The sequence below is a fragment of the Sinohyriopsis cumingii genome, chromosome 12 (assembly GCF_028554795.1).
Source record: "Sinohyriopsis cumingii isolate HCF-2022 chromosome 12, ASM2855479v2, whole genome shotgun sequence".
Classification (NCBI taxonomy): Eukaryota; Metazoa; Mollusca; class Bivalvia; order Unionida; family Unionidae; genus Sinohyriopsis; species Sinohyriopsis cumingii.
The window spans coordinates 24,582,606-24,804,909 of record NC_142972.1 but is presented as its reverse complement, the minus strand read 5'-3'; the positions used below and the strand labels follow the sequence as shown (position 1 = coordinate 24,804,909).

The following is a 222,304-nucleotide window of genomic DNA, read 5'->3' as shown; positions in this document are numbered from 1 at the left end:
TGCTTCCCACCTTTTGTCCCAAGCAGAACTGGAAAATATACAACAAAATTGTAAGAACCAAACTTGGCGCACATCAAATCTGCTTTCATTGGACAATTTAGAAACAAACTCCGGTTTCAATAGCAACATTTTCATGCCGCGTGAGCAACTTAAAGGGTCAAATCAGTACTAGGGTTGGCACATTTGTAACACTTGTAAAATACTGACGAATGGAAATTCGGCCCGATGCTAAAAATGTTTGAAATTCAGCTTGATGACAATAACATGTGTGGCAGTTTTTAATGAGAATTTTTAATTTATGTTACCCAAAATTGTATTAAACAAACTACCCCTCCCAAACAAACCGATCTTTGGCTCAGGTGAAGCATATGAACACTTTTATTGGATAGTTTTGACATAGCATTTTCAACATAACATTTCACATCTGTCTCCAGAATCCAAGAAAAATTGAGGCTTAATGTTAACATCTCATTTGCTTTATTATCACCCATCATGTTAAACCTATGGACATCTTTCAACATACGATTTCCCTGCTCGGAAAAAATGTGTAACATCATGTTAAGCATAGGGATATTTTTAACATTATAATTCCCGTTTAATCCTATAATATAAAATACCATTTCTATGAACACCTATTCTAAAACATACACGCTAATTATAGCACCATACCTGCACTCGACCTCCCGCATCCGCTCTAACCACTAGGACACGGGAACGGTCCTTTTGGAATTGTATCACTCATACATACATATATATATATATATATATATATATATATATATATATATATATATATATATATATATATATAGAGAGAGAGAGAGAGAGAGAGAGAGAGAGAGAGAGAGAGAGAGAGAGGGTGGGTGGGTGGGTGGATAAGTTTGGCAATGAAAACCCATGGTTGGTCGGGGCGTCAAATAAAAATTCGTGATTTTTTTCTCGATCAAATTCAGAATAGTTTTACTAATCACATATTGGCATGCTGGTTATCCGTCTGCCATGGTAGCACAGCTGTAAAGACAATAGTTTCAGAATAAGCAAGAAAGAAAATCACTGTGAATTCAAGATGACAAAAATGCAGTCTTAATATATTTACTGATCTATGAATTTAATGTTGAAAATAAAATGAAGACATGTTTATTTGCGCTGATGTATTGTTGTAACCTCGGTCATAGGTAAATATCTAAATGAGATCATTCGGACTGCATTTAGCGTGTATAGATATTTACCGTAGGGAATATGATGCAACCTTGCCCTTGGAAACACAACTTTGACTTTGGCAATGGAGTCACACTTAATTTTTGTCATGTAAGGCAAATTGTAATTAATTTTCTGTCTCTTTTGTGAATCCCAAACTGAAAATTCTTTTAAAACATTGTTTCTTTCTCAACTTAACGCGTTATCTGTAACGAATTTGCTATATTTTTAAAACCCTGGAGTGGTATGATATCAGCATTGCTGGTTCAGTCCGCCTTTTGTCACACGTGAACATTCATGCATTCGTGTTTGTTTATGTTGTTGTTGTAAAGTTCAAATTACTTCTATTGAATTTAGTTAATCTCTACACGAATGGATTTTGTTACCAAATGCAAAGCAGATAATTTCCGTTACTAAGTGCACTTAAATAACAAGCAATTACAGATAGGATAATAATAATAAAAACCGAAACACATTCAGTTTCCTGGTATTCGGTGTAAATTTCTGTCCATATTGTAGTGCAGATTGAAAATTATTTATAAATAAAACTAAGTTATGTAAAAAAAAATTAAACTCATATATTGCTGTTAATTGTAGAATGTAATATAATCTATACTTCTAGATTATTAAAATGACAGCGAAAAACTGGATTTTGTGTACACGAAGACATCTAGGGCCTAGTAATTTAAATAAAAGCGGGTACCTGCCATTTTGTAACTACCGCGGGTAAATCACGTCACCGGAAGTCAGTGTTCCAATCTCGCTTTCGCATCGGAAGACGCCATCTTGTTTGACAGAAACATCAGTCTGAAGAGTAGTGGCTGTCAAATAAGCCCTTAAGGAAGATTGACGGTTTACTAGGGATTAAAAATTCCACTTTTCAGCCCCAAAATGCCTCTTGCTCAGCTTGCGGATCCTTGGAGGCCAATGGAAATGGCACAGGACACGGAGGTGTGTGAAGTACAGTAATAGTTCATAAGCAACATAAACAATTTTTTGTGTGTCACTCATTAGTATCTTGTCAGTAGCAATTTGTAGCAAAATATCTCAGTGGCTATTGTGTAAAATTAATACATATGTCTACTACTACTTTAATTATATTGCTTCACCTATGTTTATTGTGATTTTCCCAAAAGGTACAGTTATCGAATTCAGTAAATATTTAACAGGTGAGGTCACCGGTGTTTTACAACTGAGGTCACTGAGTCTCACTACAAATGAAATTAAAGCTATCAGTAAATGACTGCAAGGATTGGGGGTGGGGGCAAATAATGTTAAAACATAACGTTTTGGACATCCCAGTCCCCATGTCTATCAACCAATCGTCAGAATTTCATTTGTAAGGAACCTCCAGCGTTTGAGGACAGTTAGGGTAATTCAGAATTTGCGGTTACGCATCATGTTGAATGTTATATTCTAAATCATATTGCTCGTGGAAAAAGCAAAAATAGATCCATTTATGACTTAAATATTCAGTTAGAGAAATGTGCTAGTTGAGAGGGTGTGAGGGTGTATTATTTACATTCACCTTGAATTGACCAGATAAAGATGAAGAATGCTGCACCTACTCATTTGCATATCAATATTGTTTTTTTAACATTTCATGGTGGTCAACTCTAGATACTGAATTTATATTGGGAAACATTTATGACAGTTCTGTGTTTGTTAATTGTGACTGCACTTTTAACATATTATTGGCTGTATCATGCAGAAGAAATGGGAACGCAGTACCTGTACTAAAGATTCTCCAATGCAGCCGATTTGGGCTCAATGGTTAATGAACCTGCAGCACATGGAAGATAAATCAAATCCTCCTTCAAATATGAAGCAGTGACTTATTGATGAGTTCTGTTTAAAGTGGAGAAGTTATAGAGTTGAATGTGTATATAGGGATCTTTTCATCAAACATCCTTTGATGAAAAATTCCCTATATACACAGTCAACTCTGTAACTTCCCCACATTAAACACAACTCATCAAGAAGCCATCTGTCAGTACCAAACTTAAATAAAAGCATTAGAATCTGAGCGATTGTTCCATTTTACATAGGGATTGAAGCACGTTTGCTGTGCAGTGAAAGTTTCCTGTTTGCAAAGAAAATCTTCATTCCTAAGTTGTCATGATGGCTACCAATGGTAACATAAAATGCAAAGTAAATTTTCAGTCTTTTGAAACTATAGGTATTTAACCATCAAGTTAATAAAAGGTGCAGAGTTTTGCAAGGATGTTTGTTAATTTGTTCACTTATCCCTTTACAGCCTTGGCAAGATAATAGTTGTTTTTAGCTGACCAAAATCTAGGCCAATGTAAGTACATGTACATGTAGCATGTAAACAACTACAGACCCAAGTGCTAGTGGGGACAATGAATATCAGAGTGAGTTGTTTAGTAACCTGTTTGTTGACAGTGGGACATAGCTCAGATGCAGACTACCATTTTTATGTGTTATTTGTGTTTTCTAAAGGGATATAACTGAATTTTCTAACATATTATTCAAATACTCGAACTTGTGGATTTTTAATATACATGTACAGTACTTAACACATTCTGGAATGTACTATACAAATGTAAGTTGTCAATATGCAAGTATATTTCTGTAGTTTTGTCTTCATTTAATCAAAATTTCCATTGGTTATTTGCTTTCTCTGTAAATCCTCATCAATAGGTCACCTCTTAAAATTTTTACTTGTATGCAAAATTACATTTTTGTACCCACCCACTCCAACACTTGTCAAAACATCCACTTATGTTGACAATATTAAATTCCCAAATATGTTGAGATAAACGAGTAGTACTGTATTATGAAAATGGTGACATTTTTTAAAACTGGTGACAACGTTTTTACGGCCAACGTCAATACCTGGCTATGGTTAGGGAACATCTTATCCATTGTCACTCATTGTACATCTAAAAGTATCATATGGCGAATTCATTTTTACTTTCAGTGAAGTTTAAATCTCTGAGACAAAAATGATAATGCCACAGTTGCGATATCACTTTTGGATCTACTTTTTTCATTTAAGAAGTATATATGCCCTTCTGCATGTTCTTCAGATCTGTATATCGATGATTAGGCATGCTTTATTTGTTCTTTCTTCTTTTCCTTCTTCCTGTCTGATGGTTTGAACTGCTGCTGAGTCATATCAGAGGCTTTTAAAAATGGTACTAGCAGCTGCCTCGCTTGGTTCTCAGCATTAGGAGGTTAGTGTTAGGACTGGTTGGCCTTGTGTCAGGATAATGTGACTGGGTAGGCACATGATGCTATATGTTTGCAGCATGATGCCTCAGTGCTAGACATCACTTTAAATTGTCACACTGCAGATATCATAGCGATGTGACTGAAAAATTGTGAAAGCTAAGTTAAAGACCCATATCAAACACAATCCCTCTCCCACCCCACTCTCTCTTTCAGAATAAATTGATATTGGAAATGTTTCATGGTAAGGCCTAGCTATGTACTCTCAAACTTTAATTATACCCCCATCATATTGATATCAGAATGGAAGAAAAAAAATAGATTCTTTACTTCTTCCCAAGAATATAAATGTTTCTTTGTTTTCAACCAGGATTAACTGTGGAGAAAAGGGGGGAGGGTGGATTTTCTTCAAATTTTGAATGCAATATTAAATGTCTCACTTTTTCTTCCTGAATACTTAAGTCATTGAAAGTGATAATGACTAAAGGGCCTTGTATAAATACAAGTGCTGTAAATTTAAAGATTGTGAAAATAATGACTAACAGTGGAGACTTTCCCTCATTATCTAATGCTGGTATTTTGGAGTGATGATCCAGCTGATGGACTGAAAGAATGTGCAAGAAAAAGGAATAGTCCCAATGCTTATATATCAGATGAAAAGATTTGCTTGAATATGTTCAAAATGAAAAATAAGATTTAATTTTCTTAACAACATTGATGTATGTTAAGGCCAAACAAAAGGAAAATGTTTCCAGTCAGCCAACCATCCCTGTTTATCATTCCCAACCTTATAACATTTTTCCCCATATGGTAAATTTTTTTTACAAAAAGTCACATTAAATATATATAATGTTTAAAAAATATGACCTGTCTACCCTAATTTTAAAACCAGTGCAATAGGAAACGGACAGTTTTTCTAGGCCTAAGAGAAAGCTCACATAATAGAGCTAGGTGTATTGCATGTATAGGTACTGTTTTTTTTTCTCAGTTCAAATGTGTCTTTACTGTAGAAACTGTTGTATAGAATGAAAACATGGTAATTGATGAACAGAGGTTTAATAGCTAGGAGAGTTACTATTATGAATGTATTGTAATAATTTAAAGTGTATTTAAATATTGACAGTTGTGATGATGCAAGAAGCAGGTAACAACTCAGTAAGCCAATAATAGTAAGGGCTATCTGAAAGTGCAGAATAAATTAACATCAAACTCCCCACAGGGTTTCTCTTTTTGAGAAAGGGTGGAGAAAACAGTGCCTCTCTAATGAAAGGCTGCTTATTTTCATGCATGAATTAAGTTTTATATAATTTAATAACTTCCATTAAGATACTGCATGTTCCTGTTTTAAAATGACACTTTCTTTTAGTTAAATGGCATTGTCTCTTAGACTGGATTCACTGTAAAAGTATATTTCATCATGATTGTGTTGGATCTAGTAGGTTCACAGTCTGGTCCAGATTTGGCGAGTTATTCATTGTCATATTGTTCTATCTTCAGGGTTCAACAGAAGATATGCTGGTTGATGAACAGGTAAGCATAAGATAATGTTACTGTGCAAAACTTGGATTATGATTGTTGGTTGGTTTTAACAGTACTTTAAGGACATTATTGGCTATATCATAAGACGTAAATTAGAGCAAGTGCCTTTCTCATGGACACACAGAGGCAGCTGCCTTTTAACTTTTTTTTTAATTCCACCTCCTTTATTTGATTCAAAAGATGTAATTAATGTGATAATACAAAGGAGGCCAGCTTTTAATTCAACAAATATTTCTGCAAGTCAGTTATTGAAACAGTCGGCACTTAATTAGGTTCTCAGAGAAACGCTAGTGGACATAGCTGTTACAGTAGATTGACACATTTTATGTTTAATCACAAGAGTACACATTGCATTATGACAATTACACTTAAAAGGAACTAAAAGATAGTACTGGAACAAAAATTTCAATTGATAAATAAATTATTTAATTTGTACTTATTTTATTAAAGTACTGCCTCCACTCTGCATAAGTGACATTTTCATTGATCAAATTTTTTTACATATCGTTAATTGCAGTGTAGTAAGAATGTCTTTTGGAAATAAAATGTAAAAAAAATTGGATGACCTATTTTTAAATTTGATATTTTATAATGTTCATTAAAATTTCCAGGTCATATCTAATGTTTGCGATGATAAAACAAGAGATATTTAAAAGTTTCCATTACCAATTTTGATAGCGATTTTCTTCAAGTTCAACAAGTATGGATCAATTCTGGGGGTGTTTTCTGGTTTATAAAAATGGGATTCACATCTGACCCCGCATTATAAGCGGGTTTGCGAATTATCAGAGTGCATGTTATTGAGGCGTGGTGTACACATCGCCCCTGTACAGGTAAAGGCAGAGATAAGTTGTGCAGAGGTACCAGTTACTTTCTCTAGGGTTGTTTTAGTATTTGATATGTACAAGTGGGATATATGAGATATTGTAGTGTGGGATGATGAAAATGGTATTGGTGGAGAAATTGAGGGTGCTTTATCATTCAAGTTTATCTGCCAATACCGTAAAAGTCCCTTACCCAACAATAATATATTTATCCATACATGCAAACCATTAAGCTTTTGGCATAATCATTATGCTTTTTTAAACTGAATTATGTCTTATGCTTATCTGTACATGGATTACACTTTTCTGGCACATATAAAAATAAAGCAAAAAAACCTGTATTTGTCATTTACATTACCATCATTTTAAATCCACTCATTGTAAAGGTTTGAAAATATTCTAAAAGGAACGACTGCTGCATAATAATAATGTCAGAATTAATTTGTCTGTGATAGATCTACGTGTACTTTCCTAATTTTCTATTTATAGTAACTGTTTATGACCTATTTCCCAAGTTAGTGGACCAGTCTGTAAAGAAAATGTCAGATATTAAGCAAAACAGGCTTTTATGGTTTGACTTGTGGATGAAAATTCTCAGAGCAGATGAGTCTTTTTAAACTGCAGATCAGAAGAAGGACAAATCAATACCGCTTTACAAATTTATGCAGGTGAATTTGAGAGTGATGCAGTACAGCTCTCGGATTGAGCACTGTCATGCACATCGTAGAATTAGTAAATTTAGCGATCATTCTGAAAAAGTTTGAGATACAGGCTAGTTAAAACGAGTGTTGAATATACATAATTTTTCATTATGTTCTGTGTTTTTATTCTGGTTTTTAATCCACATGGACATTGCCCATTTTTGCCAAGTATTTTGAAGTGTAGATCCAGGTTTGTACTAAAAATAAATGTACATTTTTCACCAAGTGTACTTTGTTTAATATATTAGCTACGATGTTCTAGCCTAGGGATACTGATATTACTAGTAATGTGTATACTACACTTTTTGTGCTCAGATTGTGCTTTTTCGCCATTTATATTAGCAAAAATTACATTTCTACTTCTCTTGGGTTGGCATTATGGATATCATATGAGGGAATATTGACTAATTGATTTATTACACGATCGTGGCTCTTTTTCTCTCAGTTAATATTGATCTTTTTCCCTCAATTTTTATATGATTAAAATTTTTTCACCAATGTTACACTTGCATATATGCCTCTTTCTCAACATTCTATCCTTTTCATTTTCATTGAAATTTAGTCTATCTTTTTTTATTGTTTATGTGATTATACTTTTGTTTTTTTCAAATTACAAACATTGTTCATTTGTACCTGTATGTTGTAAAATGCTGTGATGTTGCAAAAGACTATTCTGTATCATTTTGTCATGAGTTTTGAATGCAGGGCAAGAAAATGAAGGCATTTTTATACTTTTGTATTTTGTCATGAGTTTTGATGGCAGGGCAAGAAAATGAAGGCATTTTTATACTTTTGTATTTTGTCATCAGTTTTGTACCATTTTGAAGGCAGGGTCGGAAGTGAAGACATTGTGCATACTAAGAATTTTCTTTAATGGAAAAAAGAATGTATTTGGACAGTTGGATATTTGATAATGCTTCTTGTTAACTGCTCATTTCTAAAGGAAAACTGATTATTGCATCTTTTGAAAGAAATATGAAAGTGAAAATCTTTCTGGTGTTTAAACCAAACATTATGTGAAGGATTGTCATTGGTAGGGTGGTGCCAGCATGTGTCAGCATTGTGAGTGTACTTCCAGTGTGCTTATTGCTGACAGGTTTGGCATCTGTTCATATGCTTTTCTCATCCTTGACAAGATAATTAGAATACTTCCAAACAGACTACTGACTTGTCATCAGTGATTCTACTAGGTTTTTTCGCAGTCATTTCAGGCCGCTGCACATTATTGGATGTAGCACTTCCTTTGGTCACAATAACTTTTTCATTGCACGAATGTCTAAAGATGTTTCTTATTACAAATTTATGTATTCACTTAAATTTGGCAGGCATTACAGTGTTATCTTAACCTGAAGAAATATTGGCATTTCATTGTGCAGGGCAATATGATCTATAAGGGTTCTGGGTGAAAGATGACTAACATCCAAACCACTCATGCTGTAATTCTATAGGTGCAGAACAGCTGCTTTGTCCACATGCACTTGTTTGTGTCATTGAGAAAGGAATGCTGTTGACAACACCCACTCCCTGCCTACAGATTAATGCAAGGTACTAACTTACGTGGTTTTATATCAGCTGACCATGTCAGTTCAGATCAAATCCCATAGCCTGACATCCCAAACTGTTTATTTTCAAAGTTGGACCAGCACAATTTTGCAAGGTGCTAGCCCAGGACAAAATTTCATGCTTTAGTGGTTTTATCTAATTTCGTCTGGCCATTCATGCTCCCTAGGCTTGTTGAATGCTTGAATCTACCTCATTTATTCATTCATATCATGGTAATGACTGCTGCATTGTTTACACATTCTTTAACCTACTTAGCATCCAAATTATAAGACAATCAAAACACTTCAAAACAAGACAAATACATTTTCAGTGTTTTAAATTCCTTGGGTACATTGTTTACTCAACACAGATACTCATGAGCAAATCGTATTTGATTTCAGTCCATTGAGTCTGTGCAGTTAAAATAGTTAAAGGTAATTCACCAATATTAGTTTCGCTTTCTTTTATGATGGTAATGATTTTTTTCCTTTATAACTGTTTATGAAGATAATCAACTTCCACGTGATGTTCCACTTAATGTGAACTGATTGTGATAATCAAGAATTTCTTATTTAAAGTACTAAATGTATGTTACATAGCTGCCAACTGTCCCATTTTTTTTCTCCGTATTTGTCCTGTATTTTGGACCTGAATATGGGTGTACTTTTTTTTTTGTTAACAATCCGTTTAAAAATTTAAAAAATAAAAAAAAATGGTAATTTTCTGTTTTGAACAGGATCCAGTTCCATTATTGTAGTAATTCATTGTTATGACAACTTAAGATGTGGTACATGCGAGCGAGGTTATCCTTACTATTTTGATACAATGAGTTTACTAAATTATCATTCATGAAGAAGTTAATTTGTAGAAGGAGCATTCACATAAGAGTGGCGTGATTAAATGTAAAGTTGCTACTGAGACTCAGGGAAACTAATTCTCCAAAGAGATAAGCCAGACTCAGGCAGAAAAACATGTCAATCATGACACACCAGAGACATAGATGTTCATCCACATTGGATTAACAATTATCTGTGACTTGAATCATTGAATGGAAGATATTTTCCAGTTATTGCAAAAAATTTCCCAGTGTGTTTGTCAGTGGAACTGACTAAACTAATCAAGTCTCATTAGAGCTCTGGACCTTCTGACACTAGCCAGAAAATCCCTGAAGTTTGAGTTGAAGATACTGCAAGAGGAAGTGCCCATTTTTTAACTAGATGAGAAGGAACTGAGGAAAAAAGGATCTCTTTTTACCAAAGCTCGTTATAGAAAACCATTTTCTGATATGGAAATGCCTGTGCACTCTAGGAGAGGAGCAATACTGAACTAGTTGTTAATTACAAGAACAGATTGTGGGGGATGAAACTGTGTTCTGTCATTTGATCAGGTCTTGAGAAGTTAGGGAATGTATGAATTCCAGTAAATTCCTTTCCATTCTTGTTGATGGAAGTACCAATGGTAACATGTTCAAGCAAGAAAGATACCTTGAAAATTGAAAACCGAGGAAACATATATGTTGCACATTATTTCCTGTGTTCTTTTTTTTAGATTATTGTGCATACATTGCATCAAAGCTAGGCAATCTATTGAAGTTTTGGGACAAGTGAAAAGTTGGGATGGACAAGCAAATTTTACGAAACCACTACTCCTAGACAAGTGGATCAAAAGTAAATTTGATCAGCTCTGATTTTGTTCTAATTTTTATATATTTTTTTATCTCATCTGCGCATTCATTCCCTTAAAGTATATATCAACATAAAGGAAACATTCCAGACTTGAGTAATTCACTGACTATTTAATCGCCACATTTACATGAAGTTTGTCAGTAGTGTTGTAGCTACATTAAGTTTGGATGCCCACACTTCCAGTGTGTTAAGCAGTGAGTAAGCTACATTCTGTTCTGATTTGTTATTGGTTTCCCTGGGCTTGAACGAACAAAAATCACCAATAAAAATTGACTGTACAGTGTCACCCTGCTATAAAATGGTAGTTGGGAGCCATAGAACCCGACTGTGATATAGACCGAACCATGTTATAAGCAACCAGGTCAGTTAGCTGAAGTAAATGAGGCATACTCCTCAACAAATGGGGGGGGGTAGGTAATAAATGCGGGCAGTAAAATACTTGCTTCATTGGCACAGTTACCATCTTAAATCAGTGCATATTAACACATTAACCCCTGGAGGTTTTTTCATTTTCTCCTGAAAATTGAGTAGGAAACACATTTTGAAAGCTATTTCTGAATAAATTCCGAAAACACCAAATCCCAGGTGATCTTTCAATAACATACTGCCTAGTTGTGCTAGAAACATTGTTTTTCATTGGCTATTTGGCTCGAGCATGAGCAGAAGGGTAAAAGTTGGAGGATTTTTGTTGTTGTGCTTAACGGAGCCATTATTTTTGTATCGAGACCACTCTTTATACCAAATGACTATCTTATCCTACTTTTTGCAAAGGTTCATCTGTCTGTTTGCAGTTCATACCGGTTTGACTTAGATCTGAGACCAAAAAGTCTAAAATCCTGACAAAGTCGGATTCTGACCACAGGCAAATTTTTGGGTAGAAACAAATCGGGTCCAAAAAATGATTTTTTTAAAATCTGTATTTTGTAGTGCAACTAGATATTCCAGATTATTTGGTATCATTGTACAGCTACATCTGTCCTTTCTATAATACCACCCACTTTAGTGTATCATGTATGACCATGATGCTACAGAGCTCGGCAGTAGGCTACTACCTCCTGCCACGTTAACGTGTTGCTAGGGGTTAATGTGTTAAATGTGAAATACACCTGTAGTGAAAACAGATAAGGCATATATTTTATTTTACTTTATTTAGAGAACCATGGATTGGTACATATACGTGTATACTGTTTTTATATAAATGTTTTATGTATAGTATCAACACTATGTACTCACCTGTGAATCTCATCACATACATTGAATCCACAAAACAAGTAATTCCATCCAAAAAATCCACACAGATTTAAAATATTCAATAATTTTGTCACAGGTCATATAGGTCTGAATTCAGTGGATAAAAGTAGCACAATCACATAACTAATGATGAAGCACATTTACTTTTCAGTTGATAAAAGTTAGTTTGCATTTTAAGCTGCCATTGGTATTATATTCATAAGCACAAACTTTTTCCCTGCAAAAAGGAAACTTTCACTGCATAGTAAACGTGTTCCACTCACGCTGGAAAATGCAAAAATCCATCAGATTCCATGCTTTTATTTAAGTTTGGTACTGACTTCTTTGAAGAAAAGTTCTTTGTTTTTATTGAAGATTGTAGTCGTCTTTCCTTGATGAAATATGCATGCGCTATTGAAGTCATCGCTAAAGGCCGGCTTTAGAGAACCAAACAAATGCCTGTTTCTTGTTGTGGCGGCAACATCAAATAATTGTATTGCATTATTGAGACTGATTTGTTTCCATTTGCTGAGTACGTTTTCATAACAGTTGGTACTTCAAAGGTTTTCTATGAAATTTCAGCAAACTATTTTATTGGGTACTTTTTTAGAATAGGAATTGGTAGTCGTTTTGTCAATCATAGCTACAGTTCCTCCCTGCCTACTGAATAAACCAACAAGTAAGATTTTTTTTTTACATTTGTGGTTGCGGAGTGATGCTGCCTTCCACTCAATTTAACAAAGGGTCAACGGACGATAGAGATGCAGGCATTCTGATCTGATTACAAGGATTAGTACTGAACATGTGGGTATTCTGAAGGATTTAATTCTGAGTGGAAAGAAGAGGAATTTTACATAACATCCACACACAAATGTCAGTCTGTGTAAATATGTTAATTACTAGTGAGCAGACGAAAATTGGATGAAAGATAGATTACAAAATAATGCCTTGTCCGGTTGATCTCCTCTACCAGAAATGTCAACAGCAAAAGAAAGCAGAGATCTCACAACATACAGTACTCATGCTCGATGTCAACATAAGCAGATTATGATATAACAATGCACTGTTAAGATGGCTTGTCAATATGGACAATTAAATTATTTATGTAACAGTAGATAAATTTCAGTGCATTTTGTATCAGGTTTGCGACTTCCTTTCATGGGTCCTCTGAATTTCTCCACTCCAAACCAATGGTTGTATATACAAGTTTAAACAACCAACAATCTCGCCAATAAAAAAAAATCGCCAGATGTTATATTTTGCTGCCAATTAGGAAAATAAAATTGCAGTTTGCGACATTGGCGAAGCCCTTGGCGATTCTAGAATAAACATTTTACACTTTACTTTTCTTACTTTTAAGAAGAAAAAACATTTTTTCATGTACTAGAAAAATACATTTAAAATGTCAGGAGCAACTCCACAATCGTCTTGTGTTATTCATGCGTGATCTCTTCCCCAAAATGAAAAAAAATGTTTTACATTTTTTTGCATACTTTTCAGAAAGATTTTTTTGTGTGTGCAAGAAAAATGCATGTATATAAAATTTTGGGAGCTACACTGTGACCATGTTATATACGAATTTGCATTATAACGGAGCGTGCTATAGTGGGGGTTAGATTGTATTATGTTTCATTACATGATACACGTGAAGTGTAGGCCTTCAGATTTGATCAAAGTCAACTAGATAAAAAGCAACAGAAGCTTTGCAAAAAGTGTAATTACATGATTAGTACAGGATTTAAATAGTGCAAGTGGAATACTGTTAGAATGTCTCATTTATGTTGGTATGTTACCATTGGCAGCAGCTGCCAATGAGACAAGTTGCACACGGTTGGGGTGGGGCTAATTTTGAACCATGCAAGGTAGTCGCCTTGTGTTTGTAGTAGTGGAATGGATATTGTCCATGTTCTTATTGATTATGTGTAAAGGTTTGTCATTACTTACACTGTTGTTTATACATTTCTTAAACTTGCTGGGTATGTTCATGTTGGAGGGTACCACTCAAAACATGTAAAAGTAGGTAAGGCCATGGTGACCTATATTTCATACACCATTAAGTTTTTAAAAATTTTCATTTTGCTCCATTTCTCTCAGTGTTGTATTTACAGCTCTGAAACTTGATGGGTATAGTTAATTTGGATGGTTTCACTTACCATGGTTAAAAGTAGGTCACATTGACTATTTAGGCACCAGTGATTATTTTGCATTTAGCTCATTGTCTCTGACTCTGTTGTATATAGTCATGAAATTTTATGGTTACTACTTACCTTAGGGATATATGTCACAGTGACCTACTTTTCATTTTTCACTGATTATTTTTTCTTTTACACTTGTATGAAAACTCATGGAGCTTGGTGTCTATGTTCATTTTTGAGGGTACTAGTCACTTGGCAAAAGTACATGAGAGCGATATACTTTTTGTACACTAGTAATTTAGTGGAGCACATGAGACATAATATTTTGTGGAATTCTTGTTTGGCTCAAAATTGTGATAATGGTAAAGTGACACAGCAGTTTTCTGCAGGTGACAGCAATGTCCTTATCAACAGTTTAAGGTCTTGGATGAAGTTGTTTTATATTTTCTAAACAACTTTATGGATTCTCATCATACTTAGCTGCAGTAGCTCAGTTGGTAGAGTTTCAGGTTTGCCTGTACACGTTCATGGGTTTGATACATTCCTAGGCCATTCTCAGTTTGCCCATAGTAACTGCATTTAGCTGATATTTCCACATCATGATATAGTCATTAATGTGTTAAAAAGTGCCATTAAACCAACACAATAAATTTCCCATTGTACTTGACACGAATCATTATGACATTAAGTCCATTCGTCCACTTTCTTGCCCTTTGACCTTGGGATCAAGGTCATTGTAATATGAAATAGGAAATTAGCCTTGAAGTTTTGGTTGAAGTTTTTTGTATGATTATATATAAATTCCTAATCCCATTGATGGATTTGTTTACACTTATCGTGAATCATTTGATGCTTAGACCATTACTTTAGAGAAACACTTGCATGCCCCTTTGACCTAATGTCCAATATCCGACTCATAATTGATTTGTGTTTAGGTTTAGATAATGTTTTAAATTTGCTTATATTTCATTCATTTCATAATTGTGTAAATTTTTTTGAATGAGTCATTATGCAGGTAGTACCTTTTTGAACTCAAATTGTCCTTTATTTAAAGCTATAAAATTTGCTTAAGATGACTGAACAGTTTGTTATATATTTTTTGTGTACCATATACTTATATTTTTTTATTAATAATGCATGAAATGTTAGGTCCTATCAGTTGCAATGAAATTTTTTTATTATTATTTCAAAACAGAGAAGGCAAGGAAAGTTATATGCCTTAAATATGTGTTCAAATAAATAGTTGGTTTTGTGCTGTGTCCAGTAGGAAGCAGATGGTTTGTACCAGTTATTATAAGAGGATGCGTGTTGTTCATTCAGGAAGTAAGCCATCATTAATTGGCAACAATAATCACATAGTGGTAACACTGTGCAGGAAGACGGAACTTTGTATTACATGCGTTTCAGTTCCATTTATTGTGTATTACCAGTTTGAACAGTGCTGTGGGGATATTTATAGTGTGCAGTAGTTTAAACTTTTGAGCCCTCTACAGGGTAAGGGTGTAGAATAGACTATGTACACCCTTCTACATGTGATAGGGTGTAGAAAGGGCCCTATATACCCGCCTGCATGTTATAGGGTGTAGAACAGGCCCTATACACCTGCCTGCGTGTGATACGGTTTAGAACAGGCTCTATACACCTGCCTGCATGTGATAGGGTGTTGAAGGGCCCTGTACACCTGCCTGCATTTCCTTGGGTGTTGAATAGGCCATATACACACTCCTGGATGTTCTAAGGTGTAGAATAGGCCCTGTACACCCTTCTGCATGTGATAGGGTGTAGAATGGGCCCAGACCCTGTATACCCTCCTGCATGTCATAAGAGGCTAATAATGGAGGTGACCTTTTTGCCTCAGGGATTTGTCCTGCAGTGATGTTGAAGCTGATAAAATTTTGGACATTTTAAAGGAGTGCAGTAAAAAAAAATTGGACCCTTTAAGTATTTCAGAATTTTACTTTTTTTGGCTTGATCTTTGCTTTGTGTGCCTTTTATGTGGTACCTAAACTTACCATTGTTTAGCCAGGTATGTGCTGATGTGCTCAGGACCTGAAATTAGCTCTCTGTTAATTATTGGGTCAGCTACTGTGCTGTGTCTTTGGGCAAGAGACTTGACTCCAATTGCCCTTTCACTAAATGACTTGTTGTCAGCCATTGCTGGTTTGTCTGGTCTGCAGTTTTTCTTATACCCTTAACTGCATCTACACCTATTTAGAGAAAGCTCATTTTAGGTATGATAGACAACTAAGAGAGCAAAACAGACTTAATGGACATAATTGGAGGGTTCGGCTCAAGGTATAATATCCCTTTGATGCATTTTGACAAACACTACATGAATGTAACTTATCTGACTTCAAGGCTGTAAACATGTCTGCAAAATGTATTCACTGAGACTTGTGAACTGATAGTTTTTGTGCAGTAATAACACTTGACTGGAGAAACTTTCATACATGGCTGGTTTTATATAGGTGTTCCATCACTTGGCTTTTTATAAATGTGGACAAGTAATCAGTATAGAGAGGGCCATTAGCATATCAGTCCAAACTAGTTTGCCTGAGAATAATATTGTACCTTTTCTATGTAGGTTATTGGGTCAAATTATTGACACATTTAGGTGGTGATCAAACATGGGTCAGGTCTGCTGTTGTTTGTTTTTGTACACTCTTTGGGTCTGTTACTTCTTCGATCCATACAATACAAATCCATACACCTTTTTTCTTGAGGTAATAAATTATAGGATGTACATATTTGTGAACAAACCCATATATCACTAGGTTTACACTTAGTTTAAGTGACAGTGTAAATAAGAATAAAGAGCTGTACATTTGTTTGATGCACATTGACCATAAAAGTGAGAAAATGTGCTAAATAAAGCTAGATAGGTGTAGGACAATTTCCCAGGTCAAACCCCACTAGACTAGAATACCCACCTCTGAAAAATAGGACATAATCCCCTCTGCTAGTATAAGTTTTAAACCTTTTTACACCATCACAAATACACTGTCCTATTTTGAAATGGGTTGGGGGGGGGGCCAAAAAAAAGGAAGAAATCTGAGATGTCATCATTATTTAATTTCATTGTGGAATGTTGTGTTTATACAAAACATTATGACCGCTCCAGTGGTCTAGTGGCTAGAGTGTCTGCTACGGATGCGGGAGGTTGCAGGTTTGAACCTCGGTCAAGTCATACCAAAAACTTACAAAAATGGTACCAACAGCTGCCTCGCTAGGCGCTCAGCATTAAGAGGTTAGTGTTAGGACTGGTTGGCCTGGTGTCAGGATAATGTGACTGGGTGGGACATTGTGCTACATGTCTGCGGCATGGTGCCTCAGTGCTAGACATCACTATAAACTGTCACACTACAGACATAGTGATATGACTGAAAAATTGTTAAAGCTATGTTAAAAATCTTAATCACTCACTCACATGCAGACACAAAACATTATGGCTTAGATTTGAAGTTCATACAACCTAGGGAAGAAAATGAAGAAATGTAGCAGTATATCTCATATTTAATTACGGGATTGCTCCAGTGGCCAAGTGGTTAAAGCATCCACCTTGGTAGCGGGAGGTCGTTGGCTCCAGCCCCGGCTGAGTCATACCAAAGACTTACAAAAATGGCATTTACAGCTGCCTCACTAGGTGCTCAGCATTAAGAGGTTAGTGTTAGGACTGATTGACCTGGTGTAGGATACTTTGACTTGCTGGGACATGATGCTACATGTCTGCGGCATGATGCCCCAGTGCTAGACATCACTATAAACTGCCACACTGCAGACATCATAGTGATATGACTGAATTTTTTTAAAAGATATGTTAAAAATCCAAATCACATAAAGACACATTTTTTTTATGGACTTTCATGTTTATCCACTACACGTATGGATTTGATTTTAAGTACTTCACAATAATGCTCTAATACAATATACTCAGTACTTATTCCATCTTTATGGTAGTACATGTATTGCTCTGTTTCCAATGGATGCAGCACCCCACAGCTCTTAGAGTTTTGTTGATGGTCTTCAGGTCTTGCTGATGATCCATGTAGATCGTTACTAGACATTTTTGCAGGTTTTATCATTCATTTGACTTTTGCTGTGACTCTTCCATTGCATCTTGAAGAAGAGCCATTTATACCTAGGCAGAGTCCTCGTGGAGACTTTTGATGAGAGTCCACAATGATGGGTGTTTTGTAACCAGTCACCTGCAAAAATGTTAGATTCCAACTCTCAAAACAAGTTGTTTGTGCGACCATTTCCATCAAGCGTGACTTTGTGGACAGTCTACATTATTGTTGGGAATAGAGGTGGCAGATATCAGAAGTTTACAGGAGGAACATCATCACAACTGTTTGCTGGAGGAGGCTGAACATGTCACAATGTGCCTGTCACATACATTGTGTCAAAATAATGTAACAATGCCTCAACACCTGTTCAACAAAAGGGGGGAACTCTTCCTTTGCCTGATAGAGGTTAGTCAGTCCAAGCTCTTGGATTTTTCTCCAAGCAAGGGTGAGGTGTTTCAAGCACCTAAGGCATTGAATACAAGGACCAAAAATGTTGATGCTGGCCTGGAGAGCTGCTGTTTCAAACCCACTGATCACCGTAGTTTGGTCAAGACTCAAGCCCAGTTCTTCGTATTTCTCCAATACAGATTGTAGTATGTCTGTTTATACCATATGTACTCATAAGACAATTCAAACTGCATTGACTTAGATCTGCTGTTACATAATGTGCTGGTAGATTTGGGTCTGTGCATTTTGTTAGAAGTAAGTAGTAGAACAAACATTATAGACCCTGATCTACAGGTGCATTATGTTACAGCAGATCAGGATCTTTGTTGTTTGCAGTTTGACTTAACATAAAAGCAAGTATATACGGTTCTTGGTAATTGTCTGCTGTGTTGCATTTTAGATAATTACACTTTATTTCATCTTAACTGTTAAACAAATTAAAACTTCAATATAAATTATGATCTTGTAAGTTTCTTTGGTAGGAATGGAGATGATATTTAACTTGTAAAGAAAATGGCACAGCATTCCTAGTTAATTGTTGGGATTTAAGTTAATTGTTGACAGTTTTATTTTTGTGGCTTATTTTTGGTATTTAGTAAGGTAATGGGGTTTAAAGAAACTTTATAAATTTATGTGCACAAATAATTTTCTTTGTACTGAGATGTTATAAATGACTGACAATTGCTATTATTCAGATAACAGTTATGTGCTTTTCATTTTCCTTTCTATCCTTTTGAGAGTAACTCCTGAATTTATGCCAGGGTATCTCAGATTATAGGCTGGGGACTCTTGAGTTCCACGCGTGAAGAATCTCGGACTACTGATCCTGAAAATCTGTTGATATCCCTGAAGTATTTTTAGTTATGATAATTTGTTTTGCTCATTCAGTCATATCATTGCAATTCCATAACTTGCATTGTGGCAAATGCACATTGTATCCCCTTATTGCCAGTATCTTTAATATTTGCAAGTTTATGCTTGTCAAAATTGTGTGATTTACACCATGAACAATGAAAACATCATTTTGTAACTTGATGTTAGCATGATATGTCTTCGAGGGGGTTCTTATCAAAATGTGCAAACTTTGCTCTAGAGGAGCTGAAGAACTCAGTTGGGTGTAGCTTGGTCTTGTTCCAGAAATCAACAGTAGTGAGTGATATGATGGAGTTTACACCAAAAGCATGGTTATTAGTAGCAGTATGGTTCATATAAGAAAATTATTTAGGCTTAGAACAGTATTTTGGAAAATTTTGATTAATTGGTTAGAATTAAGTTGTTTTGCGTATTTTTTAAGTATTTTAATAATTTGTATGCAATATTTAGCTTGGAGGGATTTAAATTCCTCAGATACCTCTGACATAATGTCATTTTGCATTTGCAAATTATACTTTGTATTACTGAAGATAGTAACACACTTTGTGTTTGATAAGAAAGTATTAACACACCAGTTTTATTTCCAGTAATTCGACTCAAGAGTTAAGTACAAATTGTTAGACCTGATAGTACATATTTTCCTTGGATATTGCCTCTCCTTGTGATAACATTTGTAAAAACAGTATTTATTTAAATTGAAACAAGTAGTAGAAAATGCTTTTTAAAAATAAAATAAACACACAATTCCTCAATAATGTGTCTGATGTTAATATTACTTAAAAAAGAAGCTTTCAAAAATACTCCACCAATTATTTAACTTGGCATGTTAGTAGAATTGTACCATGGATGGCATTATCTCTTTGATTAAATTCATCTATCAGATTGTAACAGGATAATCTGGGTTGGGATTAGATTAAGATGAAGACGTTAAAAGGCAATTTCATGGATGAGATTTATTGTTTATAATATGACTGAATAAATGAATTAATCTTACACCAAACTCATGTGCATAATTCCAACAATGGATTTAATGAAATGATGTGCACCAAGTTAAACAGCTAATATTAGGAACAAGATACTGTTAATATATTGATTGAATCGTGACATGCAATGAGTAATCAACAAGGATTAATGAATAGAAATTGAACAAATATGATTGATTTATGAATCTATCAACATGTATGAACAAAGTTTAGAAATTAAACACTAATGTAGAAAATGATTAATCTGTCACTTAGTCCGATCAGATTTACACAACTATCAATGATCATTCGCCAAGGGTAAATAAAGTATAGAAATTTTAAGAATATGGATAATTGCCAGGAAGCTGTATGGGAGCATCTTCACCATTAGAGGTATGCACAGTATGAAATTGGAATCTCTTTTCACTATCCATGTAATAGAATTGTTTGATAATGATATATTAGATGTTTCAGAATTTATTCAAAATTTTACAGATAGACCTGTTATATAACGCCATGCTGTTAGATAGACTATAGTCTGTTTTCATGTTAGCCATTTAGATTTATCGAAGTAGCAAGGAAGTGACTGAATGATCTACATTTAATATCAGTAGTTCTGCACTATACCATTCTTGTAGGTTTCTGGTGTGTGTGTTTTCACACATTATAATAGGACCATGCTCTGTTGGGATATGCAATTCACAAGACATTATTATTAATGGTTTTCTGAATGTTTCCTATAGTTTCTGTCTGTTAAAGTAGACTAAATAATTTTAAATGAGACTTATTAGAATACAGAATGTAGGTATTTGATGCTGGAATGGAAAGGCAGGGAAAGGTGCGTACAGATAAGGCAAGCCTTTAATGCTTGCCAATTTTTTTTTTTGCAGTAGGAAGACACAGTGTATCCCTCAGCTACAATATGTATTTGCATTCAAACACCTGGTTGATTGCTTTGTTAGTATTTGCATTTGAGGCAATTGTGAAATATAAATTTTTGAAAATGCACAGCATCCTAATTACTGCAGTGTGTGTGCAGTGCACTTAAACAGTTAAACTTATCATGGGACTATTTAGCTTTTTTTTGTTTTCAAATTTATAAAGTATATTAAGATTTAACATGGAAAAGTATTTCTGCAGATATGTTGTTTGTAGTTGTCAGGCCAAGCTAGTAGATATATGTATATGTGCTGTAATTGAGCATGTGAAATCAGTATGATTAGCTAGATTCAGCTTTCGCATTCACCTTTGTTGTTGAGAGTACATGCATCCATTCCATAATCATAAAAACGTACATTGAAAACAAATTTTTTGATAATATTTTAGGTGTCATTTGCAGTATTTTATTTTGCATTCTATGTAAACCGGTTCTAAAGGCCATCCTTGGGCTGAGTTTACATGTTTGTCACCTTCGCTTTATCACCGGGTTCTGCATATTATTTGATTACTTGCAAATTATTTCTTTTTGTTATGACTCTGGGTCTTAAAATATGTAACAGAAAGAAAGTAAAGCCAGTAATTTAAGTAAATCAACAATTTATTTCCTTCATTACAAACTGAGAACTCAGAAGACACTTAAAGTGTTGTCTCAGATAAACCTAAATGTCATATCACATGTCCAAAAATATAGAATCTGCTGAATGAATTAAAATAGTCTTGAATGTTTTGATGTACCACAATGATGCCATCCAGAATGTCTTTGAATGAGTTCACATTAATTCCAAATAATGTGTTAATCCAAAGTCAACAAGAACTTAATATTCCATTGAATAATTTAAATGATTCCTCAAATCACAACACAACTGTAAAGGTTTTCAACAGACTGATCATAAAACAGGAATGAACTATGAAATCCCAATTTCCACACACTTTCACTGGACCTATAACATTACTTAATGTGAAGGTTTCCAATGGGAAAACCTAATCTAACCATAAACAAGACTAACCTTGAACTCTTGCTGCATAAACAAGTCCATTTCTAGAATGTTCTAATATATTATGTCAGCATGTTATTTAAAACTTACAATCATGGGCAAAAGTTAGTCGTGTAAACATCCTGTTTACAAATGATCATTAACTTAAATTGCAATCTATAATTGTAGGCAAAAGTTCAGCACACAATAAGATATAGATAACACTTCGCTTTACAGCAGCACAGTTATGAAATTTAGATAAATTTCTTTTAAATCACGGCAGTACAGTGTATATACATATTAGTGTGATAATAAAGTTCCAGTCAGTTGTGAGTATGTGTTACTATTCAGTATAAGAATTTCTGCAGTACATGTTTGTACAGCACCTTTATTGGGTTTTTCTTTTATTTTCATGTGCTGCCCAGGTGTTATCAAAATGAAAACTTTGTTCATTTTGAAGATAATCTTATTATTTACAATAATTAACAATGTGTTTATTATTATTAGATCCACTGGTAATAAACTCCTGGAATAGTTGGTCCTAGTCATATTGACATGAAATTTTTGCTAAAGACTTCCCCTGATGTCTAGTTTGTACTAAATGAAAATGCTTCCAATATGGCGACAACAGTGTGTCTCTTGAAAGTCTTGTTATTGCTGCTTCTCCAGAACAAACGGCCATATCATCCTGTGGGTTTCACTCAAAGACATCAACGATGTTTAGTTAAATTATGAAAATGGTACCAATCTGACATGAAGTTAGGGCTGTCAAAATTTTAGTAAATATCTACCAGGTACCCATCAAACCTAATGATCGGTTACCCAGGTAGGGAAATTGTATTAAATGAGCACCAGAACTGTCTTGTTGCAGGTTCATATATGCCAACCCTCAGAGAGATATAAGCATAATTATTACTAATATAAATGGCAAAAAGTGTAATCTGAGCATGAAAAGAATATCTATATAATACATGCCATAGTTACAGGAAACTCTATGAAAAATATACATTTAATTTTCTACTTACCTGGATCTGCAGATAATTAAAATTCTTGTCACAAATTGGCTAAATCCATGTGTAGTATAGAATACAAACACAAAACAAACTGATAAATTATTTATATTCAGCACTCACTTTAATTAGTATATATGTTTAAAATTTGCTGAGTGGTTGTTCATATATTCTACAATGAGCATGAAGATGTGCTCAGTCTTAATGTTGTATTACATCACTCTCGAATTCGTCTTTCAAAATTTGTTAAACGCTATTGACATGTCCTTTTCCTGATCCAACATGTTCTTAAGTTTAACAAAATTCCTCTCCAACATTTTTCATTCATGTAACATCCATTAATAACACTGTATAAGCCTGTTTTGCATAACATTTGGTGCCATTTTTTTTCAATATTGAATGATCCACTACCTAAGTGTGTATCAAAATATAATGAGTCTGTGATACACAGTTTCAAATTGAAGAAATCCATCTGTTTCTTGTAAATGTGTCATATACAGTTACTATAAATAGGACATAAAGGCAGTAGATGTGAGTCAGCAATGGATAAGTGTGCAGTAGCCTCAAGCTGTATGTGTTGCTCTCTGTTTTGCTTGCTCCTGATGTTGCCAGATATAATTGTCGATTGGAACTTGGAAACATGTTTTTTTTTACATGAACTAAACAGGTACCTGATATCTTAATGCATTACCCAGATTATTATCAGTGGGCGGGTACTCAGGTACCATGATACCCATTTGCAGGCATACTTTCAATATGGCCACCATGGCAACCATCTTGAGAATCTTGTTATGGCTTCTTCTTCTTAACAGAACATCAAATTGACATGAAGTTTTCAAAGGAGTGTTCTTATGATGTCTAATTGGTCCTGAGTGAAAATGGTTCTGCTTGGACATCCAGTATGGCTACCACAGCAACCATCTTGAAAATCTTGTTGCTTCTCTACCTGAATGGGTGATCATAATAACATGAGATTTTCATCGATGACTTCATGTCATGTCTAGCTGGAGAAGACTTCTTATGTTGTCTAGTTGGTACTAAATGAAACTGGTGTAGATCTGAGATCCAGTATGGTCACTAGGGCAACCATCTTCAAAATTTATTACAGCTACACTTCCTAATAGAAAGTAATATGGATATGGAGTTTTCACTAGAGGACTAATCATAATATATATTTGGTCCTAAATTAAAATGGTGCAGACCTACCTCCAAATCTGGCTGCCACAACGAACATATTGAAGATTTTGTTATTAACTCTCCTGAATAGGTCATCATATCAAGATGGGTTTTTCACCCTTACTCCTAAATAAAAAGGGAGCTAAATTATTAAACATAAAAATCTTGATTCATTTATCAGAAAGTCATTTAGCATTTCTTGCTAGACCATTGTGACTCCAAGCTGAATCAGTTCAAGTAATTCAGAGTATGAAGTGCGCATATTGGTCATTACCAGCATGTCTTGTCAGTTATCCAAACAGCTAGTCAAAAGAAAATTGTCTCAATTAAGGAAGGAATACATACCTGTCACATTGAAAATGGATGAGTTGTCTGCACACTGGTTATCTCTCAATGATGCACAGACATTGGAGTATACAAATACTTATTATGCTGAAATACATTTAAAAGCAGTACCAAGCTTTTGAATGATCAAGATGACCGTCAGTAAGAAAATAGGTAAAATTATGGTTCTGATCCAGTGACATGTTTTGGAATGAAAAAAGTGAAATAATCTGGTAATTGAAATTTACTAACCTTTAGTTCAAAACAAAAATTCTGCACTTATGTATGTGTAGAAGGCAGCATCACACTGCTACCACAAATGTTTTTAAAAAATCCCACGTCTTATTGGTTTATTCAGTAGGTAGGGAGGAACAGGAATAGTTTGCTGAAATTTCAAAGGAAACAGATTACCTTTGATGCACCGATTATTATGAAAATGTACTCAGCAAATTGAAAAAAATAAGTCTCAATCATGCACTACATTTATTTGATGTTGCTGCCACAACAAGAAATGACCATTTGTTTGGTTCTTCAAAGCTGTCCTTTAGCAGTGACTTCAATAACGTATGCACCCTTCATCAAAGAAAACCGACTACAGTCTTCAATAAAAACAAAGAATATTTCTTCAAAGGAAGTCAGTACCAAACTTAAATAAAAGCAGTGTAATCTGATGGATGTTTTCATTTGCCAACGTTACTGGAACATGTTTGCTTGTGCTATGAAAGTTTCCTTTTTGCAGGGAAAAAGTTTATGCTTATGAACGCTACCTACGGCAGCTTAAAACGTACCGACTTGGGACGTACAGAAAAGTAAATTTGCTTCATCATCCGTTACGTGATTATGCTATGTTTTTCCACTGAATTCAGACCTACATGACCTGTGACAAAATTATTGAATATTTTAAATCTGTGTCTGTGTATATTTTAAATGGAATTACTTGTATTGTGGATTCAATGTATGTGATAAGATTTGCGGGTGAGTACACTGTGTTGGTACTCTGTTCATGCTATACATTAAACCTGTATATGTAAACTGGATACACGTATGTGTACCAATCCATGGTTCCCTAAATAAAGTAAAATATTATATATGCCTTCCGTTTTCACTACATGTGTATTTCTCATATAATACACATCAATTTAAGATGATAACTGTGCCAATAAGCACGTATTTTACCACCCGCATTTATTACCTACTCCCCCCTCGCAAATATTTTGGTTTACATGCATAATCTTCTCAGCTAACTGACCTAGATGCTTATAACATGGTTCAGTCTGTTACACGGTAGGGTTCTGTGGCTCCCAACCACAGATAGATACAGATATATAGATATGTTGGGGAATGCTTTCTCTGAGGTCCCCTAGGATCATTTATAAGCTTGGGTCAACTGTAGTGTAAGGAGAGAGTCAGCAAGTAAAACTAGAAGGTTTGTTATTGAATTAAATATGAAAAGATGAACTCTCTCGCTTTTCTAATTCCCCAAGCAGGGAACAGTTGTATCATTAAAAGCGCTGCAACACTTAGTCCGAATATTCCCAGGTCTTCCCAACTGCTTGTTACATTTATGGATTGTTACTCATTATGTATGTTGAAATTGGATGTCATATCTTAATATTGTGGAATTCACTGAAATGAGTTCTGATCTCGTAGCATGTTCTGGATATGAATGAACAAAAGAGAAACAATCTGGTAACCAAGATCTACAAACTTTTGATTGGGATAATTCAAAATGAAGATTCTGGGGCAACCAATGTTAATTGGGTATATGTTGGGTAGTCATGACTGGTTACAAACTGGACTTTTCTCTTGGCCATTTGTCACATCATCCAGAACCTTGCAGCCCTCGTTTTCCTTGATGCTGCAGGTTGAACGAGTACATAAAACAAGCAACAAGGTAAAAGTCATATGTGAACTCAGTTGTGTTCAGAAAGTAGGCCACAAGATTATGCAATTATGTAGGTAAACAATGCTGCACTGCATGGCTGAAACAGTTTTTGTAAATTCATGATAAATGGCATATTTTGGTTCATTAAAGTGATAAATTATGTTCAGATAGTTATGTCCAAGAAATAATATACTTATCAATTTTAGGAAGGGTTCTTGATTTAGAAAGTCTCTGCATAATGTGAATAACTACCCTCTGGCACTACATCATGGTTTTGTCAATTAACAACTTTTCAGTAGCACTGTCAACTTAAATAACATTTTACAATAAATGTGTATGAATATTTCCTACATTGCTGCACAATATATTTACTGAACTTACCAGACAATAACCTAATATGAAGATGGCCGCATGCCTTAAAACTAATGGAAAAGTTCTGTTGGGTCAGACTTGATATATTTGAAGGAAAACAAAATTGTTGACGGTTCAGATGTGGGAATTTATGACAGAAACCTGTAATATCAGGAATTATTTTTAAAACTTTGGAATTCGCAAATCAAGAATTATCACAAGTCTGTACATAAATGTACTTTTAAAAAAAACTGAAACCAGTGTCTAGAAAAATACAGTGTCAGAAAGGAACTGGCTGACATAAATGGCTTTCTAAATCTTGCTTATAAAATAATACTGTAATTCTCAGAATAACATTGTATAAACAAGCAATGTTTCTGGACCACAGGGCAGTTGTAATACTTAGGGACAAACACGCCCACATTGGTGAAAAGGTCGGAGTATGCCATGGGCTTTGAGAATAATACATGATATAGAATTGATTTCTGTCTGCCAATGAATTTTTATGGGCACTTTGTTTTCTCATAAGGAAATACTAGTCGTGAATAATTTGCATATTGGTACAATAACAATCTCACTAGAAAACTAAATTCTTGAAACAAGTGAACAAAAAATGGGAGGGTAGGATTTTGGAGTCTTGAGTTAGTACAGTGTATTTCTTTAAAAGTGAACCAGAAATAGTTTGGCAAAGAATTCTTGTACTGGAGTAAACATGATGGCTTGCAATTCAAGCTATGCCAGTTTTATACATTAATACAGAAAAGCTATTATTATATCATCAGCAGAACCTGGCTCCAGTAAATTTGAATCCATGTGCTGAGAATATACAGGAGTGTTAAGTTGAGTTGGCTTAACTGTAGAGGATATTTACATTGTATGTCAATATATGCCATTCCTGATTCATTAGTTCATGTTTTCAGATTGGACAGGAGGATAGAGAGAGAAAAATTTAAGAAGTCTATTTCAGATAGATTTAAAAATAAATTAGCTTTATTGTTAATCCCTGATGATAATCCCTACGTGCTTGATAACAGTTCCAAAACCTGAACTGTTTAAATTTTATGCAGAATATTTTGCTTTCAACATATCAGTGGATCAGGGCATAATGATGTTACCCATGCCCATCCTGCCACTTTGGTCATAAATTTTGTCTCAGTAACTTTTCACAGACTTCATATATTAAAACCAAATTTGGCATAAGGTTTTACTTTTAGAATACCTACTGTATGTTGTTGTTGCTGTAGGGTTTAACGCCATTTTTCAGCACAGGACAGGCTATACATGGCGGCCAGTATTAATGGTGGAGGAGGAACCCGGGAAAACCCTGGAAAGAACCACCAACCCACAAGAAGCTACTGGCAAGCTTTCTTACATACCCACATTGGCCAAATGTGAGACTCGAACCCATGCAGACAGAGGTGAGATGGCAGTGATCCATAACGGTGAGCGCTTTAGACCACTCGGCCACTCGGGGCCGCTACTGCTGTATGTACTTGCTTATAAGTTGAGTCCATCTGTAAACTGCATAAACCCAGATCTGTCATCATATAATATGCTGGCAGATCTAAGTAAGTGCAATTTGTTAGCAGTAATCAGTAGAACAAACAACATATTTCCAGGTCTGCAGGTGTGTTATGCTATGGCAGATCAAAATTTTTATTGTTTGCAGTTGGACTCGTCTTATAAGTGAGCATATACAGAAGGTTACTATGATTTTCATCAGTTTATTTCCTAAATTTTATGGAGTTGTAGGCCCAGCTTAACTTTGACCTTAAATTCCTCTTTATAACTTTACAAAAACTTCTGTTAGTTATTGATCTTTTCAAAACTTTGGTACTGTTAAATTCCTGGAAGATATGAAATAGATTCCATGGAATACAGTCCAAATCTTTGAAGGTATTATTGATGTTTTAGGTACATGGACAGATCTTTTCATGGAGACAGTAAACAAACATGCCCCTTTAAAAATGCACAGGACAAATAAAGATCACCAGCCAGGCTGGATCTCTTGAGAAATTTTAGATGCAGTAAAGCAAAGAGACATTCTAAAATCTGTAGGAAATTAAGCTGTATATAGAATTTGGAGGAATAATGTTAATAAAATGATACATAAAGCCAAACAAGCACACTACTTAAATATTGGATGAAAATAGAAATAACCTGAAAGCTATCTGGAGAGATTTTACAGTTTGGTGCATGGTAAGAGTAAAACGGAAATTATATCCCTCAGTCATGAGGTCATTTATAGCTGATAATCCAAGTGATATCTCAAATATTTTTGATGTCTTTTGTTCAGATTGCTGAAAAACTTAAAGTTTCATCTGATCATCAGGAACTCAAAAATGTTTGTGTTAAAAAAAACTCTCTAACAATATAAAGTTTGAAATTACTGAAATGAATCCTGAATTTGTTTTGAAATTTATTTTAAAAAATTGGTTGATTATAAAGCTACAGAAATTGATATGATTGGACAAGTGTTACTAGAGGCAGCTGTTCCCGCTGCAGTAGAGAGTATAGCTTTCATTTTCAACAAAAATATTAAGTCTCATAAATTTCTACAAACATGGAATCCTGCCAGTTTAACTCCACTGCATAAAGCTGGAACAAAATGAGGTAAATAATATGAGACCCATCTCTGTCCTTCCTTGTCTTTCCATATTGCTAGAAAAATGTATGACTCTTTTCTCAACTATTTGAACACTTGTGATCTTCATAGTATTAGTTCTTGCTTTCTACAGAATTACTTGTGTAAAATTGCACTAATATCTGTGATTGACAAATGGCTGAAAGCATTAGATAAAGAAGAAATGGTAGGCACCATAATGGCTGATTTTCTTAAAGCTTTTTGTCTTTCATAGCATGAAATTTGCTTGTAAAACTCAAAATATATCATTGCTGTGAAAACTCCCTAAACTGGTTTACTTCTTAGCTAACTGATAGTGCTTAAAGTATCCTTAAATGGTTAGCTTTTTGAAAATAAAAATATTAATTGTGGAGTACCACAGGGCTTTATTCTCAGACCCCTGTTATTTATGCTATTTATCAAAAACTTACTCTTCAGATAGGAAATTATATTTCTTGGGTAAAGCCCAAACTTGAAAATAACTTACAGTATCATCTTAATAGACTTGATGTATAGTGCAAGGAGTATGATTATAAGTACAGAAAAAGCAGCAGCCTTATTAGTTACAACAAAACAAAAATATCAAGGCTGGATGGCAACAGACTCCAAGTTCTGTTTTACATTGTGAACCTTACTATGATATCTCATCATAAAATTTGGTGTACTCACATTAAAATAGGTTAATTCTTATCTTTGGCTGCTGAGGAAAATCAGAACATATTATATTCCATTTCAGTACAGTAATCTTTTTATAGAATTTATTCAGCCATATGTGGACTACTTTAATATAATTCGGAATAATACCTCAAATTCAAACGTAATAAAACTATCAGTATTCCAAAAGAGGGCATGCCATTTACTTCTTGATCAGTGTGTAGATAATTTCCAGGATGCAGTAAATAATATAAAAATTTAACAATATGAAAGTATATTTCTTTGAGAGAACAAATTTTCCAGAAAATCCATCCCTGTCTACTAAGCAACATCTTTCACCAAAGAGATGCTGATAGTATTCCAAATTTAAGGTCTGTTAGAATATAAGTTAAATTATAAGAAGGCAAAATAAGGAATTGTTTAAAAAAAGTTTTCAATATACTGGTGGTATGGGATAAAATCCCAGTGACATAAGGCAGGCTTCTAGCATGCCTTCATTTCGTTATTGATGCTTCAAATGTTGAACAGTTCTAGTAACATAAAAATACCTCCTGCTTTTCTGTACTTTTGCATCATTTTCACAATTGAAATTTTCAATACAGGATGCTATTTTTTATATGTTTGCATGTTCACAGATGTTGGTGCATATGTTCTATACTTGAAACTTTGATTTTTAGAATCCCTTAATTCTTTAGTGCCAAGCCAAATTTATCAGATTTTGCCATATTGTACACAGTAGCTAGAAAGCCTCAAGGTAGATTAGTTCTGTAACTACATGTAATTGAGTTACCTTCTCTTAATAAAGTCTTTATTATTATTGATTGGTACAAAATTTTGTATGCAGATTTCCATTAGGATGACCCTGGTGAAGCTCAGACGTTTAAATGAAGTCTCTTTTGCAACCTTGGAACAGAATTTGATCAAATTTGACAGCAAGCATATTGTTGGGAAGATTTTTCAAGTTTCAAAAGATGATGCTGATCCATGTTTAAATATGGCCTCCATTGCAAAAAAAGAGAAAAGTAATATTTAGTTAAATTGAAAAACCTTTAAACGCCTTATCAAAAATGGATGAATAGAGTTTGACCAAACTTGACAGAAAGCATGATTTCTAAAAGACCTTTAAAATGATGTCAATCTGCAATCAGATGTAGCCACTATTACTTATTATTGGAAAGCCTTTAAACAATTTCTCCAAAACTTGGAACAGAATTTGATTGTATTTGATGGAAAGCATTCTGGCTTGAAGACCTTTCATATTTGTAGAAATGATGCTGTTTTGCAATGAAATAAAAAAAAAGATAAGCATCTAACTGATATCCTCTAAGCCTATTGAATAGAATTTACCAATCTTGAAAGGAAGCATCCTGTTACTTAAACCTTTAAAAATAAGTCCAAATCATACCAGTCAGATAAAGCCACTGTTACTGGAAATAGGAAAGTCTTTCAGCAACAATTTCTCCAAAACCACTGGATAGAATTTGCTTAAACTTGGTTGGATGTATCCTGGCATGAAGGCTTTTCAAATTATTGTTGAAATTATGCAGATCTCCATACAAATATAACTGGTTGCTAAAATAGGAAAAAGGTTAATTGATTTTTGTTATATCAAAAACCTAATACTTAAAGAATTTTGCCGAAGTTTTCATAAAGTATTCTAGCACAGAGGGCTATGACATTGCATAGAGGTCTTTCATATTTATGTAAGTGTGGCTGATCTGCCATAAAAATGGCCACTATTACTGAAATTAGACAAGAACAACTTGAAATGACAGAATTAGACTAACCTTTACAGAAAACAGACTGGCATAAAGGGCTTTCATAACTGATGCAATCCATCATCAAATATGAGTGCCATTAGTCAAAATAAATAAAACTTTAAAATATTCTCATAAGTTAGCAGAATTTGACCAAATTTGACAGAAGCATTTTGGTGTTGAGATCTTTGAGATTTATATAAAGGTTGTTGATTTGCCTTTAAATATGGCCACTGTTACTAAAAATAGTAATCCTTTAAATAAGCAGTTCTTATGAACAGTTTGACAGAATGTTCTAGCAAGTGGGGCTTTTAAGTTTGTACAGATCTTGACAATTTGCCATTAAATGTAGCAGCTGTTGCTAAAATAGTTAAACCATTAATAACTTCTAAAGAATTTGACCAAATTTGACAGAAAGTGTTCTGGTTTGAAGACATTACAAGATTAAACCAATGATGCTACTTCACCATTAAATATGGCTACCACTATTAAGAGTGGAAAAACATTTTCTGAACTTTATCTCCACCAAGAAAGGAACATAATTTGACCAACTTTGACACAGAGTATTTTGACAATGATACTTTTAATGCTAGACAGATGTTGCTGATGTGCAGTGAGGTATGAATGAAAATACAGGAATGAGAAACCTTGAAGCAATTGTTTTCATAACATGTATAATAAAAAGCATTGGAGATATTTTTGTAGAAAGTAGTGTTTTCTTGTTGAAGAGTTCATTGGCTTTGTCCCACCATCTTCTTTTGATATTCAAAATCATTGGCTCAGGGCTCTTGATTTCCATATGCTTTAGGTTCTTTATTGGCACTACTGGTCATGGACCAGAAGAGTTGATGGATGGTCTGTTGTCCATCCATCATCTCTTTGTCCATAGCATAAGTTACAGCTAATCCTTCTAAATTACTTGGAGGACTGCTATGAATCTTAGCACAGACATTCATCCCTTAGTTTAAATGGTCCCAGGTGAAAGTTGGGTTGCTCAGACATCTAATGTGGCCATCTTGAGAGCCTTGTTATTGCTACTTCTCCTGAATGGATGTTCATATCCACATGAGGTTTTCTCAAAAAAGTCTTTTTAGTCTGGTTGGTCCTAACAGAAAAAGGTGCTGATCTGGTTTACACTATGGCTGACATGATAGCCATCTTGAAAATCTGTTATAGCTACACCTCCAGAATGGTCATATTAACATGGGGTTTTCACAGACTGGTTATGAAGTCAGGTTGATTCCTAAATGAAAACTGTGTTTATCTGGTGTAATATCAACATGGGTTCTTCACTAAAAGACTTCTTGTGATATATTGTTTATCCTCAATAAAAATGGTGCTGATCTGGTGTCCATAATGACTGTCATGGCAGCCATCTTTAAACCTTTTTATTGCTGCTCCTCCCAAATGAATGGTCATAAAAATGTGGGATTTTCACTAAAAGAATTGTTATGAAGCAAAGTTGTTCCTATGAAAATGATGCTGATTTAACCTCCAATATGGCCACTATGGCATTGATTTTATACAATTTGTTATCACAAGTTTGCTTAAAAAGAAAGTCATATTGATGTGGAGTTTTCACCAGAAGACTTCTTATGATGTCCAGTTAATCTTAAATGAACATGGAATCTGATGTCCAGTATGGCCACCATAGGAGCCATCTTGAAAATATTACATTGTGTTGCTACTCCTCTCTAAATGGATGGCTACATCAACATAAGTTTTCACCAACAGACTAGGCCTAGATAAATGCCAACAAAAGTGTACACATATTGTTACGACAAACTTGTTTTTGTAGTTTATTTGGTGTAATTTCTATTTCAGGTTTTAATCTTTTTCCAAATTCCTTTTCTCACTCACTCCACATTTATGCGTAGTTTGTCTGTTATGCATGAGAGGGGAGGGGGGAAACAGAAAGCAGAAAGGATTGCGATGAAAATGTGTACCATATTAAATTCATTTAGAAAACTGGGATTATTAATACCTTTTATTGTTAGTTTCATATGCCACTAATGATTAATGTGTGGAAATTGATCATTGATCTAGAATCAGCTGCACATGGTCATGAGAATGTTTATATAAGCGTATCATTGCACCATCTGCAGATCACAATTTGATATACCAATAGTATTTGTATACATAATTGCTTTAAACTTTAAATACCATGTTATTTTTAATGTATGTGATATATTTCTACACTCTTCAGTTAAAAAGGAAAAAAACTATCATATCATGGCTTTCTAGAAAATCTTTTAGCCCAATGAGAGTCATTCGGTTGAGGAACATGTTTTTCGTTTTGTTTTAATTTGTGTTGTTTTACCCCCTTTGAGGATTTTTTTGCCAAAAATGTTATTTATCTAAAGAGTGTCTAAAATAGAAGAAGAAAAAACAAATAGGTTTGTGAGCATTTCCAGGTAAACCATTAGAACCTACCAGTATTACCCAGCATATTGTTAGTAAACATTTGAAAACTTGAAATATTAAGTAAAGGTCTGATACACCTTTTATAGTCCTGACAGTTATTGATGTACTTGTGTATTATAGGAGAAATTTGATGATACGATGGACATATGCCTGACAGTTAATGATGTATATTATGGAAGAAATTTGATGACATGATGGACATATGCCTGACAGTTAATGATGTATATTATGGAAGAAATTTGATGACATGATGGATTCAGACTACATTCTTGCATACCATAGTTTTGAAGTACTTTATAATACCCACATCATAATGTATTCATCAGAAGTAATTGACTATTTGGAAACTATATATAGACTAATGTTTCATCTTACTTGGTCTATTCAGATTAAACATGTTTCAAAATAGGTTAATTCTTATCTTTGGCTACTGAGGAAAATCAAAACATACATTCCTCTTCAGTATTGGGTCATCTTTTATAAAAGTTATATTCAGACATATCTGGACTATTGTAATGTAATTTGGGGTAGTATCTTTAATTCAAACATAACAACACTTTTAACACTTCAAAAGAGGGCTTGCCGTTTAATTCTAGATAAAAATATAGAAAATTTTCAGGATGCAATGAATAATATAAAGGTTTTAACAATACATAAAAGAATATTTCTTAGAAAGGCCAAATTGATGTATAAAGTATCCAGAAAAGCCATTCCTGTCTATCTAAGCAATATCTTTCACCAAAGAGATGATTGATGGTACTCCAGAATTTAAGGTCCATAAGAAGTTGTTGTTGTAGGGTTTAATGCCATTTTTCAGCACACAGTAGGCTATACATGGCGGCCAGTATTAATGATGGATGAAGAACCCGGAAAAACCCCGGAAAGAACCACCGACTCACGAGAAGCAATTGGCAAGCTTTCTCACATACCCACATTGGCCAAATCCGAGACTCGAACCCACACAGACAGAGGTGAGATGGCAGTGATCCCCAACGAAGAGCACTTTAGACCATTCAGACACTCGGGGCCCCCCTCCATAAGAAGTAAAAATTACATTATACCAAGACCAAAGAAGGAATTGTTTAAAAAAAGTTTTCAATAAACTGGTCCACTGGTATGAAACAACATTCCCAGTGACATAAGGCAGGCTCCTAGCATTTTTTCTTTTCATAATCACTGTCTTAACTGGATGAAATCTTTAAAAAATTGAACAGTTCTAGTACAAAAAAATACCGCCTGCTTTTCTGTAATTTTGCATCATTTTCATAGTTGAGATTTTCAATGCATAATGATATTTTTTGTTTTATATACGTTTGTGTTTTCACAGATGCCTGTGCATGTGTTGTTCCAGGCTTGATACTTTGAATTTTAAAAAAATTATTTAGTGTCAAGCCAGATTCTTCACATCATGTTATATATACTGTATATATTGTACATAACAGACAGAAGGCCTCAAGGTTGACAAGTTCTGTAACTAATTGAGTTACCTTCTCTAAATAAAGTCTTTATTAATATTATTATGAGCTATCAAGGTCTGCTATAGAACTGAGAATTTGACATGATGGATTCAAGCTACATTCTTGCATGCCATAGTTTTGAAGTGACTGGGTCTACTCTTGAACTGAGAATTTTAAGGGGTCATAATCTCCCCCTCCTCCCGATAAAAAAGGGCTGGTAGATTTGAATATTAGGAGCATTTTATTGAAGAAATTAAGGTTTGGATTCGAAATACAATGTGCAAGATATGTGCATTCAGTTAGTTTTCAGTGCAACTTTAAGAAGTTGCTGTAGCTGAATCCTGCAGTCATGTATCCTAGAATAGAACACAAGCAGGAGCATATTTTGCATGTATCAGGAATGTTAGGTTCATTCCAGGAGAGTATATGGTGACTTGTAGCAGTGGAAATGTTATACCAATCCCTTTGAAATGATCATGAACAATTTATGAACTGGCATGAACCTGGTTAAGAATTATTCATGAACTTGATTCATGAAACATTCATGAAAATTCATCAAAAGGATCATGAACTATTCATAAATATGCATGAACTGAAAATGGTCAAGTCATAATAATAATTTAATTCTGAATTAATGAACTGTTCATTAACCAACACTTCGCAAATTATTCTTGAACAGTTTATGAAATTTCCATGAACTGAATTCATGAACAGTTCATAAAAGTTCACAAGTTTGGTTCATGAACTATGATGAATAAAGTTTTTCATGAATGATTCATGACTGTTCATGAACAGTTCCTCCATAAATTTGGATTATTTGATGAACTGATAAATACTTTAGTAACATCTCCACCTGAATCATGAAGTAACATTGGGGTAGGGGTTTTAGAACAATACATGAAGTAACATTTGGGTAGGGTTTTTAGAACAGTACATAAAGTAACATTGCGGTAGGGGTTTTAGAACAGTAAAAGAAACGCAACATATATTATCATCAAACAGTCTTTAATTTCAGATAAATTTCTAAAATGTAACAAGGAAATGTAATTTGGCAGTTGATATTCATTTTTTTACTCTATTCATGACACATTTCATATGTTCTTTATTTGTTTCTATGAACATTATTTGAGAGATATTGGGGCATTTGTGTTTAAATATTTGTTCAAGCATATTTAATTTTGACATGTAAGGGGCTGACTTTGGGGTTCTCCTGACTTTACTGATCTTTTTCCCAAGATTTACCTGTCGGATAACTCGTCTTTTTTTGGGCCAACAATTTAATGACACCCTGCCCACTGTCACTATTGAATGTTGCCATCTAAGAATTTAGCTGTTTCATCTGATCACAGTTTGAATCTTTCACATTGCTGCAGCAGTCACTCCTTAATGTCTCTTCCATCTTGGCCATAGGAAATTCCATTTTTCAGACTTTCTTCCTTTACCTGCCAACATTAATTATTTTACTTTTCTGCTGTCTGATCTGAAAGTAAGATAAAGTTAGTTTATTAGTACAGATAACCTCTGATCAGCAGTTTTCAGTTTTAAATATAATTATTGTCCCTCTCTTTGTTTACCTGGAATGATCCAACTCAAAATTTTTAATCCCTTACACTTAAAAAAATGATTTTAAAAAAATCTAAAAATTACTGGGCATTTATATTATATACCAAACATCAAAATTCCTATAGTAGATGCAGTACAGTGCCTTTTATTGAGATCGAAAGATGAGGTATGATTTCGAATGAGTAGGAAGTAGTATTGTTTAGTGATTTTCAAAAATTTAAAGAGCAGCTCTAAATTGGGTCTGAAAAAAAATAATGTGTTGTTTATTTGGTTATAACTAAGAAATGACTTAAAAACCAATAAAGTATTCATATAACTTCCACAGAAATATAATAATTAATGACCAAGATACTCACCAGAATTTTGGATAAGCCTGGCTGGCTACGCTTTTCCTCCTAATTTTGTTCTCACCAAATCATTTCCTTTATATTCATCATAATCTCTTCTTGGTACTTGTATCAACCTAAAAGAAATGATATTTATCTGTCTATTGGTCAAGGGTTTTACTCTGTTGCTGAACCATTTGTATGCTCTTTTGGAAAAGGAGGTTTATCTGCTGAAACCATGCATATTAACCAATCATATCACATTATCTTTCACTAACATCCAGTCATGATAATCATTGTTTACATATTTTGGTTTGTTCAAGATGGCAACAGGTGATGGTTGAAGGTCAACAGCGTTTGTAGTTAATGAAAACATTAGAAGAAAAGTCATTAATGTAATTAATGAAAACGTTAGAAAAAAAGTCATTAATGTAGTTATTGAAAACGTTAGAAAAAAGTCATTAATGTAGTTAATGAAAATATTAGAATAAAGTCATTAATGTAATTAATGAAAACGCTAGAAAAAAGTCATTAATGTAGTTAATGAAAACGTTAGAAAAAAGTCATTAATGTAGTTAATGAAAATGTTAGAAAAAAGTCATTAATGTAGTTAACGAAAATGTTAGAAAAAAGTCATTAATGTAGTTAATGAAAACGTTAGAAAAAAGTCATTAATGTAGTTAATGAAAACGTTAGAAAAAGGTCATTAATGTAGTTAATGAAAATGTTAGAAAAAAGTCATTAATGTAGTTAATGAAAATGTTAGAAAAAAGTCATTAATGTAGTTAATGAAAATATTAGAAAAAAGTCATTAATGTAGTTAATGAAAACGTTAGAAAAAAGTCATTAATGTAGTTAATGAAAATGTTAGAAAAAAGTCATTAATGTAGTTAATGAAAACGTTAGAAAAAAGTCATTAATGTAGTTAATGAAAATGTTAGAAAAAAGTCATTAATGTAATTATTGAAAACGTTAGAAAAAGGTCATTAATGTAGTTATTGAAAATGTTAGAAAAAAGTCATTAATGTAGTTAATGAAAACGTTAGAAAAAAGTCATTAATGTAGTTAATGGAAACGTTAGAAAAAAGTCATTAATGTAGTTAATGAAAACGTTAGAAAAAGTCATTAATGTAATTATTGAAAATGGTAGAAAAAAGTCATTAATGTAGTTATTGAAAATGTTAGAAAAAAGCCATTAATGTAATTAATGAAAATGCTAGAAAAGTCATTAATGTAGTTAATGAAAACGTTAGAAAAAAGTCATTAATGTAGTTAATGAAAACGTTAGAAAAAAGTCATTAATGTAGTTAATGAAAACGTTAGATAAAAGTCATTAATGTAATTAATGAAAACGTTAGAAAAAAGTCATTAATGTAGTTAATGAAAACGTTAGGAAAAAAGTCATTAATGTAGTTATTGAAAACGTTAGGAAAAAAGTCATTAATGTAATTAATGAAAATGTTAGAAAAAAGTCATTAATGTAATTAATGAAAACGTTTAAAAAAAAGTCATTAATTAATGAAAACATTAGAAAAAAAGTCATTAATGTAATTATTGAAAACGTTAGAAAAAAGTCATTAATGTAGTTATTGAAAACGTTAGGAAAAAAGTCATTAATGTAATTAATGAAAATGTTAGAAAAAAGTCATTAATGTAATTAATGAAAACGTTTTAAAAAAGTCATTAATGTAATTAATGAAAACATTAGAAAAAAAGTCATTAATGTAATTATTGAAAACGTTAGAAAAAAGTCATTAATGTAGTTAATGAAAACGTTAGAACAGTGACATTGAAAGCTTCGTCAGCAAGTATATTTTCATGGTGGCCAGAAAATAATTACCCAAATTAATCCCAAACTACTTTTGGTTAAGAAAACAAGTATTAAATAAAAAATCCATACAAACATTTATACAGTATTCATATCATTTTTTAATTCATTTATCTTTAGTTATTTTAAAAAATACTGTGAACAGGGGTGTTGTGATGTGGGAGCAGCATTAATTTTTGCATGTTCTCTTGTTTCTGCTCACCATTGACCCCTGTGTCTGAGTAGCAGGCATTCTGCATTTGTTGTGTTCTCTCACTCTTTATTTAGCACTATACCACTGATTGTGAGGAAGTGTGTGATGAATTTTCTTGAACATTGTATGAATACAGTGGTATAGAAATGTCATCAGCATTTTCAGTAAATATCTTAGTGGTGCATCAAAAGTACTTTAATTGTTCATGAACCAAATTCGTGACATTTCAGGAACTTTTAAGTTATAATAAAAGCTCATTAGTATATTCATGAACCTCATGCATGATACATCAAAATTCATGAAGTGTTCATGAACTTAGTCAAGAATTTGTTCTTGCAGGGGAAGTGAAGTCTTTGTGTTTTTGAACAAAGCAGTGTTGCAATAGAAAGCATGCATTGTCCATAACTTCATTTACATTCAGATGCATTATCTTTTCAACCATGTTGTCTTAAAAGGTGAAGTAGTCTGGCTTAATGACAACAAATTTTTATGGGGGTCTATCTTTGTAATTGTAATTTAATAGATAATAGTACATGGCCTAGTGGTTAGAGCATCCGCCTAAGATATGGATGGTCTTGGGTTCGATCCCCAGCAGAATCCTACCAAAGACTTACAAAAATGGTACTAACTGAGCTGCCTCGCTTGGTACTCCACATTAAGAGGTTGATGTTAGGACTGGTTGGCCTGGTGTCAGGATAATGTAACTGGGTGGGGCATCATGCTACATGTCTTTGGCATGATGTCCCATGCAGTGATAGACATCGCTATAAACTGTCACACTGCAGACGTAGCAATATGACTGAAAAATTGTTAAAGCTACGTTAAAAATCTAAATCACACACACACACAGATAATAGTACTCATCAAAAAGGGCTTAATGTCTTTTGTATTGATTTTACTACAGAGTGACTCCCCAATGAATATGTTGATGGCATGTGTTGTTGTTAACAATTCAGTGTCTGGTATACAATAATTCCTATATAATTGTCAGCTGACAATAGTTAAAAGTTTGGGAATCCTTTTTGTGTGCTGAAGTCATGTGTCCCCCAGAATAATCAGTTCTGCAAAGAACCTATTAGACTGAGACAGAAGATGGATTGTTTATTGTTCAAAGAAAAATTGGTCTTGAAACATGAAAGTTTAATAGCCATCCAATTATTTTAGATTTATTTGTATTCTTGGCACATATATGAAAGAAAGACTTTGATGCATTTGTTTATATAATGTGACATGAATTTTGTCTTGGAAAGTTTCTCTATCTAATTTAATCACTTGTAACTGTCATTCCATGAATGGCAGTTAAGGTAGCAGACAGGTAATCAAAATCATTGCTGGATAAACCCATTTCCAATTCACATCATCTTTGGACTATTCCAGTAACATCATAACATATACTCCTGTTCTCAGTATTATTTTTACCCCATGGGTCAAGAATTACAGTGGGGATACATTTTGATTGAAGTTTTTGTTGAAAGTTTTTTCTAGTACTGGTTCATTAACTTCCTACCAGATTCACTTCATATTTTGAATATTGTATCATAATGTACTCACTTTCTCAGTTACAGTCCTGTCCCTTGGTTTTGCCTCCGGGTGAGGCAATGAATTATGAGGACATATTTTGGTTAAAGTTTATTTTGTTCATTTCTATTTCCACACTCTGTTCTGTTTGGAAAATAATGTAACAAAACAATGAATTTTTTTTATTGTACTATTGCTTCCCTGGGTTTGGTCTTTGGGTGGAGCCATTGGGTCAGTATGTAGGACTCCATTTGATTAAAGCTTTGATTCCATCTGTTGTGTTTTTTTTGATTGCCTTTTGATCCAGTTCACTTTTGCCCGCTCTGGTGGCCTAGTGGTTAGAGCATCTGCCTCAGATGCGGGAGGTTGTGGGTTTGATCCCTGGCCGAGTCATACCAAAGACTTACAAAAATGGTACTAACAGCTGCCTCGCTTAGCACTCAGCATTAAGAGGTTAGTGTTAGGACTGGTTGGCCTGGTGTCAGGATAATGTGACTGTGTGGTACATCATACTACCTGTCTGCGGCATGATGCCCCAATGCCTGACATCACTATAAACTGCCACATTGCAGACATTATAGCGATATGACTGAAAAATTGTTAAAGCAATGTTAAAAATCCAAAACACATCACATCCAGTTCACTTCAAGTTTGGAATATTCTATGCTTTCCATCCCTGTTGCCCTGGATTAATTCTTGGTGGGGACCGTTGGTCAGGAAGTGTATATCCTTTGATTAGTTTTGTGTCCATTTGAATAACTCATAGGTCAATTCATAGCTTGCATAATACATGTATATAATCCCATACTCCCTGTTCTGTGTATTGATTCTTTCATCAAATTATGATTGCTTGGTTAAAGCTGGCGCAGGCACACTTCATGCATGAGTTTATTCCCATAGGGCATTGGACTCCATTGTGTGATATTTATGGTCATAAAATAGTTGGATTATTACTGGTTTATGGTTATGTAAATGAAATCATTTAATTTTCACAGTTGATTATCACTTTATGGACAAAAATTCTTTTAACAATTCAAAAAAACTGACCAAATTTGACAGAAAGCATCAACAGCCTCCCAAGTTAAGAATAAACAATTTAATTTTCTTGATCAGAGGAAAGAGTAGAAAGAAAAAGAAGTATTTTAAACTAATATACCTCATATTTTTGTAAAAGGAAAAAAGTTCTGGCTCAAAAGAGAAAATTGAATTGTTGGTTCTTATAGAGGTATGGCTGTTGTTACCAAGAAAGTGAACTTGAAACAGCTTTTTCTTCAAAACTGTTGAGTGGAATTTTATTTTATTTGAGAGAATGCATCATGGCATATAGACCTTTCAAATTTATATAAATGATGACAATTAGTCATTAGATATGGCCAACATTACTGAAAATAGAACATCCTTTAAAAGATTTCACTGAAACATTTCGATAGGATTTCCTCAAATTTGAAGGAAAGTATCTTGGCATGAAAACATTTCACAATTGTTAAAAAGATGCTGATCTGCTATTAAATATTTTGCTGCATTTACTGAAAACTGGAAAAACCTTGAATTTATTTCTTCTCAAAAACCATTAATTAACAGAATTTGACTAAATTTGAAACAGAACTTGTCCTGGAATAGAGGGCTTTCAGTGTTTGTTGAGCTGATGCTTATTCACCACCATACCTTACATGGCCACTGTTACAAAAAAATAGAATAAAACCTTCAACTGACTTGTTCTCCAAAATGGTAGAATATAATTTGACTATAGTACTCGGAAAGCATCCTGGCATGAAGATATTTGAAATCTGTACAAATGCCATTCCATCAAATATGGCTGCTATTATTAAAAAGAGGTTTTGTTGGTGGTGGTGTTGCTGCTGCATTGCTGTGGTTGTAACTCCATATTTTGGCACATGATAGGCTATACATTATGGTCAGTATATCTGGTGGAGAAAGAACTCAGAAAAACACTGGGAAGAACCACTTACCCGAAGGAAGCTACTGGCAAGCTTTTTCACATGCCCATGTTGGTCTAGCCCAACTAGTACAAAATGAGTGCCATATTAATTCCATCTTCAAGCATTGTCACATTTGCCAAAACCTTTCCTCAGAAATGCTCTCTTTTGCACAAATACAAATAAAGATATGATGATTGTATACAATGACTTCATTTGATTTGAGAAGTCTTTTGTACAGAATTTCATAAGTCTTGGATTGAATTGCCAGTACATGTAGCTCTAGAACTTGATTCTAGGCTTGCCAGTACATGTAGCTTTAGAACTTGATTCAGGGCTAAAATAGATTATTGAAAGCAAACAATTTATTCAGTATTGGTATGGAAATTAACTGTATTCCAGATATGCCTTTATGGAAAAAATCCACCCACTGGCTGAAGGAAGGGTGAGCAAATGTGAAAATGTCTCACATAGGAGATCCTTTAGCAGATTTAATTTGTATAATTTCGACATAATCAAGGTTCTTTGATTCCATAAAAACTTTGTCTTGACATATGCCTCTGTGTCTGGGTTTAGATATTTTGGAAAGTGCTTGTATCAACCATTCTATCTTTGATTTGTATATTAAATTAGCTTGTGTTAATATATAACCTTCTCTTGAAACTTCTGTCCAGCACTGCTGTTGCTTAGAATTTATTTTCAAAATCTGTTGATGCTAAGCACACATTGAAGTTTAAATTCAAGATAAGCTTGATTGTTATATACAGCACTACATTTTTCCTATGGAAAAGTGTGTTAACGAGTACTTTCTTCTCGAAAAGTAATTAAATGTACTGGCAAAGTTGTACATAGCAATTATGGTTTCACTGTAATGACTTCAAAAGATACATGGTTCATTAAAAGTCCAGGTTGTAAGTTATGCTTGCAACACTTTAGATTTTAATTTGGTTGCAAAGTAGTTGATTTGTATGTTACAATTTCCCATTAGCTATAACAGTTTAGAACTACTAAAACAAAATTTATAGATGTAACGTCTTCATTTAGCCATGCTACAAGCAAATGTTTCTTTTGGCTTGGAACTGTTAATTTGAGGAAGGAATAGCTATATCTGGTACAGGATATTATTTGAAATATTGCCATTGTTTTCAGTCTCTGGTGTAGAATGATGTCAGGTGCAAGTTTAGTTGTATAACTGTCATGCACATTTTGAATTATATTTTGAGGTCCTCCGTCAGAAAGAAACTGTTTGGAAAGAATGTTTTCTTAACCAGAAACATAGGATCAATATTAGACTTGGACTTCTGATTGTGAGCATGGTATTAGCATCAGAGTATCCCCTACATTTGTCCTAGTACTTAATACTTTGAGATATATCCATTGGCTATAACATCAATGTAGAATTTTTCTTACATGTTTTATGTGATTTTTATCCAAGTTTTTTTAACTTCACATGGTTTGTAACTGTGTAAGGCTGGACAAAATTATTTTGTGCCTTCCCATCATGAGATGACTGCATGTATTTTATTGCTTTGGAGACATCTTATTTTTAAAAATACTTTTTCAGCCGGGAATTAGATATGTTGTTTACTGGGCCATCTAGTACCCAAAACAATTAATTTTTAAAACAATGATATCTATGCATAAAAAGTTAGTGGTCTGAACTATAGATTGTGGTGGTTTTTAGTGCTGTTTCAGTGATCAAAGTTAAAAAAGATGCATCAGGGGGCTGTTAAAAAAAATGCTCCATAACTTTCCCATTTAGTAAAGATTTCTTGACAGAAAACTTCACTGCCAGTTGGATTTCTTTTTGGGATGTCAGACCATGGATTTTTTGATAATCATCATTTTATAGTTAATCAGAATGAAATTTTTATTGCTTGTATGTTTTTCCAACTTATTTTATGGAAAATAATCTTTTTTTTCACAGTCATGTGATTATTCATCCTGTTTTATTGTGATTTTTTCTCTCACCATTTCATTGAAAACCTTCCTAATGGTATCTTTATGTTCCCTCTTTAGTAAAGAACTCATATAAAGAATTATAACAGTAAAACTAATACAACCGTTTCACCTTTGTTCTTTTTCTAGAATGAGAATGAGAATGACAGAGTGATTGACATCATCAATATCACAAAAGAAGGAGAACGAGTGGATCCATCCCATTTTGAACTGCTCAAAGTTCTGGGTCAGGGATCATTTGGAAAGGTAAGATGTCATCCATGACAGCATTACTGTTGTCATTATATCCACACTTTTTCAGGTATATCATAATTGGTCATCTCTATCTATATATGTGCTCATCCAGTGAGATTGAGGGACAGTGAGGCAAAGAAAAAATATGCAATTCCTATTTACTGCTTTTAAAATAGGATTTTTTATTATTAAAAAGCAGATAATACTGATTAGTATATATTGTAATGATTACTATATATTATAGTGATTAGTGTATATTAAAGTGATTAGTATATATATGATGATGAATAGAGATTATGATTATATATATATATATATATATATATATATATATATATATATATATATATATATATATATATATATATATATATATATATTAAGTGCTTTAAGTACTGGGCAAAATCAGCTCAGTTTGATGCACAAACCAATTTAAGAAATTTTAAATATTTTTTTTTATCCTGTTGGAAATATGCTAGGGTCTGTACTGAAAAACAAGGACAGTTGGCAATGGGAAATACATTTTTTGTTGGCCTGATCATATTTAGCATGAAGTCTCAAGGAGCGAGTAGAAGACAAATGTGTCAGACATTCTTAGGGGTGGGAATACCCTGAATACACCTCATTGGGGTGGTTGGAGATAGTCCAAGAGTTAAAAAGAATGCAAGTGCTTGTAGTAGTGGCTGCCACATATTGATGTTAGTATCACTCCTGTAATGGGTTTGAAATTTAGCTCTGAGTGGCATACAACAAAGATCATGGAATGGTTTTTCATCCATCGTTCACCTGTCTACCAGTACTTGTTATAGATATTCCTCCTAAACTACTTGAAGGATTGCTATGAAACTTTTCACACACATTCATCCTATGGTCTGGTTGCTCCTAAATCACACACATTCGTTATGGCTACCACAACAGCCATCTTTAAAATCTTGATATCAGGAGAACGCCTGAATGGATGGTCATATTAAACATGGTGTTTACACTAAAAGACTTTTTATGATGTCTAGTTGGTTCTCAGTGGAAATTGGGCCAGTTTGTTTGTCTTATGTAGCTGCTATGGCAGTGCTTCTTGAAACACCTGTCATTGCTACTTCTCCTGAATGGAAAGTTATATTCACCTGAGAGTTTTCGCTTTCTTATGATGTCTACCAGGTCCCGAAAAAAATGATGCCGATTTGATATTTGTATGGTTGCCATAGTGGCATCTTGTAGATCATATTTCTTCTCTTCCTGAATGGATGGTCGTGTCAGCATGGGGTTTTCACTGAAAGACTTCTTATTATGTCTGGTTGGTTCTAGATAAATGGTGCTGAACTGACATCAAGCATAACTTGTTTTGCTAGTCGTTTCTAACAGAAAGTCATATTGAAATGGGGTATTCATCAGAAGATGTCTCATGATGTCTGGTTGAACCTAAATTAAAATGGTGCTGATCTGATGTCACTGATGGTTGCAACAACTTATTGAAAATCTTGTCGCTACTCCTCCTGAATGGGGTTTTCAGCAGAATACTTCTTACAATATCTAGTTAGTTCTAAATGAAAATGGTGCCAATCTGATGTCTAATATGACTACCTTAGTGACAATCTTAAAAATATTTTTATGCCTACACTTCCTGAACATAAAGCCATATTACCATGTTGTTTTCACTAGAAGACTTCTTATGATGTCTAGTTGGTCCTGCATAAAAATACTGCCACACGCTCATCCAGTATGGCTGCAGCTGCTGCCATCTTGAGAATCTGCTCCTTCTGAATGGATTGTAGTATCGTTGTGTTTTTCTTTACTAAATGACGTATGATGTATGACTGATCCTAAATGAAAAAAGTGTCACTCAGACATCCAATAGTGACCATCATGAAATTCTTGTTTTCACTACATCACCCGAGTTAATGATCATATCAGCATGAAGGTTTCACTGAAAGGCCTTTTATGATGTCTGGTTGGTCTTAAATGAAAATGGCGTGAATACGATATCCAGTATGGCCACTATGGAAACTATCTTGAAATTTTTTTAATCATTATTCCTTCAAAATAGAAAGTCATATCAAAATGGGGTTTTCATCCGAAGTCTTCATATAATGTTTTGTTTGTCTGAAATTAAAGTTGTCTGATCTGAATTTGAATATGGCCATCATGGTGACCATCTTTAAAATCTTGCTATCACTGCTGCTCTAAAAGAAAAGTAGTTTTGATTTGGAATTTCATCAGAAGAGTTCTTTGGTGTCTAGTTGGTCCTAAATGAAAATGAATTTACCCTCTTAGAATTATCTTTACTCCTCCCAGATGGGTGGTTATATGAACATGGTGTTTCACCAATAGACGTCTTATATGGCCTAGTTGGTCCTAAATGAAAATGGTGCAAATCATGCATCCAGTATGGTTGCCACAACATCTGTTGTAAATCTTGTCACTATTCCCATTGAATTGATGGTCATGTTGACATGGAATTTTCACCAAAATATTTCTAATGATGTCTGACCAGCTGTAAATAAAAAAAGGTGCCAATCAGACATCCATTATGTCCACACAGCAGCTAATTTAAAAATCTTGTTATCATTGAAAAATATCAGAGGTGGTTTTAATCTCAGTAGTTATAAAGGAAGAAATCGTCTTATTTTGAATTTCTTTGAGTGATTTAATTATCTGATGTATCTTACATCACATAACTAAAAAGCTAGTCAGAATAGAGTTCTGATATGAAGTATCAGTATTATTTGTTGGAAAATATTGCAATTACATTAGCCTATCTTAAAAAGTCCAACGATTCTTGAAATGTTTGTGAATTTTGGGGTGTTTTTAAGAAAGAAACTTTCAAGAACTTGTGTACCCTAATTTCCATAATATCAATTGCAGGTTTTTCTGGTCAGAAAGATTACTGGAAAAGATGCAGGAACACTGTATGCCATGAAAGTCCTGAAGAAAGCTACATTAAAAGGTATCTATATGCAATATATAACTTGTCATTCTCAATCTTTCATATGATATGAATAGATTTTAACAAGAATAAATAACTTTGCACTTGGTTCCAGACTAGCGCCATCATGTTCTGGAGTAAGTAGTCATCCATGCTTAGACAGTGGTTTTCTTAGGCAATCTGATTAAAATTGACACTTACGTTTGAGGATGCAACATTAACATGTAGATGCCCTATATATTTTGTTCCATCTGTCTGTCCATCCATTTCATTTCTTGTAACCAACTGAATTCTCCAACACATGCACAGAATTGGATGACACTTGGTAGGTGAATTGCTTATTACATCTACATCTGCTTCTTGGTGGATTTGTCTTTTCAGGTCCGAATTTAACAGTTTTTGCACTTTTCCATCAATACTACATCTTCACTACATCAGATCCTTGTATAAAGCATAGATCTTGAACCACAGTTTCCATTTAGAAGGTGAGCTGCCTGTTAAATGTAGCTGTGCCATTTAAAGGTTTCATTGCTGAGGTCCCATGTTATCAGTTACATTTCACTTCATCCAGACTACTGGAAGGATTGCCAAACTTTCGGGACACATTCATCCCAAGGTCTAGTTGGTCCTAAAAAATGACAGTGATGCTGCTCGTACATACAGACATAAAATGTTTCTAGTGTAAACACCATGTTGATGCATTCATACATTCATACATCCAGTATGGCTACCTCAGCTGCCATTTTAAAAATCTTGTAACTACCACTCCTAAAGGGATGGTCATATTGACATGGGATTTTCACTAAAATACTTCTTATGATGTCTTGTTCGTTAAAAACGAAAACTGTTGATCTGCCTTCCAGTATGGCTGCAGTGTAGGTGGTCATTTTGAAAATATTATTATTGCTAATCCTTTAGAATGTATGGTTCCATCGATATGGTGTTTACACTAAAAACTTTTTGTCTATCTGGTCATAAAAATTGGTGGTGTTCTGACATCCAGTATAATCTGCATGGTGGCAGTCTTGAAAATGTTGTAATCACTGCTCTGTCTGAACAGATAAGATTGACATGTGGTTTGCAGTACAGTAGTCCCCCTCTTATAAGGCCACCCCTAATGCAGCAGGGAAGTGGCCTTATAATGAGGGTGGCCTTTCTTAGAGGGGGATGACATGCGAATAGTAAATACATATGAAGAAAGTCACAAGTACCTTTATTTCTAGAACATTTAATATTTTCATAAAAAAATCACATGCAAGTTGTGAAATAAATGTAAAACAAACTGTCATCATTTTCAAAAGAATGCTATGAATAACCATTGATATAGTTTTAAAACTGTCATTATAATTATGTTACAGATCACATCATCTGTCATTTTGTTGGTAACAGTCTAAAACACAAACCAGTCTCGTCACAATTAAAAATATCCTGACTGTCATATCCCCTGCATATATCGTTTAGTCTTTTGTTCCAATCTTCGACAACTTCATTATTAACATCAGCTGATTCTCCACTAAGGACAGAACACAAAATATTGTGTCGCACTTGAAATCTGTGCAACCATCCGTTACTTGCGGTAAAGTTGTCATATCCCAATTCAACTGACAAAATTGTTGCTTTTTCTTGTCATTCAAATCGGGTTACAAACGTCTCCTGGCTCAAACAATCTTCCTTTCTCTGTCCATTTCACCTTCCCACTTCTGCGGAATTGTTTCATTATCTTTCACGATATTGTTCATCTGAGTCTTTCCAACATCAGTTTTCTGCAAGGATCCTCGACCCCCCCCCCCCCTTTCCCTTTCAGTCAGGTGAATTAATTTCACTTTCTCTTCTAAACTGATAAGTTTTATTTTCCTTGAATGACATGTTGATCTTTTTGCAGTAAGTTATTCATGTTGCCAACTACAATACTGATAAAACAATTGTGTATGCATCTAAACAAATTGCCGTGTGTTTTTAATGGAAGTGATGTTGTCACGTGATTCGTTAGTCGCAGTCTGGTACCCCATTGTTTGTATACATTTCTTTACACTAAGTGAGAGAAGCCAATACGGCTTCGATATGTACCATTAACATCATGCAGATTTGACCCCGCGGCCGTTAGGATTCGTAATTTTAACAATTATTGTCAGTAGTAATAGCCACTAATTATCAAAGTGAACAAGCTCAACATCTTACTGAGGGAAGCCATAAAGGCTATCAAACCATTTTCCTGCTGACTTGGGTATTGTACATCGATACTGCCACTTCTCAGCTGTTACTACTGTTCAATAATTGTAATCTTAACAATTATCAGAGTGACTAAATCAGACATCTTATGATAACACAGCAGTAAGGCTAATTGGATTACATGTACTTACCCGTTTGCATGGATTAAAATTTTAGTCTTTCTCGGTTTTTATGGAATAAATTTGGCTTCTCGTGAGGCGTAAATGATAAAATATTAACCTTAGTGGTACATGTACTTTACTCAACACTTCTTTCAGTAACGAAAACCTGACATCGGGAAACAGAAATCGGATTACTTAACACACGTTATGAATAAAATACTGTTTCTGGATACATATTCAAATAAATTGTGTCCGCTTGTAAGGGGTAAATTTTATATTATTGCACTAATATGCTGGGCGCTGGGCACGTTAGCCGGGTGGCCTTTCGCGAGGGGTACTTTTGAACACAAACTCGTTGGTGCCAATGGATTCTGGCCGTAAGGAGCGGGTGGCCACTGGTCAGGGGGGTCGTTCAAGAGGGGGACCACTGTAAATGACTTCTTATGACATCTATTTAGTCCTAAATGATAATGGTGCCAATATGACATCCAGTAAACTGCCATTTTGAAAATCTTGTACCTGGTACTCCTCCTGAACGGAGGTTTTTTTCCATCAGGTTTCCACTAAAAGACTTTCCATGTCTAGCTGCTTGTAAATGAATATGGTGCTGACTTTAACTCCATTATGGCCACTAAAGTAGCCAAGTTATCTCAATTCCTTCTGTGTGGATTGTAATATTGACATTGGATTTTTACCATTTTGACCACTTTGGTATAAAGGCCATTCAATTTATTGAAGTGATGCCTATCTACTTTCCAGTATGGCCACCATTACTACAAATAGAAAAATTGGACCCTAATTCTTATTGAAATGACCCTGAAGTAATGTACTTTGTGCGTGTGGAATAATGGGGAAGAATATTAAAGTATTGTCGTTGCAGTGAGATTCCAATAATGGCTTGCCCAGGTTTGATCTGGATCCAGGTTTTCATATCAGATTCAGTAAACTTGATAATGAAACCAGACTAACTTTACAGGAGTACCTCAGATGCTTAAATCTGCCTGTATTTTCTTGTAAAATGCTGGCATGATTAAGCATTTGCTTTTACATAATAGTATTATCTGAAAATGTCATCCAACAAATGAAAACAAATTGAAGGCAAAAGGGAAAATCAGCCTCAATGACGTTCAGAGAGCACATTTGGAATATTCTAATTACTGGCCATGCTTAAAGAAAAGTGGGATAGGTGACTATTGCATTTACTAGATACTATGTTGTGTTGAATTGAGTATTGTTCATGTATGGAGAGATGATTGTTTTTTCTAGTGGCAGTTGATTAGCTATTTATACCTATTTTTAATTACAGTAATGTAATCTAGATACAACTATCATTTAAAATTAATTTCAGTCTATAGTTTCTGCTGTATTCTTTTGAAGTCCTACGGCCAAACTGTACTCTGTTATGACCAAGAATGGCACATAAAGCCAAAGTCCGAATGATAATAGTATATTTGTTTTCACCTTATTGTGTTTTAAACAGTTAAATTCAATTGTGTATTTTCTTAGCAGTTGAGGTAAATGCCTGAATCTGTTGTGTCACTGTTGAATCTTCCTATGAGCTGATTATTTCTTTATTTGTTTTTCTTTTACAGTACGGGATCGTCAAAGAACAAAAATGGAGAGGGACATTTTAGCAGATGTCAATCATCCATATATTGTCAAGTTACATTATGGTAAGTTTATCATCTGGATTCTGTATTTTCATTTATTTTCATGGTTTTGTTTTAGAAAAAGGACATTTTCATGGGTATTAAATTTTTCAATTTCCCTAGCCAAGTATGCATATTTGTACGTATTTAATTTTGTTGATTAAGCTCTTAAATTATCCAAAATAAAGAATGCAAAAGAACAACAAAGATATGGAGAAAAAATGGCCGTTGCTTCAATGATTAAAATAATGGGCACTGATTAAAATTATTCTTCTACCTGTATGAGCGCTGATTAAAATAATTCTTCCACCTGTATGAGCACAGATCTAAAACCTGTAAAGATGTTACTTGCATTTAGCATCAAATGGGGCTAATACAGCCAGTTAAGCAGTTGGTTATTAAAGAACATGTGTGATCTCTTTTTTAAAACACTGTCCATAAAGTTGCACCATCATTATCTTCTAATAACGATCGTGTTAACATTGTGGCTTAAGAGTTTTAACAGCTTTAAAGGTCTCCGTCAGTTTTGATAAAATCAGCATCAGACAATGAACCAAACATGACCAGCTGCCGTCACTCAGTGGAATTAGTAAGCAGTGTCAGCACTTAATGTGTTTGAGTCCATCAAAATGCAGAGATGCTGACTGTATTGAAAAATAATGGAATCATTCCTTTGTTGGAGCCTAACTTGTGTACAAACCAACTTCAACCACTAGACTTTACAGTAAATTAAAGACTACAAAGAAGAATAAGTCACATTTCCACAACTGGTTTGCTGAACAGGTCATGGAGGCCATCAAGGAATAAAAAGACATTGCTTGTGAAGATTAGTATCTGTATTTGTGGACATTTAAACCTCATCAGTCAAGCTGATTCATGCTAAAGGATAATCATGACTCGTGGGAAATGTGTGAAGGACCAGACCTAATTATCAGTGGCTTTTAGAAAGTTGGACTTGTTTAATTCAACAATTTCAGGACTATTTACGTGACACCATTTGTGTGTACCATAAGACTCAGTTGACATAATGTTGATTCAGTGGCGGTGTCCAAAAATTACTGTTGTGTGAGCTTCAGTACTTTACTGTAATTAGTGTATATAACATTGTGGTTCATTAGTAACTGTGCTTCAGGCAGTAGTATTTTATTGTCATATTGTTCATTGTAATTAAGTGTGATTGGATAAAATAAGATGACCTTTCACAAGGATTTAAATTTTTCAACAACAGTTTCACCAAATTGAAGAATTGATTGAATAAGTACTTAATCTAATTTTCATATACAAGTATCATTTATTCTTTCTTTCATGTTACAGACCTGCCAACTCTTATGATTTTGCCATAAGTCTTACAAAAATTACCCTTGAAATATAGACTTAGGGCATACTAGCAAAAACTACGGAAAAATGTTCATTGCCGAAAAATCTGGCAAATTGGTTCATATGTGTTTTTATGTGGATCCGGGTTTCATCTTAGATATAGTAAATTTAGTCAGGGAACCAGACTAACTTTACAGCAGCACCCCAGATACTTTAAACTGCACCTATTTGTTATTACGAAGCGTCTGCATGATCAGACTGTTGAAAGTAGAATTTTTAAAAATGGCGTCCAGAAAGCGATGTTTAAGACAAATGGGAAAGTAAGCTTCTAGAAAAGTGTTAATAATCAACACAGAGAAATAAAAAGGAGTATTCAGATTCTTGTGAACAAAAGTTGGATAGGACACAACTATGTTTATTGAATGTCAGATGTCAGTTTGAATACGTCTCATGGCAGGAGATTTGATTGTCGTCATTATGTGAAATGGAAAAGAATTTCCAAGAATTATGTAAAGTTGAGATATTGCAACAAGCCATTAAGCTGCATAGAGTTTGGAACTAGAGTTTTGCAACAGTACTAGTGGTAAATAAAGTCTATGCATGCTTTACAAACTTTTCAGTTGAACATAATGTTTATCGTTGCTGCATCAAACTTTTAATTACGTTTTCCAGCTTTACAATAGCAGTTATTGATATTTTGTTACACATTACTGAAAACTGATAAATCTTATTGGAAAAAAATCAACTGCCTTATTGATACGGACTCATCAGGGTTGGCAGGTCTGAAGTTATACCAGTGTTTAAAAACCTTATGGTTTTTCTCATTTCATATCGATTTAAAGCATCAAGTGGAAATTACAGCTACCACTGTATAGATAAGTGTGCATTGAAACAATATAAAATGCTTAAGGATTAAAATAAAACAATCACATGTTTCACATGTTAAAACTAATAGTTTATTGTTAGATTATAGAAATGACTCTCATCTGTCAAATAGCTTTGTTGATTTCTAAGAATGAAACTAAAGAAATGGTGTGGGGGACTTGCTTCTTTATCATATGATGAATTTTTCATTAGGTCTCTACATTCATGGTTTGGGAAACAATGAAATCCATGAAAAGTGGTACACTTTGAAAATGAGTGAAACCACAGTATTCATATTAGACCATCTTATTAAAAAAAATATTTCTGGTTTAAGCTCTATTTTTAACTCTACTGATGATTGACCAGGAGAGCTTATGGGATGATTTTGTTGTCTATTGTCCATTGTCTGACATACGTCTTTCCATTAGTTTGTTATTGCTACTCTTCTGAAGCTACTTGTAGGATTACCATGAAACTTGACACGCATTTATCCAATGGTATCCTAAAATAAAAACGTTGTTGCTCAGACATCCAATATGGCTCACACAGCACCCATCTTGAAAATCTTACTATTGCTGCTCCTTCTGAATGCAAAGTCTTATTGAATGATGGTTTTCACCGGAAGACTTCTTATGATGTTTAGTTGGTTTTATTATGGTTGCCATAGTGGCCTTGTTTAAAGTCTTTTTATCCCCACCCCTGAATTTAAAAAAATGACATTGCAATGGGAGTTCCCACCAGAAGACATGTTATCTTGCCATTTGTCCTCAATGAAATTCGTGCTGCTCCGACATCCAGTAAGGGTGACACAGTGGCCATATTGAAAATGTTATCATTGCTCCTGAATGAATGTCATTATAAATGTCCTTAGCTAGATTCTAAAGATTTATTATTTATGTTTTTTAATTTGTGTGAAAGTCTGTAGACCAAAAATTAAAGCATCCTATAAACTTTACATTTAAAGATTTTGGTTGACTTCGATTATGTGCAAGAGGATATGCATAATAATTATGCCATTATATTTGGAGATATTTTTTTGTAGTAAAATAGGTAGAATTGACTTGATATATAGTTTGAGAGATAGTGTACGTAGGTGGTGTTCTTACAATAATAGACAAGTTGTACAAGTCAGGTGAGTGATATAATGCCCACTTTGGGCCACTTGTTTTATCTCTTTTATATTGTATTTTAATATCCTGCCATTAATTTGGAAGGGAAATGTATTCCCCTTCTCCATCTGTCTGTGTGTCCATTCATCTGGTTAAATCTTGTGTTGCGGTCACTGGCAGGTCATTCATGTTTATGCAGGATTTCTCCAGGGTTTTAACATGGGGTGGTAGTTTCCCCCATTTGTATTTTCTCAAGAGGGATTTTCAGTGTTATTCTGGTCAGAGGCACTTTCCTAAACCACTGGGAAGATTGCAGTCAACATAGCCCCGAGTGGCTGTGTGGTTTAAAGCACTCACCATTATGGATCACTGCCATCTCACCTCTTTCTGTGTGGGTTTGAGTCTCATGTTCGGTCAATGTGGCTATGTGAGAAAGCTTGCCGGTAGCTTCTTATGGGTCAGTGGTTCTTTCCAGGTTTTCCATGGTTCTTCCTTGATCATTAAAACTGTCTGCCATATATATCCTATCTTGTGCTGAAAAATGGTGTTAAACCTTACAACAACAACAGCAGCAGGCAACATATATTTTTCCCAGGTTCTTGTTGATCCTAAATGAGCATGGTTCCCCACTGACATCCAGTATGGCTGTCACAGCAGATATGTGGAAAATCTTGCTTTCATTATTATAAACAGTTGGGCTTTTCACTGAAAGACTTCTTACACTATCTATCAGGTCATTGATGAAAAATGTGCCAATCTGACATCAATATGTCTGTCATGGTAGTAATTTTAAGAATCTTGTTATTATTGGTCATTCTGAACGATGGTCACAATGACATGGGGTTTTCACCAAAAGACTTCTTATGATGCCTAATTGGGTCCAAAAATATGGTAATATTTCAGCATCTGGTATGGTCACCATGGCATCCATCTTGGAAATCTCATTGCTACGCCTCTTCACTGGATCGTTATATTATCTTTGGATTTTCACTAGAAGACTTTACATGATGTATAATAGGTACTGAATGAAAATGGTGCCCATTAATTTTGAAAGACTTGTTTTCAGTACTTATTCTGAATGGAATGTCATATGGGTATAGGGTTTGCACTAAATGACTTTTTAGAATGTCTGGTTGGTTCTAAATGAATACAGTACTGATGACATCCAATATGTTATCATTTATCCTCCTGAATGGATGGTCATATCTTCTCGAGTTTTAGCTCTAAATGTTTACATGGTGCTAAATGAAAATGGTACCGGTCAGACCTTGAGCATGGCCCCCCAAATGTTTTTAATGCTTCTTCTAAATCGATGGCCATAGCAACTTGAGATATTCAACAAAAGACTTATTATCATGTCTGTTTTGTACTAAATGAAAACAATGCTTATGTGACATACCAACTTGGCCATCAAATTGGCCATCTTGAAAATTAATGGATATAACAACATGGAATTTTGACTAAAGATTTCTTATGATGTTTAGTCAGTTATAAATGAAAAAGGTGATGGTCTGGCTTCAATATGGCTACTGCTTTATCTTCAAAATCTTATTATGGCTTCTTCAGAATAGATAGTTGTAAAAGGCCTTGTGTTAGATATGGTTGGTTCTAACTAAAAAATGGTGCTTATCAAATTTGACCATTTTAAATGATGATTATATTGACACATGATTTTCACTGAATTACTTATCTCGATATGTAGTCAGGTTGTAATGAAATGAATGCCAATATGACCTCACAAAATTTGACATACTTTTGAAGAGCGGGATGGCAGCCCTGCCAACTCATATGATTTGACCATAAGTCTAACTGAAATGACACTTAAATTGTGACCTTATGGAATAAAAATATGAAACAACCATCTATACTCACGAGTCCACCTGCAAACTGCACAGATCAAGATCTGCTGGCGCATCATGTGGCAGCAGATCTGGGTCTGAACAGTTTGTTAGGAGTAATCAGTACAACAAACAACATAGACCCTGATCTGCAGGCACATTATGCTATGTAGGGCTGTACTGAATAGTGATTTTAACTAATTTTCCAAATACTAATAGAGACCCATAACTATTTGGCTGAATTTGAATACGAATACAAATAGTGACTGTTCCTGTGGCCTAGTAGTTAGAGCGTCCGCCGGGGCCCTGAGTGGTCTAAAGCGCTCTCCGTTACAGATCACTGCCATCTCACCTCTATCAGCATGGGTTCGAGTCTCGGATTCGACTAATGTGGGTATGTGAGAAAGCTTGCCAGTAGCTTCTCGTGGGTTGGTGGTTCTTTCTGGGGTTTTCCTGGGTTCTTCCTCCACAATTAATACTGGCTGCCATGTATAGCCTATCGTGTGCTGAAAACTGGTGTTAAACCCTACAACAACAACAACAACAACAACAGAGCGTCCGCCTCAGAAGCGGGAGGTCATGGGTTCAAATCCCTGCTGAGTCATACCAAAGACTTACAAAAATGGTACTAACAGCTGCTTTGCTAGGTGCTCAGCATTAAGAGGCTAGTGTTAGGATCGTTCAGTCTCATGTCAGGATAATGTGACTGGGTGGGACATCATGCTAAATGTCTGCAGCATGATGCCCCAGTGCTAGACATCACTATAAACTGCCACACTGCAGACATCATAGCGATATGACTGAAATTTTTTTTTTTAAAGCTACGTTAAAAATACTAATCACACACATACACACAAATAGTTACCGATTGCTCCAAAATAAAATATATTATTTTTATCTTCAGGTCTAATGACATTTTAATTAATTATAAAGTAACCAACAACAAACATGTAAAGGGTCATAGTAACATAGGCATTACCAAAATATCAAAGTGCTACAGTTAAATGTCTTGATAATGCCTTATACGTTGGCTAATGAATAGCAGGCTTCAGATTTTCAAAAGCAGTCCAACAGTTACTGCTGCTTGAAGAATACATTAGATTTAAAACGAAAGAATAGTCTTTCAGCAATGTCTGCCAGTTGACAACATCTTTTGTCTGACATGGTGTTGCTGGCAGCATTGAATAGACGTTCACTTGGGACGCTTGTTGGAGGCGCTGATAACTAATGTTGGCCACAAGAATGGAGTCAAGGAAACCTGCCAGCATTGGTCTGCCACCAAGACACTGGATCAGTATCCCTCTGGATACAAAGCTGATTCAGAAATTTGTTTAGTTGGTTGTCCAGACCAGTTGAGATGCTCTTCTCTGATTTCAGTGAGTCGGCTCTTCATGAAGGTTGACCTAATTCTGCTGCATCATACTATTCAGACAAGTACAAATACCTCATTTAATAAACTATTCAAGACTGAAGAGAATATGAAACTAATATTCAGCCTAATGCTGTGGCAGATCAGGATCTGTATTGTTTTCAGTTTGACTTGACTTATAAGGTGGTTGTTGTTGTTGTAGGGTTTAATGCCATTTTTCAGCACACAATAGGCTATACATGGCGGCTAGTATTATTGGTAGGAATAACCCGGTCAAACCCCGGAAAGAACCACCGACCCACGAGAAGCTACTGGTAAGCTTTCTCACATACCCACATTGGCCGAATCTGAGACTCGAACCCACGCAGACAGGTGAGATGGCAGTGAACTGTAATGGAGAGTACTTTAGACCACTTGGGGCCCCAACTTATAAGGTAGTATATACAGTACTATTTTATGCTAGAGGGTTAGGCCCTTAGAGTGATTCTTGTTAGGGCTGCAGTCTTTGCATGAGGACTGTATGCATAGCATCCTAATAATGTTTCAGTTAATGTGCCCATCATAGAAGCTTTTATCTTAGAGGAAGAGCAATTACAATATCACTGTTCTTTATGAAAACAAACCATGACCCTGCTAGTCGGCCAAGAATTGTTTAGTTTTTTTTATACAAACAAAACCAATGATTGTTGGACATATATCTACATGTAAATACACATATACATTCAAATATTTATATATAGTTTGATTTTAAATAACATCTGTTAACCTATCTGATTTCAGCCTTCCAAACTGAAGGAAAGTTGTATTTAATCCTAGAATTCCTAAGAGGAGGAGACCTGTTCACACGGCTGTCCAAAGAGGTATGGCACTACCAGAAATACTTGAATTGATATTTTATACAGTATATAATTTGTCTGCATGGCAATGTTGGACATTTTCTTATTGGTGAATAGCTTTGTGTTAAAGCTCATGAAATTCTGTGAATAGGAATTCTTTGCCTACTACCGTTCAAGCAGGTTGCCTAAAAGTGTCTTCAGAAATTTCCCATTATGTGTGGAGGGTAATATAGCTATTGCAATGTTTGCCTGTCAATCTAAATATTTTTGGAGCATAACTTTCAAATCATTCAAGCTATTTCAGCCAAACTTGGTACAAATGGAAAGTAGGTTAGGTAGAGGTTCTAACCTAAGTAGTGTGTGTGTGTGTGTGTGTATATATATATATATATATATATACATATATATATATATATATATATATATATATATATATATATATATATATATATATATATATATATATATATATGAGAGTTAATCTGTAAAACATTTTATGTTTGCACGTGTCCTTTAGAAGTAGGTGTCTGTATTCTTGTTTCATAAATGTTGGTATCATTTGAAGACCAGAGTCAAATTTATAGAGTGGACATAGTTCTTCCCTCTCCCCATTTGGTTGTCTTTCTTGTTGATCATATTCATGACAGGTACTATTAAGAGGGTTCCCATGCTACTGGGAAATTGGGAAAAAGTCGGGAGAAATGATAATTATTTTCCTGACCGTGAAAGTCCTTGAATTTTGCAAATGTTGATGAAAGTCAGGAAAAACCTGGGAATTTTCCGCCACCACTTGATCCCAGAAACAATTACTTAATTGAGTTGTAACTGAACTGGTTGTGAGTTAATTTATTGAGTTCTGACCAGAATTTTCAGAGATTGCAGTATGGATCATTTAGGTGCTTGTCATAAATATATTTGTTAAGTCAATCCAAACACCCAGTGGATTAGAATCATGTAGTAAAAAATTTTTTTCACACTCGGCTCAGTCCTTATTTTTTTCATAGAGGGTACGAAAACCAGTCTAGCATCACAAGAGACCAACATTGTGGCAGTGAAGCTTAGCCGTTTACGAGATGGCCTGGCAAACTTTTAAATGTTAAATCAAGTCATAGCTGCATGAAATCTATATGAAAATTTTTTTCTCAAAAATTACGAGTATAAAATCATCATGACATTAATCTGCAGAAAGACAAGATAAAATTATGGCGTTGATGAAATTTGACTTGGTACTCGCGATTTCATTTTCAAATGTCGTAGAAAAATATATAATAAATATTAAATGAGAGTCGTATACTGGTTGTAATAAAAATACAAAAACCAAAGAACGAAACATTCTCATATTTATTCTGAGAACAACTACAGGGTTTTTGTTGTATCATGTGCATGCCACGTTGTCATGTACTCTCTGCTTGATGAATCCGACTGGCCAGATTGCAGTGACAGCAACAGGATTCTTGTAGTTCTCGAAATAAATATGTTGAGAATTATATGTTCTTTCAGGTTTTCACAAAAGGTATATGAGTTTCATTTAATATAATTGAATTTTTGTACAACAACATTAAAGAGGAGTTTGTTGTTGATATCACATGACTATTGGACTTCCGATGTCCTTGTTTTAGATTTGTAAAGTCATGTGACTAGTAGTGCAAATGGTGAGTATCGAGTCACTTTTCATCTATGCTGTAGTTTCATCTAGTCTGTCAGCAGATTAAAGATGTAATGGTTATATTACTCTACTTGCCATTTATGAGAAATTAAATCATTTTCCTATCAATTTCATGCAGGTATGAGTCGATACAGGATCATTTAAATTTGCTAGGTCTGCTGGCAAGCAGCTACCATATGACGTTAGGCATGGTGACGGCAAATTCCAAATTTTCAATATGCAATTGCACTGACCCCCAAACCAATCTCCAAAATGTGAAAAATGATGTGGGAATATTCGGAGGAAACACAATTAAAAAATGGACTACTATTCATTTAAAGCCAAATTTGTTGTCCAAACTGTTAAATCTCTGAGCTGAACTTTGGTGTGAAACTATTAAATAGTGACATGTAGCTTAAAGCATTGGTTTCAGATCTTGAATAGAAAGCAGGAGAAATGGAAAGTTGTTGTCCCTTGTATTATATATTGATAAATGATGTGAACCCCTATATCAATACGAGTTTGGGGGCTGGTTTATCGAATTACAAGAAGACAAGTTGATTTTACATAAAATTCAGTCCTTGCTTATACAACAATATAATTTTGAAGGTATTTTGTCTAAATGTAAATCAACCCTTTTGTAAATGTTTTTAAATGATGGATATTTAATCAAATCATCTTAAGGAGTTTAGGTTGTTTTGAAAAATCTTGTTTGGGATTTTATTATCACAGATAAATTCAGGGTTAAACTCTTCGGTACAAGATAAGATTCTAATACTTTGCGTTTATTGTTTTTTTTTTTTGTTCTCTGATAAGAAATGTTTACTTTGTATGACATGCATATATATTGCTATAGAATTTTTTAGAATTAAATGTTTGAAAGGAAACAAAACTAATTTATGTTCATTATGTTGTTTCCACGTAGCATTGAAATGACTTTCCATGCCAATTTATAGGGATATAGTCAAACTTGTTTCGTGAGATACATTTTGTGTTTTTGTACATGATCATCTTTTCCAACTTTGGTGTTTTGGAGAGTCTTGAAAGATAAACATCTTTAGATTTAGAAAATGCATGTTTTATAATCTAAAATGTTCTTTAATTCCTTTCTCTAATTGTCATATGTGAACCTTGAAAAAATTAATTTCGTCCTCAAAAAACCCTGGAAATGACCTGGAAATTTTATCTTTAGTAAAGCTTGGGAACCATACATTAAAGACCATAATAAGGTAATGGATTTTTAAACATAGTATACATTTCAGTACTATTAAGGCCATATTAAGGTAATGGATTTTTAAACTTAGTGTACAGCTCTGTACTATTAAGGCTATATTAAGGTAATGGATTTTTAAACTTAATGTACAGTTCAGTACTATTAAGGACCATAATAAGGTAATGGATTTTTAAACTTAGTGTACAGCTCAGTACCATTAAGGCCATATTAAGGTAATGGATTTTTAAACTTAGTATACAGCTCTGTACTATTAAGGCCATATTAAGGTAATGGACTTTTAAACTTAGTGTACAGTTCAGTTCTATTAAAGACCATTATAAGGTAATGGATTTTTAAACTTAGTGTCCAGGTAAGTACTATTAAGGACCATAATAAGGTAATGGATTTTTAACTTACAGTTAAGATTGTTTTACCATGGCTTCAGTGAAGATTTGATCACAATGGCTTCAGTTTGGGTTGGAACTTTTATGGGTTTCAGCAAGAAGAATTAATATGTTGTGGGCTTCCTTCTCAAGTTGGATGCAGATTTGTGCTACATAGGTCACAGAAAACTGGTACTGATCCCCCTCACAGAAGGACTACATAATATTGTGAAACTTGCCAGGGGTTATTAAATGAAGACACGGCTAGGATTTTGTGATTTAGATTTCTTGCTAACCTTTTAGCATGATATGTTTTGGATATCGTGCTTAATCAGAATTAATATTTTGCCATGAGAATATTTCATAAATATGGATAGTTTGATAGTCAATATCTGCAGCATTGACCTGGGATGAAAAAATAAATGTTTATGAAATTGCTTGCTGGGATTACCACCGTGATAAGATTATGTCAGATGCCTTTTGTATATTCAAATGGAGTATATATAGTACAGTGTGCACTTGATGCCAGGTGAGTTTATGGTCATATTATCCATTGTGTATCCATTGTACATTAGGATAAATCAGCAACTGTTGTTTTAAACTTCTCAACAACCACTGGACCAAATTTAACTAACTTTGACAGAGAGTATTCTGGCATGAAGGGCTTCCAAATGTTGACAAATAATGCCAATCAAGAAATGCTTTTCCAAATTTCATCAGATTTGAAAGAAATTATCCTGGGAATAAGACCTTTTGATTTTTTACAAATGATACCAATCCACATTCATGTATGGCTGCCGCTACTGTTAAGCGATCTCAGGTCCACTTGGACCTCTTGTTATCTCACCTGACCTGATTGAAATCAGTATGAGTTTTCAATAATGACCCTGTGTACATTGTACATCCATTTTTCCAGTCCATCAGCATTATCTTTTTTTTAGCATATTGTAAACTGCTGGACCATTGGAACCAATTGTAGTAGAATGTTCCAGAGGACAAGCTGTACCAAAGATGTGTCTGTCATTACTTTCTTTGCAAAGATATTACTACCATAGGAACCAGGCACAAATTGTGTTCAAAATTGGTAGGAAGGCTCCTTACGATGTGCTCTGCTGACAGTGTTTCCGAGGCAGCATCTCTAACAAAGGTGTCCAGGAGAGCTGAGCCATTTTTTAAAAATTATACATGATAGGAATGCATTTTGGACATGTTGTACCACATTGCATGATTCCTATGGCAATTAGGTGTTAATCCTAGTTTCAGCTCTTTCAGATTGTTGCATCAAACTTGGTCGGTATGTTCCTTAAAAAATGTTCTTCCAAAAACGTGCCTCAGGTAGCTGACAAATGCTTGTATGTCTTACACTGCCAACCAGGCATCAGATCTGTTGACAATTTCATATTCATTGAGATGATGTTCTGTGAATTGTCTATCCTTAGATTTTCTGTACTCAATGCAAATTTCCTTTTGATGCATTTAATTTTTATATCTTCTATGTCTCATTTAATCATTGAATACTTATTAGCTCTTGTATTCTTATGGTTCAGATAGCATTTTTTAATTATAAGAAAATTTTAGAACACAGTTTGAGCCCAGCTGCTTTGATAAAAGATTGTAGGTTTCATAGATCTAAAGATTTGTAGATGTTACTTTCTCCAATGCTAAAACATCAAGCCTTGTTTCATATTTTGCATAAGGGGATATTTTTTACAGACAATACAGTTTAAGTGGTTTTTTGGTGTGAATCATTACTATAAGACTTGTGAAGATGGCTCTTTAATTTCATCTAGGACCCAGGAGACTGACATCAGCACTGAACACCTGGGCCTTGGAATCACTTTGTGAATCATCTCTAAAACAGTTGTGTTTTTGAGTCTCCTAGTGGGAATTTACATGCTAAGATGTAATGTGCACAAAATCTTGTAGTTTTAACTTATCCTTTGTTTGGTCCTAATTGATTTAAATATTAATTATGTACTTCAAAATACTGTGTAATTAGGCATGTACAATTTTTACATGAAAATACTTCTCTGTAATACATAAAATCTTCAGAGTTGTAACGGTCAGTGTGTTGGTGTGTAGGAATTGATATGTACATTTTTAGTGAAGACAGTATTATTTCAGTAAATTTGGCAATAAAACTTTAATAATAAAAATATTTTTTGTCTACACCAGTTTCCAGTTTTATATTGTATTAAGCATCAGTAACTTGTAGATATTTTCAGTTGATAACATGAAATCAACTGTAGTTGTCAAAATAAATTGACACTAAAATATGTTGATTTCTAGTAGATATTTTTGTTGTGCTTGACAAATGTTGCCTGGGATGAAACTTTGTGGTTACAACATGTTTTTGTCATATCTGTTTAATTTTTTAGTATTTAAAAAAAAAAGATATTGTTCACAACCGTGTTTAATGAATAGTCTGTTTGGGACATGTAAGACTGTAAAAGGTAAAGGTCAAAGGTCAGGGAAATAGTTGTCAGCGATTGTTTCCTTTACATAGGCTATTAATTCATACAGTTGTTTTCCTTTATACATAGCTTCAAATTGATGGATTTACTTCTCAGGTACGTGTAGGAATCAGACCTGGCATGTCAGTCCCCACTTGATTTTACCCTGTATTTGTTGCATAATTAGCAAAAATAATGAATTTTACCATGTGCTTCCCCATGTGCATTCAAATGAAACAACTGCACCCAGCTTTGAGTTGTTCATCGTACATTTATTTGCAATGTACAGTTACTATTATGACTCTTTTGATAATTAATTAATAAAAATTCTTGAAATTTTTGCTGTTTTTTTTTTTCTTCTTCTAAGGTTAGCATATTGATGAAAAATAGTCTAGTCAATGTAATTTTTCACTTGAGGCATTTTTTAATGTTTTGTTTTGATCTGTTTCTGAAGCAGTAGTCAAGAGACACAACACTAAACTTGGGAAGCACCGGAAACAATTTTAGACTATGTTGGAATTGGATCTTAGTTTTCCTAAAATGAATTTTGTCCAGCCCATCATTGACTCAGCAGTCTTGTGGCATTTGTGTCTGTGTCCATTCATCCAACCATCTGTCTGTCAACACACCCTATAATAAGGTTAGAGTTATAGATATTTAGACAAGGTCTTTGTTAATGTTTGCTCATATACCCATGTTGGCTGAGCCAAGACTCGACCCCACACTGACAGAGGTGAGACACAAGTTACTGTTAGGATGTGAGTGTATTCATTGTGAATGGTACTGCTCATTACAGGCAAGAGGAGGTCACATCGATAGACTTTACTCACTTAAGCAAATGTCCTGGGTATTTGGAATGTACCTTGGAGGAAGAGGTGAGATGTGGCATTCAGTGATATTCTTGTGTCAAATTTGTTTACATAGGAAGAGAAGCATCTTTTTTGCAGTTTGTTTCTTTGAAGCACATGCAGCATTTTTTGAAACTTTGGCAATTGAAAGCAAGCAAAACTGAGTGCTGTACCTATAATGTGCAGGTGTTTTTGTGCACTATTAACCCTTCCTTTGGCCTCACTTGGAAATGTTGTTATGCCCTATTCATTATAGCTGTTTATCAATCACTGATCTGATAATGACATTATTGGGGTCCCAATACACAAGTAAACATACCTATTTCAAATTGTTATCTTCTAACTGTTATATTAAATTTGAATTTTTTTCATCATAGTTTATTACAGTCTTTTTGGGATGGTTGGGTATAGAAATTGTACTGGATCTGGGTACCCGGCTGGGTTGTTTTTTTAACCTGTTAGCACAAACCATGGCCAGTTTTGGGTAGTGAGCTTGATACCCATCCAGCCCTAATATATATTAGGGAAATTTTCCTTTGCCTGGGTACCCAACAGGGAATTACCTGGCCGGGCCTAGTATTTCCAGTAAGTTCTCTGGGTGGTCCATCCCTAATTCCTTTGAACTAAGTTTCCACCCTTTTCCAATACATGTAAATATATTCTGTTGGTAATTGTCAGAAATAGCCTTAATACGGTAAATAAGACTGCTAATACAAACAACTTCATCCACTTGCAAATATAGATCTCTTCCAAAATTATATAATTGTATGCTGTGCCTGTTGTGTATATTATAATATTGTGTTGCGAAACAATAAATTTCACTGATATAAAAATATAGTTGTTTATTATAAATATTGCTGTATTGTTACAGCTATATTATTGACGGGTATTCCATGTGTCTAATAGGCCTTATAATCTGACCTTGATGTAACATTCATGTTTCCAACTTGAGTGATACACTATTTTTTGTTGGGCATCAATTTTTTTGGTTGCTTCAAACCATTTCAAACAATTCCCTGGGTTCTTCCCTGGGTTTTCCAGGGTTTGTCCTCCACCAGTTATACTGGCTGCTATGTATAGCCTATTGTGTGCTGAAAAATGGCATTAAACTCTAGAACAACAACAACAACAACAACCATTTCAAACAATGATCCTTCAGTAGAAACAATATAGCATGAATACAGCAGAAAGTGTCATTCTTTCCAAAACCACAGAAAATCAGTTCATTGTATCTCCTCGGTATAAAGACATCAGAAGGGATTGTAGTGTTTCTTTTAAATAATCCATGTGAAATTCCACATTTGCTGGGGTAGAGGCAGTATTTACCTTTGCACTCATTTGTGCATCAGAGACCCCAAATTTTCATTTTGACCCCAAGTTTTTAAAAAATACTCATTCTGACCCCTAATTCGGACACCAATGTGATTTTTGACTCCCACTCTTGCATTGGTAGGGGATACTGTGGGAGACAGACTTGCCATTGGAGCCTGAGTAAATCGTGGAAGAATCACATAATCTCATAATTTTTCAGTTTATTCCATGTGCTCTATTTAATCTGAAGAAATAATGAGCCTTATCCTACCTGATCATTCTAAAAGACCATGAAAGCCTGCAACAACCAACATTGCAGAATGAAGCCAATTTAATAATGTCTGGATGTATTTATCCTGGATTGAAAAATGATGACCATGATCACTATGCAATACTATGTGTCATTTGCCTGGGATTTCTACATTTGACATGAAGTAGGGCCGGCAATCAGACACCAAAAGTCCTTGTTTTCTTAAACATATGCAATGACATTTTAATGATATCATTCTCATTGGATGCAACCATGCAACCCATACTTTAGAAAATATTTAACCCGTTTTGCACATAAATTTATACAGATGTCCAGAATACAGTAACCAGAGCTTAGTGTTAACTGGTAAATTGTGTTTTATGACGAAAATTGGTTATCATTCATAATAAGACATTTATTAGTGTTAAGAGAGAGGTATAATGTTTTTGGGGGTTCTCTAAATTGTTGTTGTTGCAAAGTTTCTAAAAGTGGTAAATGAAGTGAAATTTGGTGTGTTATGCGAATGAATGTTTACTATTATTGCTAGGGAGCATTTTATAGAACCTGAAAAAAATTTAATTGATGAAGTTTGTGTGAGCTTTATTGGGTACATCATTTGTGGATTTAGTTTGATGTTCTTGCTTCTTGTGTTTGTATTCAAATCCTTTACCAATGTTTCTGCATGCATCCATTCCACACCATACCAACTTTGTTGTGTTTAGCGTACCATGTTTACCGTATATGTTGAGACACCATAAATTAATTTTTAGTCATTTTTTGTGTACTGTATGTTCTGGGACACATCGTTTTTTTCGAGTCATAAGTTGTGGGACACCTTTTAAATCATTTGAAAATTACATGTTGAAAATGCACTCTAGCTGAAATTTTATTTAAAAACATATAAAACTGTACTTGAGGTGAAACTAATTAATCCACTGCAGCAGAATCTTAAACACAACCCTTCTCCTGCACACACATGATCCATTCATTTGGTGCATGAATATTTTTTTAAGCTTTCTCATACCATAAAAAATGTTAAAGGCAACACATCACCTGAAGCGGAAACTGCAAGGACTAAAGTCAGATTTTATAAAAACTGCACCAGTCTAATTCTCACACTTTTGACCCCCCATCTTATCGTCATTTCTGTCCAAGAATGCGATCAAAGTACACTAGAATTTCATCCATGTTAATTATCGGCAAAATCATCTGCTTCTCTTCTCGCCATCACGAATTCAACCCATGATTTTATTTTCTCAAAATCTTCTGGGTGATGCTGGGTTATTGATATCCATGCACGAAGCACTATATTGTGTCACTTTAAAAATTGTTCCATTGGTTGTTTATTTAAAAAAAATCCAGCTTCAGAGTATCCAGTCAGCTTCAGAGGTCTGCTTGTTTTGTAATAAAAATAACCTTTGTCTTTGATGTCCTGTCATTAAGTTCAAAGAAGGGGTTTACTGTTTGCTGCCAGTTGTGTTTATTCACCACCCAGGGTTCTATGTGTTTGGCATCTGTAGTTATAATTAATACAAAGGAGCATTGATGTGTGCAGGTAAATAGTAATAATACATGTGTAACCCGTGCTGGTGAAAAGATGTCACTTACACTCAAGCGAATGTGTTTTCAAATAGTGATTTTTATTTGCAAGATAATTTAATTCATTTGACCTGGATAGAATTCAGTCTTGGTTATTTTGCACCTAACATCGTGTCATGTGTGAATGGCACTTGTCTTTAATATATTGGTTGATTATTTCCCTCTTGTTTGTGAAATCATCTGCTTCTGGCCTGTACGAATTCATCACATGATTTGTTTTCTCTCCAAATATTCTGGGTGGTGCTGGGTCACTAACATCTGTGCGCCAAGCACTATATTGTGTCACTTTAAAATTTTTTCCATTGTTTCAATTTATTTTCAGAATTCCCGTGAATACTGGTGAAAAGGAACCAAAGCTTGTTTACGTATCTTGGCCGTCTTCGTTTATTCAAATAAAAAAGAACAAAAAGATTGGAACACTTAAAAGAATCCATAGTTGGCTTCTGATGTTGGCTTGCTTTGCAATAAAATAACCTTTATATTGATATCCTTTAAAAAAAAGTAACCAAAGTCGGCTTCTGAGATCGGCTTGCTTTGTGATAAAAATAACCTTTGTCTTTGATGTCCTGTCAGTAAGTTCAGAGAAGGAGTTTACTGCTTGCTGCCAGGTGTGTTTATTCACCACCCAGGCTTCTATGTGCTTGGCATCTATAGTAATAATTAATACAAAGGAGCATAGACTTCTGTGGGTAAATAGTTATGCTACTTTTGTAATGTTTGCTGGTGAAAAGATTATCGCTTACACTCAAGTGAATGTGTTTTCAAATAATGATTTTTATTTGCAAGATACTTCCATACATTAGACTTGGTTATAATTCAGTCTTGATTTTTTTTTGGTACCTAACATCGTGTCATGCATGAATGGCAGTTGTCTTCAAGATATCGGTTGATTATTTCCCTCTTGTTTTCAAATTTGTTGGCTCCAGTTTTCAGTCAGATAACATATTCAAACCTTTGATCACAACCAAACACAATTTGTTTCTCAATGTTCATGTCAATGAACAACATGGTGTGTGGTATCAGACATACATAATGGAAGCCTACACTACACATACAAATTTTGTGGATATATTTTATTCTTTAATGCTCATGTTTATAAAAAAAAAGGAATAAATGATAACAAGGTTAGTTTCTTGCTTTTTATTATAAAATAAGCATTTGGTTTATTTATTTTATTGTGACGTGCATGGGGGGGGGAGCACAAATGCAATACAAAATTTATTTTGTTTCTTAAGTCTTGGGAAATAAGACCTAGGTGAAAAAAGTTTCACAATAAGTTCTGGGATAGGAAAAAAAATAATTATTTTATCATGTCCCAATATATATGGTAAATATGGTATGATGATTCTTTCTGCAGAGTCCATTACCCAGCAGTGTTATAAAGATCATTATGAACAACAGTGTTATAAGGTCACAAATGAATATTAGTGATATAAAGAGCATTAATGAAGAGCAGTGTTATAAATAGCGTTACTGAGACAGTACTGTTATAAATAGCATTATTATATGCTCATTTTTTTCTCCGTTAAATTTACATTGTCAGAATTGTGCAATATCACCTAATACTGAATTCGCATGCAAATACATATATTGTATTCACGTGCATAAAGGAACTACTTTCTATTGTAAACAGTCAAAGGACACAGATGCCAGCACTTTTGATTTGTAAACAAATTATGTACACTCGCATAGCAGGCGCTTTATGTTGTGGTTGTTTAAATTTGTTTCTGAATGAACTAAAGCAGATGTTTCATGGACTGCCACATACCAGCTGCTTTGGCACATTCCACATTAATTTTGTTGATGCACTGTTTCGGATTTAGGCTAGCTATACAACAGTCGCAAGAAAGGGTCATTAACAAATAACATACAAGTGACAAGTCATAACTGTCTTCTTTAGCTGGTGATAAGAGTGCCAAAAAATACAGTTACAGTTTTACATCCTGAATTTCCCCAAAACGTACTTTCTTAGTTCTGCAAATCTGAATTACATGAGCCATGTCATAGGTTCTCAATCTTGATTACACATTTTGAAATGCAATTACATCATCCTTACTGCACTCAAAATGAAATAAGCATTAAATTCCATAGTGTCTTTTTGATAATTGCAATTGAAAGACTTCATATTTTTCCCACATTATGATTTCAAACATTCAGTGATAGAAACAGAAACACATTTGCAGATGTCAGCACGCTTCTCCCTCGCTTCTTCATTCCGATGTACTTCATGTGGAATTGTCACATATAAATCCAGTCCATAATCACAAAATTTCATAGAATCCCAAAAAATACCAAAATCTATTCATTCCAGATCAAATGGAAAAGTTGTTGCAGTGTGCATTCATTCACAATATGACTCCAAATTTCAAGTTTAACTAGACACGCCATTTTCTTTTGAAAGTTATGTCGAGCATGCAATTAAGTTCAAATTTATCTGGGCAGAGTTATGTGCGCAGTAATAATGTTGTTGTTGTGTAATGATGAATCTGCACTTGTGTATTTAGTTTGGATTACGGCATACATTCAGTTACTATGTTTCTTGTAGTGTATTTTGTTAATATAATTAAGCATTAGGTAGAATAAAAAAATTAGCATATAATAAAAAGGTTACTGCATTTGTATGGGAAAATATGAACTCGTTTTGTCAGATAGATATACTGCACTCCCAAGGTCGTGCAATATTTCCATTAAAAAAACTCATTCATATTTTCCCATACAAAATGCCTTAACCTATAATTACTGAACAGTAGTGTTATAAATAGCATTAGTGAACAGTAGTGTTATAAATGGCATTAGTGAACAGTAGTGTTATAAATATCATTACTGAACAGTATTGTTAAAAAGAGCATTAATAAACAGTAGTCTTATAAATAGCATTAATGAACGTCAGTGTTGTAATGATGATTAATGAACAACAGTGTATCATTAATAAACAGCAGTGTTAAAAATCGCATATATGAACAGCAGTGTTATAAATATTATTAATGAACAGCAATGTTATGAACATCATTAATGAACAGCAGTGTTGTAAACATCATTAATGAACAGCAGTTATAAACATAAACATCATTAATGAACAGTATTGTTATAAACATCACTAATGAACAGCAATGATGTAAACATCATTAAGGAACAGCAATGATGTAAATATTAGTGAACAGCAGTGTTGTAAACATCATTAATGAACAGCAGTGTTATAAACATAAACATCATTAATGAACAGTAGTGTTTTAAACATCATTAATGAACAGCAGTGTTGTAAACATCATTAATGAACAGCAGTGTTATAAACATAAACATCATTAATGAACAAGTGTTATAAACATTAATGAACAGCAGTGTTATAAACATCATTAATGAACAGCAGTGTTATAAACATCATTAATGAACAGCAATGATGTAAACATCATTAATGAACAGCAGTGATGTAAACATCATTAATGAACAGCAGTGTTGTAAACAACATTAATGAACAGGAGTGTTATAAACAACATTAATGAACATCAGTGTTATAAAGAGCATTAACAAATAGGATTGCTATCAAGAGCATTAGTGAACTGATAAATCTTGTTTAACTTGTACAACATACATCAAACTACCAACAGTATAGACATGGATCTTCAGTGTCATAATGCTCCACCAGATCAGGGTCATAAATGTTTGCTTGAAATCATTACTCAAGCAACATTTGTTGCAATTTAAAGGTTGATGGTTCTAATATTCAGTTAACTGATGTTAATTGGAGATATTTTTTAAATGCAAGTTTAATATACATGTACTGGAAAAAGGGTCAGGTTAATTGCTTTTACATGGTATCTAGGAAAGTAGAACAGTTTACTGGCACATTTGTTGGTGGCACATGGGTTGTGCTAAAGAGAAGGCTACTGGTATATTAGCTACATATGTATTTTTACCTTCCCTGAAAATATTCATCGCAGACATTAATTGTTGATTTTGGAAAATTGAGCTCAACAACATTTAACAGTTGTTTAACTGTCCTGACCATCGATTATATTGATTGTCACAACAGTAGCTTAGATTCAGATCTGATATGAGATATCAGATATGTGTCTGTGCTGTCAGCAGTTTGGGGTTAATTACAAGACTCTATATTTTACACCCTTGAAGATAAATGTCACTTGTAAAATATATAACTTTAACTTTGCAGCATGGAAACTTATCATTTATTTCTTTATTCACAATAAATGGCTCAGATGGTGACACATGCTGGCATGGAAATGGCTTGATATACTTTTTTCAGAAGGGAATTGTCCTCGGATCTTGAACCATTGGTCAGCTGTGATATGGAATGCTTTAGCTTCTTGGCTTAAGGCTAAGTTTCTGATCAGTGCTTGCCAACAGTATAGTATAGACATTAATTGTAAACAAGACTTTACATAGATTCTCTGTACGTTGCTATGTTTTTCTTCTGCATCGTCTCATGTGAATGATACTCGTGTGAAATGTATTAACTCTCGTATACAGAGTACAGGGATGTTTATCTTGTGCTCTTACCTTTTTCAGCCGTCAGAATAATAGTATTAAAGTTTTGTTTTACTGCTGCTAACTTTATGTGTTCATCATGAGCTTTGTTAATGGTGTTCCTCACTTCATTCTTAACCATTCCATAAATTACCAACTTTTCTTACACTATTCATTATGTTACTTACCTATTAACCCATTGTAAAGGTTTTCTACAACTATAAAATCTGAAGGCATGGTATCTTCATGATATTCCCAGCATTATTTTACCCCTCTCCTAAGGAAAAGTATGTCACAGTGACTTAATTTTCTGACACTGTTGTGAGCAGGTTATATCCTATGTCCAGGGTTGGAATTGAACATGGAGTAGCAGGTTGCAAATTGGCTTTCCAAGATCCAAATTGTCACACCTGTTTCCTTTCAAAATTCTTGGCAGCAAAATTGTTCCACCAAGTAGCGAATCTGTAAAACAGGTAGTAAATGTGTGTGTATTAGATTTGGATTTTTAACATAGCTTTAAAAAAACATCAGCCATATCGCTATGATGTCTGCAGTGTGGCAGTTTATAGTGATGTCTAGCATGGGGGCATCATGCCGCAGACATGTAGCATCATGTCCCACCCAGTCGCATCCTGATACCAAGCCAACCAATTCTAGCACTAACTTCTTAATGCTGAGCACCAAACGAGGCAGCTGCTGTTACCATTTTTATAAGTCTTTCATATAAGACTTGGCCGGGGTTCAAGCCTGTGACCTCCCACATAAATATACTGTACTACTTGCTATCTTGTATTTTAAACCACAACGTTAAACAAAGCCCAAAGTATGGCTGAGCTTGGTTGTCCAGACAGTGTGTATTGTTTTATTGGTGTTATCTATACAGCTCTCCCTTGTTATAACACAGAAATAGTGTCCATAACTGCCAACAACGTTATGTTCCTAGCTGTAGTATATTGAGAATAGCATAATGTCCTGAACTGTGGTGTAATGAGAACAGCGTAATGTCCTGAAATGTGTTACAGTGAGAATAACATTGTGTCCAGAACAGTGGTATAGTGAGAATTGCATTGTATCCAGAACTTTGGTATAGTGAAAATTGCATTGTGTCCAGAATAGTGGTATAGTGAGAATTGCATTGTGTCCAGAACATTGGTATAGTGAAAATTGCATTGTGTCTACAACACTGGTATGGTGAGAACTGCATTGTGTCCGGAACTGTAGTATAGTGAGAATCACACATGTACCAAACCTCTGTATGGTGGGAATAATTTAAATTTGTCATAATGTTTTAAATAGGAAAGAAACCTGTAATGTTGTTTTGTGACCCATATTGTCATACATTTGATGGACCAATTCCAATATAATGATTTAATTTAGTAATGGGGTCCTAAGCAATACCAATTTTTATCCAGAATCATGTTATAACACATATCCAGAATCATGTTATAACAGTGCATTATGATGATGGAAAGCTTGTTTTACAACATTTACAAATATTATTTTGTAAAAACTGTATTGACATTTACTGCACATTATAGGTGTCTGTTTTTAAACAATATGTATAAGATGGCCAGTGACGCTTGACATACATGAAGTTGAAAGTATTCAAAGTGCTTTATTTTGTCTGTATTTCATGTTTTTTGTTTTTAAAATCAAAAAGATGTTTATAGATTTATTTGCCATGTAGATTTATTTGAAAAAAGTGTAGGTAAGATACAGGCACCACTTTTTCCAACAGGTTTGTTCTTGTTATTGTTCATGTCTGTATTAGAGTCAAGTTTTTGTACTTAGCTCATTTCTTGGACATTGTTGCATGTTCAGACTTAAGATTCAGGGGACACATGTTGTACCTCTAGTGCTGACATATGTTGAACCTTTAGCAGTAACACATTGTACTTTTAGTGTGAACATGTGTACTGTTAGTGTGAACACATATTGTACCTTTAGTGCTAACACTTTGTACTATTAGTGTTAGCACATGTACTTTTATTGTTAACACAAATTGTACCTTTAGCATTAACACATATTGCTGACCTGCCAACCCGTACGATTTTGCCATAAGTTTTACAAAAATTACCCTTAAAATACTGGCTTATGGCATGGAAACAAAACCTATGGAAAAATGATCATTGCCAAAAAATCCAGAAAAATTGTTCATCCGTGTTTGATTTGGATGTGGCTTTCATATTAGAATTAGCAAAATTAGTCAGGGAACCAAACTAACTTTACAACAGCACCTCAGATGTTTTAAACTATACCTCTTTGTAGAGGCAAATGGTCTGCATGATCAAACTGTTGATTATATAAAAAAATTTAAAATGGTGTCAAGGGAAAATAATCCTCTTGAAAAGTGTTAATATTCAACAGAAGAATAAAAAGGAATATTCAGATTCTTGTGAATAAACACTGGAAGGGACACAATTACGTTTATTGGACATCACATGCCAATTTTAGTATGACTCATAGTGGGAGATATGATTGCCATTGTCATGTGAAATGGAAAAAGAATTTCCAAGAATTACATCAAGTTGAGAGATAGCAACAAGCCATTGAGCTGCATAGGGTTTGGTACTAGAGTTTGTGCAACTGTACTAATAGTCTGTAAAGTCAGTGCGTAGTTTTCAAACTTTTAAGTTGAACATAATGCTTATCTTCATTGCATGTTTCAAATACCAAACTTTTAATTACGATTTCCAGCTTTCCAATAGCAGTTTATGATATGTTTTTACACCTTACTGAAAATTGGTCAAACTTATGGGAAAAAAATCAACTGCCTTATTGAGACGGATTTGTCAGGGTTGGCAGGTCAGCATATTGTACCTTTATTGTTAACACATATTGTACCTTTATTGTTAACACATTTTGTACCTTTAGTATTAACATGTATTGTACCTTTATTGTTAACACATTTTGTACCTTTAGTATTAACACATTTTGTACCTTTAGTATTAACACATATTGTACTTTTAGTGTTAACTCATGGTGTACCTTTAGTGTTAACACATATTAAAACTGAATAGAATATATAACTTTTTAAAATTCTGACTGTTATTTATGTATTTTCCAAAAATAACAAATGAATAAATAAACAGGGATAAAATTATATGGATCAAGTGGTAGTTACCAGTAACAAAGTTCAATTTCCATGAGACAAAATACTCCTTGAAAACTTTCAGATGTCCTTGAAAACTCCTTGGAAAAAAAACTCCAGGGCTGTAACAGTAAGAACCATGGAAGTTGATATGGAGGACCCTGCAATAAGAGTAATTCCTATGTTGTATGAGCCTTCATTCATATGCCTTAATGAACAGAACGTTGTAACCATTCAGCAAGTTTATACCTTTTATATTATTGAGTTGAGATTTAGAATTTTTTTCACATAGGGTACTTAGAATTGTTTTTCCCCCACACTCAAAAAGAGCATTTGACTTTGGAGTGCATTTGGATGCCTTCGATACAATGCTTTTACCTTGTGTGATGCTGTTGCTTGGCATCAAGGCTTAGAGTACATTTGAATGCCGTAGACATGATGCCTTTACCTTGTTTGATACCATTGCTTGGCATCAATCCTTAGAGTACATTTGGATGCCTTAGACATAATGCTTTACCTTGTGTTACTTTTACCTTGTGCAGTGCGATTGCTTGGCTTCAAGACTTGGAGTATATTAATTTAAGAAGATATTTTAATTATTTTGACATACCTGAAATGAATGCCAAAAAAGACACTGATTGGTCAAAGTGACAGTCAGACTAATGCAGCACTGAATGATTGTTTTATGTTGGTGTAAGTGTTTATTGGTGCAAGTGGTTCACAAGTTTTCTTTCAGTACATTCAGTTGGCTAAGAAGGTAAAGAACCAAATTCTTATGTGACTGTGTATGTTTTGTGCAGGCCAGTAAGGCTTATTTGGTTGTGTACATATTTAAAAGACATTGTGAAGTCAGTCTACATTGCATTCTGAATTTTCAGAGAGTCTTAAGTATTTTAATGCAATTTAATCTGCACAGGGTATTTTGGTAATTCCAAGTCATTAGGCATGTAGCATTCATTAGACTGTAAGGCAGGCAAATTGCAATAGCACTAGCTTTTGTCCATTGTTAAGGTCTCAGGCCACTGTTTAATTTTACTCTGTGTTATCATACAAGTTATTTCAACACCCCTCTGGTGGTCTGAGTTGGAGCATCTGCCTTGGCTATAAGTGGTCATAGCTTTGAACCCTAGCAGAGTCATATGAAAGACTTAAATATGGTACTAGCAACTGCAGCATCTGTCGCTCAGCATTAATTAGTTAGTGCTGGGAGTGGTCAGTCAGGTGTCCTGATGTCAGGATAATGTGACTGGGTGGGACATGGCTGCAACATGTTTGCAGCATGATGCCTCATTGCTAGACATCATCATAAACTGCCAGAATGCAGACATCATAGCCATATGACTAAAATATTTAAAGCAACATCAGAAATCTAAATTACACACACAGCTTATTTCGGAATCTCAAAATATTTGAAATGGAAAAAAAAATTCTTTCATTGCCTTAGTTTCAGATTGTTCCCAAACAATTGGACAGGCAAAGAAAAAAGCAAAAGTTTTACAATACTTTGCTGATGTTACAGCCTTTTGAAAGAGTTCACTGTCAGAAATGCATGCAAGCATGGTACTAGAGGTGCAGTTCTTTGCTTTGTTGAACGCTTAAAAAGACCCAACTTGCTACTATTTTCTTTCAGCCTGTGCTTTTTCAGAAAACCAGGAAATGACATTGCATTAAATACTAAATAAGTACCTGTATGTAAATTAAATAAATTAACTTTTTGTAAATCAAATAAAATACCTGTATGAGACTAGAAGTAGACTACATGTAGATGTACTTTGTCAACTATTCACTTAGATGAGTAATCCAGTCTGTTTTCTGTTTCATGATGTACAGGTTTTATTTGTCAATGAAATCAAACAAAAAGCACTACCTTCAAGTTGTTTTGTACCTAAAATATTCCTGCTACATGGTTGGTTACTGGAGCAACTTCTGCTTCTGTGCCAATAAATTTTAACATGTTTTCTTTCCAAATTTAAAATTGGTTGAAAATAGCAGAGCCTTTATGCTTTTGGTCAAGGCATTGCTTGCCAAACCTGTATGATATTGAATGTAACAAGTGAGATCATGACACATCATATGAATTCATGAACTTAACGAAGCCAAAATAATTTCCTCTGCAGAACTAGATACTTTAGCTATTTTAGAATCATGAGCAATGGGTACAAGGAAATAGCGACCATTTACTTGTAAACAGACATCTGATGGAATATCACAGGTTCAGCACAAATGTAATTATTTTCGTAAATGAAATCTGGATTGGCACAGAAACAGGGTAGTCAGCTTGATATAAAGCCTGATCTTGCACTCTGCAGAAATTCTAAGTTGCATGTGTGTATGCTCCTGCATTCAAAGAAAACTTTTAAAATATACAAACAACTAAAGCAACCTTGTTTGTCATTGTGTGAGACTTTGTTTACATTTTGCTTGCAACCCCAGTCTCATTTTGATTAATTTATTTATCATTAACCAAAAGTATGCCATCAGATATGAGTAGGACTGTAGCTGTTTCAATTTATCCTGCATTGTAATTTAATAATAGTAGTCGTAGAAAAAGAAACCAGTAGAATTGGAAAAATGTTTTTGTCACTTAACATGCATATCATCAAAAGTTAACAATTGATAAGGATGGGACATGTCTAAATTACATGGACTACTTTTTATTCATGAAGATTTTGTATTGAATCTGTTGTCTGTAGACTGTCGATGGATCCATTGTGTATGATCAATTTTAGGATTGATAATTCTGACTTCTTTCTTAAACAGGTGATGTTTACAGAAGAGGATGTCAAGTTCTACTTAGCAGAGTTGGCTTTGGCACTGGACCACCTACATTCTCTTGGCATTGTCTACAGGGACCTAAAGCCAGAAAAGTGAGTTTTTGTCTGACCTCCTTTAGGAGAAGGCAAGAGATTGGCATCTCTTGTTGACCTGGACAGCAGTTACTTTGTTGCTAAGGTTTTTATGTATTTTTTTGCTTTTTGTTTGATCCACATGCTTTAGCCATGGGATATTATGATATTCTTGGACTTTCTTTTCATTTCTCTTTGTAACCACATATCCTTATGAACTGTTGGGTGGATTTTACCCAAACTTGATGCATAGGTTAATCGTGTGGTGACCACTTTTACAAGAGGGATATGAAGTTGGGTCTCTCGCGTAAGTAAGCAATGCCTGCCACCATTTCTAAATGTGTACACAGTGTGCAATAACTGAAACGATTCTGTTTAATCAAAACAGTTTGAAATTGAGCCTTTATTCCAATATTTAGATTATCCTTAGAGCTGAAAGGTATTTGTATGTAAACCCTTAACATACCTCGCTCAGCTTGCAGTTGCTTCATTTGCTGTACACCAGTTACTTTGACAGGATTCAGTTTTGCAGCCATATCTGACAGTTTTGGCAAAAGCCTACATAGGATCAATATGATAATTGTTTACCACACACACCTGTCTAAAGCAGCCACCCCTGGGAAAAGGCAAAAGCAGCCTTTGTATACAGGTGAACTCTGAAAGAAGGTTCACTCTCACACTTGGCAGTAAGCATGATAGATTGATCTTGTGTGGAATATAAATGTGTGAGAAAACAAAATATATTCATATTTTACACAATAGGATCTTAATTGGGGACAATCAGTGGTATAGGTGTTGTTTGTCTTTATTGGGGGCTTTATGTACACATATAGGATGTCTTGATTGGAGACATCCCATTAATTCCACAGACCGTATTTTAGAAAAGACGGCTTCTACATAACTACTATATATAAGATGAAGTGGTTTTAAATGCTTCAGTTGCTGATGTAAATAAGATAGTCAAAAAGCTTCAGAAGTGTTAGATTCTTTGTCAAGAGATATCCCTTTCTATTGCCACCCTTGTCTACCTTGGATCATCTGGAAGGAGAATTCCTGAAGTATCAAGTTGGGATTCTACATGACAATATACTTAATGCAGATAGAGTTGATGTGCAGTGGCACCTTATTTCCCAGCTAAAAGATCCAATCACTGGAAGATGTAAATTTCCTCTTCTTTGTCAGGTTATGAAAGGAATATTGGTTCTTTACCATTCTAATGCTGACTTTGAGAGATTGTTCAGTATTGTTAACAAAAATAAAACTGAATTCAGATCCAGGCTCAGTAACCCAGTACTTAGCGCTCTACTGGTTTTCAAAATGTTCATTGTCTCAGCTGGTACAAAGTGTTTTAAAATGCAGCATGATATTCTAAAATGTTTTAAAATGCAGCATGATATTCTGTTGCTTTCTAAAGCTAAAAGTGCTACATATGAAAACTTTAAGCAGTAATGGATGTTAAAAGACTAGAGGGGCAAATAAATCGTTGTTGATTGAATTTTTAGCATGTTATATGTGGATTACTCTTTTTCTGCTTGGATTCCTCTTTTTGTCCACTTGAATTACACTTTTTCCTTGTCAGGGGTTGGCATGTATGCTTAGGTACACTGAAATGCCCAACATCATTGTAATTGCTCTGAACCCACACTCCATCCTAAATGTCCAAATGTGAAAAATGGGGTTGGAATATTCGGAAGAAACCCAGATTAGAAAAATTTCAAATCTCTGAGCTGAACTTTGGTGTGAAACTATTACACAGTGACATATAGCTTGAAGCATTGGTTTCAGATCTTAAATAGAACGCAGGAGAAATGGGAAATTGTCGTCCCTTTTATTATATATTAAGAAACGATAAGAGCCCATGTATCAATACAGGTTTCGGGACTGGTTTATTGAACTACAAGATGACAAGCTGATTTTACAGAAAATTCAGTCCTTGTTTATACAACAATATATAATTTTAAAGGTCTTTTGTCAAAATTTAAATCAACCCTTTTGTATATGACTTTAATTTTTAACCAAATCGTCTTAAGGAGTTTAGGTTGGTTGAAAAATCTTGTTTGAGATTTTACTGGCACACATAAATTCAGAGTTAAACTTTTTTCGTTACAAGGTAAGATTCTAATACTTTGCTGTGATAGGAAATGTTCACTTTGTATAACATGCACATATATTGCTCTAGAAGTCTTTAGAATTAAAGGTTTGAAAGGAAACAAAATAACTTATGCTCATTATGTTGTTTCCACGTAGCATCATAATGCAGGTCAGCAAAGTTAGAATTTATATTCTGTACATTGAAATGGCTTTAAATGCCAATTTATGGGAATATAGTCAGATTTGTTTCGTTTGACTCATTTTGTGGTTTTGTACACGATCATCTTTCCTGACATATATGTTTTGGAAAATCTTGAAAGCAAAACATCTTCAGATTTGGAAAATGCATGTTTTATAATCCAAAATGTTCTTTAATTTCATTCATTCAGTAATTGTCATATGTTAACCTTGAAATTTTTTATTTCATCCTGGAAAAAACCTGGAAATTTATATTTAGAAAAGAGTGGGAACCTTGATTATTGGAGATTATTGGAGATTGTCAGTGGTAGAGGTATTGGATGTCTTAATTGGACACATTTGTTGGTACAGGTATTGTATGTCTTTATTGGAGACTAAGTGGTACAGGTATTTTATGTCATTATTGGAAACTGTCAGTGGTACATGTCAGTGGTACATGTATTGGATGTCTTAATTAGAGACATTCATTTGTACAGGTATTGTATGTCTTTATTGGAGACTCTGGTACAGGTATTGGATGTCTTAATTGGAGACATTCACTGGTACAGGTATTGTACGTCTTTATTGGAGACTGTTAGTGGTACAGGTATTGGATGTCCTCATTGGAGACTGTCAATGGTACAGTTATTGTATGCCATTATTGGAGATTTTCAGTGGTAATGGTATTGCATGTCTTAATTGAACACATTCATTGGTGCAGGTATTGTATGTCTTTATTGGAGACCGTCAGTGGTACAGGTATTGTACGTCATTATTGGAGAATGTCAGTGGTACAGGTATTGGATTCTTAATTGGAGACATTCACTGGTACAGGTATTGTATGTCTTTATTGGAGATTCATTGGTACAGGTATTTTAGGTCTTTATTGGAGACTGTCAGTGGTACAGGTATTGGATGTCCTTATTGGAGACTGTCAGTGGTAGAGGTATCAGATGTCTTAATTGGAGACATTCACTCATATAGGTATTGTATGTCTTTATTGGAGACTCAGTGGTACAGGTATTGTATGTCATATTAGAGACTGTCAGTGGTACAGGCATTGGATGTCTTAATTAGAGACATTCACTGGTAGCTGTTTTGGATGTCTTAATTGGAGACATTCAGTGATACAGGTATTGTATGTCTTTATTGGAGACTGTCATTGGTACAGGTATTGGATGTCCTCATTGGAGACTCATTGGTACAGGTAAAGGATGTCCTCCGTTGTGAAACAGTTGACTAGTATATGAAAATTTTGTATAAAATGGCATTTAATTTGTAATTATTTCGCTATTTTTGTTAACTTCTTCCATCACTGAAAGGAATTACCAAAGAAGTATACCCTCAATCATAACAAAAGCCAGGTAGGCATTAACTTGACCCTCATTTATGCACAACTGTCAAGCACACAGTATAAGTTAAATATATCCAACAATTACAGCTATCAAGATTATAGCTGGTACCATGAAACTTTTGTTACCATGGTATTTATGAACATATCATGATAGATGTACATACCATGGTGTAACGGGGGCCCCGAGTTGTCTAAAGTGCTCACCATTACGGATCACTGCCATTTCACCTCTGTCTGCATGGGTTTGAGTCTTTCTGGGGTTTTCCCGGGTTCTTCCTCCACCATTAATACTGGCCGCCATGTATAGCCTATCCTGTGCTGAAAAATGGTGTTAAACCCTACTACAACAACAACATCCATGGATGAACCACGTTTATATTGGGGACCAACAACTTAATCTTCTGGAACAGGAGCCTGACATAATTTTTAAAAAAATCTTGCTCTGGTATATAGTAAAATAACACCATATTATATCCATTATAGTATTTTTTAAAAATATAATCTGTAAATGAAAGGAAATAAAATACCTCAAAAGAAATCGCAAAACTTCCTTCCTGTTGGTACCTCATAGTTGATTAATTTATGTGAATGTTAATTGTTGTAGTACAAACTAACAAAAATGCTATATTAAGCTTCCAACATACTTGATACCCTGTGAAAGATATGCTGATATTTTCAATCTTGTTGATAAACTGGGCAGTGTTAATATTCAAGCCTACAGTTTATTGGTATCATTTATATAATGGGCATGGAAATCTTGAGTAGGAGGCCAACATCCAGGGAAGAAATTTGTCAGAGAGGACTGCTAATCATAAAACAAACTTGCTCAGCAAACAAGAAAATAATTAGTGGGCAAAACAAATGTTGTAAAATTCAAACAGAAAACAACTGCTTTCCTAAAAATCTTAGGATGATTTTCAATCTTAAACAGGAATACATTTACCTTACACATTAACATACACTAGTAATGGCCTTGCCCTAGGGCAAGGTGAATGCCGCAACCTCCTTGGACCTCTTGTATTCAGGAAATCAACTCCAAAATGCAATTTTTTTGCTTGGGGTCATGCTCATCTATTTGCTGTCTTGGGCCCGCACATCCTAGGGCTAGGCCTGCACTAGTAAATAACTTAAACGACATTTTGTTTTTTTAAATCTAAAATTTTGCCAAAGTTGGATTTTGGCCAGATATCTTTTGTTGTTGTTTTAGGGTTTTTACCCACGATAGCCGAGCCTTGGACTCGAACCCATGCAGACAGGTGAGATGGCAGTGATCCGTAACGGTGAGCGCTTTAGACCACTCGGCCACTCGGGGCCCCTGCCAGATATCTTTCAAAACATCCATTTGGCCACAACATTAGCATGTGTGACACATCAAACATTTGATTAAAGGGTCATAAATATACTTATAATTGTAATTTTCAAAATTAATTTGTGACAAATGCAACTGTTCTGTCAAATTTTAATTTTTTAAAACTTTTTGTCAAGAAAATGAAAGTATGTTGTTAATAATATTAAATTCATAGCGAGATTACTCCAGAATTTCCATACATTATAATAATAATAATAATAATAATAATGACTTTATTTGAAGAAGAACCTCATTTGGTCAACTGACCAATCTTCCATGAGTCACTCTACAATGACATATGTATAAATGTATACATATATATTGCAGAAATTTTACTAGCTGAGGTGTTTAGAAAACAAATGCTATTAAAAGCTAGAAAATTGATCTACTGCAGCTACAATAAAATATGCACAAGGCTTTAAGGATGAGTACATACAGGATTCATATAAAATGTAGGCGAATACATGATAACAATTTTGTAAAAGGTAGCATTACTGAATTAAACAAAATCATACAATTGATTATTTCTGTAGATGTTGACTAAGAGGCTTTTCGAAAGCTTGGCATGAGTAAGCTGACTTTATATAAAGTGGTATGGAATTCAACAGTTTGGCTCCAGAAAAAGGAATACTCGTCATATAAAACTCTAAATTTGGTTTATGTAAATATAAATTGTTGTTTTTGAGATGGATCTTAGTTCATTTATATGTACATTCCATACTGACAGACTACCGAAGTAGTGGTACAATGAAAAAATAACATTGGAGTTTTTTTGGAAATAAAACTCCATAGTAAACATGTATAATCACAGTGAAACTCTAATTAAAATGCTGCTAGTACTAAAAAGTTAAGATGCATGTAGTTGTTCCATTATTTCTATGAATCATTTAAAGATTCATGATTTTTTCTTTGTATCATGGGTCAGTTGGTTATGGAGTTTCTGTTTTTCACATAGTTTTTATTCTGTTGTAGTGTTTTATTCCAACATCTGTCATGTTTATTCACCTTTCTAATGAAATGTTTCAGTGTTGTTGACCAATTGTGTCTCTCATTCAAACAGCATTTAATAATTGACTAGTTTTCATGAATCTCTTTACTATTTTTCTCATAGCCATATATAGGTATTGCATTTGTCATAACCTTTTAAAAATATTAACACAGATGGTAGTTACACCATCCAATCTGCTTTTGAACTATGGCATTATGTGGCAGATGAATGGAAAATATCTTCACCTGAGGATCTGGGACACTTGTGGTAGAAATCATACTGAGCCCCAGTGACCTGATGGCCACTTGTATTTCTCCTCAGTGGCATTGGAAGGCAGTGGTGTCAAACATGCCTAAAGACCTTTGTCATTAGGAGTCTGAGTCTAGGTTGGTTTTGGTGGTTATGGTTGATGGTGCCACTGAAATGTATCTTTATAAAGCAGGGGAATATGTGGCATCATCAAATTAAAAATCCAGCATGATTTAGTTCTGGTGGTAAAGCATGTACCTGCATTAGTGAAGTCAAATCCATATCTGCCATGCATTTATAACCAGTCTTTAATTCTTTTTTCAGCATTCTGTTAGATGCAGAAGGGCACATCAAACTTACAGATTTTGGATTGAGCAAAGAATCTATATTCGAGGAGAACAAAACATACTCATTTTGTGGAACAGTAGAATACATGGCTCCAGAGGTAGTCAACAGGAAAGGCCATGGAACTGCTGCTGATTGGTGGTCCTATGGCGTGCTAATGGTAGGTAGAATAAATGTTGTCATAGCTGAACTGTTCAGTGCTTTTTTGCTGCTGGAAAATGTTGCAACATTACATTTGCAAGGTCGTCTACTTTTCAGCATTCAGTATAGTCCAGGTTTTGGAATACAGGTATCTCCTCACACCACTTGTTCATTAGTTATATATGTAGGTGAAAGTTGATGGTCAGGTGACAGGGTTAGGGTAGAAGTGAATGGTTGATAATTAATACAGCTGAAAATCGGAATGATCAGCTCATATTAAAGAAGGCATATAAGAAGAGTACTATTTGTTCTATCATTTTGAATTTAATTTCTTTATTGCATGTTATAAAAAAATTCTTACCACTACAAAGAGATGCCATCCTATCCAAATTTGGCACCATCCCATCCAAATTTGGCAGCATCATTAACCTTTTTTAGAGCCCACATCAGGATGATGGGGACCAATAGTAATCATTTGTTTTGCAACTTTTACATATATTGTTACAGCTAGATTCATGAAACATGGATGAAGGGATGTATCTTGATCAGTTCTACACTCTCGTTACAAAAGTATGCCAGTGTAACCCATATTTTATGCTTCACTGATTTGGGTTTATTGTGTTTTAAGTTTATTTCTAAAGCTATTTTCATGCAGAGATAATCAGGCTAAATGATTGTATCCACTTCTGTTGTTGCGGTATCATTACAACAAAAGAATGTTACTGTGACCTTCATTTCACATTTTACTGGCTTAAGTTAACTTTCTTGCATTTAGCTCATGACAGAATAGATTTTAGCACAGTGTATACATACTGTTATTCCTAGATTCGTAAAGGGGACCCAAGTGGCTTAAAGTGTTCACCATTATGGATAACTGCCATCTCACCTGTGTCTGCTTGGGTTCAGGTTTTTAATTTGGCCAGTGTGGGTACGTGAGAAAGCTGGCCACTAGTTTCCCAAGTGTTTGTGATTCTTCTTGGGTTTTTTTTCTGGGTTCTTCTCCAGCAGTCATACTGGCCACCATGTGTAGCCTAACATTTGCTGACAAATGACATTAAGCCCTATAACAACAACAAGATTCATGAAAGTTGTTGAGGGGATGCATCTTGATGACATCATTGTTATGGAAGTAGGACATGGTGACCCATATTTCTTTCACGTTCTTTGATTCTGCCTCAAGCACTGTGCATGTCAGAACCATCAAACTAGGTGATTGTTTGCATCCCACTTAGTACCACACCCTTGCACTTAAAGGTCACTGTGATGTGTATTTAATGTTTCAAAGGCTGAGGATTATTTTTTTATATAACTATTGAATAGGTAGGTTTTTGCCATGCTATGTTCATTATATCATATATATATAAAATCATTACATTTGAGGATGCATCTGATGAACATTACTAATTTATTTCATAAGTAGGTCATTATAGACCATAATGTATGCTTCACTGACTTCGCTTAAAGTTTGTGCTATGATCATGCTAGAATTATGAATTGATGATGGTATGCAGATCTTTTATGATTATACCATTACTATAAAAGAGGCTCATTGTGACCCGTATTTCATCTTTTAATGACTTTGGTCAAGTTTTGCATTTAGCTCGTATGTCCACATGAGATTTTGGCATATTTTATGTATACTATACTGCCTAGAATTATGAAACTTGATGAGTGGATGCATATTAATAAATTCTTCATTAGCGAAAGGCAGTCTTTTTTTGACCTATTTTTCATACTTCATTGGCTTTGTTCAAATTCTGTGTTAAAAGAACATTCATTTGGTGCTGTTTATGTTCCAGTCAGGTAACTTGATAATTAGATGCATTTCTTCTACTGTTACAACCTTAAAACCCAAAAGGTCACTGTGACCTATATTTTATGCTTGACTAACATGGGTTAAGTATTTGCATTTTATGGTCACATTGATTTATTCTTGCTAGACATATATGCATCCTAGGTCCTTTCTTACCAGTTATTATAATTAGATGCCAACATTCCTAACATTTTTAGGGGTTGGCATATCAGAATAGAAATTCTTTAAACATTATCAGCTCCAAGACCTGAAAAGATTCTGCTTATGCATTGAATTTAACTTTATATCAGATCAGTTTCCTCCTGTAGACAAATTTGTTTGTGAAAAGAGTGGTTGTCAGCTGACATAGCAAATCTTCATATGGTAAAAGCTCTTCACCAGTTATGGTACATAGTAGAATAATCAGGTTGTACCATTTAGGCTGTATTCTTTTGGAATCTCTTGTTTCTCTAAAATATATTAGCTTTTATTAAAGGATTTGTTGCCATTGATAATAGTGATAATTTCATTCAATACTGTTGTTTTCAGTTTGAGATGCTGACAGGTGCTTTGCCATTCCAAGGAGCCAACAGGAAGGAAACAATGACACAGATTCTCAAGTAAGTTAAAAAGTTTCCAAATGAATCAAAACAGTTTTTATTTAACATTTGTTGAACCTGCATTTAACAGGTAACAAAACACTTTCTGGTGGTGACGGAGGCATTGACATTTATCATAATTGATATTTTGAGAGCCATGTGACTTCAATGTCAGCCCCTGTACTCTGATGAAAGTTTGATATTTTTGTATGCTTTAAGTTTACACCATTACATGCAGGGATTCCTTTTGCCAGCATTAATGTTATCAAGCCTACATAAATTTCATTATGCTTTTGGGTACAAGTAAGATATAATGGTCTGAAGATCCCTTGTATTTAGTACTTTTAAATTTGGCCATAGTTTCAGATTACTTAAAGTTTCAGTCACATATTTACTTGGGCACAGATTTTGCCCCAGACATTTAATGAAAGAAGTCTAAGTCTCCAGGTACAACAGTTGGTGCAAGAAGAACTGAAAAATACATTTTTACTATCTGTAGCCATTTTAAAAAAGCTAGGGCTTGGGTCCTTCCATCACTGTTTTGTTTTCTGCTCTTTAATTTTTAAACCATTTGCAATTAAGGATTGAAACTTAGTGTTCTTTTGCATTGTTGCGCCTGGAGTGAGCCCATAGAATATTCTGCTACCCCAAACCTAGGTGCTGTCTTGAGGAACTTATATTCACTATTCCAAAAAGGAAAGTCTTATTGACGTGTTTTTTATAAGTAGTGTGTTGGTCCTAACAAGCATGGTGCCAACCAAGCATCCAAAAAGGCCATCATGGCAGCCATCTTGAAAATCTTATTATTCAGTCTGAATGAGAGGTTTCTTGATGTGAGGTTTTTGCCAAATCACTTTTCGTGGTGTCTAAGTAAACCTAAATTAAAATGATGCCAGTCTGACATCCATTATGGTCACCATGGTTGCCATCTTGAAAATTGAGTTGTTGCACTCTTTCTTTATGAATAGTCATATTCAGATTTTTCACCAAAGACCGCTCATAATTTCTACATACTCCAATGAAAATGGTACTGATCTTATAGCCAGTATAGCTACAGCAGCATCTAATTTAAAAATAATGTTTTTGCTCTTGAATATTGGAGATTATTTAAACACTCTACTCTCATTAAACTAATTGCATTATTGCCCTAAATTTTACACACACATTTGTCCTAGGGTCTATTTGATCTTGATTGAAAAATTATATCCAGATTTGACATCCAGTATGGTCACCATGAATGCTACTTCATATTGCCATTGAGTTTGCACCATAAGACTTCTTATCAGTTTTGATTTTACACCATGGCAGCAGTCTTGAAAACTTTGTTGTCACTATGCTTCCTGAACAGAAAGTCATATTGATATGTGGTTTTTACGATGGCAGCTTCTTGAAAACTTTGTTATCACTATGCTTCCTGAACAGAAAGTCATATTGATATGTGGTTTTTACCATGGCAGCTTCTTGAAAACTTTGTTATCACTATGCTTCCTGAACAGAAAGTCATATTGATATGTGGTTTTTACCATGGCAGCTTCTTGAAAACTTTGTTATCACTATGCTTCCTGAACAGAAAGTCATATTGATATGTGGTTTTTACCATGGCAGCAGTTCTTGAAAACTTTGTTGTCGCTATGGTTCCTGAACAGAAAGTCATATTGATATGTGGTTTTTACCAGATTTCTTATGATACCTAGTTGGTCCAGTATAAAAATGGTGTGAATTTTTTCATCCTGTATGGATGTTACGATGACCATTTTGAAAATTATGTTGTTTTGCTTATTCTTTTAAATGGATGGCCATAATTGCTATAGAGTTTTCACTAAAAGACTTTTTACAGAAAACTAGTTAACATTGTTATCCTTCATGTTTATATTATTTGGAAATGCTTATTTTCCTGAAGCCTATGTGCAGTTGTTCATTTTTATAGTTTCCAGACTTTATCATAGGTTGGCTGTAATGAGGTGCTGCAAAACTCTACTTTATGGATTCATACATCCAAAAGACTTTTTGTGATATATAGTTGGTCCCAACAGAGGTCTCTGAAATGCTTAATAACATGTATTTGGACACAATTTTTTTATCAGGGATACAGAAGATCACTTACGCAGGAGTTCTCCATACACGTGCATTAGCTGGGCAGCAAAATCAAAGGCTTGCCATTCCTGCTTCAATCACATGTGGAATGTGAAAATGTGTTGATCAACTGATCATTTTAGCTGTCTTGATATTTATTCAGTGGCAGAAAGGCCCCCAGATGTACATGTTGTCATCAAAAGAACATGATGCAGTAGCTGGGTGACAAGTTTAAAGACTTCGACTAGCTGCTGAGTGTTGGGAAAATGTGCTGATATTTACACTGACTGAATTCAGAGGCAGCAAAACCCAGAGATGTACATGTGGTTACTATAAGAGTACATCAGATGAACAAATTTAGCTTTCATTATTGTGTTTTGTTTCCTAGTGTAGCTGAATAAGTAATGTGTGTGTGTCCTCAAAGTCAAAATACATAGAGACTTAGACAAGATGCTGTTTGTAAAATTTGGATAAGTATTGTGGGGTTAAACGGCAAATTGGCGAAGATTGTAATGAGATTCAGAAGAGTGTTGATGATGCTAGAACTGATAGTTCAGATGGAACATTAGCCAAATGTAAGAAAGTGTGTGATACCTGGCTTAATGTTTGGAAAAAAACCTTTCCTTGAATTGACACAATTCAGTCTCACTCTAACGGACAAATGAGCTATATGTCAGTGGTGTAAAGAATTTGGAAAACTAAACTCAATGACCACCACTGATTCTTCTCATCTGGACATTTAGCCACTTCAGGTATGCCCAGTATGCTTATCGGGACTGCAATGTTTGCTGGGGGACTAGCAAGACCTCTGTCCTAAATAACCTTGCATCGGATTTGTCACCATGGTAGCTATCTTGATCTTAGGAATATTTGAGATGGTTTTAGCACTTGAAAGAAGAAATAGTGTTATTTTGAATTGCTGGAAATTCTTTTCAGACACTTGAACATCAGCCCAATTGAGGGTCTCTCGTTATTACAAACGAGAGCTATACATATGTCTGAAGTGGTTTGCAGCTGATTTTTTCCACTCTAGAAACTAGTTTTTATAGATTTATTTAACAGACCGTGTTATTGAGATCTTAGTTGAGTACAGTTGTGAGGGACTTGTATTGGATTGACTAAGCTTGTTACTTCTTTGGAGATAAAATTACAGTAGGATTTTTTTGCCTCACATGTATAGTCATTATCATTGGCAGATTCTGTATTATGCAAGATCTGTCCATATCAATATTGTATCTGATTGATTGAGTTTGTTACTTCTGTAGAAGTTGAGACCATTTTTTTCTCAACTGGTTTCTATTGAAACTGGTAAATGGGTTGATATATTAAGATCCTGAATGACACTGATTATGAGCAGGAGACTTTGGATATAAATTATATTGTTATCTTTCAAAAAGAATGTTTATCAGGATCAAAAATGGGTCAGATCAACATGGTTTAAGGTAAATGTCTGGGAGACGGCTTTACATAGCTTGTGTTTTTACAGTATTGCACAAATGATAGTGAAATGGACAAATGTTCAGTTAACTGTATTCCTGGTGAATAATTTCATGTCCACTTGGGCTTCTTGTTAACTGAGGGTCCTTGAATTTGAAGCAAATTTACATTGACCAGGCTTTGTATCAAATTAATTTCTAGCATACAACAACAGTGTTTATGGTAGTTGTGATTTTGGTTCTAGATTGTTGGATTTTAGCCCGATTTGCCAGCGAGCCTGAATCGAATATTGAGTAAGTTAATTTCCAGTATTCCACATTATCCATTAGATTTTGCTCCTGACTGCCTAATAGCTTTTGTTTCTGCATCATTACTTTGCCAAGAATTGTTGGATTTAAGCCAGATTTGGCATGCACTTTATAGTAATGTGACCTTGAGCAAGTTGGATTTCCAGCATTACACCTCATTAACTTGTGAAGTTAAGTCCCCTGAATGCCCATTTTCCTAACCTTGGTTTCCCTGACTGAATATGGATTTAAAATATGTACAGTGTATTTAGTGCTGTAAGTGATATTTTGCAAAAGAATCATTATCCAAATTTTGGGACATTAAAGTATGATTGTTTTTCTTGCAGTACACTGTATCGATAATTTGTGTGCAAATGAAAATTATCATTTAGTCCCAACTATCTCATTTGGATAATTAATATTTCTATTGTTAGGATTGTGTATTATATCATCTGGTTGGTTCAGTGCTGTCAGAAGTGGGATTGAAATACTGGGTTGCATAATAGTCTCACTTGCAAATAAAAAACATTTATATGGTATCGTGTTAGCTTTTATTTACACACAAGGAAATCCAGTTGCAGTTATGTTGTTGTTTTCCTATCTGTGTGGATATACTGCATTGTAAATGCACACAAAGGAATAATTGTGTTAGGGTAAGAGTAACCCGTCCCTTTTCTTGTACTAGCCCATTGAGGCAAAATAATGACAGTGGTCAAATTTGATGACAACTGCATAGGAAAGGAAGTATAGTTTGATTCTAATGTTGTATATATCGAAAGTAAAATTGTTCTGTCCATCTCTTCATACTAGTTCACAACTAGAAATTGTTTTGATAAGATGGCAATGATGAGGATATGATGCTTCCATGGAAACATAAAAATGCTCAGATCTGGTTATATCCTCTCAGCAAGTAGAATGATAAGTTTTTTAAAAACACAAGGGATAGTGGAATTTCTACTTTAATTTGGGTGATTGAAGCCGATTCAGGGTCTGACATTATTCTATTCAGTAACTATTTTTCTTTAATATAGGTAAAACATTCTTTTGTTCCTATTCCCACCTGGTATTTTTCCCCTGTCACTTTTAAAATGGAATTGTCATCCAGAAATTTTATGTGGTACCAAAAATTGATACATATTTTGAACATGGATGTAAAAAAATGGAGGATTCAGATATGGTGGTACATAAATGTATGTTTCTTTGTTTTCTAGAATTAGATGAGATGGACAGTAGATGGGGAAAATTAAGAAAAGAACATGAGCCAGTACGTGGCATCACGTCTTAGTATTCTTCATCTGCTACAAAAGTGTTGTGATCTGAACTTCAGATTAAGAATATGAGAATCATACAAAGGTCAATTTAAAGATTTGCAAAGATAAGCAGAAAATTCTGGATTTACCAAAAGTATTCTTTAAAATGTTATGGGCCAGTGAAAATTTGGTTTTGCAGGGAATATTTTCAACTTCTGTTGTGCAGCCTTTTTTCAGTATCACATACTTGTATCAGCTTGTTATTACACACCTTATTAAGTCTTGTCATATTATGTTATGTCATCTTTCCATTCATTGGTTCTTTAGGATTTGCATGTCTGGCAAATACCTTTATGATTGTTTTACATATTTTAATTAAATTTTGCCCAGATATATATCATGATTAGGTAGTAGTGCATTGCATCCCAATTTTTGCATCCCTGCTTTGAGCTCAAGCAAGGGAAAAGTACTTCAGTAACATGTATCATTGTCTGCAGTTTAATGTTTGAACCATTGAAGATATTTTATCGAAAACTGACAACTTTATATCATGACTTGTTGGTATATCACATGCCATAGACATTCTTGTGGCTTCAAGGTCAATGTCACAGCAATGAAAACTGGAATTCTGTGACTTATCTCCTGCATGGTTTGTACAAGCCTTTAAGTCCTTGAATTTGAAGGGTTACTTTAAATTCACCTTGAATTTGAAGGGTTACCTTAAAATCACCTTGAATTTTGTACCAGACTTCTAGAATTCATCTGAGAGAACACCAAATGTTAAAACTGAATAAATTTATCAAAGTATATAATTTTTGACATTCAGAAATTTTGTTAATTACATAGTACATCCCTACACCCCATTAAACATACTACTTGAAATCTTTTTGAAAGTTATTGAAAACTACTGGAATAAATCTCATTAGGGCTGTACAAACCATGTCATGTCTAGAGTATAACTTTGAAACCAGTCATACCTGCTGCCTCAAGGTCATGATTAGGGCAAGTGAAAGTGAAAGTGTAATTCTGTGACTTCTATTTGTGTCCAGAGCACATCTATTTTACCAGTGAAGATATTTTAATGAAACTTTGCCAATATCCTGGCTATAGCAGTAATGATGGCGTATCATAGCCATGTCCCCAGCATCAAGAACAAGCTCATTGCATTTTCTGACTTGTTCATAGTATAAAGATTCTGAAATGCAGCTTCACCCATGCATATATGATGTACTTAACCATGTACCATAGCCATGTACCATAGCCATGACCTGTGCCTTGAGTTGAAGGTAACAACAAAGGAAGCTAACTCTTACCAAGATATTTTAATATTTGCCAATTTATATAGCATGGCTATGCATTGTTCCATTTGCCACAATCATGGCCGAGGGGAAATATTAATTTGAGACTTCTGTCCAAGTATGGGTATCACTTTCGAACCAGTGAAGACATTTTAAGGCTTGAGCCTTTTATTTATCTTGTCACATATTTAGTTATACCCCTGCATTGAGGTGAAGCTCACAACATGGGATAATTTCAAGCAGTGGTGTGTTTTCTTATCCAGGCTATCATGTTTGAATCTGGAGAAATACATTAATGAAACTTTACTGAGGTCCACACCTTATCATACAGTAGTTAAGCTCCTATCTTAAAGGTCAAGGTCATTAGTTGGGAAAAGTCACAAGATAGGTGTGTCATGTGCAGTTTGCAGTACTTGTTTTTTTTTTCTTCATTGCAGAGCCAAACTGGGTATGCCACAGTTTTTAAGTCCAGAAGCACAGAGCTTACTTCGAGCACTGTTTAAAAGGAATCCTGCAAACAGACTTGGTGGGTGATTTATATTTTGTCCAGATCCCCCAAACTTGTGTCATAGATTCATGTGATGATTAAATTAAAACTTGTAATAGTTGAGACTGCCAGACACCTTGATTCTGATGATCAGCTTTAGTTTGGTTCTTTGTTTCTCTCTCTGTCTCCTCCTGCCCTTTGCTTTATCTGCTGTAGAGGACAGATTTTAATGCTCAATTGGAGCATTACACATTGTTCAGAATTATTAGATGTATATGTTGTTTTGTGCCAAGGCTTTTTTTCCCATCCCATTTTAAATGATTGCAAAATGGTAGAAAACTGTAAGGAATTGTCCTTCAGATTACCTAGAACTAGTGACAATAATAATAATAATACTAATAATAATAATGATAATAATAGATTCTGTCAAAGCCATAAACATTACTTTCCCATTATGCCCCAGTACATTTGAAAAATAGAAGAAAAAAAACAAATAATTTTTCCCCATATAAATACAAATAAGTCTTTACTGTTATATGTCTATGACACAGTAATCATAAAACCTTAAGAAACTAGTTTTTAATTTTTTCTTCTTCATTTGATGGATTTGGAAAGTACATAGGATAGTCTAAACAAATTTGTATTGTTTTAGAAAAGTTAGACCAGCCACTACCACTTTAATGTTTGAACATTATGAAATGAGAGTTGTACGGCATTATTTATCAATACATAACTATACAAGAGCCACAAAAGTGGAGTTGGTAGTGTCTCTGACTTGTAATCCAGGGGTCAAAGCAGGATTTCTGCCCAGACCAGTCCAGGTTGGTGTCTTTGGGAAATACACTTAGCACCCATTTCTTTGGCATGATACAGCCTGTAATGTGTTGAAAGTGTTGTTAAAAACAGACAGCAAACCAAAGACTAAACTTATTTGCATTGTGTTCCACTAATGCAGCTGTCACTGTCTCAAATTTGCACATGTAAGAGGAAGACAGGCCAAAATAAAATGGGTTGGATTAAAATCTGTACTTGTATTCATAATGCTCTCAGATGTTAAATCGGTCCAGTGGCCTAGTGGTTAGAGCGTCCTCCTTGGATGTGGGACGTCGCTGGTACGAACCCCCACTTGAGTCATACCCAAGACTTATAAATATGGTACTAACGGTTGCCTCTCTAGGCACTCAGAATTAAGAGGTTAGTGTTAGGACTGGTTAGCCAGGTGTCAGGATAATGTGACTGGGTGGGACATCATGCTACATGTCTGCAGCAGGACACCCCAGTGCTAGACATTACTATAAACTGCCACACTGCAGACCACTTAGCGATATGGCTGAAATATTGTTAAAGCTAGGTTAAAATTCAAGATCATGCACACACACAAATGTTAATAAAACAAAACAAGAAAAATATTCTAACAGAAGCATTTAGAATAATTTTGTCTTTGGATCTATGGGCATGTTGACTATTAATTAAATAATTTTGGCCCCATTTTATTTACATTTTTAACTACGGAAATAGGAACACCTGTAAAATAATGTTAACAAACTGAGCAGACCAGTCAGTTTTGGAATTTAAACAAGTACATTGGTTCTTTTAAGTTACACAGAAATTACCTTTGAAACGGCACATGCAGTTTATGAACTACCCATTGTCCAGAATTAAGGGTAGTGGTATAATCTGTTGTTGACTAAAATATTCACTTTTTGCAAACCTCCGCTGATGCTTGTTACTCGAAATTTGACTGATGACATGTGGGCTTTTTCTTTTGCTTGAGGCTTATTATGGTGTTAAGTCCAGTACAGGAGTATCAGGCAAAGCTTGACTGTTTGAAAGCAATCATTATTTTTTTTAATTGTCTTAGGTTGGGTGAAGCCAGTACAAAATCTCTCTTTCCTCTGTTAACAGGTACAGGTTCTGGAGGGATAGAAGAGATGAAGAAGCACAATTTCTTTGCAAGCATAGACTGGAAGAATCTTATGCAACGCAAATTAACTCCCCCTTTCAAACCCGCTGTAGTCCAGACTGATGATGCCTTCTATTTTGATTCTGAATTCACTTCCAAAACACCCAAAGGTAATTAGGGAAGAAGAAAGTGATACACACTCAGACATACACAATATCTTGGTGGTGGTATGAATAGTTCCATGAAACATACAACAAAAATAGTTTTTATATGCATGCTAGAAGATGAAGTGTATAAAGTAATGATGATGATGTCTTTCTATCCACCCATCAGTTCCTTATTGAATTTCTGCAACAGTGATTCCAGTTCTTCACCATCTACCATTTCCACACTTTGTAACTTGTAATTGGGGTCAGGTAGAACCCTGTCAGTTTTGGGCTCAAAGGTCAGACCTAACAAAATATAATACATATGTTTCCAGTCATCCTTAAAACATGCCTTGCAAAACCATAAATTTGAGAACCTGTTAATAGATATGTTTGGTTTTAAATCATACTGAATTAAGCAAGACGCAAGTAAGTAAAAGTTATAAAACTCTGTCTAATGCTTGTTCAGAATTATCATGATTGAAATGTTACTTGAAACTGCCTCTGTTGAAATTAATTTACTCCAATGACTTTGTTTCTTTTAAGATTCACCTGGCATTCCACCCAGCGCAACTGCTCATGAGTTATTTCGTGGTTTTAGTTTTGTTGCTCCAGCTCTCTTGGAAGAGAAGAGAGAACCTCATAACCCCCTAGATAATCATGTTAGTTTAGAAAGGGTAAGTTTTATTATTGGCAATTGTGTTCCCTTTTTGTATGAGTATTATTTTCCCTATCTGTAAGTGAATTGAGTTTGCTTCATACATGTTATAATTATTATAATTATGATTTTTTTTTCTGTTTGTAACTAAAAGTAATAATCTTTCTTGAGAATTAGTATCATGGAATATTTTGAAGGTCACTGCATGTGTCTGATTTGTTATATTCCTTTTGTTAGAATATTAAAATACTCTCAAAGGGTCACCTAGAATCGAAAAACTATCATTCAGCACTGATAATGACAGTTAACAAAAGATATATAATTGATACAGTCTTATAAGTGATGCATATGTTAAATCTATTGATGTTTGAGTTTAATTTCAGCTTCCAGGTGTTAAAGTCATCCCATTTTCAGATGAATATGAACTAAAAGAGGTGAGCTCCTTTTAAAATATTATTCCTCACATGGACTTGGGTCCTGCTCTTGATTTGTTTCTGTAACTGGGTTTATTCGGAAAATGAATATTTATTGGGGGTGGGGAATTCCCCCTCATGGTGTAATGTGGGAACCTTTTGAATATAGAGGGATTTAATGAAGAAATAAGTTTGATGTCCAGTTTTCATGCATATTTTTCTGTGTCATCTTTTAGAAATTATGGTGAAACTCCAGATTCGTGTTTTAGAGCAGACGCTGCTGTTCTGTTTTTCACAAGACATTTGATATGAACTTGCATTATTAAAAATCATGTTGGCATTTGACATTGCTCAGTGATGTCGATATTATTACAGTAGGTCTTCTGTTCAAGTGTTGTCACACTTTGGCAACATCAGATAGTAACATCACTGAGTAATGTTAAGTCTTTATATTGTTGATTGAGGAACTAACTTGCCTTCTTTATTATTATCCTATTCAAGGACAGTTATAATTGCACATTTCCCAGATGCTGAAACCCTCAAATGTCATATCCAGTTTTTATTGTGAATAATGGGATATACACAGATGTCATTCTTTTCTTGCTGGTTAATGTTACTTTAGGTTGTCATAAATTTTGATCTCCCTCCATATTTTACAAAAGTTCTTAGAGGTAAAAAAAAATGACGTATTTTAATGAGAATTATTAGAGTAAAAATGTGTACAGTCAATCATATTCATATCTTATTAAAATTTTAAAACTTATGGAAATAAAACATAATTTACTTAAATTTTCAAAACTTCTTGAAATAAAACATTTTTTAACTTAAAATTTTAAAACTTTCAGAAATAAAACATAATTTACTTAAATTTTCAAAACGTCTGGAAATAATACATTTTTTTAATTAAAATTGCAAAACTTCTGGAAATAAAACAATTTTTACTTAAATTTTCAAAAATTCTGGAAATAAAACATTTTTTACTTACTCTTTTCACAGGCAGTATGATAAGGCTGCTATTTAAAATGATACATTTTTTTGCAAATGTAGATTTTTAATCATGAAAATGTTGTGAATTAAAGTAGTTAAACGCAATCAATCTTTCCTGGAATTTGCTGCAGTATGGAGTGGGTGTGGCATGTTTATAGTCATAATTCATGATATTTATTTATTTCTGTTAATTTATAGGATATTGGCATTGGATCCTATTCAGTGTGTAAGAGGTGTGTACACAAAATGACAGGACACAGTTATGCTGTAAAAGTAAGTTATAAAGTGAAATAAATTTTGTACTATCAACAGTACTGTGATTTTCATAGCCATGTCTGTAATAAAAGAAAATTGAATTAAGATCTTAAATATAAAACCAGTTTCCTAATGGTGAAGTACCATATAACATGTAATTTAACAAGAAATTATCCTCATAATGTTTTTCCCCAATCTTGTGATTTTGCAGATTGATCCAGATTTCAAGCTTTGCTGGTCTGGTTCGTATATTTAAGTAACCAAAGGCAGTATTGTAAAAGTTAATTCCCTTCCCAGTAATCTGTGCTTCTGCATTATAGATATTAAAATAGTGACTCAAAACATTGCAGTTCTGTTGCACAAAAATCTAAATCCAGGGAAGGTTTTAATGACACATTATAAAACATTAATCAACTCTTTATTTTTATTTTGGACATATTTGATATAAAACACAGTATGCTCCTCTGTTATAAGGATTTTTGGTTGAATCAGTCTCTGATTTGTGTCTTCTATATTCCAGATAATGGACAAAGAAAAGCGAGATCCTTCTGAAGAAGTTGAAATTTTGCTCAGATTTGGACACCATCCAAATATTATCACACTCAGAGATGTAAGTATAGTCAGGGTTCCCACTACCAGGGAAATAGTAACAATGCTTGGAATAAGGAGGGATTTTAACCCAAAGCCCTGTATGTTTGCTAAAATTGGTCAGAGTTTGACAAAAAGCAAAGTATTTCAAGTTGCCACTTTGGACGGATCACGTGCAGAAAAATTATGACTTTGATTTGTTGACCTGAATTTGAAGAATTGTAAGATGTTGTGGAACTTTTAAGTTGATATACAATAGCTGCATACTTTACATCTGCCTATGTAAGTCTCAGTGGGTACCTTGTTGAATCCCTTAACACATTAACCCCTAGCAACAACTTAACAGGGCAGGAGGTAGTAGCCTACTGCCGAGCTCTGTAGCGTCATGGTCATGCATGATACACTAAAGTGCGTGGTATTATAGAAAGGTAGACAGATGTAGCTCTACAATGAAACCAAATAATCTGGAATATCTACTTGCACTACAAAATACAGATAAAAAAAAACCCGACTTTTTTTACCCAAAATTCGCCTGTGGTCAGAATCCGATTTTTTGTCTGGATTTTAAACTTTTTGGTCTCAGAGCTAAGACAAACCGGTATGAACTGCAAACAGACAGATGAGCATTTGCAAAAAGTAGGATAAGATGGGTATTTGGAATAAAGAGTGGTCTCCATACAAAAATAATGGATCAGTTAGGCAAAATAAAATAAAATTTACCCTTCTGCTCATGCGCGAGTCAAATAGCCAGTGAAAAGCGATGTTTCTAACACAGCTAAGCAGTATGTTATTGAGAGATGACCGGGGATTTGGTGTTTTTGAGTCTATTCAGAAATAGCTTTCAAAATGTGTTTCCTACTCGATTTTCAGGCCAAAATAACAAAAATCTCCAGGGGTTAATGTGTTAAATCACCTATAGTTTAAAACGTGCAAAATTGCCCTCAGACATGGCCAAACAAATCTCTTAGAACGAAGCAACCAGTAACAGCTGAAATGCAAAACATGTCTGTAATGTCCAAATGATGTGTGTTAAGCGTACAGCATGAACTCTCTATCAGAAAAATTCTGGCTTGGTTACTAGGAACAGTGCCTAGGGAAATTGTCAACCAGTTCATAAAGTTGTAAACTCAGATCTGCTGACTCGTACAATTTTGCCATAAGTCTTACGAAAATTGCCCTTAAAATATGGTCTTGCTGCATACCAGCAACAACTTCGGAAAAATGATCGTTGCCAAAAAATCTGGATAATTGGTTCATCTGTGTTTTATTTGGATCCGGTTTTCCTCTTAGAATTAGTAAAATTAGTCAGGGAACTTTACAGCAGCACCCCAGATGCTTTAAACTGCACCTTTTTGTTCATGCAAAGCATCTGCATGATCAAAACTGTTGATTATAGAATTTTTAAAAATGTCATCCAGAAATCAATGCATGTTTAACACGTAAGGGAAAATAAGCTTCTAGAAAAGTGTTAATAAGCAACACAGAAGAATAAAAAGGAGTATTCATATTCTTGTAAATAAAAGCTGGAAAAGGACTCAATTACATTTATTGGACATAAGGTACCACTGTGAATATGTCTCGTAGTTGGAGATATGATTGTCATCATCATATACTTTAAAAACGTTTCAGTTGAACAAAATGTTTATTGTTGATGCATCAAATTTTTAATTTCATTTTCCAGCTTTACAGGAACAATTATTGATATTTTGTTACACCTTACTGAAGACTGGTCAATCTCACGAACAAAAATCAACTGCCTTACTGAGATGGACTCATCAGGGTTGGCAGGTCTGGTAAACTGTTAAAGTTGTTGTTGTATGGTTTAATGCCATTTTTCAGCACACAATAGGCTATACATGGCAGCCAGTTTTAATGGTGGAGGAAGAACCAGGGAAAACCCCGGAAAGAACCACCGACCCATGAGAAGCTACTGGCAAGCTTTCTCACATACCCACATTAACTGAATCTGAGACTCGAACCCACGCAGACAGAGATGAGATGACAGTGATCTGTAACGGAGAGCGCTTTAGACCACTCGGCCACTCAGGGCCCCAAACTGTTAAAGTGAAATTCTAAGGAAATTCATTGTTTCTAAGCATGCAAAGCCACCATTTCAGTGTTTATTTTAATCTCTGAAAGACTAGTCAAAACTGAACTTTAGATTTATATAACACTGCCTTTTGTGTTTGGCTTTGTCTGTGGGTCATTTGCTATTTTTACTTCTTGAGTTGAGCCTCAGTTTGAATAACTGTGTTCTGCTGAGGGAATGCACTTAATCTTTTTTGAGTAAGCTGTGTACATGTGCTTGCAAATGTATGTCACAGTTTCTCTTTTTTGAGTAATCTGTACATGTGCTGGTGCATGTATGTCACTTTTTTGAGAAAGCTGTGTACATGTGCTTGTGCATGTGTGGCAGTTACTCTTTTTTGAGTAAGCTGTGTACATGTACTGGTGCATGTATGTCACTTTTTTGAGAAAGCTGCGTACATGTGTTTGTGCATGTATGTCAGTTACTTTTTTGAGTAAGCTGTGTAAATGTGTTTGTGCATGTATGTCTCAGTTACTCTTTTTGTCATGGTTATTCTTTTGAGTTAGCTTTGTACATGTGTGTCATGGGAGACTTTTGGGATTGGTTGTATCAGTTGATGAAGCATTGAGTTGAGTGTAGAAAGACATGGTTTATGGTGTATACAAAGTATCCCATATTGATTTGGCAAGCTAATAGGTAGTTAAAATTGTTGATAATAAAAAATAAATGTGGAACAGCACTTTATACAATGCATCTAACTGAAGTTGTCAGTAGTCAGTTCCAGATGACTGTACATATTTTGGCATAAGTTTTACATAGTTATTCTGTGACAACTTCTTTTTCCGGATAGGCATATTTTTCTTTTAAATAAGATAGAAGTACAATAATCACAACTTTTTGTACTTCAAAGTTCTCTTTTGCTAGGTTTTGATGAGTCAGTATTCCTGCTTTTATACAAGATCAGTTTTTGTATTTTCACTTGTGTAAATGTGATTGGCCTTGTTATTAAATTTTAGCATTGGTTATTTTAACTTCAGTGGCATTAAAAGTTAAGAAGAAAAAAAATAACAGTTGTACATTCTTTATTACATTATTCCAGCCATGTTGCGCAATCTGAGGATTCCCTTATTCATTGAGCATCTCCTGCGAAAAGACAAGTTTAAATGAGGAGAAGCCAAACAAAAGAAACAAAATTCCTACGTTTGACACAGGCACACAATAATTATAATATAAATGTATTAAGTTCATCTAGTTTTATCATTTGCATGGAAACATACCACAGACTTTCCATAAGCCAATACCATTCAGTATGGAGTTTGTTTTGAAAGGAAATTGGCACAAGTGCATGCATGAATAATTGTCCCTTGAGGGGTATTAAAATTGCCACCATATCTGGGACACACCGGTAGTTGCTTTTACTTAGTACTTATCGAGTGTGACAGCTCAACAAATGAAGCAGATAACTGATGGGGGGGGGGGGGCAGAGTGCTGTTATCAGGGAGGATATAAATGTGCTTCCAATAATATTGCTGATTGGTTCATACGCATCAGCAGGAAATGTTCGTTTGAACTTGACACGATTGGGTGGGGACTGCTGCTGAAGCAGACAAATATGGCTAACAATTCAGACATGATCATGTTCTAGAGGAAACTGAGGATGATTGCCAAAGTAGGTTAGCATGGACAAAACATATTTATGGTTGAAAGTGAACAAAAAAGGTGGCTTAACATGCAGTCTGTGTATGAAATCATCAAAGCAAAAAGCCTATACATCTGTGGAGAGTTTGTAAATTTCAGGATATCAACATTAAAATGATGGATAGGGAGAAAATGAAAATTCTCTTTACTTAGAACATCATTAAATGGCATGATTGGAAAAATAGAGACAATTTGATGAGTAAGCCCAACTCACATCTCTAGTGAACTATAGTACTTTACCACCTTTTGGTAGTGGGGTCAGAGGGGGAGTTTTGTACCAGACATGATGCAGTTAGGGTTTATTCTGTATAAATTAAAATAGGTATATTCTCTGTTAAATGAATTTAAATACATCTATATTTATTAATGGTATTGCATCCTGTGTTTTTGGTGCATTATCATATTAAACATCAGTTTGAAACTTGGATGTTATTTTTGAGTTTCAAATTAGAGGCAGATTTAATTTAAAAAATGCATACATTCTCTGCCAAAATGTTGATTCTGCTCAGTTTTGGCTATAGATGATCCTTTAAAAAATCAGTTTCATTAAGGAGAAGAAAAAAAAAGATGGATTTTGTTTAAACTGGGAAGCCTGTTTTGTAAATTTCATGACATCATTAACATGTTGGAAACAGAGAAAAGTATCAAGCCTGTTTACTTAAAACCCAAATAAATGGTAAGTTAAGAAAGATAATAGCAGTTTGAAAAGCAAGCCCCCACTACCCACCCTAGTAAACTGTGCTACTCCTCCACTATTTGGGTGGTGGGTGAGAGTTTTAAAAAAAGAAAGGAACTATTTAGTTTTTACCTTAAGATAGGACGAATCAATTGAAAATTTTACAAATGAGTTATAGGATAATACTTTGCTTATATGACATAAGATTGGCCTGAAAATATTTGAAATTTGATGGGCAAAGTTATCAGACTTTTCACTCGATCGTTTGTAGTTTGTATCAATGCAAAAAATGTTTCTATAACAAAATGAGAAATCAATATATTGGTGAAATCTGTTCTGTAGCCATGGTATTGAAGATAGCCACTTTTGTAGAAAGTAGAATCTTGGATACATTTATCATAATTAATTTACTGACCAGATTAAAACTAAAAAGCAGTAATAAATTTTTTAGAGCACAAATCTTGACAACAGTTACAGAATGTTTACTGCTGGCAGAATTGTAGAACAAACAATATTTTTCCGTATAATTTAAGACTGTCATTTTGCTGATTTATGTTATTGTAGACTGGTACTCAAATTCTCTTTGTACTAGCTGTTTGACAGTTGGAAGGCTAAAACCAGTCTGACAGTGTGAAGAGACTCTTCAAAGATTGAAGCAACATAATGGTAATGATTAGTAGTTGAAATGGTTTTTGTGCTCATTTCTTCCAAGAGGTAGATATTTTGATGTTATTGAGGTCTATTATGAATGATGAAATATTAATTTTTTAAATTTTTTTTTAAAGCAAAGATTTGTATGCATCTTTTTTCAGGTATTTGATAATGGGAACAAAGTGTATATGGTAACAGAGTTAATGTTGGGTGGTGAATTGCTTGACAAAATACTGAGACAGCGATTTTTCTCGGAAAGAGAAGCCAGTGCTGTCTTACAAGTAATTGCCAGAACAGTGGATTATCTTCATCAAAATGGGGTAAATTTTTTTACAAAGTTTTAAACTAGCTTGCAATTTGTTTAGCAAAGAATAACTAGATACAGTCTAGCCTCAAATAATTATAAAATTCCTGCAACAGCTGCAATTTATCCAATTCTTGATTTTCTGTACTTGTATATTTTACTGAGATTTTACTGCCCTTTCAAAACCACTTGTGTTTAGTTGTTGTAGAAACTAGTCAGATCCTTTGGTAATGAGAGTTTGAGCTGTATATACATAAACTCTGTTCCTAGAGAATCCATCAGTCTACAGAAATGAACCATTTTTATACTTGGCTCCATTGTCTACTGCTGTTTATTGTTAAATTATGATCCAATTGTATTTCATACTTTCTAAAGTCGAAAACTTGACTTGACCCTTTTACAACCCTTTTACAAAATGTCGTCAGTTTCATTTCTTGATTAGAATTAAAAAAATAATTTTTATATTTGTCACTACAAATAGGCAGTAACTGTGAGAGCACTTATATTTGTTTCTTGTTTTTGGAATAACAGAAAGCTTGTGGCATGTACACAAAGAGGCAAAAGTCATGTTGGCAATACTGTTTACATTTATAACTATTTCTTTTTTATAATGTTCATCTTTGGCTAAAATAGATTAGGCATTCTTACATTGTTACCTTGATGTGTGATCATATAATAGGCATTCATACATTTGTCAGCTTGATGTGTAATCATAGAATAGGCATTCTCACATTGTCAGCTTGATGTGTGATTATAGAATAGGCATTCATACATTGTCAGCTGGATGTGTAGTCATAGAATTGGGATTCTTACATTGTCAGCTTGATGTGTGATCATATAATAGGCATTCATACATTGTCAGCTTGATGTGTGATCATGGAATAAAGCATTCATACATTGTTAGCTTGATGTGTGATCATAGAATAGTGGTGTGTATATTTGATTTGTTTGTTTGTTAGTTTTAATTTTTTAAATTCCATTACATGTTATAGTAATGTAATTTTGTTTACTGGAATTTGACATTTTATAGAAATTAGTTTGACCTGACTGCTTTTTTGTAAACACCTAATAATAGAACTTTGTATCTAAAAGATGACCTAGTTCATAACCTTGATTGAGAATCAAGTAAACAACTTTTTTTTAAATTCATTCTTAGTGTGGGATTGATAAGAGTGAAATTGAGGCTGACTGGGAGTATGTGATGTTAAGCATTTGAAGCTTTGATCTGGTTCTGGAAAGTGATCACATGACCCTCATACGGGAATCTGTTTTGCATCATAAGTTAGTGTATAACATTTTGCTTTAGTGAAGTTAGTCAGTTAGGCTTTTAAACACTTGGGCGTAAGGTGTTTTTTCTGTTGTGACCATATGGAGTTTGATTTTTTTCTTCAAATTATTTGGATTCTAAGACATTAATTCTTTTCCCTGGGAATATTTAAGTGCTCGTACAGAACTCTTGGACAAAGACATTTATTGTAATTTTATTTGGAATTCAAAACTGGAATATTATTTTTTGTTGATCAACTAAGAACTGTAGACACATCAATACTGTACTGGCTACAGTATATGTCATTGCCTTCCATTTGGGATTTTCGTTGGGACTCAAGTTCATTGGAACATTTTTTCACTAGGACTTCTAATTTTTAATTCTTGGATTATTCTTTAATTATTTTTGGATTTGATTCTTAAAACCATAAGTTCTTTTCTTCATTTTTACCTTGTTTTTCTAGGGAAATAAATTATTTGTTAAATTTTACAAAGCTTGTTGTCTTCACTCTTTTCTTGTTGCGTTTCTTAAGAGCCTAAATCTACCAGTAGGCATTCTTACATTGTCAGCTTGATGTGTGATCGTAGAATAGGTATTCATGAATTGTTAGGTTGATGTGTGATTAAGTAATAGGCTTTCATAAATTGTTAGCTTGATGTGTAATTATAGAATAGGCATTAATACATTGTTAGCTTGATTTTTGATCATCAGAATCATGCATTCCTCTTTTTAGGTTGTCCATCGAGATCTTAAGCCTTCCAATATTTTGTATGCAGACGACAGTGGGTCACCTGAAAGCCTTAGAATCTGTGATTTTGGATTTGCTAAGCAGCTTAGAGCTGAGAATGGCCTTCTCATGACTCCATGTTATACAGCCAACTTTGTGGCACCAGAGGTAAGACATTGCAGGTTGGCAGTAATTGGATGACACTGTTTTGAATACAACAGTTTGTTGATGTTAGTATTTGTCTACAATCTTTCTTTCAAATTTGGGGCCCCGAGTGGCCGAGTGGTCTAATGCGCTCTCCGATACGGATCACTGCCATCTCACCTCTGTCTGCGTAGGTTCGAGTCTCGGATTCGGCCAATGTGGATATGTGAGAAAGCTTGCCAGTAGCTTCTCGAGGGTCGGTGGTTCTTTCCGGGGTTTTCCCAGGTTCTTCCTCCACCATTAATACTGGCCGCCATGTATAGCCTATTGTGTGCTGAAAAATGGCGTTAAACCCAACAACAACAACATCTTTCAAATTTAATTATTTTAGTTTTTGAAGAGTTTGCCCAATATACAAATTCTCACTATTCTTTCATTATTGTCTCTCCTGCTTTTGCAAATGGTAAGACATAGGTATATCCTTGCTATATATAGATATAATATTACCATATCCTTCCTGTATGTAGGTATAGCATTGCCATAACCTTGCTTTGTTTAGGTATAACATCACCATATCTTTGCTGTATATAGGTATAACATTGCCATATACTTGTTCTATTTAAGTATGACATTGCCATAGCCTTGCTGTATATTGGTATAACATTGCCATATCCTTGCAGTATATAGGTATTACCATTGCTGTAGTCTTACTGTTAATAGATATAACATTGTCATAGCCGTACTGTATATAGGTATAACATTGCCATATTGTTTCTCTATATAGGTTTAACATTACCATAAATAGGTATAGATATAACTTTGCCAAATCCTTACTGTATATAGGTATAACATTGCCATATCCTTGCTTTATATAGGTATAACATTGCTGACAGTGATGATGGCATCGGCATTACTCAACCATCTTCTCTCTTCACACAACTTTTGTTAAGTGTCATGATCCATGACAGCAAGGAAGCTAAATCTGTTTGAGATGTACATCATTTGGTACAAGGCTTCAGATATGTTTGGGGAAAGGTAGCTGTTATCGTGATTGGTATATGATAAAAATCATATTGTTGCATCTTTTCGTCTTGCCAGCAAGAATTATTGTAAAGATCAGACAGTGTTATCACATTATTGCTCATTATTTATCATTGGTCATTTGTCCATACTTTTTGTCTTGCCTTCTTTAGCATAGGTGATACATAGGCATGCAGACTTTGCTAGTGGCTATGTCAGCATCAGTTTAGGTTTGTTTAAATTTTTTTCGGTATTGTCACAGGTCCAAAACTCGATCAATGAAAATGGTGTTGCTGAGATATCCAGTGTGGCTACTACAGTGGCCATCATGAAAATTGTATCACTACTGCTGAATTAATGGTCTTATCAGCATAATGTTTTCACTGAAAGACTTCTTATGAGGTCTAGTTGGTTGTAAATAAAAGTGGTGCCATTCTGACTTCAATTATGGCTGCAACGATGGCCATCTTGAAAATCTTATTATCACTACATCTTACGGAAGGCTGGTTATATCAATATTTTGCTTTCACCAATAAAACTTTTTATGATGTCTGATTGGTCATATCTGTACACTAACATCAGTACTGCATCATAGACCAAAGTGCTCTAAAAAAAAAACTATGACTTGCACTTGGAGTAATGTAGAAGACAGTGTAAGAAAGGAGCCTGTTGAATGTTAACTCAAAAGGTCAAGGTCACCACAACAGAAAATGGGTTCTGAAAAAAAATTCTGTCTCCAATAAATTCTGGGATCAAATATTGTGGATGGTGTGCTTTAAGTTGAGAAAGAAACCAGTGGATAAAGGTCTGAGGTCTAGGTCTTGGTAAGTTTGATTAGAAAATGATGGTTTCTGCACATTTAGTTTGGTTTATGACTGCATACCTTAGCTGAAGGTCAAGTTCATTGAGATCCTTAGGTCAGTCACAACTAGTGCCCACACAGAAGACTAATACACTGGGGGCAGATGTATATTGTATGCGATTTTGTGTCCAGATTTTAGACCTTTTGGCCTCAGATCTAAGGCAGACTGGCCTTAACTGCACACAGACAGGTGATTCTTTGCAAAAACTAGGATAAGGTGGGCATTTGGAATAAATTGCGGTCTCCATATGAAAATGATGGGTACATTAAGCAAAAAAAAAAAAAAAAAAAAAATGAAACAAAGATTTGCAGCAACTTTTACCCTTCTGCTCATGCGCAAGCAAAATAACCAATGGAAAATGATGTTTCTAATACAACTAGGCATTAGTCTCATGGAAAATCTGTTGAGAGCCAATGTATTCAGAAATATCCCCCCAAATGTCTTTCCTACGCACATTTCAGGTGAAAACAACAAAAACCTCTGGGGCCGAATGAGTTTACATGTTTATGTAGATGACTTGATTAACTTTATATACCATTACGGCATTTTTTTCTTTTCATTTCTTTTTTTTAAACACATTTTTTTGCCTAATTAATTTGGGGAGCAAAGGCGGTCGTTGGTTGTTTAAAAAATGATTTTGCAGAATAAGTATTGTTCTGGAATAAGTTACTTTATCTATTTGGATGACTTGCAATTAGAAACCTACAAATATCTGGGGATTCAGGCTTGAACAAGAAAATAATGGTTTCTGCATGTTATATTTAGTTTGTTAGTTCTTATATAGGGGGAGGGCAGGTATATAAAGTTCTATTTATGGTATTAGTGTTTTTGTTGTTGTTGTTGTAGGGTTTAATGCCATTTTTCATCACACAATAGGCTATACATGGCGGTCAGTATTAATGGTGGAGGAAGAACCTGGGAAAACCCTGGAAAGAACCACCGACCCACAAGAAGCTACTGGCAAACTTTCTTACATACCCACTTTGTCAGAATCCAAGACTCGAATCCACGTGTTTTTGTACTTTGTAAACTTAAGCTTTAGATCTGCAGTGGAAGCATATGTTTTACAAACGTAGCAGGCCCCCAGCCCCAAAAATTAAATGGTCAGTACCTCATAGTAGATGAAATTTGCTATGTTCATGTTAGTTGCTGTAGAAGTTGTAACCTAAATACTGTTAAGTGGGATGATTAAGCTTACAATATAGCTGACCCCTTGTGAAAGGCATTGTGCTGACATTTGAGTACTTGTTGATAAAAATAAGTGTTGATGCTGAAGCCTACAGTTTACAAGTTACACTAATAAACCAATATACTATTCATATAATAGGCAGATACACTGTTCATATAATTGGCAGGTACACTGTTCATATAATTGGCAGGTACACTATTCATATAATTGGCAGGTACACTATTCATATAATTGGCAGATACACTATTCATGTAATTGGCAGGTACATTGTTCATATAATAGGCAGATACACTGTGCATATAATTGGCAGGTACACTGTTCATATAATTGGCAGATACACTGTTCATATAATTGGCAGATACACTATTCATATAATTGGCAGGTACAATATTCATATAATTGGCGGATACCCTATTCATGTAATTGGCAGGTACACTATTCATATAATTGGCAGATCCACTTTCATATAATTGGCAGATACACTATTCATATAATTGGCAGATACACTATTCATGTAGTTGGCAAATACACTATTCATATAATTGGCACTTACTCTATTTCATATAATTGGCAGATAAACTATTCATCTAGTTGGCAGATACACTATTCATGTAGTTGGCAGATACACTATTCACATAAGAGATACATTTTTGTGGAATACCAGCATTTGGCCAAATATATCAGAGAGGGCCAGTAAACATAAAACATACTCAGCAAACAGTAAATATTTAGTGGATCTGAGAAATTACATAAATTCAAACACAGTACAACTGCTTTTCTGAAAATATTAGGAATCACAGTCTTAGAAAGGAATATATGTAGTTAACACATGAACTTGTGCTAGTAAATGACCCCCACCATGATATTTTCTTTTTTTAACCCAAAATTTTTATACAAGATGGATTTAGCATTAATATCTTACACAAAGCTCCATTTAGTCATCATGTTGGCATACATGATAGGTGTCAAACATGTAATTAAAGGATAATATAATTATATTTGTAATACAGTACTACCCGTTTATGTCGACATCCTCAATCCTGAGGAAATATTATTGACATAGGCGGATGTCGAGGTAAGTGCATGTGGGGGGGGTCTGAAAAAAGATACAAGTTAAATTCGTCAGTAAGGGGTGACCTGCGTCAGTGAGTAGCATTTGCACTTTGAGTAGCATTTACACTTTGAGAAAACAAACAATGGAAATTTTGAGTACATGAAGACAAAACCAGTGTGAAATACACTTGTATATTGACAAATTATATTTTGGTTACCTTTGTGTAATAAAATCCACAATAAAATATTACATCAGTCACATCCTGATATAAAAAAACATTCATTACAATATTCAGTGCCGATATTAAATGTTGGCCTTAGCACATGGTTGCATAGTTGTTATTTGCATGCTTCAAGTACATGTACTTAAATTGGCCTAGATTTTTGTCAGTCTGTTCCCATCTTATTGAGGCTACCAAGGGGATGGGGCTATTCACAGTGAAATGAAAACCTGTCAGCAAGTTGGTTTAAACAGTACATGTATTTAGTCATCGTGAAAAGTACATAAAAATGAACAAGAGATATGCGGCTGATATGAATAATGAAGGCATAATATTGTATACATTGACATATGCTAAATAAAGTTAAAAAGGAAACTGTCACAGCAAAATAAACTTGTTTTAATCACCGATCACCTTGGAAAATGCAAGAATCGATCAGATTTCATTGCTTTTATTTAAGTCGCCATGAGAGGCCAACTTTATAGGACCAAACAAAAGCTTGTTTTTTTTATCTGACCGCAACATTAAAGCCTGGCGGAAAGATTGTTGAATAAAGTACAGGTTGGAACTGGCCACTTGCCGACATAAATGATTAGGCAGGAAAATTAAAGATTGTCGGCAAGATCAACTAATTGTTGAACAAAGTATGGGTTAGCACTGGCAGCTTGTTGACATAAATGATTAAAAAACAAAGGATTTGTTCAAGCTGGGACCAAGGGCTTCTGTTGACATGTACATTTATTTTTTATATCGACGTCAACATAAGCATGACAATTTTGGTAGTAACAGTAGACCAAGGGATGGGGTTTTTGCTTTTTTGTTGAAATAGGCGGCTTGTCGACATAAGTGATGTCGATATAAGTGGGTAGGACTGTACTCAGATTTAATTGGGACAAAAGGTAAGAACAAAATATTAAGTATACATAACACATGTAATGGTTATTTGTGAATAAATGAAGTTAATGTTCGAGTTGCCTCACATGAAACTGCCATGGTATTATACAGGTGATGGTTGTTTTGTGTCTGGCGAGGGTACCATCCTGTTCATTTAATACGAATCCTGGTGGAATTCTGAGATTATCCACATGATTAATGAATGGATGAAATGTATCATTGTCAAGTGGATCCATGGATGTATCATTGTCAAGTGGATCCATGGATGAAATGTATCATTGTCAAGTGGATCCTTGAATTGAGCACCAGTTTTCGGAAGCTGTTTAGGTGTGACACGGGTCAAATTGGGTGGAATTATCTTGACTGGCAGCAAGTTCCAGTACACTGTAGGACTTGTGTCATCAAAAGAGAATCCTTCTTCAAGGTCGATTACCAAAGAGTCTTTATTATCAGACACAGTAGGATGCAAATGGAATGGATCTCAAATTGTATCCATATTCCAGTATAGTTCCATTCAGTTCTTGGAATTCCAGGCATTTCAAACTTCTTATGAGAATTAGTTGGACTTGAATAAAAATGTGGCAATCATACAGCTGATACATTCATCTTCAAAATCTTGATGTCGCTAGATCTGGCCTATGTTACTAAAAATACCAAAAACTTGAAATGACTCGTCAAAAACCACTTAAGAGAATTTACTAATTTTTACATGGCATCCAGGCTTAAAAGGCTTTCAGGTTTGTATAAATCATGCTGATCTGCCATCAAATATGACAGCTGTTACTAAAATTAGAAAAACTTGTTGTTGTTGTTGTTGTTGTGGGGTTTAACGCCATTTTTCAGCACACGATAGGCTATACATGGCGGCCAGTATTAATGGTGGAGGAAGAACCCGGGAAAACCCCGGAAAGAACCACCGACCCACGAGAAGCTACTGGCAAGCTTTCTCACATACCCACATTGGCTGAATCTTAGAAAAACTTGTAAATATTTATCTAAACCTATTGAACAGAATCCATGATATTTGATGGAAGGCATGCTGACATGAAGACTATCATGCTTCTCTAGAATTGTTGAATAGAATTTGACCAAGCTTGACAGAAAGCATCCTTGCATAAAGACCTTTAGAGTTTGTGCAAATAATGTTGTTCACTGTCAGATATGGCTGCCATTAAAACAATTGAAAAACCTTTAAAGTGTCTTTCAGATCTGCTCAGTAGAATTTGTCCAGTCTTAATATAAAACATCCTGGCATAAAAGTCTTTTAATTCTGTACAGTTGATGCTAATCTGCCACCAGATTTGGCCACTAAAAATCACAAAAACCAATCTTCAGAATTTGAATACATTTGACAGAAAGCATTATGACATTACTGTCCTTCAGTATTACACAAATAATGCCTATTGGCCAGCAAAAATAGGCAGTTTTTCAAAAATTGAAAACATTTGAAGACATTTTTATGAAATAACTGCTCGACAGAATTTGACTAAACTATGCAGAAATCATCATGACATAAAGGGTTTTAAAATTTGTGTACAATCCAATGCTAAAAGGTAAAAAAACAGTTATATAACTCTATTTATAAAGACTCCAAAGAATCTGACCTACTTTAAAATAAACAGATGTGGTCCTTTCAAAATTGGACAAGTTGTGCTGATGCGCCATCAGATACAGATGAAGACAAACTCTGGAAACTGGGGCTGTACTGAATAGTGGTTTTAAGTATTTGGCCAAATATGAATAGAGATCCATAACTATTTGACCGAATACAAATAGTGACTGAATGCTCCAAAATAAAATAATTTTTTTAGCAGGTCGAATGACATTTTCAATAATTATAAAGTAACGAAAACATGAAGCTTCATAGTAACTAAGGCATTACCAAAATATCAAAGGCTATAGTTAAATGTCTTGATAATGCTTTATGGATTAATTAATGAATAGCAAGATTCAAATTTTCAAAAGCAGTATAACAGGTACTGCTGCATGAAGAATACATCAGCTTTAAAAAAAAGTTTCGACAATGTCTGCTAGAAGACAACATCTGTTGTCTGACAAGGTGTTATCGGCAGCACTGAATAGATGTTCACTTGGTATGCCTGTTGGAGGCACTGCTATATAACGTTGGGTGCAAGAATGGAATAAAGGAAACCTGTCAGCATTGGTCTACCACCATGACACTGGATCAGTATCCCTCAGGATACAAGGCTCATTCAGAAATTTGTTCAATTAGTTGTCTATATGAATTGAGGTACTCTTTTCTGATTACAATGAGTCTGCTGTTCATGATGGTTGACCTAACTGTACTATTTGTTTTCGGCCGCATCATGCTATTCGGCCTAATACGAATACCTCATTTAATAAACTATTCAGGGCAAATATGAAGTAATTATTCGGTACAGGCATACTGGAAACCCTTAAAAAATGATTTCATTGCATGCAAGCAACAGTATTAGGAGAAATTTTAACAGAAAGCATCCAACTGACCCTAATTTCTTGGCCAACTGCTCTTGCATTTGGCTTTTGGGCAGATACCAGTCAGGAGAGCAATCTCTGGCACTTTTGAAGCTTGTATTCATAAGTGTTTGGGCCATGTCTTGATGCAGTTTTGATACATTTCCATCCTTTTTCTTATGAAGAATTGAGGCAAATATTTTATTTTTTTAAAGTTTATTTTTTGTGATGTTTATGCAGTCTGCATCTTACATGTCTGATCATGGATTTGAAATCAGCACTGTGGACTAGTTCTCATATGTCAGAGGAAAAGGGATGGGAGAAATTGCAGATTGAACTATAATTTTCAGATTTAGATATGTTGGTAAATGAATAGAAAATTTGTATAAATTGTTTTTATTAGTAAGAAAAACATGAAACCAGCTGCATATGTGTAAATCACCTAATTGATCCCTGTATACCACACAGTTGTAAACAGCATAAACCCAGATATACTATCACATACTAGATTGGTAGAGCAAGATTTATTTTGTTGGCTTGGAATTGATTGTGAAACAAACATCATAGACTTTGTTATGCCATCTTATGATGTGCCAGTGGACCTGGGTCTATGGTACTTGCAGCTTTGTGCACTCAATACTCAATAGACAGATAAATACAATACTTACATTTTCACAGGCATCTTTGGATTTAATGTCAGAAAAACAAAACTCACAGGTGAGGGTTGAGATGGTTTTGTGTGCAGTTTTCTATGGTTTTGTCAGTGCAGTAATCTACAGCTCTATTGCATACATGCACTGCACCTCTGTGTAAAATTGTGCCAACCTTTTTTCTCAACTCTGTCTTGATTTTTATTGCATTGAACTTCTATTTAAATGAAAATGCAGTGCAGTGTTCTGTATTCTTTACTAAGTTGTCTTTATCACCAGATACAGTTACCCTCACTTTGAGATTTACATGTTAGATTAATTAAAAACTGTATAGATATATTTAGATACCTGCCTTAGAGTGGTTATGCTGTGTCTGTCCATCCATCTGTATGTCCTATTGGTCCGTTATTGATTTTGATTCAAGTTGTCCACCATCTCTGTGGATGGCATGCACTTGGGGTAAGGAAGAATCCTGTCGATTTTGGGTTCAGAAGATCAGAAACCAAGGTGATTAAATGATTTCTGCATAATAACTCAAGTTCATCTGAAGTTAAAAGAGGTTGAGTATAGCTTGCACATAGGGCAAGTGAAAACCCTGTTGATCTCGAGGTTAAAAGGTCAAAGTCACTGACTGGGAGAGAAAAAAGTGGTTTGTGCACAATACCTTTGGTTCTACATCACATACATAGACCAAACTTTGTGGCTGGCTTGCATTTTGGGTAAGTTACATGTTGGGTTAAAAATAAGCATGTTAGTTTGGGTTTCAAACATTCAGAGGTTATGGTCATTGTGACTGAAATTATAAAAATAAACAACTTTACTTCTAAACCATGTACCTTGACCAATATTTGTGATGGGTTTGCACTTGATGACAATAATAATTATAAAGATAATAATAAAATTAAAATAATTATTTATTTATAGAAGGTAAATCCACACTTTGTCAGCTTATTACATTTTAGAAATCTGTCCACATGGACACCTAGAAGTTTGAATTGTTACATTCTCAATTTTATGCCATCAGTTGTTAAATCTAAATATGGTATGGAAGAAACCAGTTGATTTTTGGGTGAAAGGTTCAAAGGTCAGTGCCTTTGCAGCATTAAGTTATCAAGTAAGTTTTGTGACTAAACTCTGGATCACATGCACATAGGGTAATAAGGAAACTCTATATTCTGAATGAGATAAGTCATTTTCATTGTATGTCTGAGAAGAAAATAATGGTTCCTGAAGATTAGATTTGGTTGAAGACTACATACTTGGTTTTAAGGTTGAGGTCAGTAAACTCGAATCAACCATAACTTTCTAGTGCCAACATAAGACTACTAAAAATATAGCTGCCATTTGTGGTACTCCTGTAGTATAGGAACTCATACCATCCAAACTATTTTTGGATACACATGAAAGATATTTAATTATATTATGACTCTGTGATCTTAAAATAAGTAACAGAAAAGAATTAGAAGCAACTAACTTTGTAAAATTCAACAAAAAATTTATTTCCTAGAATATGAAGCGAAAATGTAAGAAAAAAAGAACTTACCCTATTGCAAAGCCAATTCCAAACAATCAGAGAATTACAGACACAAGTCTTTTTAATTAAAGTTCTGAATAAACTTTAGTGGAAATCCAAATTAAATCCAGCACTGAAGATGTTGATGTACCTGTGGTGGCCCATATAATGAAGTGCCAGCAGTCTTTTCTTGGATCACAATACTGTAATCCAAGAAGAAACCCTCTTTTGAAATTTCAGGATAAATTCAAGTCTCTATTTCCACGAATGTTATTTTTGTAGAGCACTTTGTATTTGTAGAGAAGAATCACTTGAATTAAATAATTTGAAGCAATAAATTCAAGCACAAATGAAACACTGGACACAACATAATACAATTGATTGTGCCTAGATGTTAAAGTATGAATGAATAATTTTTGTCAGCAAGAAGATTATTTGAGAGTTTAACATTTTTCTGAGTTTATTGTGGTATAAACTCAGTTGCAGACTCACACAGCAAATGATGCCCAAAGGGCGTTATGTAAGCTGTGTGAGTCAGCAACTGACAGTTTATACCACGATAAACTCAGAAAAAAATGTTAAACTCTTATAATTTAAATTTCAATAATTTGTTATGATATTTTGTTTTACATCATTAAAAAACAAATCTTTATTGAGCATAGTAATACGTGTTTGGGGTTTTCGGTTACATAGCTATTTATAGCACTTGGGATTGTCCTGCTTGATCGTAATAAAGTCATCATAATACCAGTCCTTAAACCAATGGAAGCCAAATTTATTCAATTATTTTTTTTAAAAAATTGTTAGAATGTTCTTTTCCTTTAATGCTTACTTCATGTCTGCTTTCACTGGCAGTGTTTATCTTATGCGGTACACGTGACACTATTTTTAGAAGTGGGTATTCTTAGAAAAGTAGTTCTCCTTACAGTTCATACAGAAATAAACCAATGGAAATGTTACTTTCCTTTACCAGCTACTGGCATTGCAATTATGTAAACTTCCACCTGACTTCCGGTCACAATTAACATTTTCTATAAATAAATAAAAAAACATTACCTAATGGAAAATAACCTTGTAAAAGGTTCATAATGTTTACAAGATAAAATCTTAAAATTAGAAGTCTGTTACTAAAATTATAATATAAAATGTGTAGTAAACAACAGATAGCCCTGGCAATTAATACGGAATTTCCAAATTCAAGACTTAGATTGAGATAAACATGTTTACTACAAAACCAAAATTATTAATTCAGATCAGGTGGAAAATGAACTCAATTTTGGACAAGGTCAAGTCCACATACATTGTCACATTTTCAGTAGCATATAATGAAATAAAACAATAAATTTTAAAAAAAATAACAAACAATCCATGCAAATTAAACAGACATAATAATTATTTTAAAAAAAAGGTTTCCTCTCCGATTAAGTTGAAGTAAATTCAGGAAAACATTTTATTTACAGTTGATTGTCATGTAGCATTTAGTTCTTGATATGCTTTAAAGCATGGAAATAATATGTAAACAAGACTTTAAGTCATTGTGTATGTTTAGTGGTGGTGTTTTTAGCTGTTTTGAGTGGTTTTAGAATTTTTATCCATCCTGCTTGTAATGGAGCTTGGATATTGGGTGCACGATGGGGAATGGACATCGAAAGTGGATAATGGGGTTAGAGCATTAGTAATCTTCCTGTATATTACATACATGTATTTCTCTAAGTTAAAATGAAAGCAGCATCTAGATCACACAAGGATTCCAATGGGCAACAGTGTCTTTATGGACTATATTATCAAACTCAAGACGAACATGAGACCATTACATACACCAAGACTAGACAGCACTCCAGCATATTTACACTTAACACCTGATCTGTATTATAGTTTATGTTTGTGTTGATCAAAACAGAGTGTAAACATAACACACATTGATTTTCGCACTTGCACTTCCACAACATTACTTTTACAACCTCAGTGAAGCATCTCAATATTGCATGTGCACTTTCACAGCATTACCTTTACAACCACAATAAAAGCCATCCCAAGATTGCATGTGCACTTTTGCCAAATCACTTTTACATCCACAATTAATTGCCTTTAATCATATGGATCAATTCTTTTCCATTTATTTTATGGTAAAAGTCAGCACAGCAAAATAAAAATTTCAAATTATACATACATAGTTTTTGTTATGTAATGACCTGGATAAAAATTATATTGTGCTGAACACTGTATGAGTTGTGAGACAGTTCTTTTCCATTTCAAGGAAGATTTTTTTTTTATCTGTTTGTCTGTTTATCCATTAGCTTGTCTTTCTATCCACAACACTTTCATTTCTTTTCGGTAATGTTTTCTGAGATTCAGTGATGAAACTTGGTATACTTGTACACCATCATTGAAAGGTGTGTCATGGATGGTCTGGGATGCCATCTTCATGTTCTAAGTCACTGTTCAGTATTTTACATTTTCTTTACACCTAAACTTTCTGCTCTATAAGCAGCAGTTTGAGTTGGAGGGATGAAATTATAGTTGTACATCATCAAATTAGTGGGAGTGTTGCATACTACTTGGGAGGGTACCATCCCCTTCTCAAGGTCACAGCACAATATTTTGTTTATATCACACTTTCCTTCCCACTTGATAATGTTACAGTTGTTTGAGATTGAGGAATGCTAATTAGTGTATGTGTGTGTGTTTATCTTTATATATATATATATATATATATATATATATATATATATATATATATATATATATATATATATATATATGTATATATATATAGATAGATAGATAGAAGGATAATATAGTTTTGGATGTTAAATTTTTCTATTACAATTTTCCTTTTACTGTGTAACTTTGGAGTCATTTATATGAAGGGATGATATATCAATATTTAATTATTAAAATATGTGTCACATGCCACATTTTGGGCCAAGTCACAGGGTAATATTTTGGGTTTCAGTCATATCTGCTTTCTAGCTTATCAGCTGTTGAAGAGAATATGTATGAAGCTTGATATACTTTGCATACTTTCACTAGTTGCATTGTGCATTTCAGGTCTTATATTCTCCAGGTCATTGTCATAGGTCATAAGCTTTGTATTGTTTCTACATAGTGTCATAGAAGTTGTTTGAGATAAGGGATGAACCCTATTAATGACTTTTCTCAGTTTGATCACATTCAAGATTTTATCTTCATGTTAATAGTCACTGCTTAAGTTTATTGCCCCATTTCTATATTTTTCCTGTAATGCCCTTTGAGATCGGGCAGTGAAACTTGGTTTCTTTCAATGTCTGCTGAGTAAATTTACATCTCTGTCTTAAAGGTCATATAATTAATTGTGAACATTTATTACCTAACCATAGTAGCCAAAGAAGCAAAATTCACATAATTTGCATGTTTTATTAAGCTCTATGATTTTTTTAATACTGCTTATTCAAGGAATTATCATTTTAAAAATGGTTTCTTCTCTTGTGGAAATTTCCGTGATTCCTTAATTACTGGATATCTCTATTTTTCACCAAAGCCTTTGGTTACACCTTCTAACCTTCCTCCAATGGTTTAGATTGTGGAAACTATTGGGGATAGCTCATTTGACTCATTCTTCCACAGTGGCAGAGATGTCTTCCAAGATTAAAATGAAGGTAAATCAGTGATACCCTATACCAAAAGCTAGGGTCATTCTGCTTGAACCTTCTGCAGCATTGATACTGTATATAATCGCTTATAAGACAAGTCAAGTTGCAGCTGCACACACCCAGATCTGCCATTGCATAGGTTGTAAAAAAGTTTAACCATAATAATCTGCATGACATTTACATCTTAAAGCTAAATCCTACAGCTCATACCTTAACTGATGGCTGCCATTCAGACCACCTTGGCTGTTTAGTAAACAAGGATCAATAGAGAAGCTGAAAATGCATTAAAATAATTTTTCATTTGTAACCTGTCAATCAAATTGTCAAACCAGCTGTGGAAACAGTAATGTGAATAAATTGTAGGTTTTTTTGGGCAAAGGCATTTCTGTTTCTGACAAACAAAATGTATGATTTTTGTGCAAATTACTGTGTTGACATACATCAAAGGCATTTTTTTTTGGTCTCACAGAAATAACCAAGATGGTTCAAAATGTCACTCATTATGGCATTGATCTGAAATTTTGACACCATAAACCCATATTCCAAGTCTGACTGCAATTAGACCAGAAATCTGGAATCAGAGTTGTAACATGTAATTGTTGATGGACTCATGCCCATACCAGAAGCTCATTTGGCCTTACAGTCAAGCAAGTTAAAACCTGTGACTAGGTTCCCTGAAAAATGCTTTTAGCTACTACAGAAGCTGATGTTTCAGAGAAAATAAAGAAGACGGTTGGAGACATTGCTGTTGAGAAGTTGAATAGCAAAATTTTAATTTTAAATTTTAAAAGCTTGTGTATTGAACCTGAATTCATTTTTAACAAACTTTAGGTGCAGAATCATAGTGAAGCTAACTTTTACTACAATACAGTGCTGATTTTCCCTTCTCTTCATTTATATCTATACGCTTAAAAAACTCTCTGACAACTAATTTGACTGCCAAGCCAAAATGTACTGTATACACTCATTTGTAGGTTGTGTCAAACTACAACCAACAAAGATCCTGATCTGCAGTAGCATAATACACCTGTATGTCAGGGTCTGTATTGTTTGTTCTACTGATTACTCCTTACAAACTGCACAAACCCAGATCTGCTGGCGCATTATGTGATGGCAGGTCTGGGTCTGTGCAGTTTGTGGATGGACTCGTTGAGTATATACGATGCTCTATTGGTACATATTTTTAACTTGACAATGAAACCACTTTTTCAAGTAATACGGTATTCTTTGGTGAGCATGAAAATAATGAACACTCTTTTTGAAGTTGCTTGTCTTTTACCCAGCAAGGGTTCACAAAATATCATAAATAATAGTCTGTTTCATAATAAATTTTATATAAGAATTACTGAATATATTTTCTGCTCTATTTTGCAGGTGCTGAAGCGACAAGGTTATGATGCTGCCTGTGATATCTGGAGTCTAGGTGTATTGTTGTATACCATGTTAGCAGGGTGAGTATATGCTTGCAGAATTGTTACAGTTTTCTGGAGTAAATGATAATTGGAACATTGCACCAGGAACATGGTCTTCCCAGTCTGAGTAATGGCTGATAGTCAGTGAGAGTTGAATAAGCCTGAAGTAGGACTTGTATCCATTATGCAGGCAAAAGGCATTGGGTTTTTTTTAATACAAGGAAGATTATGAAATTGATAAATCATTATCAGTCTGCCATAACGCTTTGATAGCATGAGCTATTCTGAAGGGACTAGTAGCGATCTCAATACACTCATGTATAGGCTTCATTCATCTTTGGGCTTCAAACTCTTTCTCGTTTGTCCTCAAAATTAGGAGAAACATGGCTGGTAGAACAAGTTATTTATTACAGAGAAATTTGCAATTTCAGCAGAATATGCTGACAGTTGGTATCACATGGGTTTTATGGTAGCAGTGCTTAATGATTCATATTGCATTACAATAATTTATATTGCATTATGTCGCAGTACAGTTTCTGCTGTCAGTACTTCCCCTCAACTGGGATGTCAAAAATTCCTCAGAGCATGGAACCATTTACATGACCCCTCCTTGACTGGATGTCAATCTATTACAGGTGAATACCCAGCAGATGCTGAAACCTATATATACCTGAGTTAACTGGGGCGAGTTAGGCCTAGGATGCCTTGCTCAGGGGAATCTTAGACAAGACTCCAACCTGTTAATAACCTTCAAATCTTGATAAAGTCTATTTCAAAGAATGTGATTTATGTAACAGAGTTTGACCCCATATTTTAAGGATTTTTTATTTTTTATTTTTATCTTTATGTACTTTTTTAAGAGTTATAACTTTTTTTACCATTTCTCTTTAATCTTGATGGACTACTAGTTTTCTGTGAAATGTTTATCTTTTTTTTTGAATTTATTTTGACGTTTTTAGAATGCAAGTTTTAATTGTCTTTTTAAGACTATTATTGTGCTGACATTCTATTAAATCTAGTACATACAAAACATAATTTTGCTTTCAAAATAATTAACTTTTACAATGACTCTTTTGCCTCTGTGATTAGGATTAAAGAGTTAGCATTGAACTGTTATACATAATGCCATTCTTTTGCACAGTGCAAATAAAGATAGTTCATTTTGTAGAACAAAACATGTGTATGTTCTGTACATAGCTAGATATTTTGTAGACTGGTCCAGAATTGTCTTAGTCTTGTGTGGCTGGAATGGTTTGCACAATCCTGACAATTTATTGATTTGAGGCTTTCAGCTTGAAAATCCTTAAATTTTGAAAAAATGTTTTATCCTTGGATGTCTTTGAATTTGTTTATTATAAAAACCATAAAAGAATTTTGTAGAAACCTCCTTGAGTTTAATATATAGAGGAATAAAAATTGTGGTAAAACTGAATAGATCTGTGGACAGAATTTCATATGTTTATCACATAGTTGGTATAGTTTTCCTATGGTATGTGCAGTTTCATATTTTTTATATTACCACACATTAACATATCACTTTTTGTGATTCTGATTGGTCCAGATAAGACCATGAAATTATTGTTCAGTATCCTCTTTACTGATTGGCTGTGATCACGGGGAAACTTTTTTTGCCCCGCCTTCTGGAATTTTTTGTTTTCAATAAACATTTTTGGCTGCCATTTTTCGATTCAACTTGTGAAAGGTAATTGGGGAAAAATTATCTTATGTGTTTCAACGTGGCCGATTTACCCCCATAGGGATTTGTTATGTCATGTAAAACATAGCATAACATGAAAAATAGCTAAAACCTCCAAGACATAGACAATAATAACAAGTAAAACCACAGGTATTGCTCAATTGATAGTGGGGGTGGGGTGGAGTGGCAGTATATCTGTAGCATGGAGTCCACCCTATATACACGAATGGGTTAAATGTGGACTTACAGAAGTAAATAAACTCACCCTTGTTCACTGAAGAATGTAGACATAAACCAGTCTTCCTAACTGACAGAACTTTATCCATCCACAGCCTATTTATGCATTAAATATGCAATGCAAGTCTGAAAAAAGATTTGTTTATGTCTTCTGTACAGTCCAGTGTTCCAAATCAAATACTGCAAATATCTGGTCACAAATACTTTACAATAAATATGTGTATTTCTGCATCCAGTAATCTTTTTTTTTCCACAAAAATATCACAGCAATGTAATGTTTAGTTGTGATTTAACATTTCATAGTAAACACTGGCACTGTGTTGTGTAGGCTAACTCAAACTAGTACTGTGCATTGTAACAACAGTGTGACATCACACACATTGGACATTTTTTGTTGAAAAATGATTTTGTCTTTTGTAAAATTTTCTATTTATTTGGATCGATACTTATTCTTTGATTTAAACTTAACATGAATGTATTATCTACTTTTACTAACTTTGTTTGGGACTATTTTTTATGCACAACAAATGAAAGGTACAGCAATGTCAGAATGAATGAAAATATTCATATTTTCTATCTAAATAATTTCATCTGAAATAAAAACTATGTGATTAAAGAATCTCAGGAGCTGGACATTATTCAACTCATTTAATAAATTCAGTATTAAATTATTACCCGTTTGAGACCCTCTATGTAATTCCTATCCGAGTTTGCAGATATAAGCCAGGGCATAATTGGATGCGCAAACTGCACAAGACTGGTAGGGTCCATTTGCCATGCTGGCAAACTGCACATGACTGGTAGGGTCCATTTGCCGTGCTGGCAAACTGCACAAGACTGGTAGGGTCCATTTGCTGTGCTGGCAAACTGCACAAGACTGGTAGGGTCCATTAGCCATGCTGGCAAACTGCACAAGACTGGTAGGGTCCATTTGCCGTGCTGGCAAACTGCATAAGACTGGTAGGGTCCATTAGCCATGCTGGCAAACTGCACAAGACTGGTAGGGTCCATTTGCCGTGCTGGCAAACTGCACAAGACTGGTAGGGTCCATTTGTCATGCTGGCAAACTGCACAAGATTGGTAGGGTCCATTTGCCGTGCTGGCAAGCTTATCTGATTCTGCAAAAGGACAGCTGATTCTATTGGAATACAACCAATTCAAATTAAAAAAATACTCTTGAACATTTTGTGAAGTTCTTTAAAGGTCCTTGAGATAAAATGTCACTAGAGCTATACAAACCATGCGTTACCAACATCATATTGATTTTGTTGTAGACTTGTGACTTTTGTTGAATCAGTGTTATGTGTGTTAACCTATTAAAATGCTTTGAATATTTGATGAACTGCTTTTGATCACTTTTCACAGACATACCCCTTTTGCCAATGGTCCAAATGACACCCCGAATGACATCCTTGGGAGAATAGGTCAGGGACGCTTCACTTTGGCAGGGGGCAACTGGGACACTGTATCTCCACCAGCAAAGGTAAGCAAACAGACACAATAGTTGTCCCCATGTTTTCAGGAAATTAATATTTGGGGATAATTTACTGGGCTTTTTTATATGCCCATCCATTTGCCACTTATACTGTCCATTATTCTCACATATTTTCAAGGCCTAACACTATTAGTCCCAGAGATGTTTCTAGATGAGACATACATTGTAAAGTAACAGTCATACAGGCATTTAGGCATTGTAAAGTAACAATCATATGGGTATTCAGGCATTGTAAAGTAACAGTCATACAGGCATTTAGGCATTGTAAAGTAACAGTCATACAGGTATTCAGGCATTGTAAAGTAACAGTCATACAGGCATTTAGGCATTGTAAAGTAACAGTCATACAGGTATTCAGGCAGTGTAAAGTAACAGTCATACAGGCATTTAGGCATTGTAAAGTAACAGTGAAGACAGATTTTAAATTTGAGATACGATTGGGGAAGTTCAGTTTAAGAATATTTATCAATATCCTGACAATTGGGGATGGGTGGGTGTGGACACTTCTTGGGTTTGGAGGTAATTATGTAAGATAGATTGGAGAATAAGCGGCTATGCAGCAGAAATTTAGCTTCCTTTAGCCCAACTAAATTATATATGCAGCTTGGAGTGATGAATTTATGAATAGTTCTCAAATCCATATTTTTTCTTCAAATTTTATATAATTTTAAATGTAATAATTATTTAATGAACATTAAACCTTAAGTTTACTTGATCAGTAAACAAAAATTCAAGGCTTTATGAAAAAATAATATTTTTCAATACATTTTTTCAGCTTTGTTCTAAAAGTAATTACAGGGGTAACACTGACATGTGAAATCTTCTATCACAAAATATTTAGATGTTGCTTCCATTGAATTATATTTTCCTTATTGTTTTGCCAAAGATTTACGAAAACAAAATCTGATAAAGTGGTACTTCCTGGACACAAAATGGGTTACTTACGATTGCAAACTGACTTTATAAAGAAAATAATGCAAACAGTGCAGTTAAAATCTTTGATTTTCTTTGTGAAAAAAAATAGGAAGAAGCTTTTCACCAATTCTATTATTAAAACAAACTGCTATATCAGTGTTTTAGGTTTGAAACACAAGTTATGTTTTCATAATTAGATGGTAACTTGTAGAAAATGAGCAATAATAACATGCACAGGAAAAGGCTAATGATCTGTTAGCTATTAAAACACATGCTAACTGCTCCAGTGGCCTAGTGGTTAGAGTTTATGTCTTAGATATAGGAGGTTGCAGGTTCAAACTCTGGCCGAGTCCTGCTAAAGGCTTATAAGGATGGTACTTGTAGCTGCTTGGTGCTCAGCATTAAGAGGTTAGTGTTAGGACTGGTCATCCTGGTGTCAGGATAATGTGACTGGGTTGGACATGATGCGACATGTCTGTGGCATGATGGCCTAGTGCTAGACATCACTATAAACTACCACACTGCAGACATTGTAGCGATATGAATGAATTTTTTTTAAAGCTATGTTATATTTGCAAATCACACACACACACACAAAACACATGCCTGTAAATATGCAAGAGTTTGTATGTTGGTGCATTTGGTATCAACATTGCATGCAGTCCATTTTGCCTTGGGCTATAACATGATACATTCAGAACTACCTGCCATGGCCATGGGAACATGTCAAAAGTCATAAACTACTCTCACTCAATGTACATGTAAAAAAATCACAGGGCAGTGTTGTTTTTGCTTTCCTAACAGAAGAAAGTGAAGTTTACATTTTTAGGCAACTTTACCAGGTAGCATGATACTTAGAGTGATCAGTGTTGATACGATCTAGTGACCACTTACAGCTGGAAGGAGCTACTGCTGGTTAGATAACACCAGGCTACTGGCTGCAGAAGGCAAGTGGCCATTACAGATTATCCCTGGTGGGGAGGGTAGGGGTTAGAATGGCTATCGTGGTTATTTGACTTTTAGAACAGTTTTCAGTATAATTTATGTTGCTTTTATATGAAAAGTATGATGCTCATTATGCAAAATATAACATGCATATTATTCAACTTATTGTTATGAATTTCATTTGAAATTAGCACTTGTCAAATTCCCTATTCCATCCCACAGGATCTAGTGAGCAAGATGCTGCATGTGGATCCCCACAGCCGCTTATCAGCAACTCAGGTGCTGAACCATCCATGGGTGGCACAACGGGAAAATCTACCACATTTGAGGCTTAACTATCACGACACACAGCTTATCAAGGTCAGTTGGAAGCTTGTGTTGAGTCTTCTGTATTTTTAGGTCTTTTCTTTGCTCAGCAATCATTATGTACAGCATCCTTAAGTGTTCTTGACTTCCTATCAAAGAATTTTTCTTTTTTTTAAGTGGTTCTAGGTTACTGTTGGCATTATTATATACTGTTGCCAGGCTTTGATCTCACAGTTCAACATTGAACCTGAAAGATCTGAAATAAACACAAATTGCAAAAATTACAACAATTGTATGCAGTGCTACTAAGGCAAGAGTTTAGTTTTCTTTCTTAAACTTTTTACTCTGTTGATATTCTCCTCAATTTCATGCAAATTCAACCAAAGATTTTCTTACATTCAGATCTGCTTTACATTATATGCTTGATCTATAAACATATAAGTAAGATTTGTGATATTTTGATTTTCTAGGGTGCTGTTACTGCTACTTTCAAAGCCCTGAACAGCCAACCAAATGCCATGCTTGAGCCTGTGGGAGCCTCTTTCTTAGCACAGCGAAGAGGCAAGAATCGACCAAAGAGTTCAACAGCTGTCTGACGAGAATATTTAAAATCATGAAATGCCATCAAGATCAATTTTAGAATCTCCATTAGACCAAAACAAATAAACAAAGAAGAATTATGATAATTAGATGAACAAAGAAATATTTTATATTACACAGATGGAAATTTTTTGCATTTTCCAAAGCAAAGATCTAGTTATCACCCATTAATAGACCAGTCATACCCCGATGTATGTCATGCCACAGCATTAACACATGCCATAACTTCTTTGTGCGCAGAAGAATCAGGGTTTGATGTTGTGGATTATTAAGCAGTGGTGTATTTGAATTGTAAGATTATACTCCATCCATACGAAGTTTGAGGAATTATACTAGAGTCAGCTTGACTTAAAAATATTTCCTGAATCTTCTTCAGATATCTTCATGAAAACTTACACTTGTTATGGTTTTGTATCATGACTGGACATTGTGTCCTATAAAAATTGAATCTGCCGTATCAGCATTTAAAGACTTATCCCCATTTTTGCACAGCCCAAGTTTGTAGTCGGATATAGCGATCACTTTCCCAATTGTGTCAGCACCATCAGGTGTGTTAATAGTTTTAGTTAAAGTTTTTAAAATTTGCTTACATTTCCTTTACTCCTTTTTGGATTTTGTCCATTTCATTTTTTGAACGAAACATTATGAAATTAAGACATTTCAATCAGAGACATTCTTGCTCAGCCTTTTGACCTTGGTATCAAGTGTGTGTGTGATTTGGATTTTTAATGTAGCTTTAACAATTTTTCAGTCATATCGTTACGATGTCTGCAGTGTGACAGTTTATAGTGATGTCTAGCACTGGGGCATCGTGCCACAGACATGTAGCATGATGTCCCACCCAGTCACATTAAACTGACACCAGGCCAACCAGTCCTAACACTAACCTCTTAATGCTGAGTGGCAAGTAAGGCATCTGTTAGTACAATTTTTGTAAGTCTTTGGTATGACTTTGCTGGGGATCAAACCCATGATCTCTCGCATCCGAGGTGGACGTTCTAACCACTAGGCCACTGGCGTGGTCCCTTGGTATCAAGGTCATATGTTTTATAGCAATGCTTTGATCATTTCAACATGCAGGGCCTGGTCTTGTTATTATGTGCATCTGTTCATACATCTCTCACACTCTTCTCTGGTTAAAACCTGAACATTTTTAGATATATTCATGAAACTTGATATTCATATGTATCGTGACAAGAGTTGTCACATATAAGAATGAGGTTTGTCAGATTTGTACTTTTAGAGCTTGGGTATTCTGTAATCATATGCATCCTAATAGATCTAAGTTGCCTCCTTTACAACTAATGGTCCCACCCACAACCATTATCTCTTCACACTTGGCTTCTTCATACCATGCCTTATACAATGGTGGGTTACTTCACCCATAAACCACCTGAAACTATTAGAAATCCTCCCAACATACTTTTCATGCTCCACTGAATGTGGAGCTTTTGCATTTAAGCCTGTTTCTTGAAGTGTTGTATTTATAGTCATGAACCTTGATGGACACCATGGGCCAAATTATTTCAGTGGTCTACTATTTTGCCCTACTGACTTTTGTAGGTAGATGAGACCTAGTATTCTTTGATACCTATATTAGCAGATGATACAATTTTGGTATTACTTTTTCTGGTATCAGTATTTATTGTGGTCAGCATTGTTGAGATTTTGTGTTACAGTTATATGTTAATATGTTCTGTGGCACCCTTGATTTAGGCATAGTGATTGCTATGTAACAGTGTTTCATCAGTTCTTAGGGTAAAGGACAGTGATCCCTCACTGTAAAGCCCCAAGGTATATCACCATCCCCATCTTACCAAGCAGCTATGATCATTGATCTTATTAAATTTGTTACAAAAAATTGATTATGGCTATTTAATTTTTCAGTGAATGGCACTTGGTAGATAGAAACCATTTATAATGTAGTTTCATAAAACATATCCCATTTTTGTTTCTTATGTGCATTATCATGGCCCAAGCTTGTTGGAACATACCTCAATATAAGACTCACTTATAATGCGGGTCACTTTTATGACTCCAATGTACAGTATGGTAAAGTGGGAGCACTAACCGAGCCATACTTGTGGAAACTGAAGCATTGAATGAGCATAAAATCTAGGCATTGGTATCTTTAAAAACCCTTCTGGTCATGGAAGTGGGGGGTGTTGGGGAAAAAAGCTGAGGACAGGTATGGCAGGTGATGCAAATAACCAGTATACTTGATTTGAATCTGCTGATACTGTATATTTTTTTAATTGTTGTCATCTCTATTTTCATATGTCTTCCAGAATAAAGAAAAGCTTCACCATTCTGTAATTTTCTTTAGATATGATTGCATAATTGGTTAAACCTTGCATGGATTATAATATCATATAAAAATAAATAAACCCATTGTTTTCATTGTCAGTTAAAAAATTGGTTACTTCTGTTACAACAAGTAGAACCAGCTTTTTAGAGCCCACATGTGGTAGCCTCAAAATTATGTCTGTAAGGGCAGGTGATCCTTGAACTGTTAGAAAGCAAATGCTGATATGAGATTGAAATTGTACATATCTTGGAAAGCCTTTCAAGAATGCATTTTATTAGAAATTTTTTGACTTATATCCCATTAAGCCCTCCAAAATGTGACTGATGATTTTCAGATGCAGTTATTGTCATACCTAAGAATGGCAAGACACAGGTGTCATGTTTCTATTGGCAGGAACATCATGAAAAGACACAGATGTCTCGTTTTTATTGGTGATAACCTCATGAAAAGACATGGGTGTCTTTTCTGTTGGTGATAACATCATGAAAAGACACAGGTATCTAATTTCAGTTGGTAATAACATCATGACAGGACACAGATGTCTCGTTTTTATTGGCGATAACCTCACGATAAGACACGGCTGTGCCTTTTCTGTTGGTGATAACATCATGACAAGACACAGCTATCTAAATTCTGTTGGTAATAACATCATGACAAGACACAGGTTTCTTCATTATATTGTTAATAAAGTCATGACAAGACACAAGTTTCTTGTTTCTATTGGTGATAACATCATGACAAGACACGGCTATCTAATTTCTGTTGGTAATAACATCATGACAAGACACAGGTTTCTTGTTTATATTGTTAATAACATCATGACAAGACACAAGTGTCTTTTCTGTTGGCTATAACATCATCGTCATCATCAACATAATAATTTTTACCAGCAATTGCAGCAAAAGCAGAGTCAACATTATGATTCGGTATTGAAGTTTTTGACAGTCATGTACCTGCTCCTTTGTTGCCGTATTCAACTAAAACTTTGATATGCCATTACTACCAGTGTGCGCCTAAAATTTGTATGTTATTATATGTGGATTTTCTGTCTTGACTGCTTAAGCAGAGGATAGGGTCATGATGAAATTGGTAGGTGAGACATCATGTTGCTGCATGACCTATATTAGATCCTACTTTTCACCTTATTTATCATATGGTGGCAGACAAGTAATTCTCTTGGGCCCCAGATGGTCTAAATTAATGTTACAGAAAAGTGCCATCTCACCTCTGTCTGCTATGGTTCAAGTCTCTGGCTCAGCCAATGTGGGTATGTCAGAAAGCTTGCCAGTAGCTTCCAATGTGTCTATGGTTCTTTCTGGGGGTTTTCCTCCACCATTTATTTTGGCTGCCATGTGTGGCCTACCTTGTGCTGAAAAATAGTGTTAAACCCCATAACAACAACAGCAAGTAAATTTTTTGGCAAATTATTGAAGTAGCCTTTGTGTTGTATACAATAAATACTGTATTTATAGATTGAAGATAGCTGATTGACTGAAAATAATTGTAGCAAAAAGTTATTAAAAGTTTTCATCAAAATTATACATGTGGGTCAATTGTATGCAGTTGTGGGCTTGAAACTAAAGCCATTTTCATTGTATTACTGTCATCATACAGGTTTTTCTGGATTTAAAGAAGATTTAATTGGGCCTTATTTTTATGTGAGCATCTACAAGGAAATTTTCTCAAAATTTAGCTGTGCAGCATAGCATTTTCATAATTTAAAAGTTTCCTCATGGATGGATTGTGCATTGGATGTGAGTGATTTGCTGGTCTTACCACAAAGGCTGTAGTAATCTGGCTAAACATTAACATTATAGTGTATGTACCCATAGATAAAATCAAAGTGGATTGTCTTTTAAGGCAAGTGGTCTCTGTGGAGAGGTTTTTGTATAGGTTTAAGATATAGCTTTATTGATTTATGTTTGAAAGACTAACTTCATCAGTCAAAAGTCATTAGAGAGTGGCAAATTGTATATGATATATCTCAAGTTGAATTCCAACATGTAGTAAGGTGGAAACTTTGGACATGGGCATCACAATGCTTAATTTATAATAACTTGCAAAGGTCCTGATATAATATTTTGAAGAAAGGTCTGTGCATCAGTTTACTGCATTGACTTTGCCAAAATTGCATTAAGTAGGTTGCAAGCTGCTTCATTTTCAGTTTATTCATTTGAGCTCCTTTTGCCAGTTCAGATAATTCATGAGAGTAATTTTCCCCATTATCCTTCGTTTTTGTTTTCCTTGTTTCCATAGCAATGATTGGTTTCCAAATGTGCATCTCTGAAGAACCACTTGGCCAATATTGATTAAATTTAATATGGATAGAGGCAGGTGTACATTGTGAAAAAGGGGTGAAAATCACATTTTGTTGTAAAATCTGTTTTAAAAAATGCGGGATTGATTGAAATTAGATACAAAAAGGGAATGATACAAATGTATCAATGATCTTAAAGATTGATCTCAAAATAGTCCCTTTTCAGTGAGAATGTCACACGATTAAGAGAAAATAACTGTTTATATTCCAAAGATGTGGGAAAGTAAATACACATATTTTGCTAATTAATAAATTGTCTATTTTAGAGTTTAACTTGTTTATTAATGAGATAAAAAAAATATATAGAAACATCAGGCATATTGACCACAATTTTATGGCAAATTTGAGGAGGTTGTAAATCTTTCTAAAGAAGTTTTCATGATAGAATTCTTTTTATTTTTAAAAATATGAAATGTCCTACAGTCAAGTGTATCTACAATTACATATTGTACAGCATCTATTGTCCAGTCTCAGGCAGACATAAATATATTTACTTGACCAAACATTGTGTTAACAGGTTCTGAACTGATAGTCAAAGTATATCAGGGTATGTATGGTTTCTTGCTAACGATACTGTTGTATCAAATTAGTGAACATGTAGATTCCCATTTCATGATGCTCAAACTTATGGCCACTTTTATGCAGCGAGGTCAAAATGCTGAATTTGTGCAGCTAGAATTGTCTTCTCTCTGCTTTAATGGTCATTACTATGTAGTATGTTTGATTCAGAAGTGGATGTCGTTTGTCCTTTATTTTTTAATTGCTACTCATTTACTCTCAAATTAGTAAAGGACATGTGTAATTGTTATTGATATGCAATAATTTACATAAAATTAACGCTATTTTTTTGCATTTACGTATATCTATGTAACATTTTCCTTTAAAAAATTTGAGAAGTATTATCTACGTTCTTTTAAAAAGTGAAGAAGAAAAAAAATTCCACTTCCAAGTCAGCTAGAATAAATGAGCATGGTCATCCTTTTACAATTTGTACATATATAAAGATGTATGATGATAGTAAATGTTAAGATTTATTATACTGTTTATAGTGCTTGCAAGACTCTGTAGTCAAACTATGAAGCATTACAATGACTTAAGTTGATGAGATGAGTGCAGTGTAATTAAATTTACTTATTTTGTTTTAAAGGGACCCAGTGTACAAATTTGAGCTTAATAATTTTTATACTTCATTTTTTTTTCTACATATCCATCAAGCGAGACAGAGGAAACATCTTTTTATATGCCTGTCTTAAGAAGAGTGTATTGTGTTATTGCATAGTCTGTCTTTTGATATTTACTTGTCTGGCCCATAACTTTGTAACAGATAGATTTTCATGAAACTGTACTCGGATATGTAGTCCTTTGAATTGTATTATTATCATGAGTAAAATTTTTGAACTGCTGAGGATAGTTTAATGAAACTTTGACCAAGTATGTATCATGACTGGATGGTGTTTCACATACCACGTCCATGCCCACCACCACTACCACCAAGATCAGAGTTACAGCAAGTGAAAATGCATTTTTTTATACTTTATCCTTGTCCCAGGAAGTAAGCTTTTTAAACCATTGGAGAGATTTTAATTAGACTCTAGCCAATTACATATAATTTATACATGGTGTGGTGCGCACCATAGCCAATACCCCATCAATGTCAAGGTCACAGCAAGGGAAATTTGACTCTTGTGTTGGTCCTTGTCTGGAACATAAATGTTGAATCACTTAATATATTTATCTGAGTCTTGACCCACTTGTATATCAGGACTAGACAGGTGTTGCATACAATAGCCATGATCCCTGCATCAAGGTCACAGCAAGGGAACTATAAATGAGTGACTTCTGTCCATGTGCGGGTATAACCACTTAAGATATTTTAATGTAATTTTATCCTGTTGTGCATCTATACTTGACAGAGTGTCCCATATTTGGTCATACTATGTGCCTGAAGATTTAAAATTTAAAATCACTTTTTGTCTTCAGTTATAAAATACTTGCTAACATTTTGGTTGTTTATGACAAAGTCACTCATCCTTACCCACTCATTACTTGGCAGGAAAAGTTGAGTGATTTATGAAATTGTTTAGAAACTTCATCATGTCCAAAATGATTGGTTTGGTTTTGTGTTTTATGGCATATCAACACAAGTAGGTTATTTTATAGAGTCAAGTGCCTTTTCCCAACTATACACCCTGGTAGCTGACCCAGGCTGATCCGATGGTAGGCTTTAAAAATTACCCCTCTGTTGAGACTCTAGCATGCTAACCACTGAACAATCATGGCTCCTGTGTCCAAGATGAGGGCTAGGAATGTTTTTCCTGTAAGATGCAACTTATACAGGTTATAGAAGTGTGTGTATATATACACTGTGTATCCCATTGATTGATTTTTATGACATCTGAGTACATACTATGAGTATAGTGTACATAAATCCATTATGCAGAAATTATATCAACATTTTAAATGTTTGGTTGAAAATTTTAACTGCAGGGACATGTCTTTGAAGTCAGACTGATATATTTTATATGGAATTGATGTTTTTTTTAAATATAATGGATACCTTGTTCTGCATAAATAAGTTGATGTAACCTTCAATAAATAAAAGGTTTCCTTTTTTCAGTGTGATATATGGCATAGAACTTTGCATTCAAGTAGTAAAGATATACAGTGAAGAAAATACTTAATTTTATCAGATGGGACAGTTAAGTTACGAGTTTGTTTTTCAATTACATTTTCATGTATGTCATCATGATTTCACTAGTGAATCTTTACTAGTTAGATTATAATATCTGATATATTATTTTTTCTCTTAAATTTAAATCAATCAAACATATATATATTCAAAGTATTCCATTATTTTTATGCTAAATGTTTACTGTATTGGTATTCATACCATTTTGCAATTAATGATGTAAATATTTCAGTTCAAATGAATTACAGTTGTCTAGCAAATTGGTATGGAAAGAATGCCAGGGTATAGAACATTGTCACAGAAAGAATGCCACTGTATAGAACATTGTCATGGAAAGAATGCCACAGTGTAGAACATTGTCATGGAAAAAATGCCACTTTATAGAACATGGTCAAGGAAAGAATGCTGTGGTATAGAACATTGCCACAGAAAGACTGCCATGGTATAGAACATTATCACAGGAAGAATGCCACAGTGTAGGACATTGTTGCAGAAAGAATGCCACAGTGTAGAACATTGTAACTGAAAGAATGCCACTGTATAGAACATGGTCACAGAAAGATGACATGGTATAGAACATTGTCACAGAAAGAAAGATTTAGATGCATAATAGTTTCATTGCTAATAATTTACAGCTTTATTGTTGTTATTATATTCACAAATAAAGGTTCAGATAGCACATAAATATTATTTACTCAACAATAAAAGCCCCCTTTTTGACTAATCTATGGGCTTTTTCAATTTTGTCCATCAATTCATCACTTGTAAATGGGAGAGGGAGATAAACAATTTGTATTGGTCTGTCCATACATCCAATTACAGGATGCTCACTTTTATCAACCTGGTAGTATATATGAAAGTTGAAATGTGAAGATTGACCAAGCATCTTGTATATACATGTATTTTTACTTGGGGGAGGGGGCAACATAAAGGGGATCAGAAACAGTGTTGAAATTCAGTCTAGCTGGACCTCTGTAGCAGATATGCAGTCTTGTTGGACCTCTGTAGCAGATACTCAGTCTTGCTGAACATCTGTAGCAGGTATGCAGTCTTGCTGGACCTCTGTAGCAGATATGCAGTCTTGCTGGACCTCTAGCAGATATGCAGTCTTGCTGGACCTCTGTAGCAGATATGCAGTCTTGCTGGACCTCTAGCAGATATGCAGTCTTGCTGGACCTCTAGCAGATATGCAGTCTTGCTGGATCACTGTAAAAGATATGCAGTCTTGCTGGACCTCTGTAGCAGATATGCAGTCTTGCCGGACCTCTGTAGCAGATATGCAGTCTTGCTGGACCTCTGTAGCAGATATGCAGTCTTGCTGGACCTCTTTAGCAGATATGCAGTCTTGTTGGACCTCTGTAGCAGATATGCAGTCTTGCTGGACCTCTGTAGCAGAACAGTTTAAATAGTAATTCATGAATCACCAGAGCTCATAAACTACAGGCACATTATCATGTCATTTTAAAACAAAATTTGTGCTTTCACACTGCTCCCACTATCATTCTGGGGAAAATTTCATGACAGTTGTATTCAAGACAGTACTTTTTCATAAAATTGATATTACATATTTTGTAAAGAGGAAGTGGCCTTGATGTAAATCATTAGTAATCCATACTGCATCAGATTCAGACAAGTTTAGCATTCCAGGCATAATTAAAGAACAATTTACAAATATCCTGATTTGATACTGGTCAGTGTTCAGTTGGAATGTTTCATATTAAAAAAATGATTGACCAGCAGATGGTGGTAGATAGGTAGAACTTTGTGATTCATTACTTGTGGGAAACAAAGACTCCTTTGATGGAGTTGTCACTTGATGTTTTAATTTTTGTCTAATTATAATCTTGGGAGTGATTTTGTGTACAAATTTTTTTTCAGGTACCTTTTGAGGTCTAAGTGCTGTTTCCTCATTTTTCAGCTCACTTGTTAATTTTGATATGAGCACCACTACAGTTAAAACTGTTTTTGTGTTTTGTTCTTTTTTGCACTCTTGTAGTCTTGTTTTACATGCAGCAGAAATGTTAATGATACAACTTTAATTATTGTATATTTTCACTTAACATTTTTCAGAAGATATATATATCAAATAAAAAATTCGGAATATCTTCCTAGATGTTTTCTTTTTTGTCTGTCTTGCATTTTTATCTCACCTGGCTTTTGTTATGTGACCCTCAATCCATTTTTGGTACAGGCATCCACTTTTGACTCCTCAAAAACTGGATCAGTTTTTGCCAAATTTTATATTGGTCCTCTTAGCACCAAGACCATTTAGGCTTGCATCATTATTGCTGATGTGACATCATTTATGTCTGCCATTACTAAAAATAGATAATCTTTGAATTAAGAAAAATTATTCACTAGAATCGGCCAGAATTTGACAGCTATCAGATATGGCTGTCATTGTTTAAAACAAAAACAAAAAAACATTTAAAGCACTTCTTTGAACTAAAATTGCTTGATGGAATAAGGTAAAACATTCATCAGAGACATATTCGCATTTGGATGATTCAGATTTGAAAAATGATCAGATATGGCTGTTGTTATTGCAGGTATGGAATAAAGGCTTTAGAAAAGATTCTGCATTGATGAAATAGTTGCTTACATTTGTTGAACTGTGTTAAAATCGATGATTCATATAAAAAGGATTGATACAAATAGATAACATTTGAACACTACATTTAAATTATACAACCAAATATTGTCAACATCCTTGAATATAAATTGTGATGGAGTTTGTAACAGTCTGCATGAACAGCTTGATCTGTGCCTATTCCTTGCAATTAGAGAAATGTATTTGGGAAGATGAAATTGATATCTTTGGCATATATTCATTTTTATATTATTAATTTCTGGGAATATGATGACCTTTTTAAGTGTTATCACCCTCTTTTCCAGTTATTATGGAATTTTGTCCATTTTATCATAGGATTTTGCAATTTATGAAGAAACCATGGAACATTTAAGTGGTCTAGAAAAAGGTGACTTCAATTCACCTGTTTGAGTTTTGTTAGTTTAGATAATAATAGGTTATTTCAGTGATGGGAAAATTCAAGTCTGAAAAGGTCCAGGCCAATTTGAGTCTTTCGCTATTGACTTAAATACATAAATAAATCTAACACTAGCGTAGAGCCGTTTCTCTCAAGTACTGAACACATGCAGAGAAAAAAAATCACTAACAATTTAGGTCCAATGTTAGGTGGCTTTCTATTTGCTCTTGTTGTTTTCAAGGAAATGTGTGTATTACCTTTCTGAGCAATTACAGTTCAGCATAACAGAAGACATTACAGTATATCACAATGCAAAATATATGCTGAAATGCAATGCAGTGCAATTTAATTTGTAAAAATCTGTCAATTCAATAATATTTTTTATTATTTTCTCGGTTCATACTTGATGTATGTTGACTAAAAAGCATCACTGGAATTGAACAATAAAACTGTAAACTTGCCAAATTAATAGATGATTGGGCCATATGAAATATGGTATAACTCTATGGTCTTAAACTTAGTAAAAGAAAAGAGCAAAACCAACAACTTTTTTAAAATTTAAAATATAATTTATTTTCTTAAAATACAAAGCAAAAAATTAAAAATAACTTGCAGTATGTGAATAGAATCCTAAATAATAATAATAATAATGAGGACTTTGTATAGCGTCTAATCTTTAGAAGCGCTAAGTGCTTTACAACATTAGACAACACCAATAAGATAAAAAACGTATATAATGATATGATTACAGAAACAAACACCGTGAAATTGGAAAACATAAACAAAAAAAACGTGCTGAGAATATGTAAGGTAGGAAACATTAGGTCTTTAAGTTTGTTCTTGTAGTCGAAATAAGTGAGTTCTGAGAGCACTCTTGAATGGGATCACTGTCTTTGTGTCTAAATTCAGTGGGCAATTCATTCCACGTTGCTGGGCCCTGGTATGCAAAAGAACGCTGTCCATATGACTTTGTTTTCATAGTGGGAATAATGAGCATACGATTGTCGGAAGAGGAGCGTAAGTATCTTGCTGGTGTGTACACATGGGTGAGGTCGGATAGGTATGTTGGACTACAGTCCGACAGTGAAATGTAGCACAGAGAACAAATTTTGTGTATGATTGTGGATTGAATGGATAGCCAGTGTAGGGTACAGCGCAGCAGGGAGGTGTGCTCTGATCATGGTACTCTAAGTATGATCCGAGCAGATGTTTTTTAAACTTTTTGAAGTTTCTGGAGCAGATATTGAGATGAACCAGACAGAATTTAGTTACAATAGTCCAGTCTTGAAAGTACTAATGAACACACAAGTGTTTTAGTGGCATCAACTGAAAGATATTTTCGAATGGAGCTGATGTGTCTCGGCTCAAGATATGCAGCCTTACATATGTTCATGACATGTTGGTGCAATGTGAGAGTACTGTCCAGAGTAACACCTAGGTTTCATACTGATTGTGTGAATTTAATGTTGCTGATATTTATTGTTTGAGGTAAAGGATGTGAATGAGAAAGTCTTTGTGTTGTGATCAGAATGGCCTCAGTTTTATCATCATTTGTCTGCAGCTTGTTACATGTCATCGATGATTTCACATCAGAAATGCACCTCTCTACACCTTGGATGGTAGCATCAACTTCAGTTGGGTGGCTAGATTTGTATATTTGGGTGTCATCACTGTATGATGGTCTATGACACTTGAGAGCGACTGAGAATAGAATGAAGAGAACAGGTCCAAGAACGGAACACCACAACATAGATCAACTGGGTTGGAGTGTATTCCATTTGCAGATAAAAATTGTGTCCTGTTGACCAAGTAGGACTTGAACCACAGTAAGGCTGTATCATGAATGCTAAATACATGCTGGAGACAGTGAAGTAATATATCATGGTCTATTGTGTCAAATGCTGCAGACAAATCAAGGAGGGTGAGGACTGTAATCTTTCCACTATCCAATGCAGAGAGAATGTCATTAACTACCTTTAGAAGAGCTGTTTCACTACTGTGGCAAGGGTGATATGCAGATCATACATTGCTAAAAAGACTGTTTGAATTCAGATGAGATACAAGCTGGGATAGAACAACCTTTTCTAAGATTTTTTATATGAATGGAGATTAGAAACTGGGCAGTAGTTCTTTAAATCATTATGGTCTAGTGTTGTTTTCTTCAGCAGAGGCTTTACAATGGCAGTTTTGAAAAATGATGGGAATTCCCCAGATGAGAGAGAGGTATTAATAACATCAGTTAGTGAAGGCAATACTAGATCTAAGCACTCAAGCAGAAGTGATGTTGGAATTGGATCAAGTTCACATGACTTTGGTGCACTCTTCATCACGATTGTACGTATGAAATCCATAGAGACAGGTTCAAATGCTGTTAATGGTTGGCGCTCAAATTCTGTATCCCAACTGTATGGTGACGACTAGTCAATTGAAATTGTGGTGTCAAGCTTATCTCTAATGGTTTTTACTTTGTCACAGAAGAAATTTGCAAACATGTCCGGAAGGTCAACTGGAGAGAAGGTAGTTGAAGTGGTGTAGATTTGTTCCTTGACATTAGCTTGTTAGTAATCTCGAAGAGCTCTTTGCAGCTGGAACTTTCCATGATCTTAGTAGTGTATTGGGCTGATTTCGCTGCATGGACTATATTTGTGACATTCTTCTTAGTGGCTTCATAGATTTGCTTATGAATAGTGAGTCTGGTGGAAAGCCAAAGCCTCTCAGCTTTACAATGGGTGGTCTCTTTTAGCAGTGCGAAATTGGTCCCTAACACTGCTATACCTTGGAGAACACTTTTGAATTGATACTCTGCACTTGGTAGCTGGGGCATGTTTGCCGAGCAATGAATGCAGGCAGTTATCAAGTTGTTCTGCTGTAGGAGGTAAGCAAGTTGTTAGGTTTGCTTGGATGTCATGCATTAGTTTGGTTCTATTTATCATACGGAGGTTTCTCTTAGTAGCAGATAAAGGTGAAGGGTTAGGGACTGATACATCAAGATGGCATATAATGCAGAGGTGATCTGATGCAAGGTCATGGAATACCAGGGAGGACCGTAGAATGTTATCATCAGGTCTATGAAGAATCCAGTCTAAAATGTGACCATGTTTATGGGTGGGTTGGTTAACTGTTTGAGGTTGAAAACATTAATAGTTCTAAAGTTCTTTTACAAGTCCAAATGTATGAGTATTGCAAATAGGTGCAGTGGTATTCCAAATGAAGTAAAATTTGTTGTTTTTATGTGCCAATAGTCTTGATATATCACAATGATATAATCCAAAATGTCCTTCAGTGAATTCACTGTAGTTCCAAAACAGTCCTAAAGTCTGAGCACTTTGTAATTCATTGAATAATTTAAATAATGAAATCATCGTAATTGAATAAACACAACTAAACATGTTTTTGCTAGGAATAAATAACTGTAAGTAAAAATATCCCTTATATACAAAACGAAGATACAACAGAAGCATGATTCCAGATTCTAACTTTGTCAACAATATTTGTTCACCTTTGAAGGTCACAAAGGCTACATCAGCATGTTAATTTCAATTAAAAGTACAGCTCACTATCTTGAAACAATGTAATGTGTTTAAAAATGATGTAAAGTACAAACCCATAATCATAAAAAAATATTATTTAATAAATGACCCTTGCAGTGTGTAATCATGAAAATTAACACAAATATGCATAACACCTTCTCTCATAAAGTAAAAGAAAGATTTTCACAGTAAACCTTTCTTTTACATATTAATCAAAACAATACATGAAATCGCATAGGAATATATCTTATAAATGATACAGCAGGTATACAAAATAAAGCAATATAGTACCTATTTACATGTGAAAGTGCATCAACAGACATTTTAAATAAATGAATAAAATATGGAGCTCAAAGAAATGATAGGCATTGGAAATTCAGAGATAGCTTGGCCTTAAATTCTATAGGTTTACCGTGTCCCACAATATGTCCTTAATATGTAACCAGAGTACTGCAAATGGACTTAACCTATATTGTCAAATTTGCATCACTTAGTCGATCAAAGGACTTTTAAATAGTTTCCAAGTGATATTTCCAGGTGTGGTTGTAGTTGATGATGTTATCAATGCAAGGGACACGATTACCTTGACCCAATGCTATCATGTTCATTAGAAAGCTGAAGTTTCATGTCAAACTTCATCACTTTATATTGATGAAGTTCATCTGGAGTTTGAGTGCCAAAATTTCCTTTGCTGTTTCGGTGAGTGGACTTTGCCAGAATCCTTTCAAAAGGTCAAGCTTGGTGACATATTTTGCATTTCAAATTTTGTCAGTGTAATCACTGATTGTTTGTATTGGAAATTAATCACTGTTCACTTCTCTATAATCAGTACACATGTGGAAAGTATTGTCTGGTTTTGGTGCAAGAATACATAGTGAATGCCAGTTACTCTTACTTGCTTCTATCAAATCATTCTCCAGCAAATAATGAAGTCCTTTTTTTCAAATATTCCAGTTTGAGAGGATTCATCCTGTAGGTATGTTATTTCTCAGGTGTAGAATCAAGAATTTCAACTTGTGTTTTAACGCCCGGAAAGACCGCTCTGGTGACCTAGTGGTTAGAGTGCCCACCTCAGATGTGGGAGGTCATGGGTTCGATCCCCAGCCAGGTCATACTAAAGACTTACAAAAATGGTACTAACAGCTGCCTTGCTAGGCGCTCAGCATTAAGTGGTTAGTGTTAGGACTGGTTGGCCTGGTGTCAGGATAATGTGACCAGGTGGGACATCATGCTACATGTCTGCAGCATGATGCCCCAGTGCTAGACATCACTATAAACTGTCACACTGCAGACATCGTAGCGATATTTTTGAAACATTGTTAAAGCTATGTTAAAAATCCAAATCACACACAAAAGCCTGGAAACGAGTGATATTCACTTCATAGCTTGTTTAGTTCATTCTTCTCTGGTGGCAGCAGATGCAATTCTTTACAGTCCAGATTGTTAAATATTTCTATTGTGTTCATTTTCATGATTATAGATTGTAAGGGTCACAAGATATTAAGTACTATTTTTTTGTATTGTTTGTACTTTAAGATGCAGTTATTTTTAAACACAACACATACTTTCAAGATAGCGAGCTATACTTTCAATTTAAGTAAACATGTTTATATGGCCTTTTTGACCTTGGAAGGTGTCAAAAAAATGTTCTTGACAAAGTTAGGATAATCTGGAATCCTGTTTCTGTTGTTGCATTTTAGTTTTGTTCATAGTTTAACTGATAATTAGGTATTTCAAGCATAATTGTCAGTCTCAATGGAGTCATTTAGATATGTCAATGCAATTGAGAAGATTTCATTTAAATTATTCATTGGAATTACAAAGTGCTCAGACTTAAGGACTAAGTAGCTGCTTTGGAATTAGAGTAAATTCGTTGACGGACATTTTGGATTATGTCCTTGTGATACATCAAGACTATTAGCATAAACACTTCTAGAAGGAGAGAACAATTTTGTCACATAAATATGTTAACAGAGTGGTTTGATAGAGATAGACCTGTAAATCATTCAATCAATCAAGTTGTGCATGTCTCACAGCGAGGATTTAAACAATGACATGAAATCTGACTCTAGTGACATTGGTGTACCAATCTTCAGAAATCAGAGATATACATGACAAATAATATATGAAAAAGAATAGAAGTCATATTTGATTTATTTTATTAGTCTTTTCTTTTTTGCAAAGAAAACACAGTAAAAAATTGCATAAAATTCCTTTTCAACTCTTTAATTTGCCCAAAATACTTCTTCATAATTTATAGCCAAAGTCAGAACAGATTAGAAGTGAGCTATCGCATTTAGTTTTTTTTTAAAAGCCAAAATAACTTTTTCATATTTTCCGAAAAGAAAACATTAACTTTTTTAAAATTAATATCTTTAACAAATATTTTAAAATTGTTCATAAATCAGGCCACCATGGACATCTTTCAACAGTATTAAACAGTGATGGATATAAAATTAGTTATTGATGAGTAAAACAACATTTAAACAGATGACTGTTGTTGCAGAATGTTTATTATGCGAGTAAAATCTTGAACCAGTAAACCAATGAAAGTACATGTTTTATTTAAAAGCACATATTAAATCCAATAAAAATGTATTTCTTAATAGAGATTTGATTATATTAACTCATATAATGACACTTTCAGATCACAAACCTATATAGTGTTAACAAGTTAACACTACATTTTGCTCTAGATTGTTATTAAATGAAATAAATTGGAAAATAATAATAAAAGTGACTTAATTATTTGTCGAGTGATCAAATGGCTTTTTAAGTTGATGGTCAGATGATCTCACAGTTGGTATTTAAACTGAACTATTAGTAATTAACATGATTTGCATACATCCATTTGTATACACAATGATGACTAGAAAATGTCACAGGAACAGTTTTTAAAGTGAGAAAAATAGAAGTGTGGTTATGTAAAAACAATTATTTTGAATATATATATATATATATATATATATATATATATATATATATATATATATATATATATATATATATATATATATATATATATATATATCCTGGGCAGTGCAAAACTAGTTTCTAACTAGCCTAAGTTGTTGTTGTTGTTGTGGGGTTTAACGCCATTTTTCAGCACACGATAGGCTATACATGGCGGCCAGTATTAATGGTGGAGGAAGAACCCGGGAAAACCCCGGAAAGAACCACCGACCCTCGAGAAGCTACTGGCAAGCTTTCTCACATACCCACATTGGCTGAATCTTAGACTCGAACCGCCGCAGACAGAGGTGAGATGGCAGTGATCTGTAACGAAGTAACTAGCCTAAGTGCTTTCAACTCTAAATGAGTCTTTTTCAAAGGCAAGCATGAAACATACACAAGACAAAACACACACACTCACAGGGACAGATTTAGGCATAAGCTAAACAATGTACTGTTTAGGGCCTCACAAACTGAAGGGGCTTCTCAAAATTTCAGAATTTTGTACAACCTTATTCTCTGTTTACCCTTACCTAATAGGGCCTCTACAGATTCTCATAGCTTAGGGTCTTAGCATGTCTAAATCCGGCCCTGCACACACACACACACACTACACCCTACATTTTGAAGCCTTTTGTCCAGTAGAAATAGTAACATAAATTTGTGTAATTTCAATGCTTTTTCTAAAAGTTTGATTTTGGTTTATCGTGTCTGTTTTGTGTTTACATTTGAAATGTCTAAGATTCAAAAGCGCTCAGGCTAGTTAGAAACTAATTCTGCTCTGTTTAGTGTCAGTTGTGTTTCTTCATTTAATCCACGACATGCGATCCCTAACTGGATCCAGTGCACTTGAAAGGACCGTTATTTCGCCATATGATGTGTGTGTGTGGACAGATAGTAGTGAACATAGGGCGGTTCTATGGCACAAGCACAGGCGCTTGATTCTGTGGAAACTAATGTGTACACTCACCATATATGGTGAGTGTACACATTAATTTCCACAGAATCAAGTGCCTGTGGGCACAAGCTACAGAATCAACGAGAATTAATGAATACTGTATAAATATAATTTATTTTATGTCAGTAGGTACAGAACAAGATCTGGACGCCAGTTCAAGGGAAATAACTTTTGCTTTGCGGCGGGTTCCGACTTGTACGACACAAGTGTCTCATCCGGGCAACCACTGTTACCAACAACAGTTATAATGGCGGCGCACATGCAGCAGACAGCGTCCCAGAGAGAGTAAAATCAAAACATGAATTTTTTGGATGAAATTAGTGCTCTGCCGTCTGTTCTGAATTATTTTTATTAGTTTGAATTTTTTTTACACCTGGAAACCTAAGAAAATGGATGAGAGGCATTGGTGGATTGCGAGCAAAATTCAGGAAACCTTCAGAATTGGAGGTTACGACAATCCAACACTTCTCGAAGATTTCATGACAGAAGAAGCAACACTTGCAAAAATTAATCGCTTTTTCAAAGCAGGAGGACCATGTCGATTGTTCTTTTACTGCGAAAAGCCCGAAACGGGGCACCTGTCTACGCGAGAGCTGCACATAACAGGGACGTTGGCTTCACTCAAAGACTCGAACTTGGAGAGAATCAGTGTTTTGTATTTTTTACGCAACAGTGTGGACAAGGATGTAGATGCGACAAAAATGGAGCGAGATGTGTTTTGTGGGGAACTCAAACACAACACTATCGAGACACTGACTACACTGCTATCGGATATTTATATTCCGCTTGTAAAAGCACAAAAAGATTGGGGAGAGTGTAGTATGGAAAGTCAGACAAATCTTATGCATAGTATGGATAAATTCCTGACTGCTCTCAATGAGTCCACTGCATCCATGCAGTCATCAAAACAGATGGTAATGCTTTCATTCTTTAATACCCGCCTCCAGTAGACAAACAAGTCGATCTATGCTTTTTTCCCTGGACATTTTCGCTACCAGAAAAAGAAAAGAAAAAAGTGGAGATCTACTTGTTGGTCTATCCCCTCCATTTGCTCTTGTGATATAAGTGGTGTACTTTATTCTTTGTTACAGTGAATGGTTTTTGCATATCCATCTGCTGCTCCAAGATGGCATTAATGTACTCTACAACAGTAGTACTCAAACACCCTCTCAGCTGTTAGAACTCCCTACAAATTTTAAAAACAAAGCATCAGTCATATAAATTATGCACAAAATTGCCATTTGATTCATCAATTTATAATTTCTAACCGGACTGTCACCAGAAGGTCCATAACTGTCAACTTAAAAACTTTATAGGAACTTGATGTAACAGGTACATTTATGTCACTATATTATATGACAGCATTAGCAGATATGTGTGAATAAAATCCATAGAAATTAAAGTCAAAAAAATTTTTAATAGCACAACTCTTGATGGTTGTAAGATATTAACTCCATCACATCCCGTGTAATATGGTTGCATGGCTTGTTATATGGATCATTATCTGGCAGAGAGAACATACAGTTCAAAGACATAAGGCTGAACTGAAAGATATTGTATTATTTTGCATAAAACCTATTCAAAATTGCCTAATTTTGAAATTAATGTAAATAATGCTTTAGCTTTCTAGTTTGATATTATGATCATAAATGTGCAAAATTTCATGCAAATTTTAAATTATTTTGTTTCATTCCCTGCTGTTCTAAATATTGTGCCATCCACGAAGGGTCTGCAAAGGATTTTGTTTTTCTTATAAACTGATATTAAGAATGAGACATGCAAAGATGATTTCATATTGGTGTTAGCAGTTGCCAGAATTGCTAATGACAATCAAAGGAAGTGTATATTGGCATGGCTTTTGTGTGGCGACTTTTGGAAAGACTTTGCATGGCTGCCATGTGATCACAATTGAAAAGACATGGTAACCAGTCAACACATTAGGATTAGAATAGTTATGATAAAGGGTGCAAACAATTAGAGGCTGGTGATTGAATTTGTGCTTTTTCCCAAGAGAATGAAATTGGACAGTAAAAATTGCCTTTAATATTCGAAAATTTTGTTGTCAATAGACAGCCATAGTACTAGTAAAGAAGTGTTGTCATCCTATATAATAATCATTCTGGTCTTGTGGAAACATGTTAACCTGTCATGCAAAAGACCCAGGATGCTTTATCTTGTATTATGAAAGAATTATGCTACTCACATTTACAAAGTGAATGTAAATTTTAATTCAGAAAGAATTATGTTACTCAGATTTAATATGCAAATATGTACACAAAACAATGCAGAACATAAATGGTAAACAGCTGACATATCCAAGAAATCTACTTTTTAAACTCTTAATACACTTGAGCTAGCTAACTCATCTGGGTTTTATAAAATAATAACTAATAAAATGTGTGTGTTCTGAGTAAATAATGGAACAAGTTTGTGGGAGACAATGCTGGAATTTTTAATTGATGAGATTCACTCAATTCTTATTTGAAAATTTGTTATTTCTTCCTCCGGTGAATGGGTATAAAACTTGTGCAAGTTTTAACTTCAGTGACTTTCAAATATTTATACAGTTGCAAAAATGATTTTATTTCACAGATCAAGTACACGACAGCTGTACAAATAGCATTATGTCAATTATATGTCCTGCTGCTTTCTAGATGAGGTATATGGTAGCCATGTGAATAGTTTTTTCAGTTAAGGTGCCCAATGGTCATGTAAATAGCCTCGTCATGATCAAAACATAATGGACATAGATGATTTTTGGGCTTGTGCTCTTGTCCATAGCACTTTTGTTGACAGATCAAGTAGTGTGACATATTTTCAAGAAATTATGTATGGGATTAAATTTTTTTAATATAGAATCATGCAAAAATGCATAATTTTAATCAAACTTTTATTAATTTATAGAAGAAAGTATATCATAATGAGGGGAATTGTGGAAGATACTAGTAAATGACAAATTAGACATGACCCAGATCTGGAATGGAAAATTTGATAGGACAGCTTTTTCTGGTGCACTAGATAATCACACATGTATTTGTTTGGGAAAATTTGGCTAACAACTTGGAAACTTGTTAAGTATGACTCTGGTGATGATGATGATAATTATGATGGTGATGGGGTGTTGTGATAAATGTAGCAATGATAATAATTAAAAAAAAAGTGTCTACAGTATATGTATTCCCTTGGTTTCGTTATGGCTTAATTGGTAGATAAATATACTTCTTTTATTAAAATTTTGATTATCTCTGTCTACAGTATTCAAAATGTTCCGAGTGCTACTTATGATACAATTATATAATTCTGACTTGGGAGGATTACTTGAGATGTAATATTTATGCTTTTTTAACAGATGTTGAAACAGCCCGATCATGTGGTGCTGAATGATTTTAAACAGCAACGTGCAGCAGCATTGGACCCCCAGTTGATCAGCCAGTATGAGGAACTAGTCAATGACTGGATAAATACCATAGAGGCTATACTCACAGACACGTCAGATGAAAGGTACCTATTTGCTCTTGTAATTGTAGTGTAAAGTTTTCTTTTGTTTCCTATGTGGTCACTATACTTTTGCCAGTGAAATGTAGATAAAAGTAGGTATAATTTGACACTCTTTGACAACATTGTTGTGAAAGTTATTGCGGAAGTTGTTAATATTATTTTTTTAATTATATATATTTAGTTCCATTGCAAATTTTGTCTATACAGTACAGGGTTTGAAGTTAACTATTTTCAGTTCTAGCAGTATTTTGATAGTTGTAATATTATCCTGACCACTAAAAGATGTTCTGCGATTTACTAGCATTTCAGAATTGTAACTAGCAAAATACTATCCTGCTAATGTCAATTTTGAGCCCTGCAGTAATGAATCTTGGTTTGTGTATTCATCTTGAAGAGTTTCATTCACTATTAATTAATGTAGATAGAAAGGACCTATAATTTGTGGAAGAGTTAGTGCAGGTTTTAAAGTTTGGGTTAGGGGTTTTACAAATCAGACAATATATTTCAGAATTTTTGTTCTCTTTTAATGTGAGTTGTATGATTGAAATCAATCTTGAAAGTTACAATAGTTTCTTGTGTTTTGATTCTAGCTGTACTGGTCACAGCCTGTAAGAGCTTATGTCTGTTCTCTGACATCTGTTGTATGGCATCCAGCATCCATCCATCTGTTAAGAAGTTTGTTATTGCTGCTCCTCCTAAACTACTTGGAGGATTGCCATGAAACATTATAATCAAATTCATACCATGGTTTGGTTGTTTATAAATGAAAGTATTGACATGTCATTTTTGCTGAAAGACTTCTTATGATATCTACTTTCATCTTGAAAATGTTATTGCTGCTTCTTCTAATTGGAAAGTCATATTGACATATGGTTTTAACTAAAATATTTATATTGATAACTTGTTCATTCTAAATGAAAATGGTGTGAATCTGATGTCATTATGACTACAATGGCACCTATGTTGAATCTCTTGGTATTGTTACTTCTCATGAACAGGAAAGGCATATCAACATTGGTTTTCACCTGAAGACTTCTTATGATGTCTGGGGTTAATCCAAATGAAAATGGTGCAGTTCAAATATCCAAAATGGCAGACACTGTCAGTCTTGAAATGTTATTGCTACTTCTCATTTCAACTTTGGGTTTATTCTAAAATCTTTGTCTGATGTCTAGTTTAACCAAATTGAAAATTGTGCTGATCTGACATCCAATATGTCCACCATGGCAACCATCTTGAAAATTTTGTTATTGTTTCTTTTCATGAATGGAATGTTATATCAGTATGGGGCTTCTTCCAGAAGACTTTTTATGATATCTAGTTGGTTCAAAATTAAAAAGGTGTGAATCTGAAAATATGACAACTATGATGGCATATTGAAAATCTTATTGCTACTCCTCCAAGATGAATGATCATGTTGAACTGTTTTTTTTTTACGTGGATTTCTTATGATGTTTAGTTGGTTCTAAGTGAAAATGGTATTGAGCTGACATCCAGTATTTTCCACCATAACAACCATCATGAAAATCTTGCCACTATTCCTCCAGAATTGATGGTTTATTCATATGGGGTTTCACCACAGACTTCTGATGACAAATTTGTCCTAAACAAAAATGATGCCAATCTTAATATGATCTGTGACTGCCACAGTGTCTAGTTTTATAATCTTGTTATTGCTGAAAAATATCAGACATGGTTTCAACACTCAAGAGTTAAAATGAAGAAATGGAATTATCTTGAAATTCTGAAATTCTTTTTGGACAGAAGAAAGTAAGTGCCATAAAGGGAATTTCACTATTATTTCAAAGTATGCTTTTCAATATATATATACATAATAAAGAATTTTCCATCAAAGTTTTGCTGTTCACTTGATTATTGTCCAGCATATTTGTTTCCTTTTTCCTAAAATTATATAGAATGTGACAATTTGATCTTAAATATTTTTCTTTTTGCCTCTTTCCTTCTTGTTCATGTAAGTATAATCCGGTAGACTTTAGTTTTCTTTTCTAAGCAAATGCTTATCACTTTTTTAAATTTTTATTGCTAGATCCTAAATGTTCTACCAATGGGTTTTGCCCACAACATTTTTATTTGCCAACATTGTGGCCATTGTATCTCTCTTTTATTTCCAGTTAACTTTATTTTATTGTATTGAATTATTTTTTGTTGATTTCAAAATCCACTGATAACTTTTAATAAGTTTGTAGGCAATTTATAGTGGTAAGTAGTCTACTGATAAGAGTTTGAGTTACTCTCCATGATACCAGATGAGAGTGAGGAAGTGTAGACAATGACTATCACCCCTATAGGCTTTCTGTCTCTTAATATTTTTGGTACTGTGAATTAAGGCTGTTTTCTTTGAATTGCATTCCAGTAAGTTAATAATAATAATAATAATAATAATGATAATAATGATAATAATAATAAAGACTTTATTTAGAGAAGGTAACTGATTTAGTTAAAGAACTAATCTACCTTGAGGCCTTCTATCTGTTATGTACAATATATACAGTATAGACAACATGATATGAAGAATCTGGCTTGACACTAAATAATTAAGTAATTTTAAAAGCCTGGAACACATGCACAGGCATATTTGAAAACATAAACATATATTAAACATAAAATATCATCCTGCATTGAAAAATTCAACATTGAAAATGATCCAAAATTATAGAAAAGCAGTTGCATCATAATATTAACTATTTTTATGTATAATTATACATAGTTGCACATTTTCTTGATACTTTTATTTCTGTGATTGTAGGAAATTGGATGCCTTATTTCCTGAAAGATCTAGGTGACATTTGTGTAAAAACTACAATTTGAATGCAACCAATAAGAGGGTTATTCAGCTTTAATTAACCTACTAGCAGCATTGAAATCCGCATTTTAGTGGTAGTTTATTATAATAATTCTTTTGAAGCCATTAAAGATTGGAAAATGATTTGTTGTATTTGCTTTAATTTCTAACATTTATATGTATGATACTAAATAATTGCATTTACTCTTCAGGATAAATGCCTTTTGAGCTGAAAGTACTTAAATGACTTGAAAATCTCCCAAATTTCCACTGCATATTCCACCCCACCCCCCACTAATTACCTCCTCCCTCCCTACCAGCCAAAGGCACCTTGACAGTAACCCAGGGGTCATGATGTAAGATTGCTAACTAATCTGGTCATAACAAAAGTGAGATTTATGGTATGGTCTTGAATTCATTGTTTATTCATCAACAACCATTCTTGATCTGACTTTGATCCGACTTGGAATATGACCTTATAATATATAAGTATGGATGAGTTTGATAATGTGTTGTGTTCCAAGCATATTGATAAGCAATATTCCATCTGCTGGGCTGAGCTTTTTCAGGAAGCCACATGTTTCATCCAATTTTGATCCTGCTTTTTCTTTGCAATACATGCCTACCTGGTATATCATCAAGGTCTTGGGTAAGTTCAATAATGAGTGAAATCCATGCATAATAATGAGGTGATCTTAAGACCTAATTGGTTCAGTTAGTAACCATTTTGAAAGCCATATTTCTGATCTAATTTTGATCACTCTTGGAATAAAAGCTTATATAATCAAGATCTCACTCGAGTTTAATAATGAGTGAGATGTATACATTTTAACGAGGTGATGTTGCATCTGATTGGCTGAACGGATCAATATCAATCTGCCTATATCATTGAAATTCAATACATGTAGTTGGAAAGAGTTCCTAATTGGTTTACTATGTAGTCAGTTTGTTTTCCCATTCAACACACCTTTCTTCTGTCATTGAAGGAATGAAAGGAAGCAACCCATGATACTGACTATTGAGACTCACAGGTTTTAGGTTATACAGAGCTCTTTCCCTTGCCAAAAACAGCAAGCCAGGTCAAAACAAAAATGTTAGAATACAAGATGCATATATTTCAATAGAACCATTTAGAAAAAATTAGTAAAACAATATGTCATAGGGTTTAAATTAAAATGTGTAATTTATGAAGGAAATGTATAGATGATTGGATGGACAGATGGAGAGGGTCATAATATTCCCGATGCTTTTGTGAAAAGCGTAGGGATAACTCAGTTTACTCCCGTGGTTCACTATGGCAAATGTGTTACATGTATTATGTGTCCTCCTATGAATGTATATACAAAGTTTGTCCACAAAATCTGAAATATCACTTTAATTGCAGTTTTCCTATTTCTTCCATTAACCTCCTCCCATAAAATCTAGGGGAGGGCCCCAGAATCATACCCTGCTTACAGATGGTCATCATATAGGCTACCATGCTTGGTGAATTTCCACACAATGGTTTGAGATGTGCTTATTGTAAGATGGACAGACAGCTAGCTGATCACAATATCCCTCAGATTAAGAATGGGATAATAAACACTATTTATTTCATAATTCATAGAATCAGTCTGATAATATTGTTATGACTGATTACTCATAAATATCTTGACTAGCATTATTTTATCCATAAAAAGTAATAATTCAATGATTTTCCAGTTTTATACTTCAACTTTTCTTTGTTAACTTTTCTGTGGAGATGCCTTAAAACAGTACTATATATGTGATTTACTAGCTTGCCTCTACTAGGAGAGTTATTGTACTATGCACATATTAAATGATATACATATGTAAAGCATCACTGCATTTCAATCCTTTTTTCTTCCTTGGTCATAGGCAACAGTTGGAAATTGGTTTAAATGAACCTGTTCCCTTAGGAGGGGGTCAGCTTGTTTAATTTTGCACATGTGCATTATTTGTACATTCTTGGTTAAGTTGTCAAGTTAGGTGTTTGGCATCCTATATTACATTCTGGTGTGGGGATGGAACTTGATGAGTACTACCCTTATTATAAAAGGTCACTGTAATCAATATTTAATGCTTCACTTACTTGGTTAAATTTTGAGTTTTAAGTTTACTTCTCCAGCTCAGTTCCAGCTCAGATAATCGTATGCATCTGTGTTAGTACTGACCTTAAAATAAAACATGGTCACTGTGACCTTCATTTCACAGTTTATCTGTGGACAATTGTTTGCATTTATCTCATAGCCATTTGTTTTGCACTCTGTATATATACCATGATAAATAGAGTCATGAAACCTGGTGATCTAGATTTAAGACTTTACTGTATGTATACCATGATAAACAGAGTCATGAAACCTGGTGATCTAGACTTAAGACTTTACTGTATGTATACCATGATAAACAGTCATGAAACCTGGTGATCTACATTTCAGACATTACTGTATATATACCATGATAAATAGAGTCATGAAATCTGTTGATCTACGTTTCAGACTTTACTGTATATATACGATGATAAATAGTCATGAAACCTGGTGATCTACATTTCAGTCATTACTGTATATATACCATGATAAATAGAGTCATGAAACATGGTGATCTACATTTCAGACTTTACTGGCTTTGTTTTTGTTTTTGCATTTAGCTCATTGCCACATCAGTTTTTGCTTGCTACATGTTTTTCTGTCCAGAATCATGAAAATTGGTGATGGGATTCATCTTGATGACTATTGCTACCTCATTGCAAAAGTAGGTCATTATGGACCATATTTTAAGTGTCACTGAACAGGGTTATCTATTTCTGTTTGAAGTTCATTTCTGAGAACTCATCATTGTTATGTATATTTGATTTAACTGTTTGTAAGTTTTAAAATCTTTGTATTTTAATTTCATTACATGTCAATGTAATGTAGGAATTTGATATTTTCCAGAAAATTCAGTTTGACCTGACTCTTTTCATAAACTTCTAATAATAAAAACTGTCTATTTTTGACTTAGTTCCCGACCTTGATTCAGAAATCAGTGAGACATGTAAATAACTCTCTATTTTCATTTTATTCTCAAAGTAAAATGATTGATTTTTATCAAGGTTATACTGGGAATATGTGACTTTAGATTGTAAACAGTCTCTATTTCGCAATTATGTGTTTTCCGAAATTGCGCAGTAGAGAGATAATTCTCAGTTGGGCTTCAAAACACTGGGACATAAGGTGTTCATTTTGCTGTGACCAGTTTGGAGTTATATTTTAATTTTTATTCAGATTATTTGGATTCTAAAAGATTAATTCTTTTTCCTGGAAATATTTGAGTGCTCATACAGAATTCTTGGACAAAGACATTTATTTAAATTTTATTCAGAAATTCAAACACCAAAATATTTTTTGTGAATCAACAAAGAACTGTAGACACATCTGTATTATAAAGGTTACAGTATACGTCATTGCCTTCCATTTTGAATTTTTTGTTGGTATTTTTGCATTTTTGCTTTGTTTTTTTCAGGGAAATAAATTATTTGTTAAATTTTTCAAAGCTTGTTGTTTTCACTCTTTTTTTTATTACTGTTTATTAGAGCCTAAACACATATGCTAAGATACCCTCACCAGACTAAATATGTATTGTTGATGTAACTGATAACATGAGTTAAATGAGTGGGCTGCAAGCATTTCATGTAAGACCTCAGCTGTATTGGCTAATCAATTCATTTACTGGTGCATGAACTGTGACCCTAATAGAGGTAACTAAAAACTGTGACTTTCACACAGTAAAATTGGGCTTCATGGGTGGACAGTGACAATAGGTTCTGAAGCAGATTTTAAGAACAAGGATTTTGATAGGTGAGAAAAAAATATCAATTTTTATTAACTTCTACCTCTACTTTTGTATCATATGAAAGAAGATTCAGTTTTTTATTGTCTTATGTCTTGTGTTCCTGGTCACATGGCTGAACATTTCATTGTCAGCATGACTTTTTCTGCATAATAATGTTTACAGTGAGTGGTAGAGGATACATAAAACTTCATAGAGGAAAGCTATGTAAGTTTTGATTATATTGTGGTCTTAAATTAGTTCATTTTCTGAAATCAGAGCTATCACAGCCATTAGGTAGAAAACAATTTGTACAACTTTTAAACCTTTATAAATAATATATTAAGAATGAGTTTTTTTCATATATTTTTGCCTTCACTAAAATCCTTTGAGGGCATATATATGATATTAGAGATGAAAGCTTTTTTGCATTGCTGAAAAACTAATGCTTAATTTGTGACAGAATTTATGATAATTTTCTTTTCTTTGTTTTTTGGTTTTGGTTGACAGAAACACTTTCATGCCAACATATTCATTTTTGACATTTATTTTTATGGGGTTCCTTGTCATTAAACTTTACATGTATTGCCTGAAGAGTTGTCTGATATGTTTGAAAAGTGTACTGTTATAACATAATGTCTGTACAGTGCATTGTTTGTATCACAACATAATTGAACAGTTTCATGCAGAAGGTAGATATCTTTGTAGTAGTACTATGTAGATAGTAATTGGCTTGTACTATGTAAGATAGGAATGCTGTTAAATTTTGTTGTCTGTGTTTAACATTAGCTAGAAATTATGATTACATGTATTTGCTTCAGGAATGATGTTTGCAACTAACTCTTTATTTGAAATCACGCACTCTGTCTCTGTCTCTCTCTCTTTCTAAAACAGCTGAACTTATTATTCAATGTCTTGCATTTTTGCAGGAGTTAAAGATCTTAGTTGATTTCATTATTCATGTTGAACTGTACATTTTAGTGTATATAAAATAGAAATATCAATAATTACATGTAGGTAATTCATGCCAAAAATAATTATGAATAAAATTATCATATATCACTGATTGCATATATTCATCAAGTAGTTGTGCACATATTTGACAGGCCTATATACTTATCAATCAATGGTAAGACAAGTCTATACACATCTGTTTGTGGCAAGACATGTTTGTACACTTTTTTATCAATGGCAAGACAGGTCTGTACTCTTATTTATTAGTAGGAAGACATGTTTGTACACATCTATCAGTGGCAAGGCAAGTATGTACTCTTATCTATTCATGGCAAGACAAGTCTGTACATTTATCAGTAAAGGGCAAGACAAGTCTGTACTCTTATCTGTTAATGGCAGGACATGTCTGTACACTTATCAGTAAAGAGCAAGACAGATCTGTACCCTTATCTATTAGTGACAAACCAGGTCTGTACAATATCTATCAATGGCAAGGCAAGTATATACTCTTAGTAACAAGACATGTCTGTACACATATCTATGAATGGCAAGGCAAATATGTACTCTTATCTATTAGTGGCAAGACATGTCTGTACACATATCTTTCAATGGCAGTTTCTTCCTATGAGTATGCTTTTACCATAACTGTGGATGTGAACATATCTGACAAGTCAGCACATTTATCAATGATTATTTCATAGAATACTTTTACAAAATTTAAATTTATCTTATCAAATGAAACACTGTGTATGCTGTAAGAGTGACTAAAACTTGAATTATTAATTCAAATTTTGATTATGTTTTTACAATACCATCACACTGAAACTATTGAAACACTGTACAACATAGTAATTTCTCCCATTTAACTGAGCTTAAAGCACTGTACAACAGAGTACAGTAATATCTCCCTATTTAACACAGTTTAAAGCATCATACAACAGGGAAATAACTCTCTGTTTAACACAGTTTAAAACACCATACAACAGGGAAATAACTCCCTGTTTAACACAGTTTAAAACACCATACAACAGGGAAATAACTCCCTATTTAACTGAGCTATTTCTCACTTTTTTCCAAAATCTTATCTGAGATAATGAAATTATGGTTATAGCAAACTAAAAAGAGCAGTTGCTAGAGATTAAAATAATTTTCTAAAAATGTTCATGCTGCTGATAATAGTATTATTATTTTAAGTATGTGTAAATTTTATGGAGTTCCACAAATCTTTGTTTGTTACTCATTTGGTTCCTCATTTCAATATGAGATTCCACTGTTGTCAAGGGCAATATAAGAATATAATATAAATCTCATTATAAAAGGGATCTTTTTTTAAAATTGTAAATTTCAGGTTTCTAGATCCAAATGCAGGCCCACTATCCGAGTTAGAGCGCTGGAGACGAAGACAGAGGCTCCTGACCAACATAACAGAACAATTAAAAGGGAAGGAGTGTAAAGCTGTGATTGGTGTTCTCATTACTGCCAAATCCAGACTACTGAAGAAGTGGAAAGCAATTGATGCTGCGTAAGATTTCTACATAGATTGTAATATTTGTTGAGTTATTTATCTTATAATTCTTTTGAAGCCCATGTTAGTGGACAAGCAATACATTATTGTGCCTTTTGAAGCCCATGTTAGTGGGTAAACAATACATTATTGTGCCTTTTGAAGTCCATGTTAGTAGACAAACAATACATTATTGTGCCTTTTCTTTTGTGGCTAGAGGTAATATCAACAGCTTTATGCTTTACTTGCTTTGTTATAGCTTTCCATTTGAACGTGAGAGCTGTGCTTGCTCAGCAGATAACATTCTTTTTTGTGATCATGTGGTTTGTTTCTAAGCAAAGCATGTTACTCCACTTGCTTTGGCATGATATAACTTTTCTTTGCTGTGTCATTAAATACCAAAGAAAACAAAGCACCAAACTAGTTGAGCATAATTTCATGTGCAGGCTCTGGTTGCCTTGTTTTATTACTTTTTTCTTCACTTTGGCCACAAGGAAAAGTGGGCTTATGATATGTGTCTTTGTCCATCATGAATCATTAATTTTCCATCATGCATCATCCCTTTAATTGTTGCTTTTTACAACTTTTTGAAAACTGCTTGACCATTTTACACATGATTTTACAAGGAGTGTTTTACCATCTAGGTCTTTAAGATTTGTTCTACCAATACCGATCCATTATCTCAGTAGCTGCAATATTCAAAATAGAAAAACCTTTGAACTGAATTTGACCCAATTTAAAGGAAATTATTCTTACATGAATGATTTAAAAAATTTGTTAACATAATATTGATCCACCATCAGATATGGCCACTGTTACTGAAAATCGGTAAAACCTTTAAATGACTTCTTAAAGTTGTAATCTGCTTATTGTGACCATATTTAACACAAACAGCTTGCATGCAAATTGTTCAGATCTTTACAAATGGTATCTGCCATTAATTATGGCCAGTGTTACCATAAATAGAAAAACTTTAATAACTCACTTTCTTTTCGAAATCATTCAATAGAATTTGACCAGATTTGAAAGAGGCCATCCAAGTATGAATGCCTTTCAGTTATTTTTACAAATGTTGCAGATCTGCTATTAATTATGTAAGACGTTACTATAAATATGTGAACATTTAAATGACTTCTAAAAAAAATCCTTTTCAGAATTTTGACCTACTTGGACAGAAAGCAGTTCAGCAAAATGACTTTCAACATTGACCAAATGATACTGATGTGCCATCAAATATGGCTGTTGTTAATAATACTGAAAAATCCTAAGTTTAAATTACTTCTGTTCAAAATTGTTAACAGAATTTGACCCGATTTGACAGAAAGCACTTTTGCATGAAGGGCTGTCTTATTTTTTATGAATAGTTTCAATCCATTATTAAATAATGCTGCTGTTCCTAAAATTATATAAACCTTTAAATGACTTTCCAGACATTGCTCAACAAAATTTGACCAAATTTAACAGAAAGCATCCTTGCATAAAAGACTTTAACATTTTTACAAATATTGCTTATCCACTATTAAATTTTGCCAAAACTAGACAAACTTTAACATTTTATAAAAAAACACACAACAGCACTGGACCAGATTTGACAGAAAGTATTTTGACATACAGGTCTGTTATGATTCTATGCTGTTAAAATAAGTAACAAGAAAGAGCAGAACCAAAAAGTTTTGTATAATTGAATTTATTTCCCTAAAATACAGAGTTCAAGAATTAAAAATAACTTACAATATAGTGAATGAAATCCTAAAGTCCTAAATGTTATTCCAAATGGTGGTCATTAGTGTACTGATGCATGAACAGTACAGAATAATCGCTATGATATTATTCCAAAAACATCGTTTAATGACTTTACACTGTTTTAAATACAGCTATAAACCAAGATGTCTTTGAATGAATTCACAATATTTCTTTAATAGCTATTATTCTAAATAATCTGAAAAATTTTGAGCACTGTAATTCCAGTGAATGATAAATTACATTAATTCCTCTTAATATAACTCCCAAGACTAGTGACACTACTAAGAATGCCTAATTCTATGGAATAATTCTAGTATATATATGACCAGTATGCATTAGAGAGAATTCAAATTAAGGCTTGAATTAATCATCTTGGCATTTTGAAATCACTCTGTCAGTAAAGAGATCAGCTGTTTTAACACTGACCAATACGGGATTGGGTCATCTTGGCCTCTCATTTAAATTCATGTCCTTGCCAGATCATGTGATGTTTACCTGAACTAAGTACAGAGTTCCCACGCTACCGGGAAATTGGGAAAAAGTCAGGAGATATGATAAAAAAAATTCCGACTGTGAAAAGTCCTTGAGTTTCATACATATTGATGAAAGTCGGGACGAACTCAGGAATTTTTCACCACCATTTGATGCCCGAAACAATCATGTAATTGAGTTGTAACTAATCTGATCATGAGTTAAATTTACCGAGTTCTAACCAGAATATTTGGAGGGTGCAGTATGGATCATTTGGTTGCTCGCAATAAACATTTTTGCTGAGTTAATCCAAACACCCAGTGGATTAGATTCATCTAGTAGACTTTTATTTTGAAAGTCAGCTCGATATCCTTATCTTTTCTTACATGGAAGGTATGAAAACCAGTCTAGCATCACAAGAGGCCAACATTGTGGTGGCAAAGCTTAGCCGCTTACTGGATGGCCTAGCAAAATTTAAATGTTGTTAGATAGAGTGAACCATGCATGAAATCAATATGATAATTACTTTTTTTCTAAGAAATTGTGAGTATTAAAATTGTTGTCTTTACTCTGCTGAAAGACAAGATAAAACTACAACACTGATGAAATGTGACCTAGAATTCACGATTTGCTTTGCTAGTTGCATGAGTACACAAATCAAACAATCCACATTTTCAAATATTGTAGAGAAAAAAATTAAAAAATATTATATGAAAGTTGTATATTGGTTGTAATAAAAATGCAAAAATGAAAGAACACAAAAATCTCCATATTTAAATATTCCGAGTTCTGGAGTTTTGTTGTATCACGTGACTACCACATTGACATGTGCTCTCTGCTTGATAAATCAGACTGGCCAGATTACTGGTTTTGCAAAAAGTATCTGACTTTCATTTATATAATTCATTTTCTGTACAGCAACATTGTAAAGGAGTTTGTTGTTGATATCACATGACTATTGGACAACCGATGTTTTCATTTGAGATTTGTGAAGTTATGTGACTAGTAATGCAAATGGCGAGTACTGGGTCAGATTTCATCTATGCCATGATTTCATCTTGTCTGTCAGCGGATTAACAACATAACGATTATAATATTTGCCATTTCTGAGAAAATAAGTAATTTTCCAATCGATTTCATGTAGGTATGAGTCAATATAACATAAGTTTAAATTTTCTAGGCCCGCTGGTAAGCGACTACCATATGTTGCTACCGCACGGTGATGGCAAATTCCAAATTTTCGATATGCAGTTGCAATGACCCCACACATCAATATAAATGTCCAAATGTGAAAAATGGGGTGGGAATAATGGGAGGAAACTTGGATTAGAAAATGGTCTGCTATTTGTTTTAAGCCAAATTTGTAGTCCAAATTGTTGAATCTCAGAGCTGAAATGTAAAATTTTTGTTCCTTTTATTATATATTAAAACACAATAGGAGCCCCAATATCAGTTTCGGTTTGGGGACTTGTTAAAAGAATTACAAGAGGACAAGTTGATTTTACAGAAAATTCAGTCCTTGTTTATTCAACAGTATATAATTTTGAAGGTCTTTTGTCAAAATTTAAATCAACCCTTTTGAATTCTTTTTTTTAAATGATTGATTTTTAACCAGATTGTCTTCAGGAGATTAGGTTGTTTGAAAAATCTTGTTTGGGATTTTATTGGCACAGATAAATTCAGGGTTAAACTCTTTTAGTTACAAGACAAGATTTTAATTATTTGTGTTTATTGTTTTTTTTTATATAGGAATAGGAAATAATAGGAAATGTTACCTGTGAATCTACTTGTTCATTCAGGCAGTTCTGAGTCACAGTTCTTGTTTTGTTGGTATGAAACTGTTATTGACATTCAAAGGTACACCAATTTCTGAAAAACTTGAAACTGTTGAAATTTTATACTTGAGGAAGTTCTTTAACTGTGATTTACATTAATCAGTCACCCAAATATTTTGAAATAAAGTTCAGTTGAAATGGAATAAATCATATTGTTATAATTCAATGAACATTTTACATAATGGAATACATGTAATGAATATAATCAGTTTCTACTTTCCATTCAATATCAGCATTACCGATGGAATGAATGACACCAAGGATAAGGTGAAATACCTGGAATCATTGAAGAGACACTTTGATCAGCTGTATGGCTTTGATGTTACTCCAGCCTCCATTATCAACACAGCCCTGCCAGGTATATTCAACAGTGTCAAGCAGATGGACTCCATCTCCAGATACTATGCGAGGGGAGGTTTCCTTGGACTTATGTTTACAAAGGTATGGTATGCTAGGGGAGGTTTCCTTGGACTTATATACAAAGATATGGAATGCTATTCAAAATTTACTAGGATTAATATGAAAAGCAAACAATGTAGGAAAATCAGTGTGGAAATTATGTAATTTATAGTCAAGGAGCACTAGATACACATACATGTAATGCATCATCGATACTACCTGTCATGAACAAATTACCTGTCACACGTGGTCACTTACAGTTGCAATTATTAGGTCAAGAATGTATAATTTAACAGTAGCAAAGAGATTTGATATATTCATACAAATATTATATATATCCCTATTAAATTTTTTGTATCGTATGTATTTTATATGGTCATGCTGAAATATCCTTCCAGTTTTATAAAAAGGTATTTCATAAATTGAAAATAATAGTTACTGACTTTAAAGCAGAATTTAGTTATGTTTCTTTTAGGTAAGGAAATGTGAATTTTGGTGAAGAAAGTTGCAGCAAATGACTAAACTAGAAAAACATTTGTTACTTTTTCGGCAAGTCTTTTTGATTTTATTTTCTCAATCAAACCATTGTATGTTGTTAACCAAAGTAATTCATCTTAGCCAGACTTTCCATGAAAGAAATATTTATTTGAATAGAAAAACCAGTAACAGCATTCTTGAGTTAATCTACAGTTTTCAGAGTTTAAATGCTTGTTGCAACACAGGAAATTACTTGAAACCCAAATGCCAAGCATCAGGTTTCATATTCTTTCACAGGTGTTTGTCAAGATATGGATTTGGCAAACCATTTTTGATCTTGAGTCTTACTTGATCAGTTAAATGATTTTAATAATTTTAAAAGCTCTTATAAAGCAGAGTTTTTTCTTAGTCATGACAATAGATCTAAAATGTTAAATGCTATATTGAACAGAGCTTTGCATAATAATACACAGATGCAGCCATATCCTATAGTCTTTTTCAAATTTTTAGTTGTTTTTTTTTAGCATTTGGACTATGAACTTTCTCCTGATATTCATAATTCTGCTTTTAAATTATGTTGTCTATTTGTCTGACAACATAAGACTGCTATTAATTATGTTGCCTATGTGTCTGACATTCATAAGACTGCTATTAAAATGGTGTTGCCTATTTGTCTGACATTTATAAAACTGCTATTGTATTACTGTTTGTCTGACACATAAGACTGCTCTTAAATTGTGTTCCCAGTTTTTCTGACATTGATAAGACAGCTATTAAATTATGTTGCCTGATTGTCTGACATTTATAAGACTGCTATTAAATTATGTTGCCTGTTTGTCTGAGATTCATAAGACTGCTATTAAATTATGTTGCCTGTTTGTTTTCAGATTACCAACCAGCTTGTGATGGCCAGCAAGGAGTACATCAAGAACTGTACCCTGACAAGTGAAGACATGGACACATTGTGGGAAAAGATAGAGCTGGAAGTAAAGCAGAGAGACATTTTGCCAACAGTAGACCCCCAGCAGAGGCTATTCAGAAACCAGGTGGATTCCAAGCTCAAGGTATGAATTTTATTGACATGGATAGAAAGATGAATCAGTGAATAGACATATAGTTACAGATATATGGACAGATGGAAACCTGTGTATAAATGTTGCTCAAGTGACCTTAAATTGTGACTTTTATAAAAAGGTGACCTTATATGTACTGGTTAAATATTTAATAGCAATGAAGAAATGGGGTTTTTAATTGGTGTCTTGTAAAAGCATATGTTCTCTATACTGAGGTATCTGTTCAGGCAGTTTTTGCTGCTGATTATTTGATAGATTAAGTTAATCCAGCTAAATCAATATCAATGATCCTGCACATGGTTTAAAAAAAAAAACAACTAAACAAACCAACAAGAAATGAAACAAAAAATAAAGTTTGAATAGAAAAATGCACAAGACCTTAGTTGAGGTTACACCAATGGTGATTTTTTAAAACAAAATCAAGTCCTAAACGATTAACAGCAACTTGTTCTCATTTTTCTCCTATCCACTTTTGACCAACAGATGTACTCAATGCCAATCTCTCTCAAAATAATCATTACTTCAGTATTTGTAGTAAAATGTTTAGACAGATGTTTTGTTGTCTTTGCAGTCATCTGTTCAAAAACTGTCCCTCCATCCTATTTTCTTCTTGTTCTCTCTTGCATATCACTTTTTACAGTTTAAATGATACACCACACAAAATTTATTTTTTATATCACATTGAAATATATTGCTTAATTTTAATATTTCCACCTATTTTCAAAATTATTACTATGAATTAATTAGAATATCACACCACTTACAGCCAGCCATTAAATTCACACTAAAACAAGAAGGGTTGTTAATTCTCTTTAGTTTGATTCTCACAGAAACATCCGTTATTTTCTTATTTCATTCATATGCAAATTCCAAACACTTAAGTAATATTTGTTGAAATCACTAAAAACATTTATGCATAGGCTGAAAGTATGTGGAAAAGAACAATTAATGGAATTATTTGTTGTGGATATGTATTCTTCTTAATGCCTCAGATTTAATTTTCCTACGTGCCCTGATTTGTAATTGTTTCTTGTAGTCCTGCAAAAAGCAGTGACAAATGTCACAAAATTTTTGTTCATTGTTGCAAATCCAGCGAAACCTCAATATTTAAGTTTTAACATTGGTCCTGAACTTATGCAGTGGGTGAAAAAATTGTATGCAGCAGTTGATGAGTGTCAGTATTCTAGGAGTAGTCCTAATATCCAAATTATCTCATTTTTGAGAGTTATTTCTCTCTTATATTGTTACAGCTAGGAAATCTACACTTTCCTTGCTAATTTTTGTTTTTATTTTAATTGCTGAACCAGTTAAGAAACACTTTTAGTTCTTCTCTATGGGTCCAAATGAAGATATCATCAAAAAACCTGACATAGAAAAATGGCAGCATTTGGACCTCAGAAAATGTCCATTCAGCTACATAAATGTTTGCATAAGATAGAGCAGATTTCTTCCCCACAGGTGTACCTTTATTTCAGTGAACAAGTTTTACATGAATAAAAAAACTGTTCTTTTCAAGACAGATTTATAGTCATTTTAAAATTTCCTGTTAAAATGGAACTGGATTATCAAGGTTCACCTTTCTACAAGCAGGCAAACCATTATTATGATTATTATTCTATAAATGCTATTGATATCTGCTGCAACCAGAATTCAGATTTTAGGGAGTTTGATCTTAGTAAATTCTTCCAGAAAATCATTTGCATCTTTGTCATATTAGAACTATTTCTGACCCAAAGGGTTTAAATAAAAATCTCTCCAGGGTTTAAGTAAAAATCTCACAGTGGTCCTACCTGGCAGAAATTCACTTGGTATTGTTCTGGGGGTTTTTTTGAATTTTTGGAAGAAGATAAACATACCATGATCTTGAAATATTTGGAATCAAGTCACCAAATTGCCTTTTGTCCAAAAGAAGACATCATCTAAATGACCACAGAGAATTGGGGCTTGAATAATAAAGTACCAAGATCTTTAAAGTTATGGGTTCATTGGTTAGGTCACATACATACAAGGGTATGTGTTTGCACAATAAAAGGTTGGTAGTTTCTTCTGGACTTAGTCGCTCTATTGTTTCTGCATCCAAAACTTTTCTAACATCAACAGCCAAACAATGGAAAGTATGTTTAACTTCAAAGGTACACCAATTTCACAGACCTTGTACAAAGGATGGATCACCAAAGAAGAGTGACCCATCTTCTCCTGGCTGTGATTAAAGAGCACTCACACTTAGCCAGTGATAGCAGTAGTTGGCAGAATTAAAACATTTTAACATCTGACTGACAAGGAGCCAAGTTGGTGATTCATTTATTGATGCAAAATAAAGGATTTATTTATTGTATTACAGGGAAATGCCAGTAGACAGAAGAGCAAGGAGGGTGAGGATTTTGGTTTACAGGATGAAAGCCTTTATGGAAGACTGAAGGCCTGTCTGACCTTACAGGGCTTCTACAGGGAGGCTATTAGAGCCCTTAAGGATACGCTTGGTCAGTCCCAGAATCTCTCCCATTTTCCTTCTGTTAGCAGTATGGGTGGTCCACCTAGCTTCACCGGAAGGTAGGTTTAATGGTGATAATTTATGCATAAAAGGTCACATTGATTTAAATTCATGATATGGAATTTCTCTGTTTGCTATGCAGTGGAATCTTTTCTTAATGAATGTTTATGACTGATAAAATATCATTTTGTAAGTAAATTATCCTTCTTTTAAGTGAATTTTCCTTCTAAATCTTATGAGAGAAACTTTGCAGAATTGGAGTTTTTTTTATAGACAAGTTCTTTTTATATCCTTATGATTATTTCTTCACAGCTGATGTTCATACAGCTTAATAAACTTATTGCCTACAAAACCATGGTCTCATGACCTTGTGTGCATGTACAAAGGTTAGGAAAAATAAGCATGAACTAATTTTGGGTAAGAGGGTGTATTTATTTATCCTTGGGGTAAGAAAGGTGGTTGATTGAAATTTTTTTGTAAATGAGCAGGTGCTTTGTTTAAAATTGAAACTCCAAATTGTATGCCTATTATACACAACACAGGGTAAATTTATGAACAAAACATACAAATTATTATGCTGTCATGAATGTTCCTTTCATTAAGAAATATCGAGAATCAAAGGAAAAATAAATAGTTTTAATTAAGAAAATCATTGATATTGCTATGGAGAGAAAAAAGGGTAAAAGTAGGCAATGCGAATAAACAAATTAAACATGAATTAAAAAGAAACGGGTGAGACTCTATGACAAATGAGCATACACTAGACATACTTTACATTAAATATTATTTGATATGTCGAATCTTTTGAGAAAAGGATAATTTCAAGCAGTTCATTGATAGATCATATACTTTTGATATCTGGCACATTTACTAGCAATGTCTTTGTGGAATATGAAAGCACTTTTAAATATTATATTGATATTTTAAAATACTCCTCAATATTAATGACCTCCTCATATACCCTTTCATGTCCAGTTAAACACATGTACTATAGATGGCCAAGTAAATCAATTCTAATACTGCATTTTGTTCAGTCATTAGGTTTGAAACAATAGATATTGTTCTGTTCTAATAAATTATTTCAATAACATTAGCCATGTTTGAACAAGTTTCTCTACTTGGATATCAACTATAGAATTGTTATATTTGTCAGTGTAAAATTCACATTATTAGGGCTGTTCCATGCAAATTTATCCAGAGTGTTTGGGAATGCTGCTTTTTGTAGAGGTACTGGATATAGACCAAAAAAAATCAGAATTACACTTCTCCCTTGATAACTCGCGCACAGTGGGGTCTACAAACATAGACCGAACTATAAGCGAGGTGCGAGTTACCAAGTGACCTCAAAAAATTGAACAAAATCGCTTTGATATCAAGAAAACCGTAGGAGGGGGGCGGCATTAGGGAACTGTGCTATTTAACTACTGAATCCTCATTTTACAATCACGTCGATAATAATTTTTAATAATGCGCTTTTTCTAATGAAGTTGTTTGTTATTCTGTTTAAATAACATATTTTTCCCTCAAAATATCTAACATATGAAAGATCGTTCCAACTGGTTTGAACAACCATCACATGTATGCAAAAAAATCTGTGTTATTGCATCACTGCTTTGTGTTTTCTTGATGAGTCTGGTTCCCGTAGTGGTATGTAATAGTATCTTGCCAAATCGGTTGTCCACAATGTGGGAACTAGACTAACTGTTGATACACCACCAAACAAGATTCCTTTTTTTCAAAAACACGCGACATTTATTTCGTGACACATCTATGTCGAAACTCAATTTTTTATTGTTTAATTAATACAGTGTTAATGTCGTGATTTCATTGGAAGTAATAATGAAATTTCTTATCATCCCTGAGGATATCTCTAAATGCCAGTTAAAGAATTCTCTGAAACTCGCTTGCTCACAATGGTCCATATCTGTGAAATCAAGCTCTTTATTTTACGAAGTATTCTTTTAACTTTGCTGCCTCATTAGCTTTGATCACAGTTATGAAAGAGTCGGTTAATTTAAGGTAGTTTCTGTTACATACACAATGATGTTTATTACAGTGTTCGATTGATCAAATGAAGTGAGTTCACCTGACATATGACTGAGGCTGCTAGATTTTAAGTTAGTCCAATTTTTGTGCCTTTTAACTTTTCTTTTATTCCACCTCCTTTTTTTTAATTCAAAAGACACAATTAACGTGATAATATACAGGAGGCTGTCTTTTAATTCAGTGCAACAATACAACAAATACTTCCGCAAGTCAGTTATCAAAACACGGTCAGCACTTAATTAGGTTCTCAGAGAAATGCTCGCGGACATTGCTGTTACGGTAGATTGACACATTTGACGTTTAATTACAAAAGGACACATTGCACTTATGACAATTACACTTAAAAAGAAATAAAAGATTGAACTAGAACACAAATTTCAATTGATAAAAAATTTATTTAATTTGTATTTATTTATTAAAGTACTGCCTCCACTCGGCCTGTGACATTTTCTTTGATCAAAATTTCCTTACATATCGTTAATTGTGGTGTACTAGGAATGTCGTTTGGAAAGAAAATGTAAAAATTTGTATGAGTTATTTTTACATTTGATATTTCATAGTGTTGATTAAAATTTCCAGGTCCTATCTACCGTTTTCAACGATAAAACGAGCGATACAGCAAAGTTTCTGATACCAATTTTGGTCGCGATTTTCTTCAAGTTCAACAAATAGGATACATTTTTGGGGTATTTTTGGGTTTAAAAAATGGGATCCACGCCTGACACCACATTATAAGCGGGTTCGCGAGTTATCAGGGCGCGAGTTATCGAGGGAGTGGTGTATGGAGAAAACACACAAAAAATTGGGTTATGACTCTCCCAGATAGATTTAAATGGAACATCGCCTTTGAGTTTATGTCGATTTGTTTTTTCTAATCCTGATTGATAAATAAGTACAGCTTTTATAAAAACTATATATTTTCTAAGATAGAAAGTGAGCCGTCTCCTTCTGCATATCATGTATTACGTGTATATTGTAGACGTGTCACATACAACACCATTCCTCTCTCACGGCATCATGGGTAAGGTTCATATACAGCATGAATGCCATTATACATGCATGCATTTTGTAACTGCTTTATATTTATAACTAGTGAAAGATTTTTCTTATAATTGTTTTGCCCTAACTGCAATAGCAGAAGGGAGTATACAGTTTTGCTGCTGTTCATTCATACTTTTGTGAGTTTGAATGTCTGTAAATATATGAAAAAAAGAAACCCATGAATGTTACTATTTCATGAACATATGAAAATGACCTGATTCGATTGTTCAAGCCATTAGAGAAATTTATTTAGACTTTCTAAAAAAACTGTTTGGCCTTTTTTTAAAAATGTGAAAATCTTGTTAATATGATTAGGCAAAAACCACTTAAAATTATTTAGGCTTATTTCTATTTTATAAACTTGAGGTATATAAGTAAAATTCAGTGTGCATGTTTAAATGCATATATATGGATGACTCAATTAGATTTTTATGCCATTATAGGATTTTTACATTTTGGGTACTTGGACATTTTTAGTTTGTAGATCAATCTACTAACAACATTACACCTGTGGGGCATACATGTTTTAAAAACAGAATCTCAAGTTATGTTATTGTCTAATAATATAAATCATCACATTGATGCTTTCATGTATCAAAAATCATTAGTATTTAGAGTATGTAAGCTATAACATTCTTATCCAAATTAAATTTTCATATGTTTTTGGTGTCCTTTAAGGAAAAAGGTAAAGAAGGGAATGCCTTTCTCAAATTTATTTTGAGCTCGCCTCTGTGATGTAGTAGACAGCTGTTGTACTAACTCCTGTGATTAAAGCCTATATGTATGTACAGCCTCACATGGGTTTCTTAGCTCATACCATTTGCTGTGGGGGGGGGGGGAGGAATTAGGAGGATACATTTGCACATGTAAATTTTTCATATATTCTTAGTCAAGTGTTTGTGTTTAGTTCAGAGTATTTGCACACATGGAATGATGAAAAGGAATGAATGGATGCATCTTGGTGAATTCTACATCCACATCTTAATAGTATGTCAGTGTAATCCATATTTCATGCTTCACTGACTTGTGTTCAGATTTTGTGTTTTACATTTGTTTCTCAAGTACTCAATGTTAGAATCAACTAAAAAATTATTGTATGCCTCTCTATATACTACGGCCTTACAAAACTAGAAGGTCACTGTAACCAATATTTTACATTGTACTATTATTATAAGTGAAGTTTTGGCATTCATTTTGACCAGATAGGGTTTTTGCATCCTGTATATCTTGTAGACATGCTGCTATGCCTGGAGTCATAAAAGTTGGTGATGGGACATGTCTTGGTGAGCTACTACATCCTTATCACAAAATTAGGTCACTGTTACTCATGTCAGGCTTTACTGACTGGTTAAATGGTTTTTATAATTATTCATGACACTAGATGATTGCATATATCTCTTTTGGTACCACAGCCATTCAAAAAGGTAGGTCACTATGACCTACATTTCACATTTTACTGGCTTATGTTAAGATTTTGCATAGCTCATGACCAGATATGTGTTTTCCATGCTATATATATATATATATATATATATATATATATATATATATATATATATATATATATATATATTATCCTACCTAGAATCATTAAATTTGATGATCAGAAGCATTATGATGAACACAACTTCCCCATTGCAGAAGTAGGTCGCTGTGTTTCACATTTGACACTTCAATGACTTGCGAGTTTGTTGTTCATTTTTCAGTCAGGCACTGTTCATTATTGAGTCATAAAATTGATGATATACATTATTGTTAGTATCACATCCTTAAAACAAAGGAAATGAATCTTAACTGAAATTGCATCTTTACTGGCTTTGCAGGTTTTGCATTTAACTCATGGCTGATTGAGTTTTGGCATGCTGTATGCATCCTATCCTATCTAGAATTATGAAATAGGGTGAGTGGATGCATCTTGACAAGTACTGTACCCTTGTTGCAGAAAGAGGCCTATGTGCCCTGTGTTTGATGCTTCTGTGACTTTATTTAAATTGTGTTTAAAAGTAATGAATTAGGTGCTGTTTGTGTTATAGTCATGAAACTTGATAATTGGATGTATCTCTAATTGTACTGCATCCCAAAAAGCAAAGTAAGTCATTATGACTTAAATTTGATATTTACTAATGTAAGTTAAGTATATGTGTTTAGTTAATGGCAATATTGATTGTTTTCATGCTGTATGTATCTTAACGAACAGAGGAGGCCTTTTCTTACAATTGCAAGTAGGAATTGAAATGATTATTAAATGGAACTATGTAGTGTATATTGTGGTAGGTTACCCACAACAGGTTAACTCTGTATTGTACATGTAAATGAGTATAGGAATTGGATGAGTGGACCAAATGCCTTTCATGTGAGTTGTATTGGCAAATCCAGGTAATTACTGATGCATGATCTATGCTCTAATAGTAGTCAAACTGGCTGTTAGACACTTCAAGGGTTACTCAAAGCCTATAACTTTCACTAAATAAAATTTGGCTTCTGATGCAGATTTTAAGCACAATGATAAAAAGAAAAAGAAAACAATATTGTTTGTTGTCAATTCATTAAAGTACTTGTATATTGATATCACTGAAAAAAGATGTTCTTTTTTATTGTTTTGTGTCTTTTATGCCTCATTACAGGGAGTATCAGTATAGTTGGATTTTTTTTCTGCACGATAATTAATGTTTACAATGGTACTGGAGACTACTAAAAGCATCACAGAGGTGAGCTGTAATTGCTGATTACATTCTGGTTTAAATTTTTTTTTTTTGTTGCATTTTTTATTACTAAAATGAAACTTTTTTAAAGCCAATTTAGGTCACACTGTCAGATAAATTTTGCATTGCCAACACATTTCAACCAGGAATTGCTAAATAGTGATATAATTGGATAGTGCATTAACACCAATAGATTTTGTTTCTTTATTTTGAATCTTTTTTATTACTTAGTAACACATGCCTAATGGGAAGAAAATGCAGGGAGTGCATGATGCATTAACATTCAAATATTGTTTTTCAGAAGTTAGCTGAGAATAATTCAGTTTAATATAATTTTTGAAATTAGTAGAAGGCATAGTTTGTTTTCACTGTTTACTATTTGCTTTCTACTATCAAGAAATGTTCCATTTACTCTTAAGACCTATCTTTATATCACACATAACACCATTATTTTATTAATACACTACATGCAAAATGTACAATGACACAATGTATTCGTGTGGTCTACTTTTAACAATAACTATAAGTTTGCAAGTTTTGTACAACACTGCTTATTAAAAACTCATACAAAATATATTTGTTTTTAGGCCTTCTGGCCATAAATACTTACATTTGGCCATAATTGCCTTCATTGCTCTAAGTGATGACACATTGTTGAGTCATTGTAATGTTATAAAGTCATACAAATAACACAGGGGTGAGGGCAGTTCAGAATGACCACTATTTACATCCAAGGTCTTTTTATATCATGCAGTGGGTAAAGACAGGGATGTTTTAAGAGTTAAGTGCTATGTCATTGTTTGCAACAATTATGAAAATTTATTCCCTTAATTAATAAATGAATTCACAGTATATTAAAATGTTGTTTTTTCATGTGCAGGCGCATATTGATAATTTCTTGCCAAACCTATATTTTCCCAGATATTTGACTAACTTGACTTTTCTTTAGAATCAGAGGGAAAAGTTCTGGGGTGCAATTGGAGGTTGAATTAAGGTTGCATCTGTTGCTCCACCCCTTTTATTATATACAGTAATCAATTTGAAAAGCTTTGTAATTGTGCTCTTGGGTCAAAAGTATTTCCAGCCTATGTTAAGAACAAAATTTGTGTAATTAAAAATGTATTCCTTAGATTATTTCTTTCAGAACTTGGTGATACATCTATTAGCTCTAAGTATGTGTCTTATTTGTTTAGGTAGAGATGCATACTTGGGTTTTATGTATGCCTGTGTGAAAGATGCCCAGATGTCACTGGCAACATTGGTGGGGTTTTGCTATGCATTAATGCCCTCTATAACACCATTTTTAATTCTCTCCACACATTTTCTGTTATGTTAATGTATGGACTCCTTCCTGGCCACAGAATGGTTGGACATTTTGACCTTGTGTTTCCATTGTATTATGTATCATAAGGTGTGTATACAATATTGTCATGGAATATCCATGAGTCTTCATGAAATATCTTGGTGACAAATGGCCAAATGTTTTTTTCAAGAACAGGTACATATTTTGCTGAGTTTATATTGCCATTTGTAGAGACAAAAGTGCCCTTGCTGTTGTAAGTGACACTTGCCAGAACACAGGGTTTTGAATCATCATGTTTTCTGAGGCATCGTGGGGTCCATTTCTTATCATCCCAGCACCATATCCTCATGTCTTTGCTAAGAACTATCATCTCAGAATATGAATTTTTAGTAATAATTATCTACAGTAATATGTAATTAGACAAATACTATGCCCACCTTTGAACTGGGTTATTTTTTATATCATAATTTTTGTCTTTATGATTCTAATTTTGTATCCATCAAATTTCAAAATCTGTCTGATTAAGATAATTTCAAAGGTGTACTATCATTAAAAGTATTTGTAATGTCCTTCAAAGATTTCTTGCTGTTTTTAATAATACGTAACATTAGTGTCTGTCCTGACATCTCTTTTCCAAGTTCCTCCAATTTATGGCCTATTTTCTATTTACCTAGTAATTTCTATACCTACTTAAACAGTTTGCAATGGTAACCAATTCAATCCTAATATTTCTGCAATTCTTGGCCCACTAAATCTCTCCCTGGATAACTGAACTTTCAATTCCTTTTGTTCTTTGCTCGTTTCTTTTCCCTTTCTACCCATTTTTTGCAGATGACATGTAAACAAAAGTGAAGTAATTCTATTTACATTTTTCACAGTAGTTTCATTACCAGGATGTTTATATTATGAAAACATGATTAAAGGCATCCATTTTGTGGAAATACTTTTGACTCTTGTGTATACTAGTATATCAGGGTATAATGAAACTTAATAAAAACTTGTTTAAAGTATACACATAGATCATTCATAATATAAATGAAACCAGTTAAAAACTTTTCCAGATATTTTCATTTGTTTTCAGTCTTTTGATAAAATATTTTGAAATTAAAACATCCTTATTTGTATGCAAAAGAATTCTGAGCACGCTCTGTATATTATTGCTTTTCTGTAAACAGATTATTAGTACTCTGATGGCATTTATCTCAGTCAATGATCTTGACTCAGGATTTTATCTGTGATGGTTTGTAGGGATCATAATACAAACAGTTATGAATGGATTTTATCACCTGGTTGTAGGTATATATGATAAATACATTGAATGGTGCCAGTTCATTAACTTGGGCTTTAAAAAATATTAATTATGCATTGAACCAAGCTTAGCCTGTGTGTTTATTTTGACAGTATCTGAGTTCACTGAAATCAAGTTCAGAGTCAGAAGTCATGGCAACAACATTTTTAACTTCACTTGCAATGTGAACACGTTAGTTCAAACATCTACAAAATTATTTTGTTACCAAGTTTTGTTTCTAGGAGTTTCTCAAGAATATCTAGTATGAATTAAATACTCATCAGTGGAAAAATAAAAGCAAGGGAGGAAACAGATTTTCCATGAATTCCTACAAATTCCATTTGGTCAGTAGAGTATCAGTCCCTTTGAGGGACTATTGTTATTTTCTTTCTAAATAGTATTTTGTGATTGTATTATGAACAACATGATATAGTATGTGCCAATAGCATCACCATGTTTTGTATAATATTTACTAGTATGTGATATGTTCATAAATTTGACTCATTCATTTTCATCCTTTTTTATAAATGCATTCTCACAGTATTGAAAAATAACTTTTTGAATGTGCAAATTGTACATACTACTTTTTTAGGCTTTAATATAAATTGAAACATTTTTGCTCAATGTCTATGAACACAGACATTTATGTATAAACCTGTTCTTTTCCCAAGTTTTAAACTATTTAGGAATGGGATATTTCATAAGTTATAAATACAAGTGAATGGCACATTTTTCAATAGTGTATTTACCAAAGGTTTTAAATGTTTACCTGAACTATTCTTTAGTTACCTCCCCTCCCCCCATTGGATGTATTGGTTTCGTGCTATTTGTTTATCCTCTGTCCTTTCCATAACACTTTCTTATAAGAAAGATATCCAAACAAAACTATTGAGCCAAAACAGACCAGATTATATATATTTAGGTATCTTGAGTGAATCTCATGAACTGATTAGATTCTGGTTTCTGTGACCTTATTTTTTAAATGTTTTATACATTTTTTAAACCTTTTGCTCTTGTATTCTTTGGGAAAATATATGTGTAAGCATGTTTAAGAAAAACAAATTTTCTAAAGCTTATTTGCATTAATATGTAGATGACCTGATTAGATTTAAAGGTCATTTTAACAATCTGTCCAGTTTTTAATACTTTGTACAGATTAAAAAAGTTTTGGATCTTTTTATTTTTACAAAATCTTTATGAGCATGAGTAAGCAAACATCATTTGAGGTAGGAAAATAATTTTTATAGGCTTTGTTTTAATATGTAGATAAATATAATTTGGTAAGCTTCTTGGTTTAAATATGTTGATAAGTTGATTAGATTTTCAGGCCATAACACTGATTGTTTCATTTGTTTTACACATTCTTGAACTTTTTTAACTTTTTTTGACAAAACCTTATTAGCACAATTTAGCAGAAACTATTTGGGGTTGACAAATGAAATTTGTCATGTATTTTTGTAGGCATATATAGATGATTAGACTTCTAGTTTGTTTTGGCAATTTTCAAAAGTTTCTTATTTTGGGACATTTGACTTGTTTGGTCTGCAGCATTTTAGAATCACAAAACAAAAATTGATTTTTGGGGCTTTTTGGTTCAAGATTTCAGCCTCTCTTTTTGGACAAATGTTAGACTTTTCCTAATTTTTGCAAAGCTGAAGCTTTCTTTATCTGCTTAAATTGACTGCACAGTTTTGATATTATGACTGGAAGACTCAGATCCAGACCTGAAAGATATGGAACTTTCTATGTCACACACATAACCAGATTATATTTATTCACTTTGATTGATTTTTTGTTTCCTTCTGTAATGCACCAGTGTCACAGAGTGGCATAATGTGTGTATTGCTTTTCTTGCCAACATTGTATGGTATACTTACTGCATAATTAAAAACTTTTCAGGAAAGCAAAGTTCAAAATGGGTAAGAGTTTTTCATGCATGCTTAATTTCTCAGAAACCTAAAAAAATGCATGCAAATGTTTTTCATATTGTTATTTATTAACTACCAATTTTAAGTTTATAAAAATTAAATTTATCAAATAAAACCATATTAGGGTTCAGTGAGGTTTATAAATTAGGGTTGTATAAAGCCTTACCTTTTCTTAATTTTTTTGGAGCATATAATGAAAGGAGATATATGCATAGTTATTTTCATAGGTTAGAGTGTACTTTGATTAAAATGATGTATATTTTAGCCTAGTTGCTCTCACATCCTTTGTATAGCAAGAGATGGCTCAGGTGGAATGGACATGTTAAAAATTCATTTTCTATCTCTTATGACTATTATCCTACTTGACTTGATGCCCAAAGAGCATTTTAATTGTTGCATTGCCACTCGAGGTTTTTTTATGACATCATCATGTATATGTTGTCATGTCATAAAAAATGTTTGGTTTTTGAGGAAAGTGAACACTTTTTCTTTATTGGGTCTGTTCATGTATGTGATTATTTTTTCTTTATTGGGTCTATTCATGTATTTGATTATTTTTCTTTATTGGGTCTATTCAAGTATGTGATTATTTTTTCTTTATTGGGTCTATTCATGTATGTGATTATTTTTTCTTTATTTGGGTCTATTCCATGATATGAATATTTTTTTTCTTTATTTGATCTTTTCATGGATGTGAATTATTTTTCTTTATTGGGTCTATTCACAGATGTGAATGTTTTTTCTTTTTTGGGTCTATTCCAGGATGTGAGTATTTTTCTTGATTTTTTTCTATCCAAGGATGTGAATATATTTTTCTTTATTGGGTCTTATTCTAGGATGCAAACATTTTTTTTCTTTATTTGAGTATATTCTAGGATGTAAATATTTTTATTTGTTAGGTCTATTCATGGATGTGAATATTTTTTCTTTGTTGGGTCTATTCACAGATGTGCATATTTTTCTTTATTTGGTCTATTCATGGATGTGAATATTTTTTCGTTATTGGGAATATTATAGGATGTGAATATATTTTCTTTATTGGGGCTATTCTAGGTAGTGAATAGGTTTCTTTATTGGGTCTATTCTTGGATGTGAATATTTCCTCCTCTACTGGGGCTATAAGTATATTTGTTTCTTTATTTTGTCTATTTTAGGACGTGTAGGTATTAAATTCATGCTATTTTCTAAACAATTCTGCAAAAACCAACAACTGAATAACAGTCAAGCATTGTATTTGCAAGTCCAACCTCTAAATCTATCCTTAATTTAGAAATATCTGCCCTTTTTTCCAATTGAAGTGGTTAATTGCCCCCTATATTTTCTGTTGTTGACTAAATCAAATCTTTATTTTGAAATCATGGGGTTATTATATATATACTATAGAACATCTGTGTTATGATCTCTCTTTTGATAGGTCCAAACAGGGAGTGACCAGTGGTCAGTCTAGAGTGACTGGTCAGTCTGGAGCTAAGAAGGGGCTATCATCACTTCTGAATGATGTCCAGGGTCATGGAGTGCCAATTTCTGATGAAGAAGCAATCATGAATCATATGGACCAGTTCTGTGCCCGAATCCGGCAGCTCATAGATGTCATCAATACACTGGCTCAATACACAAAGTAAAATAACAGGCATTTATTGATAATGGAATCAAAATTTGTACAGTGCTCTCTATTTTTTGAGTGCTGTTCATGGAGCCCATAAAAGTGACCCACATTATAAGTGTTGTTGTTGTTGTGGGGTTTAATGCCATTTTTCAGCACGATAGGCTATACATGGCGGCCAGTATTAATGGTGGAGGAAGAACCCGGAAAACCCCGGAAAGAACCACCGACCCACGAGAAGCTACTGGCAAGCTTTCTCACATGCCCACATTGGCTGAATCTTAGACTCGAACCGCCGCAGACAGAGGTGAGATGGCAGTGATCCGTAACGAAGAGCGCTTTAGACCACTTGGCCACTCGGGGCCCACACACATTATAAGTGAAGGAGTCTTGTAATGAGGGATGTTACAACATGGCTCTGTCCTAAAAGTGAATTACAACGCAAAACAGAGTATTTAATGGTGTGGGAGCTTGCTGTGATTGATTCCTAAGAGACAAGAACTTAAATAAAGTGTAATAAATTAAGGATCAATAATAAAACAAAATTTGACCAATTCAGTGTTATTTGTAACTGTACACTCAACAGAGTGGCATCTGTATGATACTGAGGGGATTTGTAATGAGAAACCCCTCTATTAGTATAAAAAGTATGAATTTTGGAGACCTTTTCAGTTCAATTTCATCAAAAAAAGACAGTTTATTATCTTTTGCCGTAAATTATTCGATAAAAAATTACATATTTAGTGATGAAAATATTTATGAATAGGGCCCATATCTTATCCCATGTAACTTGACCAGTTCATAAAAAGTGATATGGAGTTCCGGTCCATTTATGTATTTCAGTTATGCACTGAATTCGAATGATTCTGAATATCAGCCTTGTACAGGATGCATTGTTAAATTGCTTCCCTTTGCAAACTGATACTTATTCAGTCAATATGCCTTTTCTCAGGTAGCTGACTGGTCCTTCAACTTCCATAAGGTCCTCAGCACCATCCAGTATTTGTTAAATAATAAAGAGTACCTTTAACAATAGAATAAATTATGTAAGTTTAAGGAAATCCAGTTATAATTGTTATTTATATGTAAATTTTGTGAAACTCGCGCACATCAGGGTCCAGAAACATCGACCACACTATAAGTGAGGCGCGAGTTATCGAGGGACCTATAAAATAAGCCTCAAACCAATAAAGTGATTGACGACATAGAGGAAAAATAAGAGGGGGGTATGCAGATTATAGTGTTGAATACTCACTTTATAATCGTGCTGAGATTAACTGTGAATAAATATCTCTTCATAACGGTGTACTTTATTTATTATTTCCTCATAGGGCAACATTAATTTCAGGATAAATTACAGTATATTGAGGTGATCATCGAAAACATTATTCCACGTGGTTTCCGTTTGCTTAACACGTGTACCACTTCACACATTGTGTACTACGGCACTAATTTTTATGTTGAATTGGATACATTCTAGTTTTATTGTTTGATCCAAATTAGACGGTTTTTTTATATACAAAAGATTGACTCTTTTTGAGAAACAGTGTCGATCGAACGATAGATAGATTTGAATGCGATAGAAGTAAAATGGAAAACAAAAAAACAAGGGTTAATTAGTACCAACATATTTAATTGGTCTACAGATTTAAAGCAACGTAAATTAGAATAAGTTAATACTTGCCGTTCATGCCACGCTTGACAAATATCAATTCACTTTTTGAAAAAAATTAGTTAATTTTGTGTGTGTGTGTTACTCCTTGGTTTCTCTGCCGCCGAGCAAAGTCCCTCAGATTTCTCAACTGCATGAGCTTTACATAGTCAACATTTTGGGTCTCCAGCCACCTTATGGCAATATCAAAATATTTGATTGCTTCCTGTGCAGAGGGGGGAGGTGGTGCAAGTTCTGCGTCTGCATCACTTTCAACACTTGTGGTACTCCAGTTAGAATCGTCTTCTGCTGCAAATTTGTTCGTTATAGAATTAATTATTGTTTCATCTGACATGTATTCAGCTGTGGGGCAATCATTGTCAGCACAAATCCACTTCTCCATATCATCGAGAGAAACGCCCATCTCAGGACCATGAGTCTGTACGAATTTCTCCCAAATAGCCTCGGCATTAATGACATCAGTTTCACTGAAACATTCGAAGTCACTATCATCGTCGCTGTCTCTGTTACTGTTTTGCTTTACGTCAAATGCAGCTGCAAGACCCTTAGTCCAGCACCCCAGGTCTCTTGTAATCGATTTTTTAATGCAACAAACACTTCACCAAGTTGTTGATCAGAACAAAGCCGGCATGTAATTAAGTTCTCACAGAAGTACTCACGGGTTTCGATGTGACGGTCGATTGACTTTTTTCATGTTTTCAATGAACAGAATATGTTGTGATTATAATGTTTACACTGAAATGGAATTAAAGGATTAGAACGTGACTTTCACACAGGAAGACATTTAAATGGTGTTTATTTCATTCTTTGTTGCCACCTGTTAGCATTTACCAGAAGTTTTCATTGGTCGCTATTTCACCAGACTGTTTATTTACAGTATACTGACAACTATTTATCATAAAAACTTACATAATATATGATATCTTGAAACAGAGGTCTTGCTAGGATTTTAAACCTGGGTCTTTCTGCCTCTGAATTCAATCACTAAATATCAGTACATTTTCTCACCCGGCCACCAGTCAAAGCCTTTGAACTAGCCGCCTAGCTATTGCATCATGTTCTTTTTCTTATGTACTCTTATAAAATGGCAACATGTATGTACATCAAAGAGTCTTTCAGTCACTGAATTCTGTCATTGTAAATATCAGCACAGTTAACTGATCAACACATTTTTCCACAAAGCAGGTGGCTGAAACAGGACCGGCAAATCTTTGAATTTTCCTGCGCACCTATTACATGCATACGGAGGACTCCTGCCTCATTGATTTTCTGTGTCCCAGATCAAAAATTGGCATCCAAATACGCGTAATTAAGCGTTTTCGAGATCTCTGAAATTAATTCTTATTTAGAACTTGCAAATTTCAAAATATGGATTATATTTTTACGGGCATTAATCACCATTTTCGATGATAAAACGAGCAATATATCAAGGTTTAATTTATCCAATTCTTATCGTAATTTTTTCATGTTCAGCATATTTTAAAGATATTTTAAATACATTTTCTCTGGAAAAAATCGGGAGCCAAGATGGACACCGCGTTATAAGCGGGATCGCGAGTTATCCGGGCGCGAGTTATCGAGGGAGCAGTGTATGTCACAAATACAGAAGTAGCAAGAATTTCCAGAATAATCCACAATTTTTGCTTGCCTTAATTCATACAAAAAATAATTTTTTTTCACTTGTTATTAGGTTGGTAAAGGCCACAAGTGGAATTCCCAAGCCCAGAAAAGAGAATCTGGTAATTGATGACCAGTCAGAGGAGGATGACAAAACTAGGTACAGGAAAATGAATCAAGAATCACAGCAAAGGCCAAAAAGTGAGTGATTTAACCATCCATATTTGAAAAATAATTGTTATTAATTCCACAGGTCAAGTAGAGATTTTGTAGTGTTCAACTATGAGGAAGATTATCCTTGATGAAAATGGCACAAGATTATAAGCAGCTGTAATATCATGTATTTAAAAGCATATAAAATACACCAAATGGTTAATATTATGCAAACTTAATATTAAATATTTATTATTGTATAAAACACTGTCAGATAGTATTGACCTAGATCTTCTGTGGCATAATGTGACAACAGATCAGTGTCAGTGATGTTTACCCAAAACGGTAGTATGAACAGTGCATTATGTGGAGACATATGGGTTTATGATGTTTACTTAAAACATAAGTAGAATGAACAGCATAGATTATTGGTTTGTGTATAATGTGGATCGAGTTCTGATGTTCATTATAAAACATGACTAGAATGCACATCATACATTCTGATTTGTTGGTGCATCATATTTAGGTTGATCTGGGTTAATACTTTAGATGCACATTATGTGTGTATGATTGGAAACAGGACTATTTGGATAATGAACAACAGGGTCCATTTAGGAGGCAAAATTGTTCCACTTGTTAGAATATCAAATAATTGTATCAGGGCAAATTGGATTTGTATTGAAGACAAATTAGAACAATTCCAAGAAAATATCTACCTTAAAATGCCAGCTTATCTAAAACCCTTAAGATAGTCTGTAGCTTTTCCAAAGAGACAAACCCAGTCTAAGCCATAGGCTTGGAAGATGCCACTTCATTTTGAATTTTCTGGTAGAACCAAAGTCATCGCACACTGATATAAAACAAAACACAAAATATCTATCCTGATTGTAGGACACAGTAAAACTAAAATTTATTAAATATACCATCCTATGCAATTTTGAGAGACTGAATGTTTGAGTGTAATTTGAACTTGGGTCTGAGATCTCTTGTTCATAGGACCATTTTTGTCCTCATTATTGCTTCGGTTAAGCTCAATACCAGTCTGTGTAGATTGACACATAGGGTCAAGTTGTCCATTGTCAGAATTGAACAGGAGTACTACAGGTTATGTCAGATGTGCCCCTGAGCTATACAGCATTTATACAAAGTTTCACATTTAGAACAAAAGTTCAAGTGCAGTGTAATAAGTTATCCTGTAGAAGACATTTTAATGGCAGAGTAGTAGCAGTGTAGAATATTTGATGGTATGTTAGTTGTGTACAATATTTGATGGTATGTTAGTAGTGTAGAATATTTAATGGTGGAGTATGGTTGTAGTGTAGAATATTTGATGGTATGTTAGTAGTGTAGAATATTTAATGGTGGCATATGGTTGTAGAGTAGAATATTTGATGGTATGGTAGTAGTGTAGAATATTTGATGATCGAGTAGTATTGTAGAATTTTGGATGTCTGTAGGTATATGGCAACAAAGATAGAACAGTTTGTAATGCCTTACCTGCTTGTAGCTAAATAGAAATTTTCAAACACTGTAAATTTGCTGTTTTCATTGAGTACCTATTCTCATGGATTTTGTGGTTGCTTTTTAAGTCGCAGTTTGAAGAATCAGTGGACAATAATTCTCAGTGGAAATAGTAGAACCCTTTACCACATAAACAAATTTGAAGAATCAGTGTAACATATTTTCTTTCTGGAAACAGGAAAACCCCTTCCAAGATCCACAAATGTGAAGTCTGTGGTCAAGAATTTATCTATGGAAGAAGTAGAACCCCTTTCCACATCCACATATTTAAATATTATGTAAATGTAATTTTTCCCCAAACCAAGAAAATTTATAACAATGAAAATAAATAAATTGACACGATCTTCCATGCTCGAACAAAAACTTATAGTAATGCTTTTTTTCATATAGATATTATTGTTACTCATGCTCTTTCTTTTTAACTATGTACACTTATCTGCAATTGCATTATAACTTAAGGTTTGAAAACTAAAGTTATTATAATTATTATTATTTGAAGTTTTGAATAAGAAAATATCATATCTTGATGAGTAGATGTGTGTGTATGTGTCTATATATATATATATATATATATATATATATATATATATATATATATATATATATATATATATATATAAAGAGAGAGACGGACAGACAGACAGAGAATGTTGCAGATTCAAAACAGTTTCTCACTGTTTCAACCTGAACAGTTTACACACACAAAGCAAACACTAAACACAAAATGTAAGAAAAAATCTGGATTCCTACATGTTAGAATTACTAGGGGTAATTTATAATAAGGGATACAGAAATAATAAGTTGTGTATCAACAAGAAACAAGTGGGTTATTGGGTTATTGTGTCTATCAGATAGAGAACTAATATATATATATATATATATATATATATATATATATATATATATATATATATATATATATATATATATATTGATTTACAGCTAACCCCATCCTTACATGATAGTTGCATTCCTAAGAGTGGTTGTGTTATTCCAAATTGCATAAAATGTTTGGTTTCACAGCCTTTAATTTTCATTGAAAAATACCTAATTCAGTCAACTTTAATACCGTTCATTTTAGCCATTTATTAATCCTAATCTTTTTGGTGTTAGATAAATGATTTCATTATATTTTAGTCTTCACTGAAAAGTAAAATTAACAAAATTCATATGAAACATTAACGTGTAACAGTTTGATTTCTTATAGTATCCCATGTAATAATGTTAGCCATTAACTGTTTATGTTCTGAAATGTTTACGTTTGCATAGAAAATATCAGTAATAACTTAATTCTCTTTCCTAATTCAAGGTTAAAAAAAGCAAATAAATGATAAAAGCTAAAGAAAATACCCCAACATTTTGGAACCACATACTCATACATGACAGTTGACCATGCTTCCACTAGATGATGCAAGTAACAAAATGCCACATCTGAATTCTTGGTCATAATGTGATCAATATCTCTTGACCACCATGACTTTTTGCCATTATCAAATTTATTTCTTGTGGAAAATCCACTAATGCATGCACTGTGATAAAATTTTACAAATTATATGTATGTGGTAGATATGAATATGTTACCATTTTTTCATAGCTCCATCTGAAATAGGTAAGATATGGTGTTGTCAAGTTTAGGAAGCTTTTGGTCAGTAGGACATTGGTGTTATGTGGCTTGATTTCTGAGTAGCTGTCATCACAACTACATACAACACCTTTATTTTGTCTCATCAACACTTTTTGTTTTTCATTGTCAGCATTTCTTGTCAGACCAATACAATAGATCTTATGTAAGTGTTAATTAGATACCATATGTGCTTGCTTATAAGATCAGTCCAACTGCAAACTGAACAGACCCAGATCTGCTGGCACATTATGTACTGGCAGGTCTGTGTCTCTGCAGTTTATTAGGAGTAATCAATGAAACAAACCATATGAACCTTGATCTGCAGGTGCATTATGCTACAGCAGATCAGGATCTTTGTCATGTGCAGTTTGACTCAACTTATAAGCAAGTATATACAGTACAAATTTTATGTACCAAGTGGAATTTATCATGTCTGATGAATGTAAGTTTAAAATTATATGTATTTCATATAAGTAATTGCAGTAATTTAGTATTACTTAATGGCTATTCCATGTAGGGTCCATCAGTAAGTTATTTCATAGTTTTACATGTGCTATTTATAATGAGGCACCAGGGTGCTATTTGAATGTAAGGTGATAAACGCTGTTATGTCATGGATCATACATATTTCAGTATCACATTATCACATTTTACTAATTGTTGATAAAATGTACATATATATACACAATTAATGTCATTTTGTCTTTGTAGGGCACACACTGTGTCTTTATATGACATACACTGTGCTTAAATTTTCTTTCTATTATACTAAATGTGATACAGGAAAAGGGAACAAAATATTAATAACTGATCACTTTGACAAATCATTTGGTTTTGAAACTAGGGTCACACAGATATGTTTCACTTAGCAAGTGTCTGAATTTACATGGCTTGGTTTTCCTGTTTGTGTATTCTATCTTGTTTTTACATTTATGCTGACTTAAGATTATATGTATATATTTATTACTGAAAATATAAAAATAAAAAGACCCTACATTAACATTTTGATGCTTCAGAGCTATAATAATTTAAAATCCCTTTAAAATGTAGAAGGAAATTGTGAATTTTTGCATAAATGGCAGCAATGATATCTGTTTACATTTTTTATATGACCAAGTTGAATAATTGTATATACTTTACAACTGGTGTTTCATCATAATCTTTTTAGGACATCTAACTGTATATTCTTGTCTTTTTTGTTTCATTTACACAAAGAGTTTTGTTTATTATATTATTAATAATTTTCTTTATTGTGCCTGTTTTCAATGGTCATGATAATAATCACCATTGTAACAGTCTTATAGACACATGTGTTATGCCTGGAATGTGTTCAACTGTCTACTCATCCAGGAATAGAAGAAAAACAAAATAAAGCAGGAACATCATAATAATGCCCCTTTAAATAAAGAGGGTTATGGATGATTGGCAAGACAGATAATTTGATCCATAAGTACAAACCAAAATCTTTCTCTTTTTCAGTTATGCAGATATTGACTCTTCATCAATAGCATTGGTTTTCATGTTCCATTAGTTTTGTTTGAAGTGTCAGGAGAATTCTGTTTTTTAAACAGAGATTTGTTTAAAAGGAAATTCTTCTTCTTCTTTCATCTTGTAATGCAGTATGGCAGCAGTTATCATGCCAGACTTTTTATGACCAGATAGGTATTGGGTTTGAATCATGCTTGGACCAAGTCAGGTCATTTACCATGGTCACCCTTTTCTGAATTGCTCAAACATTATATAACCATTAATAATAATAATAATAATAATAATAATAATAATTTATTTATTTATTTATAGAGGGTGACTCATTTAAAGTAAAATGCTATTTTCCTTTGTTATTCTCTTCAGTTAAATTCAACTGTTAGACTGTACCTAGATCTATGTGTTGATGTACCATTAAACTCCAATCAATCAGCCAGTTTTCTTTTAATCCAGTAGTGAGACCATCATATCTTTTATTTTCTTGATATTGTATAGATTTTCAAAACTTTTATATTTTCTGATAGTGTTTCTTTAAATAGTATTATCTCACAATGGACATAATTCTTGATGGGTCTCTGTTTGATGGTTTAACAAGGAAATTCAAACTTATTCTCTCTGTCAGTAGTTTTCTCATGTTTGATATACCTAATGTTAGTATAGTGGAATAGTTGAATTTAACTTTTAGTTTGTAGAAAACAGTTGTTATTGACATAGATTAGACTTGAATGGAGCTATCTTTTAGCATTGCTAAAGTCTGCAATTTATCAAAATTACATTAAATGTAATATACACTTGATAATTGATTTCTGAATCCCTATAAGCATGATTTTCATTTTCTTAACAATTTTTTTTTTACCAAAACAGCACCTGACATAAAAATGGAATTGGTTTACTGGGAAATTAATAACTAACTACCCTTTTTTAATATGTGGACTGATTCTCAGTACTTTTTCATGACTCGGAGTCTGGATCAGTCTCATAAATATCAAGACTGAAAACATAATCATGGTATGACAGACACCTATCAAAGTTGATACTTTGGTTACGTGGGGAATTCTTGTTCCACTTGTTTTTAATAGAATTCTTTTTAATATTAGGGAGCGTTTTCATTAGTTAAAAGATATTTCAAATGATTTTCACTTTCAGAAACATGAAAACTGTAATTTAATTGGTGAATTGAAAGATTGTACATGTGTCCATCCGATCTATTTATAAGTAACTCTTGATTTTAATCAAATAGAGTTTTGTTATAAATATGCAGCAATTTGTTTGTTTCAAAGTCAGTTGCAGCATGCACAGACATGTCTGTTTGTGAATTCTTGGGAAAAATAAATGTAACGAACTGCTAGAGTAAATACAGTTTGCCTTGAAAAACCTTATAAAACCCATTTTATCCTCAATTAAGTAATAAAGAATAATGGTATATTTCCAGAATTGTGTATGTGTGTAATGTAATGTGAGAGGATACATATGCCAAGTCTAGTTCAACACATCATTGCATTGATTCACAATCTTAATTTATCCCAGATTTTCATGTAGGTGATGTTAATGAGAAAAATTACATATCTTAACTTAAAGTGTTGCTTCCTTCACCTTGATTCAGCCTAACAACTGATTGAAAAATAATGATTGTCTAACTTAACAAATGTCTTGTTGAATGTATTTGTCAATGAAAATGTATTAATTAAGCAGACAAAATTCAATGTATGAAATGTCACCATTGCTATTTTTGTTTTGTTATTATTTGCTGACTGTTTCTTAGTCCTTTTCTTAGACTTGTCTCTACAGAGTCAGGAAGCTAGTGAATAAATATAGTAACCAGTCAACTTATCAAAATAAAACTGGTAACATCATGTACATTGAAATTTTATCTGCTAAATTATTGAATAAGTATTAAGTCAGTTTTGCTTTACAAATATACTCAGCAGGACACATGTTTAAATTAAAGTAGGTTATGATTTTTTTCAGTAGGTTGATACAATTTCTAGAAAATGCTGAAAAGACTGAATCATGTGGCTAGTAATTTTATAATTGTCAATAACCTTTTAATTCTTAGATTTGAATTATGATGATGAAGAGGATATAGAATTACGGCTGACAACACAGACTCATCTAGCATCCCCAGATCGAAGTTTAAAGGTTATTGCAGAAGATGATGAGAAAGCTGAGGACTCAGATGAGCAGGAAGAGGAAGAGCTGGTGACAGCAAAGGAAGAACGGAAGCACGACCCTACAGCTGATCAGGCCGATGAGGTGTTTGATGTCGTCAACAACCGGCATGGCTTGTCTGACGAAGAGCTGGCCATCTTGAGTAACGGAGATATTTTTAATTTATTGGTTTTACCAAGTTCAGTTTGGAAATGTTTTGAATTTTTTTTAATGATGAGGTTCATATTGTATGGACATCATGAATCACATTTGGGTGAATACAGCTCTTATTTGTTTTAACAAAGTAATTTGAGTTCTCAAATGCCAACTGCTTTATGTTGCAAGCTGTTGCCAAACTTGGTGTTGTTTCTTGAATTGTGTATTTCATTGTGTATTTGGTATTTTTACATTATAAACTGATAGTTCAAAAAAGGTACCATGTTTTCAGAAGTACCTCTGTCAATGTTCATTCCTAATCTTGGGTCAATGAAAGCCATTTAAGGCTGATATTAACTCATAAGCATTATTTTTTTCGGTCCTTTTCTTTGCTTCAAAAATAGTGTTTGACCAATGTGAGAATCACATTTACATCTAATGAAGCTATGATGACCTCAGGATCTTACTGGATTTCATCAATGTTTGTATCCCAGAGCCAATGTACTGAGCTGACCTCACTGCATGTGTCAGTTTTGCTTTCAGTGGTATAGTCAGTATGCTAAAAATGTAGAAGCTGCCAACTAATAGTCCCCATGCATGCCCACATTACTAGTAACCTCAGTAGTGTAGTGTATCAGCCACATGTACTGGCAGTCTTCATGGAAGTACACATTTACTGGCAGTCTGCATGAAGTACACATTTACTGGCAGTCTACATGGAAGTACACATTTACTGGCAGTCTACATGGAAGTACACATTTACTGGCAGTTTACATGGAAGTATACATTTACTGGCAGTCTACTTGGAAGCACACATTTACTGGCAGTCTACTTGGAAGTACACATTTACTGGCAGTCTACATGGACGTACACATTTACTGTCTACTTGGAAGTACACATTTACTGGCAGTCTACTTGGAAGTACACATTTACTGGCAGTCTACATGGATGTACACATTTACTGGCAATCTATATGGAAGTACACATTTACTGGCAGTCTACATGGAAGTACACATTTACTGGCAGTCTCCAGCTGATAGATTTCTGTTTTTGGGGTTCTTTATGCAAATTAGCAGTCCCAGAATGACTGTTGCTTTCTGGATTCAGTCTGGATCCAGGTTGTCATTTTTGACTCAGTTGAGTTGGTCATGGAACCTGACTATAGAGATATTGGTACTTTAATCTGTTCTTGTGGTTCATGCAGAACACCTGTTTTGCTTTTATGTTTTATTATCATCTAGAAATATCATCCTAAAAACAAAAACATTTTGAAGTCAAAGGGGACTTCATCTTTTTAAAGTCAAAATAATCAATACAGAATTATCAAACTGAATATTCAGATGCCTGGCCATTAAAGGTGAAAAAGAAAGGGAAAGTGACAATTACATGAAAAGTTTAGTCATATGTGCAGCAGGAAAGATGCTGCTGCCTACATGTGAATTACAGAAAATTTAATAATGATTGTATCAGGATGAGATATATTACAAAATGATTGTTGAGTTTGGAACTTCAATTTCTGAAACTGAACTAGGCATCATAAAGACCGAAGCATACTTTACAAACATTTTAGTCAAACATAATATTGCTTTGTCTTCCACACTTCTAAAATATTTTCCAATGCATATTTTCTAAATTGACAGTAGCAATAGATGCAAAATACCAAAATTAGAAACCCTGCTGAGAATATCTCAGTCTCATTACAATTTGGTGTGTATGTAGTGATTCAAACTTTAGGGTTATGTCAACATTTTCTCAGCTCTTAACTCAACAAGGAAAGATGTTATAAAGTTTATAAGTTTATAAATTATAACATTAGTTGTATTTTTGTGCTCAGATAGTTTCAAGACTATGGGGCCAAAGCCACATGAAAGCCTGGTATGATTTTGATCTGTACATTGTTTATTACAGGGAAATATTATCCTGAGGATGAGGAAGATGAGGGACCCAGCATCAGTTTCATATTGATGGATCATCTGAAGAGTATGAAACATGCCATGAGTGATCACGTCACAACCAAAACCATGCTGGATGTAGAATCTAAGGTAATGTGTGACACACATTAATGAAAAGCAAATGAATTAAAATTTTTACTACTACAGTAGCAAAATGGTGTCACAAAAAACTTAAAAGATCACAGGTCATTAGATTTAAAACAGGCACCATTCAGTAGAAAATCTGGCAACGACATATGGAAATAAATAAAGTAAAGTTTTGCCCGTTGACTAGATTTATTAATACTTTGTACATTTATTACTTTTGTCTAACAATGAACGCTCTGTTATGGGTAATATTCTTTGTTCTACCTTGGATTACGTCAAATGTCAAGTAAATAGGAAAAATAGGAAGATGTTGTTATAATATGATATATTTTGGTTAAGTGTACAGCACTTCTCACTGTAAGGCCTTTCATTATAACACCATTTCTTTTATACATCAGGTATAGTTACAGGATCCCATTTTATTATGAAATAGTAAAATTATAGTTATAATGTACATTGTTATAAGGTGGTGTACTCCATGGCTCCCATATGCATCATTATTGTGCAGGAGTGTTGTATTATGTACCTCATTATAATGCAGAAGACTCCATGACTCCATTAGACAGCATTATAATAATGGAATACTGTACCATATTCTTTACTATAAGACAGTATACTCCATGGTTCCCATAGACATCATTATAATGAAGGAGTGCTGTATTGTATACATCATTCTAAGGTGGTATACCTCATGTCTACTACATTATAAAGAGGGAGTGTCTATCATGTACTTCTTTGTTAGGTGGCATATTCCATGTCTCCCATAGACAGTACTATAAAGAGGGAGTGTCTATTATGTATTTCATTATAAGTTGGTATATTCTATGTCTCCCGTATACAGTGTCATAATGAGAGAGTGTCATGTACTTCATTGTAAGTTGGTATATTCCATGTCTTCCATATACAGTGTTATAAAGGGGGAGTGTCTATTGTGTACTTCATTGTAAAATGATATATTCCATTGTCACCCACAGATAACATTATTAAAAAAGAGTGTCATGTACTTCATTGTAACTTGGTATATTCCATGGCTCCCATTGACAGTGTTGTAAAGAGGGTGTGTCTATTGTGTACTTCATTGTAAGGTGGTATACCTTATGTCTCCCATAGACAGCATTATACTGCAGAAATTCTGAATATTCTTAATTTTTTAGACTGGTGATGGTTATATGCACTTTTATTTGATATGTTCATATCGATAATGAAATGTATTACAGTATAACCATTTCTTTGGTTTGATATTTATCTTGCTCAGTTAGATTGAATGGCATATTTCCATCAAATGGTTAATATAAGTAGGTGGGGTGGGGAAGCATAGCAAGGTAAATAAGTATATGTCCACACTAAGCATATAATGAACAATACAGATATTGTTAGGAGAGCAAATATGTGTCATAGGCTTAACTGATCTTTTACAAATATGCATGTATATATGCCCATATGTTTGCTACAGAAATACCAGATATCCCATGTGCACTTTTTGTCTGTATATGCTAATTTTATATGTGTATACTAATTATCCTAATTTTGCAGAATTCCTTTTTGTTTCTTGTAGGATGAAGCCAGATTTGATGATCATTACAGAAGTTTCCAAATGATTGTCACTGATGTTGAAAAATTTCTGGGTGCCTATTTACGTGCTATATTCATCAGGAAGATGAAGACACAACAGGGTCTTGACATTATCACAAGGTATAACAGAAAAAAAGAAATTAAAATAATGTATAATTTATGGAGAGAAAAAGACAGAATGAAGATGATGTTAAAACAGGTTTTTCTTTGAAATGACTATATTGACCATATTGCTGTTTAGTTTGATTTTGGCATCTAGTCAGTTTATGAATTTAAAAAAATTGGAAAATTCAGCTAAACATTTACATGAACCTGAAAATTTCTGCAAAAAAATATGGCTGTTGATTAATTATTGCTTTCAATTAATTATGCATCTTCCAGACCTGACCGCCCATACAGTTTTTGAAATGACTCGTAAATTACAGACCACAGAATTACTGCTGTCAAATTGAGAAACTGGCTTGTCTGTCCTTGATCCAGATGTGAATTTCATTTTAGATTCAGTGGAATTGAGCAGGGAACCAATCAAATGTGTAAAGTTGTACTTCAGATGCTTTAAATTGCTCATATTTTTGTGCAAAATGCCTACATGATCAAGGTGATGCTGTAACATCAAATGTGTGTGTGTGTACTCTGGAATTTTAACGTAGCTTTAACAATTTTTCAGTCATATTGCTATTATGTCTGCAGTGTGACAGTTTATAGTGATGTCTATCACTGGGGCATCATGCCGCAAACATGTAGCATGATGTCCCACCCAGTCACATTATCCTGACACCAGGCCGACCAGTCCTGACACTAACCTCTTAATGCTGAGCACCAAGCGAGGCAGCTGTTAGTACCATTTTTATAAGTCTTTGGTATGACTCGGCCGGGGATCAAACCCATGACTTCCTGCATCTGAGGCAGACGCTCTAGCATTGAATGAACATAAGCACATTGAAGATGAAAGAGACAATGAATCTCTTTATAAGGTAAAACAATCAGCATAGAAGTATAAAAAGGAATGTTCAGATTCTCAAGAAAAAAGCAAGATAGGCAATAATTACATTTATTGGACATTGTGTCATATTGGATTGAGTATGGGAGGAGAAATGATTGCCATTGCCATTGTAAAAAATTAGAGATTACATCAGGTTGGGAGGTCAAGTGACAAGCTTGTAAGCCCTATGGGGTTGGGAACTGCAGTTTCTGAAACTGTACTGGATGTAATTAAGATCTAAGTGTACTTTACAAACTTTTTTAGTTGAACATAATGTTTGTCTTTGCTGCATTAGTCTCAGATCACACTTTTTAAATTTTCAAATGCATGTTCCCAAATTGACAATAGCAATACATGATATTTTATTACATCTGATTGAAACATTGTCTAACTTATGGAAATAGTATGACTGCCTGACTGAGTAATTCATGCTAGGGTTGGCAGATCTATAACACAGTAGCAACTGTAATGCACTTTATGATTAGTTAAACTTTCACATTTTAATCAGTAAAATATATGATTTATTGTTGGAGACTTTTAAACTATGATGACATCATGACTGTCCTTGTGATGTTATGCCAGGGAGCCTTGCGTTTTTGGTTATTGTGCAATTAAAATGTCCATATTGTGTTAGAATAGGGATAAAAGCCTTATGTTTTAGATGTTACAATATTAATAATGGTTACCATAGCTGCTTGCCTAAAACTTTGGTTCAGGATAGACCATGATCAGTCCTCACATAATGTACCTGCAGATCAGGGTCTGTGTTTTTTGTTCTACTTATTAATCTTAATAAACTCCATAGACCCAGATATGTTACATCATGCGATGGCAGATATGGATCTGTGCATTTTTGCAGTTGGCTCTAACGTATGGATGAGGATATATTGTATATTGTTTTCATCAGCTTCTTAAATACGTTTCCAGTACAGCATGATTTACAGCAGTAAAACAATCATTAATAATTACAAATTTTCACATCAAACTCAATTTACAGCAGTAAAATCCTCATTAATGTCCTCAAATTTTCAGCAGTCCAACTCAGTTTAAAGCAGTAAATTCATCATTATTGTCCACAAATTTTCATGTCAATCTCAATTTACAGCAGTAAAATTATCATTAATGTCCTCAGATTTTCACCAAACTCAATTTACAGCAGTAAAATTATCATTAATGTCCTCATATTTTCACCAAACTCAATTTACAGCAGTAAAATTATCATTAATGTCCTCAAATTTTCACCAAACTCAATTTACTGCAGTAAAATCATCATTAATGTCCACAAAGTTTCAAATGCAATACTGTTGTCCACCAAATGAACTGGTGTTTTATGAAGGGGGGAATGATGGAATCTTGCATTATTATTCATGCTTTGCAAATTAATAAACTGGGGAATGATGGAGTCCTGCATTCTTATTCATGCTTTGCAAATTAATAAACTGGGGAATGATGGAGTCTTGCATTCTTATTCGTGCTTTGCAAATTAATAAACTGTGATAACCTCCATTCTTATAAGCCCATCATAGGCTCAGAAAGGCTTAAATATCATCACAATTTGTTGACACCTCCTAGCCCTTTCGTAGCATGTCTTGCTGTTTAGGACTTAGAAGTGGCACCCTGTTTTTATAATTATGTGTGTCTTGTATGTGTTTCCCTGTCCCCCCCCCCCCCCAGTGTTTGGTGTTTATTTGTTTTAGATAAATAATAATATAAATAGTATATGACTTTTGCAGGGTTGCTTTTTGTTTTGCTCATCATATTGTTTTTGTTTCTTTATCCCATAAGCTTTGGTAATATTACATACTCCCTTACATACTCCCTTACCTTGGCCTGGGTTGGCCTTGGGCCTGGTTTCCATTTTCCCTTTGCTTGGAGCTTTGGTCTGTACTCCCCACCCCTTGGAACATTTTGTGCCACTGGTTGGTTTCCGTCCCTTTTCCCCTTGGTTGTTAAGAACACATAGTGACTTTGCCAGAGTCATTTTGTCCTGTCATTGTAGTTTATGTGCATGTTTTGTTGTTTTTGTTTGTTATTGTGAGGACTGGCGCTATCTTGGTCAAATCATGTATTGGTCTGGATGCCCTATCTATTCCTAAAATAAGATTTTGGAATATATAAGGATTTAAGCCGAAAAGGGAATTTAATAATATGTCTACTTGTTGTGGTCTCTATTGTATGTGCTTTTATGCATTTCTGTTGATATTTTATTGTTGTTCCGGTGTTATTATGAATTGTATTTTGGAAGAGGCATGTTTTTTTGTGTTTTTTTTCTGGCCTATGAGTTTTGGATTTAATATTGAATAATTTGTTGAAGAGTTTAAGTTTGGGATTTGTAGGGTGATTTACTACTGTTGTGGGAGGCTCAAAACTTAAGATTCTCTTGAGATGGCTCATCTAAGGATGGCCTTTTTGTATTTGAGCTCCCCCTCTTCTGTTTTCCATGTATAAATTATTGAGTGTTTGGGCAGGTAACATCAGATAAGTAGGATGTGGTCATGGTGGTATGCGTTTGCTGTATATCATTACTCTTGAGTGTGCACTTTTGGCTTTATGCTATACATTTTTTGTTTTTTTTCGTCTGCATTCATATTCAGGTAGCTATGAAATTAGCTTTATACAGATCTAATGCCCCTTTAATGGCTTATAGCTTGGGGGGGGGGAAGTTTTGTAGTCAGGTAAACGGTGCTGATTAGTGTATAGTGGTGGGGGGGGAGATATGGTGGAGGGATGTTATCGACTAAACAAGTGGGCCTGTGGAGAAACTAATTAGCTCCCCGCTGTTTGTGCTTGTAATCTGATCTTATAGACAGGTGTGAGAGCCTAGGTGTATTTTCCGTGTTGGTAGGAGTGGGGGGGGGAAGAAGTGTAGGAGTGGGTAGGCAGAGTTCAACTCTTAGGTTACTGTTAATTCTGTTAGCCATATGTTTCTTCTTCTCATACCCATAGTATTGTATATGTAGTCAGTTATTTTTTTATACAATTTGGATTCAATAATGTCCCTAGTGTATAGAAGCTGATTTTCATTGTAATATCCTATCGTATTTTGAATTTTGTTTATAATTTTATTACTATGTGTTTCATTCTTTTTGCATTGTAAAATTAAATGTTTTTCATGTCTGGGCCATTTTTACATATTGGACAGGGGTTGATGTTCTGCAGGATTTTCATTTTGAAAACATTTTCCCCTGTCCACCATGCATTGTGTAGATATAATAATAGTCTTGCTTGCTTTTTTGTCTCTTTTATTTTTTGCCCATTGTTTCCATATGGGATCCCATTTAATAGTAGGATTGTTTATTTTTACTTTATTTAACATGTTTTTGTGTCTTATTTCATATGTTTACTGATATATATTTTTTTCCTGTATTTTTCCATATCTTTGTCTTCCCTATAAAGTTTTAGTGTATTAGTTATTCTGTAGATAGTTTTAGATGGACATAGTACTTTAGTAATTTTATTGTTCCTATATATTTCTGGTTTGTTTTCAAGAGAAATCCAAACCAGTATAAGTATATACCTTGTCATATGTTTGTTGGGTATTGTTGGTTTTGAAGGCAATCTATGTGGTTGTTCATTTGTTTAACCCTAAGGTCAGGGGTGTATCACAGGGATTTATCTGATGGCACAACATGCAGGCAAGACATAATTCTATAAAACATTTTTTTTTTAAATACTTAACTAGTTTGCCTTAAGGAATACTAAGATTATATGCATCTAGAAATTGAGACAGGGATATATCATAATTCTTTTGTCTGGCCATCTGTCAAGCACAATTTGGTTAATGCAATTAGTCTTTCCATGTTTAGCCCTATTGGTCCTATTATGGTCATCATTAAAAGATGCACATACTGACAAATTTTTTGTCCCTTGATTTTTGTAAGAGTTATTACCCTTTACAACTTACACCTCTAGCAGTGCACGACAGAATTTTGTGAATGCAATTAATTTTGAATTTCTTTGTGGATTGCAGTGTACTTTAGTGTATATTATGGTCGTCCTTAGAAGATAAACATATTGATTAATCACTGTACTTACTCTATTTTTACAATAATTATGTCACTTTCTATGACTGGAGACTTGGGTTTTTTTATGGGGTAGAGGTGGGGTGCTTGTGAGGCAGGGGTGTATTATGTGAGCAAATTGCTCACAATTTGTCTAGTTCATAATGGGATAAATTGAAGATTGAATTATAGTATATATGTCAAAATAAAATAAAGTGGGGAGATATCTAACCTATTTTGTCACTGTTGGATTTCATTGACATATGATTGCTCCAGTGGCCTAGTGGTTAGAGCATCCACCTTGAATGCAGGAGGTCGTGGGTTCGATCCCCAGCCGAGTCATACCAAAGACTTACAAAAATTGTACTAACAGCTGCCTCACTTGGTGCTCAGCATTAAGAGGTTAGTGTAAGCACTGGTCGGCCTGGTGTCAGAATAATGTGACTATGTGGGACATTATGCTACGTGTCTGCGGTTGTATGGAATCATTATTTTATGTTGCAACATGTTAGTATGAAAGTCACACTCACTTTAGACCATTGTATGGTAAGTTGAAAATTGACCAGCAGAACTGAAATTGTATTGAACAGAGTTAAATATTCAAAACATGATTTTATTTCTGTATATAATCACTTTCTGCCAACAGTGTAAATGTTAACAATATTTTTATCCATTTTATTTATGTCATGAAATCTTCTGTAAAATGGTGATCAAATTATGGTTATACTTGTACCTTAATAGTATAGCTGATATTTTCTTTGCTAGGTTTGCAGCTGTACAGAACAGACTGGGAATAAGAGTGACAATTTCAGAAAAGTTTGTAGAGATGTTTAACTGGTATGAGGCAGACTTGGAGGAGGTTCATCAGATATATGAACAGTACAAGGTCAGTTATCTGTGTAATAGCTGGAAGTAATTTGTTGGGCTGTTGTTAGAGTAGACAAAATAGAGAAGACAAAAATATAAAGCCATGAAAAGAATAAAATTCAGATACAAGGATATACAAAGATATGCTCCGAATTCACTATTAATGCTTAAACAGTTTTAATGAATGCTGTAATTGCTACCAGTCACACATTTGAGTATGCCCTGTTTTGTAAAATAAACAGTTTCTGTGCAGCTCGAAATAACATTACATTATGTCATCATTGATATAACATCACAGGGCTTTACATATCCACTTGCTTGATACCTAGGACAGGCTCAAATTCAGCCTGGGCAAGCAAATATTTGCAAAATATTTGCTCATAAGCAAGGTAAAAATTCAGTTCATAATGCTTAATGTTCTGCAAGTTTGATACTCTGCACGCTTGCCACATTAAATCTATCAGTGCCTTCATTTAGTGTTTATATGTTTTTTTTGCATAACTGTCCACAGTTTATTTTATTTGTCAAAGTCTGTCATTTCCATTTTGCAGTGGTGCCAAGGTTAGTCATGCATTTCTCATGCACACATGATAATGTGAATATATACTATTTGAAGCAAATTTTAACAAGTAGGGAATATTTCTACTGTAACTTAACAGTTACACATGAATTGAAATATATGTGTATAAAAGATTTGTCAACATTCATGCCCTAATCAAGCTACATGTATTTTGTGTGCTTTGATATGTGTCAAATTGTCTTGTCAAACATTGGTTTGATGCATGCTGCCAATTTCATAGTCACTTAACTAATTTATTAGATGATTGTTAATAATATAACTCATGCGATTTCTTTGACAGGTGTGTTTGGAAATAAAACTCTCTTATCAATAATGATTGACCACTTAGATTTCTTTAAAAACAAGATCAGCCTCCATAAAATCTAGCACACCCTAATGGTGTTTATCATCTGCTATTTACATGATAATTGCAGGAGACCAATAAATACATATTGTTTGACAAATAGCTTAATGAGTGTTCTTAAATCCTTCTCAAAAGCCAGCTTGTCAAAGATTTTGATGCATGTCAGTGATTTTAAGATGACTAGGTGATAATTGTTAATTCAGTGAATAAAAAAAGTGTTCACAATTCATTCAATTGAGAGTATTAATAAATCATTACAAAAAGGAGACAATTGGTAATAACGTTACTTTTCCCATGTACTGTTCTATGTATTGACTCATACTATGTGGTAGATATTGAACTAATAGTAGAACAAAATAATTTGCACCAAACAGTAAATTTTAAGTGATTTTGGATTGTTCATGCTCTTTGCTGTGTAAAAATATAACATTTTCATAGAAACAAATATTTCAGTGTTTCAAAGACATTCATTCATAAATACCTAATCCAAATGTCTTTGCCATAAAAATCATTTTCTTTTGGCATGTGGAAGAATTTTAAGTTCCAGAACAATGTATTTTATGGCATGTTGATGAAATTTTAAGTTCCAGTAACTGTACTTTTTTGGGGCATGTCAATAAACTTTTAAGTACCAGTAACAGTCTAATTTTGTGGCATGTCACTGAATATTAAGTACCAGTAACAGTGTGTTTTTATTGGGCATGTCAATGAATTTTAAGTATCAATAACAATGTTTTTTTTGGCAGGTCAATGAATTTTAAGTTCCATTAACAATGTATTTTTTGGACATATCAATGAATTTTACATACCATTAACAATGTGTTTGTTTCGGCACGTCATTGAATTTTAAGTACCAGTGACAATGTGTTTTCCTGGCAGGTCAATGAATTTTAAGTTCCACTAACAATGTATTTTTTTTGGTATGTTGATACGTTTTAAGTTCCTTTAACTTTCATTTTTTGGGGTCAAAACTACAAAAGCTTATACTCACCAAAATAGATCCATAATATACCATTGAATAAGTAGTTTTTTATGATGGTTGTTAATGGTTATATAATGTGGCAAGTAACTGCCATTCTATGGCTATCAGGTGCAGCTCCTGACAGTTATATGGAGAACAAAGGGGATCATGCAAAATGAAATAATCGTAACTGAATTTTTCTTTTACATGCGTAATATGTTACAAAGCCAGTCACAAATGGTAAGGTGGTAATGGTGCACTTTTACATAGTTAACCTGGAAAAATATAAAAATACCCCTCCCCCAAAAAAATAGTTGAAGGGTATTATATTAGAATGTTTATTGGATATCAGGGTCTTCTGGAGAGCTAAACTAGTTCTGTCGTCCCAATGCAGAAAATGATTGGCAAGACATGTTGCCCTGTTTTCTAGAAACTCAAATAGAATATAACCTAAATGTAATAACAAATTCACAATTTCAGCATTCAAAATCAAAACCGATTTTACATCTTTCCGCAGACTAATGTATTCATAATTACAAAAAATATTTGAATTATTGTGATTCTGTTTTAGTTATAAATAATTATTTCATTTTAAAACTTAAATTTGTTTTGTAAATCTTGCATTTACAAAAATTTTAAATATAAGACCATAAATATATATGCTTATTGAAGTGGATAATATAACGATTAAAGAATTATTATTTTTAATTTTTTTTTTAAAACCAAATTTCCAGCACATAATTCATTTCATAAACATTAACAATTTGTCATATAGGAGAATCCTCAGATGGTAAGGAATGCTCCTCCAGTAGCTGGGGCAATTCACTGGTCCCGTCAACTCCTGAAGCAAATTGAAGATCCCATGAAAATTTTCCGTGACAATCGAGCCATCACACAACTGGGAGATTTCAGTCGAATTGTCCGCATCTACAACCGACTTGCAACAGCATTAGTGACATTTGAAAGCTTGTGGTTTACCCAGTGGAAGAGCAGAATTGATCATGCAAGGAATGGTCTGAAAGCTACGCTGTTTGTTTATCACCCTGTTACCAGTGAGATTGTGGTCAATGCTGATGAAAGGTACTTTGAATGACATTTATCCCATGATGTTCACATTTTATTAGCATCCTAATGTCAAGTCATAAATGCCTTTTCAGCATCCTATGTCAAAGCATTAACAACTTATGAATTCCTAATGTAAAATCCTGAACACCTTATTAGCATTCTAATGTAAAATCATAAACACCTTATTAGCAAGCTAATATCACATTATCAATATCTTATTAATTCCTAATGTTAAATCCTAAACACCATATTATCATCCTAATGTAAAATCCTAAACACCTTATTAGCATTCTAATGTAAAATCCTAAACACCTTATTAGCATCCTAATGTAAAATCATAAACACCTTATTAATTCCTACTGTCAAATCATAAACACCTTATTAGCATCCTAATGTTAAATCATGAACACTTTATTAGCATCCTAATATCAGATCATAAACACTTTATTCCACAGTGTGACATCACATAGAAAATTTGTTTAGCAATGTCATGGACAAAGTCTTTCAGCCACTGCAAGTCTCATACTTGTATAAGTTTGATGTGAAACTTTATAAACTTGGTGAATACAGTGGTTTTGTATATAACACAATACTGCCATGAACTCCATGGCTTGAAATAAACTATCGTACTTGAATTGGCCTTTCAAATGTGATGCATTATAGGTTGGAAGAAAACAACATGAAGCTTTGTACTATGTCTTTATTTCCTTTTAAACATTATTATTTGACAGACATAAATGTACAAATGCCATTAAGTGAAAAATATATTTAATTTACATGAACTAAAATTATTGCTATGTGTCCTTAACCAGCATTTTATTTATTCCCACACCCCCGTACATACTTGCATTCATTAAATTATTTATTTTTCTTGCTATGTTATGGTTGGTACACAATGCAGTCTCAGTAATGTGATCTCAATGACAATGTTATAACAAGGGAGAGCTGTAATACAATTATCAATGTATAAATATAAATTCAACTTTATTTTCTTAAATTTCACGTCATTTTACTTGATGAAATTTATGGGTTCTCATCTTAAAGCCATAAAATATTACACATCATGGTCATAAATAGAAAATTTGATTAGATTTTCACGTCATTACAGTTATTTTTCCCATTTTTAAAATAATTTTTTCACTAAAATCTTCATTACACCATTAAGTGTACCATTTGAGGCAGACAAATGAAATTTAATTGAAAAGTGTGTTTTATATGTAGATGGCCTGATTAGATTTTCAGGGCAATACAGCAGTTTTTTATTATTTTTTTTCCCACATGTTTTGGAGATTCAAAATTTCTGGTTTGCAGCAGGGATGTCATGTTTTGCAAATGCAAATCTGGTTTAGAGGAAATATTGGCTGTGTGGTAAAATGGTTGAAGCATAAAATGCAGACATTTTGTTCTTTAATTATAGGGTCTTGGAATTGATTCATGAAGCCAAATGGCTGACTCGTCTTGGGATACAAGTTCCAGAGTCAGCTGCAGCTATCATGCAACAAGAAGAACGATTCAAAAACTACAAGAGCCATCTGGAGTTGGTGCTAAATGATTATCGAGAAGTCTGCACATCCATCCCAGAGTGTTTAAAGAAGCTGTTCAAGCCTCACATCGAACATGTCAATCAACAGTTTCAGCCTGGTCTTAGCAACCTGGCGTGGAATAGCATGAACATTGGTATGTGCACTTCAAAGATAAGAGATTGTTTGTGTAGAACTTGATGAGGTCAATATTTATTTTACTGCTGCAGATTTAAGTGAATGGTAGCTTGTATGCAAAGAGAGTAAAAGAAATATTTGAGAGATTAACCCTGCCATCAACATTTTTTAATCCACATACATGGGGGCTATTTTTAACCCTTTGTCACACAAAAGTGTCATGGCATGACAATAGCTTGATTGTTTCCAACAGGTTACTTTGAATTTTAGTGCCTCAAAGATTAACATTCACACTAGTTAGATAGTACTTTACAGTGGCTCATGTGTACAACTTTGTCACTTAATATCGGAGCTGTTTTCAATTGGTTGATTTGAGGATGGTAGTAGATATGTAATTTTGAGGATGGTATTAGATATGTCATTTTGAGAATGGTATTAGATATGTCATTTTGAGGATGGTAGTAGATATGTAATTTTGAGGATGGTATTAGATATGTCATTTTGAGGATGGTATTAGATATGTCATTTTGAGGATGGTATTAGATATGTCATTTTGAGGATGGTAGTAGATATGTAATTTTGAGGATGGTAGTAGATATGTCATTTTGAGGATGGTAGTAGATATGTAATTTTGAGGATGGTATTAGATATGTCATTTTGAGGATGGTATTAGATATGTCATTTTGAGGATGGTAGTAGATATGTCATTTTGAGGATAGTAGTGGTTATGTCATTTTGAGGGATGGTAGTAGATATGTAATTTTGAGAATGGTATTAGATATGTCATTTTAAGAATGGTAGTAGATATTTAACGTTGAGGCTGGTAATAGACATGTACTTTTGAGGATGGTGGTAGACATGTACTTTTGAGGATGGTAGTGGATATGTAATGTTGAGGAATGGTTCTAGATATGTCATGTTGAGGATGATAGTAGATATGTCATTTTGAGGATGGTAGTAGATATTGCATTTTGAGAATGGTAGCAGGTATGTAATTTTGAAGATGGTAGTAGATATGTCATTTTGAAGATGGTAGTAGATATGTCATTTTGAGGTTGATAGTGGGTATGTTATTTTGAGGATGGTAGTGGGTATGTCATTTTGAGGATTGTAGTGGATATGTCATGTTGAGGATGGTAGTAGATATTTAATTTTGAGGATGGTAGTAGATATGTCATTTTGAGGATCATAGTAGATTGGCATTTTGAGGATTGTATTAGATATGTCACTAGGAGGATGGTTGTAGTTACGTCATTTTGAGGATGGTGGTAGACATGTAATTTCTTCATTATAACCATGACACATCTCTAGTGTTATTATGTGTCAGACATTATGATGTAGAAATCCAGCTGGATGACCCAAAATGTTTGGTATTGGAAAAAAATGGTTGGGTCATTGTGATAGCAGCAGGCAAATAGTTTTTATCAAAATGCAATCTCATACAAAGGTTAGATTAGCTGAGATTAGCCTAATGTATTTCATATGGGATACAATTCTAGTATCTTTTCATATAGGGTACTAGTATGGTCAAATGGTTACTACATTCCATCTTCCATTTTGCAGAAGTGTGCATTTAATAGTGTAATACATCATTATCGTAAGTATATGCTTTCAAAAAGGAAATATGGATAGAAGGTACACAAATGCTATATCATACATTGATAGCATGAGTTAAAAAACACCCCAAAATTCAGTTTAAAAATTTAGTTTTAACATGTGGAGTGGTGTACAGTGCTAAAGATTCAGTTAGTGATGGCAGTGATGTGTATGCAGAATTTGTTGACAATTTTGTGTCGAAAATTGACATTTAGGCAGTGGGGATTGTTATCTTTACTTAATCAAAATGAATGGAGTTGATCTCAACTGAATATTTGAAAATTGTATTACAAACGTTAGTTTTGAGATGTGGAGATCAACAGGGCAGACAGCATTGAAGCAGCGAGTGATGGCAATGATGTGGATGCTGTTTTATGAAAATACAGACAACTTTTGGGGAGAATTGACATTTTAAGCAATGCTGATCACAATCTTGACTTCAAATGAACACAGCTGATGATAACTGTTTAGTAGAAAATTTGATATCAGAACTGAATTTTAATGATTTTGGAACTGAATTTTAATGTGCAGAGATGAAAATGATGTACAGTACTGAATTGGCAAGTGATGACAGTGATGTGGATGCTGATTTTGATGAAAATATAAAGAATTTAGTGGGGAAAATTGATATTTTAGGCACTGTGGATCATGATCGTGACCAGAATGAAATCAAATGACCAGATGGTGACTAGTTAATTGGTATTTTCTACTTGGATATTGTTGATGATGAAGACTTGTTTTTCAAGCTGACTGGATATACGAGAATTTTACTGTTCATACATTTATCCTGTATAGTGATGTCGGAAGGACAGTGATTCAGCACCCAGACAAACTTTACATTGCTTTTATTTTGGTCTGAAATGGGATCAAGATCTAGGGCAAAATTTGGTTATGGAAACAAATCTTTACACAGAACAGAAGCACCTACACTCTGTACCAAAATGGAAACCAATTAATATAGATTTATGTTTTTGCATGAGTGTAGTCTTATCCATTAATGGCAATTTTAGGCCAAAAAGAAATGTATTTTCAAGAATGATTTAAATAACATTGTGTCCCATGTTCAAGACTAATTTCAATACCGTTATGTTGCATGATCATTTCAATCAGATATAGAACTGCTTTCATTTTATACATTTTTCAATTTTAAATCATGTGCAGTAATGCAGTAATTCACCTTCTTCAAGCAGTTAATTTTTTAAAATATAAATATATGTGCATAATATTATGAAATGTTACTGCATTCCTGGAAATGGACCAAGATAAACCCCAAAAATCTGACATTTTTTGATTAGAAATTAATATTGAATAAAAATACTGAAACATAATGAACATCTTTGCTGACTTTCCAGTAATGATCTGTTCTGCTTGCTCTCCAATTCTCATGAAAATAAATATATTTTTTTTGTTATTTTTTCACCATCTTAAATAGTTTGAATTTCTTTACATTTCATACTCTTACATATAGGGGGTTACATGAATATTTCACATAGGAATATTGCATCAAAAGTTAAAAATAACAAAATATTTTTTAGTTTACTTTCGCTGAAGGTTTTACATCTGAAAATCTTTTTCCATGATAAAATATGACTTTTTAGAAAATTCTTGCTTTTAAAATGGCATGTAACTTTGAAAAATTATTTTAATACTTATCCTGTAAGGCCAGATTGACCAATGTAACTGCATTCTCTCATGCTAATGCACTACTGACTGAAAAATGTCCAACTTAAAAGGTTGCTTTTTTGCTCGGGATAATTCTTGATCATTAGTAAATTCCTACTCATAGCATAAATATCTTAAGAATTTGAAATCTTTGGCAGTATCACACTGCCTTCATCAGCAACTAATGTTGATCATGTGACTCCTCATATCATGTGACCATTATGTCATGTGATCAACATCAGTCGCTGATGAAGGCAGTGTGATATTACCAGTTTTGATTTCTTAAGTTATTAAGAGTGCATACAGTTCATTGATTGTTGAAAAATTCATTACCAGTCTTTCATAATGAGAATCTATTCTTTGCTTTTCTAAGCAGATATTCCTTGGATAAAAGTGAAAAATTTATGAAGTGTCACTATGATTACCTGTTGTTGTATTTTAAAGAGTCCAAAATGTTATTTCATTTTCATTAGAAAGAGATGAAGATGTTCCAGTTGCCCCTAACACCATATAACAGCAACATGTGTGATATAAAAAGTACTTGTGTAAATCTTTGTTTAGTTTATATCATCATGCAACAAGTTCTTAATTTATATCATCATGCAACAAGTTCTTACAACTTGTAAACTAAGCAAAGGTTTTTCATTACTTTCTTTTGTTCTAGATGCTTTCCTACACCAGATCCATTCTGCCACCCAGAAGTTGAAAAATATGGAGAGGAGGGTCCATGAATTAATGGAAAGTAAGGTGTACAAAACAATGGACACCATCCGCAACTTCTACCTCTTTGATTATGAGGAAGCCATCTCAAAATCTTGGGTAGAACATTCAGAATTTTTTATATTATTTTATATGCCCACCAAAGGTGGAGATTATTCTGTTAGGGTTTTATCCAGCTGTCCATTTGTCAAATTGTCAGTAGTCAAGGTCACACTAACTGCAAGAAGAAAATAGTTCCTGCATAATAACTTTAGTTTTGCATCAGATATCTAGACTAAACATATTTTGGGATGTTTTGTTTGTGAAGTAAGATAGAAGCCTGTGCAAATTTTGGTATAAGCTCAAGGTCACTGGTTGTAAAATTATAAATGGTTTCATTAAAAAATTCAGGTCTAGCCATGTACGTCATATGGTGGTTTGTATATTGCTTACACCTTGGGTAGAAAAGAATACTGTTGATTCATGGGTCAAGGTCAATGTGACAGAAAGAAGAAAAGTGGCATTTGTGTATTAATAACTTTGTTCTAAAACATATCTTGATTAAAGTTTGTGGAGGGTTCACAATTACTGTGAGGAAGAGGCCTATTGATTTTAGGGTCAAAAGGTTAAAGGTCGGAGTAATTGTGACTCAATGTAAAATGTTTCTTTGCACAGTAATTTTTGTACAAGAGTAAGTCCCTTGACCAAGATTTGTCAATAGCTTGTGGTTAAGGCAAGAAAATATCAGTTTTGGGATCAAAAGGTCAGTGATCAAGGCCATTGTAAGTCTAATTAGAATATATTGATTTCTTCATAGTATGCATAGTTCAAGACTGCTTACCTTGACTTTGTACATTTTTGCATTTTCATATTTCTATGATGTATCAGAAAGAAAAAACTACAGAAGTATTAATGTCATATACATCTTCACAGAAAACCATTTTGTACAATAGTATTACTGTTTGTAAGATTAATGAAGATTAATGAAAGTTCAGGAATGGAGTCCAATTCAGTGCAAAAGTTGTATTGTTAGGAAAGGGTGAAATAAACTTATGTATTTACCACATATAAAAGTTGTTAGATTAATGGGAGTGTCATCAAAGAAGATAATGAAGATGTAGAAGACTGTATTTACAGAATAGTATGTTTTGTTATTTTATAGCCACCATTGACATTTCGAGACCAGATGCTGAGGAGTTCCAAGACACGGGCAGCCGTGCTTCAGGAATATGTAGAGACTGTGATGGAAGGTTTGCAGTCAGTTGCCAACATTCTGGCAGTCAGAAAGGTGAGTCTCTAAGCATGATTATTACACCATTGCTATTTAGATGGTATTCTATATGTTCTTTTGTCTTCGTTTCTTGACCAGGTCCTACTTTTTAAAGTGTAAATATTTTATTGCAAAGTTTCATACACTTATTTTTTTATTATATTACTAACATTATATCAGACCTATCTTTTTAATGGTTAATTCACTTTAACATTTAAGAATTTTATATAAGGCCAATGTTATGAAAGTTTTATGCCATGACAGGTATTAAGGATGATTTTCTGCTGTGAAAGACAGACCAGTACCAGATCAAAGCATTAGTTGAAGCATTTTGCTTAATACATTTCATGAAGATTTATCTGTAATGTACATTTATATGATATTACATACATCAGTAATGTACATTTATGTGATATTACATACATCTGTAAAGTACATTTATATGATATATACATAGATCTATGATGTACATTGATACCCCGCTATAATGCGATAATTGGGATCTGAAAAATTGGATTGCATTAATAGTGGGGTTGCGTCAATGTGGGGTTTTACAGTATTTTACTTTTTTCAAAGAACAACTCATTGGCACATATATGTGTATTCATATCTAATGTATATGATGATTAGGGTATCAACACCATTTACTATCGTGCCATCATGGCATGCAGTTCATCCATAATGCATGTAATTCTATTGAAAAATTGCACACAGATTTACAATAGTCAATAATTTTGTCCCAGGTCATTCTGTCTGAATTCAACGTCTAATGTATAGCATGAACAGAGTATTATCACCGTTTATTTGCCATCTGATAATGTACCATCAAGGCTTGCAATTAATCCATAATAAATGTATTTCCATTGTAAAAATTGCATACATATTTAAACTATTCGATAATTTTGTCAAACATTATTATGTGTCTGAATTCAGTGGGAAAAATTAACAGCAAAATTAGGTTAAGAAAGACAAAGCACATGTATGGTTCATTACATTCCAGGGTCTATGAACAGTATCTGTGCAAATTTCTACTGCTAAGATTTTCTCATTTGCATTTCCGTGTACATCTATCCATTGTAAATTTCCAATAATTAACGCTTCTGTGCCTATTTGTTTGAACGACTACAGCAAGAATAATTAACAATCAACACATGCTTTCAGCGTGCATATAACGTTTACTTCAGATTTTGTGAATATCGAAAGAAACGTGTGAAAACTACTAAACTAACCATTGTGCAAAGTGCAGAGAATGACTTGGGTTGTGAACGTGCTTTTCCATAATGGTAAAATATTTTTACAAAAAATAAAAAATTATTAATGAGTTCATAAACAAACACCATACACATGTAAAACCAGACGACAAAGTGCATTAGGCCTGCAATGGTCATGAGTCACTTTTATAAAAAAATTTAAGCTGAATGCATGTACAATTTCATACCCTTTCAATTTCCAATAAAGCAGATATTATTTACTGGTCAACTGATTGCGTCTAATAACACCGCCAAGCCCAGCAAACTTGCTGGCAGCTTTCGTTTTTTGATGTTTATTAAATTGTGAGAATCTTTTATCAACCACCACATTGTCTGCTGCTTTGTTGTCTGCTGCTTTGTTATATATACAGTTAAAGAAGAAACACATGTTGGCTATTGTTTGAGCAACAATTGTATCCATAATTAATTGAAGACAATCACAAAGACAACTTACTGGCTTTACTCATGGATCAGTAATAAGTATCATTTCTGATAATGTTTATTTTGACATAGCACTTCAAGAACCTGGTGAAATTGTTAAATTTCAGAAGCTATACCATGATTGTATTATATTAAAATTCATACATAAAATCTTCCCCAAAATGGTGATAAACGTTTTACATGCTATTTCTTGTAATTAAAAAAAAATAATTTCTGGTACAAGAAAAATACATGTACTTGTATTTAAAATTTCAGAAACCACGCCATGATAGTATTATATTTGAATTCATACATGATCTCTTCCCCAAAATGATAATACATTTCTTATACACTATTTCAGGTACTTTGAACAAAAAATATTTTTTCATGTGTGAATGAATATACAAACTTTTGGGAGCCACGCCATAACCACATTATATCCGAATTTGTGTTATTGCAGGGCCCATTATGGCGGGGTCGCAGTGTATATTATATACATCATTAATGTACATTTATATGATATATACATCTGTAATGTACATTTATATCATATTACATACATCTGTAATGTACATTTATATGATATATACATCTGTAATGTATATTTATATGATATATACATCTGTAATGTACATTTATGATGTACATTTATGATATATATATCTGTAATGTACATTTATATGATATATACATCTGTAATGTACATTTATTTGATATATACATCTGTAATGTACATTTATATGATATATACATCTGTAATGTACATTTATGATATATACATCTGTAATGTACATTTATGATATATACATCTGTAATGTACATTTATGATATATACATCTGTAATGTACATTTATATGATATATACATCTGTAATGTACATTTATGATATATACATCTGTAATGTACATTTATATGATATATATACATCTGTAATGTATATTTATATGATATATACATCTGTGATGTACATTTATATGATATTACATACATCTGTAATGTACATTTATGATATATACATCTGTAATGTACATTTATGATATATACATCTGTAATGTACATTTATATGATATTATATACATGTGTAATGTACATTTATTTAATTTTATATACATCTGTAATGTACATTTATATGATATTATGTTAAATGTGTTTTATAAAATGTTCTTAATGAGATATAGAAAAAATATTGATGTGCAAGTACTGTTATTGTACAGCATTAATGTCCTGTTACTGTATTTTTCTGTACACATATTGTACAGTATTAATGTCCCTTTACAGTACTTTTCCTGGAAAAGTATTGTTATGATTGCACATGTGTTAATTGCTCTCAGATTTGTTTTAATTCCAGTCTGAAGGTTGAAATAATGAATCAGTAAATTATGTAATTAGTTTCTTTCTTTAAAAAATGATATTGTTCACATTTTTCAGGATTATTCTTTGACAAGCATTCTTACAGCCAGGTTTACATCCAGATCATTTTCGTCGAAATTAAGAGATGAATACAAAGAGAAACGTTCCAAAAGTGTCACGGTTAGGCTAAAACTCAGTATATCCTGCAACTAACAGTTCTCTTATGTAAACCACCAAAAACCCTATCGAAGCAATTGTTTTTACCATGGTACATGCAACTAATTGTGTAGTTTAACAAGTTATATTATAGTACCTCTTAAAACAAAAATGTTTAATTCAAAAATGTTTCCAACTAACTTTGCTTCTGATAGTTAACTGTACAGCTGTTCTTGCAGTATTATATATTCTTCAGAATCTACAATAAAAGTCAAATACTGCTAGTTGATGTATTTCCCTTGTAATATTGTAGATGCACCAAAATAATGGAACATAGTGATCTTTGTGTCATTGTATTAATACATGCACTAGTCTTTCTCAATTTTCCTTGCAACAGCATGCCTTGTCAGATATATATAATTGACATCTTAACCCATAATACAGTGAAACCCCGCTAATGCACGATGTATCTTATCATGCTACAGAAAGTTAGTCAGTTAACTAAGTATCCTTATTCCATGGCCGCTACAGCAAGGGCGGGCCAAAAGCTGTGTGCTTCATTGACACAGTTACCATTTTAAATCAATGCAAATTAAGCAAGAAATATATAATAGTTTACTTCATTCAGAGAACCATGCAATGGTATATATACATGTACATGTGTACAGTATGAATAGATAAAGTATCAACACATGTGCCCACCAACCAATATCATTGAACCTGTACGAGTGAATTCATAATAATGAAAGTATCATCACACGTACACACCAACCGATATCATTGTGTTCATAGCAGTGAATCCTTTGTAATTAAAGTATCAATATACGTACTTACCAGTTGCATTTGTAAGAGTAATAATTCCATTCAAAAGTTACACACAGGACTCAAATATTTAGTCATTTTGTCATAAATCATTGTGTGGCTGGATTCAGTGCAAAAAAAATATTCAAAAATTTTGTAATGAAAGATGAAGCACATTTAAAGATCAGTATGTATGCACGTATACTTCCCAAAGTCATTAAACAGGGTCTGTATAAAGTTTAGAATTTTCTCAGCTATGAATGAGTATTTTATTATTTTTTACAAAATGATAGAATTTCAGCTGTTTCCTATACTGTCATATTTTGCCCTTAGCAAAGTCAGTCTTATTCCTCAGCATTTGCTGAACGTTGGACTGAATCCTTATCCAGGGCTTCAAGCTTCTGTTTAACAATAAAAGCTTTAAATTTTCATGTACCGTGATCCATTATAAATACCTATTAATTAACAATTTGACACCTATTTGTTTGAACAACTACAGCAAAAATAATTGTTAGTGTTGGGGCATTTTTATAGGGAATATTATTCACTAGTCAGTTGACTGCAACAATTGTCTGACAAGCCATTTATGAGTGTTGACAGCTTTTGTTTTTATTTTAATCATTACCCCATTATTTTAAGAACCACCAGCTCTGGGATTACCTTTAATGATTAGCAATTATCAAATCTAACTGATTTATACGTTTTGGTGAGAATCTTTTGTCAACCACTGCATTATTTGGTGCTTGGTTATGTATGCCACTTGAATGACCAAACATTTATGTTTGGCTATTTTTTGAGCAATGATTGCACTGAAAACAAACACAAAGAGGATCTGTTGGCTTTATTGTTAATGGTTCAGTAATAATAAGATTAACACTTATCACGTTTTTAATGAGCTGATGTCTTTCCAAAACTAAACTAAGATCAAAGTGCAGTGATTGACTGCCGACACACTTGAAAAAACATTCACAAATAGAAACTTTTAATACATCTTGATTCACATAAAGACACATGGATAAGACAGTTTTTTCTTGAAGAATACAATACATCTTGCCAAATTCATAAATCAGACTCATGTTTGTTTTGGTACAAACTTCAAGAAATTAGTGAAATTGAGAAAAAAATATTGATATTGATGTCAGGCTCATGTTATATCTGAATTTATTTAAAACAAGTGTGTTATAGTGGGGTTTCACTATATTGCAATTTGAGTACTTTTAATTTTTATATAATTCTTCCTTTTTTGTCTCTATATTTCAGATCAGCATTTCTTACAGTGAACTATAATTTATATAAACAGTGATTATTATTCTATGTTATGACTGAATAATATTAATAAAATAGTTGTCAGAAACATTAATGTGCATGCTTTTCTAAAGCACTACACTCATCAAGTGTCAATCATTTTTAAATTGACATTTATGGACCTTGGGTTTTTCATTGTAGCCAAACAAGAAATATGAAAATATAATTTAATTATAACACCGTCTAGTAAAGATACTAGTGTATGACACTAAATAAACACTGTCTAATAAAGATACAAGTGTATAACACATTAAACTATAACACTAATAAAGATACTAGTGTATGACACTAAATAAACACTGTCTAATAAAGATACAAGTGTATAACACATTAAACTATAACACTAATAAAGATACTAGTGTATGACACTAAATAAACACTGTCTAATAAAGATACAAGTGTATAACACATTAAACTATAACACTAATAAAGATACTAGTGTATGACACTAAATAAACACTGTCTAATAAAGATACAAGTGTATAACACATTAAAATGTAACACTAATAAAGATACTAGTGTATGACACTAAATAAACACTGTCTAATAAAGATACAAGTGTATAACACATTAAAATGTAACACTAATAAAGATACTAGTGTATGACATTAATGAAACTATAACACTGATAAAGATAGTGGTGTAAGACACTAATTAAACCATAACACTGTCTAATAAAAATACTAGTGTATGACACTAATTAAACTATTAAGATACTAGTGTATGACAGTAATGAAACTATAACACTAATAAAGATACTATTGTATGACACTAATTAAACTATTACTATCAAATGAAGATACTAGTATATGACACTAATCAAACACTGTCTAATAAAGTTATAAAAAATCAAGATATTAGTATATAACACTAATTATACTTTATCAGTATATAAATATATAAGATGCTTTCCACTGTAACATGTATGTATATTCAGGATCCATCCCAACTGCCATATATGATTCCATTATTACTAGGGAATCTTAATTTAAGAAATTCTAAACTTTAAATATCATACACATCCATTTTATGGTTGCTGACTGTAACTAAGATCATTTATTATGGTGTGTGGTTCCATGATTTAAAATGTAGTCAAAGACAAAACGTTTGCATGTTTTCATGTGGATAAGTTTTAATTGTAGCAGAATATGTATAGCTAAAAAGTTCTTTATATTTCTATTTTTTTATGCTGAGGTCTAAATATAACAAACCTCACTCTTATGTAGTTCACGATATAAAAGTGCTTGCTATGGAATTAAAAAAAAAATAACTGTATTCATTAAACATTTTCTTAAAGTGGATACATAATTAATTATTTAATTCACAAGAAGTTCTCATGGATTTCAGTTCATTTGCCATAGTAAAGGTAAAATCTTTTTGTATGTTGTTTGTATAAGGCATTAAAGAATCTTTTAACTTAAATCAGTAAGCTCCATTTTACTAAAGTGTGTTGTCATTTCAGAATAAATTATTTTGATCTTCAATGCAGACTAGTGATAATAAAACTGCTGACACTGTTTGACTGCAGTAACTGCAAAGTAATGATAAGGTAGAGAAATGATTATGTTGGAAGGCTCTGTCTTGTAGATCTAACTTTTCTTCGATCTCCATAGGGTAAAAAAATTTGCAAATCAAGCTGAGCTAACTGTTTCAGAGAAAATCCTGCATGCAGTTGGCACACTTAATTTTCTCTCCCAACCTTACAGTAGGAAAAGGTTAACGTTGTTCTCCTTAGCTTGAATTCACCTTTCCTAAATCAGTTCTTGGCCTACCAAGGTTAAAGATGGACTAACCAAATATACAAAAAGTCTCAAATTCCATACAATTTATATCAATAAAGTAATCAATGCAATGTCTTTCACTCTTCACATAGTCTAAGTTTATTATGTAATACTTGTATGTATTCTTTATTCATGCTTTTTAGAAGGCTACAAGCACAGTAATAAATTATTTATTTCAGATACCTAACCCAATGCCTAATGTACCTATTCTGGTAACTTTATAATTTTGTTTCCCACTTCTTTACCTTTGTTTGCTACTAGCTAAACACTCTGCTCTATATTCTGGGATATTTTTCTTAATCACTTCCTATCTATGGTCATTGAGGACAGTTTGGAGATTTTGGTGCTGGAATGAAATTTTTCTTATTTTTGAATACTTTTTTGTGGAGAACTCATACTGGTTTAAAAGACAGCATTACATACTTCATCTATTAAACTTTAAACATGCCTCAAATTTGATTGACACCTGGTTGTTCGCAATATCGCTATTTTTATTTTATATTGAAGTGAGAGGATATGATGGTAGTTTGTCATATGCTCACAATTAAATTTTATCCATGTATACATTTTCTCCACATTCAAAATTAATGTGTGTTTATATTTTTATGTCATTCATATGCTCACAATTGATTTTTATCCATGTTTACATTTTTTCCACATTCAAAATATTTATATAAGTGTTTTTATTTTTATGTTATATGTCAAGCATTGAATAGTCTAGAAAATCTTCAAGAAACAAGAAATGAAATTGGACCAGTAATGTTTGAAAAGTTTTAAATAACTCCATAGTTTTTAGATATGATCTAAGTTTCAGAGCTTGATAAAATCAATATTGAAATATGTACTGAAGCGGAAAGAAGTTGAATCAAAATATACTCAGCTTTTTACTTTCCCTTTCATTTTGCTAGCTTATCTAAGAGACCTCGTTTGTTTTTCCTTCTCTAAGAGCAAAGTTTGCCAGTATTTACATCCATTTATGTCTCATTTCTTTCTTTAATTTGTGATGGGTCACACACACACACATGCAAGCATGCATGCATGCACACATGCATACACACACATGCATGCACACACACAGAGACATAGATACACACACACACACACACACATTAGTCCTCAGAGGATGTATAACTGTTTATCTCATAATGTTCAAATTCTTCATAGTTTTCAATATGAAAGTGTAAAACTTGATACTACATTCATCAAATTTACTTAACAATTAGTAATTTACATATGTTTTCAGATTTTCACAAATTTCATACCTAGAATATTTTCATAATAGATATATAAATATTTACATTTGCATTGTTTTACATTGTAAAATATCACTCTTATACAAATATTCATGTACAGAAATTAATAATTCATGCATGATTTAATTCTGTAGAATATTGCCTGCTCATTGTTTAGAAGTTATCATTCATCAAGCTTATTTCAGTTTCAACTTTGTCATACCTTTTAATTAGTAAAGAAAAAACTTTTTATACATGATTGTGTATATTTTCTTCTGAAATGTAATAAAAATCATTTTTATCTTGCCTGTGAAGCATAAGTAAGACATAGGGATCACTTTTCTGATATTGTTGCAGTCATAAGCATCACAAGCAATCTTTCCCATTTTATTCAGTTTTTCAGGAAATTTTGTATTTACAGACATGTAACTGGCTGGTTGAATTTATCTTTGAAGATACTACTCACCATAGGAAAAAGTAGATCACATCCACTTTCCATGCAACAACAATTATGTTAATTTTATGCATTTAGCTCTCTTTTTTTTGACAGTTAATTTTGTACAATCATGCAACTTGATATGTGTATTCCTCTTGGAAGGTACTATGCACCATTGGCAAATATAGGTCACACTTTGACTTACTTTTCATGTTCCAGTGATTATATTTAGTTTTTACATTTAGCTTAATCTCTCTCTTAGATGTTTGTTTAGTATATACAGACATGAAACTTGATGTGTGTCTTCATTTTGAAGGGTACTACTCGCCATGGACATATGCAGACCACAGTGACCTAATGTTCATACTCCAATGATTACATGAAGTTCAGCTGAAAATATCAAAAAGTTGTGGGTGGTAGTATTTTCAGACAAAGATTTTTTATTGTAAATATTTTCCAAAATAAGGAGTGTTAGTTTATCATTCGTCATGGGTTTACCATCGAATAAATATTGGTTGAAATTTATCTGTACGGTCATAAGTCCAAAACACTGGGAGTGTTTGTTATCAAATTTAGATTGTAGGATTAGGATGCTTTGCCCTTCATATCCATTACATCAACCCTCACTTTGATATTTAGACAATATCAGAGTCATTAAAAATTCTTGGTTAAGTTTTCATTTAAAGTTCTATGTATGGTTACAAGTCCTGAATCTGAAAGGGATAGCTATCATGCCTGGTTTCATTTAGTTTGGTGTTTTACAACACAGTACAACAAGTAGATTATTTAGTGCTGAGACCATTGGAGTAAAGTACCGTGCATCTCTGTCAGCAGCTGATCCGATGGTAGGATTCAAACCTGCATGCTTTTGGTAACAAGTCTGACACGATGCTGATTAGTTTCCTCTTAAGACATGTAGGATAGCCTATTCTACACTTCACTGTCAGCTGGTGATTATCATACTTGTAGTGTAATATCAGTTAGCACTGATCATATTTATGCATTCATTACCTCTGTGATCCATGTGCAAGTTCAAGGTCACTTGAAAGTGAAAACATACATATATCTTATAGATCAGCGGAACAGATGAGACATAATTCCTTGGAATTTTTTGGTTAGGCATTTTTCTAATCCAGTTTCTGCATATATGTAGATTTTAATTTTCATGTCTACTTGTATATGGTTGTATCAGTTACACACCAGCAATGACATGACCTGATACATATACTGCATGTACTGTCTTTGATAATGATTTGTTCTTTATGGTTTCTTTGTCAAATCTACTGTTATTATTCAATGTACTTGAAAATTAATTAGAAAATTTTGTTTGAAAAGAAAGATTGATATTTGTATAACCCCATACCCCTCCAAAAAATTGTTTCTCCAAGTTCTTGAAAATTTATCAATAAACATTTTTTCAGCCTGACCCACATAGTAAGAAGAAAATGGCCATTACCATTGATACTGCTGAGATAGAAAGAGAGAGGCAAAAGGCTATGGAAGAAGAGAAGCTAGTGATGGAACTTGTTGGTGGGTTGTTTCTCTTTTTTGTCTAATTAATCAGATCTTAATTATTGTTATATAAATTTTGAATAAATTTGATTTGCATTTAAGTTGATTTAATTTGAGTGATTCTTGGTACTTGCTTACTATTCAGAGATCAGTATCAAAATTGTTTCTGGCTGAAGTGAAGTGAGATTAAATAGACTTAAGTGGAGTTAGAATCAGTCATAAGGAGTTTGCTGTGTTCAGACATTTGATAGATGTTGAGGGAAGAGTTTGAGCCTGAGGATTCAAAGTCTTTCCCCGAGTGATCTAACAAATGTTTGCACATGTAAAATGTTTGATCACTGTTCAATATCACTTATAAAGTAAATGAATTGTTAACAGTTTACCTCCAAAATAATGTTTAATAATGAGGAAACTACTTAGATTCAAGTGTCACTTCTGATATTTAAGTACAGAAAAGGACTGTCATACACCTAGATCAATGCTTTATTTTCCATCTTATGCATAAAATAAGATCCAATAAATTACACAATCATCACAGTCAGTCCCTGCAAACATTCTGATTGCACTTAGGAATCACCATCTAATCAGACTTCAGTTGAGATAAACACTTCAGCAGTATCACAGCTAATGCAATAAAAAAATCATTCATTTTCCAGGCATTTTTGATAGCATCAAAGTAATCATGCATTAGTATTACAAAAAGTGTTTTCTATAACACGTTATCATCATAACAAATCAGTGAAATACAAAGAAAGTAAATAAATTTCCCTAAATTACATCATGGTCTCAAGTTAGGTTGCATCAGACTAAAAGTCTAATCTTCAGCACTCTCTGTATAATCTTCCTTGTTTAGTGGTTCCTTTCACAGTCTAAAATAAGATCATTAATGGATTCAAAAAGGATACAAAACTTCCTGATTACAAATAAATTATATAATTGTCATTGTGAACAAATTATCAGTAGAATGTAATGGTAATATTTATTCCAGTGACAAACTAGTTGCTTGCTGTTACTGAAATCTAAATAAAGAAATAATCCAGTTTCATAAAAAATAGTTGTAATAATGCTTTTAAAACAGACAAAATTTCTTATTTGGGATGGACAGAGAAATATTTTCTGGGCAGCATCAACATGAAGTTAAGGTTTATTGTTCAAACTGTATGCTAATTTTGCTGAGGATGAACTTTGTAAAAATAAGAGGAGCTGTGATTTTTATTCATCAGGTATTTCTCACCAAATGCACATTCTGTATAAACATGGAAACAACAACAACAATAAAAGACAAAATAATAGTACATTTTAAAATTCTGAAAATTATCATTAAGTTTCTCATTTTTGCTATCCCCTTCCTCACCAACTTGTTGCTAAGTAAGCCAATAGATAGCAGTTTGGAAAACTAATGATCCAATCCAAAAATGTTGCATCCAATTAGAGGAAATCTTACATTCAGAATTTTTTAAATTTTTATCCATCTTTTACTTAAATGGAATAAATCATGCTATGGAACCTCAATTGGCAAACAATAGCTTATTTTTACATTGGGCTTCCTGGATGCTAGGTAATTTATGTTTATAATCATGCATGAGGATTTAACAGACTTGAAAAGTAATACATATTACATCTTCTGAACTGATAGTGAAAATAAATGAAACATGTTGACATTGTCACAGATTGACCACATTAAAATGCCAGTGAAAGGCTGAACCAGCATTAGAGGTTTTATTCACACATGGGCAGCTGAGTCAAGTGAGGTACAGTGGGTAATAGATTGATAAATTTGTTCTGATAATGTTTTTATTCACATGGTCTTTATTAAAATAATTGGCGACAAATTTCTCAGTCTAAATAGAGCTGGGAGAGGGGGGTAATTATCCTACCCTATAACAATAAAAAGAATGTGGTTTCAAGGGATACCGCTTGAAATATGGTCACAGAATGTTTGTTTTACAGAATCATTTTGAAAGTATAGTAAAAAAACATCATACCTTACTGGCAGGTTCTCAAACACCTAAGTTTGAAATTATAGCCTTATTGGGACCATGATGATAAAGGGTCCTGTGGAGAACACTGTTAAGGATCAAGGCTTCTTGAAAAGTAACTTCCATGAAGGCAAAGGAAAGAGCATATCAGTCCTTAGACCAAATCTAAAATATAGCTCACATGGCCATCACATCTTCAGTCAGCTCAGTCTAATGGAAACATTACAGTCACAGACTGCTCAATTTTCACTTCAGATTGATACCCTAACACTAGTTCAGTCAATGATGCATTGTGAAATATCTCTGTTTGGCCTTCTCTTTAATGTTGTAGACATGGTACTTGCTCAGTATTTTACCACATA

General features: G+C 33.7%; 2 protein-coding genes across 3 annotated transcripts in view; both read left to right on the top strand.

Annotated features, from left to right (window-relative positions):
• Positions 1-1,977: 1,977 nt before the first annotated feature.
• Positions 1,978-138,758, top strand: LOC149786114 (ribosomal protein S6 kinase 2 alpha-like). 2 transcript variants are annotated; one of them, XM_089976437.1, is made up of 22 exons: positions 1,978-2,148; positions 5,890-5,922; positions 45,425-45,541; positions 48,389-48,470; positions 52,372-52,452; positions 59,706-59,785; positions 65,546-65,572; positions 79,797-79,903; positions 86,414-86,594; positions 88,917-88,987; positions 95,749-95,837; positions 97,704-97,871; positions 98,394-98,524; positions 98,889-98,939; positions 100,104-100,178; positions 100,681-100,770; positions 105,964-106,122; positions 108,107-108,268; positions 123,108-123,184; positions 126,444-126,561; positions 128,656-128,793; positions 129,210-138,758. In XM_089976437.1, exons 1-22 carry the CDS (start codon positions 2,089-2,091, stop codon positions 129,333-129,335), a joined length of 2,223 nt encoding a protein of 740 aa, XP_089832563.1. In that variant the 5' UTR covers positions 1,978-2,088; the 3' UTR covers positions 129,336-138,758. The 2 variants fall into 2 exon arrangements, with proteins under 2 accessions (XP_089832563.1, XP_089832565.1); XM_089976439.1 differs by lacking the exon at positions 65,546-65,572.
• Positions 138,759-147,340: 8,582 nt separating this feature from the next.
• Positions 147,341-222,304, top strand: part of LOC149786113 (uncharacterized) — a 76,939-nt gene continuing 1,975 nt past the window's right edge. The window contains exons 1-17 of the mRNA XM_089978116.1: positions 147,341-147,994; positions 150,430-150,581; positions 159,494-159,667; positions 163,932-164,139; positions 165,462-165,638; positions 167,989-168,197; positions 179,861-180,064; positions 183,412-183,539; positions 190,178-190,432; positions 192,334-192,467; positions 194,020-194,156; positions 199,785-199,905; positions 202,546-202,850; positions 204,253-204,512; positions 208,416-208,570; positions 209,613-209,738; positions 219,873-219,981. Of these exons, the coding sequence (XP_089834242.1) occupies positions 147,470-147,994; positions 150,430-150,581; positions 159,494-159,667; positions 163,932-164,139; positions 165,462-165,638; positions 167,989-168,197; positions 179,861-180,064; positions 183,412-183,539; positions 190,178-190,432; positions 192,334-192,467; positions 194,020-194,156; positions 199,785-199,905; positions 202,546-202,850; positions 204,253-204,512; positions 208,416-208,570; positions 209,613-209,738; positions 219,873-219,981 (3,379 nt within the window). The 5' untranslated portion in view covers positions 147,341-147,469. The remainder of the gene's footprint in view (positions 147,995-150,429; positions 150,582-159,493; positions 159,668-163,931; positions 164,140-165,461; positions 165,639-167,988; positions 168,198-179,860; positions 180,065-183,411; positions 183,540-190,177; positions 190,433-192,333; positions 192,468-194,019; positions 194,157-199,784; positions 199,906-202,545; positions 202,851-204,252; positions 204,513-208,415; positions 208,571-209,612; positions 209,739-219,872; positions 219,982-222,304) is intronic.

Coding starts and splice junctions, on each gene's coding strand:
- LOC149786114 (XM_089976437.1), top strand. CDS start 2,089: ATGCCTCTTGCTCAGCTTGCGGATCCTTGGAGGCCAATGGAAATGGCA. Junction 45,542..48,388: donor GTCAGGGATCATTTGGAAAG/GTAAGATGTCAT, acceptor TATCAATTGCAG/GTTTTTCTGGTCAGAAAGAT. Junction 128,794..129,209: donor ACGACACACAGCTTATCAAG/GTCAGTTGGAAG, acceptor TTGATTTTCTAG/GGTGCTGTTACTGCTACTTT.